This window comes from Phyllobates terribilis, unplaced genomic scaffold (genome assembly GCF_046119375.1).
Source record: "Phyllobates terribilis strain yellow unplaced genomic scaffold, ASM4611937v1 Scaffold_2__4_contigs__length_985480577, whole genome shotgun sequence".
NCBI lineage: Eukaryota > Metazoa > Chordata > Amphibia > Anura > Dendrobatidae > Phyllobates > Phyllobates terribilis.
Window position 1 is genome coordinate 401,115,696 of NW_027362762.1, and position 288,358 is coordinate 401,404,053.

General features: G+C 43.5%; 1 protein-coding gene across 2 annotated transcripts; it reads left to right on the plus strand.

Annotated features, from left to right (window-relative positions):
* The first annotated feature begins 8,197 nt into the window (after positions 1 to 8,197).
* Positions 8,198 to 220,371, plus strand: NXN (nucleoredoxin). 2 transcript variants are annotated; one of them, XM_073664932.1, is made up of 8 exons: positions 8,198 to 8,318; positions 138,303 to 138,420; positions 141,547 to 141,680; positions 143,323 to 143,423; positions 187,279 to 187,385; positions 192,364 to 192,543; positions 199,115 to 199,239; positions 219,213 to 220,371. In XM_073664932.1, exons 1-8 carry the CDS (start codon positions 8,208 to 8,210, stop codon positions 219,393 to 219,395), a joined length of 1,059 nt encoding a protein of 352 aa, XP_073521033.1. In that variant the 5' UTR covers positions 8,198 to 8,207; the 3' UTR covers positions 219,396 to 220,371. The 2 variants fall into 2 exon arrangements, with proteins under 2 accessions (XP_073521033.1, XP_073521028.1); XM_073664927.1 differs by lacking the exon at positions 8,198 to 8,318 and adding an exon at positions 45,262 to 45,736.
* Positions 220,372 to 288,358: the final 67,987 nt, after the last annotated feature.

Genomic DNA, 288,358 nt, shown 5'->3' on the forward strand with positions numbered 1-288,358 from the left:
TGTGGCACATTTTCACCTTGGCCACGGCCCCGTCCTCTGCACGCACCATCACCAGAACGTCCAGTTCCACGTCCCTTGCCACGCGCCTTGCCCATTGTAAATTAAGTAAAATAGCTTACACTCGCACTATCAATGGCAAAAGGGTAATAAAAAGGAGATTAGAACCGTGGAAGAGGAAAACCACAGTTCTATTTCTCTGGCCTACACCAGAATCTTTTAAACAGATATATTTGTGTCTGAACAGTCAGCGAGACACTCAAACTGTTTTTTTTTCATGCAAAAAGGTGGATTACACCCAGATTTGAACCGTGGAAGAGGAAAACCACAGTTCTAGTTCTCTGGCCTACACCAGAATCTTTTAAACAGATATATTTGTGTCTGAACAGTCAGCGAGACACTCAAACTGGTTTTTTTACGTAAAAAAGGCAAAAAGGTGGAATACACACAGATTTGAACCGTGGAAGAGGAAAACCACAGTTCTAGTTCTCTGGCCTACACCAGAATCTTTTAAACAGATATATTTGTGTCTGAACAGTCAGCGAGACACTCAAACTGTTTTTTTTTTATGCAAAAAGGTGGATTACACCCAGATTTGAACCGTGGAAGAGGAAAACCACAGTTCTAGTTCTCTGGCCTACACCAGAATCTTTTAAACAGATATATTTGTGTCTGAACAGTCAGCGAGACACTCAAACTGTTTTTTTTTCATGCAAAAAGGTGGATTACACCCAGATTTGAACCGTGGAAGAGGAAAACCACAGATTTTTTTTTGGGGGGGGGATACCAAAAGGTTAATAAGACGGGTATTTGTACAGTCTGACTAAGGAAAAAAAAAAGAGGATTTAGATGAAAAAAAAAGGATTTGTCCTGGCCCCTGAGACCTGGGGCTAAGTCTAGCAATTTTGAGAAGCTGCACACAGGACTGTAATGCAGTGTTTGTTGGTATAACCACTGCGTCTCCTATACAGCCTGCCTGCCTGCATGATATCTGGGATGGATATTAGTCCTCAGAAGGACGGTTTGTTTGATTTTGCAGGCTTTAGAGACCCTACACTACCTATTTAACAGTATAAATCTCTCCCTAGCTCAACAGCACTCTCCCTACACCGTCTGATCCGGAGCGACTGTGTCCAAGATGGCGGCGCCCGGTTTTAAATACTCGAGGTGACACTGTGCAGCCAGCCAATCACTGTAATGCCCACAACCAACATGGCTGCGGCATTACAGTGACTGGCTGGCAATCCCTGCATGTTCATTGGCTCTGTAAAGAGCGCCAAACATGCAGGGCGGAGACCCGAGCTCCCGCCTGAGTAACCCGAAAATGCTCGGCGCTCGCCGAACATCCCGAGTAGTGAGATGCTCGGGCGAGTACCGAGCAGTGTCGAGCATGCTCGCTCAACACTAATAGTCATATATTAAATGTAAGTATCTAAAAGGAGAAAAATAAGTACTATATGTAACTAAAGGGTACTTTGTAACTCTTTTACTTTCTGCAGGTTCTCTATGAATGTTGAAAAATATCCCAGTCCTTGAAAAGACTTTAGCACTAGAGAGAAAAATGGGTCAGTGGTTTACATAGATATGAAAGAGCCCAATATCGGAAGCCAGAATACATTCCACTCATCAATGAAACTTTGCCAACTCTATTACTCCTTTATAAAAGTTAACGGAGTAGACCCACAAAGATTCCTTGCTGACACTTTTCGTCATTGGCTCTATTGACGCTTCTATTTATCTCAAGCTTTGCAGTCTCTGATCTTGAGAATACCAGCAGGAATACATAAGATTGTAACAACCAACTCACAGTTTCTTCATCTAGTCACTCAATGGCCCCTCATCCCGTTTTTGGTGGTCAGTACCGTACTTTATTCCATATTGACTTCAGTGCCCTACACACAAGGCCATCTTTTACATGTTCAACAAAACAGTTCTCCTGGGAACCCGCTCTCCTCTTGTTGCACCTTCAAGCGGCCATTTACAGGTGCATCAAAACAAGTATGTACATTAACCACAATATCAACATTTAGGAGTATTTTTTTCAAATGTTTGAATGCAAACATTATGTTTTTTTAATAAAGAAATGTAATTTTTAATTGTGATAAAGCCCCTTTAATTCTCAGTTATTCACAATCTAGCATGCAAATTGCCTCTTCAGAGAAAAAGAGGACTTGAACTCTATAGCGCCACCTATTGGAAGCAGCAATCCTACATGTCACAATCAATGCTTTAACGAGTCGTGCAATATGACTTAGGATAAAAGCCAAATCAGAATCTCAATTTGCAGACACGGTGTTTCGGTCTGTTGGCCCTCGTCAGTGCAAAGTATGAGATCTGATTTTGCTAGGTGAGAGTCTCTGGACTGAGGTCTAAGGGGTAGCGTTTCTCCTTATGGAGAGTGACACACCAGCTCTGGCACGTCAAGGTAAGACTCGTTAAAGGGTTGATTGTGACTTGTAGGATTGCTGCTTCCAATAAGTGGCGCTATAGAGTTCAAGTCCTCTTTTTGTCTGAAGAGGCAATTTGCATAATAAATTTCCCAGAGGAGCATTGCACGGCGAATAAGCCTCCTTACCTTGACGTGCCAGAGCTGGTGTGTCACTCTCCATAAGGAGAAATGTCACTATCTAGCAAAACTTGTGTATTTCTGCAGGTGAGATGGGAATGTCCTACAGCTACTTATGCAGCGTTCAGCCAAATCACAGAGAGGCACCATCATTCTATGGAAACAATCTGCAGCAGAAATTGCTTGCCATGCAGATTTTATACTTACAGCATGTCAATTAAAGATGCATAATTGAATTGAAATCAATATACAATGGTGCTTGAAAGTTTGTAAATTCTGCAGAATTTTCCATATTTTTGAGAAAATTTGGCCTAAAACTACATCACATTTTCACCCAACTCCTAAAAGATGATAGAGTATCAAATAAAGTGGAGTAAAAAATAATAAGCTTAATTTTTTTAAATGAGGGAAATCATCCAATGTCACATGTGTATGAGTGGCAAAAGTATGTGAGCCTTTAATTTCAATATCTGGTGTGACCCCCTTGTGCAATAATAACTGCATCAAAGTGCTCACTCACACTGGCATATAATACGGAGGAGTGCAATGCGAGAAAATATCGCATTGAGCTCTGACCAATGTTAGTAAATGAGTCAGTGGTCATCTGCAATTTTTTTCTCAGCTTGGATCTGGCTGAGGAAAAAAAAAATCGCAGCAAGCTGCGATTGTTAGAATTGGATTGCACTCGCCAATGGTCAATGGGTGCGAGAAAAAAAATCGCACGGAACACGTACCATGTATGTGCCATCCAATTTTTATGCTCAAATCTCAAAGGAAACCTGACATTTGATCAGTTAAGTACAGTAAATTCAGAGCCCAACCGTCAAAATAGAATAGATAGAATACTGTAGATTTATAGATAGATAGAAATATGCCAGTGAGATATATAATCAGTGCTTTGCGTGCTGTATTTAAATAAATGAAAAAAATTGCTTGGGTCCCCCCAATTGTTAATGACCAGCTAAAAAAGAAAGCAGACAATGTTATACTATGGGGCAGTGCTGATCTGCTATTTTTTTCTCATTCCGATTTGTGTCATTAGCATAATCGACCGAATTCTCTCGCATGAGAGAATTTATGGCAGTGTGAGCGAGCGCTTATACTGTTAAAACTATGGACAAAATTAATCAGAGTCTGGCTGTGCCATTGCAGACGTGGGTGTTTTACTATGAAATTGTGACACTGAGTCACTATTCACGGCTGGGCCGTGAGATAGGATAGTCAAGGAGTCCGAAGTCAAAAGCCAGGAGGGTACGACATAATTAAGGGAAGAGACAAAGGCGTAGTCAGATAACGTTCCATGAGTCAAAATACCAGGAGGATAGCGGATCAGAGCAGAAGCGGTTAAACAGACGGGTCGTCACAACAAGGTCCATGGTCAGGCAACAAAAGATCAATACACAGAACACTAGGCACAAAGAAACAAACCTCACACAAGCTGAATGTACGTCTGGCAGAGGTCTGAGAGAAACAGCCCAGTTAATTAGCCTGGCAGTAATCTGGAACAATGAACACCTGGAAATAGCCAGCACCTCCCAATCCCAGATTGGACAGCCGAGCTGTCACTCAACACACTGGCAGCTTCAGCACGCCCCTGCACCAGATTGGAGATTGGACGGCTGAGCTGTCAGTAATTGCACCCCAGACACACTGAGGAGTGGAACCGTGACAGTACCCCTTTTCTAAGGGGGGCCACCGGACCCCCAGGCTTCCCAGGGAACTTTAGATGGAAGGCCCTAACTAACCGATCGGCCTTCACATCTCGAGCAGGGACCCAGGATCTCTCCTCTGGTCCGTATCCCCTCCAGTGGATGGGGTATTGAAGGGAATTTCGAACCCTACGAGAATCCACAACCCTCTGAACCTCATACTCCAAGCCACCGTCGACTGAAACAGGGGGAGGCGGGGATGAGGGAGACAATACCGAAGGGATAAACTCCTTTAATAGGGATTTATGGAAGACATTAGGGATGCCAAGGGATGGGGGAAGCTTTAATCTGAATGCCACTGGATTAACCACCTCTAGGATCTCATATGGACCCTTAAACTTTGGACCCACGTTTGCTGATGGCACCTTAAGCTTAATGTTCCTGGATGACAACCAAACCTTATCCCCGATCTTAAAAACAGGACCCACTGAACGTCTCCTATCAGCCTTCTATTTTTGGCGAATCTGAGCAGTCCCAATATTCTTTTGAACCTCCTTCCAGACATCTCCAAGTCTTTGTTTGGCAACTTCCACCCCAGGACATTCAGAACTAATCCTAGAAAATTCACCAAAATGGGGATGAAAACCATATCAAATTGTAAGCCCCTCTAAGATCAAGTTTAGAGAAAACCCTGGCCCCCAGAAGCTGATTATATAGGTCGAGGATGAGTGGAAGTGGATAAGTATTTTTATCTGTAATTTTGTTTAGTTCCCAGAAATCAAGGCAAGGACGGAGACCCCCATCTTTATTTCTTAGGAAGAAAAATCCGGCAGCTACTGGAGAGGAAGAAGGATGGATATGACCCTTCCTTAAGCTTTCGTTAACATATTCCTTCATGGTGGCCCGTTATGGCCCAGACAAATTGTAAAGGCGAGCCTTATGCAATTTGGCAGTAGACATAAGATCAATAGCACAATCATAAGGACGATGGGAAGGTAGTATCTCAGCCTCTTTTTCCGAAAAACATATCTCCGAAGTCCTTCAGGTACCCTGGCAGACCCTTCAGACTAGCGGAGCATATTTGTACAGTCTTTAAACAATTCTTGCAACAATTGGAGCATTATTTAACAATCTCCCTTTGACACCAATCAATAACAGGATCGTGAATCTGCAACCATGGAAGCCCCAGTACCAACCCAGCAGGCAAATTATCCAACACAAAACATGAGATGGATTCAGAGTGGAGAGCTCGTACTTGAAGCATGAAATCTACCCTTACCTTCTTGACCAAATTCTGGGATAATGGTGTCTTGTCAAGGGCGAAGATTTTAACGGGTCTTTCTAAACTAACTATCCCTAACCCTAACTTCAGAACCAGTCCCAAATCAATAAAGTTAGCAGCAGACCCACAGTCAATGAACGCCAATGTTGATAACACCTGTTTCTCAAAGGATAGCACTGCATTTATCAGTACTTTAGTAGAGGAAGGAAAAGGTACCTGGGAGTCTGGGTGACCTCCTTGGCCATCACCAAGACTCAGACGTTCTCCTGATGGTTTGCTAGTCTGGGGGCGAGTTGGGCAATTCTTGAGAAAATGTCCAGAGAGACCTCATTACAGAGTGCGAGATCTTGTCTACATATTTTCTCAACAACACGAAGACTGGCAACTCTAATCTCCAATGATTCTACCTCCAGTAAATGGACCAGCTCCAGGGAAATATAACGGGCAGCCTGTTGTTCATCATGTCTCTCAAGGATTCCCCCTGCCAGAGAACAAGGGGCGTCATTAAGGACCAAGGCGTCCTTAAGGGTTTCGGAAAGGGCTTTGTGGAACAGGCACCTGAGAGCTGCATCGCTCCACTGCAGTGGACCACTGCCAGAACTCAGTACAGTAGTCCTTTAGCTGTGCGGCCCCTTGTGCCAGGTTCATGATCTTAGCCTTAGTAACCTGGATCCTGTTGGGTTCGTCATATATCAGTCCTAAGCTGTCAAAGAAGGCATCAACAGAAAACCGTTCTGGGGATTGTGGGGACAAGAAAATGCCCAGGTCTGAGGACCCCCTCGCAGAAGGGACATGATTATTCCGACCCGCTGGAAATCCTCCCCTGAAGATCAGGGGAACAAGGTAAAAAAAAAACCTACAGCTCTCCCTGAAGACCTTAAACTTATCTTTCTCTCCAGAAAATCTATCAGGGAGGGCTATTACAGGTTCGACAGAGGCCAACTGTACATCAGAGGGTACTGACGTCACAGCCACTGCCGGCAGTGAAGGGCTATAGGAGGTCTTCATTAAATTAGTTATCTGAACCTGCAACGGACATTGTGATGACTCCAGACTCTGGCATTCCTTAGCCAGATCCTGAGTCATCAGCTTCAGATTCGCCATGTGGTCAGAGATCGTGTGAACAGTCTCCATACAGGTGAAAAAGAAAAACGTATGGGCCAGGCGTAATGTGACACTGAGTCACTATTCACGGCCAAGCTGTGAGATGGGATAGTTAAGGAGTCCGAAGTCATAAGCCAGGAGGGTACGACATAACAGAGGGAAGAGACAAAGGCTTTGTCAGATAAGATTCCGTAAGTTAGAATACCAGGAGAATAGCGGATCAGAGCAGAAGGAGTTAAACAGACGGGTTGTCAGAACAAGGTCCAAGGTCAGGCAACAGAAGATCAAGAACACTAGGCACAGAGAAACAAACCTCACACAAGCTGAATGTACGTCTGACAGAGGTCTGAGAGAAACAGCCCAGTTAAGTAGCCTGGCAGTAATCTGGAACAATGAACACCTGGAAATAGCCAGCACCTCCCAATCCCAGATTGGACAGTCGAGCTGTCACTCAACACACTGACAGCTTCAGCACACCCCTGTACCAGATTGGATGGCTGAGCTGTCAGTAACTGCATCCCAGACACACTGAGGGGTGGAACCAGGGCCGGCGTCAGCACCCGGCGCACCCGGGCAAATGCTTGCATGGGGCATTATATGGGTGGAAACAAGTGACATCCTGCATGGGGCATTATATGGAGGGGGACAAGTGACATCCTGCATGGAGCATTATATGAGGGATGACATCATGCATGGGGCATTATATGGGGGGAAAGGGACATCCTACATAGGGCATTATATGGTTGGGGAAAAAGTGACATCCTGCATGGGGCTTTATATGGGGGGTGATATCCTGCATGGGGCATTATATTGGGGGTGACATCCTGCATGGGGCATTATATTGGGGGTGACATCCTACATGGGGCATTATATGGGGGGGGGAAGTGATATCCTGCATGGGGCATTATATGGGGGGAGTGACATCCTGCATGGGGCATTATATGGGGGGTGGCATCCTGCATTGGGCATTATATGGGGGGTGACATCCTGCATGGGGCATTATAAGGGGGAGAACAGCCTGCATGGGGCATTATAAGGGGGGAACAGAATGCATAGAGCATTATATGGGGGGAACAGCCTGCATGGAGCATTATATGGGGCCAGTATCCTGTATGGAGCGTTATAAGGGAACCAGTATCCTGTACGGAGCGTTATATGGGAGCCAGTATCCTGTACGGAGCGTTTTATGGGGGCCAGTATTCTGTATGGAGCGTTATATGGGGGCCAGTATTTCGTATGTAGCATTTTATAGGGGCCAGTATTCTCTATGGAGCATTTTATGGGGGCCAGTATACTGTGTGGAGCGATTTGCCGGTTTCTGAGCTATTGTGGAATTTACAATAGATGTAAAACATGTAATGTAAGAAGTGAAATCTTTGCATTGTGCTATACCTATATTTCTCTGCGGTATCTGTGCATCATGAAGAGTGGTATGTGTTAAAGGGGCCCACTGAGACTCTTTCGCCCGGGGCCCAGAAAAAACTGGAGCCAGCCCTGGGTGGAACCATGACAGAAATGCTTAGACGCTTCCGAGAAAATATGCTTTGAGTCTTGGATGACTAGTTTGAGGCCTCCCTGACCGTTCCCTTTGGTTTGCAGATGTCACCGTATGTATAGGAAGAGACTCTCCGATCTAGGGGAGCAAGGTGGGGACGAAGTCACTGTGGACAAGCCAAGAATTAGTCAGCTGAGATGCATAGACCCCAGCTGGCTTTTCAAGGTATGTTTTCTCTGAGCGTTTCAGAGTAAAAAATAGATGACTGCAATAATGCAGCCAGTGTTTGATCATGCTGCCCATGGTTTAGATAGCATAAATTAGATGATTCCATGAAAAATGCCCACAGGAAAAAAGCCAACAGAAAAAAGCCCACAGACATGAATGCAAACAGGAAAATTGCCCAGAAAAAAAATTGCCAAGAAGAAAAATTGCCCACACGGAAAATTGCCCACACGGAAAAAATAACAACAGTTTATTAAAACAGTTTATTAACCCCTTTACAACATCCGCCATATATGTATGGCGCATGTCAGAAGCGGGTGTATGGAGCAGGCTCCCTCAGCAAGTCCGCCCCATACCCAGCAGGTGATACCTGTATATTATAGCCAGGGCCTGCTGCTAACAATCGCGAGATTGGGAACCGAGATCTCAATCTGCGTATGCACCGCCTCCGGCGGCAATTTTTCCAAAGTCCACTGCAGTGGAAAGGATGGGAAGTGCGGGGGCTCCCAGGATTTTCTGAAAGCCCGGAGCCCGCCACAGTCTCGCACCGCCAAGCACCCCAGCTTCCTGCAGGAGCGACACCGCTCCAGCGCAGCTGCCACCCCCATATCCTGGAGGCTACATAGGGATTATAAGACGGGAAAGTGCGTCTTATAACCCGAAAAATACGTATGTGGTATCGCCGCTTTCAGAAAAATTCAATCTATCAAAATACAAAAGCAATTCACCCAATAAGTAAACATCGTAACTGGAAACAATTCAAGAACGCCAAAGTTAAGTTTTTTTGCTGCCGCAATTCCACAAAAAAGGCTGTAACAAGCGATCAACAAGTCACATCTATCCCAAAATGGTACTAATAGGACAGTTAAAAAAATAACCCATAACACAGCTCCATCGGCCGAAAATGAAAAATGTTACGGGTCTCATAAAGTGGTGACACAAATTGCGTATATTTCACAATTTCATCGCACTTGGAACTTTTTCCCCATTTTCGAGTACACTATGTGGTAAAATGAATGGTGTCATTCAAAAGAACAATTTGTCCCGCATAAAACAAGCCCTCATATGTCAATGTGGACAGAAAAATAAAAAAGTTATAGCTCTGGGAAGGAGGGGAGGAAAAGCAGGAAATGCAAAAATGGAAATTGGCCGCAGCGTGAAGGGGTTAAAGAGGGCTAAGGCTGTATTCACGTATGGAAAATTGGGCACATGCCGGTACAGCCGTGGTCACACTCTACATAGGCTCCAGAGCGATATAACATATTACAGATGGGGGGGTTGATAATGTTATATTGGTACAGCCAGGGTCACACTGTACACAGGCTCCAGAGCGATATAACATATTACAGGTGGGGGGGGGCAATAATAATGTTATATTGGTACCGCCAGGGTCACACTGTACACAGGTTCCGGAGCGATATAACATATTACAGGTGGGGGGGGCAATAATAATGTTATATTGGTACCGCCAGGGTCACACTGTACACAGGTTCCGGAGCGATATAAAATAGTACAAGTCGGGGGGGGGAAGTGATAGGCTCCGAAGCGATATACAGTAACATATTACAGGTCTCGTGGGGGAGGGGAGGGTGATAAATGTTTTTATTTTGCCCATGCAGGCAATTTTCTGTGCAGGCGGGCAGTTTTTCATGTGGGCAGTTTTTCATGTGGGCAGTTTTCCATGTGGGCAATTTTCTATGTTGGCAATTTTCCATTTGGGCAATTTTCCGTATGGGCAATTTCCTGTGGGCTTTTTTCTGTGGGCATTTTTCCTGTGGGAATTTTTCTGTTCACCGAATTAGATTGCATGCTCCCTTCAACCCTCGAACAGGGGTGTGGTCCTTGATGCAAAATGAAGTGAAATTGGGAAATCCCTGGGAGATATTACATAAGATGGCAAAAAAAATAAGTTCACATTCTAAGTCACAAGAAACATAAGATGTACCAGTAAAAAAATGGCCTGTAAGTAATTTCTAGGATAAAAGTGTAATGCCAACTTTCTTAGGCAAAATCGTTTATATTGTTTAATTGTCCCTATGCTTCAGCAAAAGGCTAACTGAAAATAATTAGCAAGTGATCCTTGGATGCTAGCATTCTGTAACAACTGACAAAAAGATTGTATAAAAGATTCAAACATGCTCATTATACTCCCAGAGAAAAGTCATGAACAGTCCAATTCCTGTCCAATATTCATGTGCCATTAGATTGAATTGGCATAAACTTATGTCAGGCCAACAACTCAGTCAAACAGTAGACAAAAGTGAATGAATTAAAGCATCCTGGATGCACAGTTTTGGTTGCTAGGTATATTTTATTGGCAGTTGTCGTCATGTAAAATAACAATCTTGTCTGTGTTTAAGATGAACGACTGTCTTTACGATTGTATAGACCACCAGATGTTGTCTAGCCATTAGGTCTTTTTCCTGGTTCTGCAATGGTACAATGTGAATCTGCTATGAGTTAACTTATGACCATAAAACACAAATGAAGCATATTAAACCCTTTGACCAAGGCTGTAAAATAATGCCCTTAGCTTCAGACTTAACTATTTCCATATAAAAGGGTATAAATATATGGAGATGTAGATCCATTTGTAAAAACTAACATGTTTAACTGAAGCTATGTATGTTTATTTAAAGGAGACCTGATAACTCTTCTGACATGTCAAGTTTAGTAATACATGTATTCCTCAAGAAATAACATTTCTGGAACAACCTTAGAACTCTGCACGGAGCAGTCCTTATGTTATTACTCCTGGAGATGTGAATGATTGAAAATATATACATATTAGCTCATGTTACCATTCCCCTTGTAAAGGGGCTATTTGACTACTCAGTCTGAAGTCCCTATACAGGAGATAATTGTGGACGAGTACTTTCAGCCTCTCTCGACTCTCCTATGCACTTGAGCATTTACATACATAGGCCCCAATTCATTATAACTGGGTTTCATATTCCAGTTTTAATGAGGGCCGTGCTAGACTAAAACGTGCTGAATTCATTAAGAGGCACACTCCACCATGAACTTGGTTTATTCTATCAGTATAGTGCGCCTCGCCAGAACTGTTACTCCAGTCAGGGAATAGAGTAATATTTCTGGAGTAAGAAACAAAGCCACTTTCCATGAATTTGACAAGCAGGCCTATCCTGGTTCTGGCACAGCTCTGCCCATTTTGGCGGAGCTGCCCAAAACTGAAAATGCAGTTTTTCGACTTTTCAAAGAATTTTATGCCCGTTTTCTGGCGTAAACACTTTGGTAAAGCAGGGCTGTAGTATGTAAAGCTTTGCTAATTATAAGAAATACCTCAGGTAATGGCTCTTTAATACAGTTTTATCAGACACCCGGTATAATTGCTTCAAAAAATCTTCCCCAATATATTTACACAAGGATGAACTTCTATTCAACTTTCAAGATGTCGAAAATGAGGCTTTGAAAAGCCCTGTCAGATGGGTCGGCCAATTACAGTGCTTGGCTCTTGCAGTTCCATAGACAATGATTGGATTTTGGTCTTGATTGTCTTGGGCTTGATTCTGTTCTCAAGATAAGTGTGGGTTATACCACAGCGACCCTCATTTATCTCATATATCCTGTGTTTTGGTGATTACTTTAAAGGTTGGGAATAACCCTTTCACACCAGAACTGGGCAAAGTGCAGCTTGCGGGCCACATTCAGGAACATAATACTATGTAAGGGAGCTGGTGTGTGGACATCATTTTGAGTGGGTGACTGTGTGTGGACATAATACTATATAAGAGGGTGGTGTGAGGGCATCTTTCTGAGTCGAGGACTGTGCAGGGGCATATTACTGTGTAAGGAGACACATTCCTAAGATTATCTCAGCACAGAAAAAATGAAACACTTGTAAGGGTATGTCAGAGACAATTCATGCCCTTCATGCCTTCCTGGGTACATTTGTTTATGAAGGTGTGGATAATGCTTATATATCGATAATGGTTTATGCATAGTGATGTAAGCGATATAATGTGTACGGTTTTATATGTGGATGATTAATGTTGAATAATAAAAATGTGTTATGATAATGTAATAGCATAGGGAAAGGATAGGAAATTAGGATATCAGTATAGTACTGTAGATAAGGTAATAAGGATAGTTAGGAATTTGGAAAGTACAGTGGAGGGCACTGTAAGTCAGGAAGTAGTTATATACAGTGAGGGAATAGTTAATGTGTTTAGGGAATTTCCCAGTTGGGAGAGGTAGGAGTAGATATAAGAGAGGGACTTCCTGGTTTTAGTCAGACAAAGAGAGATGCAGAGTAAGATAGTGTGATCAGAAGAAAGCAGATTAAGCCAAGGGTAGCAGTGAAGAGTAAGGGACTGAAAGAGAAGCAGCATGCGGGCGATCATTACTAACTTCAGCGGACCTTGGCAGGATATCCGGGGCCTACAGCCCGAATTAGATACGGAAGCCGGTGCCTTATTCGCCTTCCATAAGGGGAAGCTGGATGGGAACTGTGTGAGAAGAGTGGCCCAAAAGCATGGGAGCTGCAGCGATGGAAAGAGCATATCTGGGGCCAGTGGTGCCAGAAAGTGAAGGGAGAGCTCAAGATGAACGAGTGGACACGTAATGTTCTGTATCTGCAATTCAACATCTGATTTTAAGTAAAGTTGAGTTATTGAAACAGAGTCTGTCGTTGCATGTGTGGTAGTTTTCTGGATCCGGGCTCGTAGAACCAGAGTGATCTCCAAGCTCAAACGTGAGTGTTATATAGTACACACAAACTACAAGACAGACAGGACATTATCTTTTATTTCTGGGAAGCCAGGGTGTTGGAGAACAGCAGCACCTCGCCACAACTACTACCCTGTGCCCCTCACATACTTCCTATTGTGGAGCTTGTTAACCTGTTCAAGACCTTTGACGTACCCATAAGTCATGGTTGGATAGGGGTTGCCGACTTTTGACATATGGATACGTCATGGCAATCGTGCAGGGCACAGGAGCTGTGCCCGCATGATTGCCACCAGGAGCTCGGCTTAAGTTAAAGCCGAGACTGGCTGTCTCTGTCAGGATCGGTGCCCACACTGCCCTGGGCCATTTAAGCCCCTAAATGCAGACTTGGAGAGGTAGCGGGCTCCCTCTCCCTTCCGATGGGCGCACCCACAATGTCATCACGAGGGCCCGATCGTTGCCATGGCAACCCAAGGTCGATCTCATGATGACCTCCTGGACAGCCAGCTACTGCAAGTCTGTTAGAAAACGCTCAGATCATGGTCTAAGAGGCTTTTGTCAGTGCAGCACTGATAGGTATACTGCATTGCGATGCTGTTGCATTGCAATGCATTATACCAGCGATCAGAGAAGAAAAGTTAATTTCCCATAGAGCAACAAAGTAAAAAAGTAAAAAAAATTGTAAAAATATATTTTAAAAAATCACAAAATAAAGAACGAAAAAAAATGGAAAACATATTATACCAATTAATACACATATTTATGTAAAAAAAAAAATGTAGCAAAAAACTATGATCATATCGCCGAACAAAAAGTGGAATAAAACATGATAAAAAAAATTGTATGGAAATAAAAAATAAGCTGCCATACAGCTCTATCAGCAGAGAAATAAAAAAGTTATACCTCTCAGAATATAGGGATGCAAACATAATTATTTTTCTATAAAATAGTTTTTATTGTGTAAAAGCGGCAAAACATAAAAAAGTTATATGAATGTGGTATCGCTGTACTAACCCAAAGAAAAGATGCCCTTCACTTTTACCAGACGGTGAATGGTATGAAAAAAAAAACAACAATTCCTGAATTGCTGTTTTTTGTTCATTCTACCTCCCAAAAATGGGAATAGAAAGCAATCAAAAAATGTCACGTGCCCAAAAATAGTACCAACAAAAACTTCAACTTGTCCAATAAAAAACAAGACCTCACATGACTGTGTTGGCAGATATATAGAAAAATGATAGCTTCAAAATATGGCGATACAAAAAAAAAGTGTTTTTTAGTGTGTGATAGGAGCCAAACATAAAAAAATATATAAATCTGGTATCACTGTAATCGCACAGACCTGCTGTTGATTTGTCCATTCTGCCTCCCAGAGATTGTAGTAAGACTCAACTCACATTTATCCTGCGTGCTGCGCTGAGTGCTTACATCGGGGTTTCCGTGTAATTCTCTGAAATATGTGATTTAGAAGGAACCTACAACAGAAAATTCCCTATAATAAGGCAGATGGAGACACTGTTGACTCTGTCTGTCCTATGATTTGGTGGCGTCCGTCTTTTTAAGCATGCATAAAAGCACGCTCCACCACAGTTTTTTGCACCTCTGAAAAGAAAGAGACCACTGAACAGAGGACAGATGGTGTCCAGAGTAACTCTGCTGCCTCATTACAGTGAATGGATCCCTCGGGGGTTTCATCTGAATCATGTCATTGCGAGTGTTAGATGGAAACTCCTGTAAGGGATCACATTTCAGGTAGACGCTGGTGCACACACAGGGGCCAGATTCATTGTTTCAAAACAAACATGCGGGTTATTAAATGTCCATAACGGACATTGTGGTTTATTAAATGTCCATAATCCAGCTTAAAAAACAAAAACAGCCTCTTCTGGGCACAAAAGGTATAAAAGCACAAAAAATGGAAAATAAACAGTACATATACAGTTAGGTCCTTAAAAACAGGGTGGCACATGTTAAGGAGCTGAAACTCCTAAACCCTTCATCCAATTTTAATGCGGATACCCTCAAATGAAAGCTGAAAGTCTGAACTTCAACTGCATCTGAATTGTTTTGCTTAAAATTCATTGTGGTAATGTCTAGAACCAAAATTAGAAAAATGTTGTCTCTGTCCAAATATATATGGACCTAACTGTATATCATGGGCTCACCCGTTTAAATGTCAGAACTTCACTCAGACACTAGCAGACTGAGCAATACAAGCAAGATCTTCTACCGTGCACACACCACACTAATGATACAGTTGGACTTCCTTAAATCTGCAATATCAAACCCATGGGTGAGGACATGTGAGCAGCCAGTCCGACCCATCTCTTTGACTGCTTGTAAACCCGGCCCTGGACATGCCCTATTAACTCTCTCAGCACTATACGTGTTGGAGCCTTTTTGTTCCAGTTTACATCATCACAGAGGCTACCAACTTCGATGATGCACATCTCCCCAGCGGCCATCTTACATACCCGCCATTTGCCCAAAGCCAGGGGGCTTGGCACCTTGCGCCATTATACAGTGGACCCTCGATAGAGTGTCAGCATTCCCATGTAGTTTCCCGAGCCTATGCTCTACATGGGAGCTAAAATCCTGAAGTGCTAGGAAACATCTGGTCACTCGGGTATTGTTGCCCTTCTTCTCCCGCATCCGCCTCAGTGGGGCATGGTCTGACACTAACCTGAAGTTCCTGCCTAATAGGTAGTATCTTAAAGTGTCTAAAGCCCACTTGATGGCCAAACACTCCTTCTCCATGATGGAGTAGTTTTTCTCACAGGGAGACAGTTTCCAATTCAGGTACTTTATCGGGTGTTGTTCACTGTTCACTTCCTGAGACAAAACGGCACCTAATCCAACATCTGATGCGTCTGTCTGGACAAGAAACTCCTTGGAGTAGTCTGGAGCCACCAACACTGGCTGTTTACACAAGACTAGCTTCAGTTCATAGAACGTTGTCTCAGCTTCTGGAGACCATTTAGCCATAGCGGACTTCGTACCCTTAAGGAGGTCACTTTTGTGATATACTGTATCTTCTGTTTCTTTTTAGATAGAGGGCAGCATATTCTTTAACAGTACGTACTTAATCCTTTATTTTGTATTTCGTGGTTTGTTTTATTCACTCTGGGATCTCTTTCTATTTCAGCACACTTTACCTTCTGTAGGTCATTTGCAGTCTGCTCTGCCTTCCGATTCTTTAAGAGGAATGTGAAGCGCTCGACGGCCTTTCAGGCAGCATAGGTCTGAGTTGCCATCATCTAGTCTGTGGTTAGGGCTATCTCAGCTCACGCAGGAGCCACTAGGACTCCTGAGTACGGTCAGGATCTGTACAGGAACCGGCAGGATCAGTTGCAGTTTTCAGTGTGTTACCTATTTTCCTGAGTGAGTTGCTGCACTATCATAACAGCATCAAATATCGCCTGGACTTTGCCTAGATGGCTTCCCCAACCCTGGCTGACAGAACATGATGTCATAAAGGTAGGCTGCTGCATACTTCTTGTGGGGAGCCAGGATTCGGTCCATGGCTCCACGGAAGGTGGTTGGAGCTCATAGCAACCCAAATGGCATCCTTACATCCTGGAAACAACCATCTGGCATTGAAAAGGCCGTCTTCTCATTGACATCATTGGATAGAGAAATCTGCCAATACCCATTCATGAAGTCCAGAGTGGTAATATACCTGGCTGGCCCTAGCCTCTCAATGAGTTTGTCAACATGGAGCATTGTATACGTATCAAACTCTGAGACTTCATTCAGCTTCCAGTAGTCATTTCAGAACTGGCATTCTCCATCTGGATTAAGCACCAAGACTATGGGACTGGACCAGCCACTCTTGGACTCTTGAATGACTTCTAGGTTTAACATCCGCTTCACCTCCTTCGAGACTACCTTTCGGCAAGCTTCGGGAATCCTACATGGCTTCAAATTCACCTGGACGAGAGGCTCTGTGAGGACTTCATATTCCACGACCTGAGTACATCCCAGTAACGCCAAAAACAGGTCTCTGTTCTGATGAAGCAATTCTCGGCACTGATGCTTCTAGGTCCGTGACTGTGTCTCTGCCATCTTGACATCATTCTCATCAACCTCGGACTTAGCCAGCAAACATGAAGCTTCCACGTGCTCCCTATCATACCATGGTTTGATCAGATTGACGGGGCTTCCTTTTCCCCAGTTGGTGGACTTTAAAGTTGACCTCCCTAATCTTTTTGACCACTTAGTAGGGGCCCTGCCATATAGCCAGAAATTTACTCTCCACTATGAGTACCAATACCCGATCTCTAGGGCTGAACTATCTTACCCTTGCCGACCTGTTGTACACCCTTGACTGGGCCTCTTGCGCCTTGAAGAGGTGTTCTCTCACAATGGGCAAAACTTCAGCAATCCTTTCTTGCATTTCAGTGACATGCTTGATCACGCTCTGGTAGGGTGTAGCCTCTGCTTCCCAGGTCTCCTTCACTTTATCCTGGAGGCCATGGGGATATCGGCCATAGAAAAGCTGAAAAGGGGAAAATCCCGCAGAGGCCTGGTAAACTTCTCTGATGGAAAATAGCAAATACAGCAGTAGACAGTCCTAGTCTCGCCCATCCTTCTCTCTACAACCTTCGTTAGCATTGCCTTCAAGGTTTTCATAAATCTTTCCAAGAGACCCTGTCTGTGGGTGGTACACCAAGGCCCTGAGTTGTGTGATCTGCAAGGCTTTGCACAACTATCTCATTACTTTCATACTTTCATCATGAATGGATGCCCTTGGTCCGTTAGGATCTCCTTCAGCAGTCCCATTCTGGAACAGATATGGACAAGCTCTCGGGCTATACTCTTAGCGGAGGAGTTCCTTAACGGTACCGCCTCTTGGTACCGTTTAGCATAATTGAGTACTACCAGGATATACTGGTGCCCTCTGGCGGACTTGATCAAGGGACCCACCAAATCCATTGCTATGCAATCAAACGGGACCTCAATGATGGGTAGCGTCACTAAGGGACTACGGAAGTGAGTGACTGGGAAGGTTAGTTAGCAGGTCGGACAGAACCTACAATAATTCACAATCTCTTGATGACAGCCGGGCCAGTAGAACTCTGAAGGATCCAATCCTGTGTTTTGTGAACCCTCAAATGGCCACCTAAAACATGAATATGAGCCATGTCTAACCTTGCGCCTGTACGGCTCTGGCACCACTAACTGCTCAATTACCTCACCCCTCTGCTTGGTGTCACAATATAATAATTTCCCATTCATAGCAAAATAGGATATCGGGTATCGGCCCCCGCCTCTTGAGCAACCCCATTTAGTACAGTTACAATATAAAATGCTCCTTTAAGAGTTAGATCCCTGACTTGGGCGGTCCCAAATTTCCCCTGGACACCCCTAGCTCAGGGATGTGGCCTCAGGGGATGCTGCCTCAACCTCATAGCCAACCAACACACAAAAAGGAAACCCATCAGACTCGGGCTGGGTTGAGGTATTTTTTAAAGGTGACCTGGCTGTCGTCTGAGTAACCAGGCAATCCCCATTTCCTCCACAAGTCTCAAAATAAGGCAATGTTCATAAGTTCAGTATGTTATCTCAGTATTTGTAAGCCAAAACCAGGAGTGGGAGATAAATACAGAAGTGGTGACGTGTTTCTATTATACTTTTCCTCTGATGGTTCCACTTCTGATTTTGGCTTACAAATACTGAGGTAAAAAGTGACCTGTGAGGAGCTGCCCAGATGCTTTTCCAGGACAGACCACCATTTTCGTCAATATTATTATTGTGTTTTATTAGAGATTTGCTGGCTGTGTTTTATTAATGCTCTTCTTGCTCATCAGTGTATGGGCACTAATTTTATTTGTAAAGTGTCAAGAATTCCACTAGTCTTATCAGTATTTCAGGAGCCTCTAACCATTGTTCCAAAAGTGAATAAGCCCATGGTGTGAGTGTTGATTGTGGACACAGCGGAGCCGTCACCTCAGAAGGTCTTATGTAAAACATTAAAACATTACTGGCAGCACAAAGGCTCTGGAAAAGCGCTATGGCTCCTCACCAGCCAAAAGAAAGGCAGAGAATTCTGAGCTCCCAAATCAAAATGCCCCTCCCATTCTGAGCCCTACAGTATGCCTAAACCACATTTAGCATCCACATGTTTGGCATTTCTGTAGTGATGAGATCCTGCTTAGTTTACGTGGACCACGTCTCCAGAAACACCAGTTGGGCACAATGTGTGGACACTATAATGTATGGGCCCTGCAATGTATGACACTACTATGGCAGATTTTCACTCAGCAACATCCACTGCTGCTTGTTTCTGCAAAACACACATGGAGACAAAATCGTCACTACACCTGTAGATAAATTCCCAGAGGGGTGTAATTTCCAAAATGGGTTCACTTAAGGGGGGATTCTGCTCTTCTGACAATTAGAGGTTCTGTAAATGGAGTCTGTAAACTATTCTATGATAATTTGCTCTCCAAGAGTCGAATTGCGCTCCTTCCCTCCCAAGTCTCGCCGTGTGGCTCAGCAGTACTATACAGCTGAAATTATTGCCACATTCAGCAGAAATTGTGTGACAAATTTTGATGCCAGTTTTACTCATTTCCCCATGTGAAAATGTGAAATCTGGGGCTTAAACAAAATTTTTGTGGTAAAAATATAATCATTTTTTCTTCACTGCCCAATGGGATAAAATTCTGTGACACACCTGTGATATTAATATGATCACTGTACCCAGGGCCGGCTCCAGGTTTTTGTGGGCCCTGGGCGAAAGAGTCTCAGTGGGCCCCTTTGTAACGGGTCTGGGAGGCGGAACCTCTGAGCAACTATACAAGGGGGCGGTCCTTGTAAGGAAGCGGGTGGCGCCCAGGGAAGATGGGCAGGTAGTCACAGCAGGTGACCGGGACAGTCTCTGGGTAAACGGGCAGGAGGTCACGGCAAGTGACCGGGACAGTCTCTGGGTAAATGGGCAGGAGGTCACGGCAAGTGACCGGGGCAGTCTCTGGGTGAACGGGCAGGAGGTCACGGCAAGTGACCGGGACAGTCTCTGGGTAAAGGGTAGGTACGACCTGTGACGGCTGAGCCTCCAGGTAGGCTAGCAGGCAGATGGCAGATGTGTGCTCCCAGGTGAGCAGGCGAGAGTCTCTGGATAAGCAGGTGGTCACAGCATGTGACGGCGGAGCCTCCAGGTAGGCTAACAGGCAGGTAGTAGATGAGCGCTCCCAGGTGAGCGGGCAAGAGTCTCTGGACTGGCAGGTGGTCACAGCACGTGACGGCGGAGCCTCCAGGTAGGCTAACAGGCAGGTAGCAGATGGGCGCTCCCAGGTGAGCGGGCGAGAGTCTCTGGACTGGCAGGTGGTCACAGCACGTGACGGAGGAGCCTCCAGGTAGGCTAACAGGCAGGTAGCAGATGAGCGCTCCCAGGTGAGCGGGCAAGAGTCTCTGGACTGGCAGGTGGTCACAGCACGTGACGGCGGAGCCTCCAGGTAGGCTAGCAGACAGGTAGCAGGTGAGCGCTCCCAGGTGAGCGGGCAAGAGTCTCTGGACTGGCAGGTGGTCACAGCACGTGACGGCGGAGCCTCCAGGTAGACTAGCAGACAGGTAGCAGGTGAGCGCTCCTAGGAGAGCGGGCAAGCTGGTCCATAGACAGACTGACAGGTGTCGGAAGGCAGACCGTCGGACCTCTGGCAAGCAAGCAGGTAAGCAGATAACAGGCAGGAATCAGACAGCAAACTGGCAGGAAACTGGCAGGTAACTGGATACGAGACCTGAGGGCTGAAGCAGAGTAGAGAACAGTGCAACAACATTGCTCGGGCACCTCCATTTTGGAGGAGGTGCCTTATATATGGAGGGATCCTCCGGCCATTGGCCGGGGACTCCTTAGGGCGGCGCGCGCGGCCCCTTTAAGAGAGGGGGAGCGCGCGCGCCCTAAGCACAGTGACCGGGGGAGAGCGGGCGCTGCAAGCAGAGCGGGAGGAAGCCGCCGGGCACGGAGCAGAGAGGTGAGGGGAACAGCGTCCCTGCCTAGCAGGAGGTGAGGGGAACAGCGTCCCTGCCTAGCAGGAGGCAGGGACGCCGACGCTACACCCTTTAACACATACCATGATTCATGATGCACAGATACCGCAGAGAAAGCTAGATATATATATATATATATATATATACATATACAGTACAGACCAAAAGTTTGGACACACCTTCTCATTTAAAGATTTTTTTGGATTTTCATGACTATGAAAATTGTACACTCACACTGAAGGCATCAAAACTATGAATTAACACATGTGGAATTATATACTTAACAAAAAAGTGTGAAACAACTGAAAATTTGTCTTATATTCTAGGTTCTTCAAAGTAGTCACCTTTTGCTTTGATGACTGCTTTGCACACTCTTGGCATTCTCTTGATGAGCTTCAAGAGGTAGTCACCGGAAATGGTCTTCACTTCACAGGTGTGCCCTGTCAGGTTTAATAAGTGGGATTTCTTGCCTTATAAATGGGGTTGGGACCATCAGTTGTGTTGTGCAGAAGTCAGGTGGATACACAGCTGATAGTCCTACTGAATAGACTGTTAGAATTTGTAAGAAAAAAGCAGCTAAGTAAAAAAAACGAGTGGCCATCATTAGTTTAAGAAATGAAGGTCAGTCAGTCCGAAAAATTGGGAAAACTTTGAAAGTGTCCCCAAGTGCAGTTGCAAAAACCATCAAGCGCTACAAAGAAACTGGCTCACATGAGGACCGCCCCAGGAAAGGAAGACCAAGAGTCACCTCTGCTTCTGAGGATAAGTTTATCTGAGTCACCAGCCTCAGAAATCTCAGGTTAACAGCAGCTCAGATTAGAGACCAGGTCAATGCCACACAGAGTTCTAGCAGCAGACACATCTCTACAACAACTGTTAAGAGGAGACTTTGTGCAGCAGGCCTTCATGGTAAAATAGCTGCTAGGAAACCACTGCTAAGGACAGGCAACAAGCAGAAGAGACTTGTTTGGGCTAAAGAACACAAGGAATGGAGATTAGACCAGTGGAAATCTGTGCTTTGGTTTGACGAGCCCAAATTGGAGATCTTTGGTTCCAACCACCGTGTTTTTGTGCGACGCAGAAAAGGTGAACGGATGGATTCTACATGCCTGGTTCCCACCGTGTAGCATGGAGGAGGAGGTGTGATGGTGTGGGGGTGCTTTGCTGGTGACACTGTTGGGGATTTATTCAAAATTGAAGGCATACTGAACCAGCATGGCTACCACAGCATCTTGTAGCGGCATGCTATTCCATCCGGTTTGCGTTTAGTTGGACCATCATTTATTTTTCAACAGGACAATGACCCCAAACACACCTCCAGGCTGTGTAAGGGCTATTTGACCAAGGAGGAGAATGATGGGGTGCTACGCCAGATGACCTGGCCTCCAAAGTCACCAGACCTGAACCCAATCGAGATGGTCTGGTGTGAGCTGGACCACAGAGTGAAGGCAAAAGGGCCAACAAGCGCTAAGCATCTCTGGGAACTCCTTCAAGATTGTTGGAAGACTATTTCCGGTGACTACCTCTTGAAGCTCATCAAGAGAATGCCAAGAGTGTGCAAAGCAGTCATCAAAGCAAAAGGTGGCTACTTTGAAGAACCTAGAATATAAGACATATTTTCAGTTGTTTCACACTTTTTTGTTAAGTATATAATGCCACATGTGTTAATTCATAGTTTTGATGCCTTCAGTGTGAATGTACAATTTTCATAGTGATGAAAATACAGAAAAATCTTTAAATGAGAAGGTGTGTCCAAACTTTTGGTCTGTACTGTATATATATAGTACAATGCCACAGATTTCACTTCTTACATTACATGAGCGATATTTATAGTAAATTCTACAAAAGCTCAGAAACCAGTTAATCCTTGCAGCGCATAGTGCAGACCGGACAGTATAGTCCTCCATACAGTATTATGGGCCCCATATAACGCTCCATGCAGAATACTGGTCCCCATATAATGCTCCATACAGAATACTGGCCCTCATATAACGCTCCATACAGGATACTGGCCCCCATATAGCTCTCCATGCAGGCTGTGCCTCCCTTCACCTAATGCCCCATGCAGGCTGTCCCCCCGACACACATAATGCCCCATGCAGGATGTCACTCCCCCCCCATATAATGCCCCATGCAGGCTGTCCCCCCCACACACACATAATGCCCCATGAAGGCTGCCCCCCCCCACATAATGCCCCATGCAGCAGCCACACATAGATGCGCACACGGCACACCATTAAGTATAGCCCTCCAGTCCCCTCCTATAGCAGCTGCAGAGCAGACAGACTAGGCATGTGTAGCACCCTGAGGATTCGGCTGCTACAGGGGTATTGCACCTCAACCCAGAGGTGTGATATTCCACTCCCGGGTAAGGATGGAGTGTGGACCTGAGCTCGGTAGGCTGCATGCACTACATACATCCCATTTCCGAGGAACAGGCCGACGGTACTCCCACTTAGAAATGTGCAGGTACGACCGAGTCTGTTCCTGGCTGGAGTGGGAGGGGGGTGGTACATCCCAAGTAGTGTAGGGGCAGATAGGGGGAGCAGCCTGGGTAAAGATAGGAGCTCATTGGGTGCTGGTCACCTGAGCTCACACATAGAGGGAGTATTTAAGGTGGGCACCATCTAAGAACAGGGTCAGTCTTTGCAGAGGAGTCAGTCTGTCAGAGTAAGAAGCAGAGGTCCAGATGAGCCTGCAGAGAGAGAGTGGAGCAGAGAAGGAAAGACCCAGAGGGGACAAAGAGAGGACTCTGAGAACCCAAATTCAATCCCCGGGTGAAGAGTCGGCAATAGGGTACCGGATCCCAAACTGGTGGGGGCAAAAAGCACAACCTAGCCAGAGACCGGAGGCCGTGGGCAGCGTCTGCCACGGCCACCCACCACATCCACCCCGAAGGCAAACCACGTGGAGGGTCAGGGAACCCAAGGCCAAGGGTCTCCCAACAGAAGGCCCGAGGGAGCTGGACCTAGGTGGATCACTAGTGGGGACGGCCAGAGGAAAGGACAGAAGGAGAGCTCAGGGTCACGCTCCGGACTTGCTTGGGGGTTGGCTGAATCCAGGACCTGGTGGACGCAGCACGGCTCGGGTGGTCACTTGAAGCTAGAGTGACCGGAACATCAGCAGTGAGTAAATACCCTAAACTGCACAACCCGACTCTGTCTTCATTTAACATCCATGCTGCACCACCACAACCCCCATCCTCTGCACCTGACCCCCTGAGGCTATACCCCACCCGTTGGGGGTTATACAACCAAAAGCTGCACCAACACCATCAGCCTCAGCGGACCCTGCTGCAGCGGCGGCCATAGTGACCGCAATACAACGGGTGGCGTAGTCGACATAAAGAACTTTATAACATCTGTAGGACTGCCACATACTCTGAGCTTGACACCCTGGGCACGGACCGGGTCACAGCCACTCGGAAGACTACAACCCCCATCTGATCCGGCTCCGGGTATTCCCCTAAAGAATATGGCCCAGGGGGCGCGTCAACTTTGGCGTAGTCGGCAGGATTACGTGCCCACAACAACCGGGTACTGCGTGCCTGAAGAAAAGAACGAAATTACCTCAAAAAGAAGTCTCCTGCCGGTTCCGGAGGGTCCCCGCCATCGGACTCCATCACAGGTCGAATCCCGCCGGTTGTCCGCCATTAACAGCTTTTTCCCGCCATCTGCAGAGTTTCCCGCCACTGGGAGACGATTCCCGCCATTTCCAAAGGTTTCCCGCCTTGGAAGAGCGGACGCCATTATGGGCGTGCCAGAGGGTGGCAAGAGGCCACCTCCCATCGTGGGCCAGGACCGAAAATGGCGCCAAAAGTGGAAACCGCCCCCACCAACAGAGACTGTGATGCTAGAGGTGTCTGTCAGCGTGAAAGAACTGCCCCTGGAGCTGACAATCACCAAGTGGCCCCGGGACCGCCCTCGAAGTGGGAGGACTGAGAAGAAGAGAGCAAAGATGGGTGTCGCCTGGAGCAGTCTGGAGAGAGCGCACCCGGAGGCAAGAAGCCTGGAGAAGAGTATCGGAGGAGCTTACCCGGAGATGGCGAGAAAGCAGAGCAGCACCGGCCCGTTGGCCAGGAGCCTGCTAGAAACGGAGGAGGGAGAGCAGAGCAGCACCGGCCCGCTGGCCAGGAGCCTGCTGGAGACAACTGTAGGAGAGCAGAGCAGCACCGACCCGTTGGTCAGGAGCCTGCTGGAAACAACGACCCCACTAGGCCTAGTGGAGGTCCTAGCACAGCTCCCCCGAGACCGGGAGTGTGCACAGACCGCTCTGGAGGGCCTCGCAAGGAGGATGGCCCGGGTGCAGCGAGAGACGTTGGCGGAGTGGAGCCGTGAGATGGCCCAGCAGACCGAGACCTGTCAGCGGAGCACGCCACCCAAGACGAGGAGACAGACCGCCTCTGAGGATGGCGCAGGAGGACTGAAGGCCGGAGACGGCGCCGAGAAGGGAGCCGAACGAGTGGAGGCAGGTAAAGGGGACGTCTATACCCCAAACCGGGAAACCGCGTACCTGCCCCAGCTCCCCGTCGCAGAGCCCGAAGTCTATCCTGCCGTGCCCGTCGCTGCAACGTCACCGCCGCAGACTAGGCCTCAAACGGGAGCCGCGACCCCTGTGACGTCACACGCCTCGACCCCGAGCGTGACCAAGCAGGAAGTACCACCAGCCTGGTCGCGAGGCCTAGTACCCCCGGGCGCCGCAATACCAACAGCGCCCCCTACCTCCGCGGAGCCCCCGGCCTGGTCGCAGGGCCAAGTAGCCCAGGGTGCCGCCGTCCTTACGGTGCCCTTCACTTTCCAGGTGCCCCAGGCCTGGCCGCAAGGCCTGGGCAACCCGGGCGCCACCACCACCGCGCCCATAAAACCAAGAGTGCCGCATCTGGGAGAAAATCTATTTGCCCAGCATACGTGCCCGAACGGGTCTGAAGCTAAAGGAAAACATAAAGAAAGAGCAGGAGGACGTCGTCGTTAAGTACAGCGAAGCAGAAGCTGTATATAGTTGCCCGTCGGGGCACCGTGAACTGTTACTGCTGCTATCATAGTCCCCGTTGGGACCAGCAAGTGTGAACTGTTTACCCGTTTAACCCTTAAATCCCACTGACCGAGGACTGAGAGCGGTCATTCCTCCCTATTCCCATTACCTGGCCGAGGACTGAGAGCGGCCACCTTCCCTTTTGTAAATAGTTGCGCTTCCTAAAGCGCCCCCTACCGGTTTTATAGGAAAACCATTTTTCAAGAAAAGACTGTCGCACTTTACCCGGTCACACGTTGCACAGTGACCGGAGGAGGAGCCAGAGGCGACGAGAATGTTTTATATGAAAAGTTTTATTGATATATATATATATAATGTTTTGAATGATGTTTTATATGTTTATGCAAAAATTTGTATGTTTTGTGGTGTTTTGTTCTTACAGCCCGAGGACGTGCTGTGATTTACCAGGGGGGAATGTAGCACCCTGAGGATTCGGCTGCTACAGGGGTATTGCACCTCAACCCAGAGGTGTGATATTCCACTCCCGGGTAAGGATGGAGTGTGGACCTGAGCTCGGTAGGCTGCATGCACTACATACATCCCATTTCCGAGGAACAGGCCGACGGTACTCCCACTTAGAAATGTGCAGGTACGACCGAGTCTGTTCCTGGCTGGAGTGGGAGGGGGGTGGTACATCCCAAGTAGTGTAGGGGCAGATAGGGGGAGCAGCCTGGGTAAAGATAGGAGCTCATTGGGTGCTGGTCACCTGAGCTCACACATAGAGGGAGTATTTAAGGTGGGCACCATCTAAGAACAGGGTCAGTCTTTGCAGAGGAGTCAGTCTGTCAGAGTAAGAAGCAGAGGTCCAGATGAGCCTGCAGAGAGAGAGTGGAGCAGAGAAGGAAAGACCCAGAGGGGACAAAGAGAGGACTCTGAGAACCCAAATTCAATCCCCGGGTGAAGAGTCGGCAATAGGGTACCGGATCCCAAACTGGTGGGGGCAAAAAGCACAACCTAGCCAGAGACCGGAGGCCGTGGGCAGCGTCTGCCACGGCCACCCACCACATCCACCCCGAAGGCAAACCACGTGGAGGGTCAGGGAACCCAAGGCCAAGGGTCTCCCAACAGAAGGCCCGAGGGAGCTGGACCTAGGTGGATCACTAGTGGGGACGGCCAGAGGAAAGGACAGAAGGAGAGCTCAGGGTCACGCTCCGGACTTGCTTGGGGGTTGGCTGAATCCAGGACCTGGTGGACGCAGCACGGCTCGGGTGGTCACTTGAAGCTAGAGTGACCGGAACATCAGCAGTGAGTAAATACCCTAAACTGCACAACCCGACTCTGTCTTCATTTAACATCCATGCTGCACCACCACAACCCCCATCCTCTGCACCTGACCCCCTGAGGCTATACCCCACCCGTTGGGGGTTATACTACCAAAAGCTGCACCAACACCATCAGCCTCAGCGGACCCTGCTGCAGCGGCGGCCATAGTGACCGCAATACAACGGGTGGCGTAGTCGACATAAAGAACTTTATAACATCTGTAGGACTGCCACATACTCTGAGCTTGACACCCTGGGCACGGACCGGGTCACAGCCACTCGGAAGACTACAACCCCCATCTGATCCGGCTCCAGGTATTCCCCTAAAGAATATGGCCCAGGGGGCGCGTCACATGCCTAGGAGGGGACTGGAGGGCTATACTTAATGGTGTGCCATGTGCGTATCTATGTGTGGCTGCACTGGCCGGTCCCTTCTTCTGGCACGGTCTGACCATGACCCACTGGTGCCATTCCATTTCCACTATGTGGAGACTGTCACTGGGTGAATTACTGCCATTGCTCCTCCTGTCAGCACACTGCAGTATAAACAGGAAGCCCTGTCTGTGAGAAATGGCAGAGAAGGAATGGAACGGGTAGGGATGTTGGTGATGGTGGGTCAGAGTCAGACCATTAAGTATAGCCCTCCAGTCCCCTCCTATAGCAGCTGCAGAGAAGCCAGGCACCATCATGCGGCATGCCTACCTCTGCCCTGCCTGCTGCCCCTTCCTTCTCTGCTATTCCACACAGTCAGGCAGGATTTCCTAAGATACTGCAGACAGTGCTGTGCTTAGTAGTAGTGTGTGTGCTGCTGTGCTTAGTAGTAGTGTGTGTGCTGCTGTGCTTAGTAGTATTGTGTGTGCTGCTGTGCTTAGTAGTATTGTGTGTGCTGCTGTGCTTAGTAGTATTGTGTGTGCTGCTCTGCTGAGGTGACTTAGATAGATATATAGTATAGTCAAGTTATGTCTTTCTAGTTATAGATTATAGATACATGATGATGCATGTGACTATCACTGTGACATCATGTATCTATAGACAGAAAGACATTGATAAGAGTAAGACGTGCACAGAGAGAGTTACCTGCGGTCGGTGGCAGTGTATGCTGGCTGTGGCTGGCTCCTGGTTTCCGAGGAGCAGGAGCTCGAAGGAGGGACCCAGTCAGAGGCAGTGCAGGTAAGAATAGATGGTGCACAGCACTGCCACCATCTGGCTGGATGTCTGCAGCGCTGAGCACTCAATAGCCGGAGGAGAGAGGAAGCTAAGGATGCATCTGCCTGCCAGCGGTAACCCAGGACGCGGCGGGCAGCGCTCACATAGCAACCGAGGCGAGTGCGGGCCCCCCGCTGTCCAGAAGAGGATCTGCCGGCCGGCGGTAACCAAGGACGCTGCGGGCACTACTGCAGCGCTGCTCACACACATGACACATAGCGATAGATTAGCAAGCAACCCAGATGAGTGGGCCCCCCTTTCTGTCCAGGGCTCCGGCACTTGCCCGGGTGCGCCGGGTGGTGACGCCGGCCCTGACTGTACCCTTAGATAAATTCATTGAGAGGCATAGTTTGCAAAATAGAGTCACTTATGGAGGAGTTCTGCTGTTCTGGGACCTCAGGGGCTCTCCCAGTGGGTCATAGCACCCGCAAACCATAACAGCCAAATCTGACCTACAATATTGCACTCCTTCCCTTCTAAACTTTCCACTGTGCCGGAAAAGTAGTTCCCGGTAACATGTAGAGTATTGGCGCACTCAGGAGGTTGCTGGGGGTTTCTGCTGTTCTGGCACATCATGGTCTCTGTCAATATGACATGACACCCTTAAACCATTTCAGCAAAATATGAACTCTAATATTGCGCTCCTTCCCTTCTGAGATTTGCACTGTGCCTCAAAATTAGTTTTCAACCATATATCAGATATTGGCGTACTCAGGAGAAATTGCATAACAAATTGTACAGTACAGTCATGGCCAAAAGTATTGAGAATGAGACAAATAGTAATTTTTCCAAAGTTTACTGCTTCATTTTTTGTAATGGCAATTTGCATATACTCCTGAATGTCAAAGAGTGATCAGCTTAACAGCAATTACTGTACTTGCAAAGTCAATATTTGCCCAGAAAATGAACTTTGACCCCAAAAACACATTTCAACTTCATTGCAGTCCTGCCTTAAAAGGAGCAGCTAACATCGTTTTAGTGATTGATCCATTAACACAGGTGTGGGTGTTGATGAGGACAGGGCTGGCGATCAATCAGTCATGATTAAGTAAGAATGACATCACTGGACACTTTAAAAAGGAGGCTGGTTCTTGGTATCATTGTTTCTCTTCAGTTAACCATGGTTATCTCTAAAGAAACACGTGCAGCCATCATTGCACTGCACAAAAATGGCCTAACAGGGAAGAGTATCGCAGCTACAAAGATTGCACCTCAGTCAACAATCTATCGTATCATCAAGAACTTCAAGGAGAGAGCTTCCATTGTTGTCAAAAAGGCTCCAGGGCGCCCAAGAAAGACCAGCAAGCGCCAGGACCGTATCTTAAAACTGTTTCAGGTGCGGGATCGGACTACCAGCAGTGCCGAGCTTGCTCAGGAATGGCAGCAGGCTGGTGTGAGTGCTTCTGCACGCACTGTGAGGCGGAGACTCTTTGAGCAAGGGCTGGTTTCAAGGAGGGCAGCAAAGAAGCCACTTCTCTCCAGAAAAAACATCAGGGACCGACTGATATTCTGCAAAAGGTACAGGGAGTGGACTGCTGAGGACTGGGGCAAAGTAATTTTCTCTGATGAATCCGCTTTTCGATTGTTTGGGACATCGGAAAACAGCTTATTCAGAGAAGAAGAGGTGAGCGCTACCACCAGTCTTGTCTCATGCCAACTGTAAAGCATCCTGAAACCATTCATGTGTGGGGTTGCTTCTCAGCCAAGGGAATCGGCTCACTCACAGTCTTGCCTAAAAACACAGCCATGAATAAAGAATGGTACCAGAATGTCCTCCAAGAGCAACTTCTCCCAACCGTCCAAGAGCAGTTTGGCGCCCAACAATGCCTTTTCCAGCATGATGGAGCACCTTGCCATAAAGCAAAGGTGATAACTAAATGGCTCATGGAACAAAACATAGAGATTTTGGGTCCATGGCCTGGAAACTCCCCAGATCTTAATCCCATTGAGAACTTGTGGTCAATCATCAAGAGACGGGTGGACAAACAAAAACCAACAAATTATGGCAAAATGCAAGCATTGATTATGCAAGAATGGACTGCTATCAGTCAGGATTTGGTCCAAAAGTTGATTGAGAGCATGCCAGGTAGAATTACAGAGGTCTTGAAGAAGAAGGGGCAACACTGCAAATATTGACTTGCTGCATTAACTCATTCTAACTGTCAATATAACCTATTGGTACTCATAATATAATTGCAATTATATTTCTGTATGTGATATAAACATCAGACAAACACTAATAAAAACCAGAGGCCAGCAGATCATGTGAAAATATAATTTTGGTGTCATTCTCAAAACTTTTGGCCATGACTGTACATTTTCTTCTATTATCTGTTAGAACAGCGATGCACCAGCACGAATCCCCTTCCCCTCCCCGCAGAGACAGTGTGCTCACTTACCCTTCCGCACTCCCCCGGCGACTGTGTCCTCCCAGGACCTGCGCATGGCACACAGGTTTCCTAGGAGTGTGCTTAGGGTGCAATCACTCCGGGCCACTTAAAGGGTCAGAGCGCGCTTCTGAAAATGTCCCCAGCCAATAGCTGGGAGACGTCTGATATTTAAGGCACCTTCCTCTATTGGGAGGTGCCTTAGCAACTTCAGTATTCAGTCTGTTTTCTGCTATCAAGTTCTAAGGTGCCCTGTCTGAACCTGACCCAGTCCATCCTGCCTGCCCTGTCTGAACTTGACCCTGTCCATACTGCCTGCTCAGTCTGAGCCTGAGCCTGTCCATCCTTCCCGCACCCGATCCTGCCTGCCCTGTTCGAACTGGTTCCTGCTGTATGAGCCTGTCCTACCTCTACCAAGTCCTGAGCCTGATCTGTCTTGTCCGCACCTATACCGCTGCCCTCACCAGTCCAGTCTGAACCTGCACCTGTGAAACGGTACCTGAGGCCTTCATGTGTTCCTGAACTCATCCTGTCTGTTCCTGATCCAGTACCTGTTCTGTCTACCATCCACATGTCCCCCTGTGATCCAGTTCCTGGCTGGTCCTGCTTCCCTAAACCTTTGCGGGACAGCTGTCCTGGCTCCGGGGTCTGTCCTGGAGTAGCACCTGGCGTCCACCTGGTTCCAAGTCTAACTACACCATCAGAGGCTCTAGTGAAGAACCATGTGTTCGCTTAGATACTCCCCTTCAGGCTCTCCCCTGACGGTGGCACAGTGGTTCCACAACCACATGTGTAACAGCTGGCTAAGGCCATGGAACCCACTAACTCTCATACCCCTCCAGTCTCAAACCTATACCACGAGATTACCTGTCAGAAACCTCAGCAAGACAAGATCCTATCTTATCTATGGACTGTTAACACCTGCCTGAACGCTCTAACATCAGCCTCCACATCTACTCTGGTTCAAGCTGCGGCAACCTAGGCAGTGACTATTCAGTCCACAAGTCATGCTCCAGGTCCTGGACCCAGTCTGTCTGCACCATCATGTTTTGACAGGGATCCGAACAATGCCAAGGTTTTATCACTGTTATTATCTGCAACAAGTACTAAGGAAAGATAGGGGAAAGCTGTCCCCACAGTAAGACTAAGCTGAATCCCTACGATGTAGCGTGCTGCCTGTTCCTAGTGAACAGACCCGACTTAGTCCTCGGCTAGTCTGAACGAAGACCTATAGCATAAGGGGAGGGGTCCCTAAAAGAACTAAGGACTGGGACAAAAATGAGACACCTCCTAAACAGAGAAGTTGTTTCAGAACACAAAAGACAAACTGACAAAAAGGTACTAGAGGTCCCAGAAGGACCAAGAGAACTGACAGAGAAAGGCACCGAAGCACCTGGCTAGAGAAACAGTCAAACACTGAAGTCTAGCACAGCCAAAAGGGCGGAGCTGGAATATAAAGGCAGATGGTCATTTGACCGCAAAACACATGATGGAAAAAACAAACAAGAGGGTTCTAACAATCACCAGTGCTTGCTGCACTTTGAACTGCTGGCCCACTAGTTCACTTCTGATCGGGAGAAAGTAGCCTTCCTAATGTCCCATCTTGGAGGAGAGGCCCTGGCATGGCTCAACTCCTTGTGGAGAGAGCAGATGCGATAATCTCAGATCTGCAGGCATTCCGCAAGGTGTTTGACCTTTATGTAAAATGTTCCTAACAAAAGCTTCAAATCAATCCACAAACAAAGCAAGTCCCCACTCAGGTTATCATCTGTCAATGGAAATATAGGGGGCTTCCACATTACTGGTAGCACAAAGGCTCTTGAAAAGTAAAATGGCTCCTCGCCCCCCCCAAAAGAAATCCAGTGAATTCTGCGCTCTAAAATCCAAATGTCCTCCTCCCTTCTGAGCCCCACAGTGTGCCTAAACCACATTTTGCGTCCACATCTTTGGCATTTCTGTAGCGATGAGAGCTCACCTAATTTTCGGGTGCATGTCTTCAGAAGCACGAGCTTGGCACTACAATGTACTAGTCACAACAACGTACTGGGGACTACAACGTACTCATCACTACAACATACTGGTTGTTACGCCACCCGGTGGCGCAAGTGGATTAATGGACCCACTGTGCCACAGGGCCAGGTCTGCCTAGGTAGGGGCGTAGCTAAGTGGCTGCCTAATGTTCACTGCAGTTTCAGATGGTGGAGACAGGCTGGGCTGCAGATAGCCGCCAGGTACAACTCCTAGGCAGATGCCGGTACTGCAGCACCTGACCCCAGAAGTCAGGTAGCTGACACAGACTAGGGCTCTGTTCAGACTAATAGGATAAGTTCAGGTTTACTGCAGAACAGTTACTGACACAGAGATTCAGACGGATACTTCTGGGATAGGTTGTAGAAGTCCGGATACACGGATAAGGAAATGTTCAGACACTGGCCGCACTAGGACCAGGGGAAAAAGTTCAGAGCACTTGCCACACTCAACCAGGGATTCAGGTTTAGGACCTGGCCACAGGGCCGGCTCCAGGTTTTCATGGGTCCCGGGCGAAAGAGTCTCAGTGGGCCCCTTTAACACATACCACGATTCATGATGCAAAGATATGGCAGAGAAACATAGTACAGTCATGGCCAAAAGTTTTGAGAATGACACCAAAATTATATTTTCACATGATCTGCTGGCCTCTGGTTTTTATTAGTGTTTGTCTGATGTTTATATCACATACAGAAATATAATTGCAATCATATTATGAGTACTAATAGGTTATATTGACAGTTAGAATGAGTTAATGCAGCAAGTCAATATTTGCAGTGTTGCCCCTTCTTCTTCAAGACCTCTGTAATTCTCCCTGGCATGCTCTCAATCAACTTTTGGACCAAATCCTGACTGATAGCAGTCCATTCTTGCATAATCAATGCTTGCATTTTGCCATAATTTGTTGGTTTTTGTTTGTCCACCCGTCTCTTGATGATTGACCACAAGTTCTCAATGGGATTAAGATCTGGGGAGTTTCCAGGCCATGGACCCAAAATCTCTATGTTTTGTTCCATGAGCCATTTAGTTATCACCTTTGCTTTATGGCAAGGTGCTCCATCATGCTGGAAAAGGCATTGTTGGGCGCCAAACTGCTCTTGGATGGTTGGGAGAAGTTGCTCTTGGAGGACATTCTGGTACCATTCTTTATTCATGGCTGTGTTTTTAGGCAAGACTGTGAGTGAGCCGATTCCCTTGGCTGAGAAGCAACCCCACACATGAATGGTTTCAGGATGCTTTACAGTTGGCATGAGACAAGACTGGTGGTAGCGCTCACCTCTTCTTCTTCGAATAAGCTGTTTTCCAGATGTCCCAAACAATCGAAAAGGGGATTCATCAGAGAAAATAACTTTGCCCCAGTCCTCAGAAGTCCACTCCCTGTACCTTTTGCAGAATATCAGTCGGTCCCTGATGTTTTTTTTTGGAGAGAAGTGGCTTCTTTGCTGCCCTCCTTGAAACCAGCCCTTGCTCAAAGAGTCTCCGCCTCACAGTGCGTGCAGAAGCACTCACATCAGCCTGCTGCCATTCCTGAGCAAGCTCGGCACTGCTGGTAGTCCGATCCCGCAGCTGAAACAGTTTTAAGATACGGTCCTGGCGCTTGCTGGTCTTTCTTGGGCACCCTGGAGCCTTTTTGACAACAATGGAAGCTCTCTCCTTGAAGTTCTTGATGATGCGATAGATTGCTGACTGAGGTGCAATCTTTGTAGCTGCGATACTCTTCCCTGTTAGGCCATTTTTGTGCAGTGCAATGATGGCTGCACGTGTTTCTTTAGAGATAACCATGGTTAACTGAAGAGAAACAATGATACCAAGAACCAGCCTCCTTTTAAAGTGTCCAGTGATGTCATTCTTACTTAATCATGACTGATTGATCGCCAGCCCTGTCCTCATCAACACCCACACCTGTGTTAATGGATCAATCACTAAAACGATGCTAGCTGCTCCTTTTAAGGCAGGACTGCAATGATGTTGAAATGTGTTTTGGAGGTTAAAGTTCTTTTTCTGGGCAAATATTGACTTTGCAAGTACAGTAATTGCTGTTAAGCTGATCACTCTTTGACATTCAGGAGATTATGCAAATTGCCATTACAAAAAATGAAGCAGTAAACTTTGGAAAAATTACTATTTGTCTCATTCTCAATACTTTTGGCCATGACTGTACAGTACAATGCCAAACATTTCACTCACTTCTTACATTATATGAGTGATATCTATCAGGATTACAAGATCCGGGGTACTTTCAGCTGTATCGCATCTAGTGTAGGGTACTTAATTATATGTACCAAATGTCTAGCTGGGGGTCTTTATGTAGGTGAGACAGGGCAAAAACTTAGGACAAGGATGAAACATCATCGCCACACAATAAAAGAAAAAATAATAGATCTACCATTTTTGTTCCCCTGATCACAGTATCAAAGACATGAAATTACTGGTATTAAAAGGTAATTTCAAATCTCAAAGACAAAGAAGAATCTCGGAATATAAACTGATGGTGACGTTTGAGACCTTCAGAGCAGCAATGAATGTGTCGCATGGATTTATGTCATTCTACATCAACTACCTTCGCACTCCTTATCTATTAACTGCTAAAATATTTACAGCCAGAACTGTTTATCTCTCCCATAGTAATAACTCTGCTTTCCGTCACCTGTCTCATCTATTGCATTATTTCTGTGTTTTATTGTGTATAAATATGTGACTCTTCAGATTTTGCGTTATTCTAGCCTGATGAAGAGACTTGCGTAGTCTCGAAAGCTTGCCACTTGTTACCATCTTTTCAGTTAGCCATTAAAAGGTATCAACCACTGAGGACTCTCAAATGTAAATATTTTTCTATCTACTGGCTAACATGGTCCAAAAATATATATATTTTCCCTGTACAATATCTCAGAAACAGGTGAATCCTCCCCATATAATGCTCCATGCAGGCTGGGCCCCATATAATGCTCCATCCTGTATGGGCCCCATATAATGCTTCATCCTGTATGGGCCCCATATAATGCTCCATCCTGTATGGGCCCCATATAATGCTCCATCCTGTATGGGCCCCATATAATGCTCCATCCTGTTTGGGCCCCATATAATGCTCCATCCTGCATGGGCTCCTTCCTTTATGGGCCCCATAGATTGCTCCACCCTGTATGGGCCCCATATAATGCCCCATGCCTCCATACCTAAAAAAAATCAAAAAAATCAAATGCTCACCTCACCTCACCTCTCCTGCTGCCGCTGCTTAGCTCCGGACTCCTCAATGTCGCCGGCGTCTCCCTGCTCTCTGCACTGTGACTGCTCAGCAGAGGGCGCTCTGGAAAGACGTCATCACACCCTCTGACCTGAGACGTCACAGTCAAGAGACGGAAAAGGCCAGAGTTGCAGAGGCACTGGGCGAGGTAAGTATTGTGTCGGGGCCCTGAGCAAGGGAGGGGGGCCCCATAGTGCGCCGGGGTGCCCAACAGCGAGTGGGCCTCCCGCCTGGTCAGGGCCCCGGGTACGCCGGGCCTGCCTGGCCACACCAAGAACAGGGATTCGGGTACAGGACACTGGCCACACCAGGACCAGAGGACCTAACAACTCACTAGTAGGGGAGACTACATACAAATGAAAGCTGTTGCTTCAGGAGTCTTTTATACAGGATGACTCCCAGCAAAACAGTAGGCTTAGAGTCATCTAGCAGGTGAACTCATTATGCTAAATGCGTCCCAGCAATTCACTGGTGACATTTTACTATGTGCACACGCTGCCCCCTTAAGAATGTAGAAGTGGTCCAGCACGCACATTAGGCGAGCTGATAGGAAGTGCAGCGTGCACAAGCAGGAGACATGCCAGCACAAGGGTACCACACCGCAGGGCTGGAGCAGTGAGTATGCCAGTGTGCCTGTATGAAGGGGGAAAGGAAACCATGCAGACAAGCTAACAATGGTGTTACAATGGTCACTAGAATGTACTAGTCACTACAACGGCAGTTTGTAATTTTCACTCAGTTCCTTGTTTCTGGAAAACGTCCATGGAGTCACAATCGTCACTACACTTGTAGATAAATTCCCAAAAGGGTATAATTTCCAAAATGGGGTCGCTTGAAGGAGTATTCTGCTTTTATAGCACTTAGGGGCTCTGCACATGGAGTCTGCATACTATTCTAGGGAAATCTGTGCTCCAGGAGGCAAAAAGGGCTCTGTCCCTCCCAAGCCTCGCCATGTAGCTAAGCAGTACTGTACAGACACATATGGGATATTTCTACATTCAGCAGAAATTATGGGACACATTTTGGTGCCTTTTTTTTTACATATTTCCAGTGTAAAAATGTAAAATCTGGGGCTAAAAGAAACTTTTAGTGGTAAAAATGTAATTATTTTTTTCTTTTCTCCCCATTGGTATTAAATTCTGTGACCCACCTGTGGTGTCAATATGATCACTGCACTCTTAGATGAATTCATTAAGAGGTGTAGTTTGTATATTGAGGTCACTTATGGGGGGTTCTGCTGTTCTGGCACCTCGGGGGTTCTGTCAATGTGACATGGCACCCTCAAACCAGTGCAGCAAAATCTGAACTCCAGTATGATGATTCTTCCCATCTGAGCTTTGCACTGTGCCTCAAAAGTAGTTTTCAACCACATGGAGTATCAGTACACTTAGGAGAAATTGCACAACAAATTTTGAGCTTGCGGTCCATTTTCTCCTGCTATCCTTGTGAAAATTAAACATTTTGGGGCTAAAACAACATTTATGTGGGAAAAATATATATTTTTTAATTTTCACAGATCAACATTGTAAAATTTTATGAAGCACCTGTGGCTTGAAGGTGCTCACCACTTATCTAGATAAATTCCTTGAGGGGTCTAGTTTCCAAAATGGGTTCACTTGTAGGGGTTTTCCACTGGTTAGACACATCAGGGGCTCTCCAAACACGACATGACATCCGCAGACCATTCCATCAAAGTCTGCGTTCCAAAACATCATTCATTCCATTCTGAGCCTTGCTGTGTGCCCAAACAGTAGTTTTCCCCCGCATATCGGGTATCTGCGTACTCAGGAGAAATTGTACAACAAATTTTGGGGTTCATTTTCTCTTGTTATGCTAGTGAAAATAAAAAATTTGGGGCTAAAAAACATTTTTGTGGGAAAAATGTGATTTTTTTATTTTCACAGCTCTACGTTATAAACTTCTGTGAAGCACCTGGGGGTTCAAGGTGCTCACCAAACATCTAGATAAGTTCTCTGTGGGGGCTCTCCAAACATGACATGGCGTCCGCTAATTATTCCAGGCAAATTTTACATTCAAAAGTCAAATAGTGCTCTTTCCCTTCTAAGCCCTGCCGTGTGCCTAAACAGTGTTTTTCCCCCACATATGGGGCATCGGCCTGCTCAGGAGAAATTGCACAACAAATTTTGGAGTCCATTTTTGTGAAGCAGTTAAATGTTTACTTTTTCCTTCCACATTTCATAAATTTCTGTGAAGTACCTGAAGGGTTAATACATTTTTTGAATGTGGGTTTGAGCACCTTGAGGGGTGTAGTTTTTAGAATGGTATCACTTTTGTGTAATTTCTGTCACATAAGCCCATCAAAGTCCCTTCAAATGTGATGTGGTCCCTAACAAAAATGGTTTTGTAAATTTTGTTGGAAAAATTAGAAATCACTGGTCAACTTTTAACTCTTATAACTTCCTAACAAAAAAAATCTGCTTCAAAAACTGTGCTGATGTAAAGCAGACATGTGAGAAATGTCATTTATAAACTATTTTGTGTGACATAATTCTCTGATTTAAGGGCATAAAAATTAAAAGTTTGAAAATTGCAAAAAAATGTTTTTTTCACAAATAAACGTAAGTCATAACAAAGAAATTTTACCACCATATGTCACGAAAAAAAGAAAAAGAGAATGAGTGGGATCCATTGAAGGGTTCCAGAGTTATTACCACATAAAGTGACAATGGTCAGAATTATAAAATTTGGCCTGTTCAGGAAGGTGAAAACAGGCTTGTTGGCTGATGGGGTTTAAAGTGGAAATACCAAACCTTTTAAAATTATTTTTCATATTTTACTTCATTATAAACTAATTATGAAAATTTTCAAACAATTAAAACATTATCCCCTTCCCGACCTTGGAAGTACTCAGTATGTCCTGGTTGGTGAGTACTTACCAACCTTGGACATACTGAGTACTTCCAGGTGATTTTGCACGCACAGGGACTGTGCACACGCGATCGCCGCCGGGTGGCAGCTGATTCTCCCGTTCCCGGCATTTTAACCCCCTAAATGCTGCGATCGCTGCATTTAGCGAGTGGGCAGAAGGACAGAAGCCCCTCTGCTCCTGGATCTGAGACCCCGAGACATCATCGCAGGGCCCGATCGTTGCCGTGGTGACCCAATGTCGTCATGATGACAGCCGGGTCACCGAGCACTAGTAAGTTAGTTAGACCAGTGCATGATCTAACTAACTTGTGTCAGTGCAGAACTCACAGTTATAAAGGCATAGCAATGATCCAGCATTGCTATGCCGTATAACTGCGATGACTGCAGAAAGTGACTATACCTTAGAACTGCGATGACTGCAGAAAGTGAAAGTCCCATTGTGGGACTTTAAAAAAAATCAGACAATAAAATATATATATATATATATATATATACAGTACAGACCAAAAGTTTGGACACACCTTCTCATTTAAAGATTTTTCTGTATTTTCATGACTATGAAAATTGTACATTCACACTGAAGGCATCAAAACTATGAATTAACACATGTGGAATTATATACTTAACAAAAAAGTGTGAAACAACTGAAAATATGTCTTATAGTCTAGGTTCTTCAAAGTAGCCACCTTTTGCTTTGATGACTGCTTTGCACACTAATGGCATTCTCTTGATGAGCTTCAAGAGGTAGTCACCGGAAATGGTCTTCCAACAATCTTGAAGGAGTTCCCAGAGATGCTTAGCACTTGTTGGCCCTTTTGCCTTCACTCTACGGTCCAGCTCACCCCAAACCATCTCGATTGGGTTCAGGTCTGGTGACTGTGGAGGCCAGGTCATCTGGCGTAGCACCCCATCACTCTCGTTCTTGGTCAAATATCCCTTACACAGCCTGGAGGTGTGTTTGGGGTCATTGTCCTGTTGAAAAATAAATGATGGTCCAACTAAACGCAAACCGGATGGAATAGCATGCCGCTGCAAGATGCTGTGGTAGCCATGCTGGTTCAGTATGCCTTCAATTTCGAATAAATCCCCAACAGTGTCACCAGCAAAGCACCCCCACACCATCACACCTCCTCCTCCATGCTTCACGGTTGGAACCAGGCATGTAGAGTCCATCCGTTCACCTTTTCTGCGTCGCACAAAGACACGGTGGTTGGAACCAAAGATCTCAAATTTGGACTCATCAGACCAAAGCACAGATTTCCACTGGTCTAATGTCCATTCCTTGTGTTTTTTTAGCCCAAACAAGTCTCTTCTGCTTGTTGCCTGTCCTTAGCAGTGGTTTCCTAGCAGCTATTTTACCATGAAGGCCTGCTGCACAAAGTCTCCTCCTAACAGTTGTTGAAGAGATGTGTCTGCTGCTAGAACTCTGTGTGGCATTGACCTGGTCTCTAATCTGAGCTGCTGTTAACCTGCGATTTCTGAGGCTGGTGGCTCGGATAAACTTATCCTCAGAAGCAGAGGTGACTCTTGGTCTTCCTTTCCTGGGGCGGTCCTCATGTGAGACAGTTTCTTTGTAGCGCTTGATGGTTTTTGCAACTGCACTTGGGGACACTTTCAAAGTTTTCCCAATTTTTCTGACTGACTGACCTTCACTTCTTAAAGTAATGATGGCCACTCGTTTTTCTTTACTTAGCTGATTTTTTCTTGCCATAATACAAATTCTAACAGCGTATTCAGTAGGACTTTCAGCTGTGTATCCACCAGACTTCTGCACAACACAACTGATGGTCCCAACCCCATTTATAAGGCAAGAAATCCCACTTATTAAACCTGACAGGGCACACCTGTGAAGTGAAAACCATTTCCGGTGACTTCCTCTTGAAGCTCATCAAGAGAATGCCAAGAGTGTGCAAAGCAGTCATCAAAGCAAAAGGTGGCTACTTTGAAGAACCTAGAATATAAGACACATTTTCAGTTGTTTCACACTTTTTTGTTAAGTATATAATTCCACATGTGTTAATTCATAGTTTTGATGCCTTCAGTGTGAATGTACAAGTTTCATAGTCATGAAAATACAGAAAAATCTTTAAATGAGAAGGTGTGTCCAAACTTTTGGTCTGTACTGTATATATATATATATATATATATATATATATATATTGTACTGAGAAATTTGATAAAAGAAATAAAAAATAAAAAAAGTACAAATATTTGGTATCGCTGTGTCCAGAATGACCTTCCTCATAAAAATGTCACACTAGTTAACCCCTTCAGTGAACACAGTAAAAAAGTAAAATAAAAAACGGAGCAAAAAACTATCTTTATCATCATACCGCCAAACAAAAAGTGGAATAAAATGTGATCAAAAAGACATATGTAAATAAAAATGATATCTTTGAAAACGTCATCTTGTTCCGCAAAAAACAAGCTGCCACACCTCTCCATCAGCAGAAAAATAAAAAAGTTATAGCTCTCAGAATACAATTATTTTTACTATAAAAAAGTTTTTATTGTGTAAAAGCGCCAAAACATAAAAAAACTATATAAATGTAGTATCGCTGTAATCGTACTGAACCGAAGAATAAACCTGCCTTATCAACAATAACAAAAAAAAAAAAACAATACCTAAATTGATGGGTTTTGTTAATTTTGCCTCACAAAAATCGGAATAGAAAGTGATCAAAAAATGTCAACTCGTCCCGCAAAAAAAAAGCCATCACATGACTCTGTCGGCCGAAATATGGAAAAATTATAGCTCTCAAAGTACAGCGGTGAGCAAAAAAAAGCGTCTTTTAGTGTGTGACAGCTACCAAACATAAAAACCCTATATAAATCTGGTATCGCTGTAATCGCACTGATCCAAAGAATAAAGTTGTCTACTCACTTATATCACACAAGGAACGGCGTAAAAAATAAATAAAACCAATTCTTCACCTGCTGTTGATTTGTTCATTCTGCCACCCAAACATCACAGTAGGCTCAGCGCACATTGATTCTGCGCTCTGCGCTGAGCGCTTACACTGGGGTTTCTGTGTAAATCTCTGAAATACATGATTCAGACAGAACCACCGGTGGAAGATTCCTTATACTGAGGCAGATAGAGGCACTGTGGACGCCGTCTGGCCTATGATCCGACAGTGTCCATCTTTTTGGCATGCAGAAAAATGCCGTTGGCCAAAGTTTTGTGCACTTCGGAAAAGAAGAACACCGCCGAACAGTGGCCAGACGGAGTCCAGAGTAACTCTGTTGCCTCATTAAAGTAAATGGATCCCTTGGGGATTTCATCTTAATCATGTCATTCAGAGATTAAGATGGAAACCCCCATGTAAGTGCTCAGCGTAGAGTGCAGGATAAATGTGATCCAAAATGTTATGTAAAATGTTTCCAACAAAAGTTTCAACTCAATCCCCAAAAAAAGCCCCCACTCAGGTCTGTCATGTGTTAGTGGAAATATAGGGGGCTTCCACGTTACTGGTAGTACAAAGGCTCTGGAAGAGCACTATGGCTCCTTGCCCCCAAAAGAAATACAGCAAATTCTACGCTCCAAAATCCAAATGCCATGCCTCCCTCTTGAGCTTCAGTGTGCCTAAGCCACATTTAGAGTTCACGTATGGCATTTCTGTAGCGATGAGAGCCTGCCTCATTTACAGGTGCAGGTCTCCAGAAGCATGAGCTGGTCACAGCTACGAAATGGTCACTACAATGTGCTGGTCACTACAATGGCAGTTTGCAATTTTCACTCAGCAACATCCATTGCTGCTGGATTCTGGGAGACACCCATGGAGTCAAAATCGTCACTACACCAGTAGATAAATTGCCAAAAATGGGAAATGGGTATAAATTCGAAAATGGGGTCACTTGCGGTGAGATTCTGCTGTTCTAGCACTTAGGGGCTCTGTATATGGAGTCTGCAAACTATTCTAGGAAAATCTGCATTCCAGGAGGCAAATATCACTCTGTCCCTCCCAACTCTCGCAGTCTATGCAGTACTGTACAGCCACATATGTGGTATTGCCACGTTCAGAAGAAATTGTGGGAAAAATGTTGGTGTCATTTTTACCCACTTCCAATTTTTACCTCACTTGTGAAAATGTAAAATCTGGGGCTAAAACAAAATTTTGGTGGTAAAAATGTAATTATTTTTTCTTCACTGCCCAATTGTATCAAATTCTGTGACCCACCTGTTGTGTCAATATGATCACTGCACCCCTAGATTAATTGAGAGGTGTAGTTTGTAAAATGGAGTCACTTATGAGGGGTTCTGCTGTTCTGGCACCAGAGGGCCTCTCCCAGTGGGTCATGGCACCTGCAAACTATAACAGAAAATCTGCACTATAATATGGCATTCCTTCCTTTCTGAGCTTTGCACTGTGCCTCCTGAGAAGTATTTTCTAATTACATGTAGAGTATTGGCGTACTCAGGAAAAAATGGACCTCAGTTTGTTGTAAAAATTTCTCCTATTAGCCCTTAGAAAAATAAAAAATTAGGGCTAAAACAACATTTTAGTGGTAAAAATGGAATTTATTCTTTCTTCACCCCCCAATGGTATAAAACTCTGTGAGGCACATGTGATGTCAATACGATCAATGCACCCCTAGATGAATTCATTGGGGGGTATAGTTTGTAAAATGAGGTCAAACATGGGGTTTCTGTTGTTCTGGCAACTTAGGGGCTCTGCGAATGTGACATGGCACCCTCAAACCATTCCAGCAATATCTGAACTCCAATATGGTGCTTCTTCCCTTCTGAGCTTTGCACTGTACCTCAAAAGTAGTTATTGACCACATATGGTGTATTGGTGTACTCAGGAGAAATTGCACAACAAATTTTGGGACCAGTTTTCTCCTGCTATCCTTGTGAAAATGAAAACATTTGGGGATAAAACTAAATTTTTGTGGGAAAAATATATATTTTCTAATTTTTACATATCAAAGTTGTAAAATTCTGTGAAGCATATGGGGGTTTAAGGTGCTCACCACATGTCTAGATAAATTCCTTGAGGGGTCTAGTTTCCAAAATGATGTCACTTTTAGGAGGTTTCCACTGTTTAGGCACATCAGGGGCTCTGCAAACGCGATATGGTGTCCGCTAATTATTCCAACAAATTTTGCATTCAAAAAGTCAAATGGCGCCCCTTACCTTCCAAGCTCTGCCGTGCGCCCAAACAGTAGTTTTCCCCCATATATGGGGTATCTGCGTGCTCAGGAGAAATAGAACAACAAATTTTGGGGTCTATTTTTTCCTGTTACACCTGGCAAAAATAAAAAAAATTGGGTCTAAAGTAAAATTTTTGTGAAAAAAAGTTAAACGTTCATCTTTTTCCCACATTCAAAAAATTCCTGTGAAGCACCTGAAGGGTTAATAAAGTTCTTGAATGTGGTTTGGAGCACCTTGAGGGGTGCAGTTTTTAGAATGGTGTCACTTTTGGGGTATTTTCTGTCATAAAGACCTCTCAAAGTGACTTCAAATATGATGTGGTCCCTAAAAAAAAAATGTTTTTTTAAATTTTATGGGAAAAATGAGAAATCGCTGATCAACGTTTAACCCTTATAACTTCCTAACAAAACAAAATGATGTTTCAAAAATTGTGCTGATGTAAAGTAGACATGTGGGAAATGTTACTTATTAACTATTTTGTGTGATTTATCTCTCTGATTTAAGGGCATGAAAATTCATAGTTTGAAAATTGCAATTTTTTTCAACATTTTTGCCAAATTTCTGTTTTTTTCACAAATAAACACAAGTGATATCGAATAACTTTTACCACTATCATGAAGTACACTATGTCACGAAAAAACAATCTCAGAATCAGGGGAATACGTTGAAGCGTTCCAGAGTTATTACCTCATAAAGTGACAGTGGTCAGAATTGTAAAAGATGGCCTGGTCATTAACCTACAAAGTGGCTCGGTCGTTAAGTGGTTAAAGAAGCTTGTCCAAAAAAATAGAAAAGAATGAACAGTATGGAGTATTTAACGGGCAAGAAAAAGCTGCAAAAAAAACTCCATTCCTTTCTGTTTAAAAGGAGCTGGTCTTATGCTGTGAGGACTGAGGCGGGAGGGGCAGCTCTGGCTGAGGACACATTAGAAATGACCAGAAGGATAAATATTAGGACTGATGACTGGAGTAGTGGTCCCTGAATGTCCATACATGGCACCCAGGTGGCACTCTCACACTGCGGCCGGCTCTCCTCCCCCTCCCTGCCCCTGTGCTGCCGGCTCCGTCTGCTGCAGCCAATCGGCTCATTGCAGCCAGGACTCCGGCGCGGCTCGTGTGGCGCACACGGCTCGTCCCCTCCCGGCCGCCGGGGAGCGCGTCTCTGAAGCCCGTAGCCGCAGCGCACAGACACGGGGCCCCAGGCCGAGCCGCCGCAGCAGCATGTCGGGCCCCGGGCTGCACGGGGAGGATTCGGGGCTGCTGCTGGAGCTGCTGGGGGAGAAGCTGGTGACGGCGGAGCGGGAGGAGGTGGACGTCCAGGCTCTGGGCTCCAGGGTGTCTCTCCTCGGGCTGCTCTTCGGCTGCGGGATGAGCGCTCCCTGCCTGCAGCTGCTGCCCAGCCTCAGCGACTTCTACTGCAAGACCCGGGACCGGCTGGAGATCGTATTCATCTCTTCGGACCCCGAGCAGAAGAAATGGCAGCTCTTCCTCAAGGACATGCCCTGGCTGGCACTGCCGTACCAGGAGAAGCATAAGAAGGTGAGGGGGAGGGCAGCTGCCCTGTGCATTGTTACCTAGGCGTGGAGGGAGCCATGGATGACTCCTGCACCGTGCACAGCACCATTGCTTGGCATAGCTGCCTGTGCCAGGTCTCCTTGTATATTGGTGTGGACAGTAAGTGCTGCTACTAGGCTAGTGCCAGGGGCGCTGATCCTGCATGGCCCTGTAGCTTACTTGGGCAGCAGATGGCATTAAGTGCATGACAGGTACCAAAAATCTTCCCAATACCAACACCAGTATGTACATAACCCGCGTGTCCTCATACTCTGATGCCATCAAATACTCTCCTGGCTCACCCGCTGGCATACAAAGCAGGTGGAAGTGAATAGTGCCAGGTGTAGAGGTGCGATGGCAGCAACATGGAGCATCGCTTGATGACTTGGTGGCACTGTGTGACGTTGCTTTACACAAACCACCTCGTGGCATTTAATGACCACCGATCACCATAGTGTAATAGGACCACTATGCTTTGGTCCTGAGGCCCAGAATCTTTAAGCTGCACTACAAAGCCTTGGAATTGGTTATTAACGTATTATTGCTGGATAGATTAGGCTGGCAGCCCACCTCTGGCCACCAGTGAGTCCACCAGTTTGATCCACACTGTCAGGTTACATAGCTCGAAAAAAGACATTGATCCATCACATTCAACTTTTCTCGACCAGTAATACATTATCTGTAAAATAATTATAACCTACAATGTCACTGGTTATTAGAAAAGCAACTGGCCCTTAATTTAGATGATGATATAGTATCTGCGGTAGTGCTTTCCACGGTCTGCCTACTCCAACTGTAAAGACCAGGGTTGTCCGGCCGTAGGGTACAAGTCTTTGACTGCAGACTTGTGAATCTTTACTAGTGAGGATTCTCCAGTGCCCGGAGTGGGTGGTCATGTTACTGCAAGTATGTGATTTGTATACTTTTGGCCACATTCCAACTGTACTGTGTCCGGCCTCGCTCATTACACTAGTCCGCACGTGACCGCTTGTGTGCATACTTGAGGTCATGCACCCACCGCTCCCGGCATCGGAGAATCCTCACAGCGTGCAATGTGTGTGTGATGTGAGGGTTCACAAGTCTGCACAAATAGTGACTGCAGACTTGTAGCCCACGACCACGGACCCACTATCAGCATTTGGTCAGTATTTTTTCTCAGGAGTGGGAGCCCAAACCAGCTGAAGAACAATAAGAGAAAAGGTATAATAATTGCAGAATTGGTGACTTGTTTCTATCACCCACTCCTGGTTTTGGCTCCCACTCCTGAGAAAAAATACTGATAGTGGGGCCGTGGCCTAAGGCTGGACAGCTCCTTTAAGAGAAGTCCCCTGGTCTTCACCAGTAATATATCATTGCTCAGACCGAACTCCTGACTTTCCTGGATAGTATTTATTCAGATATAAGGGTGAGGCCACAACATGACACCGATTACAAAAGGGGTGATTTGGTTGGGGCATTAGATGTGTCAGCGAGCTTCAATGCGCAGGACTGGGAATATTAAAGCTCATGTGAGTGAATAATTCAAGGGGTCTTCCCATCTCATAAAGCGATGACATAGCCACGTGTCTGGTTCCATATCCTAGTGATATCAGCTGATTGTGTCAGTGGCTGCTATCTGAAATGGGCTGATCTACCATCCAGATATGCTGCTCTAGGTAAGGGCAGTATAGTATGGGGAGAGGTTTGCTCCCTGTGTACCCAAACCATTGTACTGTTTGGTTAATAGGAAGGGTCATAGAATACAGTGGAACTATATACTTAATTAATTTCTACCTATAGTTATAATTCCAGTATATTCATGAGTGCACGCCCTCTGCCTCCGTTGTTCTTTCTGATCATTGTGCCTAGTTATTTGCTCAAGTGCGGGGCAGCAACGGAAAGGAAGCGCTGGTGCAGCCAGCAGGTGGTAAGTAAGGCTGGTTGTATTTCAGTGGAGAAGCCCTTTATTAATAGGGAAGTTGAGTTATGCAGCCTTATAATAGGGGAGATCTGATTATACATGGTGTCTGCTAGTTATGCAGCTTTCTAATGTTTATTAGCTTGGCACACTGCGAGGGGTGTCTTTTTGCTTACAGAGGTTTTCCACTTTGGCCAAAAAAAAGTTACTTTTCCTTCTGTGCATTTAGCAAATCATCACTTTCTTGAGTCTTGACTCCTTTAAAGGAGTAAGGGATGTTCTCCTCTGACATGAGAGGGATTGGTGCTGTTTTTACACCGAATGGCGACATGATTCAGAATAATGATCAATAGGAAGGACCGAAATATATGCAGGGTTCCAGTTTGTAGAAATAAAAAATGTCATTAGCAGAGCAGTGTCAATTGTGGTTCTGGTAATTGAATATTTTTCCGTAATCAGAATATAATGTTTGCCCCTGGTATTTATACTGGCAGTGCTTGGAACAAGAAGCATATACTGTACATCTCAGGGCGCAGACACTACTGACAGCTACAATACACAGGATAGTACACGGAGCCTGTTTCCACATCAGATTTTTTTTTTTTGTCTTCCTATCTCTATATATCTGTCATCCGGAACTTTAAAAAATTATTTTTCCCTGGGATAGGTGAGGATCTTGTGTGGCGATGACTTTAATGTGGTTGAGAAATATTTAAGTTTTGATTTTTAGTAGTGGGAATACGCGTTAGTCTAAAACCAGCTTTTTGTTCCTTCTGTCACTGACCTAGGACAACTTAAAGGGAACCTGTTGTGTGAAATAATGCTGTTAATTTACAGGTTAATAGCGTGCCTGCACGGATAGCCCTGCTGCATGGAGGGAATGAACTTTATTCCCCACAGCAGCGTTTTGCTTCCATTCATAGGGTTGGTGTTGTCAGTTTGTCATTGCACTGTGGATAGAGAGCGCCGGCTGTAACCTCACCCCTGGCACTGACTGACAGCAGGCTCAGCATTAGAGCTGGCTGTCAGTCATGAGATCATTTTAATTTTAGAGTGAAATTATTGAAGGATTATGCAACATTTCTGATTTGAATTGTCAAAGAAAGTACATCAGTCTCAGCAGTTCTAAGAGATCTATTTTATAAGGGATGAAGTTTGCATTGCAAAATCTGGTGAAAAATCCATTTTAAAGTGAATATGACGTTGATTACCTATTTTTTTATTATGGAACGAGGCCGCGCCCACTGGCCAGGGGTGTATATATAACTCATACATCCCCTCCGATCCCATGTCTGAAACCGGGGGATTTATACGTCTGCAGTCACACAGAGTGACTGCAGACTTATTGGTTTGGACCGGACAAACCCCATTAAAGGTCAAAATTGGCTCGGTCATTAAGGGGTTAAAGATCTGTCATGAGGTTTCACAATACAAGCTGTATACAATACTAAATAGAACTCCTTGATCTGATAAGGCTGTGAAAATCCACATCAGAATGACTGTATAATCCTGATATTTAAATGAGCATTTTATGAGGCAAGCTGTATCAGCAACGGCTGGCAGATTTCAGTGGGCACATAGCACATGCGCCTGCCACTTTACATCAGGAAGAAGTGGAGGACAACCGGGAGATGGCGTCACCGGTACTGTGGGAGGCTTAGGGACGCCATTTCATAGGTATTGGCAGTCGTTAAGGAATAAAAACACATAACTAACAACTTCCAGAAATGTATTTGTTCCTTAATCTGTTAGCAGTATGTACTGTAGTGTTCATGTGTTCAAATACTTATCGATTTCTGTCTTCCTCCATTCTCAGTGACATTCCGATCATCCTCGGAACGGTGCTGGGAATGGGAGATGGCAATCTGTAGATATTTGAGCACATGCACACTACTCTACATACATTTTATGGGTTTAGGAAAAAAAAAAACAACAAAAAAAAACAGCACATGGATGTCATCCATCTGTATGTTAAAGGGGTTGTCCACTACTATTAATATAATTGGCCATTTTATTCTAATGTTGAAAATAAGTCTTTGTAAATACCTTGCTTTGCAGTTACTGCTGGTCGCTCACAGGCATCATATGACCCCCGGCTGCAGCCGGCTCTGACATCCGCTGATGTCACGTCAAGTTCTGGCTGCATCCGGGGGTCTCTGTCTTCTGCGTTCCACAGGTAGATGCTGGGCTGTGGGTGGGCTTACCCCGCGCATCACACCCGGGATCCACCGCACGCTCTCCCTCTCCTCATTCATTGGGAAAGCGTGCAGTGGATGCAGGGTGTGAGGCGCAGGGTAACCCACAGCCCAGCCGCCACCGCGGGGACCGCGTCACTGATGTCACGCCTCACTTGATGTGACATCAGCCGGGGGTCACGTGATAGCACTGCTCACAGGCAGTAGCTGCAAAGCAAGGTAATTACACAGATACTTATTTTCAACATAAAAATAGAATGGTCAAATATTAAAAGTAGTGGACAACCCATTCATTGGGTAGAAGTTAAGATTTGTGTGTGTGTGTATATATAGAATATAAATGTGAAAAATGTATGTTAAAAAAAAAAAAAAAAAAAAAAAAAACATTTGTGAAAACTGACACTTGGACCAAAAGGCACACTGTAAAGGGGGAAAAAAAAAACCTGAAACTTTCTTCTGATATGTGTAAAACTGTCTTTATTCTGTAAAACCTCCTAGATTGAGCTCAGCTGGTGTCCTTTGGAATGTGTGGTCAGTAAATATAGGCCGGTCTAAAGCAATATATCATTGACACTGGCAGGTTAATGTCACAGGTGCTTGTTTAAAGATAAGAATTAAAAGCATATCAATTTAAGAAAACCAATAGGATGCATAACTTTCTTTTTTCTATGTAGAAGTCTAATACTTGATCTTGGAAGGAATGTTTCATTTTGTACTGCCAGAGATATATCTCAGATATGTGCAGATTGTATGGTCAAAATGGAGACAAGCCAGAGCATGGCCTTCTTTACTTCTGCAAAGAGAGCAATAATCTAAGTTCACATCACATTCGGCATTACGTTATGCACTGCCTGCAAAATATATATACTTTCATGTTACTACTGTGGAAACCTTAGAAAAGAGAGAATTTAAAAAAAAAAATGGATGGTGATCCAAGTCATTTGGAGACAAAGGACTCGTAAGCATGAATTGTCACATACGAGTTGTGCACGGGCTTTAAAGATTCAGAAGCCTGCAGTCACCCTGTCACTGCAAGACCGGATATCTCCTATAAATAGTGTTCAAAAGTTATGTGAGAAAAGTGCAAGGACCCCCGATGACTATAATGGTCCTACATAAAGCGTTTAGGGATATTCCAACCTAAACATTTGTCATAACCACAGAATATGCCGGAAATATCTTATAAATATCGGTCCTTCCTCTTGGACCTGCCCTTGCCCTGTCTCCAGTACCGGGGACCAGTGACTACTGTCCTGCCTGGTGAGATAGCCGCCACATCAAGCAGAGAGATGCCAACTGGCCGTTCATGTCTGTCTCTTTATTACCTTATATGAGAGTCACAAAAACAGCCAAGCAAGTATATGTAGAACTAAAGCATTGGAGTGCACAGGGTTTTTAATCTGTAACACATACCGTAAGTCAGCATAGGAGCTTTAAACACAAAATGTTAGATTTTTTTAAGACTATTTGTGATGCTGCTTATTATTGTATGTGTATGTAATAATGTGGATGACAATAGAATTCAGTTCAGCAATCACATAGGGAGACTTGCTTCGCCATGGCTACTGTACACTACCTCTGTTTATATTGGAGAGGCCTACTAGACATGAAAGAAATTCCAAATATGTGACAGAGTATGTGAACACAATTTTAGTACAGAAAAGTTAATTTTGGAGTTAATCCTAAGGCATGGTTTATTTTTCTTCATAAAAGTATGGCAAGTTGAGAGGAAAAATAACTCCGCACCTTGCTGTCTGGTTAAATAAAATCTTGCTCTCACAGATTGCCATTGTTCACAGACAGTCTTTGTTTTAGGTAGAAAAGTCAAGACTCCTTTATCATATAACAGGCTGGGGCTAAGTAGTGGCTGAGTTGTAGCACTGCAGTGCCATCTCTATTTTACTGCATGATCTATCAGAGTTTACACTGTGAACCTGACCTTGGGGTTCATTCATTTAGTTATGGTGGGCGTGCCAGAAATCTGTTGTAAGCTGTGCCTTCTTTTCAAGCAAATCAGCTTACATAATTTTATTGATTTCTGCCGAAAATAAAACAAATGTGTACACTGAAGAGATGATATGAGTAAGAAAAAGTACATTCATGCAAGATACCATATTTCTCGCACTATAAGATGCACCGGACCATAAGACGTACCTCGGTTTTAGAGGCGGAAAATTGAAAAAATAAATAAACAAAAAATGTGGTCATGATGCACTGATAAGGGGGAGGGAGTCTGCTGCTAACACTGTTTTATATGGGTAATGTCCCCCCAATTCTGTTAACATCACCCATCCTGATATATATGGCCCCCTCCTTCCTGGTATGCATGGCACCCCCCAATCCCCATCACGCTGCACGTAATAAAAAAAAAAAACAATTCTACTCACCTCCTCTCCTCCAGCGCTGCATCTCGTTCTGCCACCAGCACTGATCTCATCGTGTGAGCCGCGCATGACTTCACTGTCATGAGCCCTCACACGGTGAGATCAGCTGCCGGAATAGCCACTGCTCCCCATGTTGGGACTATGGGTGCGGGGAGCAGTGACTATTCACTCTCCTTAATAGCGCACACAGTGTCAGCTCAGCCGCGGCGTCCTGCAGCTGCTCGGCGATGATGTGTGCCCGCTATTAAAGAGCCGCTCCCCCACCATCCACAGCCACTAATAAATTATATATCTATCTCTCTCTCTTACACAACCCCCCCCCCCTCCCGCTTTTCTCAAATTTTGGAGGAAAAAAGTGCGTCTTATAGTTCGAAAAACACGGTACCCAAAATCTATCACAAAGCCAGCCCTGCTATGATAAATTTAGCCCATTTTACAACTGTCAGGTGACAATTCATGCTGATTAGTGGATTTATGGTGGCTTTGGTAAATTGGACACAATTTCCACTATGCAATCCTTTTGAGCTCTTCCTTGACTGTAAGGCCACGTGCACACATTGAGTATTTTGGTGAGTTTTTTTTTTTTTTTTTTACCTCAGTATTTGTAAGCTAAAACCAGGAGGAGAACAGTCAGAGGAAAAGTATAATAGAAACACGTCACCACTTCTGTATTTTTTTGCCCACTCCTGGTTTTGGCTTACACATACTGATGTAAAAAAACTCACCAAATACTCAACATGTGCACATGGCTTAAGGCTCACGTTAAGTATTTGGTGCAAAAATTTCTGAATAATTTCTGCATCTTTTGACAGGAAAACACAGCTGCGTTTTTTGCTTGCATTTTTGGTGCAGATGTCATTAGTATGGGTGGAATCTGCCGAAAAACCGCTGAAAGAATTGACATGCTACAGATTTAAAGGGAACCTGTCGCCAGCAAAAAACGCTATTACCTAGATATGGGCTTAATCTGCAGATTAATAACGTTACTAACCTGCCTGGCGCCTGCACATAGCCGAACGCTGCGGAGAGAAAATACAGAGCTGTGGCTGTAACCGGCCCTGACAGCCGGCCCTAAAGCCGGGGGCTCTGTTCCAGATCAATGGGGCAGTTGCAGAAATGTCTACAACAATCTCTAGCATCTCTCTCAATACCAGGTCAGGAAAATGCTCCACAAGTCAGATAGTCTGGGAATAGTTAACAGCTTCATTCAGACCAGAAGTCAAGCATATTCATGAGCTCTGTATGACCCTACCCCCTCCCATGATTGGCAGCTTTCTGTGTACACGTGCATAGGCAGAAAACTGCCAATCAGTGATGTGGGCGGGGTTATACAGAGCTCAACATTCGGAGAACTGCTAGATCTGCAGCAGATAAAAACAGTGCTTTTATCAAAATGACAGCAAGCAGCTTACTAAGTAACACGTTGTTATCAGGGTCTCTGTCTCTATATTATGCTGGTCACAGGTTAGGTGGCAAAAACCTGGTGAGTGATTCCCTTTAAGTGTGCATAGGCTGCTGCTGTTTGCTGCAATGTAGGTTAGTAATGTGCTGCTGAGTGGTGATCTTTTAGGCAATCCAAAAGATCATTTCACTTAACAAATGAGCCAGCAGCCTGTTTACACGACTTTATGCAGCACTCAGGTGGGGTAGCAAAAACTTAATGACACATTCCTTTTAAAGCAGTTGTGCATAAATGACACCCCCCCCTCCCCCTCCCCCTCCAAAAAAGTTGTCCTACATCCATAGGATAGGGAATAACTTGCTGATCGTTGGGAGTCCGACCCTAGGGATCCTGAGAACAGGGCTCTGTAGCCCCTTCCTGAATGGTTCTTAAGTCTCTGTCTCGCTGGGGGTCTCAGCTGATAGACCCCAATTAGTAAGTTATCCTTTATCCCATCAATGGTGGATAACTTTTTTTTTTTTTTTTTTTTGGGAGGTGGGGATAAAAATTTGCGTGACAATGTAAAGAAGAGTTGGCCAAAATTCCTCCAGAACAATGTGAGAGAAGTTATTGCTGCTACAGCTAGTTCTCCAAGCTATTGAGTCATGAAAATCAATTTTTTTTCTCCATTTTTATTCATCTATTTACCTAATTTTAAGACCTTGAAATGGCCAGATTTTTTTTGTCTTGATACGTAAAGCTATAAAGTTCAGAGGGTGTAGCTAGTTTTTCTCATGAGTGTTTGTGCGTAATAAAAAAAAAATATATATATAATTTTTATTTTCAACATATTTAAAAAGGGAAAGTGAATCTTCACCCACTGTAGCATCTCAAGATTTTGTTTGATTCCTTTTTTGAAGATAGATATTACTACTTGAAATAATAGCATGTTACACTACACCACAAGTGGCTTGTATGTTCTTTCTGATGTAAAATGAAGAGTAAATGGTTGCAATTTGTACTTGTGGTTGAAAATTGCACTTAAATATATTTTTATTTCGGATTCCTGGTCTAAAATCTAAAAGGAGCTCGTCTTGTTTTATTTCCCTTTTCATTTCTGAGACAAATGACTGCGATGCGTGGTAAAAGCATTATAGGAAAGTATGTAGGAAACTAAGGAGAGCAGTCACAACCCATTTGTAATGGCTGAAGAACTCATCATGGCTCATTCAGCATTAAGGCTCGTTCACACAACTGTATTTTCAGTCCGAGTGCTATTTGTTAAAAAAACCTAAAAAATCGACAGCACTCAGACCAATGTTCTTCAATGGGGCAGTGCGGATGAGCGTTCTGAAAAGTCACAGCATGCACCAGTTTCCTCCATACAGCGGATGAGACTCTCCCATTCACGTCTATGGGTGCAAAAAAAAAAAAAAAAAAAATCGTATGCCATACAGAGCCACAGCATAGCATCTGATTTTTACAGATGCATTGCAATTCTGTAACCTAAAAAAACCCCCAGTAAAATAGTTTTGTAAATGATTAATAGCTGCAGCTGTAAAAACAAACAAACAAAAAAATGGATTATATATGGACTGCACAAAGAAGACAAGTGAGAAAAAAATCATCCCACTTTTCTGGATGAAACGCTGAATGATTTTTATACGATTGTGAACCTATCCTTATACTGCGCTTTGTACTATGAGTATAAACAATGTTTGTCAATCGAGTATAAAAAAGCTTTTCTGCTAAATATTAGGTCAGGAAAGCAGTCGGCTTGATACATAAACTGACTGGCTTGATTAACTCTTCTCTATGCAGGCACACTAATGCTAACACAATAGTCTGTGGCTGGAGAGAGGTCAAGGGTACAGTTTGCAGACCTGAAAATAGACATCCATCCTGGCTTGTTGCTTTATTGCTGCAGATGTGATATTAATGTCCTTTGTAACTAGTTTTTGTGCCTCCATATTACCTTCTTGTGAAAGCACATTTCTGTTTAATGAGCAGGAATGTATTTATCACAGTGTTGAGCACAAAGAACTGGGTGCATTCTTCTTTCCCATTGACTGGCTGTGACAGGAGTTAATGCTGTTGACTGGAAGATGACCTATCCGATCACTCTGACATGAGGACAGCTGCCCAATCTGGAACTTTTGGCCAGGCAGTTGACTTCATTTTCTTTTCAGCTCGGAGAACAACAGATGGCTTACTTGCAAAGATCTGGTGCCCATTCGAAACATGCCATATGTTCTACAGTACATTTTCTTGACTGTCACCAAAATAGATACTTTTTATTGCTTGAAAAATGGAGCAGAGAACCTTTTTTTTTTTTTTTTTTTATCATAAATATACTAAAAATGCAGAGCCCGGTAAACTTGGTTAGAAAGGAGCACTTGTGGATTTTGTCCCATTCATTTTATATGAATAAGTTCTGGGCGTCTTCAGTGTGTTGTGTGTGTGTGTGTATTATTTTTTTTTTTTTCTTCAGAGAGGAAAGAAGCAGATGCTATCTTTACCATGCCCCGCTTTTACTCCTGCAAAATTACTTGAAGTTCATTGAATACCTTCTTGCTGTATCCAAGTCATGTGCTCGTATACAACCCATGGCAAAAATTATGGAATCACCGGGCTCGGAGGATGTTCATTCAGTTGTTTAATGTTGTTGAAAAAAAGCAGATCACAGACATGGCACAAAACTAAAGTCATTTCAAATGGAAAATTTAGGGCTTTAAGAAACACTAAAAGAAATCAAGATAAAAAATGTTGTACTCAGTAAGGGTAATTTTTTTTTCAGACCAAGCTGAGGGAAAAAATTATAGAATCACTCAATTCTGAGGAAAAAATTATGGAATCACTCTGTAAATTTTCATTTCCAAAACTAACACCTGCATCAAATTAGATCTGCTCGTTAGTCTGCATCTAAAAAGGAGTGATCACACCTTGGAGAGCTGTTGCACCAAGTGGACTGACATGAATCATGGCTCCAACACAAGAGATGTCAATTGAAACAAAGGAGAGGATTATCAAACTCTTAAAAGAAGGTAAATTATCACGCAATGTTGCAAAAGATGTTGGTTGTTCACAGTCAGCTGTGTCTAATATCTGGACCAAATACAAACAACATGGGAAAGTTGTTAAAGGCAAACATGCTGGTAGACCAAGGAAGACATCAAAGCGTCAAGACCGGAAACTTAAAGCAATATGTCTCCAAAACAGGAAATGCAGAAAAAAATAAATGAGGAACGAATGGGAGGAAACTGGAGTCAATGTTTGTGACCGAACTGTAAGAAACCGCCTAAAGGAAATGGGATTTACATACAGAAAAGCTAAACATAAGCCATCATTAACACCTAAACAGAAAAAAACAAGGTTACAATGGGCTAAGGAAAAGCAATCGTGGACTGTGGATGACTAGATGAAAGTCATATTCAGTGATGAATCGCGAATCTGCATTGGGCAAGGTGATGATGCTGGAACTTTTGTTTGGTGCTGTTCCAATGAGATTTATAAAGATGACTGCATGAAGAGAACATGCAAATTTCCACAGTCATTGATGATATGGGGCTGCATGTCAGGTAAAGGCACTGGGGAGATTGCTGTCATTACATCTTCAATAAATGTTTGGGGATGATGACATTTTTCAAGATGATAATGCATCCTGGCATAGAGCAAAAATTGTGAAAACATTCATTGAAAGAAGACACATAAGGTCAATGTCATGGCCTGCAAATAGTCCGGATCTCAATCCAATTGAAAATCTTTAGTGGAAGTTGAAGAAAATGGTCCATGATAAGGCTCCAACCTGCAAAGCTGATCTGGCAACAGCAATCAGAGAAAGTTGGAGCCAGATTGATGAAGAGTGCTGTTTGTCACTCATTAAGTCCATGCCTCAGAGCCTGCAACTGTTATTAAAGCCCGAGGTGGTGCAACAAAATACTAGTGAGGTACTGGCGTGTCCTTTTGTTTGTTTGTTTTTTGTGATTCCATAATTTTTTCCTCAGAATTGAGTCATTCCATATTTATTTTCCCTCTGTTTGATCTGAAAAAAATTACTCTTACTGAGGACCACATTTTTTATCTTGATTTCTTTTAGTGTTTCTTAAAGCCATAAAGTTGCCATTTGAAATGACTTTAGTTTTGTGCCATGTCTGTGATCTGCTTTTTTTCAACAACATTAAACAACTGAATGAACATCCTCCGAGCCCAGTGATTCCTTAATTTTTGCAAGGGTTTGTAGATGATTATTCGGCTGTTTCTAGCTATGTGATTTTGTTTGTGTGTTCATCTAGCTGTGGTGTGTGCGTGTGTTTGTGGTTTGTTTGTTTTTTTTTAGTTTGTGGTGCATGTCTCATTGGTGCTTCCCTGTGTCTAGCACTTTTTTTTTTTTTTTAATTTTATTTTTTTTGATTCTTGGAAAATAACTGGTGAAATAGCATAATACAACATCATCTTTACACCTCATGGGACGGACACACTTGCTTTATTGTCTGTACATCACTTTTATCCAGGCCATTTTGTGTTTAATTTTTTTTTAATGTTTTAAACATTTTAAATTCCCTTAAAAAAAAAAACTGCATAGAATTAACTCTTACTAAACAAGTGTTGGTGTATTAAAGTGTCATTTTTGGGTCCTGAAGCCGTTTTTAGACATTAAAGGGGTTGTTCGGGCCAAAATAAGCCTGCGGTCACTTTGTGTGACTGCAGACTTATGAGCGGGTATGTATGCGTTATACATACTCCCGGCCAGAGCCCGACTAGTGGATGCAGCCTCACTCTATACACTTTTATAGATAAAAATAACATCTGTATGTCACATGGACACTCAAGTAGCTCACTTGGTTCCAAAATGCAATTCAGTGTTAAATATTATGTTATGAGCTATTAGTTCTGGATCGTGCATGTAGCAACTATACTATTAAAGGGGTGTTCCCACGATTGACATTACGTTAATCAACAAATGATAGGTTAAATGTCCGATCGCACTCGGCCATACAAGTCAATGAGTCCGTGGAAAACATGAGACTGCTCTTGGATGACATCTGAGTGGAGTCTGATTTCCATGGACTGACACAATGGAGAACATGGAGACATTTTTTTTTTTTTTTTTTTTCTCCATCTACTGATCGTCCGAGAAAATCGGATCACGCTCTGCTCACAGTGTGATTTGGATTATCTGCCCGGATTTATCTGCACCTGCCCTCAGACCTATTCATTTGTCGCTCTACCTTGTTTTATAGTCTTGTTTAGCCTATTCATAGGATGGTGATTCGGATCCACTAAACGCCTCTGAGCACAAATAATGTAAATCTACACATCTGTTACCTGTTGGATGAGATGTAGGGACTGATACTGTATGATGGGTGATTTTTAAACCACCTAAAATCCCTCTGGCAGCATTGAAGACCGATGTCAAGTGTTATAGGAATGGAGCCATTGTAGACTTCATACGTGTTGGACCAGACCTTGATAACTCAGAAATAGTAAGTTGGCTATTAAAGCAAACAATTTTCTTGTAAACTTAAGTCTGGGATCTCTTTAAAATTCTTTATATAATGTGAGACATGTATTGTTTTCTTTTGTGGTTTTTATACTGTCATATGAAGCCATCTGAGTGTGGTCTCTGTCAGTCTCCTGTTTATTATTGTCCTACATTTCTAATAGCTTTTATCCCTAGAGATACCAATGTGCTTCCACCTCCATGAAACTGCGCTTGGTCTCCTGAAGAGTAGAACTAATTTGCATAGATTAACAAATCAGTTTTTTTCTTTTTAAATACTAATCTTAACTTGACTATTGTATTTATGTTGTTGTAAAACTTCTAACAAAACACCTATTAAGCATGGACGTGAAAAAAAAATAATAAACCTATTTGTCATGCCCTATTCTTTAGAGGATTCTATAGTTGTGTCTTGATCAGATCTTGCTGTGAAAATCCTCTTTACTGGCTTGTGGCGAGGGTCTGGAATCTGGGACCACAGAGACGGTTGTGAACAGGGCTTAAAGATGTAATACTTGCTCGTCATTTCAGGGTACATTTGCAGTGCTGATTTTTACCTCTATGTTTCATGTTGGCGGATGTCAAGTGAGATGAGAAAAGTTTGATTTAAGGCTAGGGCTACATTTGTTGCTTGACAGCAATTCTCTGGAAAATCATTTAACAAAAAACTTCTGTGTAACTTGTCTGCATCCTTGTACCGCGTGACTATTTTAGTGTTCTGATTTGGCGGTAAAATAAAACAGACAAGTTGCAACCAGTCACAAGCACCATGCGACTTGCATTTAAGTCCATGGCAAGTGAGTCAGTTGTGACAGCCAATCTAAGATATAAACATTTGCGATCCTGTGTCACTGGATGTCGCAGGTGACAATGTAGAAGGAGAAAGCCCAGCACACTGTCCTATTAAAAAATGGTGTACTTGAGGAAGGGACTCATGGTCCAGACTTGTTGAGGTAGGAACCTCACACTACAACACAAAATGAGACTGTAGGTCTTGCTGCAGTGACAGTTTATTTTGATCCGGCAAGGAATCAATAACAGATATGGTCTAATGTTTCAACTGGGAACACTTTTTGTCAAGGACATCTGTTGGGGGTGCAGATAGGCAGGAATCTAGTAGAGCAAATTAAGATGAGGGCTGTGGAGTCAGTCGGTATCCATTTTGGTGGAGTCAGAGTCCATATAAAATGGTCCGACTCCTAAAATATATAATAAATTGGGCACCGTAGAACAGTGCAGGATGTGCTGTATATGTTTTCCTTAAAATTTGGGATGATAATGAAATGTTCTATTCCTGATCTAAGGATCTTGGCTTTTAGGTGAGCTGAATCTGTGCTGCACTTTATGTACATGCTCAGTAGTGAGGCTGTGAGATGAATCTGTGCTGCACTTTATGTACATGCTCAGCAGTGAGGCTGTGAGATGAATCTGTGCTGCACTTTATGTACATGCTCAGCAGTGAGGCTGTGAGATGAATCTGTGCTGCACTTTATGTACATGCTGAGTAGTGAGGCCGTGAGATGAATCTGTGCTGCACTTTATGTACATGCTCAGTAGTGAGATGAATCTGTGCTGCACTTTATGTACATGCTCAGTAGTGAGGCAGTGAGATTAATCTGTGCTGCACTTTATGTACACGCTCAGTAGTGAGGCAGTGAGATGAATCTGTGCTGCACTTTATGTACATGCTCAGCAGTGAGATGAATCTGTGCTGCACTTTATGTACATGCTCAGCAGTGAGATGAATCTGTGCTGCACTTTATGTACATGCTCAGTAGTGAGGCAGTGAGATGAATCTGTGCTGCACTTTATGTACATGCTCAGCAGTGAGGCTGTGAGATGAATCTGTGCTGCACTTTATGTACATGCTCAGTAGTGAGATGAATCTGTGCTGCACTTTATGTACATGCTGAGTAGTGAGGCCGTGAGATGAATCTGTGCTGCACTTTATGTACATGCTCAGTAGTGAGATGAATCTGTGCTGCACTTTATGTACATGCTCAGTAGTGAGGCAGTGAGATGAATCTGTGCTGCACTTTATGTACACGCTCAGTAGTGAGGCAGTGAGATGAATCTGTGCTGCACTTTATGTACATGCTCAGCAGTGAGATGAATCTGTGCTGCACTTTATGTACATGCTCAGCAGTGAGATGAATCTGTGCTGCACTTTATGTACATGCTCAGCAGTGAGGAAGTGAGATGAATCTGTGCTGCACTTTATGTACACGCTCAGCAGTGAGGCAGTGAGATGAATCTGTGCTGCACTTTATGTACATGCTCAGCAGTGAGGCTGTGAGATGAATCTGTGCTGCACTTTATGTACATGCTCAGCAGTGAGGCTGTGAGATGAATCTGTGCTGCACTTTATGTACATACTGAGTAGTGAGGCCGTGAGATGAATCTGTGCTGCACTTTATGTACATGCTCAGTAGTGAAGCAGTGAGATGAATCTGTGCTGCACTTTATGTACATGCTCAGCAGTGAGGCTGTGAGATGAATCTGTGCTGCACTTTATGTACATGCTCAGTAGTGAGATGAATCTGTGCTGCACTTTATGTACATGCTGAGTAGTGAGGCCGTGAGATGAATCTGTGCTGCACTTTATGTACATGCTCAGTAGTGAGATGAATCTGTGCTGCACTTTATGTACATGCTCAGCAGTGAGATGAATCTGTGCTGCACTTTATGTACATGCTCAGTAGTGAGGCAGTGAGATGAATCTGTGCTGCACTTTATGTACATGCTCAGTAGTGAGGCAGTGAGATGAATCTGTGCTGCACTTTATGTACATGCTCAGCAGTGAGGCTGTGAGATGAATCTGTGCTGCACTTTATGTACATGCTCAGTAGTGAGATGAATCTGTGCTGCACTTTATGTACATGCTGAGTAGTGAGGCCGTGAGATGAATCTGTGCTGCACTTTATGTACATGCTCAGTAGTGAGATGAATCTGTGCTGCACTTTATGTACATGCTCAGCAGTGAGATGAATCTGTGCTGCACTTTATGCACATGCTCAGTAGTGAGGCAGTGAGATGAATCTGTGCTGCACTTTATGTACATGCTCAGCAGTGAGATGAATCTGTGCTGCACTTTATGTACATGCTCAGCAGTGAGATGAATCTGTGCTGCACTTTATGTACATGCTCAGCAGTGAGGAAGTGAGATGAATCTGTGCTGCACTTTATGTACATGCTCAGCAGTGAGGCTGTGAGATGAATCTGTGCTGCACTTTATGTACATGCTCAGCAGTGAGGCTGTGAGATGAATCTGTGCTGCACTTTATGTACATGCTGAGTAGTGAGGCCGTGAGATGAATCTGTGCTGCACTTTATGTACATGCTCAGTAGTGAAGCAGTGAGATGAATCTGTGCTGCACTTTATGTACATGCTCAGTAGTGAGATGAATCTGTGCTGCACTTTATGTACATGCTGAGTAGTGAGGCCGTGAGATGAATCTGTGCTGCACTTTATGTACATGCTCAGTAGTGAGATGAATCTGTGCTGCACTTTATGTACATGCTCAGCAGTGAGATGAATCTGTGCTGCACTTTATGTACATGCTCAGCAGTGAGATGAATCTGTGCTGCACTTTATGTACATGCTCAGTAGTGAGGCAGTGAGATGAATCTGTGCTGCACTTTATGTACACGCTCAGCAGTGAGGCAGTGAGATGAATCTGTGCTGCACTTTATGTACATGCTCAGCAGTGAGGAAGTGAGATGAATCTGTGCGGCACTTTATGTACACGCTCAGCAGTGAGATGAATCTGTGCTGCACTTTATGTACATGCTCAGCAGTGAGGCAGTGAGATGAATCTGTGCTGCACTTTATGTACACGCTCAGTAGTGAGGCAGTGAGATGAATCTGTGCTGCACTTTATGTACATGCTCAGCAGTGAGATGAATCTGTGCTGCACTTTATGTACATGCTCAGTAGTGAGGCCGTGAGATGAATCTGTGCTGCACTTTATGTACATGCTCAGTAGTGAGATGAATCTGTGCTGCACTTTATGTACATGCTCAGCAGTGAGATGAATCTGTGCTGCACTTTATGTACATGCTCAGCAGTGAGATGAATCTGTGCTGCACTTTATGTACATGCTCAGTAGTGAGGCAGTGAGATGAATCTGTGCTGCACTTTATGTACACGCTCAGTAGTGAGGCAGTGAGATGAATCTGTGCTGCACTTTATGTACATGCTCAGCAGTAAGGAAGTGAGATGAATCTGTGCGGCACTTTATGTACACGCTCAGCAGTGAGATGAATCTGTGCTGCACTTTATGTACATGCTCAGCAGTGAGGCAGTGAGATGAATCTGTGCTGCACTTTATGTACACGCTCAGTAGTGAGGCAGTGAGATGAATCTGTGCTGCACTTTATGTACATGCTCAGCAGTGAGGAAGTGAGATGAATCTGTGCTGCACTGTATGTACATGCTGAGTAGTGAGGCCGTGAGATGAATCTGTGCTGCACTTTATGTACATGCTCAGCAGTGAGATGAATCTGTGCTGCACTTTATGTACATGCTCAGCAGTGAGATGAATCTGTGCTGCACTTTATGTACATGCTCAGTAGTGAGGCCGTGAGATGAATCTGTGCTGCACTTTATGTACATGCTCAGTAGTGAGATGAATCTGTGCTGCACTTTATGTACATGCTCAGCAGTGAGATGAATCTGTGCTGCACTTTATGTACATGCTCAGCAGTGAGATGAATCTGTGCTGCACTTTATGTACATGCTCAGCAGTGAGATGAATCTGTGCTGCACTTTATGTACATGCTCAGTAGTGAGGCCGTGAGATGAATCTGTGCTGCACTTTATGTACATGCTCAGTAGTGAGATGAATCTGTGCTGCACTTTATGTACATGCTCAGCAGTGAGATGAATCTGTGCTGCACTTTATGTACATGCTCAGCAGTGAGATGAATCTGTGCTGCACTTTATGTACATGCTCAGTAGTGAGGCAGTGAGATGAATCTGTGCTGCACTTTATGTACACGCTCAGTAGTGAGGCAGTGAGATGAATCTGTGCTGCACTTTATGTACACGCTCAGTAGTGAAGCAGTGAGATGAATCTGTGCTGCACTTTATGTACATGCTCAGTAGTGAGGCAGTGAGATGAATCTGTGCTGCACTTTATGTACATGCTCAGCAGTGAGGAAGTGAGATGAATCTGTGCTGCACTTTATGTACATGCTCAGTAGTGAGGCAGTGAGATGAATCTGTGCTGCACTTTATGTACATGCTCAGTAGTGAGATGAATCGGTGCTGCACTTTATGTACACGCTCAGCAGTGAGATGAATCTGTGCTGCACTTTATGTACACACTCAGTAGTGAAGCAGTGAGATGAATCTGTGCTGCACTTTATGTACATGCTCAGTAGTGAGGCAGTGAGATGAATCTGTGCTGCACTTTATGTACACGCTCAGTAGTGAGATGAATCGGTGCTGCACTTTATGTACACGTGAGGCAGTGAGATGAATCTGTGCTGCACTTTATGTACATGCTCAGTAGTGAGGCAGTGAGATGAATCTGTGCTGCACTTTATGTACATGCTCAGTAGTGAGGCAGTGAGATGAATCTGTGCTGCACTTTATGTACACGCTCAGTAGTGAGATGAATCTGTGCTGCACTTTATGTACATGCTCAGTTGTGAGATGAATCTGTGCTGCACTTTATGTACATGCTCAGTAGTGAGGCAGTGAGATGAATCTGTGCTGCACTTTATGTACATGCTCAGTAGTGAGGCAGTGAGATGAATCTGTGCTGCACTTTATGTACACGCTCAGTAGTGAGATGAATCTGTGCTGCACTTTATGTACATGCTCAGTTGTGAGATGAATCTGTGCTGCACTTTATGTACACGCTCAGTAGTGAGGCAGTGAGATGAATCTGTGCTGCACTTTATGTACATGCTGAGTAGTGAGGCAGTGAGATGAATCTGTGCTGCACTTTATGTACATGCTGAGTAGTGAGGCAGGGCTGTGGAGTCGGTGGTTTGGCTGACCTTCTCCACAGCCCTGAGAGCAATAACACAAATCGTAACATCTTTTTCATGTCAAGGAGGACCTGTGAGGTGCAAGAGCCGGGAATCAGGAAATTCGGCAAGCTGGTTGTAAACCAGGTAAGCAGCAGGTGGGCGAGTAACTGCAAGTATGTGATTTGTATACATGTGGTCGAGTGCCAACTAGACGTACGCGGCCTTCCTCAATACAAGTGAATTGAGCGAGGTCGGACACATTTGGTTGGATTGTGGTCACATGACGCCAGCACCAGAGAAATCTGACAGTTGTACACTGTGTGCTGTGAGGATTGATAAGTTTGCAGTCACATAGGGCTCAAGTATATAGTCACTCTAAGCCTGGACAATCCCTTCAAGGCCGGCTTCAAGCATCTATATTTTTATAATGAACGCTTGGACAGCTCATGGTTGCAACTGTTCAATCACAGACCAATTCATTGACATGTGAATTTGAACTGCGTGTGAAATGGCCCACAGCACACATTAATTACAGTCTATAGAAAAAAGCAAAAAACCTGGATAGAACATGTATACAAAAATCAGATGTGTGAATAGGGCCTTATGGAGCCATGTGGATACTCTGGCCTTGTATGCAACTGTGCCTGGTACACGTTATTCTGACATCGTAAAATGTAATGTGAACAAAGGACTAAGCTCTTATTTGTAGTGTTACTGTGCTTAATAGGATAGTGAGCATAGCTGTAAAAGATGTAAAAGACACTTGACCTCTTGTCATTAGTTAAGCTGCTTGACATTTCATAGTGTGAACTTGCAATCGACCCCAAATCCTGACGTCAGTAGAAGGGAAGTATTGCAATATATTTACAAGGCTTCTGATATGTGTATGTAGATCATAGATGTGCACAATATTGTATTTTATATTGTGTTTTAAGGCTAGTATTTATGAAGAAACCGCTTTAGTTTCCAAAGTTTGTAGGCTGGAAACTTTTTTTTTTTTTTTGTTTCTAATTAAATATTCTTAGATAATCTAAATTAATCCAGGTACATCTTTTCATTATAAATAGTCACATGGCATATTTATCATGGTTACGGTTTGCCCACGTGTTAAAAAGTTGCAGAAATTTCTGCTACTATAAATTGGATTTCTTTTAATCTGAATGAGGTTGCATATAGATTTCTGCAGTCAAATGATTCAGTCAGTCATAGACATTTCTGCAACAAAACCAATGTGTAAGTATTCCATTAGAGTAGTTACACGAAGTGGAAAAATTAACCCTGACGATCTCTGAATGAAACTTTAGATCTTGGCCTGATTTTGGTCCATAATCCAAATAAAAATGCTTAAGCTAAATTTTGATATCAATTAGAAAACACTCTTGAAGTGCAGATGGGGCTGTTTTTTTAACATGGGGGGGGGGGGGGGGGACGGACAATTTGATTATTCTTGAGGAGGTTTTCCTGAAAAAAACAAAGCTCACAATTTTGTCTCTTGATCTGTAGAACCTGAAAATAAAGCACAAAATATGCCAAAAATTAATGTGAAAAAAAACAAACAACTTGCATTCAATGCCTTATAGTTAATGTTAAATAAGCAAGTGCATTATTTGTGCATAAATCGGGGTGTTTCTTTAAACATGTGGACAACTTGGTTGTGCATACAAAATGTGTGTGTGACATTTCAGATGGTTCTTCCTTACCTGCTGGAACACTTGCATTTTAATTTTGGGCTTTTACATTGCAGTCATAGGAGAGAAGCACATTACATTGAAGACTGTTCAGTGTAACTCTGGGCTCAAACGAAGACAGATGTTCTACTTCATTGGAACATTGTTTCAGGATATCCTCCTCATTTCAGAACTCAAATTTGTATCCTGCTATCTTGGCTAGTTCCTAAATGGTTACAATTACATGAGAACTAACCTATTTTCAAGATTTTTTTTTTTTTTTTTTCCCTATACTTGCAAAATAAGTTATAGGTCAGATTAGTAGAGGAGACAAAGAAGAAGAAATCCAAACAAAAAAGGCGTTCATGGTATTTGTTACAAAAAGGAGAAACAGTAGTGAAGGCTCAGCTTGCTTTGTAGGCATTCGGTGGGACAAATGCAGCTATTGTCCAGGCCCGTGTACCCCGAGTCGCCATGCTCAGTTAAGGAGGAAAGATAAATGAGATGGTCTGCAGAGTGATACTGGATTTCAGATAGAGGCACACATGGATCCCACATGGAGGATAATGGTGGCCAGGAAAATAAGTCTCAAAATACGTATCTAGTGGCTCAAAGTCAAGCACAATGAAGATGATCTTGAAATCTTGACTTGCTCCTAAATTGGTAAAATTGCATGTTCTCTACCCTATGTTTGTGAGGTTTTTTATTTGATTTCGTATAATTGCCAAATAAGTTGAAGTGTCCGTATAAGAAAAGGTCAATTGTAAAAGCTGTGAAAAGAAATCTGGATAAATACAGCTTTTAGCCATTCAGTATTGAACTATTGTGAGTTTCTTTACCATTTCTCTTTATGGTATACGGTCTCCAGGGAGTGTATTTTGCGAATAATTCCATCATAAAAATGCCAACTGTAAGCAAAATAGCTTTTTACTCCTTTTACATTTTTACAATATTTTTTTTTTCTGGAGGTTTTTTTTTTTTTTCCTAATGAAAAGGGACTGTATATCTTCAAAATGCTACAATACCAGGAAATTGGAGACAGCAAGTGTCAATTATAAGATCTACTGGAAATGATTATGTTGTATGGAAATAGAATAATAAGGCTGAAATAACAGAAAGTGGCTTTTTGTCCGAGGCATTTTCAATTTCCACAGCCTATAGGGACCAGACTTGGTTTTCTGCCTGAAAACATTTCATCGATTGCTATGTACTGTGCAAGACAATGTAACAATAATGAGCCCTATAAAGTCAGATGGACTGCTCAGACACCTAGCGATGCAGCCAGCGGCTTCCTATGAGTGCCTGGCTAATGGAGTGGGGCTGACATACTACTGCATTCTTGAGAGGAATTCCGCGTTTCACATAAACAGCAAAGTGAATGAGTCTTCTGAAACCTCATGCATATACTGCTTGTTTTTTTCCTTGCAGATTTGAAGCTTAAACGTATTGTTTTTCAAATCTGCAGTATGTCCTCTTTTCAGCATTTTCGACCCACCCAGTTGAATGAGGGAAAAATGCTGCAAATACTAAATGTGTGCACATACAGACAGTTTGGCTGTGTGCAAAAAAAAAACACTGGATGTGTAAATATTTTAAAGGTATTTGTTTGCTCAATCTACTCCTCATCACTGAAACTGTTTATATGATCATGTTGCTTTCTGATGTCATGTCATACCTTTTTATTTATGCAATCTGTTGCTCCTTTACTGAAAAATTGCTGTTTTAATTTATATGCAAATGAGACATAAAGTGGTTCTCCAGACGAAATAGAACTGCCCAGGGGACTAGATATGTAAAAAAAATCATAATCATGGACAGGAAGCAATGATGTCACTGTTACATCAGCTACGGCCTGTTATTGGCTACAGCAGTCAGGAGACCTTGAGCAGTGTGTCATCCTAAAACAGTCGATGCGCTACTCAAGTCACCTGAGTGCTGCGCCCATCCCCAGGCTGCAGTGGGCCAGCAGATAGTCGAACGGTGACTACCAGTATGGAAATGGTTATCAATACATTGGTGGGTTAAGCATTAAAACGCATAAGGGTATTCACATATTGCAGTCAAATAGTGTTTTTGCCACTATCACAATGAAATTTTCAAAAAAAATATATATATATTAGTACAGACCAAAAGTTTGGACACACCTCATTTAAAGATTTTTCTGCATTTTCATAACTATGAAAATTGTACATTCACACTGAAGGCATCAAAACTATGAATTAACACATGTGGAATTATATACTTAACAAAAAAGTGTGACACAACTGAAAATATGTCTTATATTCTAGGTTCTTCAAAGTAGCCACCTTTTGCTTTGATGACTGCTTTGCACACTCTTGGCATTCTCTTGATGAACTTCAAGAGGTAGTCACCGGAAATGGTCTTCCAACAATCTTGAAGGAGTTCCCAGAGATGCTTAGCACTTGTTGGCCCTTTTGCCTTCACTCTGCGGTCCAGCTCACCCCAAACCATCTCGATTGGGTTCAGGTCTGGTGACTGTGGAGGCCAGGTCATCTGGCGTAGCACCCCATCACTCTCCTTCTTGGTCAAATAGCCCTTACACAGCCTGGAGGTGTGTTTGGGGTTATTGTCCTGTTGAAAAATAAATGATGGTCCAACTAGACGCAAACCGGATGGAATAGCATGCCGCTGCAAGATGCTGTGGTAGCCATGCTGGTTCAGTATGCCTTCAATTTTGAATAAATCTCCAACAGTGTCACCAGCAAAGCACCCCCACACATCACACCTCCTCCTCCATGCTTCACGGTGGGAACCAGGCATGTAGAGTCCATCCGTTCACCTTTTCTGCGTCGCACAAAGACACAGTGGTTGGAACCAAAGATCTCAAATTTGGACTCATCAGACCAAAGCACAGATTTCCACTGGTCTAATGTCCATTCCTTTGGGTTCTTTAGCCCAAACAAGTCTCTTCTGCTTGTTGCATGTCCTTAGCAGTGGGTTCCTAGCAGCTATTTTACCATGAAGGCCTGCTGCACAAAGTCTCCTCTTAGTTGTTGTAGAGATGTGTCTGCTGCTTGAACTCTGTGTGGCATTGACCTGGTCTCTAATCTGAGCTGCTGTTAACCTGCGATTTCTGAGGCTGGTGACTCGGATAAACTTATCCTCAGAAGCAGAGGTGACTCTTGGTCTTCCTTTCCTGGGGCGGTCCTAATGTGAGCCAGTTTCTTTGTAGCGCTTGATGGTTTTTGCATCTGCACTAGGGGACACTTTCAAAGTTTTCCCAATTTTTCGTACTGACTGACCTTCAATTCTTAAAGTAATGATGGCCACTCGTTTTTCTTTACTTAGCTGCTTTTTTTCTTGCCATAATACAAAGTCTAACAGTCAGTCCTACTGAACAATCAGCTGTGTATCCACCAGACTTCTGCACAACACAACTGATGGTCCCAACCCCATTTATAAAGCAAGAAATCCCACTTATTAAACCTGACAGGGCACACCTGTGAAGAGAAAACCATTTCCAGTGACTACCTCTTGAAGCTCATCAAGAGTGTGCAAAGCAGTCATCAAAGCAAAAGGTGGCTACTTTGAAGAACCTAGAATATAAGACATATTTTCAGTTGTTTCACACTTTTTTGTTAACTATATAATTCCACATGTGTTAATTCATACTTTTGATGCCTTCAGTGTGAATGTACAATTTTCATAGTCATGAAAATGCAGAAAAATCTTTAAATGAGAAGGTGTGTCCAAACTTTTGGTCTGTACTGTATATCTAAAATGTACGTGAAGATATTCGGGGTGGCTATGTTCAGACACGTTGTGTTTTTCGGCGTATTTTGCAGCAAATTTTCAGCTGCGTCTAGCAAGTACCAGCAAAGCCTATGAGAAAACAGAATTCTCTGTTCACACATGTTGCTTTTTGTTTGCTCTATTTTCCAAATACACAAGCAAGGCAGAAAATACGCAGCAATGTCACTTCTTTCAGCTTTTTTGCAGCGTTTTTTCACCCATAGGAAGTAATGGGTGGTGGGGAAAAAAAAACCGCATCAAAAAAGCAGGAAATCCCTGCATTTTTGACGCAGCTGTTTTCCTGACAGAGAAAAGTTGTCAGCAGATTTGCAGCAGAAAAAAACAACGTTTGTGAACATAGCCTTAGTCTTGTGCTTGTAATGCAGCATTTCCTTCCACATCTTATTCTGAGATATATTGCTCTTAGGCTATGTCCCCACGATGCAGAAATGCTCCAGATTTTTCCTGAGCGTTTCTGTATCTCCCTGGCAGAAAAAACGCATGCGGATTTTACATTAGTTTTTGCTGCCAGGGACAAGAAGATGTGAAGCGTTTTGATTAAGCGATTTTGCATGCGGGTTGACAAGCGCTTTCCAAGCGATTTTAGCATCACTTGGAAAGTGCTTGACAACTTGGTCACACTATATAAATCCATGCAAACAGCATATAGTGTGACCAAGTTATAGTAAAAGAATGGTAAAAAAATAAATATTATGCTCCCCTTCCGATGGCCCCTGGTCTCGTCCGGTGTGTTGGGCGGCTCGCGGTGGTCTAAAAGGACCTTCCATGACATCATTTAGTCGTGTGACCCGTCACATAACTAAATGACGTCCTGGCAGGTCCTTTTAGACCATCGCGAGCTGCCGGGGAGCCAGGACGCATCACTATGGAGACTGGGGGCCATCAGAAGGTGAGTATGTTTTTTATTTTAGTTCTTTTTTTTTTTTTTTTTTACAGGTACTATGGTAGCTGGGTCTGGATGAGAGTCTTTTTTTTTTTCAGACCCGGTACCATTCGCCCATTGAATCGCTTAATATCCGCATGTGCACATGTAGTCATGCTGATATTAAGCGATTCAATGCAAGTCAATGGTGGCGAAAACGCCGCGATTACGCAAAATAATTGGTAGTTCCGCAATGATAATCCACAGCGGAAATTTCCACCGCATGTGCACAGCACATGCGGATTATCATTGGGGAACATGGCAGACCTTCTACCAAGGGTTTTTTAAGCGTTTCTGCAGCGGAATTGCTGCTGCAGAAAAGCTTAAACGCAAAGTGGGCACACAGCCATAAAGAATGTCATTTTGTCTTGCTTACTGACATCTCTGTGGAGGTGAAGGTTTGTTCACCCAGCATTTGCAGTATGCATCCGATATATAGAGTGGTTGTATTCCCCGAGTTATACACTCAGTTATCTATACTTTACACTATTATTTTTCTGCAGATGAAGCCAGTGCAGTATGTAGGCTATATTTACTCCGATCGTGGATAGACTGTGCTCACATGGGACTGCCTGACAGCATTTTCCCCAGAGAACAAATGACATATGGCTCTTGTGGTTTGTCCTCCAGCAAATGGTTGTGGAACAAACTGGAGTATCTCTGAAGAATGCACCGGCAACCTTTTTTATTTTCCACTGCAAGAATAATTTTCTGAATAAAACAGCGTTTTGTAGGACACCAAGCCACAATCACGTCATAGAAAATGCCTTTTGTTAAGCTCTGGTTTTCCAGAGGCTCAGAGTGAGATCTCGGCTCTAGCTTTGGCAGCAAAAGAGTTAAGCCCCAGGAAATCTTTCCTCTTCCATATTTTATTTTCTTGAATAAAAATATCTTGTTCTGACATGTAAAGCAACATTGATGGTTTTAATTAGGCGGCTGCAGCTGTGCAGCTTTTAGCGGTGAAGAAGGGAGAGCGGCAGATTCTGCCATATATAACTGCATGATAATGAAGAAGAAGAACCCAAAGGCTCAAAAACATTCCCAGTAAGCAGAAAGGAAATCTAGATAGGAAATTATGCGCTTCAACATGAAGACCTCAATAATGGATCTAGGACTGGTTGGCTGGATTTCAGTGCTTTAACCACAAGAATTATGCTCAGCTGTTAAAAAAAAAAAAAAAATCTTTCCTCCTGCATTATTGATTTTTATCACTATCACATGGTGTATGTGTGTGATAGATAGATAGATATCACTCAGCTAAACAGGTAAATCCATTGTTGTGGCCAGTCACAGAAAATTGGCCTTGATCACACTGCATTTATATGTTCTATTTGATGTATTCCCCGAGACAAGCCCACACTCTTTAGGTCTTCACCAGGCTATTAGCGTTTCAATCCAGACACTTAGCATCTATGTCGGGAGCTTTTCCTGAAGTGGATGCTAAACCAAAAAACGTGATCCGTACCCAAGGGTACTTGCACAAGTTGTGGATTTGATGCAGACTTTCCAATGTTACACCAGCTTTTCCACAATGTTTCCACGTGTTACATGTGGCTTTTGTAGTGATTTTCACCCCATTCTTTGTAAAGGGTGAATAGCCATGATAATTTGCATAAAGAATTGATATGCTACCGATGTAAAATCCATACTGCAGCTCAGTTTACCCATGGAAAATATCCGCAACATGTAGATGAGATTTTTAAAATCTTGTACTGTAATTCTCTGTGAATTATCCTTGCAGAAAATGTGCACCAAGTACGCAGTATGCATTTAAAGGGAACCTGTCACCATGAAAATGCAGTCCAATCTGCAGCCACCATGTCATAGAGTAGGGAGAGCTAAGCAAATTGATTAGATAGTTTTGTGATAAAATATTCAGTATAACTTGTGACTTAATAATAATTATTATTATTATTTTTATAGCGCCAACATATTCCGCAGCACTTTTCAAATTTTACTTAATCATTAATCCTCTGCTCTTTCTGGGATTTTGGGCCCAGTAGGCGGTCCGATCAGTGATTGACAGCTGTCTGTGTGCACTCTTATACAAAGAAAGCTGTCAGTCACTGATTGGACTGACTGCTGGACCCAAAATCCCAGAAATCGCAGAGGTATAAATGACTAACACACAGTTATTAAATCTTTTCTCACAAAAAACAATCTACCCAGCTCTATAACATGGTGCCTGCAGATTGGGCTGCCTTTTCATGGTGACAGATTCTCTTTAAGGGGAACAGAACTTCCATCTTATTGTTCCTATGAGCAGTTCTCTTCCACCTGCTGTTGATCTGAGTGCACGCTGGTTAGGGCTTAAGGTTATTACTGCCATGCTGCAGGGATTTCCCTTTATGCATTCTCTGTAGTGCTGTCCCAAAGATCAGAGACTAACCAATGAATGGAAAAATGTCTGCCTTCAATAACATTATATGACACATAATGTATACAAAACACTGATACCAAAAGTAATGGATTTAATACAGAGGAATGGCACTAGTGCCGCAGAGGTAGAATTGGGAGGTTATGTTGCAGATGCACAAAGACACAAATGGAGAGTCTTCTTTACAGGTATGAGGATTTGGGGGCAAATCTGAGCATTACTACTGGTAAAGTTTTAGTGTGGCTTATATTGTCAAGAATTTCTGGGAATTTGGAAAAATATTTAGATTTGAGTCATCAGTGGTTGATACCTTTTTAATGGCTAACTGAAAATAACGCACCCCTGGGCCGTGGGGTACTCGGCAGCCGGGCCTCTGGATGCCGATGGGGGATATCACGGTAGCTGGCTCGTTCCGTGACCAAGGGCGGTCAGTAAAAGGGGGATATTATAGGGGATTTGCAAAGTTCGTGACGCCACCTGTGGAATGCGGCTAAGGGGTGCCGCTGCTGCTGTGCAGTCCTCTGGAGCTGGTGTTACGGCAGCAGGGATGGTGTGGCTCTCCACAGGTAGAGCTAGCTCCAGGGCAGCGTGGGGTGTAATGGATGGTGATGCAGGGGAGAGACGGCAGGACGGTCCCGGAGGAAAGACGGACACTCACACGGGGGTAAGCTTCAGTAACTTTACTGGTGATGTTGTAGGCACGGTCCAGGGTACTCCAGGCGAAGGGCGCACTTTTGGACTCTCCCCTGTGAGCGGGTATAGGGCCTCCTGATCCGTTGCTTTATTCTCTAAGCTTCTGACCTGCCTGGAGCTAGGCTTAGCTTGGTTACTGTCTCTCTTTGCACCTGCTGACCTGGTGGTAGGGCCTTCTCTTGGAGATCACTCTCCCTGGACGCTGGGGCCTCCGTGACTCCTAGCCCTGGTACTGTAGTCAGCGTTTGGTGAACCTGGGACCTGTAGTCCTCCAGGGGTTCCAGTGGTTCCTACTGGGTATAAATGTCCCTGTAGGCACGGACCCGGTGTCCGGTATATATATCGGGGTGAGCCTGGTATGCTTCTCTGCCCCCTCGCTACTTCTTCCTTCTCCTCTCGCTTTCGGCCCACTCAAGGCCCTCACACGTGCTGTAGGCCTTGGCTCGCCTAAGCACAGCAGCCAGCGCGCTGCATCTTCGCTGCTCTCTGAGCTTCAGCACGCTTTCAGACTCTGTCTAACTTCTGCCTAAAGACTGAGCTGCCTGGCTCCACCCTCCCTGTATATATCCCTAACGGGCTCCCTCTGCTGGTCTGAGGTGGTAGGGTGGAGGTGTGTGAATGTGTGAGGGCCTCTTGTGGAGAAGTCCATCCATGCACCCTTCTGGGTTCTGTGGCACCAATGCACAGCAGGGTGCCACAAAAAGATGGTAACAAGTTACAAGATTTCGAGACTACGCAGGTCTCTTCATCAGGCTAGTATAAAGCAAAATCTGAAGAGTCACATATTTATACACAATAAGACACCGAAATAATGCAACAGATGAGACAGGTGACGGAAAGCAGAGTTATTATGGGAGAGATAAACAGTTCTGGCTATAAATATTTTAGCAGTTAATAGATAAGGAGTGTGAAGGTTTTATTGTCCTGTGACTATGTCCAGTGTTAAGATGACATCACAAGTCTGATGGGCACATTCCTTAGTTGATGTAGAATGACACAAATCCATGCGACACATTCATTCCTGCTCTGAAAGTGTCAAAGGTCACAATCAGTTTATATTCCGAGATTCTTCGTTCTCTTTGAGATTTGAAGTTACCTTTTAATACCAGTAATTTCATGTCTCTGAAATATATACACTGCTAAAAAAAATAAAGGGAACACTTAAACCACAGAATGTAAATCAAACTTCTGTGAAATCAGACTGTCCACTTAGGAAGCAACACTGATTGACAATCAATTTCACAATCACCTGTTGTGCAATTGGATTAGACAATAGATGGAAATTATTGGCAATCAGCAAGACACACTCAACAAAAGAGTGGTTCTGCAGGTGGGGACCACAGACCACATCTCAGTACCAATGCTTTCTGGCTGATGTTTTGGTCACTTTTGAATGTTGGTTGTGCTTTCACACTCGTGGTAGCATGAGACGGACTCTACAACCCACAGAGGTTGCTCAGGTTGCTCATCCAGGATGGCACATCAATGCGAGCTGTGGCAAGAAGGTTTGCTATGTCTGTCAGCGTAGTGTCCAGAGGCTGGAGGCGCTACCAGGAGACAGGCCAGTACACCAGGAGACGTGGAGAGGGCAGTAGAAGGGCAACAACCCAGCAGCAGGACGCTTACCTCCGCCTTTGTGCAAGGAGGAGGAGCAGGAGGAGCACTGCCAGAGCCCTGCAAAATGACCTCCAGCAGGCCACAAATGTGCATGTGTCTGCACAAACCGTTAGAAACCGACTCCATGAGGGTGGTATGAGGGCCTTACTTCCACAGATGGGGGTTGTGCTCACAGCCCAACACCGTGCAGGATGCTTGGCATTTGCCACAGAACACCAGGATTGGCAAAGTCGCTACTGGCACCCTATGCTGTTCACACTGAGCACATGTGACAGAGTCTGGAGATGCCGTGGAGAGCGATCTGCTACCTGCAACAACCTTCAGCATGACTGGTTTGGCAGGGGGTCAGTAATGGTGTGAGGTGGCATTTCTTTGGAGGGCCGCACAGCCCTCCATGTGCTCGCCAGATGTAGCCTGACTGCCATTAGGTACCGAGATGAGATCCTCAGACCCCTTGTGAGACATTGAAGCTATTTACTGGCCCGCCCGTTCCCCGGACCTGAATCCGATTGAGCACATCTGGGACATCATGTCTCTCTCCATCCACCAACGTGACGTTGCACCACAGACTGTCCAGGAGTTGGCGGATGCTTTAGTCCAGGTCTGGGAGGAGATCCCACAGGAGACCATCCGCAACCTCATCAGGAGCATTCCCAGGCATTGTAGGGAGGTCATACAGGCATCTGGAGGCAACACACAATACTGAGCCTCATTTTGACTTGTTTTAAGGACATTATGACGCGCCCCTGGGCCTGCTGTGTCGCGTAGCGTCTCGCGCACGGGGGCTTACCCGGAACCGGATCAGATGAGGGTTGTAGTCTCCGAGTGGCGGGGACCCGGTCCGTGCCCAGGGGGTCAGACTCAGTGTGTGGCAGTCTTGATAGATGTTATTTGAGTGTCGACTACGCCACCCGTTGATTTGCAGCTATGGAGCTGCCGCTGCAGGGCAGACCGCTGAGGCCGGTGTAGAATTGTGCAGCGTGATAGTATAACCCCCAACGGGAGGGGTATGGCCTCAGGGCAGCCGACGTGGAAGATGGGGGTAGCAGGAACCACTCAGAGACGGTGCGGTGTAATTCAGGGTCTTTACTGGTAACAACGATAGACCCTCCCGGAGTACTTGCTAGCGAACGGGGCCTGGTCAGTCCTTGAGCAGATGGGATCTCCCCTGGCCAGGCGGAGTTGTAGGCCTCCCAAACTGACTGTACTCTTCTGGCTACCTTGCTAGAAGCGGATATAAGTAGCCCACGTCCCTGAGTGTACCGTGTGGTGCTCACCCGTATGGCCGGTGACTCGGGGCCTTCTATTGGCTTCCGCTCCACGATGGCGGTGCTGGTCCCACACGTGTGACCGTGCCTTCGGGTTTCTGGGCCTGAGGACCTGAAATCCCCTGCCGGTCGGCTTCTGCTGCTGGGTAAGAGTTAGTCCCCACAGCCTCGGACGCCGGGTCCGGTAAGAAAGCTTCTCAGTCAGGGCGAGCTCTGCAGCTGCCAGCCCCTGACTCGTAGTAGTATTGCTCCCACTGAGCTCCAGCTGTTTCTTCCTATGACTGTCTCTTGTCTCTACTCTCCTTGACTCCTAACCCTGCTTCAGCCCCGGGTTTATATAGGGGAAGTTCTTCCCCTCCCAAGACTGGGCAGGAGGTGTGGCATGCACAGGATCCCTGACCAAAGGACCTCCCACCTGCTCTCAGACATAACATCTCTATCACTGTGGCAACCAGACCCCTGGGGTGTCACAATTACATCACAGTTGGATTAGCCTGTAGTGTTTTTTCACTTTAATTTTGGGGGTGACTCCAAATCCTGGCCTCCATTGGGTTAATAAACTTGATTTCCATTGATGATTTTTGTGTGATTTTGTTGTCAGCACATTCAACTTTGTACAGAACAAAGTATTCAATGAGAATATTTCATTTATTCAGATCTAGGATGTGTTATGAGTGTTCCCCCTTTTTTTTCTTTTTTTTTTGAGCAGTGTATTTTCCCTGTATCAAAAATGGGACTTTGGAAGTATTTTATGTGTAGATATGAATGAATCCATAATGCTGAAGGTTTGCACATTGACACCGAAAGATTCCCTTTCTCCACAGCCCTTACAAATAAACGTATCATGTTTATGCCTTGGTTCATTGTATGAAGCAAGGTCACATATTTCTTATTCAACACACAAAAATGTGTTTATACCTCCCCCCCCCCCCCCCCCCCCCTCCCCCTTAGGCATTCCTTTGTTCTCCGATTCTGGACAGAGCTGGTCAGTTCTGTGCATTTGAAAACATTTAAAGGGGATGTTCACTGAGGAGTATAATTTCCACAGGGAGGAAGAGGGGGGGGGGGCTGTGGGAATTTTTAATGTTGAGTTGGGCTCGAGTTCATTTTGCCTGAATATACTATATATTCATCATAAAACACATTGTTTTATGCCTGTCTGAGAAATTGATGTTCTTGTTTAGTGGGTAGTTTTGGTTTTTGCCACTTATACTCTTAATTTCTTACAGTTACAATAGGGTCTTAAAAGTAGTCATTATGTTTGATAAGGCAATTATCATACATCATCCATAAGGAGTTACAGATGCTGGCCATGTTTTCTTGGAACGTCCTTCTTACAATTCATGGGAACAAGACCGGTATTATTATCCGCTATTAAGCAGGAGTCGAAGAGCTGGTGGGGATGATCTAGAAATGGCTTGAACTTTGTATACAGTAAGGTCCAGAAATATTTGCAGTGACTGACTCTTCATGATTTGGGCTCTGCATGTCACTATTTTGGATTTAAAATGAAGCAACCAAGATGCAATTGAAGTGAAGACTTTTTCAGGTTTAATTAAATTGGTTGATTAAAAATATCCTGTGGAACGTTTAGGAATTGCAGCCATTTTTCTACAAAGCCAACTAATTTCAGGGGCTTAAAAGTAATTGGACAAACTAAATTTAATCATAAATAAAATGTTCATTTTTAATACTTTATAGAGAATCATTTGCAGACAATGACTGCCTGAAGTCTGGACGCCATGGATGTTGGCAAACACTGGGTTTCCTACTTTATGATGCTTTGCCAGGGCTTTACTGCAGATGACTTCAGTTGTTGCTTGTTTGTGGGTCTTTTTGCCTTAAGTTTTGTCTTAAGCATGTGAAATGCATGTATGATGAGGTTGAGATCTGGTTATTGACTCAACCATGGCAAAATATTCCACTGCTTTGCCTTAAACTCCTGGTTTGCTTTCGCAGTATATTTTGGGTCACTGTCCATCTGTACTGTGAAGCGCCGTCCAATCAACCTTGCGGCATTTGGTTAAATCTGAGGAGAAAGTATAGCCCTGTACACTTCACAATTCATCTGGTTGCTTCTGTCTTCAGTCACATCATCAATAAACACTAGTGACCCAGTGCCATTGGAAGCCATGCATGCCCATGCCATCACACTGCCTCCACCATGTTTTACAGAGGATGTGCTGTGCTTTGGATCATAAGTCATTCCAAGCCTTCTCCATACTTTTTTCTTACCATCATTCTGGTACAGGTTGATATTAGTTTAATCTGAGATTAATTTTACTGTCCATAATATAGGTTGACATTTGCTTCCTGTCTCAGCAGTACTTGCTTTGCCTCTGGACACTAATAAATAACTAGATTTAATGACTTGCAATTTGCACCTAGAAGAGTTGCATTCTTCTTTGCTTTCACTACTTTTCTGCGTTCCTTTCCTTCTGCTCTTATTGAGGCAAAATTCACGCCTGTTTTATTCAGCCATTTCAGTGAAATGGGTCTGTGATGTGAATGAACAGCATACAATTGCCATCTGTGTTCGCTCTGTATGTTGTCCAGTTCAAACATGTATGTGTGATGTTATCTTTAGATGGAGCAGTATCTCTATGCATGAAATTGGAGCGGTCACTAGATTATATGACTAAGATCACCTCTAATGCCCCCATACTCATTAGACTAATATCGGCGGGTTTGGATGATATCTGGGAAGAGGTGGGTAGGAGAGGGGAGTGCTATTTACCCTTGCACAGCCTCCTCTACCTGCCGACACAAGCTACATTTCTTGTCCACATTTCAAATGCAAACATTTTATGCCTAAATTCTGTTTTCTCTTTCATATAAAAAATGTACATTTTTAGTTTTAATGTTATATTTGACACCATGATTAGTGCAGTCTGCTATCTCCTCCTGCATGTCAGAACGTGGAAGGACCACAGTAACCCCTTCAATTCTGGGTGATTTTCCGGTGTTTGTTTTTTTCCTCCCTTTCTTCCAAGAGCCATAACTTTTTTTTAATTTTTTCCGTCAATATATCCGTATAAGGACTTGTTTATTTAATTTTTAATGGGGGAAAAGAGGGGGGGGTTGTTAGAGAGATAGATATAGATAGATCTATACCTCCCTTTACTTTTTATGCAATCGCCTGTGCTGTACATAGCATGGCTTCATGGGAGACCGCAATTTCACTATATACTGCGGTACTGGAGTATATAGTATAAGAGATCGCAGGTTCAAACCCCCTAACAGGACTGATTTAAACAACAACAAAAAAAAGTTTATAGAAATGTTTAATCACTTTGCATTTCACCCATTAAAAATAAAGAAATTAAAGTAAACATATTTGGTATCGCCGCATTCATAAAAGTTTAAAATTAACACTTATGGTAAACACTGTAAAGAGAACAGAATTCAGAGCGCTAGAGTTATGGGCTTTTTTAGTTGCCACACCTCCCGAAAAATAAAAAAAACTATCAATAAAAGTTAGCTCGTCATGCATAAAAAAGCAGGTCATCAGACAGTTTCATAGACTGAGAAATAGAAAATGGTGATACAGAGCAATTTTTAAAATTCTACATTTTATTTTTTTATCACTTAAATAAAAAATATATATTCATGTTTGGTATCGCTGTGATGGTACTGACCTGGAGAATCATGTCTCTAGGTAATTTTCACCATTAAATGAATATTGTGAAAACAAAAAAGAAACAGGCAGAATTGCGGGGGGTGTGGGGGTTTGTTTTTGTTTGCCATATCGTCCCAATTGGATTTTTTTAATCTCCTTTTCAGTGCTTTTCATGGTAAAATGGATGCCATCATTCAAAACTACAACTCATCCCAGAAAATCCAAGCCCTCATACAGCCATGTGTAAGGAAAAAAAAACTGTCTGTTGGAGTAAGGGGAGGCAAAAATGCAAGCCAAAATGGAGCTGTTTTGCAAGAATGCAGCCATGTATTGCTAATTCTCGACAATCTCTTTAGATGACTGTCTGTTGGAAGTAATCAAATTTACATGTAGAAATTTACTTAAGAAACTGTCAAGATTTGGATTACACTAGCATCCCGTAATATGACTTTTTACAGCGTCTGAGCCTATTTAAACAGCTTACTTGAAAATGGAGTATTAAACTGTTTTCAACTGGATCTATTTTTTTTCAACATTGAAGTCTTTGGAAAATGGATTTGTTAAATAGCCATCCGTTTTCATTCCTATTTGAAAAGGATCCATTTTTTTGCTTACTGGAAAAATAAATATTTAACATTTTACTACTGGATTTGTAAACTTTCAAGTGATCATGTATTTGAAACTGATCCAGTAAGCAAAAACGGATTCTTTTCAAATGGAGAAAGATTGATGGCTAATTAACGGATCCGTTTTCTATAGATTGAAATGTTAAAACAAAAACAGTTCCAGTTGAGAAAATTTTTTTTTTTTTTTTTTTAGGTGGACAAAAAAGTTGTGCACAAGTTTGTAGTCAGCGGATTGCTGCTGTATCCATTCTAAAGGATGATTACTGGACATGTGAACATAGCCTTAGAAAATACAGTCAGGCAAATGCATTCATTTTCTGTGAAGTTCGCCTTCTAATGGAATCATATGGTGATGCAAATCAGACAACACCTTTTGTAATTCTGATAGTAGCTAATAAACACCCTTCTTATCTGGTTAGTTTAAAACCTCAATTTTCTTTCTTTTCTTTTTTTTAAGAATCAAAGTTCAACTGGCAGTACAGCGTGGCCTTTATTGTGCTAGCACACATATTAATTTGGGGCCTGGCACAGGGCTGTGGAGTCGGTAAGCCAAACCTCCAACTCCTCAATTTCCATGACACCGACTCCACGACTCCGACTCCCTCATACATGGCTCATGTTTAAGTGATAAATTTACTGTAGCACAGATTCATCTCAGCTAAAAGTCTAGACCCTTAGATCAGGAATAGGACATGTCATAACTTTCCCAAATTCTTATGAAAAAATATTCCCCACAAACTGCATTGCACTACTGTACCCAATTTATTATATATTTTAGGAGTCGAAGTCGGTCCATTTTATACAGACTCTGATTCCACCAAAATGGGCTCCGTCTCCGACTCCACAGCCCTGAGCTGGCAGTGCCAAGGTGCTTGGAGACCAGCAAATCAAACACAGTCCAATGTGTATACATTACGAGTGATCATGTCACACATTTATGGGAAATTCTTAGCCAGGATTCTTTAAAGCCTGAACAGCTTGCCTGGACCCAAATTCCAGGGCATTTCCAGTAGTCGTGTTATTGGCTTCTAGTTATGAGCGCCAGTGTACAGTCCAGTCCTGTGAGCAGCATGACATAACACAATCTATCTGTACCTAAAGCTCTAGAGTTAGTATGCAGTATTTTTTCCTAAGCAAAAATTCAGTGACTGATTGGTATCATAGTATAGGGGTAAGTGAGAGAGTTGCGGAGAGTGACATGTTAAGCATGTCACGGTGAGGAGACTTTTAAAGCCGCAGTGCTCCTCTGGGAAATATGCAAATTGTCTCTTCAGAGAGGAAGAGGACTAGAACTGTAGTGCCACCTACAGGAAGTAGCAATCTTAAAAGTCAATAGTGACCCTTTAACGAGCCTTGTCACATGACTTAGTTTCTGGTCTTGGCTTTTTATCCTAAGGCAGTATCTAGAAAAATACTAGAATCGCAGCCCATCTGAGACCAAGACATTTCATGTGCGTATTTACAGAGCCTTGTGTCTGTGGATACTCTCCCATCTGCTGTTTGTGCTACATTGCTACTGCTGTACTCCGCTCTATTAAGAAATTAGAGAAGCACTCCCATCAAAGTTTTTATCCTCTTAATATATTGCAATAATCATATTATATGGCTCTGTGTACTAAAATTGCTCATTTTGCCTTTCTACCCTGTGAATTGTCTTTTCTCTGCTCTGTGAAAAAATAAGTCTCTTCTCTCTGCATTTATCACTCCCCTTCAACTACTGACCCAGCTGCTCTGCTCCCCCACCTGCCATGGACCTTTCCAGTGACTTATGACTCATACAGGGAAAATGAACCATCTGTTTGAACATAGAGCTTAGAAAGATTCAGCTAGTCAGTTTTTAGTCATGTGATATTGTAGACCAATGGAAAAGAGAAGAATTAGCTGGGGAGAAACTAGAAAGTCAAAATGAGCAATTGTAAGTAAACCATGCTATATAATCTGACTGCAATACATTAAGAGGATAAAAATTGATGGGAGCACCACTTTAATGAAGCAGCAGGGTGCATGTACGACAACTGCCCTATTTACAGCCTCGCCACTGTCGTGCAGTTAGGATTAATATATATATATATATATATATATATATATATATATATATATATATATATATATATATATATATATATATATATATATATATATATATATATATATATATATATATATATATATATATATATATATATATATAATAATTTATATTACAGGTGCATCTCACTAAATTAGAATATCATCAAAAAGTTAATTTATTTCAGTTCTTCAATACAAAATGTGAAACTCGTATATTATATAGAGTCATTACAGACAGAGTGATTTATTTCTGCTAATGTTGATGATTATGGCTTACAGCCAATGAAAACACAAAAGTCATTATCTCAGTAAATTAAAATAATAAAAAAAAAAAAAAAACCACCTGCAAAGGCTTCCTAAGCGTTTAAAAAGATCCATTAGTCTGTTTCAGTAGACTCCACAATCATGGGGAAGACTGCTGACTTGACAGATGTCCAGAAGGCAGTCATTGACACTAAGTAAATGCAAAGTAAATTTTGTATTACATTTGTAAATCAAGGTCCCAGAGTCTGGAGGAAGAGTGTAGAGGCACACAATCCAAGCTGCTTGAGGTCTAGTGTGAAGTTTCTACAATCAGTGATGGTTTGGGGAGCCATGTCATCTGCTGGTGTAGGTCCACTGTGTTTTATCAAGACCAAAGTCAGCGCAGCCGTCTACCAGGAAATTTTAGAGCACTTCATGCTTTCCTCTGCCGACAAGCTTTTTGGAGATAGAAATTTCATTCTCCAACAGGATTTGGCACCTGTCCACACTGCCAAAAGTACCAATACCTGATTTACAAGCAACAGTATCTCTGTGCTTGATTGACCAGCAAACTCGCCTGACCTTAACCCCATAGAGAATCTATGGAGTATTGTCAAGAGGAAGATGAGAGACACCAGACCCAACAATGCAGACGAGCTGAAGGCTGCTATCAAAGCAACCTGGGCTTCCATAACACCTCAGCAGTGCCAGAGGCTGATCGCCTCCATGCCACGCCGCATTGATGCAGTAATTGATGCAAATGGAGCCCCGACCAAGTATTGAGTGCATTTACTGAACATACATTTCAGTAGGCCAACATTTTAGGATTTTAAAAACATTTTTCAAGCTGTTGTAAAGTATTCTAATTTACTGAGATAATGACTTTTGTGTTTTTTCATTTCAATCCAATCCATAATCATCAACATTAACAGAAATAAACACTTAAAATAGATCACTCTGTTTGTAATGACTCTATATAATGAGTTTCACTTTTTGTATTGAACTGAAAATAAATTAACTTTTTGATATTTAATTTAGTGAGATGCACGTGTGTGTGTGTGTGTGTCTGTCTATATCTCTACAGGGTGTTGGGGAATGAGACAACTGGTTGGGGTTGTTGCAGCGGCTCTGGTGGGAGTGCGGCCATTGCAGGTTTTCAGGTTCTAATTGTCTCCAGCATCTGACCCTTCCATCGGATGTTTTGAGGCACGGAGTTCCAGAGGATGGGCATGTCAGGGCGAAGTCTTTGTAGGTGATTAGGTGAGGAATGTACGAGAGCAGAGGACAGAAGGTCTTGTGAGGCTGGAGTTTGCGAATGGGGATGTATCAGGAGAAGAAAAGTTTGGAGATGTATGGGGAGAAAGATTATAGACAGTTATTGTTAGTAGTTTAAACTGGATTCACTGGAGTATTGGAAGCCAGTGAAGGGATAGGCAGAGGTGTAGCGGGGGAGAGATGGATAAATTGGGCAGCAGAGTTAAGGACTGACTGGAGAGGTGCAAGAGTGTTTAGTAGGAAGGCCACAGAGGAGGATATAAACTCTTAGGGTATGTGCACACGATGCAGAAATGAAGCAGAAAATTTCTGCATCATTTCTGCATCTCCCTGGCAGAAAAAACGCATGCAGATTGTGCATGCGTTTTTCCTGCAGAATACATGCGGATCCACATGCAGATTGACATGCGTTTCCGCATGCAGATTGACAAGCGCTTTCCAGGCGATCTTAGCATCACCTGGAAAGTGCTTGATAACTAGGTCACACTATATAAATCCATGCAAACAGCATGGATTTATATAGTGTGACCCGAGAGAGTGTATATACTTACCTCCGATGGCCCGCGCTGTCCTGCTCACTCCGTTCTCCCGGCTGCCGGCAACTTTGAATTGAAAGACCTGCCGACGTCAGCGTCACGTGACCCGTCACATGACTCTGACGTCACCGCAGGTCCTACAACTCACTGCAAGTGCCGGGAACCAAGCGGGAGCGCTGCGCGGGCCGACAGAAGGTAAGAATACATTTATTTTTTATTTTATTCTTCTTTTTACAGCTTTTTTAATGGTACCTGGGTGTGGATGAGACTCTCCTCTCCTCCACACCCGGGTACCATCCGCACATTAGAACGCACCAATTACGCAAGTACAAATGCTGTCTTGCGGAATTGGCGCGTTCTAATGCAAGTCAATGGCGGCGAAATCGCCGCGTTTCCGCAAAATTAATTGACATGCTGCGGATTTTTGACCGCAGCGTTAACGCTGCGGAAAAATCCGCATCATGGGCACAGCACATGCGGATTTCCATTGGGGAACATTGCTGCCCTTCTACCATGCGTTTTTCATGCGTTTCCGCGGCGTTTACGCAACTGCAAAAACGCCGCGGAAACGCATGAAATACGCATCGTGTGAACACAGCCTTAGGCTAAGTGCCCACGATGCAGAAATGCTGCATATTTTTTCCACTTCTCCCTGGCAGGAAAAACGCATGTGGATTGTACATGTGGATTGTACATGCATTTTTCCTGCCAGGTAGAAGCGTTTGTCAAGCGTTCTTCACATGCATTTCCGCATGCAGGTTATCAAGCGCTTTTTCAAGCGATTTTAGCATCACTTGGAAAGTGCTTGACAACTTGGTCACACTATATAAATCCATGCAAACAGCATGGATTTATATAGTGTGACCAAGTAATATTTAAAAGAAAAAAAAAAAAAAAGAATAAGAATGGTAAAAAAATAAAGATTATACTTGCCTTCCGATGGCCCCCGGTGTTTTCGCCACTCCGTCTGGTCTGTTGTATGGGTCGCGGTGGTGTGAAAGAACCTGCCATGACGTTATTGAGTCATGTGACAGGTCACACGACCAGATGGAGCGGAGAAAACACCGGGGGCCATCGGAAGGTAAGTATAATCTTTATTTTTTATTTTAAATTCTTTTTTTAATTGGTTCTGATACCTGGGTCTGGAGGAGAGTCTCTTCTCCAGACCCGGGCACCATCCGCACATAGAATCGCATAATATCCGTATGTGCAAATGTGCTGACACGGATAATATGCATTTCAATGCAAGTCAATGGCGGCAATTACACTGCGTGTCCGCAAAATTAATGGACATGCTGCGTATTTTTCCGCAATGATAATTTTCAGCGGAAATTTCCGCAGCATGTGCACAGCACATGTGGATTATCATTGGGGAACATGGGGCACGTATTACCAAGCATTTTTTTTAAGCGTCTTCGCTGCGGAAATTCCGCGGCAAAAAACGCTTGAAAAACTCATAGTGGGCGCGCAGCCTTACATTTGAGATTCTGTAACAAGTGCAATACTGTAGATGCTCCTACACACATAAAGTCTGCACAAAAGGCGTTTAACCATGGTGTTTTACATGTGAAAAGGGGTATACATATTAAAAAACAAGTTACAATAATTTTGAACATAACTAGTCACCAACTGGTAAAGGAGGAAAGTGGACCCTGCCTGCTGGTCGTGCAGTGGTATGGTGGAGCAAGGGTTAATGTAGGCTTGTTGGAAGACGTGGGTCTTCAGGTTCATTTTGAAGATTTCCACGGTAGGTGAGAGTCTATGTTGGGGTAGAGAGTTCCAGAGTAGGGGGGGATGCACGGGAAAATCTTGTATGGGATTGTGGGAAGAGGGGAGTAGAGAAGGAGATCTTGTTTGGATCGGTGGTTGCATGCACGGGAGACTAGGTCACAGATGTATGGAGGAGAAGACAGGTTGTGGATGGCTTTGTACGTCATGGTTAGAATTTCGGAGTCTCTGGGCAATAGGGAGCCAGTGATGGGATTGACAGAGAGAAGAGGCTGGGAAATAGCGGGGAACAGGTGGATTAGTCAGGCAGAAGGGTTTAGGATAGACTGGAGGAGTGCAAAAGTGTTAGAGGGGAGGTTGCAGTAGTCGAGGCGGGAGATCATGAGAGCGTACACTAGTGTTTTTTGCAGATTCTTGATTAAGGAATGTGCGGTTCCGGGAAATATCTTTAAATTGGAGTCGGCAGGAAGTGGAAAGGGCTTGGATATGTGATTTGAAGGAGAGATCAGAGTCCAGGGTTACCCCTAGGCAGTGAGTTTTTGGGACTGGGGAGAGTGAGCAGCCATTACTTTAATGGAGAAGTCTGTTGGGAGGGTTGAGTGAGATGGTGAAAGATGATGATGTTTTGTCCATGTTAAGTTTTAGAAATCTAGCAGAGAAGGATGAGATAACGGACAGACATTGTAGGATTTTGGTTAGTAGGGAGGAGATATCTGGTCCAGAGAGGTAGATCTGTGTGTCATCAGCATAGAGGTGATACTGAAAGCCGTGAGACTCTTTGCTGTCCCAGGCCGAAGGTGTAAATGGAGAAGAGCAGGGTCTAGAACTGAACCTTGGGGGACATTGACTTTGGATATGTATTTTTTTGGGGGGGGGGGGTTGAGTGAGATGGGGAAAGATGATGAATTCTGTTTTATCCATGTTAAGTTTTAGTAATCTAGCAGAGAAGAATGAATAATAGTGGACAGTGATATAAAATTTCTTTAAAAAATGTATAGCAACCTGAAGTGTATGGGGGAGTCGGGAGAGATGTCTGAGCTTACAGTAAGCGCTCATTCAGACGTCTGATTTTCGTGTACGAATGCTATCAGTGTTTTTCACAGATAGCACTTGTACCTGTACTGTACAAGTCTATGGGGCCATTCAAATATCCGTGTTTTTTTTTTTTTCTTCCTTGAACCGGGTGTTGCACAGAAAATATCGGATCAAAATCAGCAATGCAAGTCAATGAGTCCGTGAAAAAAATGGTGTGGTTCGATTTTCACAGAATGAAGATGGTGGAGATTATACAGGGTGGTCAAAATGTAGGTGGCCAGAAAATAATAACATTTATTTTGATTTATATATAAAATTATATTTACTAACACAAGCATAACATTGACAATTACATTTTATTTTGAACAATAATACAAAAGCCCTTAAATTTTATCAACGCAGGTGCTCACACTGTTTTCCATTACAATTTGCACAGCTTTGAAGTCGCCTCTTTCGCTTCGACAAACTTTTTTGCACAAGTCTCTTTGGGTATTAATTTCTTGAAATGCATCTCTTTTCAAATCACTGACACTTTTTGGTTTTCGACTATAAACTTTGTCCTTGAGTACTCCCCAAAAGAAAAAATCCATTGGGGTCAAGTCTGGTGAACGTGCCGGCCAATCAAGTGGGCCTCTTCAGCCAATCCATTTATTAGGAAATGTTTCATCAAGATACCAACCAATCAGATTGCCTTTCATTTTCCAAAGAGTCTGTGAGGAATGAAAAGTGGAATCTGATTGGTTGCTAAGGGCAACTGAGCCAGTTTCACTTTACACCATGTTTGATAAATCTCCCCCTTCATAACCTTATTACACTTTCTGTCCACCTACTTTTGGACCACCCTGTATATTTCATTTTTTTTTTTTTTTTTAAATTTCTCCACACAAGAGAAAATCAAATGACACTCTTACCACACTCTGATCAAAGTCTGATCAGAATAATCGGTCCAATATTCTCATACACAAAAAATTGGACGTCTGAATGAGCCCAAACAGTGTCTTGGAATAGCTTGTGCACCTCTGGGCAAATAGCTGGGGATTTGTTTAATCTATTAAATATTTTTGGATTATCTTTGTGAGCCAGTTAGGGAACCCCCTACTTTCTAACACTTTATATGTAGGGTAATTTGCCAGATAATGCTCTAATTTCGTTCCAAAGTAAGTAAAATCGAGTACTCTCATTTAACGTTGGACCTAATGAATTTGTTGAACACGTGTTCTGGCTCTTTGGCTGTATTTTAACTAGAGCTTAGAGAGTTATTTTAAATACTTTCTTGACCTAGTCATGCCAGAAACTAATCTTTTGTTGAATAATGGAGTTCAGACCATTTTTGGACTGAAGTTTTTACATTGTGCTTTTTATGAGCTATTTTAGTTATGTGATTTCTTTAGAGGGTCTTTACTTTACTTTTCCTTTTTTTTGGACCTGACTTTGCTAAAAATGGTGAAGCCGTCTATTTTTATAGCTGGCTAGCTTATTAATACAGAACTTTCATGTAATATATATCGGGATCCTAAATATCTATGCCGGCAATGGTAAATGGCTTCAAAATGATTATATTGGGAGGATTGTATACATCTTTATATTCCAAAGCAACCAGTCAATTTCCTTACAGCAGTGGCATGGCAATGTGAATTAGCCCTTGGGGTAAAGGTACACATTGCAGATTTGATACTGATTTTTCTAAGCACTTCCATTGTATTTTTTGCATCAAATGTGCTGAGTTTGTTGAGCATTTCATCTAATCTATTGCAAAGGATGAAGCCCTTAATGACCATCTAATCTGCAGCGCAGGGCAATTTATGCATAGAAAATGTGACCATCCCGTAAATAAGATCTCATTATCTTAACTAGAACTGTACAATGCTGTGGATTTTCCACACTCCTATCCACTCTAAAAGCCCACAACTAATTTGCCCAATGTGCATTTACTCTTACACTGTATATTTGGTTACTGCAGTAAAAAAAGTGTGGCAATGAAATGCTTCAGTGCTTTGTGTGAAGGCAAACTTTGGAAATAAGTATTTACTCACCGAAACATATGTCAATGAAAATTAGTATGTTTAATATTAGAACACTTTTCCAGACAATAGGATGGATTTAGCAATGAAGTTATGCTGTTCAGTTGCCAAAAGTGAATGGAGCCTGAAAATTACAGAGGAGCCAGCTATTACAAATATTTAGCATTGTATTATTTGCTGCTAATTAAAGGAGTTATCCATTATTAGACAACCCCTGTACAAATGAGCCCCTGAAAGTGAAAAAAAAAAGTTGATGCCTATCTCCTAGACTTGCACCACTCATTGCAGCGTCCTGTCTCCCGCACCACTCCTCTGTACTCATTGCTGCGCCATGTCTCCCTGAAAGTCTTCTGGCATCAACAATTCAACAATCCTGGTCACTTTGCATCTTTTGGCTGTGCTCTTAAAAACAACAAAAAAATTATATATATATATATATATAATAAATATATATTCGCTGTAGCCTGGATGCCGGCACCATGCCAGGAGCATGCACTAGATTGGTTGCAGTTGTCAGATGCTGCTGCCAGGAGCATGCACTAGATTGGTTGCAGTTGTCAGATGCTGCTGCCAGGAGCATGCACTAGATTGGTTGCAATCATAGAATGGTAGAGTTGGAAGGGACCTCCTGGGTCATCTGGTTCAAACCCCTGCTCAAAGCAGGATTCATTAAATCATCTCAGACAGATATCTGTCCAGCCTCTGTTTGAAGACGTCCATTGAAGGGGAACTCACCACCTCTCGTGGCAGCCTGTCCCACTCATTGATCACCCTGTCAGTTTTTTCTAATATCTAATCTGTGTCTCCTCCCATTCAGTTTCATCCCATTGCTTCTAGTCTTTCCTTGTGCAAATGAGAATAAAGATGATCCTTCTACAGTGTGACAGCCCTTGAGATATTTGTAGACAGCTATTAAGTCTCCTCTCGGTGGTCTTTTTTGCAAGCTAAACATTCCCAAATCCTGTAACCGTTCCTCATAGGACATGGTTTGCAGACCGGTCACCATTCTGATTGCTCTTCTCTGAACTTGCTCCAGTTTGTCTGTCTTTTTTAAAATGTGGTGCCCAAAACTGGACACAGTATTCCAGATGAGGTCTGACCAAAGAGGAGTAAAGTGCGATAATTACTTCACGTGATCTAAACTGTATGCTTCTGTTAATACAACCCAGAATTGTATTTGCCTTTTTTGCTGCTGCATCACACTGTTGACTCATGTTCAGTCTATGATCTATTAGTATACCTAAGTCTTTTTCACATGTACTGTTGCTTAGCTCTATTCCTCCCATTCTGTATATGCTTTTTTTCATTTTTATTGCCCAAATGTAGTACTTTGCATTTTTCTCTGTTAAAAAACATTCTGTTAGTTGCTGCCCACTGCTCCAGTTTATTTAGGTCTTTTTGAATCCTCTCTCTCTCTTCTCTAGTATTAGCTATCCCTCCTAGCTTTGTGTCATCAGCAAATTTAATCAGTTTACCCTCAATTCCTTCATCTAAATCATTGATAAAGATGTTGAACAATACAGGTCCCAGGGCAGAGCCCTGTGGTACCCCACTTGAGACATTCATCCAACTGGATGTGAAGCCATTTACGACCACTCTGAGTCCGATCACTAAGCCAGTTATGAATCCACATAACAGTTGCCTTGTCCATTCCATACTTGGTCATTTTTTTCAATAAGGATGGTGTGAGATACTTTGTCAAATGCTTTTCTGAAGTCAAGATATAGTATATCTACAGCATTTCCCTGATCCACCCAGTCAGTGATTCTGTCATAGAAGCAAATTAAGTTAGTCTGACATGACTTGCTAGTTATAAACCCATGCTGACTCTGGTTAATCACTTCATTCTTATCCAGGTACTTGCATACATGTTTAATAATTTATTCAAAGATCTTTCCTGGCATAGAAGTCTTACTCACCGGCCTATAGTTCCCTGGGTCCACCTTCTTCCCCCTTTTTGAAGATAGGAACAACATTTGCTCTTCTCAAGTCTTCTGGGACTTCTCCTGTTCTCCAAGAATTTTCGAAGATTATGGAGAGTGGTTCTAAAATTTCTTCTATGATCGCCTTCAGTAGATGGGGTCTGGGGTGTAATTCATCTGGGCCTGGAGACTTGAACTCATTTATGTTAGCTAAATATTCCCTCACAATCTTTCTGTTTACATATAACCTGGATTCTTCTATTCCTTTAATAGGACAGTGAAGATCAGTTGATGTTACATTTTCTTTCTGAGAGAAAACTTATGCAAAATAGGAATTAAAGTTCGGCCTTCTCAACATCATTTCTTACAATTTCACCATTTTCATCCTGTAAAAATCCTATAGCATATTTGACTTTTCTTTTACTTTTGACATACCCCCAAAATCCTTTTTTATTGATTTTGACATCTCTTGCAAGCCTTAATTCATTGTCAGCTTTAGCTAACCTGATACGTGCCCTGCAGGTTCTGCAGACTGCATTATAATCTTCTTTAGATATTCCTCCCTCTTTCCATTTGATAAACATTTATTTCTTTCTTTTTAGCATGTGTTTAAGTTCTGTGTTCATCCATCCTGGTTTCCTTAAATGCTTCCCATTCTTCCTACTTTTTGGGATTGTTAATGATTGTGCTTTGAGAATCTCATTTTTAAAAATTTCCCATCCTTCCTGGACATTTTTGTCCTTCAGGACATCCAGCCATTGGATCCCTCCTATTCTATTCTCTTTCTGAGTTGCTTAAAATCTGCCTTTCTGAAATCTAACCTTGAAGTTTGAGTCTTTACATGTCTTCCTCCTCTAGTTATCCAAAATTCTATAATAGCATGATCGCTGCCTCCTAGGGTTCCAGCCACTTTTACCTCCTCAACCATTTCCTGCCTGTTTTATAAGGATTAGATCCAAAGTAGCAGATCCCCTTGTTTTCTCCCCTACCTTTTGGAAGATAAAGTTGTCAGCAAGAGAGGATAAGAATTTGCTTGACCTGTTAGTTTTACTTGAGAGAGATTCCCAACAAATGTCTGGATAGTTGAAATCTCCCATGACCACTACGTCATATTTTTTGGAGAACTTGGTCATGTGATACAGAGTTCATCCATATCTTCAGTTTGCCCAGGTGGCCTGTAGTAAATGCCTACAATGGTGTCTTTTCCGTTGTTCTCTCCTTGTATTCTTACCCAAACAGTTTCCACAGAACTCCCAGTCTCTGAAGCTTCAATCTCTGTGGAGATATACGCTTTTCTAACATACAATGCGACACCTCCTCCTCGTTTATCAAGTCTGTTTCTTGCAGATGCTGACTGCTTGTAAATAAAGATGGGGCTGCCGGAATATTAGCGCTAGATCACCAGGGGAGAAAAACAGATGAGTACCGGTATTTTAATTTGTAGCTGTTTTGAGGAGCATTTGAAACGTTTGATAGCCTCCTTAATTCTCTAAAACACTGTTTGCCAGATTCATCAAAGCTTTTGCACCAGTATTCTGGCATGAAAAACTTTGAGAAGTCACATAATTTTGATGCAAAATTTTGTGACTTTTGGCGTTCTCCGCCATTTTTGTCCAGCTATGACAAAGTGGGTGGAACTAGTGCAAGACTGGGCTCATCAAATTCATCAAGAACAGCAACATTCACTATGCCACAAATTTTATTCTAGCAGTAGCATTTGCGGCAAGATGCATACTGGTGAGCGCCACTTGTCCAATGCTCCTGAGTATGCCTCTTCATGAATCAGGAGTGTCTGACTCCTTCAGCACACCCGTTCATCAAGACTGGTGTGAACAATGCCTATCTTGGTGAATCTGGCCCTGTGGTGGGTTTTATCATGTGAAGTGTGATGCTGAAGACATTTCTGAAGTTCTCTGCAAAGTTAAAAGCAAATGAATTCGGAATGACCGTTTTCTCAAGAAATGATTGTTGTTGAGGAAAATTTAATTTAATTGGTCATGTGCTGGGGATTGAACATCTTAATGAGGATATCACAAACTTTTTACCATTGTATAATGTTTTTAGCCGCTTAGTGACCAGGCCTAAATCTGCCTTAACTGGCAATTTTTTGCGTCTCTTTGCAGCAGCCATAATTTTTTTTTTATTTCATTGACCTGGCTGTATGAGTCTTATTGTATTATTTTTTTACTCATTTTGAGTCAAATATAAATTACTATTCACTATTGAATGAGTTCTCCAGTTTATTACAGTTGTGTGGATACCTATTATGTGACTTTTTTTTTTTTTTTTTTCTTCTGTTAGGTGTATGTACTGAAATGCATTTTATATATGAAAACTTAAACAATTATTTTTTTTTTCTTTTCTTTAGTGGGGACTTTATTTCATCTTTTGCAAAAAAAAAAAAAATGTTATATACGGTATTTGTATTTTTTACACTATTCCCAAAGAGAGCTTAAGTCTCTATGAAAAATGTTTTTCATTTTTTCTTCACCAATTAGCTATGTTCACACGTTGCATTTTTACTGCCTTTTTTATGCAAATTAAAAGCTGCTTTTTACAGTACCAGCAAAAGCTATGACATTTCAGAAATCTCATGCACACACTTTGGGGTTTTTTCCTGACTGAATTGGAAAACGGCTGCTTTTTTGAAAACTGCAGCATTTCAATTCTTTCAGCGTTTTTGCAGCCTTTTTCACAAATAGAAAGCAATGAGTAAGTGCAGAAGTGCAGCAAAAACATTGCCATCAATTTTTGCTGCGTTTAGTGAAAAAAGCAGGTACAACAGGATGTGAAACCCATTTTATTTTTGTGATTTTCCTCAAGTTTAAACCAAAATGTTTTGTTGTCCTCACCTGAGAATGACTGACAGTTTTTAGTACAGTTTAATGAAATGGTGGTATGTGAAAAGTAAACACATCCTAATCATCTCAATGGCCAACCAGTGTGTAAAAGTAAAGACTGCCTGACCAGCTCAATTGCCAGGCCAATGTGTGAAAGTAAGCAGCACCTGACCAACTCAATGCACTGCCAATGTCAATGTCTTAGTTATGCCACACCAATTCAACTACCCCCTGTTTTTACATTTGCAATTGTGTATTTTTTTCATGAATTCAGATGACTGCGTGGCAAATCGGGGATGTTCATGGGCGGAGCCGATTTTTTTATTTATTTTTTGGAGCGAACAAGCTGGAATACTAACCCGAATTTGAAATGCCGAACAAATTCGCTCAACACTAGTGGTGAGCATCTTGAACCCCCAGGTGCTTCACACAAGTTGATAACATAGAGCCATGAAAATAAAAAATCTAATTTTTCCCACAAAAATGTTGTTTTAACCCCCAATGTTTTCATTTTCACAAGGGTACCATGAAAAAATGGACCCCAAAACTTGTTATGCAATTTCTGAGTACACAGATACCCCCATATGTGGTCAAAAACTACTGTTTGAGGCATAATGCAAAGCTCAGAAGGGAGGAAGCGTCATATTGGAGTTCAGATTTTGCTCGACTGGTTTAAGGGTGCCATGTCACAATAGCAGAGCCCCTGAGGTGCCAAAATAGCAAACCCCACCACCACCACCATAAGTGACCCCATTTTACAAAGTACACATCTCAATGAATTCATATAGGGGTGCAGTAATTATATTGACACCAAAGGTGGGACACAGAATTTTATACCATTGGTCAGTGAAGGAAAAATAACATTTTTACCACAAAAATGTTGTTTTAGCCCCAGATTTCATTTTCACACTGGGAAATAGGTAAAAATGGAGCCAAAATTTGTCACACAATTTCTGCTGAATGTAGAAATACCCCATATGTGGCTGTACAGTATTGCTTAGCCATATGGCAAGACCTGAGAGGGACGGAGCGCTGTTAGCCTCCTGGAGTGCAGATTTTCCTATAATATTTTGCAGACTCCATATACAGATCCCCTAAGTGCTAGAAGAGCAGAATCCCCTCTCAAGTGACCCTATTTTGGGAATTTACCCACAGGAGTAGGGAAGATTTTGACTCCATAGGTGTTTTTCAAAAACAAGCTGCAGTGGATGTTGAGTGAAAATTAAACTGCCATGGTAGTGACCAGTACGTTGTAGTACCCACTACATTGTAGTGCTCAGCCCATGCTTCTGGAGACACGCACCCGTAAATTAGGCGAGCTCTTAGCGCTACAGAAATTCCGAACATGTTGAGGCTAAATGTGGATTAGGCACACTGTGGCTCAGAAGGGAGGGAGGCATTTGGATTTGGGAGTACTGAATTTCTTTTGGGGGGTGAGGAGCCATTTTCGCTTTTCCAGATTTTTGTACTACCAGTAACGTGGAAGCCCCTTATAGCAGTGGTCTGATTCCAGAGAAATCTTCTTTTATAAAGTTTCTTCTCCAGAGAGCAAAGCCCTCCTATCTGCTTATTATGCAGCTAAATCCCCGCCTCTGGGCTAAATTATTATCTCCCCCCTCCCCAGCACGTCACAGGGCCCTGTGACGTGCCCTGCTGTTTCCGCTGACACGCATGTGCACAGCGCCGCTCCCAATACAAGGGCTGCGGCGCAGTGCTGGCCGGGAAGAAACAAAGCGCGCTCAATGGGAGCGGTGCTTTGCGCGTGTGCGGCAGGGGAGACCGCAGGGCACGTCACAGGGCAGTCACAGGGCCCTGTGAGGTCCCGGGGAGGGGGGGGTGAAGATGATGATTTAGCCCAGAGGCAGGGATTTAGCTGCATAATAAGCTGATAGGAGGGGTTTGCTTGGTGTCCCCCCGGACACCAAGCCTCTGGAGAAGAAACTTTATAAAAGAAGATTTCTATGGAATCAGACCACTGCTATTGGCCATACGGGTAAGTATAGATTTACTTTTTTATCACCTGTATGGCCATAGTAGTGGTCTGATATCACCCAGGGGGGTGACAGATTCCCTTTAACAGATGATGGATCTGAGTGGGGACTTGCTTTTTTGTGGATTGAGTTGAAGCTTTTATTGGAAACATTTTACATAACGTTTGGGAGCACATTTGACTTTGGGGTTTCCATCTAAATTTCCGAGTGACGCAATTCAGATGAACCCCCCCCGAGGGATCCAGTCACTGTAATGAGGCAGCAGAGTTACTCTGGACTTTTGTCTGGCCTCTGTGCAGCGTTGTCCTCCTTTTGCAAAAGTTCACAAAACTTTGGCGGACTGCACTTTTAGGCACAGCTAAAAAGACTGACACCGCCAGATCATAGGCCAGACGCCGTCCACAGTGCCACCGTCTGCCTCACTGTAGGCAATCTTCCGCTGGGGGTTCCGTCTGAATCATGTATTTCAGAGATTTACATGGAAACCCGGGTGGAAGCGCTCGGAGTAGAGTGCGGGATAAATTGAGCCGAGCTTTACTGCGATGTTTGGGAGGCAGAATGAGCAAATTAACAGCCGGTGAGGAATTGGGTTTTATTTATTTTTTACGTCATTCCTCCTTCGGTATAAGTGATTAGACGACTTTATTCTTCTTCGGGAAGGTGCAATTACAGCGATACCAGATATATATGGGGTTTTTATGTTTGGCATCTGTCACACACTAAAAGATGCTTATATTGCGAAAACAAGTTTTTGCATCCCCATATTTTGATAGCTTTACTCTTTATATATTTTTTTTTTGTAAGGGTTTTTTATGCCATTCCGCGTGTGGTAGAATTGATAAGGCAGCTTTATTCTTCGGGTCCGTATGGTTACAATGATACTACATTTTATATATTTTTTTTTTGCGCTTTTACACAATAAAAAACTATTTTATAGAAAAAATTATTAGTTTTAGAATTTCTTTATTCTGGGAGCTATAACTTTTTTTTTTTTTCTGCTGATGGAGCTGTATGTTGTCATCTTTTCCTGCAAAAACCAAGCCGTTTTCAGAGATGACATTTTCATTTACATTCGTATTTTTTATCTTGTTTTATTCCACTTTTTGTCACGGACTGATGATAAAGCATGCCCCGTGTTTTTTTTTTTACGGTGTTCACTGAAGGGGTTAACTAGAGGGACAGTTTTATAGATCTGGTCTTTCTGGACGTAGTAATGCCGAATGTGTATATATATGTATGTGTGTGTGTATGTGTGTGTATATATATATATATATATATATATATATATATATATATATATATATATATATATATATATTTTACATAAAAATACTTATGGCATTGAGTGCTTGGTGTCAGCTGTCATGTCAACTGAACACAGCGGCAATCGTGCGCGAACAGCTCCTGTGCGTGCAAAATCGCCTGGACATGTATTCATATGTCCAAGGTTGGTAGGTACTTACTAACCTGGATGTAAGGATACGTCCATGGTCGTGAAGGGGTTAAGAGAATAACAATTTTAATAGGAGTGCTTTTTTAATGGAGCACGAAGGTGCATGTATGACAACTAGCCCATTTACTGCCTGATGGGAGTGCTTCTTTAAGCGTAGGTTCCTTACCAGCCGTGAGAGGGTTAACATAAGCAGGCTTTGTACTTTGTTGTGGCAGTGGGACATGATAGTTTTCAGTTTCTTCATCCAAGGACATTGCAGCCAATTCAGACTGTGACTTGCCCCAGTATAGTGGCTCCTCTGAGGTGGGATGCTTGCCTGGAATCTGTTCACCTTCCTTAGCGTAGCACCTCGACTTCAGCACTGTGCTATGAGGTTGGATACCACAATTTCACTTTCTTCAGAGGCACCAAGTTGAGTCTCTCCTCTGCCAATTTGCCCCAAGTTCCTTTGTGGTAATGCTTCACAAATGAACCTGCCCAAAACTAAGTATTGCAGGAGCTGCCTGTGTGAAGGCTTTTAGAGCTGCTGTTGCAGAACCTGGATCAATGTCCTTACTTCCAACAGGGGGAGCACAGAGGTATGTCTTATACCACCCCCTCCCCCATTAATTTTGAATTTAAATTGCTTTTCTTTCTATTTTATGATGTATGGTGAAGTAAGGGTATGTTCACATTTGTTCACACAGAATTTTTTTGGAGTTGGAAAAATCCACATCAGAAACTAGTTGTTTTTTTTCAATGAGGTTTTCAGTTCTGATGCAGTTTTTTTTCCAACCTTTTAACTCTAATGTCAAAGTGCAGATTCTGCCACACTCTATTGTTAAATATCATCAGCTATGGGGTTATCCTATTAAAATCAATAGAAATCTTCATCAAATAATATTTGAAGCATTTTTATGTGAATTTTGGAGCAGAATAGGCTATCAAATTAATGTATAAATTAGTGTGACATACCCTTGTAGCGCCCCGAGGGCTCGGCCGCTACAGGGGTATTGCACCTCAGACCAGAGGTGTGATATTCCACTCCCAGGTAAGGATGGAGTGTGGACCAGGGATCAGTTAGCTGCATACAGCACACACACCCCATTTCCGAGGGACAGCTCGACGGTGCTCCCACTAGACAGAAGTGCAGTCACGACCGACTATGTCCCTGTCTGGAGTGGGGAGGAGGGGTGGAATACCCAGTGCTGTAGGGGCAGATAGGGGTTGGTTCCTGAGCATAGGAAGGAGCCCATTGGTTGCTGGTCACCTGGGCTCATGTTCTAGAGGGAGATATAAAAGGTGGGCACCATCTTAGCTCTAGGAGAGAAGAGAAGTTCAGTTCTGTCCAGAGAGGAGAAGACAGAGTAGAGGCCCTGTAGGAGCTCTATTCCAGGAGGGCCTAGTGAGAGGCTGAGGAGGAGGTGAAGGGGAGCTGAGATTCTAGCTCATCTCAGCTCCAAGAGAAAGGAACAGAAAGGAACAGGAAGGAACGGAAAGGGAGAAGAAGAGACGGAGAAACAGAAGGGCTCAGGAACAAGAAGGTGGAAGGGACCCTAAGAACCCACGAGAATCCAGGGTGGAGGGTCAGGCAGATTAAGGGTACCGGATCCCAAGTTGGTGGAGGAGAAACTACCCTCAGCCAAAGACCGGTCGTCGTGATCATCTATTGGTGCGACACCTCATCAAACCTGCTAGGAAGGCACCATATAGGACAGCGGAGGACGGGGCCCACGTTTAACCGCACAAGTCCGCGGCAGCTGGACAAAAGTGTGTCACTGGTGAGGCAGGCCAGAGAAAGGATTAAAGGGGGTCCTGTGCCATGCTCCTGAACTGCCTGGGAGTTGACCGAGCCCCACACCTGGTGGACGCAGCACGGCTCGGGCGGTCACTGCTGACAGAAGTGACCCGGAACAAATGAACTGTGAGTAAAGACCCTGGACTGTAACTTGTTGTCTGTGTGCTCCTTCGCGCCTCCAGCACTACCGGTACTGGGACTCTCACCACCATCACTCCCACCATCCACCACACTGCCCTGGGGCCGCACTCTTCCCGTGGGGAGTCACACCATCCCAGCTGCATTCATCATCAGCCCCAGCGGACTGCCTTGCAGCGGCGGTTCCTAATAACCGCAATCCACGGGTGGCATAGTCGGACATTATCTGAAGCACGTAGCAGACTACCATTGGTCTGACCACCCTGAGCCGCGGGACCGGGCCGCCACTACTACCCCCAACGTCTCCCTATTGCCCGGATCCGCGTGCCCCACGGCCCAGGGGGCGAGTCACCCTAATTGTAGTTAAAGGGAACCTGAGAGCTGCAGCTTTTCAGAGTCAAACATACCTGGATGAAATCCTGCAGCCCGTGCCTGATGCATGCCGCCTGTGGATTGGGCAGGTGCCTTGTAAACCATACTTTCATGCAGACTATTATGGTATATTATGCTGCTGTTTTTTTTCTTCTGGAAATGATTGCATGGCACCATATAAAGTTCGGTGTACTGTTAGTAAATTAGAACTTGTGAAACATACACTTATATGCAGCATATCTTGTTTAGTTTTATTTTGCTTATTTTTACTGTGCATTAAATGATTTGTCCTGTAAGTGTGACAAATATTAAACATTCAAAAGTTCCTTTTGAGAAATATCCAGATCGCCTTCATTCTTATAGGGCAAGCAAAAGCATTACAAAATAGACAATTGGTTATACATTATCACATTATTGTACAATAGACCAGTGGATTTATTTCTCCATGATGAGGCTGTCTTCTTGCCAGAACCTCCCTTCAGGCTGAGTGCATCGGTTTAATAGCGTGTGATCTACGCTCTTCATCTGTACTTTAACCCTCATCATGTGGTTTATTATAGTGTGCAAATAGCAGTATTTTAGATTGTTCCAGCGATATACAGTATAACTTGGTTTACTGGGTGCAGAAATTGTAGTACAGGATTTTTAGATGTATCAGAGCTCAGAAAGGTTTCCCTGCCCACACCCCTGATTAGCAGCTCACTGTCAATATACATAAAAAGTTGCTAATCAGTGCTGAGGGCAGAGTTGGACCAGGATCACAGAAGCTGAAGTCCTATAGTGTTAATTTGCTGCTTATAAAACTCTCATTGTATTTAAACAGCACACAGCCTAATAAGTAACACATCGCTGAAACCTGTGTCTCTGCCCCTACTTCATGCTGCCCTCAGATTACGTAGTAAAAACATATTTTAAAGGGAATCTGTCACCAAGTTTTTGCTGTTTCATCTGAGAGTGGCGTAATGTAGGAAAAAATACCTTGAATCCAATGATGTTTACTGGGTGCAGCAGTTGCAACACAATTAGAGTTGTTAGATGTAGCTTGTAGTAGAGCTTAGAAACCTGACCCTGACAACACCACATCTTTCTGTGCATTGTATATTGAAGGTGAGCTGCTTATCAGAGTAGGGGCTGAGTCTAACAACTTGGCACAAGGGAGCTAGTCTGGGCAGTGATAATGTTCTGCCGATAAAACTTTCATTGTATGGAAACAGTACACAGCCTAATAAGTGAGATATTGCTGAAATCTGTGTCTCCGCCTCTATCTCATGCTGCCATCAGATAACATAGCAAAACCTGCTGAAAGATTCCCTTTAACTGTTATAAGTATGAAGTTATCAATTCAGGTCAAAAGATCAGCGCTCCATCCGGGATTTTACGGACAGTAAAATAAGGTTAGGTGAATGCACCCTCGGCATTTTGAGCATTCTGAAACACAATGCTGTTTCTCCATAACTCTCACCTAAAACAGACATTTGTGGCATATTAATTCAATATAATTATATCACAAAATAGATGTTTTTACCTACATTATATTTGGTTATAGTAGATCTGCTATGTATTCTCTAAACCAGTGCTCCCCAACTCCAGTCCTCAAGATCCACCAGCAGGTTATGTTTTCAGGATTTCCTTAGTATTGCCCGGGTGATAATTGCAGAACCTGCACAGACAATAATCCCATCACCTGTGCAATACTAAGGAAATCCTGAAAACATGTCCTGTTGGTGGCTCTTGAGGACCGGAGTTGGGGAACACTGCTCTAAACCAAGACTTTTCAAACTTTTACTACTGGGGCCTCGCCAGACAGACTAAAATGATGGCTGTGCATCAACATCTTTAGCGGATGTTCAAAATCAAATTGAGAAATATTTTTAAGTTTTTTTCCGTTCCTGAGCCCAGTGTAATATTTAAAATACAGAACTAGTCAAATATGTTGAGAAACCAGAAATTGCTTTAGGCTGTGTGCCCACGATGCGTTTTTTAAGTGTTTCCGCAGCGGCAAAAACGCTGCAGAAATGCTTAAAAAAACGCTTGGTAGAAGGCCTGCCATGCTCCCCATTGATAATCCGCATGTGCTGTGCACATGCTGCGGAAATTTCCGCTGCGGGTTATCATTGCGGAAAAAAACGCAGCACTACCAATTATTTTGCGGAAGTGCTGCATTTTCGCCGCCATTGCCTTGCATTGGAACGCTTGGATTCCGCTTCACTAGATAAGCACATGCGGAATGCACGCGTTCCAATGTGCGGATGGTACCCGGGTGTGGAGGACAGGAGACTCTCCTCCGGACCTGGGTACCATAGAACCTGTAAAAAAAAAAGAATAAAATAAAAAAATATTACACTTACCTTCTGATGACCGCGGTGCACTTGACTTCGCTTGCCAGCAGATCGCGGTGGACTGAAGGACCTGCGCTGACGTCATTTAGTCATGTGACGGCAGGTCCTTCAGTGTAGCGCACCACGAGCTGCCGGCAAGCCAGGACAGAGCAAAGCAAAACTCCGGGGGCCATCAGAAGGTAAGTATAGATTTATTTTTTTATTTTTTGACATTCTTTGGGGTCACACTATATAAATCCATGCCGTTTGCATGGATTTATATAGTGTGACCAAGTTGTCAAGCACTTTCCAAGTGATGCTAAAATCGCTTGGAAAGCGCTTGTCAACCCGCATGCGGAAATGCATGTGAAGAACGCTTCACATCCGCTTGTCCCTGGCAGGAAAAACGCATGTACAATCCACATGTACAATCCGCATGCGTTTTTTTTCTGCCAGGGAGATGCAGAAACGCTCAGGAAAAAATCCGGAGCATTTCTGCATCGTGGGCACATAGCCTTAGAGAGAGAACTGTGCAGCATATGGCCTCTTCTAAGAAAACTGTCTCGCCAACAACTAAGAAGCACTGATGATCTGTGGCAGAAATCTGAGACTGACACCTGTATTTCTACTGCAGTTTTGGTCAGTTTGAATGAGAATTTCCCCAATTTAATGTGGCGAAATCATAGGGGGCTAATCGACTGGCTTTTCTTTGAGAAATCCTTGAGAATTAGTATTTACTTGCTTAAATAGCTCCATCAATTTCTACAGAATTTTCCATGCATTGTCATCCATCACTGCCCCCTTTGAGAGTATGTTTTTGGAGTCTGGGAAATCATGCTGATAAGGAATTATACTAATAGAAAACCCACGCAAACACGGGGAGAACATATAACTTCCTTGCAGATGTTGTTTTAAGTGGGATTTGAATTCAGGATCCCAGTGCTGCAAAGTTACAGTGCTGACCAGTGCTACTTCCATTGTGCTGAGAGATCTACTGTTTTTTTTTTCAGGTTTATGTGAATACGTAAAAAAAAACAAAAAAAAAAACCAGATGTGGATTTGAGAAGGTTTTCATCCTTAAAATCCTTATCAAATCCTGACTCTATTGACAGGGCTGAAATTAGCTGAATACATTGAAGAGGTTGTCCAGTCTTCTGATAAGTCTGCAGTCACTTTAGAACTTTAGATGACAACAGATTTTTGAGTCCTTAAAGCATGCCCACCCCATGCTGTCAGGTTTCTCCAGTATTGCTGGCAAGAGCGGGCGGTCACTATGCGATTTGCATACTTCCAGTCACCTTCCAACTAGACGTGCTCGGCCTCACTCAATTTGCTTGTATTGGGCGAGGCCGAGAACGTCTAGTCAGAAGGTGTCCTGAAGTGTTATTTAGAATCAACGGGAAGTCCTGATCAGGGGAAACATTTCAGTTTCCCATCTCATTAAGTGAGGATACATGGCTGCAATAGTTAGTGTTGGAAAGGTAACATTGTGCTTTATAATGGGTGAAGCCCCATCTAGTGATCACTGGGTTCTCGGTGCTCAGTTGCTTGCATATCCTAGTGTCCCATATGAGTAATCACAATTTCTGTACAAATGAGATTATTTTTGTTAAGCAACAGGAAACCAATAAAAGTATTAGGTGTTGGGGAAAACCCCTTTTTCATGTCCTAATATGGTTGAGAAACAAAGCGATGTATATGGCAGAAAATCAACAATGCTGCTCTGAAATGTGAAATAGAGCACAAAATAAGAATACGCCCTGAGAGCTATTTTTGTGTCTCATTGCAAGAGCTCAGGTTTAGCATTTGGAAGCTATTCCAATCACCACAAAGTTCCATAAACTAAAAAAAAAAAAAAATGGAATTACTCTTTTTTTTTTTTTTCTTGGGTCTGGTTGGAACAATGAACTGTCAGTGTGCTGTTCCGTTTCATCCTCAGGTTGCCTTTTAGTGACTTTTCAAGATGTTATTTACAAACATGGATATGTTTAAATGTACTTTGTGAAAATGAAATAGAAAGTCGACCTGTCATGATGGGAGTCTGTCAGCCTAAAGTCATTCTACATATCCTACAGTGATATGAAAAATTTGGCCCAGTATGACGTGTAAGCACCATTCACAGAAATACACACACTTACACACCTCAGCACGCTATCACTGAGGTTATTAATGGTTGTCTGAGGAATGTTATCCCACGCTGAATGCACTTGGGCATAGAAATCATCAAGATCCGCTTCTGGTAGCTCCCTTTACAATTTCCGACCAATAATGTCCCAGTGGTGCTCAATGGAAGACCAGTCTGGAGATACTGTAGGCCACAGTATCCCGTTCAGGGCACACGGGCTTCTCTCAGTAACACAAGCAACATGCTGCTTGCCATTGTCATACTGAAGAATGACTCCTAGGACACGTTTACATTCTCTCATGAAGGTTTCTTAATGACATTGGTTTGGAGACCACATTGGCAATGTCTGTTTTATTGTTGTGTGCGAGACAAAAGTGGGACTCGTCGATGACAAGGATAGACCTCCATTGCAGCCCCTCCATTCTCCTCTTGCTCTGCACCATGATGAAGATTTAATAGCGCTGGTGTGCGTTCAGTGGAACATCTGTAGTAGCTGGACGTCTGGTTTATAGCCCAGTATCGTGGAAATGCCCTCTGATGGTTTGTGTAGGGGCCGGCATAGAAAGATTAGTCTGTATGTATGTTACACCCACAAAATTAAATGTATTTTCTTGGGATGTTATGTGATATGCCTACACAAATTAGCAAGTATTTGTGAAGTGATGCATAGTTTTCTAAATAGTTTAAAAATATAAATTAGAAAATTGACGTGCATTTGCATTCAGCCCCCTGTAATCTGATACCGTTAAATAAAATCCCGAGTGACCCATTGCCTTCAGAAGTCACATAATTTAGTAAACGGAGTCCACCTGTGTGTAATTTATTCTCAGTATAACTACAGCTGTTCTGTGAAGGCCTCAGAGGTTTCTTTGAGAACATTAGGAACTAAACAGCATCATGAAAACCGAGGAACACACCAGACAGGTCAGGGATAAAGTTGTGGAGAGTAAAGCAGGGTTAGGGTATAAAAAAAAAAAAATAAAAAATTCTCAACATCTCATGGAGCGCTGTTCACTCAATCATCCAAAAATGGAAGTTGTATGGCACAGCTGCAAACTTACCAAGACAAGTCTAGGCTTTCTAACTGTATAACTGGTTAGTTTCATTTCTGGAATGTATTTTTTTTACCCAGAGTTCATTTTCAGAATCCATTATTTGTCTTTTGTAAGGAATGCTTTTACATTTGGGCAGTATCTGCAGTTTTTCTTTTAGTATGCATATTCCCTGAAGGATGCTGTGTAGAGAGCAAGACACTATATCTGATTGACTGTAATGCACTGAATGCTGGGCGCTGAAGTTGTAAACTGTTCAATCGCAGCCAAGAAAAGAGAAACGCAAGCAGTTAGTTATTACACCAAATCAATTGATGCTTAAATAAACCTATGTTTTTTAAATAGAGGACAGCATTTCTGTTCTGTTTTTCTTTATCATTTTTTTAAATATTAAATATATTCTGTATCTTTCCTCTATCTGCAAATTTCAATACACATTCCAGTAATTCAATATGTTATCCATTTCCCTATAGATGAAAAAATTAATTAAAATTAATGTTTGTCGATGATATCTGTAGCGGTATACAAGAAAAGACAATCTTTGGCAATTCCTACCGCTTCTTACACTCCCTCTAAAGGCAGAAAGGATCTGGTAGGACCAAATCAAGTCTTTTTACTTTGACAGCCATTGGGTAGGCACCATAGGCATAAGTGGTATTATAAATCTAATGTCTGTGGTCACTTTAGCAATTGATAAAATTGAGGATCTCCTTGGTAGTCTATTGCAAATAACAACATTTTGCTTTCAGGGATAACACAGATTAGCCATTTTGCCTTTCAGCATGACCAATTGTTTGTTCACCCATGAGGTGTGTATCGGAATTGGTTTACGTTCCTCCCACTATGACAGTATGTTGATGCTATTTTGTACGTATGGCCAGGTTAGCCATATACAGTCATGGCCAAAAGTATTGAGAATGAGACAAATAGTAATTTTTCCAAAGTTTACTGCTTCATTTTTCAGCAGCAGAAGGGAAGGAAGGGAGACACAGATTCTCTACTTCGTGGGTAGGCAGAGCCCCATAGGATAGTCACCTCAGATTGGAAAATGACGACCGGCCCCTCCAGTATATAGGCTCCTCCTACTCCCATGTTCATCAGTCTTTTTATCTGAGGTCTCAGTGGATAGTCGCTGCTTCGGCAGCTCCTCAGAAGTGTTGTTATTTTATATCCAGCGAGTCCTGGACCCCCCGTGGTCTAGAGGTCTCTGGGGGTCTCGGCGCTGCTGAGACCCCTGACCCTCCCCTGGCAGCTCTGTGTACCCCTTGAGGAGGTTCCCACTTATGTCGGCCCCGGGGGATACTGGGCGCTCCCTGGCGGAGGCGCACACCACACATCTGAGAGGGTCCCTGCGTGCTCCGCCATAGGGGGGAGCAAAGGGCCATGGCGCCACACATCCCTGAGGATCCCTGTGGCGTTCAGCCGGGTAAGTGCTCTTTGGTCTAAAGAGTATCTTTGACGGCTACGGCAAGTGTACTGCCTGTGTGTTTCTTGTCTATTTCAGACGCTGCCTTGACTGGGGAGCAGAGACGGAGGCCAGTAATTTTTATTTTTTATTTGCGCATGCTTTTTCGTTTTTGCTTCCTGCCTTCATTGAGGCAGGAAGCTCCCTGTATTGGCGCGCGTTTTCTTGCTTTTATTGACTTGCTTCCTGCCTTCATAGAGGTAGGAAGTTTTCTGCCCTTTTTTTTGTTTGAATAAGCGCGGGCTTTGGCGGGGGGGGGGGGGCGTGGCCTAGCAGGGGCGTGGCTTAGCGTCTCCTGGCTTCCTGCCGTCATTACTTAGGCAGGAAGCGCTTGGTTGAGCGTGCGCTGGCGGTCCCTGCTTCTCCCTCCGGCGTCCAGCGGCGCCTCCTGCTCTCTGCTCCCCGTCCGTCCACACACTTAGGAGGAGCGGTCGCCGCAGTACCGGTGAGTCCCCTCTGCCTCTGGCAGGGGTTCTTTGTCAGTGCTGTCCCTCCAGGCTACCTATTAGGGGTCCTCAGGAGCACTGCCGCTTTCTCTCCTAAAGCTATTTACTTCACTGACCTTTTAGGCTGTGTAGTATTATAGTTGCTGTGATGTTAACCCCTTCTGAAAAAGTGGAGCTTTAGGGGAAACACATGGTGTTTAAGGGAGTTTCCCCCTATTGATTTTTTGCTCGGCATTTCTGGGGTAGCTCTTTTCTAAGGGTGAGCTTTAACCCTTCAGAGCCTGACATATATATATATATATATATATATATATATATATATATATATATATATATATATATATATATATATATATATATATATATATATATATATATATATATATATATATATATATTATAAAAAAAAAAAAGTGAGTTTTGAAAACAGGCTGTGCAGCTTTCACACTTTTTTGCTATCCTTGTTGTACATCCTGGCATCTGGTGTGGGTGGCATGTCTGATCAGGGGCCTGGGAGTGCGGATCGATCTCCTGATCCGTTTCAGGTTCAGTCGCACGCCTCTGATACACTCAGGCCTTCTACTACATCAAGTTCAACGCTCAGTGATGTTAAGGTGGAGGCGCTCACTCGCTCCATTGATAGTTTCTCTAGTCTCCTGGGACAGTGGGTGTCAGCTAGATCACACCCGATGCCACGAGGTAAAAAGCGCCGCAAGACTATGGTGGCGTTGTCTCCCTCGCAGAGCGCATCAGAGGCTTCGGATTCACCAACAGATTTGGTTGATGAAATTTCTGAGTCCGAAGAGGAGGATCAACAGGATCGCTCTGTTTCTCTTTCTGGTCGCGTAGATGGGCTTATTAAGGACATGCGGGAAGTATTAGAGCTGTCTGAAGAGCCGACAAGACCGTCTAGGTCGGGCTGTCTGTATCAGAAGACGCGCTGTGTTCGTTCTACATTACCTGCGCATGAGGAACTTAACGAAGCGGTGGAGAAGGAGCGTCAGTGTCCGGATAAACGCTTCCGAGGAACGCGTTTTTTTGATGCCCTATATCCCTGTGCCAAGGAGATGGTCACTAATTGGGTTCCCTCTCCTGAGGTGGATATATCTCTGTCTCAGCTGACCAAGTCTTCCCTGGTTCCTGTTAAAGGGAGAGCCAATCTTCAGGATCCTTTGGACAGAAGATCTGAGTCAGCGGTGAAATCCATCTATGAAGCCACGGGTCATGGTTTCCGAGCGGCCTTGGGGGCCATGTGGGCCGGTGAGGCTTCTCTGCGGTGGTTGGATCAGCTGCGTGCGGCGTGGCAGGATGGGACTTCGCGTTCAGAAGTGGAAAAGCTTTTTCAGCGAATGGAAGAAGCTATGTGTTATGGCAGAGATGCAGTACTGGACACTGCTTCAATTCTGTCCAGGGCTCAGGCTTCGGCAGTCACCATTAGAAGAGCTCTGTGGCTTAAACAGTGGACCGGGGATGCAGTATCCAAACAGGGATTGCTTAGTCTGGCATATAAGGGCGGTCAGCTCTTTGGTTCAGATCTTTCGGAACTAATTGCCAAAGCTAAAGCTAAGGATGTTACTCTGCCTGGGAAAAAGGCAGTGGCATCCACAGCCAGCAGGACAGGGCCCTGCAGAGGTCTTCGGTCCTTTCGGGCCAGGGGACGATTCAGTCAGCCTTCTTGGAGATTGGGTCGTCCCTCATCCTCCGGCAGATCCGCCCAGAAATCTCGTACTCCTTGGAAGCAACGGTCCCGTCAGGGCAGACGGGAGGTTGATAAAAAGTCCGCTAAGGCTGACTGACGCCAGGGATCCCCCCCGAGGGCTCTCGGGTGGGAGGTCGTCTGCTACAATTCGGGTCGATCTGGGCATCCCACATAGCAGACGCCTGGGTGACACGGGTTATGTCGGCAGGCTATTTCATAAGTTTCATTCTCTGCCTCCAGACAGGTTTCGTCTGACGGGCATTCCGTCCGTGCCAAGACTGGCTGCCGCACTGTTTCAGGAGGTCGACTCTCTCCTACAGCAGGGTGTGGTGGTTCAGGTTCCTCCGGAAGACCAGGGAAAGGGTTTTTATTCCAACCTTTTTGTGGTCCCCAAAAAGGAGGACAAGTTTCGTCCGGTTCTGGATCTCAGGGATTTGAATATTTACGTCCGGACACTGAAGTTCCGCATGGAGTCTCTCCGATCGGTGATAGCGACCCTGTCGCAGTACGATTTCTTGGTGTCCATAGACATCCGCGACGCCTATTTGCATATCCCTATCGGCAGGGCTCACCAGCGTTTCTTGCATTTCGCTATAGGTCAAGCCCATTACCAGTTTGTGGCCCTGCCTTTCGGGTTGGCCTCAGCTCCCAGGGTTTTTACAAAAATTCTGGCTCCTCTCATGGCGCTTCTTCGAAGACAGGGGGTTACGATCCTCCCCTACCTGGACGACCTGTTCATAGTGTCACCCACAGCAGAGGAGGCAATAACTGCTCGCGATCTCTCCCTTCAGTACCTTATGGACTTCGGGTGGCTGATCAATTGGAAGAAATCGTCATTGGAGCCAGCACAGTCCATTCTTTTCCTGGGGATGCAGTTCGATACTGTTCGGCCAGTTGTGTCCCTGCCTGCTGTCAAACAGACGAACCTTCGTCTTATGGTCCAGGCTATGAGGTCGGCGCTGTCAATGTCCCTTCGGGAATGCATGCGCCTTCTGGGTCAAATGGTGGCAACTATGGAAGCAGTACCATTTGCACAATTTCATTCCCGGGATCTCCAGAACCTTATTCTGACCCATTGGGATCGATCGCTAACTTCTCTGGATCGCTCGGTCATTATCTACCGCAGGGTGCGAGAATCTCTTGGATGGTGGTTACGTCCGGAGACCCTATCCGTGGGGAAATCCTTCCTTCCTCCGAGATGGTCGGTGGTGACAGCCGATGCCAGGCTGGGGGTGGGGAGTTTGGAACGACCTCTGGATTCAGGGGGTCTGGTCGCCAAAGGAGTCGTCTTTCCCGATCAACATTTTGGAGTTGAGAGCAATATTTCTCTGCCTCCAACATTGGACGGTCTTATTGAGCGGTCTACCAGTCCGGATCCAGTCGGACAACGCTACGGCTGTCGCGTACATCAACCACCAAGGCGGGACGAGGAGTTCCAGTCTCATGTCGGAGGTCTCTCGGATCCTGGTCTGGGCCGAGTCCAAAGTTCCAGCAATCTCTGCAATTCACATTCCAGGGGTGTTGAATATCTCGGCGGACTTCCTCAGTCGCGAGCAAGTGGACCCTGGGGAATGGAGTCTCCATCCAGAAGTGTTTTCTCTGCTGTGTTCCCGTTGAGGGACTCCTCAGGTGGACTTGATGGCATCCAGGCTGAACGCCAGGGTTCCGATGTTCATGTCCAGGTACAGGGACCCGGAGGCGGTGGCGGTGGATGCTCTAGTGGCCCCGTGGGATCAGTTCAAGCTGATCTATGCTTTTCCGCCGATATCCTTACTACCTCTGGTGATCCGACGGATCAAACTCGAAAGGGTATCAATAATTCTGATAGCACCAGACTGGCCGCGGAGGACATGGTATTCGACGCTGGTGTCTCTTCAGGCGGCACCTCCGTTTCCGCTGCCCCTTCGCCCGGACTTGCTCACTCAGGGGCCCATTCGTCATCGGGACCTGAGGTCCCTTCGTTTGACGGCGTGGCTCTTGAGACCGAGATCTTGACCCGTCGCGGTTTTTCGCCCGAGGTCATTGCTACCTTGCGGGCGGCCCGGAGTCCAGCTACGTCCAGGATTTATCACAGAACTTGGGAGTCTTTCTATTCATGGTGTTCTGGATCCTCAAGAAACCCGAGGGTTTTTTCCATCCCCAACTTCTTGGCCTTTCTGCAATCTAGTCTGGCCAGGGGTTTGGCAGTTAGTACGGTGCGGGGACAGGTATCTGCTCTTTCCGAACTTTTTAGGAAGGCTATTGCCTCTCGCAGGGATGTGCGCTCTTTTTTTCGCAGAGTCGCACGTCAGTTTCCGCCACGGAGGGCGGTTGTGGCTCCATGGCGGCTTAATCTAGTCCTGGAAGCCCTTCAGCATAGGCCTTTTGAGCCTATGGATTTTGCTAAACTTTCACTACTTTCTTGGAAGGTGGCCTTCTTGGTGGCAGTCACCTCTTTGAGAAGGGTATCGGAATTGGCAGCACTTTCTTGCTCTCCTCCTTTTCTGGAATTTTTTCCGGATCGCGTGGTGCTTCGTACTCGTGAAGATTTTTTGCCTAAAGTAGTGTCACAATTCCACATTAATCAGGACATTGTGTTGCCTTCTCTTTGTCCAGGACCTAAGAATCCAAGGGAGCGGGCCTTGCACTCGTTGGACTTAGTGCGGGCATTGAAGTTTTATCTTACGATCACTCAAGGTTTTCGGAAGTCGGACTCTCTTTTTATAATTCCGGCAGGTCGTCGGCGTGGTCAACGTGCTTCCAAAGACACGATAGCTCGGTGGATCCGTTCAGCTATCCTGGAAGCGTACCGGCTCAAGGGCGAGCCTTGTCTGGTTAAAGTTAAAGCTCATTCCACGAGAGCCATTGGCTCATCGTGGGCTTTTCGTCAGGGGGCCTCGGCAGCGCAGCTCTGCCGGGCGGCCACCTGGCGCTCCGTTCACACCTTTACTAAGTTTTATAAGGTGGACGTAAGTGCTTCAGCCGATGCGGCCCTGGGACGCAGGGTCCTGCAGGCGGCGGTAATTTAAGTTATCCCTTTACTTAGTTTTCCGTTATTTAGCGCGGTTTGCGCTCTTGCCTAAGTTTTGGGGTATGGAAGCTTCTGCCTCTATTTCCCACCCTTAAGTAGGTACTGCTTTAGGACGTCCCACGAAGTAGAGAATCTGTGTCTCCCTTCCTTCCCTTCTGCTGCTGAAAGCCGGATTTTGGTAAGAACTTACCTGTAAAATCCTTTTCAGCGAAGGAAGGAAGGGAGACACAGCACCCTCCCAGGGCAGAAGTGTGTTGTTGTGTTTCTAGATGCAGCGCGTCTCCTTCCTGATGTCGATCTTCTGGACTGGGTTTAGCGCTCTACGGCTCTCCTTCCAGTTTCGCCAGCTCTACACAGTTGTCAGGTCCAATGGGGTATGCCTAAGACTGTGTGTTTCTATTACATAACCTGTTTTCTCTCATTTCTGAAATTTCAGAAGGGGATATGTTGTTCTGCTGGTTGGTCTGCTCTTCCTTAGCTTGTGTACGGACTGATGAACATGGGAGTAGGAGGAGCCTATATACTGGAGGGGCCGGTCGTCATTTTCCAATCTGAGGTGACTATCCTATGGGGCTCTGCCTACCCACGAAGTAGAGAATCTGTGTCTCCCTTCCTTCCTTCGCTGAAAAGGATTTTACAGGTAAGTTCTTACCAAAATCCGGCTTTTGTAATGGCAATTTGCATATGCTCCTGAATGTCAAAGAGTGATCAGCTTAACAGCAATTACTGTACTTGCAAAGTCAATATTTGCCCAGAAAATGAACTTTAACCCCCAAAACACATTTCAACATCATTGCAGTCCTGCCTTAAAAGGAGCAGCTAACATCGTTTTAGTGATTGATCGCCAGCCCTGTCCTCATCAATACCCACACCTGTGTTAATGGATCAATCAGTCATGATTAAGTAAGAATGACATCACTGGACACTTTAAAAGGAGGCTGGTTCTTGGTATCATTGTTTCTCTTCAGTTAACCATGGTTATCTCTAAAGAAACACGTGCAGCCATCATGCACTGCACAAAAATGGCCTAACAGGGAAGAGTATCGCAGCTACAAAGATTGCACCTCAGTCAACAATCTATCGCATCATCAAGAACTTCAAGGAGAGAGCTTCCATTGTTGTCAAAAAGGCTCCAGGGCGCCCAAGAAAGACCAGCAAGCGCCAGGACCTTATCTTAAAACTGTTTCAGGTGCGGGATCGGACTACCAGCAGTGCCGAGCTTGCTCAGGAATGGCAGCAGGCTGGTGTGAGTGCTTCTGCACGCACTGTGAGGCAGAGACTCTTTGAGCAAGGGCTGGTTTCAAGGAGGGCAGCAAAGAAGCCACTTCTCTCCAGAAAAAACATCAGGGACCGACTGATATTCTGCAAAAGGTACAGGGAGTGGACTGCTGAGGACTGGGGCAAAGTCATTTTCTCTGATGAATCCCTTTTTTCGATTGTTTGGGACATCTGGAAAACAGCTTATTCAGAGAAGAAGTGAGCGCTACCACCAGTCTTGTCTCATGCCAACTGTAAAGCATCCTGAAACCATTCATGTGTGGGGTTGCTTCTCAGCCAAGGGAATCGGCTCACTCAGTCTTGCCTAAAAACACAGCCATGAATAAAGAATGGTACCAGAATGTCCTCCAAGAGCAACTTCTTCCAACCGTCCAAGAGCAGTTTGGCGGCCAACAATGCCTTTTCCAGCATGATGGAGCACCTTGCCATAAAGCAAAGGTGATAACTAGATGGCTCATGGAACAAAACATAGAGATTTTGGGTCCATGGCCTGGAAACTCCCCAGATCTTAATCCCATTGAGAACTTTTGGCAATCATCAAGAGACGGGTGGACAAACAAAAACCAACAAATTCTGGCAAAATGCAAGCATTGATTATGCAAGAATGGACTGCTATCAGTCAGGATTTGGTCCAAAAGTTGATTGAGAGCTTGCCAGGGAGAATTACAGAGGTCTTGAAGAAGGGGCAACACTGCAAATATTGACTTGCTGCATTAACTCATTCTAACTGTCAGTATAACCTATTGGTACTCATAGTATGATTGCAATTATATTTCTGTATGTGATATAAACATCAGACAAACACTAATAAAAACCAGAGGCCAGCAGATCATGTGAAAATATAATTTTGGTGTAATTCTCAAAACTTTTGGCCATGACTGTATATGTGGTCCTTGTCACTGATATTAAGGTAGACAACAAATGCTACCGCCCTCCAATGGCTCTTACTTTTATACTATGAATCCCATTGTCGTTTATATGCTGTATTCTCGTAAGAAGAATACTTTGATGGGATTTTTGGCTTTGCGTTTCGGTGCTATCCTTTCGGGAATCCACATCATGCAGGAAGAGGGAGCTATCCTTCCCATAACCATCAAGAATGAGTAATGTACCAAAACTGAAATATTTTAGTCAAATCCGTGTTATTGCGTCAGAGCATGGATCATTTTATCCTGTGGTCTTAATAGTAGAGTTTGTATAAACCACACTGATGTAAAAAGGTAGTGACTAAGTAAAGGGTTTCTGTGTGTTACATTTTCGCTAGAGATATCTGTAACTTAGACCAGGATTGTGAGGATGCGGCCAGGATGCCTAACTTTGTTAGCAGTCATAAGGCAGTGTGAATTCCATTTGCTGACACATTATGGCTTGGATAATTTTCACAGTTTGCTGAATTCCTATTTGCCTGTGCTCAATCTATCTTCTGCATTACTGGAAGCTGTAAACTAAAGATTGCCCACAATGCCACATTTTACTATTTGTAGGCAGTTAGCACTAACCTCATTGATATGTCTCCAGTATTAGAGTATGTCCGTCAAGTTAGAAATTGAGGTAAATGATTCACAAAGAAATAATCTCTTGTGAAATGTATTGTTATAAACCTACAATGTATGTTCTATGCAGTGCCTGCTTATGGTGTGGTTATATAGTTTGTGAGTAATAAAACTATTTCCAGAACAGTATTGAAGCACAGAGGAATGATGACATGGCCATGCTCCAAACACATTTTTCATAATATTTTTCTTTATATTCACTCAAGTTCATCTGAGAAGACGCCATTGTAGTGTTTGGCCCTATTATCAGTGGAAATGTTCTTACACATGGGAGTGCATATGTATTCTGTATTAATACTGATAATCGTGATTCTTTTCACTTGTAATAGATGTATTTATTTGGCTTTTACTTTTTAAACTTGTTTGCATCAATCAGGCTCCAGAATGTATCTAACAAAATTCCTCTTAAAGGGGTTTATTTATTATTATTTCCACTATTGGTCAACCCCTGCTTAATTTATTGAGGACTCCAATTATAATAACAATGATACACTCCTGCAGTGGACGACATTCCTGTGATGTTGGCACGGCTGTACCCAGTGAGTAACGTCACATCTTTGACTGCAGCAGTCATGTGACACCATCAGTGGTCGCTACTTGACTGCAGCGATCACGTGACATCACATAAAATCACATCATCCACCAGGAACTGCAGAGCCAACTTTGCAGGAATGGCGCCCAAAGTGGGAGGTTAGTATCCATTGTTTTTATTTTAATTGGGGTCACGGATTGATCAAGTAGGGGTAAGATTGATGTGCCAAATTCATTAAGAGGCACGCACCTCTTAATAAGCTTGTTAGATCTTTCTCTATACCCATGAGTCAAATACGTATTACAGTGGAGTACAGAAAATGTACTGTTTTGCGCTGGAGCCGTGTCTGCTATAATTTACACTTAAATGATAGCCTAGAGGGGCCTAACTGATTTACGATGTCCCTTCTAACAAGGCTGGCATAAAAACACCTAAAATTGCATTACTTTTCCTCAACTACATGTTACACAAGAAAGTGTGCAACTTTTATGCTCCCATTTTCTGTTGGAACTTGTTTGCTAAATTGCCCACAAGGCCTTTTTCACATTTTATTCTACTGTTACTCTTTAACCTTAGAATATGTTGTGTTTTTTTTTCTTTTTATACTGTGGCCCAATAAAGTCTTTCTGCAGGTGCGCGAGACATACTGGACAGATGAGTTAGTGTTGAAGGAGCACTGTGTAACTGGAACACATACCTGCGTGATGCAATATTTAACAGGTCTAATCATAGAACCTGCAGCTGTCAGGCTGCGATAGTGAGGGAAATGGTCTGGGGTTTGGATTGCGATTAGTGAGTTTCACTATACTCACAAGGCTTAGACCATCTTGGAAGGATTATGCATGGTCATGAAAAGCTTTTGTGCTGATTACGGTTTGGTACGTTTTTAAATTTTTAAAGAAAAAAAAAAAGCTTATTTTTCTTTTGATGCTACTATGTTGTATTATACATTTGTGATGGCATATGAATTGTCAATGTTGCCACCATGAACTTGTTTAACATTAGGGGTATTTTGTGATTTTTGGAATACCACTTGGGCTTATGTATTTATAGAAAGCTCGAGAATTCTGGAGATAAAACTCGCTTTTAAACACTAAGATCAGTAGCATTTTTTTTTTTAAAGCTTCATACCGTTTTTTTCTCACGATACTTAAGGTAACGTTCCAAATTTGGATAACTGTAATGCAGAGTAGTAGCATTCGCTTAGTATGAAACATAGGAAGCTTTGTCCAAAACCCAGAAAAAAGTTCTGGCTAGAGAATGCTAGTATCCAGAAACGAAGAGATACACAGCCTATAAGGTCCTTTTCATAACAAATTTCTGCAATGTATCTCACAGAATGCTTATACACTGTGATATCTTGTGCAGTCAAATCTATGTTGGGAGCAGCAGGACTAGAAAGAGTTATAGACTGGCAGTAAAATATTATGATTTTTTATTTGAGACATTTAAAAAATTGCTTTATTTTGCATTTATGAAGCAAATAAACGATAAAGATAATCCTTTACAAATGAATGTGCCTACAGAATTCAAGGTCTTTCCAACACTATTTAAGCTGCGATAAGTGTCTTGTGAGCAGCTTTTCAAGATGTGCAGCTTTAGAAAGATTTGAACTGCTCTGATTTGGTTCTTCAGATCCTCGTTTATAAATTTGTTGGTCAAGTATGAAACAAATTATATTGAAAGGCCTATGGACTTTTGGATCGGCATGCATGCTATGTTACATGGTCTGGATCCATTGCAATCCTGTCACACAGTTGGATTTAGATGTAACTATATTGATTTACAGAAAACCTTCTACCAGTTTTGTCCTTGAAAAAATAAATAAAGAGCTGTAAACCTGTCTGTCCAGTTTACGATGTAGGAAACCCTAAAGTTTCTATTCTCAGTCAACCCCATTCAGATTTATACTTTAAAGAAGTGTATTATAGCCCATGCATACTAGAAAAGTAGCCATCTAGTATATTTTGAAATGTGCAGCATTCATTTGTGTTAAGATTTCCATAAAACCTCTGATGTATAAAATAAGGTCCAAAGTATAGTAAGATGTGGAAAAGGTTCTTTTATGTAATCTATATATTTTTATACCATGTAATTATCAAAGTAAGGTTTTTTTTGACATGTCAAGCACTTTCAAGGCTAGTCTGCCAGGCAGATTGTAGCTCCATGTCTCTGAGGGCAGCGCGGAGCCCAGCTTGAGGATCCTCTAATGGATTCTACATCTGTGTTAGCTTTGGCTGATGAAGAAGATTTGAAACAGCTGCTTAGAAGCCGAGCTCTTCAGTCATTGACACAACAGTCAGAAAGCAGAGCAATTACACACATATAATGCTGGAAAATAATAGCGCTTCTTCTGAAATATTGTTTTCCCTATTTATTTTGTGATGAACCAAGTGATAACACCGCACTGCCTACAAACTGGGAACTATTTAGTTTTTACTTGAAAACGGACTCGGGATGCTTTACACATGGCATGGCACAGGACTCATGGTAGTCCTCATTTTTGCAGATATTCCAAGCAGTCTAAAAGGGCTTGATCAGAGAAAATAATTTTTAGGAAGTACAGAGATTGGACTACAGAGGAATGGGGTAAGGTTATTTTCTCTGATTAAGTCCGTTCAGACCTTATTTAGGACATATGGAATAATGATTGTTCAGAGAAGAAATGGAGAGCACTACTAGGAGTCCCTTGTCATGCCAACAGTTAAGCATCTTGAGATCATTCATGAGAAATTTTGATAATCTCCAAGCAGTGATTAGACAAAAATGGGTTGCCATCAGTCAAGAGTTGGCCCATATGCTGATATCCAGCATGCCAGGGTGAGTTGAAGAAGTCTTGTTAAAATAAGGGTCAACACTGTAAATCTTGAGTCTTTGCATCAACTTTATGTATTTATCAATTTATGAAATCCTTTATAATTGTACTTCAGTAACCATAGAAACATCTGATGAAAATATCTAAAAACACTGAAACAAAAGACTTTGTAAAAACGTAAATTTGTGCGAGTCTCAAAACTTTTGGCCATGGCTGACATACTTGCCAGTTCTACCTTGAGTTTTTATATATGGAGGTGCGCATACTTGTCCTACTCTGTTTGTTGTGTACAGGAGTACCGGAAGTAGACCAGCATTGTACACTTCTTTCTCTGGCAGTCCCATAGACCATGATTAGAGCAGAACTTTCTCTATTCTGTTTTCTGTAGGACTTCAGTATTTTCTTCCTGTAATGGAACTCCAAATGCGAGTGTGAACCTCGTAGTACTGGTATGTAGCGTCAGTGCAGTAAGGTAGAGGTCGTGTAATGGCAGGTCGATGTGCTTGATATTCATTGCACTTTGATCTCCCAATGGCTTCAACTGCTTAAGTAACTTCCAATAAAAATATCCAGTCTCTTGACAAGAGTTATAGGCAGGACAAGGATGCAAGATAAATTGTAATGTAGGCAAAAAGAAATCCGAGCTATGTAGTAAGATAGATCTGTCATGTTCAGAACCTGTTGCTCCATTTCCTTTACTGCTCTCATACACTGTGGGATTTTTGTTATTCTGCTCTTAATGCTTGAAACAGACTATGGCCTGGCATGTGACCTAAAATTTGGCTTTTTCTCTGTAACTGGCACCTGAGCTCCCATAATGCACTGCTCTTTAACCACAAACTAGCTGAGATCTAAATTTAGCTGTAGAAGTAAATGGAGATGAAAGCATGAAATATTTGCCCAGAGTATTCTCTGATTTCATTTATTAGCCAAAGGGGGCCTCTAAATAGTCTAACAGATCAGCTTTAACCCTTTTAATGCCACATGTTTGGACCTTAAAGACTAAACAGCTTTTTATTTTTGTCAAAATTCTTATCTTGCATTGCTGATAATTTCATCATCTCTCTAATGCTTTAAAATACATGACATTTCAAAGCCCGCCAGGCCTAATGTCCATAATGTCATAGTTGCAGCATCCTGGGCATGATGTGACCTTGTACACGGCATAGCGCTGCAAACGTCTTTTGCAGAAGTCACCCGAGCAACTGCTGTTTAAAATGCTTTTGCAGTGGTTGCTAAAGGGTTAAAAATATTGCAGTGAGAAACTAGGTATCTGAGGCTGGATTCACACATTAGAAGCCATGGCAACAAAATCCGACCCTAAACGCTTCCGGTAGTGGTAATTATTTGCCTACAGTGTCCAGTAAACACGTATGTCTGAACTGTATTGCAGAACTATAGTGCGGAGAGATCCTTACAGAGTGAATTTTGGGTCATTTTTCAGACACTTTGTTTTTTTAGATGCCTGCTCAGTGGGCATATTCTTCTGGCAGTGATGCCAGCTTTCCCACTTTTCCTCCCCTCCTATAATGTGCAGTAGCACAGAAAGTGAGCGTGCGGCTGCATTTCCCTGTCCTAGCTTTACTAGATCATACGGAGAATTTTCTGTAGTCTGAGGGGATTTGCAGGCAGCCTGTGGAAGGTGAGAAGGGTGCCACCAACATCTAATAAGATATTACAGAGATTCATGTTTTCACATGTACAGATGATTTGGGGTGTGGTTCGTATATGTGATTTAAGATGAGATTTTATAGGTTGTCTTTCAGGTGGTGGTGGTGGTAATGAATGCTGCTTTTTTTTCTCTTTACATTACCAGTCTGTAAAAGTCTAAACATTGGTTACCATAAACATCATGAAGGAAGTCTCTACATGTAGAAAGGATACGGTTTTCATGTCTGCCATATTGTATAAATGCATTTATATAAAGTGTATGACGCGCCCCCTGGGCCATGGGGTACTCGGTGGCCGGGCCGGTCGTTACTAGGGGAGATGTCGCAGTGGCAGTGACCCGGTCCGTGACCCAGGGCGGTCAATTAAAGGGGGTTTTAAAGTAAAGGATTATAGTTTTTATGAAATGTTTGTGACGCCACCTGTGGTATGCGGCTATATGGAGCTGCCGCTGCGGAGCAGGTCCTCTGGAGCTGATGTTAATGCAGCAGAGTTGGTTCAGCTCTCCACAGGTAGAGCTTAGCTCCAGGGCAGAATAGTGGGGATGTAATAGATGTTGCTGTTGTGCAGGGGATGATGGCGCAGTAATAATTTGCAGAGACAGTGGGGTGCAGTCTTCAGGGTTTTACTCACGATTTTTAGACTCCAAGTTACCAGGGCCAGGGTAACTCCCCACGCCGTCTACCCTGGGAGGGGTTCAGCAAACTCCCAGGTACCTCCGGAGTACTTAACGGGACCCCTTTCTGTGTGCCTTTTCTGGTCGTCTTCCTGCTCTCACCCTCCTGCCCTGCGCCTCACACCCAGTGTCCCAAGCCAGTGACCGCGGACCTTGTCGGGCGACGTCTTCTCTGTCCCCTGGGTCCTCTATGGCCTCCTTTTTAGCGATTAGATGTGGCTGTTGGCTGCAGCACCTGAAATGCTGCACCCTCCGGTTATCTAGTTGAGACTTGAAGAACTCTGCTAGGTTAGGGGCCGGTCCCCTCTCTGCGGCCTGATCCTTCCACTCCTGGTGGGTTTGGGCGCATGGGTGGTATCCCCACTGCCCGTGCCCCTGGGATCCTTTCTTTTCTGGAGCCTTCCTTCCTGCTCCTCTCCTCTCTTCAGTCTGTCCTGTGCCTCTCTCACTAGGCCCTCATCCTGAGCAGAGCTACTGCAGAGCTCCTGCTCCACACACTCTCTCCTCACTGTTCCCTCAGATTGTTCTCACACTCCCAAGATGGCTTCCCCTTTCTATGTCCTCCTTCTCAAGTGCTCCCCTGATCTGCTTCCTCCACCCACACCCACTACATGGTTCCCCCCACTCCAGCCAGGGACAGGGCTCAGCAGCGCAGCAGTGCATCTTACCCCTCCTGCCGATCTGGAGTGGTGTAGTGTTGGATGCAAGTTTTAGGGTCCCTGGCAGTACTCCTTCCTTACCTGAGAGTGAGATACCACACCTCTGAGTGAGATGCAGTACCTTTGTGGCGACTGAACCCGCAGGGGCGCCATATGTACAGTATTGTAATGTTCCTAAATGATAAAGCATTCATTAAGCTGTGTTCACGTGTGAAGATAAAATACATTCAATCATTGAGGATCTTCTGTACCCTTTTTTGTATTTGCGCCTTAACTCACTAACTCATGTTATAAACTGTATTTTTCAGACAATAAGACACATCGGACCATAAGACAAACCTAGGTTTTAGTAGAGGAAAATAGGAACATAGGAAAAAAAAAAAAATTTTAAGCAAAAAATCTGGTAATGATGATGCACTTTTATGGAGGGGGAAGGGGTGTCAGCTGCTGACCCTGTTATAGGGGTAATGTACTGATGTACCCCAGTTCTATACTAATATTCCCCCCCCATCCAGGTGTGTGTGTGTGTGTGTGTGTGTGTGTGTGTGTGTATATATCTCTAATCTCTGTCTGGCACCCCTCATCCCCCAATCCTGGTATCAGAGGGAAAAAATCAGACAGCATTTGGTTGGAGAAGTTTGAGAGTTTTCACTGTCAAAGTTTGACACAGACTAAGCTCTGATGCAACTATGAAAATAAAATGAAGAAACCTGGTCAGATGTCCATTTTTCTTTTTCTCTGTTGGTTTGCAAAAACAAAAAGGCCATGTGAACATGTTCATATACTATAATGGGTGTGTGCAACGTGCATCTGAATTCAGAATCTGTGAAAAATATAACCGATAGACCAGGTACATGAAAAATGGACATCTGAATCACTTTTTATTGTCTTGCAATTCATAAGATCCAGACTTTTATAAGTTGTACGTCTGAGACTTTTCTTCAGTGTATCCACTATAGGCAACTTACTTTGAGCTAAACTGTGTAAACGTTGAGGGTAAAGTCACACATATTTGGTGTGGATTCCATGATGGGAATTTGTGGAAAATCTGTAGATTAATACAGTACCAGCTAAATAAATGAGATTTCAACAATTTTTTTTCAGTTGGAAATTAACCTGCGGTGTTGATTTTAAGATTTACAGTATATCAGTTCATTGAACAGAATTCAGCAGATTTTCACCATTTGCATGGTGGCTCAGTGGTTAGCACTGCAGCCTTGCAGTGCTGGGGTCCTGGGTTCAAATCCCACCATGGACAATATCTGCAAGGAGTTTGTATATTCTCCCCGTGTTTGCGTGGATTTCCTCCGGGTTCTCTGGTTTCCTCCCACACTCCGAAGACATACAGTAGTGATAGGGAATGTAGATTGTGAGCCCCAATGGAGACAGTGAAGATAATGTCTGTAAAATTGTCTGAATTGTAAAGTGCTGTGGAATATGTTGGTGCTATATAAATAAAAAGATTATTATTATTATTATTTGTAATGGAAAGAGTACAGTTTGAGCTAAATCTTCATCAAAATCCTCCTACAACATGCTCTGATTTTGTTACACCAAATATATTATGTAAACGGCCACGTCTCTGGCCTGACCTCGTTTATGCCTGAGTGAGGCTTAAAGGGGTTTTCCCACGAAGTTCATTTTAAAGTTGATTTTAATCAATAGATCTTGGAATAATAATAATTTCCACAATTGGATGTGTTTAAATAAAATGTTCCTGTGCTGAGATAATCTTATAAATGGGTCCCTGCTGTGTACTGTGTAATGGCTGTGTCTGACCGTACAGGAACATGGTCTGATCATACCACATCTCCTGGGCGGGAAGTGTGGGGGGGTGGAGGTGGAGTATACAAATAGCGCAGCATGGGATCACAGCTTATTACTTTTGTGAGGTAAAGCATTTCCCTCCCTGTTTTTTAAAAAATATTTTACCTCCCTAAAGAAAAAATGATTTGCGATCCCATACTGTCCTGTCTGTATACTCTTTTGCCTCCTCCTCTGGCCAGGAGATGTGGTATGATCAGACCCTGTTCCTGTACGGTGAGACACAGCCATTACACAGTACACAGCAGGGGCACATTTATAAGATTATCTCCGCACAGGAAGATTTTATTTAAACACATCCAATTCTGGAAATTATTATTATTCCAAGATCTATTGATTAAAATCAACTTTTGTTCGTGGGAAAACCCCTTTTGTCGTGGAAGATCAGTGATTGGTCCTGGTATTGCTGCCCATAAACTGCTAACCAATATACGGCTGGGGGCCCATTTAGCCTAAGGACCCATTGCCACTTCAGTTTTTGTACTAAGTGTTCTGACTTATTTGTATGAGCAGAACATAGAAACATGAATTGCCATTGGTATAATCACATGTCCTTTTTCGATCCAATTTGCTAATTAAAGTTGCCAAAACTTCTGTTGTAAAACGGAGAGCACTCAGATGCCATCTGTATGTCATCTTAGTGCTGTAATTTTTCAAAGTATTTGATAGACACTTTGAATTTTTTTTTATTTCATATGAGAAATATGCATGACACATGGATTGTAAAAACTGAACAAAAATAGATCCAGCAGACTCTGCAGCTCCATCAATATCTGTACAGATGTCGCTAAGAGTTTAGAGGTTTTACTCCCATGATCTGACATATATGGCATATACTCCGAATGGTGACCACCCCTCCCCCACTCATCAGGCAGCCTGTGGTGTGGAGGAGAAATGCAAGTCCTATTTATGGCCTAAAAACTGCAGAAATGTTGTTTTACGCCAAAATCCAAAATATGTTTTTCTTCTTATTCTGTAAACCCCATTATAAATGATTCTGGCTTTATTCAGATGGGATAAACGCCTATCGGGTTTTAGTAGAGGGAAAAAAAAAAGGTTGTAAGTAGATAAACAGGAAAAGTGCTCAGTCCCACTGTAAGAAAAAGGGATGTGTATTCAGATAATGCTGCTCGTGGGAATTAATACAGTTCTTTTGCCTTTTTAGAGAGAAGTTTTGGATTTGCACGTCTTTGAGGCAGCGTGTTCCCAGCAATCCGTTCTGGAGGCACAAGCAGCCGCTTGGCTTAGATGTGCTCGCGGCCATAAAGGTCGTGTCTGCTAGATTTTCCACTTCAGCTTGCTCTAATATCCTACTCATGTTTGTATAAAATTCCCAGCTGTGCTCACACTCCGCACCTCAATGCTTTACTTCACAGGCCTTTCAGCCACCTGCTTATATCTACTTTAGGGATTTTTCTATTATGCAAGTACATTAAGGAGGTTGGTCCCCTTTGGGGACAGTCTTTTTTCTTTCTCCTAATTAAGTTCATGCAATTTGGGCTAAAAAAAAATAATTTTTTAAATTGGGTTCCATTAGCTTCTGTCTTTCTTTGTCTATTTCTGGCCGCAGAATGAGATGGCTGAAAATCCACCAGTCAGCCCGCTATGGTGGTCTAGCAGTGAAATTGTAACTCTTTTAGGCTACACTCCCACAATAAGCTTTTGGTGAGTTTTTGATGTTTCAGTAAGCAATTCACAGATATGGTACATTAACATATCATAGTTCTTTTTAATTATATGGAGCCCATACCTTAGTACTGGACACCCTATATGTGTAGTCCTCTTCTGACACAAAGGCCGGTTCCACACGTCTGGATATTTCCAGTACCGCTGATGTGTCCGTGTGGCATATGTGTGCCGCATGAGAGTCACACTTCCAGCGTTTGGGAATCAGTGTACAGGTAGCGCTGTTCCCCGGTGCTGAAGCTGCCCTCATCATGGTTCCCTGCCGGCCCTGCGATCAGCACCAGCAGGGGCTAATGATGAGAGTAGTAGTGCTTGCTCCCAGTGTCTCCACCTGTAAAAATAAGAATAAAATAAAATCCATATACTCACCTGTCCTAGGTGTCCCCCGCTGTAATCCATGTGACCGCTCACGTCAGGGAGAATGACTCCTGCAGCAAGCGGGCACCGGAGTTGCACTCAGCGAGCGGTGTCCTGTCATTCAGTGAGCTCAGCGGAGGTCCGGGGCCCGCTCGTTGCAGGAGTCATTCTCCCCGGCTCCTCGGTGTGATCGGTCGCATGGATTACAGCAGGGAACATCTCCAGTCAGGTGAAATATATGGATTTTTTTTTTATTTTATTATTTTTACAGGTAGAGACACCAGGAAAAGATTACAACTCTCATTATCCCCTGCTGATGCTGATCACAGAAGACTATGATGAAGGCAGCATTCAGCATCGGCGCTTGGGAACAGCGCTGCCTGTACACTGATTCCCAGGCGCCAGTATGTGTCACACGGATGGCATCCATATGCGGTATGTGTTTACAGGGACCCGTTGACTTGAATGGGTCTGTGTGATCCGTGCTGCCAACCGAAAACTGACGTATCTACAGTACAGACCAAAAGTTTGGACACACCTTCTCATTTAAAGATTTTTCTGTATTTTCATGACTTTGAAAATTGTACATTCACACTGAAGGCATCAAAACTATGAATTAACACATGTGGAATTATATACTTAACAAAAAAGTGTGACACAACTGAAAATATGTCTTATATTCTAGGTTCTTCAAAGTAGCCACCTTTTGCTTTGATGACTGCTTTGCACACTCTTGGCATTCTCTTGATCTGCTTCAAGAGGTAGTCACCAGAAATGGTTTTCACTTCACAGGTGTCCCCTGTCAGGTTTAACAAGTGGGATTTCTTGCCTTATAAATGGGGTTGGGACCATCAGTTGTGTTGTGCAAAAGTCAGGTGGATACACAGCTAATAGTGTAGCACCCCGAGGACTCGGCTGCTACAGGGGTATTGCACCTCAAACCAGAGGTGTGGTATTCCACTCCCGGGTAAGGATGGAGTGTGGGACCGAGCTCAGTAGCTGCATGCACTACACTCATCCCATTTCCGGGGGACAGAACAACGGTACTCCCACTAGGTAGATGTGCAGGTACGACAGCGTCTGTCCCTGGCTGGAGTGGGAGGGGGGGGAGGAACATCCCAGTAGTGTAGGAGCAGACAGGGGAGGGACTCTGGGCATAGGAAGGAGCCCATTGGGTGCTAGTCACCTGGGCTCGGGTGTCAGAGGGAGTATAAGAGGTGGGCATCATCTTAAGACAGGGTCTGTCTGTTCTGAGAGAGAGTTCAGCCAGAGAGGGCTGACAGGGAGCTGTGGCTCCGGCTGGGCCCAGCTCCAGGGCCAGGCCTGAAGCGCAGAGAAAGAGGAAGAAGAGGAAAAACCCAGTGAAAGGCCCAGAGACACAAGCAGAGGGAACCCTGAGATCCCACAAGTGAACTAAGACGGGTGAAGGGTTGGCAGAAGAGGGTACCGGATCCCAAACTGGTAGAGGCTAAACATCCTTAGCCAGGAACCGGAGGTCGTGGACAAGTTTTGGCGCGACCCCTCACCATATCCACCAGGAAGGCAAACCACGCATAGGGTCAGGGAAGCCGGGAAAGGTTTCGCCACCAAAAGACCCGAGGGAGCCGGACAAAGGTGGGTCCCTGGTGAGGACGGCCCGTAGGAAGGAATAGAGGGGAGCTTGGGACCACGCTCTGGAACTGCCTGGGGGTTGGCCGAGTCCCGCACCTGGTGGACACAGCACGGCTCGGGTGGTCACTGCTGGCCGAAGTGACCGGAGCAACACCTGTGAGTAAAAGCCTTGAAACTGCACCACACGTCTCTGAGCTTCCTTGCTGCACCATCACTACCACAATCTTTCACATCTGCTGCCCTGAGGTCATACCCCTCCCGTTAGGGGTTCTACCAGCTACGCTGCACAACCTTACCATCGGCCTCAGCGGTCTGCCCTGCAGCGGCGGCTTCATAGCCGCATTCAACGGGTGGCGTAGTCGAACATTCTAACATCTACTGCTAAAGACTGCCGCTCAGCTTGACTCCCTGGGCACGGACCGGGTCACCGCCACGAGACTACTACCCCCATCTGATCCGGCTCCGGGTAAGCCCCCGTGCGCGCGATGCCGCACGACACAGCAGGCCCAGGGGCGCGTCAACTTGTCCTACTGAATAGACTGTTAAAATTTGTATTATGGCTAGAAAAAAGCAGCTAAGTAAAGAAAAACGAGTGGCCATCATTACTTTAAGAAATGAAGGTCAGTCAGTCCGAAAAATTGGGCAAACTTTGAAAGTGTCTCCAATTGCAGTTGCAAAAACAATCAAGCGCTACAAAGAAACTTGCTCACATGAGGACCGCCCCAGGAAAGGAAGACCAAGAGTCACCTCTGCTTCTGAGGATAAGTTTATCCGAGTCACTAGCCTCAGAAATCGCAGGTTAACAGCAGCTCAGATTAGAGACCAGGTCAATGCCACACAGAGTTCTAGCAGCAGACACATCGCTACAACAACTGTTAAGAGGAGACTTTGTGCAGCAGGCCTTCATGGTAAAATAACTGCTAGGAAACCACTGCTAAGGACAGGCAACAAGCAGAAGAGACTTGTTTGGGCTAAAGAACACAAGGAATGGACATTAGACCAGTGGAAATCTGTGCTTTGGTGTGATGAGTCCAAATTTGAGATCTTTGGTTCCAACCACCGTGTCTTTGTGCGACGCTGAAAAGGTAAATGGATGGACTCTACATGCCTGGTTCCCATCGTGAAGCATGGAGGAGGAGGTGTGATTGTGTGGGGGTGCTTTGCTGGTGACACTGTTGGGAATTTATTCAAAATTGAAGGCATACTGAACCAGCATGGCTACCACAGCATCTTTAAGCGGCATGCTATTCCATCCGGTTTGCGTTTAGTTGGACCATCATTTATTTTTCAACAGGACAATGACCCCAAACACACCTCCAGGCTGTGTAAGGGCTATTTGACGAAGAAGTAGAGTGATGGGGTGCTACGCCAGATGACCTGGCCTCCACAGTCACTAGACCTGAACCCAATCGAGATGGTTTGGGGTGAGCTGGACCGCAGAGTGAAGGCAAAAGGGCCAACAAGTGCTAAGCATCTCTGGGAACTCCTTCAAGATTGTTGGAAGACCATTTCCAGTGACTACCTCTTGAAGCTCATCAAGAGTGTGCAAAGCAGTCATCAAAGCAAAAGGTGGCTACTTTGAAGAACCTAGAATATAAGACATATTTTCAGTTGTTTCACACTTTTTTGTTAAGTATATAATTCCACATGTGTTAATTCATAGTTTTGATGCCTTCAGTGTGAATGTACAATTTTCAGAGTAATGAAAATACAGAAAAATCTTTAAATGAGAAGGTGTGTCCAAACTTTTGGTCTGTACTGTACGTGTGGAGCACATGGACACACGGTCTGTGGAAACACTGAGAAGTGCACAGACCCATAGATTTGAATGGGTCTGAGTGTGTCAGTGTCTCTGGTACGTGTGGAAACTGTCACTAGTCGTACCGGAGTATTAAGTAAATTAGGTTTTTTGTTTTTCATTGTTTTTTTTTTTACATACGTTTTTATCGCGGTTTTGATGCTGCGTTTTTTGTTTGCTTTTATGTGATGTTTTAAGTAAAGATGCTTTTGTTTTAATACTTCCTGGTATTTGACTTTGACAACACTTTATTGATAGTCATGTGCGGATTACATTCGTTTTTGATTTTTCTGCCTAGGAAACGCACTAAATTGCATTATGAGTTTTTATCTGCGGATTTTCTGCATCTAATAAGTCTATGGGGAAATTTTTCGCACAGAAAACTACGCGTACCCGCAAGAGAAATTGAAATGATCCCACCGAGGACAACATCTGAAAGGAGTTTGTATGTTCTCCCTGTGTTTTCGTGGGTTTCCTCTGGGTTCTCTGGTTTCCTCCCACAATCCAAAGACATACTGATAGGGAATGTAGATTGTGAGCCCCAATGGGGACAGTGATAGTCTGTAAAGTGCTGCCCAATCTGATAGCGCTATATAAGCAAAGCATAATAAATAAATAAAAGTTATGGATTTGAAACACACACCGCAGGTCAGTTTACGCGGAGTGGAAAAAAAAAAAAGCCCAGTGGGTGCAAGATTTCTATAAATCGCATCCACTTTGCTGGAACTGTAAGCTGCTGCGTTTTTGAAGCAGCAAAAATACAGAGTGTCAAAAACTTATCATGGGCACACACTCTAATAAGTCCTTTTCACACCGAGAAGTGACATTGTGATTCCAAAAAAAAAAGCAGTATACTGAAAGTAACATACGCCCAATAATACTTTGTGTAAGCGATGTTTATTCCAAGATTAATAAAGTATGTGGGCACATGCATACATGCTTAATCTTGCTCTGTGTGGGAGCTGTGTATATTACCAAACTGGATTGGCTGCTTTATTGGTTTTTGGAAAAGGTTTTCCTTCATTTTGACTTGCTGTCAAACTGTTTATTGCACACTCCATTTTCTGTCATATATTTACCATACACGCTATTTTTCCCCTTCTTGTTCTTGCTTCTCTGCCTCTACTCTGCCGCAGCAATTATGTCCACGACTCTCCACGTGGCCGCTGGAGGCTGTCACTGGCCTCAGCCATGTACTGTTGTGTCCAATGATTGGCTGATGCAGTTACGTGGGGAGACATTGACCTATTTGCTGCACTACAATGTTGTCAGGTTAATGATTTTATGCAATATTTCCGTTTGGTGCAATTTTTTAATAAGTTGGCTCAGCTTTTTTCACATTGCTTTAGCCATACGAGGGCTTGTTTTCTGTGGGGAGAGTTGTAATTTTTTTATGCTTTCATGCACCTTTTATTTTAATTTAGTTTTTAACTCTTTCTGGAGGATAAATTAAAAAAAAAAAAAAGTTTCCAGGATACAAGCGTTCTCCGATCCCATTCATTAAAGAGGAGTGATGACTGTAGTAGTCTAGAGCCTGTTTCGTCACTATGATATAGTAGTATATCAATTTGTGGGTTAAATTATGGCATTATGTTGAGAAGAGGGTGATTTAGATCTCCTGGTTATAAATGTATAAGGTATTTTAGTTTTTTTGTAAAGTTCTTATCCTTCTTGACTCAAAATGTTGAGTCCTAATAAATCTCTATATCAAGATCCCATCTTCAGCAATTTACACACAACCCATAACTTGTAATATTATATTTTTCAAGAAAGACATCCAGGCCTTTAATAACGGTAAAGAAATCTCATCTATGATCATGTAGAAACTTTCTTTCCTGTAAAGGATTTTTCGCTTCTCATGGTGTATATGTGTGTATATATATATATAATATATATATATATATATATATATATATATATATATATATATATATATATATATATATATATATATATATATATATATATATATATATATATATATATAATACATGCATACATTTCCCAATTCAAAAGAGGCTCTTCTGGTGGACTTTTTTGGACTCTGAACAAATGTTTCAGCAACAAGCTGTTTTGGGTCGACCAGTTTTTGGAGCATTAAGGACTGAGCCAGTGGCATTGAATTTGTCACGAATGTGGTAAATGGTTTGTCTCTTTGGGGCTTGAGTACCAAATGTTTCAACCCAATTTGCTCTAACGGTTTCAGCATTTTGAGATTTCCAATACTCTGTTAAAATCCATCTTCTTTGATCTGTAGTTAAATTATGTGTTATCTGAATTATCTGAAAAGAAAACAGATTTGGGGGAGATCTATCTGTGAAAACTAGATCTGTGAAACTGGCTCAGTTGCCATTAGTAACAAGTCAGATTCCACCTTTCATTTTCCAAAGAGTCTGTGAGGAATGAAAAGTGGAATCTGGTTGCTAAGGGCAACTGAGTGTGTATGTGTATATACATTGTGTGTGTGTGTGTGTGTGTGTGTGTATATATAGATATAGATATATATAGATTAGATTATATACAGTACGGACCAAAAGTTTGGACACACCTTCTCATTTAAAGATTTTTCTGTATTTTCATGACTTTGAAAATTGTACATTCACACTGAAGGCTTCAAAACTATGAATTAACACATGTGGAATTATATACTTAACAAAAAAGTGTGAAACAACTGAAAATATGTCTTATATTCTAGGTTCTTCAAAGTAGCCACCTTTTGCTTTGATGACTGCTTTGCACACTCTTGGCATTCTCTTGATGAGCTTCAAGAGGTAGTCACCGGAAATGGTCTTCCAACAATCCTGAAGGAGTTCCCAGAGATGCTTGGCACTTGTTGGCCCTTTTGCCTTCACTCAGCGGTCCAGCTCACCCCAAACCATCTCGATTGGGTTCAGGTCTGGTGACTGTGGAGGCCAGGTCATCTGGCGTAGCACCCCATCACTCTCCCTCTTGGTCAAATAGCCCTTACACAGCCTGGAGGTGTGTTTGGGGTCATTGTCCTGTTGAAAAATAAATGCTGGTCCAACTAAACGCAAACCGGATGGCACAGCATGTCGCTGCAAGATGCTGTGGTAGCCATGCTGGTTCAGTATGCCTTCAATTTTGAATAAATCCCCAATAGTGTCACCATCACACCTCCTCCTCCATGCTTCATGGTGGGAACCAGGCATGTAGAGTCCATCCGTTCACCTTTTCTGCGTCGCACAAAGACATGGAGGTTGGAACCAAAGATCTCAAATTTGGACTCATCAGACCAAAGCACAGATTTCCACTGGTCTAATGTCCATTCCTTGTGTTCTTTAGCCCAAACAAGTCTCTTTAGCTTGTTGCCTGTCCTTAGCAGTGGTTTCCTAGCAGCTATTTTACCATGAAGGCCTGCTGCACAAAGTCTTCTCTTAACAGTTGTTGTAGAGATGTGTCTGCTGCTAGAACTCTGTGTGGCATTGACCTGGTCTCTAATCTGAGCTGCTGTTAACCTGCGATTTCTGAGGCTGGTGACTCGGATAAACTTATCCTCAGAAGCAGAGGTGACTCTTGGTCTTCCTTTCCTGGGGCGGTCCTCATGTGAGCCAGTTTCTTTGTAGCGCTTGATGGTTTTTGCAACTGCACTTGGGGACACTTTCAAAGTTTGCCCAATTTTTCGGACTGACTGACCTTCATTTCTTATAGTAATGATGGCCACTCGTTTTTCTTTACTTAGCTGCTTTTTTCTTGCTATAATACAAATTCTAACTGTCTATTCAGTAGGACTATCAGCTGTGTATCCACCAGACTTCTGCACAACACAACTGATGGTCCCAACCCCATTTATAAGGCAAGAAATCCCACTTATTGAACCTGACAGGGCACACCTGTGAAGTGAAAACCATTTCCGGTGACTACCTCTTGAAGCTCATCAAGAGAATGCCAAGAGTGTGCAAAGCAGTCATCAAAGCAAAAGGTGGCTACTTTGAAGAACCTAGAATATAAGACATATTTTCAGTTGTTTCACACTTTTTTGTTAAGTATATAATTCCACATGTGTTAATTCATAGTTTTGATGCCTTCAGTGTGAATGTACAATTTTCATAGTTATGAAAATGCAGAAAAAAAAAATCTTTAAATGAGTGTGTCCAAACTTTAGGTCTGTACTGTATGTATGTATATATTCATATTATAAAACCTCATTAGACTGATGTCTGTACTGTCCATTTATAATTTTATACATGGGGTTAGGTCAATTTTTGACAAGCTAATATTTTTAGTGACACAGGCCACCTATTAATTTAAGCCCTTAAAGAGAACCTGTCCGCGCAATTTTATAATGTAAAGTAAAGACCTCCTTACAGGGAGGAGAAAACCAGTGTACAATCCAGCCCATGTACACCAAAATCTAATTAGTAGAAAACTTAAAATGGTGATTTAAGAAGGACCATAATCCATGGAATCAGTATTACAGCGCCATTACAACCACGTATTTACTTTACTTCACATTCATGCTGACAGGTCCTCTGCCATTGCCACCGCTACAGTGGCCTGTTACACCCTGCTTCTGGTAGGGCCTAACTGGTTGCTTGTCTCCCGACTCAAGCTTGACTGCTTCATATATTTCTATAAGGCTGTCACACTCGGTTCAGGAGACTCTCAACCAGTCCGTGCATTGCAATCCGAGATCAGACCAATGATCAGGGACGTCTGAAAGAGCCCTAAAGCTGTCAAGTCTGATGACACTAGACCAGTGATGTGTAAAATATGAATTCCTATACTGGAACTAACTAAAAAAAGTAAAAAATAAGTTCAGTAAAATATGTAAAAAATCAATTGTGTAAAGTTGTAAAAAACTACATTTGTGTAATCAATGAAAACGTCACACACCCCACAAAAAAACAAGTGCTGACAGCTTTGTCGGTGGAAAAATAATAATGATGGCATTCATAATAAAGTGATGTAAATACAGATTGTTTTGTATAACAAAAAAAGTGGTGAAAAGTAGCAAAACAATAAAAAAAAACTATATAAAACTACTATCACTGTAGTCAATCAGACCCAAAGAATAAAGTTGTCTTATTACTTTAACCCGACAATGAGCGATGTAAAAAACAAAAATAATTTCTGAATTGATGGGTGTTCTTTGTTCATTCTGCCTCCGAAAATAGGAGTAGAAACCGATCAAAATATGTTATGTAACCCAAATAAGTACAGGTAGAAACTTCAATTCATCCCACAAAAGAACGAACCCCTCACACCGCTCTGTCGGCAGTTAACAACAAAAAAAAAAAAAGTAACATCTCTGAAAATATAGATTTTATTTACATATGCTCCTTGTTCCACAAAACAGGGTATGAGCCCAAAATAAAGGAAAACAGACCAACGTTTCGACCTTTAGGGCGGTCTTTCTCAGGGTCATCACTAGGTATAAACAAACGAATAATTAATGCAATGATCCATATACAATAAATTCCATTATGTAGCGTGTGAACGGCAGGAGAACGAAAGTGTATGGATATAATCGAATTAAAATATAGTGTATGCACCAAAATTTGGGTCTATTTTTCCATAAGATAGAAAATAATGGAAGAGGCTATGCTTTATAGGAAAACATTTCACATGGGTCAAATTACAAACTTATGGACATAAACCTCATGGGAGGCCAAAGAGTCTACCAATACATTAACTGGAACTAGTGGTACATAAAACAAGGTTCATATTACCAGTTTGAGAAAGCTGTCTCACTCAGAGTTTAGAGAGCTGGAGGTATCCTATGTAATATAAGAATAGGGATTATACTTTTAAGACAACAAAAAAGGTCAGCAATGGCTAGTATATAGGTGTAAAAGACACCTATGGTTCCATTCACTCACTAGCGGTATCTTACCTGTGCCTGGGGTGAGGGTGGATAAGGCTGCACGTGATGTGGGGAAGTGTGGAGTGCTGATTATTTTTATATCCAGTGCCGTAATCTCATTGGTGGTTCCGGTGGAGGCGCGTTCTGCGTGAGCAGAGTGTGCATCGCTGGTGGTTTGAGGACCTACAGGTCCTTCAAGTCATATGTATTACGACTTCTTGTCACATGACTCGTGACTTCCGGGAGCAGTGGAACACATATGCGTTCCATAGCCTCCGCTACACCAGGAAGTCGTAACACCGGTGTAGCGGAGGCTATGGAACGCATATGCGTTCCACTGCTCCCGGAAGTCACGAGTCATGTGACAAGAAGTCGTAATACATATGACTTGAAGGACCTGTAGGTCCTCAAACCACCAGCGATGCACACTCTGCTCACGCAGAACGCGCCTCCACCGGAACCACCAATGAGATTACGGCACTGGATATAAAAATAATCAGCACTCCACACTTCCCCACATCACGTGCAGCCTTATCCACCCTCACCCCAGGCACAGGTAAGATACCGCTAGTGAGTGAATGGAACCATAGGTGTCTTTTACACCTATATACTAGCCATTGCTGACCTTTTTTGTTGTCTTAAAAGTATAATCCCTATTCTTCTATTACATAGGATACCTCCAGCTCTCTAAACTCTGAGTGAGACAGCTTTCTCAAACTGGTAATATGAACCTTGTTTTATGTACCACTAGTTCCAGTTAATGTATTGGTAGACTCTTTGGCCTCCCATGAGGTTTATGTCCATAAGTTTGTAATTTGACCCATGTGAAATGTTTTCCTATAAAGCATAGCCTCTTCCATTATTTTCTATCTTATGGAAAAATAGACCCAAATTTTGGTGCATACACTATATTTTAATTCGATTATATCCATACACTTTCGTTCTCCTGCCGTTCACACACTACATAATGGAATTTATTGTATATGGATCATTGCATTAATTATTCGTTTGTTTATACCTAGTGATGACCCTGAGAAAGACCGCCCTAAAGGTCGAAACGTTGGTCTGTTTTCCTTTATTTTGGGCTCATACCCTGTTTTGTGGAACAAGGGGCATATGTAAATAAAATTTATAATTTTTTCAAGCATAATTATTGGAGTGCCGAAGTTTTCTTGATACAGAGTATACACCTTTTTTCTTCTGAGCACCCACTACAAAACAGTGAGCGACCCCTCATTCTCTTGCTATCTCTGAAAATATAGTAATGTAAAAGCATTTATTTATTTAAGAAGTGTTCCTACTGTGAAAAATTTGTAAAAAATAAAATGGTGTATAAATCTGATTATCGGTGTAATCATACTGACCCAAAGCATACAATTGACTCATCATTTATGCCATGAAAACATGTTTTTGTTCATTCTACCTAGGTTCATGTTTATCCTTGGTTGTGTGCTGATCGTTTCAATTTAAATCCGCAAATACATTTGAGAACCCCTTAACTGGCAACACTCACTCTAATGATCTTTATCTGGCTGTTACTCTTTATTTAGGCATGCTAAAAGACTCAATCAAACACTGTTTTGTGCAGAACAGTAAACAGTCAGAAAAGAGGCAGTTCGGAGTCCAAAGTTACCCCATTTGCCGCCTCATTGTGAATAAAGTTGAGTTATGCCAAATGTTGGTGGTTTATCAGTACTTTAGCCCCTTACCGCAAAATGATGTACCTGTACTTCAGTGCTATGGAGGAGCTCAGGAGATGCTGTTAACCATTTAGATGCTGCTGTCACTCTCTGATAACAGCACTTAAATGGAGTGGTTGCCAGTGCGTGCTCTCATCGGCCCCTACAGGACATTATCACGGGACACAAATGGGCTACCCTGGCAGCCAGGGTCCTGCTGAAAGCTTCATAGGAGACCTCCATAGTATAAGCGATCAGAAGATCACAGGTCAAGTTCCCTAAGGAAAATATAAAATAAAGTTTAAAAAAAACTAAAAATGTATACGTATAAAAAATTTGTATCGCCCCTACTTTTTCCCCCATTAAAAATGAAGAAATATTAAAAAATAAATAAATAAATAAAATAATAATTTGGTATCGCCACATTGTATACATACAATTTATTTTTTTTTTTTTTTTTTTTTTTTTAACCTCACTTGGATTTTTTTTTGCCATATTTCGCCCATTGTATGGTAAAATGGATGATGTCCTTCAAAACTGCAACTCGTCTCACAAAAAATTGATCCCTCATACTGCTATGTAAACTGGAAAATAAAAAAGTTATGGCTCTTGGAAGAAGGGGAGGGAAAAATGCAAACGTAAAAACGAAAATGAGCTGCTGAAGCGAAGGGCTAATTTATGTAATGTATCTATCTCACTTTGGTTCTGGTCTTATTTTATGTCCTCTTTAATCGTTTAGTATTTTGCTTTTCTTGCTTTGGTTGCTCGGGGCATTTTCTTATTACATTTGATCTGTAGTGATTTCTATTGATCTGGAAATCATATTCAGTTGGTCTGGTAGTTTTTTTGCTTTTATAGAAGCTTTGCAGAGGAAAAATTGAGTATAGCAGCCACCAGCAAAGTATGAAATGTATAATTAGATCTAAAGAAATGCCTCTTGGGGGAGCAAATCCTCTTGGAATAACTTGCTTTAGATACTTTAGATAGTATTGATTAAGCATATCCTTGCTTTTCAGAAATAAAATTGTGTATGTAAAGGGAACCTTTCATCTCCAGAAACGCCATTTTCCACTAGATTACCACTATCTCCATGTAAATGGCATTTTTATAGATGACAGGTTCCCTTTAATTTCTCCTAGTACATGTAATTGCCATTGTGTTTTTTTTTAACAGTTAAAACTTTGGAACAAGTACAGAATTTCCAACATTCCATCACTTATCTTTATTGAAGTATCTACAGGGAAGATTGTGTGTAGAAACGGCCTCTTATTAATAAGAGACGATCCAGAAGGTCAGTATAACTTTTATTTCTATTCATCTATATTATTGCACACCAGGTTGAGACCCCTTTCCAAAAAAATGTATGTGTGATCACTTGCCATAAAATAATCTAGTATAGTATATTACAGCAATACATTTGATTGTATAAAGCTGCTCATAATACTTCAGATAAACCAAGAAAATGTCAAGTATGTATGTCTATTGAATGGAGAAAAAAGGAATAGTCAGCTCTTCTGTAAAGCCAACATTCAGTCTAGTCTTAAATAAATAAGAAAAAAATTGCCTACACTCCCCTGATCCCCAATAGTCTGTGTTCACCAGACTATAGAGATGACCATAATGACTGGTTGTAGTGGTGACCACTGTGGACAGTGATTGCATGCAGCAGTCACATTTAGTGCCAAAACACCACTTGGACTGGAAGCACAGACACAGGTGGGGGGAACAGGGAAACTTAGGGAAAGGGAATGATAGGGGGTTGGTAAGGTGAGCATTATGTCTTTATATCTGCTTTTTGTATTGAAGTTTTTCATTGGACAACCCTTTTAATTGTCCATCTCAAGGCAGACAACTGCTGTATCTTCACTTAACCCTGTGGCAATATTGATGCATGGCATGATGGTTAGGGATCTTCAAAGTTGAATCCGGCAAGATGCAGTATAGAATATGTAAGAAAGCATGTAATACATAAAGATTTGGCAGCAGAATTTAGGCTGTTATAGCAATGTAGCAGGATGTTTAAACTTTTCCATTACATGGGTGGTTGATATCTGCTGAAATAATGGAACTTTTTCCATCATTTATACCTCAGATGTATATTCTATGTGGCTCTGGGTACTTGAATGTTAACTTGTTCTACCTTTTGTAAAGGTAAATTGTGTAAAAGTTGCTTCATGAAGAGCAATCCTGTTATAAAATAAATAGCTTAAAATCATAGAATGTTAGCGTTGGAAGGGACCTCCAGAGTCATCGTGTCCAACCCCCTCAATGCAGGATTCACTAAACCATCTCAGACTGATGTCTGTCCAGCCTCTGTTTGAAGACTTCCATTGAAGGAGAACTCACCACTTATCATGGAAGCCTGTTCCACTCATTGATCACACTGGCAAAAAGTTTTTTTTCTAATATCTAATCTGTATCTTCTCCCTTGGTGTGGGGGAAGTTGAATCTGAGTTTTCATTTATCCACTCGTACTCACATCTGTGGAAATGTAGCATTACTTGGCTCCTATTCAAATGAATGACTGAATATGTAATGTATAGGTGATCCATGTCCACCAGAGCAGGTGCAGCTTTTGCAAAGTTTTTCTCCTCTCTGGCTCATAGAGGGACTTGGGGTCATGTAGGAGGGTTCCCCCTTTGAGGGCAAATGAATACCATAGAGGTTGTCTAGGACCTATTTTGAATGCAAATTTGATCATATTCGCAATGCAGCTCTAAAAGAAAAGTCCAAGAGAACCATTTACAGTACAGATCAAAAGTTTGGACACACCTCATGTAAAGATTTTTCTGTATTTTCATGACTATGAAAATTGTACATTCACACTGAAGGCATCAAAACTATGAATTAACACATGTGGAATTGTATACTTAACAAAAAAGTGTGACACAACTGAAAATATGTCTTATATTCTAGGTTCTTCAAAGTAGCCACCTTTTGCTTTGATGACTGCTTTGCACACTCTTGGCATTCTCTTGATGAGCTTCAAGAGGTAGTCACCGGGAATGGTCTTCCAACAATCTTGAAGGAGTCCCCAGAGATGCTTAGCACTTGTTGGCCCTTTTGCCTTCACTCAGCGGTCCAGCTCACCCCAAACCATCTCGATTGGGTTCAGGTCTGGTGACTGTGGAGGCCAGGTTATCTGGCGTAGCACCCCATCACTCTCCTTCTTGGTCAAATAGCCCTTACACAGCCTGGAGGTGTGTTTGGGGTCATTGTCCTGTTGAAAAATAAATGATGGTCCAACTAAACGCAAACCGGATGGAATAGCATGCCGCTGCAAGATGCTGTGGTAGCCATGCTGGTTCAGTATGCCTTCAATTTTGAATAAATCCCCAACAGTGTCACCAGCAAAGCACCCCCACCTCCTCCTCCATGCTTCACGGTGGGAACCAGGCATGTAGAGTCCATCCGTTCACCTTTTCTGCGTCGCACAAAGACACGGTGGTTGGAACCAAAGATCTCAAATTTGGACTCATCAGACCAAAGCACAGATTTCCACTAGTCTAATGTCCATTCCTTGTGTTCTTTAGCCCAAACAAGTCTCCTCTGCTTGTTGCCTGTCCTTAGCAGTTTTTTCCTAGCAGCTATTTTACCATGAAGGCCTGCTGCACAAAGTCTTCTCTTAACAGTTGTTGTAGAGATGTGTCTGCTGCTAGAACTCTGTGTGGCATTGACCTGGTCTCTAATCTGAGCTGCTGTTAACCTGCGATTTCTGAGGCTGGTGACTCAGATAAATTTATCCTCAGAAGCAGAGGTGACTCTTGGTCTTCCTTTCCTGGGGCGGTCCTCATGTGAGCCAGTTTCTTTGTAGCGCTTGATGGTTTTTGCAACTGCACTTGGGGACACTTTCAAAGTTTGCCCAATTTTTCGTACTGACTGACCTTCATTTCTTAAAGTAATGATGGCCACTCGTTTTTCTTTACTTAGCTGCTTTTTTCTAGCCATAATACAAATTCTAACAGTCTATTCAGTAGGACTATCAGCTGTGTATCCACCAGACTTCTACACAACTGATGGTCCCAACCCCATTTATAAGGCAAGAAATCCCACTTATTAAACCTGACAGGGCACACCTGTGAAGTGAAAACCATTTCCGGTGACTACCTCTTGAAGCTCATCAAGAGAATGCCAAGAGTGTGCAAAGCAGTCATCAAAGCAAAAGGTGGCTACTTTGAAGAACCTAGAATATAAGACATATTTTCAGTTGTTTCACACTTTTTTGTTAAGTATATAATTCCACATGTGTTAATTCATAGTTTCGATGCCTTCAGTGTGAATGTACAATTTTCATAGTCAAGAAAATACAGAAATTTCTTTAAATGCGGTGTGTCCAAACTTTTCGTCTGTACTGTACATCTAAACTGTACCTTTATAGAAGAATGATTATAATATAGGACTTTATTATTTTATACAGGTCTAGAGTTCCCATGGGGGCCAAAGCCCTTTAGTGAAGTAATTGCAGGTCCTTTGCTCAGGAACAATGACCAGTCCCAGGATAGTAGCACCCTGGAAGGCTCCTACGTTGGTGTATACTTTTCTGCACATTGGGTAAGTACACGCCCCTATTGGACTGTTACTAGTTCTTTAGCTGTCATTGTGTAACCATGGTCCCAACCATCGCAGCAGTTGCGGAATGCTTAATATTGACATAATGGAAATTTGATACATGTAAATATGCTCTTAAATAAGACCTGTCATTGGGTCACAAGTGGCCAGTTTTTGCTCTTATTTTATTCTTGCTGCTTCTCTTGAGTATTCAGTTTTTTTTTTGTTTTGTTCTAAAACTCCCATACAGATGTAAGATATGGGCATTTTATTTTGTGCTAATTGTATGATATTTATCAAGGGGGCAGAGCCAAAGTAAAACTAAAAATAAAAAGGCCCCTACCTTGATACTGTACCACATAATAGCCTTATACTGAAGCTACAGAAGCAAGGACTTGGGGGAACTATATGTAGATGGGTAAGGAATTGGCTAAATGATAGGAAACAAAGTGTCGTCGTAAATGGTACATTCTCTATATGGGATATAGTCAGCAGTGGGGTGCCACAGGGATCTGTGCTAGGACTGATTCTTTTTAACCTCTTTATTAATGACCTGGGGGATGGGATTGAGAGTAAAGTGTCAGTTTTTGCTGACGATACCAAACTATGTAGGATATTAAAATCTGATCTTGACATTACGATATTGCAGAAGGATCTGGATAAGATGACTGAATGGTCAAATGAGGTTTAATGTTGATAAATGTAGAGTAATGCACCTAGGATGGAGTAATCCTATTGCTGCATATACATTATATGGGAGTATATTCGGGACTACAGAACAGGAGAAGGACTTGGGTATTCTGATTACAAGTAAGCTGAGCAGCAGTACTCAATGTCAAGCAGCAGCCACAAAAGCAAGCAAGATTTTTAAATGTATAAAAAGAGAAATAAAATCCTGCGATCCCAACATATTGTTACCCCTTTATAAATCCCTGGTGAGGCCACATCTAGAATATGGGATCCAGTTTTGGGCTCCACATTTTAAAAAGTATATTCAGAAGTTAGAGTCAGTTCAAAGGCGGGCAACTAGATTATTACAAGGGATGGAAGGCATCTCATATGATGAGAGGTTGAAAAAGTTGAGCTTGCTTAGCTTAGAAAAACGACACCTCAGAGGAGATCTCACTTACATGTACAAATATATGTGGTCAGTACAAAGGACTAGCACATGACTTATTCCTTCCAAAGACCACACTAAGGACCAGGGGGCAATCATTACGGGTGGAAGAAAGGCGATTCCGGCACCTAAACAGGAAAGGGTTCTTTATAGTCAGAGCAGTCAGACTGTGGAATGCCCTACCACAAGAGGTAGTGATGGCCGACACTATAACAGCTTTCAAAAAAGGGCTGGATGATTTCCTGGATACACATAACATTGTGGGTTATAGTTTAGTGACAAAATGTACAATTGAAGGAGGGAGGTTGAACTTGATGGACCTAGGTTTTTTTTTCACCTTGTGTAACTCTGGAACCGGATGGCAAATTTAAAAAGCAAAATGGAATACTTTGGAGCATCGGGAATAAAATAATTGCAAACCTGATCACAGCTGGGGACAGTCCCTCCTCAACATTTAGGGCAACATTTAGTTTTGCTGACATCCCTCTCCATATGAAAAAAAAGTACATTTATATGTTTAATTTTCAGTGTCCCCCATGTCGAAGCCTAACCAGAGTGTTGGTGGAATCTTACCGGAAAATTAAGGAGTTGGGGCAAAAGTTTGAAATTGTTCTAGTTAGTGCTGACAGGTAAGTGATTTTTTTTTTTATTTTTGTAAGTTAGAGTACCTGTCACCAGTCTGTGGTTTCCTGTTTTATTTACGAAACCAGTGGCCAGCCGCTGATGATTTTACTAAGCATTACTTATTAATATAAATGCACACAATTGTGCCTAATGCCAGCATAAAAGACCCGACTTTCTAGCAAAAGTCAGATCTGTATTTCCAGGTTGTGAGCTCCTGGCTTGCAGAGCACAATCCCCCAGTCCTCCGTGTATCTCCTCATTGTAAGCATGAGATCTCACATGTTATCATGCTTTGAACTAAAGAGACAGGGATGTGGAGTCAGTAAGCCAAACCTCCAACTCCGACTCCTCAATTTACCTGACTTCTGACTACTACTGAGACTCCACAGCCCTGCCTCACTACTGAGCATGTACATAAGGTGCAGCACAGATTCATCTCACGGCCTCACTACTGAGCATGTACATAAAGTGCAGCACAGATTCATCTCACTGCCTCACTACTGAGCATGTACATAAAGTGCAGCACAGATTCATCTCACTGCTGAGCATGTACATAAAGTGCAGCACAGATTCATCTCACTACTGAGCATGTACATAAAGTGTAGCACAGATTCATCTCACGGCCTCACTACTGAGCATGTACATAAAGTGCAGCACAGATTCATCTCACGGCCTCACTACTGAGTGTGTACATAAAGTGCAGCACAGATTCTTCTCACTACTGAGCATCTACATAAAGTGCAGCACAGATTCATCTCACTGCTGAGCATGTACATAAAGTGCAGCACAGATTCATCTCACTACTGAGCGTGTACATAAAGTGCAGCACAGATTCATCTCACTGCTTCACTACTGAGCATGTACATAAAGTGCAGCACAGATTCATCTCACTGCCTCACTACTGAGCATGTACATAAAGTGCAGCACAGATTCATCTCACTGCCTCACTACTGAGCATGTACATAAAGTGCAGCACAGATTCATCTCACTGCTGAGCATGTACATAAAGTGCAGCACAGATTCATCTCACTACTGAGCATGTACATAAAGTGCAGCACAGATTCATCTCACGGCCTCACTACTGAGCATGTACATAAGGTGCAGCACAGATTCATCTCACGGCCTCACTACTGAGCATGTACATAAAGTGCAGCACAGATTCATCTCACGGCCTCACTACTGAGCGTGTACATAAAGTGCAGCACAGATTCTTCTCACTACTGAGCATCTACATAAAGTGCAGCACAGATTCATCTCACTGCTGAGCATGTACATAAAGTGCAGCACAGATTCATCTCACTGCTTCACTACTGAGCATGTACATAAAGTGCAGCACAGATTCATCTCACTGCCTCACTACTGAGCATGTACATAAAGTGCAGCACAGATTCATCTCACTGCCTCACTACTGAGCATGTACATAAAGTGCAGCACAGATTCATCTCACTGCTGAGCATGTACATAAAGTGCAGCACAGATTCATCTCACTACTGAGCATGTACATAAAGTGCAGCACAGATTCATCTCACGGCCTCACTACTGAGCATGTACATAAGGTGCAGCACAGATTCATCTCACGGCCTCACTACTGAGCATGTACATAAAGTGCAGCACAGATTCATCTCACGGCCTCACTACTGAGCGTGTACATAAAGTGCAGCACAGATTCTTCTCACTACTGAGCATCTACATAAAGTGCAGCACAGATTCATCTCACTGCTGAGCATGTACATAAAGTGCAGCACAGATTCATCTCACTGCTTCACTACTGAGCATGTACATAAAGTGCAGCACAGATTCATCTCACTGCCTCACTACTGAGCATGTACATAAAGTGCAGCACAGATTCATCTCACTGCCTCACTACTGAGCATGTACATAAAGTGCAGCACAGATTCATCTCACTGCCTCACTACTGAGCATGTACATAAAGTGCAGCACAGATTCATCTCACTGCTGAGCATGTACATAAAGTGCAGCACAGATTCATCTCACTACTGAGCGTGTACATAAAGTGCAGCACAGATTCATCTCACTACTGAGCATGTACATAAAGTGCAGCACAGATTCATCTCACTGCTTCACTACTGAGCATGTACATAAAGTGCAGCACAGATTCATCTCACGGCCTCACTACTGAGCATGTACATAAAGTGCAGCACAGATTCTTCTCACTACTGAGCATCTACATAAAGTGCAGCACAGATTCATCTCACTGCTGAGCATGTACATAAAGTGCAGCACAGATTCATCTCACTACTGAGCATGTACATAAAGTGCAGCACAGATTCATCTCACTGCTTCACTACTGAGCATGTACATAAAGTGCAGCACAGATTCATCTCACTGCCTCACTACTGAGCATGTACATAAAGTGCAGCACAGATTCATCTCACTGCCTCACTACTGAGCATGTACATAAAGTGCAGCACAGATTCATCTCACTGCTGAGCATGTACATAAAGTGCAGCACAGATTCATCTCACTACTGAGCATGTACATAAAGTGCAGCACAGATTCATCTCACGGCCTCACTACTGAGCATGTACATAAAGTGCAGCACAGATTCATCTCACGGCCTCACTACTGAGCATGTACATAAAGTGCAGCACAGATTCTTCTCACTACTGAGCATCTACATAAAGTGCAGCACAGATTCATCTCACTGCTGAGCATGTACATAAAGTGCAGCACAGATTCATCTCACTACTGAGCGTGTACATAAAGTGCAGCACAGATTCATCTCACTACTGAGCATGTACATAAAGTGCAGCACAGATTCATCTCACTGCTTCACTACTGAGCATGTACATAAAGTGCAGCACAGATTCATCTCACTGCCTCACTACTGAGCATGTACATAAAGTGCAGCACAGATTCATCTCACTGCTGAGCATGTACATAAAGTGCAGCACAGATTCATCTCACTACTGAGCGTGTACATAAAGTGCAGCACAGATTCATCTCTCTACTGAGCATGTACATAAAGTGCAGCACAGATTCATCTCACTGCTTCACTACTGAGCATGTACATAAAGTGCAGCACAGATTCATCTCACGGCCTCACTACTGAGCATGTACATAAAGTGCAGCACAGATTCTTCTCACTACTGAGCATCTACATAAAGTGCAGCACAGATTCATCTCACTGCTGAGCATGTACATAAAGTGCAGCACAGATTCATCTCACTACTGAGCGTGTACATAAAGTGCAGCACAGATTCATCTCACTACTGAGCATGTACATAAAGTGCAGCACAGATTCATCTCACGGCCTCACTACTGAGCATGTACATAAAGTGCAGCACAGATTCATCTCACGGCCTCACTACTGAGCATGTACATAAAGTGCAGCACAGATTCTTCTCACTACTGAGCATCTACATAAAGTGCAGCACAGATTCATCTCACTGCTGAGCATGTACATAAAGTGCAGCACAGATTCATCTCACTACTGAGCGTGTACATAAAGTGCAGCACAGATTCATCTCACTGCTTCACTACTGAGCGTGTACATAAAGTGCAGCACAGATTCTTCTCACTACTGAGCATCTACATAAAGTGCAGCACAGATTCATCTCACTGCTGAGCATGTACATAAAGTGCAGCACAGATTCATCTCACTGCTTCACTACTGAGCATGTACATAAAGTGCAGCACAGATTCATCTCACTGCCTCACTACTGAGCATGTACATAAAGTGCAGCACAGATTCATCTCACTGCCTCACTACTGAGCATGTACATAAAGTGCAGCACAGATTCATCTCACTGCTGAGCATGTACATAAAGTGCAGCACAGATTGATCTCACTACTGAGCGTGTACATAAAGTGCAGCACAGATTCATCTCACTACTGAGCATGTACATAAAGTGCAGCACAGATTCATCTCACTACTGAGCATGTACATAAAGTGCAGCACAGATTCATCTCACTGCTTCACTACTGAGCGTGTACATAAAGTGCAGCACAGATTCATCTCACTGCTGAGCATGTACATAAAGTGCAGCACAGATTCATCTCACTGCTTCACTACTGAGCATGTACATAAAGTGCAGCACAGATTCATCTCACTGCCTCACTACTGAGCATGTACATAAAGTGCAGCACAGATTCATCTCACTGCCTCACTACTGAGCATGTACATAAAGTGCAGCACAGATTCATCTCACTGCCTCACTACTGAGCATGTACATAAAGTGCAGCACAGATTCATCTCACTGCCTCACTACTGAGCATGTACATAAAGTGCAGCACAGATTCATCTCACTGCTGAGCATGTACATAAAGTGCAGCACAGATTCATCTCACTACTGAGCGTGTACATAAAGTGCAGCACAGATTCATCTCACTACTGAGCATGTACATAAAGTGCAGCACAGATTCATCTCACGGCCTCACTACTGAGCATGTACATAAAGTGCAGCACAGATTCTTCTCACTACTGAGCATCTACATAAAGTGCAGCACAGATTCATCTCACTGCTGAGCATGTACATAAAGTGCAGCACAGATTCATCTCACTACTGAGCATGTACATAAAGTGCAGCACAGATTCATCTCACTGCTTCACTACTGAGCATGTACATAAAGTGCAGCACAGATTCATCTCACTGCCTCACTACTGAGCATGTACATAAAGTGCAGCACAGATTCATCTCACTGCCTCACTACTGAGCATGTACATAAAGTGCAGCACAGATTCATCTCACTGCCTCACTACTGAGCATGTACATAAAGTGCAGCACAGATTCATCTCACTGCTGAGCATGTACATAAAGTGCAGCACAGATTCATCTCACTACTGAGCGTGTACATAAAGTGCAGCACAGATTCATCTCACTACTGATTATGTACATAAAGTGCAGCACAGATTCATCTCACGGCCTCACTACTGAGCATGTACATAAAGTGCAGCACAGATTCATCTCACGGCCTCACTACTGAGCATGTACATAAAGTGCAGCACAGATTCTTCTCACTACTGAGCATCTACATAAAGTGCAGCACAGATTCATCTCACTGCTGAGCATGTACATAAAGTGCAGCACAGATTCATCTCACTACTGAGCGTGTACATAAAGTGCAGCACAGATTCATCTCACTACTGAGCATGTACATAAAGTGCAGCACAGATTCATCTCACTGCTTCACTACTGAGCATGTACATAAAGTGCAGCACAGATTCATCTCACTGCCTCACTACTGAGCATGTACATAAAGTGCAGCACAGATTCATCTCACTGCTGAGCATGTACATAAAGTGCAGCACAGATTCATCTCACTACTGAGCGTGTACATAAAGTGCAGCACAGATTCATCTCACTACTGAGCATGTACATAAAGTGCAGCACAGATTCATCTCACTGCTTCACTACTGAGCATGTACATAAAGTGCAGCACAGATTCATCTCACGGCCTCACTACTGAGCATGTACATAAAGTGCAGCACAGATTCTTCTCACTACTGAGCATCTACATAAAGTGCAGCACAGATTCATCTCACTGCTGAGCATGTACATAAAGTGCAGCACAGATTCATCTCACTACTGAGCGTGTACATAAAGTGCAGCACAGATTCATCTCACTACTGAGCATGTACATAAAGTGCAGCACAGATTCATCTCACTGCTTCACTACTGAGCATGTACATAAAGTGCAGCACAGATTCATCTCACTGCCTCACTACTGAGCATGTACATAAAGTGCAGCACAGATTCATCTCACTGCCTTACTACTGAGCATGTACATAAAGTGCAGCACAGATTCATCTCACTGCTGAGCATGTACATAAAGTGCAGCACAGATTCATCTCACTACTGAGCGTGTACATAAAGTGCAGCACAGATTCATCTCACTACTGAGCATGTACATAAAGTGCAGCACAGATTCATCTCACGGCCTCACTACTGAGCATGTACATAAAGTGCAGCACAGATTCATCTCACGGCCTCACTACTGAGCATGTACATAAAGTGCAGCACAGATTCTTCTCACTACTGAGCATCTACATAAAGTGCAGCACAGATTCATCTCACTGCTGAGCATGTACATAAAGTGCAGCACAGATTCATCTCACTACTGAGCGTGTACATAAAGTGCAGCACAGATTCATCTCACTGCTTCACTACTGAGCGTGTACATAAAGTGCAGCACAGATTCATCTCACTGCCTCACTACTGAGCATGTACATAAAGTGCAGCACAGATTCATCTCACTGCCTCACTACTGAGCATGTACATAAAGTGCAGCACAGATTCATCTCACTGCTGAGCATGTACATAAAGTGCAGCACAGATTCATCTCACTACTGAGCGTGTACATAAAGTGCAGCACAGATTCATCTCACTACTGAGCATGTACATAAAGTGCAGCACAGATTCATCTCACTACTGAGCATGTACATAAAGTGCAGCACAGATTCATCTCACTGCTTCACTACTGAGCGTGTACATAAAGTGCAGCACAGATTCATCTCACTGCTGAGCATGTACATAAAGTGCAGCACAGATTCATCTCACTGCTGAGCATGTACATAAAGTGCAGCACAGATTCATCTCACTGCTGAGCATGTACATAAAGTGCAGCACAGATTCATCTCACTGCTGAGCATGTACATAAAGTGCAGCACAGATTCATCTCACTGCTTCACTACTGAGCGTGTACATAAAGTGCAGCACAGATTCATCTCACTGCTTCACTGCTGAGCATGTACATAAAGTGCAGCACAGATTCATCTCACTGCTGAGCATGTACATAAAGTGCAGCACAGATTCATCTCACTGCTTCACTACTGAGCGTGTACATAAAGTGCAGCACAGATTCATCTCACTGCTGAGCATGTACATAAAGTGCAGCACAGATTCATCTCACTGCTTCACTACTGAGCGTGTACATAAAGTGCAGCACAGATTCATCTCACTGCTTCACTGCTGAGCATGTACATAAAGTGCAGCACAGATTCATCTCACTGCTGAGCATGTACATAAAGTGCAGCACAGATTCATCTCACTGCTTCACTACTGAGCGTGTACATAAAGTGCAGCACAGATTCATCTCACTGCTTCACTACTGAGTGTGTACATAAAGTGCAGCACAGATTCATCTCACTGCCTCAATACTGAGCATGTACATAAAGTGCAGCACAGATTCATCTCACTGCCTCACTGCTGAGCATGTACATAAAGTGCAGCACAGATTCATCTCACTGCTTCACTACTGAGCATGTACATAAAGTGCAGCACAGATTCATCTCACTGCCTCACTACTGAGCATGTACATAAAGTGCAGCACAGATTCATCTCACTACTGAGCATGTACATAAAGTGCAGCACAGATTCATCTCACTACTGAGCGTGTACATAAAGTGCAGCACAGATTCATCTCACTGCTTCACTACTGAGCGTGTACATAAAGTGCAGCACAGATTCATCTCACTACTGAGCGTGTACATAAAGTGCAGCACAGATTCATCTCACTGCTTCACTACTGAGCATGTACATAAAGTGCAGCACAGATTCATCTCACTGCTGAGCATGTACATAAAGTGCAGCACAGATTCATCTCACTACTGAGCATGTACATAAAGTGCAGCACAGATTCATCTCACTGAGTGTGTACATAAAGTGCAGCACAGATTCATCTCACTGCTTCACTACTGAGTGTGTACATAAAGTGCAGCACAGATTCATCTCACTGCTTCACTACTGAGTGTGTACATAAAGTGCAGCACAGATTCATCTCACTGCTTCACTACTGAGTGTGTACATAAAGTGCAGCACAGATTCATCTCACTGCTGAGCATGTACATAAAGTGCAGCACAGATTCATCTCACTGCCTCAATACTGAGCGTGTACATAAAGTGCAGCACAGATTCATCTCACTGCTGAGCATGTACATAAAGTGCAGCACAGATTCATCTCACTACTGAGCGTGTAAATAAAGTGCAGCACAGATTCATCTCACTGCTTCACTACTGAGTGTGTACATAAAGTGCAGCACAGATTCATCTCACTGCTTCACTACTGAGTGTGTACATAAAGTGCAGCACAGATTCATCTCACTGCCTCAATACTGAGCGTGTACATAAAGTGCAGCACAGATTCATCTCACTGCCTCAATACTGAGCATGTACATAAAGTGCAGCACAGATTCATCTCACTGCTGAGCATGTACATAAAGTGCAGCACAGATTCATCTCACTACTGAGCGTGTACATAAAGTGCAGCACAGATTCATCTCACTTCTGAGCATGTACATAAAGTGCAGCACAGATTCATCTCACTGCCTCACTACTGAGCATGTACATAAAGTGCAGCACAGATTCATCTCACTGCCTCACTACTGAGCATGTACATAAAGTGCAGCACAGATTCATCTCACTGCTGAGCGTGTACATAAAGTGCAGCACAGATTCATCTCACTACTGAGCGTGTACATAAAGTGCAGCACAGATTCATCTCACTACTGAGCATGTACATAAAGTGCAGCACAGATTCATCTCACGGCCTCACTACTGAGCATGTACATAAAGTGCAGCACAGATTCATCTCACTGCCTCACTACTGAGCATGTACATAAAGTGCAGCACAGATTCATCTCACTGCTGAGCATGTACATAAAGTGCAGCACAGATTCTTCTCACTACTGAGCATCTACATAAAGTGCAGCACAGATTCATCTCACTGCTGAGCATGTACATAAAGTGCAGCACAGATTCATCTCACTGCTTCACTACTGAGCATGTACATAAAGTGCAGCACAGATTCTTCTCACTACTGAGCATCTACATAAAGTGCAGCACAGATTCATCTCACTGCTGAGCATGTACATAAAGTGCAGCACAGATTCATCTCACTGCTTCACTACTGAGCATGTACATAAAGTGCAGCACAGATTCATCTCACTGCCTCACTACTGAGCATGTACATAAAGTGCAGCACAGATTCATCTCACTGCCTCACTACTGAGCATGTACATAAAGTGCAGCACAGATTCATCTCACTGCTGAGCATGTACATAAAGTGCAGCACAGATTCATCTCACTACTGAGCGTGTACATAAAGTGCAGCACAGATTCATCTCACTACTGAGCGTGTACATAAAGTGCAGCACAGATTCATCTCACTACTGAGCGTGTACATAAAGTGCAGCACAGATTCATCTCACTGCTTCACTACTGAGCGTGTACATAAAGTGCAGCACAGATTCATCTCACTGCTTCACTACTGAGCGTGTACATAAAGTGCAGCACAGATTCATCTCACTGCTTCACTACTGAGTGTGTACATAAAGTGCAGCACAGATTCATCTCACTGCTTCACTACTGAGCATGTACATAAAGTGCAGCACAGATTCATCTCACTGCCTCACTACTGAGCATGTACATAAAGTGCAGCACAGATTCATCTCACTACTGAGCATGTACATAAAGTGCAGCATAGATTCATCTCACTACTGAGCGTGTACATAAAGTGCAGCACAGATTCATCTCACTGCTTCACTACTGAGCGTGTACATAAAGTGCAGCACAGATTCATCTCACTGCTTCACTACTGAGCATGTACATAAAGTGCAGCACAGATTCATCTCACTGCTGAGCATGTACATAAAGTGCAGCACAGATTCATCTCACTACTGAGCATGTACATAAAGTGCAGCACAGATTCATCTCACTGCTTCACTACTGAGTGTGTACATAAAGTGCAGCACAGATTCATCTCACTGCTTCACTACTGAGTGTGTACATAAAGTGCAGCACAGATTCATCTCACTACTGAGCGTGTACATAAAGTGCAGCACAGATTCATCTCACTGCTTCACTACTGAGCGTGTACATAAAGTGCAGCACAGATTCATCTCACTGCTTCACTACTGAGTGTGTACATAAAGTGCAGCACAGATTCATCTCACTGCTGAGCATGTACATAAAGTGCAGCACAGATACATCTCACTGCCTCAATACTGAGCGTGTACATAAAGTGCAGCACAGATTCATCTCACTGCCTCAATACTGAGCGTGTACATAAAGTGCAGCACAGATTCATCTCACTGCCTCAATACTGAGCATGTACATAAAGTGCAGCACAGATTCATCTCACTGCTGAGCATGTACATAAAGTGCAGCACAGATTCATCTCACTACTGAGCGTGTACATAAAGTGCAGCACAGATTCATCTCACTACTGAGCATGTACATAAACTGCAGCACAGATTCATCTCACTGCTTCACTACTGAGCGTGTACATAAAGTGCAGCACAGATTCATCTCACTGCTGAGCATGTACATAAAGTGCAGCACAGATTCATCTCACTGCTGAGCATGTACATAAAGTGCAGCACAGATTCATCTCACTGCTGAGCATGTACATAAAGTGCAGCACAGATTCATCTCACTGCTTCACTACTGAGCGTGTACATAAAGTGCAGCACAGATTCATCTCACTGCTTCACTACTGAGCGTGTACATAAAGTGCAGCACAGATTCATCTCACTGCTGAGCATGTACATAAAGTGCAGCACAGATTCATCTCACTGCTGAGCATGTACATAAAGTGCAGCACAGATTCATCTCACTGCTGAGCATGTACATAAAGTGCAGCACAGATTCATCTCACTGCTGAGCATGTACATAAAGTGCAGCACAGATTCATCTCACTGCTTCACTACTGAGCGTGTACATAAAGTGCAGCACAGATTCATCTCACTGCTTCACTACTGAGCGTGTACATAAAGTGCAGCACAGATTCATCTCACTGCTTCACTACTGAGCGTGTACATAAAGTGCAGCACAGATTCATCTCACTACTGAGCATGTACATAAAGTGCAGCACAGATTCATCTCACTACTGAGCATGTACATAAAGTGCAGCACAGATTCATCTCACTACTGAGCGTGTACATAAAGTGCAGCACAGATTCATCTCACTGCTTCACTACTGAGCGTGTACATAAAGTGCAGCACAGATTCATCTCACTACTGAGCGTGTACATAAAGTGCAGCACAGATTCATCTCACTGCTTCACTACTGAGCATGTACATAAAGTGCAGCACAGATTCATCTCACTACTGAGCATGTACATAAAGTGCAGCACAGATTCATCTCACTGCTTCACTACTGAGCGTGTACATAAAGTGCAGCACAGATTCATCTCACTGCTTCACTACTGAGCGTGTACATAAAGTGCAGCACAGATTCATCTCACTGCTTCACTACTGAGCATGTACATAAAGTGCAGCACAGATTCATCTCACTGCTTCACTACTGAGCATGTACATAAAGTGCAGCACAGATTCATCTCACTGCCTCACTACTGAGTGTGTACATAAAGTGCAGCACAGATTCATCTCACTGCTGAGCATGTACATAAAGTGCAGCACAGATTCATCTCACTGAGTGTGTACATAAAGTGCAGCACAGATTCATCTCACTGCTTCACTACTGAGTGTGTACATAAAGTGCAGCACAGATTCATCTCACTGCTTCACTACTGAGCGTGTACATAAAGTGCAGCACAGATTCATCTCACTGCTTCACTACTGAGCATGTACATAAAGTGCAGCACAGATTCATCTCACTGCTGAGCATGTACATAAAGTGCAGCACAGATTCATCTCACTGCCTCAATACTGAGCGTGTACATAAAGTGCAGCACAGATTCATCTCACTGCTGAGCATGTACATAAAGTGCAGCACAGATTCATCTCACTGCTGAGCATGTACATAAAGTGCAGCACAGATTCATCTCACTGCTGAGCATGTACATAAAGTGCAGCACAGATTCATCTCACTACTGAGCGTGTAAATAAAGTGCAGCACAGATTCATCTCACTGCTTCACTACTGAGTGTGTACATAAAGTGCAGCACAGATTCATCTCACTGCCTCAATACTGAGCATGTACATAAAGTGCAGCACAGATTCATCTCACTGCTGAGCATGTACATAAAGTGCAGCACAGATTCATCTCACTACTGAGCGTGTAAATAAAGTGCAGCACAGATTCATCTCACTGCTTCACTACTGAGTGTGTACATAAAGTGCAGCACAGATTCATCTCACTACTGAGCATGTACATAAAGTGCAGCACAGATTCATCTCACTGCTTCACTACTGAGTGTGTACATAAAGTGCAGCACAGATTCATCTCCCTGCCTCACTGCTGAGCATGTACATAAAGTGCAGCACAGATTCATCTCACTGCTTCACTACTGAGTGTGTACATAAAGTGCAGCACAGATTCATCTCACTGCTGAGCATGTACATAAAGTGCAGCACAGATTCATCTCACTGCTGAGCATGTACATAAAGTGCAGCACAGATTCATCTCACTACTGTGCGTGTACATAAAGTGCAGCACAGATTCATCTCACTACTGAGCGTGTACATAAAGTGCAGCACAGATTCATCTCACTGCCTCAATACTGAGCGTGTACATAAAGTGCAGCACAGATTCATCTCACTGCCTCCATACTGAGCGTGTACATAAAGTGCAGCACAGATTCATCTCACTGCTTCAATACTGAGCATGTACATAAAGTGCAGCACAGATTCATCTCACTGCTGAGCATGTACATAAAGTGCAGCACAGATTCATCTCACTACTGAGCATGTACATAAAGTGCAGCACAGATTCATCTCACTGCTTCACTACTGAGCATGTACATAAAGTGCAGCACAGATTCATCTCACTGCTTCACTACTGAGCATGTACATAAAGTGCAGCACAGATTCATCTCACTGCTTCACTACTGAGCGTGTACATAAAGTGCAGCACAGATTCATCTCACTGCTTCACTACTGAGCGTGTACATAAAGTGCAGCACAGATTCATCTCACTGCCTCACTACTGAGCATGTACATAAAGTGCAGCACAGATTCATCTCACTGCTGAGCATGTACATAAAGTGCAGCACAGATTCATCTCACTACTGAGCGTGTACATAAAGTGCAGCACAGATTCATCTCACTGCTTCACTACTGAGCGTGTACATAAAGTGCAGCACAGATTCATCTCACTGCTTCACTACTGAGCGTGTACATAAAGTGCAGCACAGATTCATCTCACTGCTTCACTACTGAGCATGTACATAAAGTGCAGCACAGATTCATCTCACTGCTTCACTACTGAGCATGTACATAAAGTGCAGCACAGATTCATCTCACTGCCTCACTACTGAGTGTGTACATAAAGTGCAGCACAGATTCATCTCACTGCCTCAATACTGAGCGTGTACATAAAGTGCAGCACAGATTCATCTCACTGCTTCACTACTGAGCATGTACATAAAGTGCAGCACAGATTCATCTCACTGCCTCACTACTGAGCGTGTACATAAAGTGCAGCACAGATTCATCTCACTGCCTCACTACTGAGCGTGTACATAAAGTGCAGCACAGATTCATCTCACTGCCTCACTGCTGAGCATGTACATAAAGTGCAGCACAGATTCATCTCACTGCTTCACTACTGAGCATGTACATAAAGTGCAGCACAGATTCATCTCACTACTGAGCGTGTACATAAAGTGCAGCACAGATTCATCTCACTACTGAGCGTGTACATAAAGTGCAGCACAGATTCATCTCACTGCTGAGCATGTACATAAAGTGCAGCACAGATTCATCTCACTACTGAGCGTGTACATAAAGTGCAGCACAGATTCATCTCACTACTGAGCATGTACATAAAGTGCAGCACAGATTCATCTCACTGCTGAGGATGTACATAAAGTGCAGCACAGATTCATCTCACTGCTGAGCGTGTACATAAAGTGCAGCACAGATTCATCTCACTGCTTCACTACTGAGCGTGTACATAAAGTGCAGCACAGATTCATCTCACTGCTTCACTACTGAGCGTGTACATAAAGTGCAGCACAGATTCATCTCACTGCTTCACTACTGAGTGTGTACATAAAGTGCAGCACAGATTCATCTCACTGCTGAGCATGTACATAAAGTGTAGCACAGATTCATCTCACTACTGAGCGTGTACATAAAGTGCAGCACAGATTCATCTCACTACTGAGCATGTACATAAAGTGCAGCACAGATTCATCTCACTGCTGAGGATGTACATAAAGTGCAGCACAGATTCATCTCACTACTGAGCGTGTACATAAAGTGCAGCACAGATTCATCTCACTACTGAGCGTGTACATAAAGTGCAGCACAGATTCATCTCACTGCTTCACTACTGAGCATGTACATAAAGTGCAGCACAGATTCATCTCACTGCTTCACTACTGAGTGTGTACATAAAGTGCAGCACAGATTCATCTCACTGCCTCACTGCTGAGCATGTACATAAAGTGCAGCACAGATTCATCTCACTACTGAGCATGTACATAAAGTGCAGCACAGATTCATCTCACTACTGAGCGTGTACATAAAGTGCAGCACAGATTCATCTCACTGCTGAGCATGTACATAAAGTGCAGCACAGATTCATCTCACTACTGAGCGTGTACATAAAGTGCAGCACAGATTCATCTCACTACTGAGCATGTACATAAAGTGCAGCACAGATTCATCTCACTACTGAGCGTGTACATAAAGTGCAGCACAGATTCATCTCACTGCTTCACTACTGAGCATGTACATAAAGTGCAGCACAGATTCATCTCACTGCTTCACTACTGAGTGTGTACATAAAGTGCAGCACAGATTCATCTCACTGCTGAGCATGTACATAAAGTGCAGCACAGATTCATCTCACTGCTTCACTACTGAGCGTGTACATAAAGTGCAGCACAGATTCATCTCACTACTGAGCATGTACATAAAGTGCAGCACAGATTCATCTCACTGCTTCACTACTGAGCGTGTACACAAAGTGCAGCACAGATTCATCTCACTACTGAGCATGTACATAAAGTGCAGCACAGATTCATCTCACTGCTGAGGATGTACATAAAGTGCAGCACAGATTCATCTCACTACTGAGCGTGTACATAAAGTGCAGCACAGATTCATCTCACTGCTTCACTACTGAGCATGTACATAAAGTGCAGCACAGATTCATCTCACTGCTTCACTACTGAGCGTGTACATAAAGTGCAGCACAGATTCATCTCACTGCTTCACTACTGAGCGTGTACATAAAGTGCAGCACAGATTCATCTCACTACTGAGCATGTACATAAAGTGCAGCACAGATTCATCTCACTGCTGAGCATGTACATAAAGTGCAGCACAGATTCATCTCACTACTGAGCATGTACATAAAGTGCAGCACAGATTCATCTCACTACTGAGCGTGTACATAAAGTGCAGCACAGATTCATCTCACTGCTTCACTACTGAGCTTGTACATAAAGTGCAGCACAGATTCATCTCACTGCTTCACTACTGAGTGTGTACATAAAGTGCAGCACAGATTCATCTCACTGCTGAGCATGTACATAAAGTGCAGCACAGATTCATCTCACTGCCTCAATACTGAGCGTGTACATAAAGTGCAGCACAGATTCATCTCACTGCCTCACTACTGAGCGTGTACATAAAGTGCAGCACAGATTCATCTCACTGCTTCACTACTGAGCGTGTACATAAAGTGCAGCACAGATTCATCTCACTGCTTCACTACTGAGCGTGTACATAAAGTGCAGCACAGATTCATCTCACTGCTTCACTACTGAGCGTGTACATAAAGTGCAGCACAGATTCATCTCACTACTGAGCATGTACATAAAGTGCAGCACAGATTCATCTCACTGCTGAGGATGTACATAAAGTGCAGCACAGATTCATCTCACTACTGAGCGTGTACATAAAGTGCAGCACAGATTCATCTCACTGCTTCACTACTGAGCATGTACATAAAGTGCAGCACAGATTCATCTCACTGCTTCACTACTGAGTGTGTACATAAAGTGCAGCACAGATTCATCTCACTGCTGAGCATGTACATAAAGTGCAGCACAGATTCATCTCACTGCTTCACTACTGAGCGTGTACACAAAGTGCAGCACAGATTCATCTCACTACTGAGCATGTACATAAAGTGCAGCACAGATTCATCTCACTGCTGAGGATGTACATAAAGTGCAGCACAGATTCATCTCACTACTGAGCGTGTACATAAAGTGCAGCACAGATTCATCTCACTGCTTCACTACTGAGCATGTACATAAAGTGCAGCACAGATTCATCTCACTGCCTCACTACTGAGCGTGTACATAAAGTGCAGCACAGATTCATCTCACTGCTTCACTACTGAGCGTGTACATAAAGTGCAGCACAGATTCATCTCACTACTGAGCATGTACATAAAGTGCAGCACAGATTCATCTCACTACTGAGCGTGTACATAAAGTGCAGCACAGATTCATCTCACTGCTTCACTACTGAGCATGTACATAAAGTGCAGCACAGATTCATCTCACTACTGAGCGTGTACATAAAGTGCAGCACAGATTCATCTCACTGCTTCACTACTGAGCATGTACATAAAGTGCAGCACAGATTCATCTCACTGCTTCACTACTGAGTGTGTACATAAAGTGCAGCACAGATTCATCTCACTGCTGAGCATGTACATAAAGTGCAGCACAGATTCATCTCACAGCCTCACTGCTGAGCATGTACATAAAGTGCAGCACAGATTCATCTCACTACTGAGCGTGTACATAAAGTGCAGCACAGATTCATCTCACTACTGAGCATGTACATAAACTGCAGCACAGATTCATCTCACTGCTTCACTACTGAGCGTGTACATAAAGTGCAGCACAGATTCATCTCACTGCTGAGCATGTACATAAAGTGCAGCACAGATTCATCTCACTGCTGAGCATGTACATAAAGTGCAGCACAGATTCATCTCACTGCTGAGCATGTACATAAAGTGCAGCACAGATTCATCTCACTGCTGAGCATGTACATAAAGTGCAGCACAGATTCATCTCATTGCTTCACTACTGAGCGTGTACATAAAGTGCAGCACAGATTCATCTCACTGCTTCACTACTGAGCGTGTACATAAAGTGCAGCACAGATTCATCTCACTGCTGAGCATGTACATAAAGTGCAGCACAGATTCATCTCACTGCTGAGCATGTACATAAAGTGCAGCACAGATTCATCTCACTGCTGAGCATGTACATAAAGTGCAGCACAGATTCATCTCACTGCTGAGCATGTACATAAAGTGCAGCACAGATTCATCTCACTGCTTCACTACTGAGCGTGTACATAAAGTGCAGCACAGATTCATCTCACTGCTTCACTACTGAGTGTGTACATAAAGTGCAGCACAGATTCATCTCACTGCCTCAATACTGAGCATGTACATAAAGTGCAGCACAGATTCATCTCACTGCTGAGCATGTACATAAAGTGCAGCACAGATTCATCTCACTGCTTCACTACTGAGCATGTACATAAAGTGCAGCACAGATTCATCTCACTACTGAGCATGTACATAAAGTGCAGCACAGATTCATCTCACTACTGAGCATGTACATAAAGTGCAGCACAGATTCATCTCACTACTGAGCATGTACATAAAGTGCAGCACAGATTCATCTCACTACTGAGCGTGTACATAAAGTGCAGCACAGATTCATCTCACTGCTTCACTACTGAGCGTGTACATAAAGTGCAGCACAGATTCATCTCACTACTGAGCGTGTACATAAAGTGCAGCACAGATTCATCTCACTGCTTCACTACTGAGCATGTACATAAAGTGCAGCACAGATTCATCTCACTGCTGAGCATGTACATAAAGTGCAGCACAGATTCATCTCACTGCTTCACTACTGAGCGTGTACATAAAGTGCAGCACAGATTCATCTCACTGCTTCACTACTGAGCGTGTACATAAAGTGCAGCACAGATTCATCTCACTGCTTCACTACTGAGCATGTACATAAAGTGCAGCACAGATTCATCTCACTGCTTCACTACTGAGCATGTACATAAAGTGCAGCACAGATTCATCTCACTGCCTCACTACTGAGTGTGTACATAAAGTGCAGCACAGATTCATCTCACTGCTGAGCATGTACATAAAGTGCAGCACAGATTCATCTCACTGAGTGTGTACATAAAGTGCAGCACAGATTCATCTCACTGCTTCACTACTGAGTGTGTACATAAAGTGCAGCACAGATTCATCTCACTGCTGAGCATGTACATAAAGTGCAGCACAGATTCATCTCACTGCCTCAATACTGAGCGTGTACATAAAGTGCAGCACAGATTCATCTCACTGCTGAGCATGTACATAAAGTGCAGCACAGATTCATCTCACTGCTGAGCATGTACATAAAGTGCAGCACAGATTCATCTCACTACTGAGCGTGTAAATAAAGTGCAGCACAGATTCATCTCACTGCTTCACTACTGAGTGTGTACATAAAGTGCAGCACAGATTCATCTCACTGCTTCACTACTGAGTGTGTACATAAAGTGCAGCACAGATTCATCTCACTACTGAGCATGTACATAAAGTGCAGCACAGATTCATCTCACTGCTTCACTACTGAGTGTGTACATAAAGTGCAGCACAGATTCATCTCCCTGCCTCACTGCTGAGCATGTACATAAAGTGCAGCACAGATTCATCTCACTGCTTCACTACTGAGTGTGTACATAAAGTGCAGCACAGATTCATCTCACTGCTGAGCATGTACATAAAGTGCAGCACAGATTCATCTCACTGCTGAGCATGTACATAAAGTGCAGCACAGATTCATCTCACTGCTTCACTACTGAGCGTGTACATAAAGTGCAGCACAGATTCATCTCACTGCCTCAATACTGAGCGTGTACATAAAGTGCAGCACAGATTCATCTCACTGCTGAGCATGTACATAAAGTGCAGCACAGATTCATCTCACTGCTGAGCATGTACATAAAGTGCAGCACAGATTCATCTCACTACTGTGCGTGTACATAAAGTGCAGCACAGATTCATCTCACTACTGAGCGTGTACATAAAGTGCAGCACAGATTCATCTCACTGCCTCAATACTGAGCGTGTACATAAAGTGCAGCACAGATTCATCTCACTGCCTCCATACTGAGCGTGTACATAAAGTGCAGCACAGATTCATCTCACTGCTTCAATACTGAGCATGTACATAAAGTGCAGCACAGATTCATCTCACTGCTGAGCATGTACATAAAGTGCAGCACAGATTCATCTCACTACTGAGCATGTACATAAAGTGCAGCACAGATTCATCTCACTGCTTCACTACTGAGCATGTACATAAAGTGCAGCACAGATTCATTTCACTACTGAGCGTGTACATAAAGTGCAGCACAGATTCATCTCACTGCTTCACTACTGAGCATGTACATAAAGTGCAGCACAGATTCATCTCACTGCTTCACTACTGAGCATGTACATAAAGTGCAGCACAGATTCATCTCACTGCCTCACTACTGAGTGTGTACATAAAGTGCAGCACAGATTCATCTCACTGCTGAGCATGTACATAAAGTGCAGCACAGATTCATCTCACTGAGTGTGTACATAAAGTGCAGCACAGATTCATCTCACTGCTTCACTACTGAGTGTGTACATAAAGTGCAGCACAGATTCATCTCACTGCTGAGCATGTACATAAAGTGCAGCACAGATTCATCTCACTGCCTCAATACTGAGCGTGTACATAAAGTGCAGCACAGATTCATCTCACTGCTGAGCATGTACATAAAGTGCAGCACAGATTCATCTCACTGCTGAGCATGTACATAAAGTGCAGCACAGATTCATCTCACTACTGAGCGTGTAAATAAAGTGCAGCACAGATTCATCTCACTGCTTCACTACTGAGTGTGTACATAAAGTGCAGCACAGATTCATCTCACTGCTTCACTACTGAGTGTGTACATAAAGTGCAGCACAGATTCATCTCACTGCTGAGCATGTACATAAAGTGCAGCACAGATTCATCTCACTGCTGAGCATGTACATAAAGTGCAGCACAGATTCATCTCACTGCTTCACTACTGAGCGTGTACATAAAGTGCAGCACAGATTCATCTCACTGCCTCAATACTGAGCGTGTACATAAAGTGCAGCACAGATTCATCTCACTGCCTCCATACTGAGCGTGTACATAAAGTGCAGCACAGATTCATCTCACTGCTTCAATACTGAGCATGTACATAAAGTGCAGCACAGATTCATCTCACTGCTGAGCATGTACATAAAGTGCAGCACAGATTCATCTCACTACTGAGCATGTACATAAAGTGCAGCACAGATTCATCTCACTGCTTCACTACTGAGCATGTACATAAAGTGCAGCACAGATTCATCTCACTGCTTCACTACTGAGCATGTACATAAAGTGCAGCACAGATTCATCTCACTGCTTCACTACTGAGCGTGTACATAAAGTGCAGCACAGATTCATCTCACTGCTTCACTACTGAGCGTGTACATAAAGTGCAGCACAGATTCATCTCACTGCCTCACTACTGAGCATGTACATAAAGTGCAGCACAGATTCATCTCACTGCTGAGCATGTACATAAAGTGCAGCACAGATTCATCTCACTACTGAGCGTGTACATAAAGTGCAGCACAGATTCATCTCACTGCTTCACTACTGAGCGTGTACATAAAGTGCAGCACAGATTCATCTCACTGCTTCACTACTGAGCGTGTACATAAAGTGCAGCACAGATTCATCTCACTGCTTCACTACTGAGCGTGTACATAAAGTGCAGCACAGATTCATCTCACTGCTTCACTACTGAGCATGTACATAAAGTGCAGCACAGATTCATCTCACTGCCTCACTACTGAGTGTGTACATAAAGTGCAGCACAGATTCATCTCACTACTGAGCATGTACATAAAGTGCAGCACAGATTCATCTCACTGCTTCACTACTGAGCATGTACATAAAGTGCAGCACAGATTCATCTCACTACTGAGCATGTACATAAAGTGCAGCACAGATTCATCTCACTGCTTCACTACTGAGCATGTACATAAAGTGCAGCACAGATTCATCTCACTGCCTCACTACTGAGTGTGTACATAAAGTGCAGCACAGATTCATCTCACTGCCTCAATACTGAGCGTGTACATAAAGTGCAGCACAGATTCATCTCACTGCCTCACTGCTGAGCATGTACATAAAGTGCAGCACAGATTCATCTCACTGCTTCACTACTGAGCATGTACATAAAGTGCAGCACAGATTCATCTCACTACTGAGCGTGTACATAAAGTGCAGCACAGATTCATCTCACTACTGAGCGTGTACATAAAGTGCAGCACAGATTCATCTCACTGCTGAGCATGTACATAAAGTGCAGCACAGATTCATCTCACTACTGAGCGTGTACATAAAGTGCAGCACAGATTCATCTCACTACTGAGCATGTACATAAAGTGCAGCACAGATTCATCTCACTGCTGAGGATGTACATAAAGTGCAGCACAGATTCATCTCACTGCTGAGCGTGTACATAAAGTGCAGCACAGATTCATCTCACTGCTTCACTACTGAGCATGTACATAAAGTGCAGCACAGATTCATCTCACTGCTTCACTACTGAGTGTGTACATAAAGTGCAGCACAGATTCATCTCACTACTGAGCATGTACATAAAGTGCAGCACAGATTCATCTCACTACTGAGCGTGTACATAAAGTGCAGCACAGATTCATCTCACTACTGAGCATGTACATAAAGTGCAGCACAGATTCATCTCACTGCTGAGCATGTACATAAAGTGCAGCACAGATTCATCTCACTACTGAGCGTGTACATAAAGTGCAGCACAGATTCATCTCACTGCTTCACTACTGAGCGTGTACATAAAGTGCAGCACAGATTCATCTCACTGCTTCACTACTGAGCGTGTACATAAAGTGCAGCACAGATTCATCTCACTGCTTCACTACTGAGTGTGTACATAAAGTGCAGCACAGATTCATCTCACTGCTGAGCATGTACATAAAGTGTAGCACAGATTCATCTCACTACTGAGCGTGTACATAAAGTGCAGCACAGATTCATCTCCCTACTGAGCATGTACATAAAGTGCAGCACAGATTCATCTCACTGCTGAGCATGTACATAAAGTGCAGCACAGATTCATCTCACTACTGAGCGTGTACATAAAGTGCAGCACAGATTCATCTCACTACTGAGCGTGTACATAAAGTGCAGCACAGATTCATCTCACTGCTTCACTACTGAGCATGTACATAAAGTGCAGCACAGATTCATCTCACTGCTTCACTACTGAGTGTGTACATAAAGTGCAGCACAGATTCATCTCACTGCTGAGCATGTACATAAAGTGCAGCACAGATTCATCTCACTGCTTCACTACTGAGCGTGTACATAAAGTGCAGCACAGATTCATCTCACTACTGAGCATGTACATAAAGTGCAGCACAGATTCATCTCACTGCTGAGGATGTACATAAAGTGCAGCACAGATTCATCTCCCTACTGAGCATGTACATAAAGTGCAGCACAGATTCATCTCACTACTGAGCGTGTACATAAAGTGCAGCACAGATTCATCTCACTGCTTCACTACTGAGCATGTACATAAAGTGCAGCACAGATTCATCTCACTGCCTCACTACTGAGCGTGTACATAAAGTGCAGCACAGATTCATCTCACTGCTTCACTACTGAGCGTGTACATAAAGTGCAGCACAGATTCATCTCACTGCTTCACTACTGAGCGTGTACATAAAGTGCAGCACAGATTCATCTCACTACTGAGCATGTACATAAAGTGCAGCACAGATTCATCTCACTGCTGAGCATGTACATAAAGTGCAGCACAGATTCATCTCACTACTGAGCGTGTACATAAAGTGCAGCACAGATTCATCTCACTACTGAGCATGTACATAAAGTGCAGCACAGATTCATCTCACTACTGAGCGTGTACATAAAGTGCAGCACAGATTCATCTCACTGCTTCACTACTGAGCTTGTACATAAAGTGCAGCACAGATTCATCTCACTGCTTCACTACTGAGTGTGTACATAAAGTGCAGCACAGATTCATCTCACTGCTGAGCATGTACATAAAGTGCAGCACAGATTCATCTCACTGCCTCAATACTGAGCGTGTACATAAAGTGCAGCACAGATTCATCTCACTGCCTCACTACTGAGCGTGTACATAAAGTGCAGCACAGATTCATCTCACTGCTTCACTACTGAGCGTGTACATAAAGTGCAGCACAGATTCATCTCACTGCTTCACTACTGAGCGTGTACATAAAGTGCAGCACAGATTCATCTCACTACTGAGCATGTACATAAAGTGCAGCACAGATTCATCTCACTGCTGAGGATGTACATAAAGTGCAGCACAGATTCATCTCACTGCTTCACTACTGAGCATGTACATAAAGTGCAGCACAGATTCATCTCACTGCTTCACTACTGAGTGTGTACATAAAGTGCAGCACAGATTCATCTCACTGCTGAGCATGTACATAAAGTGCAGCACAGATTCATCTCACTGCTTCACTACTGAGCGTGTACACAAAGTGCAGCACAGATTCATCTCACTACTGAGCATGTACATAAAGTGCAGCACAGATTCATCTCACTGCTGAGGATGTACATAAAGTGCAGCACAGATTCATCTCACTACTGAGCGTGTACATAAAGTGCAGCACAGATTCATCTCACTGCTTCACTACTGAGCATGTACATAAAGTGCAGCACAGATTCATCTCACTGCTTCACTACTGAGCGTGTACACAAAGTGCAGCACAGATTCATCTCACTACTGAGCATGTACATAAAGTGCAGCACAGATTCATCTCACTGCTGAGGATGTACATAAAGTGCAGCACAGATTCATCTCACTACTGAGCGTGTACATAAAGTGCAGCACAGATTCATCTCACTGCTTCACTACTGAGCATGTACATAAAGTGTAGCACAGATTCATCTCACTGCTTCACTACTGAGCGTGTACATAAAGTGCAGCACAGATTCATCTCACTGCTGAGGATGTACATAAAGTGCAGCACAGATTCATCTCACTACTGAGCGTGTACATAAAGTGCAGCACAGATTCATCTCACTGCTGAGGATGTACATAAAGTGCAGCACAGATTCATCTCACTACTGAGCGTGTACATAAAGTGCAGCACAGATTCATCTCACTGCTTCACTACTGAGCGTGTACATAAAGTGCAGCACAGATTCATCTCACTGCTTCACTACTGAGCGTGTACATAAAGTGCAGCACAGATTCATCTCACTACTGAGCATGTACATAAAGTGCAGCACAGATTCATCTCACTACTGAGCATGTACATAAAGTGCAACACAGATTCATCTCACCTAAAAGCCAAGATCCTTAGATCAGGAACAGACATTTATAGGACACTTCATAACTTTCCCAAATTGTTATGAAAACTTTTACAGCACATCCTGCATTGTACTACTGTACCCAATGTATTATATATTTTAGGAGTTAGTATAAAATGGACTACGACTCTTGACTCCACAGTCCTAATGTGGTCACTGTAGCAAAATACAAAATTCTTTACTAAATAATTTCTCAATATAACTTTTAAGGTTTTCTTATACAGATCTCTTCCTACAGGTTATACTCTTATACATTGATCTTTATAATAACCTGTATGCAATAAGCAGGCAGCCAATATCTTGTCATTAACGTTGGCTGTGTGAGGACAAGCAGGGAATGTAAAGCATCAGTAAACTGGAGCGCTGACTGCTCATCTTATGTTCTCATGGATGTACAATATATTTATTTAGAGGCTAGTGCTTTGATAAGCTACTCAGTTTCTTATATGTCAGGTTTCTTTTGCCTTTTAGGTTACGTTTCCACAAAGTGTGTGACTTTTTGATGTTGCATGTTTTCTGCAGCATTTCTGTACCTATTTAATTAGGTTACTTGCTTTTTTTCACTCTGTTTTGAGTGCTTTTTTTTTTAAATGCGTTTTATCATGTTTTGACGGTGAGCCTTTTTTCTCTTGTTGGTATGTCATGTTTTAAATAAAGCTTTTTTTTATACTTCCTAGTATTTTTGGCTTTGACAACACTTTATTGATACAGTCTTGTGCAGATAACAAGCAGTTTAGTGCGTTTCCACTTTAAAATTGCATATACGTTTTTTTACCTGCGGATTTTCTGCATCTAATGCAATTCTATGGGGATAATCCACACATAGAAGTCAGCGTCAAGAGAAATTGACATGTTGTGCATTTCAAAACACACATCACAGGTCCGTTTACACTGTGTGGGAAAAAAACTTCATGAGATCTCTATAAATCCCATTCACTTTGCTGGAAATGTAAAACTGCGTTTTTGTGCGTTGTGAAAATACACAGCGTGAAAAACCCACCAAAGACTCTTGATGGGAAAGATCATGAGACAATGATCTACAGTTTATATTAGTTCTTTATGTTTTAACTTTTTTTTACTTTAATTTTTGGTAATGTTAATTTTTTTTTATCCTCTATATAAAAAAAAGAGAAGTCTTGCGATTTTTCACACTGGTTACTGAGGCTATTAGTCATACTGCCTGTTCTTTCAGGAGATCTAAATGTATATTAGCTGTGATACACTGACTTAGACCCTATCTTTTCTATTCATTTGTCTAATGAGCAAATGTAATTGTAAGTGAGAGGGCGTTGTGATCTATTGTGAAGGGTGGATTCTTTATTATCAGCTGTCATAATTCTACCTGTGAAAATGAGACTTCTCAAAAGTGTTCTCTAAAGATCAGGAGGTATGAGAATTAAATGGCCTCAGGAGCCAATGTGAAAATTGCAAGATATAAAATACGGTACATTGCTAAAAGGTCAGTCAGTCATTTTCTGATTATACGTTCCTAATCAAAATAGCTTAACATTAAAGGGGTTTATCGAGCATCTAATGTTAATGATCTATCCTTGAGATAAGTCCTCAATATCAGGTAGGAACCCCCACTGATCAGCTATTACCTCCAATGGTGACAAGAACTGCATGTCAGCTCCTATTCTCTTTAATAGCTGCTGCAAATAGCTGTTTAGTTCTGTTCACTATATACATCTGGGCATTGCTGGAGCTAATAACAGCTGATTGGTGGGGGTACCGGATGTCAGCCCCCAATAATCTGATATTGATGACCTAACCCATGGATAGGTTATCAATGTTATATTCTTCGACATTTTTAATATTTACTAAATTGAAAATTGGCTGCAGTTTTTGATACCTAGAATAATAAGTGAGCTTGGGTAAAATAGTGGCTCCGTATGAATCAGTCATATGTCTTATATTCTGAAGAACAGCAGCCGTCATGTCTGCATGATCAGAACCTTGCAAAACTTAGAGGCTTCACTTTTCTGCAGCTCTTGTCCATTGAATGAAGTCTATGAAGCACTAGGCTGTGTTCACACATCATGTTTTTTTCTGCGTTCATTTTCTGCCACAAAACCTGATCTCTTGCCAGGAGGTTGTTCAGGATTTTTGTTACTGTTTTCTTGCTTTTTTTGGGGGGGGGGGGAGAGGTGCATTTTTTCACTGTCCTTTTGTCTGTTATAAATGTACATAAGGTTCAGTGAAAAAAAAAAAAATCTCATTCTGGTTTCTGCACAAAAAAAACGCTGAAAAAAACGCTAAAAACTTGACACCTGCGTTTTTGGTGTGTTTTTTTCATCACCCATTACTTCCAGTGGGTGAAAAAAATGCTAAAAGTAGTGACATGCTCTTTCAAAAAACCAATCAAAGCACAAAATCCTGAACAAAAAAAACTGTGTGCATGAGATTTCTGGAATCTCATAGACTTTTCTGGTACTGCAAAATGCAGCTGAAAATTTGCATAAAAGAACGTTGAAAAACCCATGATGTGTGAACATAGCGTTAGCATTTTACAGAACTGTGAACCGTCTGCAACATTGAGTGCTAATGGTGGGACCTCCAATCAGTGAATGCTCATGTGCGATTACAAATGTCCTCCTATCATTTAACATGAAGCTAGAAAACTGGTGTCAACTAAATAGCCCTTAATTTGCACCTTTCCCACAAACTGCCTCCGTGGTGTTACCCCCTTACAGTGCCTAGCATGAGTATGGTGCAGAGGATTAAACAGCAGGGATTCTAGGAGGACATTACTGGTAACTGCCTGGAAATATTGCTTAAATATTATATAGTCAGCACACGTTCCCATCTAGAGAGCATGTGTAGCTGAAGAGTATATTTTCAGAAAATAAGTGGCAAACGTTATTGTTTTTGTTGCGGCGTTTTCTTTGTGCATTAGCAGATGCCCCATGAGTATTTCACAATGATTCATCCTCCCTAGTTTGGCCCTATAGATTGTGATGTGACATCACTGGGTTTGCTTTGGCTTCATTTTCAGCTGTTTGCTTAAAGCCGGCTAATTATTTATTTCATGGTAGAATACTGTAATCGAGTAGTGAGGCAGCTATCCATGGAGATTTGTAGTTTGTGGAAACTGCTTGAGAAGCTCTAGTTGGTCTTTGCATTTGACTTTTTTTGTTCTGCAAATTGTCTCATGGCTAACAGATTTTGGAAATCACACACATACACCGTATGCTGCAGGGTAGTATGCGGCCTGCAACACACGCACAAGGCTTTTGATCTTTAAGTATGAGAAGACAATACTGGGCAGACACAATTGTGTGCACGCTCACTCTATTATACAATATATATACAATGGTGTGAAAAAGTGTTTGCCCCCTTCCTGATTTCTTATTCTTTTGCATGTTTGTCACACTTAAATGTTTCAGATCACAAAACAAATTTAAATATTAGACAAAGATAAGACAAGTAAACACAAAATGCAGTTTTTAATTGAAGGTCCTTTTTTATTAAGGAAAAAAGAAATCCAAACCTACAGGGCCATGCGTGAAAAAATGATTGCCTGCCCCTTAAAACATAACTGTGGTTTATTACATATATGGGGAGTTGAGTTCAATTTCCCTAGCCACACACAGGCCAGATTACTGCCACACCTGTTCTCAATCAAAAAATCACTTAAATATGACATGACCTGCCTGACAAAGGGAAGTAGACCAAAAGATCCTCAGGAGCTAGACATCATGCTGCGATCCAAAGAAATTCAGGAACAAATGAGAAACAAAGTGATTGAGATCCATCAGTCTGGAAAAGGTTATAATGCCATTTCTAAAGCTTTGGGCTCCAGTGAACCACAGTGAGAGCCATTACTCACAAATCTCAAAAACATGGAGCAGTGGTCGACCTTCCCAGGAGTGGCCAGCCGACCAAAATTACCCCAAGAGCGCAGCGATGACTCATCCAAGTGGTCACAAACGACCTCACAACAACATCCAAAGAACTGCAGGCCTCACCTGCCTCAGTTAAGTTCAGTGTTCATGACTTCACCATAAGAAAGAGACTGGGCAAAAATGGCATGCATGGCAGAGTTCCAAGACTAAAACCACTGCTGAGTAAAAAGAACATAAGTGCTCATCTCAGTCTTTCCATAAAACATCTTGATGATCGCCAAGACTTTTGGGCGAATACTCTGTGGACTGACGAGACAAAAGTTAAACTTTTTGGAAGATGTATGTTCCATTACATCTGGCGTAGAATTAACACAGCATTTCAGAAAAGAAACATCATACCAACAGTAAAATGTGGTGGTAGTGTGATGGTCTGGCCTGTTTTTCTGCTTCAGGACCTGGAAGACTTGCTGTGGTAAATGGAACCATGAATTCTGGGGTCTACCAAAAAATCCCGAAGGAGAATTTCCGGTCATCTGTTCGTGACCTCAAGCTGAAGAGCACTTGGGTTACGCAGCAGGACAATGATCCAAACCACACCAGCATGTCCACCTCTGAATGGCTTAAGAAAAACAAAATTAAGACTTTGGAGTGGCCTAGTCAAAGTCCTGACCTTAATCTGATTGAGATGCTGTGGCATGACCTTAAAAAGGTGGTTCATGCTCGGAAACCCTCTAATGTGGCTGAATTACACCAATTTGGCAAAGGTGAGTGGCCCAAAATTAATCCAGAGCGTTGGAAAACAATCATTGCCATTTACAATTGCTTGATTGTAGTTGTTGCTGCCAAAGGTGGCCCAACCAGTTAGGTTCATGGGGCAGTCACTCTTTCACACAGGGCCCTGTAGGTTTGGATTTCTTTTTCCCTTAATGCAGTTTTTAAATGAAGGTCTTGTGTGTACGTGTGTCATCTTTGTCACACTTAAATGTTTCAGATTACAAAACAAATTGAAATTAGACAAACATGCAAAAGGAATAAGAAATCAGGAAGGGGGGAACACTTTTTCACACCACTGTATATGAATTAGTGTGCACATATTTGTGTCTGCCCAGTATTGGGCATATATACTGTAAGGCGGCGGTGTTCACACAGTGCAGTAACTGAGGCAGTGACCCAAGCAAGTCCAACATAAGCAGCTTTTATTCAGCAAAACTTACAGGTAAACAGAAAAGTCCTCCAGTTCGCAGCCAGGTTAACACAAGTCCATAACAACGTGCTTTAGTGAAAGCATCACTTATCCTGACCTCTCCCCCGAACACACCCCTGGCTGAGGGTACGCGTACTACCACCCGATCGCCCTTGTTAAAAGACCTGTCCGTGGCTCTTTTATTATATGTTCGCCTCCGTGCTGCCTGGGCATCTAACTGATGTTCTTTCACGATGGGCATGACCGCCGCAATCCGGTCCTGCATACTAGCTACGTGTTCAATTATACTCCTTTGTGGAATCGGCTCTTGTTCCCACGTCTCTTTGGCTACGTCCAACAGACCCCTAGGGTGTCTGCCGTACAATAACTCAAAGGAAGAGAACCCTATGGAAGCCTGGGGTACCTCATGGACGGCGAACATCAAATAGGGTAGCAACATGTTCCAATCCCTTCCTTCCTTAGAAACCACCTTTTTTAATATGGACTTGAGGGTTTTATTGAACCGTTCTACTAGCCCGTCGGTTTGAGGGTGGTACACCGAGGTGCCCAATTGTTTAATTTTTAGCATTTTGCACAGTTCCCTTGTCACCTTGGACATAAAAGGGGTCCCTTGATCCGTCAGGATCTCCTTAGGTAGTCCAAGGTGACAGAACATGGCAAACAGCTCCCGTGCAATCAGTTTCGCCGAGGCGTGGCGTAGTGGTATAGCCTCTGGGTACGGGGTGGCACAGTCGATGACCACAAGTATATATTGGTGGCCATGAGCGGATTTTACAATGGGCCCTACCAAGTCTATTGCAATCCGTTCAAAAGGCACCTCTTTCACTGGCAGAGGTACCAATGGGCTACGGAAGCTTGCGGTGGGTGTGGACAGCCGACACTCTGGGCAGGATTCGCAGTATTTGAACCCCTGCGTAAATCCCCGGCCAAAAGAACCGCTGCAAGATACGCTCTTACGTGTTTTTAACCCCTAAGTGTCCACCCAGCAGGTGTGTGTGTGTGTGTGTGTGTGTGTGTGTGTGTGTGTGTGCGCCATCTCCAGAACCGCCCAACGGTACGACTGAGGTACCGCTAACTGCTCCACGACCTCGTCCCTGACTTTGTCTACCCTATAGAGCAACTCACCGTTGACCACCATGCGTGGAAACACCGTATCTACACCGGGCTGTTGAGCTACACCATTTACCTCTAACACCCTTTTCCGTGCCCGAGTCAGGGTGGGATCCTGTAGCTGAGCTGTCCCAAATGTGCCCAGGGACACCTCCAGCTCGGGGTTCAATGGGGTCTCCTCGACCTCTCCAGCCAGCACCTCTAGGGGAAACCTATCGGGGTTACACTCTGTCCCTAGGTTGGACACCCCTATGGCAGGTACCCCTGACTCGGGTTCTTCGGGTACAGCGCCCGTACTAAATTTTACCGCGGAAGAGTGGTTTTTGTTTTTCCACAGAGTCCAGAACAGGGGCAAGTCTCTTCCCAACACAGTCCCATAGGGAAGAGTTTTTACCACCCTCACCACGTTTCTTGTCCCCACATGGCGTGGACAACATTACCTCTGCGGTTGGATATTCTCGGAGGTCCGCATGGATACACACAACCCCGACGGTCCGTCCTCTGGGGTTGTCTCCTGCCACTAGCGACTCATGTACTAAAGAAACTAGGCTCCCCGAGTTTAAGAGGGCCTCCGTTGGGTACCCATTAACCAGTACCTGGCACAGTTGGGGTTCACTGTCTGGGGGGTCGGCACTCGCAGAGCGGACGGTTTGGGGGTGTACAGTGAGACCCGGCAGTTATACCCGCAGTCCATGGGCTCTGTAGTCAGGGGCAGTTAGCAACCACTGTCCTGGCCCCTGACATCGCCAGCACCTAATGGCAGAGGTACTGTTAGATCTTGTGACCTTTTGGGAGGGAACCGGTCACCTGCCACTCTCACTCCGGGGTTCCCCTGACTGTCCTCCGCAGAGGGACGCGTCCCCTTTCCTGGTTCCTGGTCTGGCAGGGTCCGGCGTGACAGCCGCGAGGGGACAGAGTCCCATATAAAGTCCTGAGTGGCTGAGTAGCGCTCGATCAGGCTGACCACCTGGTCGAGGGTGCCAGGATCCCCTTGCCCCACCCAACGTTGGGTAGCGGCTGGCAGAGTTCTCAGCAGCCGGTCGACCACCACCCTCTCCACCATCTGGGCCGGAGTCAAAGACTCAGGCTGGAGCCACCTCTTGACCAGCTGCAAAAGGTCATAAGCCTGAGACCGGGCGGGTCTGGTCTCCACATAGGCCCATGAAAATACACGCTGAGCCCTCACTTATGTATTGACCCCCAGTCGGGCAAGGATCTCTCACCTTTTGAGCCTCTGGTAGTCCTGGGCATCCTCCCGACTGAGGTCGAAGTAGGCCTTCTGGGCATCGCCGACCAAAAAACAGAGCCACCACTTCTGCCCACTGGCCAGCTGGTAGGTTTTTCCGCTCTGTTGTGCGTTTGTAGACGGTCAGGAAGGCTTCCACGTCGTCCTCCGGTCCCATCTTCCTCAACTCTGAGCGAACCTTGTCCCGGGCCTTTCGACGTTCCGGAATCTGTGTTGTGGCCGTTTCCCGCAGGGCAGCAATCTTTTGCAGCAACAGTTCATTTATGTTTTGCTGCTGCTGGTACAGTAACTGCTGCTGCTCCTGCTGTTGCCGCTGAGACTGCTGCTGATTGTATTGCTGCTCCCTCTCCTGCAGTTGCCTTTGGAGACTCTGGTGCTGCTGCTTGAACTGCTCCTGCAGCTGCTGCTGAGTGAGGACCAATTGCCTTAACAGCTCCTCCATTTTGTCCACAGGGTTGGGCTGGAAGGTGGCCGGCCGGATTGTGGTCATGCAGCTGCCAGTGGGGTATGCCTCAGTCACAATGCCCGCATTCTCCACCAAGCTGTAAGGCGGCGGTGTTCACACCGTGCAGTAACTGAGGCAGTGACCCAAGCAAGTCCACAATAAGTAGCTTTTATTCAGCAAAACTTTACAGGTAAACAAAGTCCTCTGGTTCGCAGCCGGGTTAACACAAGTCCATAACGGTTGCCGTGGGCAACGGCCGTGCCGGGCCGCTCAGAGCCTGACTGGTGCAGAGCCTTCCCAGGCGTGGGTTCAGCTACACACAGGCCCGCCGAGCTTTCCTACTATGCTCCTAGCAGGTCCCAACACTGAACAACACTAATCCTTAATGCAGGGTTTTTAAAGGACCGGTAGCAAGAGCCACTGGAAAACCCGGGTTGGAGGGAGGAGGCCGCCCCACTGCCTTCCTGTAGCCTCCCCCAAGAAATGAAGGACATGCCCGGTTTGCCTTAATCTGACTGACCAGGTCAATGCTCACCTTCATTCCTGCATTGCAGTCACAGCTGTGTCTGTGACTGCAATGCACTCCAATGGATTGAATAGGTCTCTGTACACATTCTGGGGGATATATAACGTCCCTCTTATGCGATCCCAGTCACTGCCTCACAATACTGTGATTCTTAATGGTAGTCAGTGAATCAAAATGAATATCCTTGGTTGCTTCTATGTTTTTCATTCACTGAAGGGGGCAGTCACTACACATGTGAAGTCAGCCTTCTTATAAAAAGAGGGATCAAGTTGCCCTCCTTGGCAGGATAGGTAGAGGTTCATCTGTTGGAATCACACATTTATGACACTTCTACAGAAATTATTAAATGGGAAGAGTACATGGTGAAAAAGTTGCCAGGAGACAGTAAGTGTAGCAGAAAAATGAATGTTGGTTTCTGTCTATTGATAAATGTCTCCTTCCATGGATCCCTGCTCTGGCTTGCACAGTGGCTATGTTCACAAGAACAGTTTTATTTCACATCCTCAGTTCCGTGTCACATAGTGAATGGGTACCGGAGTTTCCTTCCATGTAAACAAGCACTTTCTAATCCCTAAAATGGACAAGACTAATTCATGTTGCGACTGTGTGTAAAATTGCTCATGTATACTTGCGCATGGACAGCAAACTGTCTACTAACCAAAAGTACATTTGTCTGGACGTAGCTCAGCATTTCTTTTCTCTGCTTCTGTTACTAGAACTTGGCAGATTTGCACCACAGCAGTAAATCTCATAAGTGAAAAGTAGAATTGTTCAGCGCTTTGGAATAACTTGTTGATTGCTTTATAAATTTTGTTCCATTTTTTTCAGTAATTGTATTCCAACGTAAAGTAAACAACCAAATGTGGAAATAAGCTCCTCGGACAGCTGATTACCGAGAGAACCAGTGGGAAGCCTTGAAACAAAACTTTGCCAAGTTATTCCATATACCAGGGCATAATCTATATAATGGTTGATGATATTTGTTGGCAATAGCTAAATAGTGTTGAATGAATACACATTAAGGTGGATGACTGTAAACTTTTATTCTTCTAAGCGAGATTAGATTCAGTGCAAGTATTTGGATTGTTGTCTGGAAATTACCTAACTATAAAAGTTCTCATGTTTTATTCTTCTAACATTTGTTTTATTGAACAAGACTTAAAAATCAATAGTATACAATATAGGCTGCTGTAACTTGTCTACACCCCATAAATAAGCTACAATCTCTTAATACTACCGGTATGACATCTGTAGAGATGGTTGTGTATTTATAAGGTTTGCAGTTTGTACACCCTTATGAGATATTTTAGGGAGAATCTGAGTCCTTGCAACTATTTAGAATGGGAGCAGTTGAGGTAGGTCCTGGGGTCTTTACTTCCATATATCAGGTTCCTGCCTATTTGTGATCTCTGGAAGAGGTTACAGGTTTGCCTGAATCAGTAAAGGCCTCCATACTCACTAGATGAAAGAAAACCAAACTCGCCCACCCCAAAACATATCTGTGATTTTATTTTTTTTTGTAAGCAGGAAATTATTTAGTGTTATATGACAAGGGTCATAAATGTTTTAAAGATTTGAAAGTATGAAGTTTTAAATTGATATCTCTCTATTTGTCCCCAAAATTGGGCACCGTTTTTTTTTTTTTTCTGGCACTAAAACTAACTAATTGCCAATGAGAGCTGAGAGCGAGAAGTTAGAGGGGCTCTGATTAAAGGGAATCTGTCACCAAGTTTTTGCTACCTCATCTGAGAGTAGCATAATGTAGGAAGAGACCCTGATTCCTATGATGAATCACTTACTTTATTGGGACACAATCAGAGTTCTTAGATGTAACATGAAGCAGAGCTCAGAAAGCTAAGCCCACCCACACCAGGGTTTCGATGTACATTGTCTATAGACAGTAAGCTGCTAATAACTGCTGGGAGTGGAGTTGGACTAGGTCTCACATGGCCACCAAGGACAGGAAACCGTCTAAAATAAAAGGGCGGTACCTCTCCCTCGCTTCAGTTGGTTTCCTGTCCTTGATGGGAACCTGTCTGAAGAAAGGTGTCTTACTTACCTGGGCCCGTTCCTGTGTGGAAGAGCGGGCACCTGCCTGTGCACCGGGTTCTGGGTCCCAGAAGCGCCGTCCGCGGTTCCCTGGAGCCATGTCCGAGCGGGCGCAGGCGGTGAGGAGGGCTCCGGCTCCCCGCAGACCGCTGCGCTGTCCTCTCCCTACCGAAGGCTCCTGGCTGGTCGCACGCCGGGAGCAGCGTCTTCCGGGTATGACGCGCCTGACGTCACGGCTCGGTGCACGCTGGGAGAGGCGTGCCCGATGATGTCGGGGGCGGCACCCGGAACCAAGATGGGCGGCGCCCTGTAAGCACTTGCCGGCCGGATTTTTTCAGGAATCGGCCGGTGGGTGTCAGGATGGGGGAGGCCACATGGACGGGAGGAGGTCCGGATGTACCCTATTTAAGGTGGGGGGTTTCTCCTGACAAGCACTGCTTATGCTCAAGCTCGGGTGTAGCAGCTATGGCAGACCAGGACAGCCAGTAGCAGCAGCAGCTGACCCCTCCACCTCATCAGCGCCAGCGGAAGAAGCAGTCGGACACCTTGAACACGGACAGCCGCTCCAGCAACTGCAGTGGCAGCAGGAGGAGTAAGGTGTCGGATGCTTCAGGGCCCTCCAGAAGGGATTCGTCTTATGTCCCGCCACAGCCTACAAATCCGGTACCCTTTTGTGACTTCAGGGGTGAGTGATCTTCGTGAATATCACTTAATAGTAATGGAAAGTTATGTGCTTCATTCCTTAGGAACCTAAGAGTAGCGCCAAAAAGAAGCACAGGGCTTGCGCCTTATGCCAGGCCCCCCTTTCCATAGATTGGCAGAAGCAGCTTTGTGCAAGCTGTATTAACCAAACGATAGCGGAGAGCACCCCGGATTTCGCTTCTAATTTGAGGTCCGTAATCCGTTCAGAGGTGCAGGATTCCCTGAAAGGCTTACTAAAGGGGAAAAAGAGATCCCATAAAGATATCTCCTCCAGCTATGATTTATCCTCCCAGTCAGAGGATCTTTGCCTCAGTGCTTCGGCATCCTCCCCTTCATCAGACAGTGGTAGGCCCTGTTTCCCTATTGAGGATACTGACAAGTTGGTCAGAGCGGTCAGATCTATCATGGGGTTGAGGGAGGAGAAGGCAGCCAGGTCCCTGGAAGATATTATGTTCGCAGGCCTGGAGGAAAAAATGAGACGCTCCTTTCCAGTGAATCCCCAAATTCAGACCCTTATAGACCGGGAATGGAGGAAGCCGGAGAAATCAGGAGTATTGCCCTCATCCTCTAAAAGGAGGTACCCCTTCGAGGATAGTGCCTGAGTCCTGGGACAAAATTCCTAAAGTTGACGCGTCTGTTGCCCGATCATCCAAAAGATCGTCCCTACCCCTGAAAGATTCGGGCAGTCTAAAGGATGCTCTGGATAAGAAGGCAGATTCCTTCCTGCGTCACACCTGGAAAGCAGCAGCAGGGGGCCTGAAGCCAGCGGGAGCAGGCACTTGTGTCGCTAGGTCACTTATGGTGCGGCTTCAGCAATTAGGAGACCAGCTCAAGGATAAAAAGATGTCCAGAGATAAAATCCTCTCCAATCTGCCTTTGCTACAAGCAGCATCTGCTTTTTTGGCCGACTCCTCAGCGGATTCAGTTAAACTCGCTGCCAGGTCTGCAAATTTGTCTAATGCTGCCAGACGAGCCCTGTGGCTCAAGGGTTGCCCAGGAGACCTACAATCTAAGCATAAGCTTTGTTCTCTTCCTTGTGATGGTAAACTTTTGTTTGGCCAAAAACTGGACGAGCTTTTGGAGAAGGCTGGCGACAGAAAGAGGTTTCACGGGGGAAACAAAAAGGTCCTATTTTCGGAGGAAGAGATTTAACCGGGGTCGCCCTCCGGGAGAAAGGAAAAGATGGGAGCCCAGATCTAAAAAGGATTCTGGTGACATGTTTGGAGGACCATCCTCCAGTTCCAAGAAATCTCCCCAATGACGCGAGGCTAGAGGTCGGGGGAAGGCTTTCCCATTTTATCACAGCTTGGGAAGCCATCACTTCAAATCCCTGGGTGTTGGATATCATAAAGAACGGCCTAAAGATACGCTTCTGTCAGGTACCTCACCGAACCTTCATGATCACCTCCAGGAGGAAGTCCAGGGAGGAGCAGATGGCTCTAGAATCGGAGGTGTTAGACTTAGTCAACGACCAGGTCCTTCACGAAGTTCCAGTTTCACAATGGGGACGGGGATTTTATTCCCCCCTGTTTGTGATAAAAAAAAACAAATGGGTCCTTTAAGGACCATTATCAACCTCAAAAGTCTAAATCAGCTGATAATCAACCAGACTTTCAAGATGGAATCAGTGAACTCTGCAGTGAAACTCTTACACCACAATTGTTTCATGGCAGTCATCGACCTAAAAGATGCCTACTATCACGTCCCAATCCATCCAGACTACCAGAAGTACCTAAGGGTAGCCCTGTTCATCCAAGGGCAATTGAGACATTTCCAATTCACTGCCCTACCTTTTGGACTCTCGATAGCACCGAGAGTATTTACAAAGGTTATAGCGGAGGTGACAGCTTTTCTCCGAATCAAGAACGTGGTGATTGTTCCCTATCTGGACGACTTTCTGATAATAGGGAAATCGGAGGACCACTGTTCCTCTCAACTTTTAGAGGTCAGGACAGCTTTGCATCACCTGGGGTGGTTAATAAATATTCAAAAATCAAAGCTATCCCCCTCAAGGTCTCCCGTGATGTCCTTGAGAGAAGCAATGTCCCTACTAGGCTCCATGACTTCCTGTCTCCCGGCAGTCTAATGGGCCCAGAGTCATATGAGGCTTCTTCAGTGGGAGGTCCTGTCAGCTCAGAAATCCTTCAACGGACATTTAGGAAAAAGACTATCTCTTTCTTTGGAGACAGTAAACTCCCTCTCCTGGTGGACAAACAGGGAGAATCTGACCGCAGGCTTACAATGGTCCAAACCAGTCGACCACACAATTACAACAGATGCAAGTGGCTCCGGCTGGGGTCGTCATCTTGCAGAGCTCTCAGTTCAGGGGCTCTGGCTACGTCACGAAAAAGAAGCGTCATCAAACCTAAAAGAGCTTTTGGCAGTGGAGAAATCCCTGATAGGCTTCCTTCCCCACATACAGGGTCGCCATGTCCAGATCGGGTCCGACAATCGGACGACAGTGGCGTATATAAATCACCAGGGAGGAACAAGATCTCGCTCCCTTATGGTAGTGGCATACAGGATCCTGCATCTAGCAGAACAGCATCTCCCATCACTCAGTGCTCTTCATCCAGGGGGTAGAAAATTCAAGGGCAGATTTCCTCAGTCGCCACACTTTAAAACAAGGAGAGTGGGCTCTAAACCCGATAGTCTTCCAACAGATTATCCAGCTATGGGGGTCACCGGACATAGATTTGTTCACCACCAGGGCGAACAGGAAGGTGGAGAGATTCTGTTCATTAAATCCAACAGAGAATCCCTATGCTGTAGACGCTCTCCAGATACCCTGGAAGTTCGGGAAGGCCTACGCGTTTCCACCGATAGTGATGGTCCCGGCAGTTGTGAGGAAAATTCGGGAGGAGGGGGCGAGGATAACTCTAATAGCCCCCTTTTGGCCCAAAAGACCCTGGTTCTCCCTGCTTCGCCTAATGTCGGTCTCGGATCTCTGGGTCCTGCCGGACCTTCTCATCCAGGGGCCAATATTCCATGCACAAGCCAAAGGTTTCCATCTGGCGGCTTGGAATTTGAGAGGTTGTTACTGAGCAATAGGGGTTTTTCACCAGGCCTAGTTTCTACCCTGCTGGGTAGTAGAAAGCCCATAACAACTAAAATTTATTCCAGAGTCTGGGGAATAATTGTAACCTGGCAGGGATCAGATGGGTCTCTAGATTCATTAAATCCTGTTCCAGAGCTAAGCCAGTTCGGGCTCTCAGAGTTCCTCCCTGGGACCTGAATTTGGTTTTAAATGCACTCTCTGGCGACCCATTTGAACCCCTGAAGGTTATCTCTCCAAAGATCCTTACCCTCAAAACCATCCTCTTAGTGGCCCTAACGTCGGCCCGTAGGGTGTGTGACCTGCAGGCCCTTTCTGTTGATCCCCTATACACCCAAATTCATGAGGACCGGGTCGTCCTGCGTACAGATCCGGCGTACCTTCCAAAAGTAGTATCCAGATTCCACTGTAATCAGGAGATTGTACTTCCCTCGTTCTGCAGTAACCCTAAAAACCCCGAGGAGGTTAGGTTCCACAATCTAGATGTTAGAAGGGCATTACTATAGTATATAGACATGACTAGTCAGTGGAGGAAGGACAAGTCCTTGTTTCTGGCCTTTCAGGGGAGTAGGAAAGGTCACGGGGTATCAAAGGGAACTATTGCTAGGTGGCTTCGAGAAGCCATTTGTCTAGCTTATACATCTACAGGTGTTCCGGCACCGGACGGTATTAAAGCTCATTCCACCAGAGCTGTCACAACCTCCTGGGCAGAGAGCAGACGTCTCGATTGACCAGATATGTAAAGCTGCTACTTGGTCTGCACCATCCACCTTCTACAAGCACTATCGGTTGGATCTATCCTCCTCTGACCTTACCTTTTGGGAGAAGGGTACTTCAGGCGGTGGTCCCTCCCTAGGGTGCTCATATTCTCCAAAATTCTCTCAAGGTGTGCTGTCATGGGTGAGGGGAAAACACCAAGGTTACTCACTGGACCTTTTCTGGAGGTCCTCTCAATGCTCTGTAATCCAACTGAAGCGAGGGATAGGCACCGCCCTTTTATTTCAGACGGTTTCCTGTCCTTGGTGGGGCGGATCCCTCTCTCAAGGTGTGCTGTCATGGGTTCAGGAAAAACCGGCTACCGGTAAGTAACCTTGGTGTTTCATAGGAATTTGGGAAAGTTATGAAATGTCCTATAAATGACTGTTCTATTCCTGATCTAAGTCTACATTCACACACAGCGTTTTTGCTGCGTTTTTTGAGGATACGTTTTTCAGCTGCAAAAGCAGATCAGCTTTTTAAAAAACCGCATCACCTGAAAGGTTTTTGAGCTCATAGATGTTTTCAATAGCAAAAGCAGATTAGAAAAACGCCGCACAAACTGACATGCTCATTCTTTGTGAGGATCCGTTTTTGAGCCCAAAAACGGATCCTCACAAAACGATGTGTCTGAATGTCATATCTTGAAACCCATTGACTTTGCTGGGATGCCCAGAGTCACTGCATTTTACTGCAAAAAAACGGATCCGCAAAAACGCTGTGTGTGAATCATGGCCGTGGCAGGGAGGGCAGCTGCCCCCCCCTAGAAGCAGGGGCACGCACCTATCAAAACTCACTTGTATGCTGCAGTGCTCCCTTCCTGCACTGGCTCCAGACTGCAGGGGGCAATCTCCCCTCCTCTGTCCTGTCTTCTGCTGTCTTCACCAGAGAGAGGAGGGGGAGGGGTGCCTGCCCTGCACAGGATCAGATTCCTGGGCCCCAAGCTGGAGAAAGTGAAAGTACTACTGCTCATCTCTGTCACAGGAAGGTAACTAATGCTAATATTGTAGGTGATTATTATATGCTCTCTGTACAATGTGTGAACTATGTGAGTTATGTGCAATGTACTATTTGCTGTCTGTAGCGGTCATCTGTCTATCACACTCTGTCTATCCCTCCATGTATTCATCTATCTATCCCTCCAGCTATCCATCCATATGGCTATCTATCCATCCCTCCATCTATCTATGTATGACTTTATCTATCTATCTATCCAAATTTTCATCTATCCCTCCAGCTATCCCTCCAGTTATCCATCCATATGGCTATATATCATCTATCTATCCATATATTTATCCATCCATCCATCCCTGTATTTATTTATCTCTCAATCTATCCATCCCTCTATTTACCTATCCATCCCTCTATTAATGTATCTATTCCTCTATCCATCCCTCCATCCATCCCTCCATCCATCCCTCCATCCATCCATCCCTCCCTCCATCCCTCCCTCCATCCCTCCATCCATCCATCCCTCCCTCCATCCATCCATCCATCCCTCCATCCATCCCTCTCTATCCATCCATCCCTCTCTATCCATCCATCCATCCCTCTCTATCCATCCATCCATCCCTCTCTATCCATCCATCCATCCCTCTCTATCCATCCATCCCTCTCTATCCATCCATCCCTCTCTATCCATCCATCCCTCTCTATCCATCCATCCATCCCTCTCTATCCATCCATCCCTCTCTATCCATCCATCCCTTTCTATCCATCCCTTTCTATCCATCCCTCTCTATCCATCCATCCCTCTCTATCCCTCCATCCCTCTCTATCCCTCCATCCCTCTCTATCCATCCATCCCTCTCTATCCATCCATCCCTCTCTCCATCCATCCATCCCTCTCTCCATCCATCCCTCTCTCCATCCATCCATCCCTCTCTCCATCTATCCATCCCTCTCTCCATCCATCCATCCCTCTCTCCATCCATCCATCCCTCTCTCCATCCATCCATCCCTCTCTCCATCCATCCATCCATCCCTCTCTCCATCCATCCATCCATCCCTCTCTCCATCCATCCATCCATCCCTCTCTCCATCCATCCATCCATCCCTCTCTCCATCCATCCATCCCTCTCTCCATCCATCCATCCCTCTCTCCATCCATCCATCCCTCTCTCCATCCATCCATCCATCCCTCTCTCCATCCATCCATCCCTCTCTCCATCCATCCATCCCTCTCTCCATCCATCCATCCCTCTCTCCATCCATCCATCCCTCTCTCCATCCATCCCTCTCTCCATCCATCCCTCTCTCCATCCATCCCTCTCTCCATCCATCCCTCTCTCCATCCATCCCTCTCTCCATCCATCCCTCTCTCCATCCATCCCTCTCTCCATCCATCCCTCTCTCCATCCATCCCTCTCTCCATCCATCCCTCTCTCCATCCATCCCTCTCTCCATCCATCCCTCTCTCCATCCCTCTCTCCATCCCTCTCTCCATCCCTCTCTCCATCCCTCTCTCCATCCCTCTCTCCATCCCTCTCTCCATCCCTCTCTCCATCCCTCTCTCCATCCCTCTCTCCATCCCTCTCTCCATCCATCCATCCCTCTCTCCATCCATCCCTCTCTCTCCATCCATCCATCCCTCTCCATCCATCCATCCCTCTCTCCATCCATCCATCCCTCTCTCCATCCATCCATCCATCCCTCTCTCCATCCATCCATCCATCCCTCTCTCCATCCATCCATCCATCCCTCTCTCCATCCATCCATCCATCCCTCTCTCCATCCATCCATCCATCCCTCTCTCCATCCATCCATCCATCCCTCTCTCCATCCATCCATCCCTCTCTCTCCATCCATCCATCCATCCCTCTCTCCATCCATCCATCCATCCATCCCTCTCTCCATCCATCCCTCTCTCCATCCATCCCTCTCTCCATCCCTCTCTCCATCCCTCTCTCCATCCCTCTCTCCATCCCTCTCTCCATCCATCCCTCCATCCATCCATCCCTCCATCCATCCCTCCATCCATCCCTCCATCCCTCCATCCATCCCTCCATCCATCCCTCCATCCATCCATCCCTCCCTCCCTCTCTCCATATCGGTCTATCCATATCTTATCTGTACCAAAAAGAATGAAAGCCGGGTAGCACACAGACTAACACTCCTTTATTATAGCACCAGTCAGGTACACCTCATAGCTGCCCAAAAGGACGCCCAGGACAGACATTGCTCGTCTTCAGTAACACATCAACATTAGGGTTGAGTGAGTATGTTCTGTCCGAGTATGCTCGGGCCGAGCTCCGAGTAGTTACAGCTGCTTGGTGATATGGTTGAATCGCTCCCGTGTGCATGATTTGCAACTGTTTGACAACCTTATTACATGTGAGGAATGTGTAAGAAATAGACATTCCTCCCATGTAATAAAACTGTCAAACAGTTGCAAATCATGCACACGGGAGCGATTCAACCATATCACCGAGCAGCTGTAAATACTCTGAGCTCGGCCCGAGCATACTCAGCGAAAGGGTTAATAGAACATACTCGCTCAACACTACTCAACATCAATTGATTGATGTAATCGATATTACATAGTGTATTACATATTTACAATTTATTACAGTTTTTTGTGTTCTAAAGTTGTATTCCAATAAATATATATTATGTTCTAAATATCTTGATTATTGTATCATAAAAATGATTAAATGTCTGATGTTCACATTGCTTAAATATAAGCAATATATGTGGGAGTCGGTGTAAGGGAAATTGAGGAGTCTGAGTCGCAGGTTTGGCTTACCGACTCCACAGCCCTGGTTATATTTCGATTTGTCACAAATAGTACACCTTAAACCATTTTTTTTGCCATTGCAATGTAGTATGTCATATGGGATCCACTATTGACTTGAAGTAAATGGTTTTGCACTCATTTTTTAAAGGGTTTTTTCCAGAAGTATTTTTTCTCTTATGGGCCTGCCTGTTGTGCCCAGTGCCAGGCTGTGCTGGATGCTGCTTGCGATTCTGCTTTTTCTAATGGCGTCACGTCGACAGAGCAGCTGCTGCTTTTTCACTCTGTCTAACTGCGGGGTATCGTCTGTCAATTAGTATGACGTTGGCCGTGCCACCACCTCGTCAGAGCAGCCCGGAAGAGGCAGAGCTGCTCTGTTGTGCAGCAGGAGCGGTCTGTGATTGCTCTGAGCTGGCGCCCGGACAGAACATGAAGGTAGTTAGCCCAGGTAATCTCTTTCAGCCCAACTTGGATAAATTGGATAAAATAGTATTTCTTTCAAACCAACAGTGGACCGTAAACAAAGGTATAGCCACGGCGTGAACAAGCAATATGCATGGCTGGCAGATAGGCTGGAAATATCCATTCTGAAGAAACGTTGTGAATGAATAGCAAGTTTCTTTTAATTCTCTTATTTTTTTAATTTTTGTTCTCCACTCCAAGATCAGCATCCTAATGTGCCATGCCAGTGATTTCTTCCCCCAGATAACTATATGCATTCTAAGCCTTATTTTCTGTCACAAGCACTCATTGGCAGGTTGCAAAATGTTGGGCACGGATTTTGTTACAGTTCTTTATAATTTCCTTGCAACACATATATTAAACCTCTGTTCCTTTCTGCTTTCTTAGATCTGAAGAATCCTTTAAACAGTATTTCAGTGAAATGCCTTGGGTGGCGGTTCCGTATAGTGATGAGGCAAGAAGGTCACGACTGAACAGATTATATGGAATACAAGGTGAGCACATTGGTTATATTCTACCTAAGGAAGTTTACAAACACGACCCATTGCTGATCACTTTCAACCTTTTTCAAGTATAAAGCATATCCTATTGAGGGGGAATATCCCTGCTGGAACAAACTCTTTGAAACAAGTACAGTTATATGAAAAAGTTTGGGCACCCCTATTAATCTTAAACTTAATGTTTTATAAAAATTGGTGTTTTTGCAACAGCTATTTCAGTTTGATATATGTAATAACTGTTGGACACAGTAATGTTTCTGCCTTGAAATGAGGTTTATTGTACTAACAGAAAATGTGCAATCTGCATTCAAACAAAATTTGACAGGTGCATAAGTATGGGCACCGCACCAGAAAAGTGACATTAATATTTAGTAGATCCTCCTTTTGCAAAAATAACAGTCTCTAGTCGCTTCCTGTAGCTTTTAATGAGTTCCTGGATCCTGGATGAAGGTATTTTTGACCATTCCTCTTTACAAAACCATTCCAGTTCAGTTAAGTTTGATGGTCGCCGAGCATGGACAGCCCTCTTCAAATGATCCCACAGATGTTCAATGATATTCAGGTCTGGGGACTGGGATGGCCATTCCAGAACATTGTAATTGTTCCTCTGCATGAATGCCTGAGTAGATTTGGAGCGGTGTTTTGGATCATTGTCTTGCTGAAAAATCCATCCCCTGCGTAACTTCAACTTTGTCACTGATTCTTGAACATTATTGTCAAGAATCTGCTGATACTGAGTGGAATCCATGCGTCCCTCAACTTTAACAAGATTCCCGGTGCCGGCATTGGCCACACAGCCCCAAAGCATGATGGAACCTCCACCAAATTTTACTGTGGGTAGCAAGTGTTTTTCTTGGAATGCTGTGTTTTTCTGCCGCCATGCATAACGCTTTATTGTATGACCAAACAACTCAATCTTGGTTTCATCAGTCCACAGGACCTTCTTCCAAAAAGAAATTGGCTTCTCCAAATGTGCTTTTGCATACCTCAGCCTTGTTTGTGGCGTGCTTGCAGAAACTGCTTGTTTCGCCTCACTCTCCCATACAGCTTCTCATTGTGCAAAGTGCGTTGTATAGTTGACCGATGCACAGCGACACCATCTGCAGCAAGCTGATGCTGCAGCTCTCTGGAGGTGGTCTGAGGATTGTCCTTGACTGATCTCACCATTCTTCTTCTCTGCCTTTCTGATGTTTTTCTTGGCCTGCCACTTCTGGCCTTAACAAGAACTGTCCCTGTGTTCTTCCATTTCCTTACTATGTTCCTCACAGTGGAAACTGACAGGTTAAATTTCTGAGACAGCTTTTTGTATCCTTCCCCTGAACAACTATGTTGAATAATCTTTGTTTTCATATCATTTGACAGTTGTTTTGAGGAGCCCATGGTGCCACTCTTCAGAGGAGATTCAAACAGGAGAACAACTTGCAAGTGGCCACTTTAAGTAGCTTTTCTCATGATTGCATACACCTGGCTATGAAGTTCAAAGCTCAGAGGTTACAAAACAAAAAAAAGTGCTTTAGTAAGTCAGTAAAAAGTAGGTAGGAGTATTTAAAACAAGAAAATGATAAGGGTGCCCATACTTATGCACCTGTCAAATTTTGTTTGAATGCAGATTGCACATTTTCTGTTAGTACAATAAACCTCATTTCAAGGCAGAAACATTACTGTGTCCAACAGTTATTACATATATCAAACTGAAATAGCGGTTGCAAAAACACCAATTTTTATAAAACATTAAGCTTAAGATTAATAGGGGTGCCCAAACTTTTTCATATAACTGTATTTAGGCGTTAGAATATAATTTAGTGATAAAAACTGCAATGACATAAAAGAATACATAATTTGTACAAACTCAAACAACCTCTTGAATTGCCTACCTATAGAAATGAGTTATTCCTCCATTGAATGCATTACTGTGCAGTCACTTGTGGACCTAACCATATTATGGCTGTTTTTTTTTTTTTGTTTGTTTGTTTTTTTATTGAGCCTTAATATGACTGATGTATAGATTCCTAAAACCTTCTTCTGTACCTCCATATGCTTCCACATAGAAACATAGGCTGGTACTGTGTTTTCCAATGAGTGTGCCTAATGCCACACATCGGTGGGCTTTCATTCATGTGCATATATATTCACCCCTTGGAGCCCCTACAAATTTCTGGTGCAAGCAATTACCTTCATAAGTCCCATGCTTAGTGAAAGGAAGACCACCTGTGTGCAATCGTAAGTGTCAGATGGTCTGTCAGTATATAAATACCCTTTCTGAAAGGATGTAACACCATTAAGCAAGAGGCACCACTAATCAAACACCATGAAGACCAAGAAGATCGCCAAAGAAGTCAGGGACAAGGTTGTTGAGAAGTACAAGTCAGGGTTGGGTTATATAAGATAAAAAAAAAAAATTCCAATCTCTGATGATCCCCGGAGCATCATCAAATCCATTATCATCAAATGGAAAGAACATGGTATCACAACAAACCTGCTAAGAGAGGGTCACCCACCAAAACTCTCAGCCTGGGCAAGGAGGGCATAAATCAGAGAGGCAGCACAGAGACCAAAGGTAACCCTGAAGGAGCTGCAGAGTTCCCAAGCAGAGACTGGAGTATCTGTTCATAAGACCACAATAAGCCGTAAACTCCATAGAGGTGGCCTTTATGGAAGAGTGGGCAGAAAAAGCCTTTACTTACACCCAAAAATTGTAAGGCTCGTTTTGAGTTTGCCAAAAGACATGTGGGAGACTCCCCAAATGTATGGAGAAAGGTGCTGTGGTCAAATGAAACCAAAATGTAACTTTTTGGCCACCAAGGTAAACGCTATGTCTGTTGCCAAATAAAAAACACAGCTCATCACCCCAAGAACATAATCCGTGAAACGTGGTGGCAGCATCATGTTGTGGGGGATGTTTTTCAGCAGCAGGGGCAGGGAAAATTGTCAGAGTCTAGGGGAAGATGAATGGTGCGTAATACAGGGATATTCTTGAGCAAAACCTGTTTGTTAGTGATTTGAGACTGGGGCGGAGGTTCACCTTCCAACAAGACAATGACCCAAAGCATACTGCTAAAGCAACACTCGAGTGGTTTAAGGGGAAACGTGTAAATGTTTTGGAGTGGCGTAGTCAAAGCCCAGACCTTAATCCAATTGAGAATCTGTGGTCAGGCTTGAAGATTGCTGTTCTCCAGAGGAAACCATCTAACTTCAAGGATCTGGAGCAGTTTTGCTTTGAGGAATGGGCAAAAATCCCAGTGGCAAGATGAGGAAAGCTCATAGAGACTTGTCCAAATAAATCTGCAGCTGTAATTTCTGCAAAATGAGGCTCTACAAAGTACAGCATTAAGGGGTGGTAAATAGTTATGCACATTAAAGTTTTCAGTTATTTTGTCTGATTTTTGTTTCACAATAAAAAGAAAGCCAATTGTTTAGTTGTAGGCATGTTCAATGGGGGTGAATACTTTTGCAAACCACTGTATTTTCATTCTTTTGGTGACGGCGGCAAAAAAAAAAAAAATGCTTTTCAATTTACTTATTTAAAAATCCTCTCTGTTCTCAAGAACACTGGTCAGCCTCTGTGCTCAACCTATGCTACAAAAACAAAGCTGCCTCTGCTTGCAGCATGTTAGAGCCCACAGTTAACACTATTAGCCCCTTCACAACATATGACCTATAGTTACGTCATATGTCACATCCCTGACTTTAACACAGACTCACATCAGCCCGCATCTTTCGCCGTACATGATGACGTAGTGAACAAGACCCAGGAAGGGTCGAAACAACATTTACTATCATTGTCACATTTCTCCCTGCACCTTAATGTCGATTTCCTTATCCACTACACGTTTGCATATGGAATAAAATAAGTGTTTGCATTCTTCAACATAGTGTGTTGGTGAATTTCTCCATTTATGTACCCTGCATATAATCTGATTTCAATATATATGTCAAGAAAACACATTCCCAGAATGACGTACACGATTTATATAGATCCATGTGAAGATGGGAATTTTTTTCCTAAAAATCTGATGCCTGTCTTTGGAGGGAAGTTGTAGTGGGTTGTTTTTGAGCAGCGGATCTTGCAGAAACGCTCGCTGACTGTTCTGTGCTCTCAGCTGGCTGTATGCTTTTGTTTGCAATGTGGTTAAGTACAATATTTTATGTTTGTAAGGTTTATTTTATGGGGATTAGAGATGGTTCCTAGAATCACAGATTAGATGTAGTAGCTTTACATGAGATCACACAGCAGCACAAGTCTCCGAGATCTGCCCTCCATGCCGTCTGCTCTGAATCAAAGCTGTGTTAACAAATTTTCATTTGTATATGTGGATTTCCCATGTGTTTATGTTCAGACCAAGCTTTTGTGGCATTCCAACACACTATGTAAACCTTTTTCTTTGCAGAGTTGTAACTAAACACTGCACCCAGATATCTCCAGTCATGTATGGTTTATCCAGAGCAAGCATCTTGTACACGGTTTATATACTTTCTGAATTCAGTGCAGTTTGGCTGTCCTTACCACGCGCTGGCCCTTTATTATCTATTTTTTCTCTAGGAGCCATATTTAGGATCTAATCATTGTGTTCCTGTGAGAGGGTGGAAGCAGTGATCTTGACTGTATTGTAATATTAATCAAACTAGAAAAAGTTAATAGTGGCCTTTAACCAGTCAATTCCAAATCTACTTATGTAGTAATCCCTGTCCCCATTGGGGCTTACAATCTACATTCCCTGTCAGGATGTCTTTCGAGAGTCAGAGAAACTGGAGTACTGAGAGAAAACTCACGCAAAAATGGGGAGAACATACAAACTCCTTGCAGATGTTGTCCTTGGTGGGATTTGAACCCAGGACCCCAGCGCTGCAGTGCTAACCACTGAGCCAGCTCAAACATATATAGAGTGTTATACATGTTACACTAAATATATAAAGCATAATTTGTGATCCAATTCTCCATTTTGTTGGTATTACAGTGTGATTATTTTTGCAGGCATTCCAAATCTCATTATATTGGATCCTAAAGGAGAGGTCATTACACGACAAGGGCGAGTGGAAGTTCTTCATGATATTGACTGCAAAGAATTCCCATGGCACCCCAAGCCTGTTGTGGAACTGACCGAATTAAATGCTGTTCAGCTGAACGAGGGTCCCTGCCTTGTTCTTTTTGTAGGTATGGAAATCAAATGGCGGGCAAATCACAGGATTAAATTGCAATACGTAATACGCAGTACAGAAAGGAATCTGAGTCCACCAAAAATGTCTGAATCGGAGGCAACTGAATCTCATTTGTGTGCGAGCAATGACGAAGCCCTGCAGAGTTCAGCTATGGGAGCATGAGGATCAGCAGCTGTGACTGCAATGTAAAATGTGCGGCATAAACTACAGTAATTGGTGATCAGCAAAACAATGACTGAATTTCCAGTTATGGAAAAGAGGCTAAAATGTGATTTTTGTAACAAAAAAAAAGATGATTTATGGTAGGCAAGTGTGAGAATTTACAACATATATTTTACAATTACGTAGGCAAAAATGCAAGTAGTACAGAAAATAAAGTATACATTGTTAGAATTTGTTTTTGTAGTTTCATGCAGATTAAAGGAAATCTGTCACCAGGTTTGTGACATATAATCTGAGAGCAGCTAATGTAGGAGCAGAGACTTTGATTCCTGTGATGTGTTACTTAGTGGGCTGCTCGATGTCATTAAAAGGTATCAACCACTGAGGACTCTCAAATCTAAATATTATTCTGTCATTTTGATAAAATCACTGTTTTATCTGCTGCAGATCTAGCAGTTCTCTAACTGTAGAGCTGCTTATAGCCCCACTCACACCACTGTTTGGCGGCTTTCTGCCCACGTGCAGTGACCGCAGAAAGCTGCCAATCAGTGGTGGGGACGGGGTAAAGCAGAGCTTATGAATATTGAGGACTACCTAGCAGCAGGTTTACTAGTCTTGCAATGATAATCTTCTGCTGATAAGTGATTATACTAAGTAGCCCAGAAAGTGACATATCGCTGGAATAAGGGTCTCTGTGAATACACTATGCTGCTCTCCGAATAGGTGGCAAAAACCTCCTTAAGCAAACTTGAGATTTTTCTTTTCAAAATATTCATGATATAGTCATATAATATAATCTAGCAAATAATAGGAGCAGAATTACTTGTCTCCTGACCATGACTACTTAGGCTTTTGGAAGACGAGTTGCTTAGTCAGAGGTAATATTTATATCACACTCTGAATACAGCGTGACCTTAGATGTGACATTTGAGGTAGCACAGTGCTATGAATATCTGATTACATGTTACTTGCAAATTAAAAAAATGCCTGATGTATAGGTTAACTTATGCCACTTTATAGGTATGAAAGGTATAGAGTGACATACATCTCTCATTGACTCCAATTGTAACAAAAAAAAAAAAACATTTGTGGTATACGTTCTTTATAAAAAACATTTGTGGTATACGTTCTTTATAAAAAACATTTGTGGTATACGTTCTTTATAAAAAACATTTGTGGTATACGTTCTTTATGGAATATCTGTGCATTGACTATGAAAGGTAAAGGATCCAGCTTCCAGAAAGTATAAAAACATCAAGTTTTATTTAATCTGTTTAAAAAGTGACAAAGTATACATACTTTGCAAAAGGTTGAAGTGAATACGCTCCATAAAAGCCAACGCGTTTCAAACGCTGCATCATTCTTCGTCCTGACCAAGGTTGAAAAGAGGCTTTCTTGGCCTTTGACGCGTACACCAGGAGCCTTCTCAGACAAATGTAGAGCTCAAATGTAACAATAATTATAGTAATGACAGTGTATGAAATATTTTTACATTTGCAAAATATTTTTCACATAATTACCAATTTGTCATCTGCCCCTCTCACTATCAATTGGAGCAGAGCCTGAAAATTCCCTTACAAGGAAGGGGGCCCATTATTTCATTGAGTTTGCTTTTTTTTCCAGCTAGGAATAGCACATCTGCCATAGACACTGTCTGGTTTTGCAGCCTGGCCACATTGAGTTGATTTGGGATAATCTACAATACTGTGCATAACCCATGAATAGATGTGGGGACGCTTTTTTTTTTTTTTTTTCAAATTCTACTCCAAAATCTAAATTAAAAAAGAAAAAAACTTAAAATATTTTTTGAACATGCTTCCTATTGATTTAAGTGGAAAAATGCTCTGAGGGTATGTGCACACAAAAAAACCCAACCCATCAAAGCAGAAAACTGCCGTAAAAAGTTTTGGAAAGCTGCTAAATTTTTGCACAATGCAAGGTGGGGCAAACCTTTTATGACATGGCACTTTCATGCCATTTTCGCCCTGCTGCGACAAAGTGGTCTTATCTGGAATGTGGAGACAAGCGGTAGCACTTCTTAATGAATCATGCGTCTCACTCTCCACCCTGCCCCTTCATCAAGACGGCATGTAAAATGCCACTCTTGATGAATCGGGGCCCAAGTCTTATTTTAGGTAAGCGAACCCTGCAAGTTTTTAAAGAAATCTCATCAGGAGAACCAAGCTTTTTTTTCCCAGAAATGTTTTTTTTTGTTCTTTTTCGCCTTTTTTTGTGCTTTTTGTTTGGAGGGTTTTTTTTAGAATTTTTCCAGTGTTTTTGGGGCGTAATTTTTTACTTGTGATTTCCGTTTTTTTTTTTGTTTGTTTTTTAATTCCATTGAATAATGACAAAACCATTAGTGTTTTTTCAAGCAAAAACGCTGCTATAAACTCTCCAAAAAGACGCACGGCATGTTTCAGATGACTTTTGAGCCCTCTCATTATGACAGAAGTTAAAGTATAGATAGAGCACCTACAAAACAGAGAAAACCTGAAAAATGGTCAGCTCACTTTTAACTGCATGGAGTCTTTGGAAACCTGAAGTGGTTAAAAGATGCTCAAAAAGCTGAACATGTGAACTTTATATTGGGAAAACCTGGTGACAGGTTCCCTCTAAGGAAGCAGTTGGGTCACAACCTCAGATAGGCAGCTTCTTCTATATATATATGGGTGTTGCTTTCAAGAAAATTCCGTATAAAGTCCCCACGTCCTTAATACTAAAATCCCTTTTACTGAACATGGTAATATTATAAATATACTGATTCTATAGCAGCAGCTCTTCATAATAAGTAATCTTGTCCTAGAAATTGCTGACATGGAGATTTTCAGCTGCTTGAACTTCTTCTGTGAACTCTGATGCAGCAGACATGGGAATAGTTCCTTCATGATGAACATGTGTGAACTGGAACACAAAGGCGTTACGTGGAGGGGGATAGAAGGACTAGTTGACAACTGTATCTTGAAAGTTCTTTTGACGTTCCACAGAATCCTGTATCTGTCCCTGAGCTCTTCTCACAGACAAAATCCCGTGTGACACTAATCTGGTTGTGGAAACGGTCACACAGAATTAAACCTGTTAAGATCCCGCAGTTGTAGAGACCGTGGCTATGTGCTTTGTACAGACAGTTTCCTTTTTTTCCTATCGGAATGGTGTTGGTTTCTATCGTTACAAAGTGTTTTCCATACTAAACAGGGCAAGGGGGACTCACATTTTCTTTCCTTTGCCTTCCATGAATTAATAACTGACCATACAATGGGTGTTTTGCCTGGGAAGGGAAACTATTCCCTTGTTTCCTGTTTCCCTGCTGAGTGCAAGATCCGACACTATAAAGTATTGTTTATGTAGAACTTCTGTCTGACGTGTGTGGTTGTTATTCCATGAAAATGTTTAGAAATTAGCTTCTTTATTATACATTTATGTACATTTTCACTCTTTTTGCTAAACAGGAGCTTGAAATGTAACAATTTTTCCTGTAAAAAAAAAAAAAAATGTATGCTGTTTTTTTTTGCCCAATGACATTTCACATTGCAGATTATATCATTAAATTCATAACATGAATGGGAGAGCAATATAAAATAAAATTGTACCTGCAGTTATGCAGGATTAAAGAGCTATGTGCGCATAGTTCATGCTAACATTACTTACTATTTGTAATCAAAATTGTATTTTGATCTTTGAAAATGTCATTAGAGTCCAACAATGCACTGCTGAGAACAATGATCTTTTGGGCAATCCAAAAGAACATTTCACTTTAAAGGGGTTGTCCACTACTAGGACAACCCCTTATTGATCTAAATGTTTGGCCCTGATAAAATAAAAAAGCCTTATACTCTCCTCCCTTGCCAGCGCCGTTCCAGCGGTGTCCACACTCGCGGTCCCGGGGCTCCCGTGTGGTTGTTGTGACACATGAGCCTGCTTCCCAATCAGAGCTGGCGTCACTATCCCCGCCTTCATATGAATTTAACATGAAGAGGAAGTCCGGGCTGCAGCTGCTCTCTTCCTTTTCATGTTCAATTTGTCTGAAGGCTGAGACAGTGACGTCAACTCTAACTGGGCACTGGGCTTGTGTGTCACAACAAACGCATGGGAGCCCTGGGACCTTGAGTGCCAACACCGCTGAAATGGCGCAGAGTATAGATTTTCTTATTTTATGGGGGCCAAGCGTGAGGTTGTCCAAGTAGTGAACAACTTATTTGAAGGAGCACTCCCATCAAATTTTTATCCTCTTAATATATTGCAATCATCATATTATATAGCACTGTGTACTTACAATTGCTCATTTTGCCTTTCTACCCAGTTAATTATTCTCTTTTCCATTAAGTCGATGACATCACGTGATTAAAAGCAGATAGCTGAATCCTTCTAAGTAGATACAAAGTCTCTTCCCTGCATGAGTCATCACTGTAAAAGCCTCTGGCAGAGGGAGGAGCTAAACAGGTCATGAGTTTAATAGGCGGATGACTCATGCAGGAAAAATACTTCTACATGGAGAAGAGAAAAGAGAATAATTAACTGGGTAGAAAGGCAAAATGAGCAACTGTAGGTACACAGTGCCTTACAATATGATGACTGCAATATATTAATAGAATAAAAACTTTAATTGGAGTGATCTTTTAACAAACGAGCGAGAAGCCTGTTTAGACTGCACAATTATTGTGAACGTGAATGCTTGTTCGTGATAATCCTATAGTGTAAAAGCATTTTTAAGAAGGATCTCTTGACAATTTGACTGACTTCAATGTGTTCCCCCTACCAGTGGTCAGCTGTTATGTGTAAAGAAAATTTGGCAGTACGTTTCTCAGCCTTGCCACCACTCTGGCTTTGGCAAAATTCCGTAATTGGTTCCTAAAAGAATATAAATAAAACTTTTTCTTTTTCTAGATTAGACAACACTGTTAAAATGTTAGTTTAGTGTGTATATCCTATTAACTCTGAAAATGTAATGTCAATGGAAGGTGCCAGATACTGAATGGGTAAGTCAGGACTCTAGTTACCATACTACTAAAGTACAGGTGCATCTCACTAAATTAGAATATCATCAAAAAGTAAATTTATTTCAGTTCTTCAATACAAAAAGTGAAACTCGTATATTATATAGAGTCATTACAAACAGAGTGATCTATTTCAAGTGAAAACACAAAAGTCATTATCTCGGTAAATTAGAATACTTTATAACCGCTTGAAAAATGTTTTTAAAATCCAAAATGTTGGCCTACTGAAATGTATGTTCAGTAAATGCACTCAATACTTAGTCGGGGCTCCTTTTACATCAATTACTGCATCAATGCAGCGTGGCATGGAGGCGATCAGCCTGTGGCACTGCTGAGGTGTTATGGAAGCCCAGGTTGCTTTGATAGCAGCCTTCAGCTCGTCTGCATTGTTGGGTCTGGTGTCTCTCATCTTCCTCTTGACAATACCCCATAGATTCTCTATGGGGTTAAGGTCAGGCGCGTTTGCTGGCCAATCAAGCACAGTGATACTGTTGTTTATAAACCAGGTATTGGTACTTTTGGCAGTGTGGACAGGTGCCAAGTCCTGTTGGAGAATGAAATTTCCATCTCCAGAAAGCTTGTCGGCAGAGGGAAGCATGAAGTGCTCTAAAATTTCCTGGTAGACGGCTGTGCTGACTTTGGTCTTGATAAAACACAGTGGACCTACACCAGTAGATGACATGGCTCCACAAACCATCACTGATTGTGGAAACTTCACACTAGACCTCAAGCAGCTTGGATTGTGTGCCTCTCCACTCTTCCTCCAGACTCTGGGACCTTTATTTCCAAATGAAAATTGGAACTCTGGGACCTTGTGGAGTGTGTCAATGACTGCCTTCTGGACATCTGTCAAGTCAGCAGTCTTCCCCATGATTGTGGAGCCTACTGAAACAGACTAAGGGACCTTTCTAAACTCTCACGAAGCCTTTGCAGGTGTTTTTTGTTAATAATTCTAATTTACTGAGTTTTTGACTTTTGTGTTTTCATTGGCTGTAAGCCATAATCATTAACATTAACAGAAATAAACACTTGAAATAGATCACTCTGTAATGACTCTACATAATGAGTTTCACTTTTTGTATTGAAGAGCTGAAATAAATTAACTTTTTGATGATATTCTAATGTAGTGAGATGCACCTGTATGTGGTGATCACTTTCTGCACAGACAAAATGGTGGAACTTGTGAGTTATAAGAGACAATTGGTAGGGGTTTCCCAATGTGATAAAAGGTTAGGAATCACTGAGGTGATCTTATTCAGACAAAGAAAGAATAGTATATGTATTCTCCTAGTTAATAAAACTATCAATCAAACATTCTTACCATGAATGGCAAATCGTGATTCCAATACTTATTTGTCTGAAGGTTTGTTAATGTACTTGTCTGAATTATTGTTTATCTGTTATATTTTTTAGACTCTGAGGATGAAGGTGAGTCAGAAGCAGCAAAACAGCTTGTTCAACCCATAGCAGAGAAAATTATAGCACAATATAAAGCCAAAGATGAGGAAGCACCACTACTGTTCTTTGTGGCCAGTGAGGTGAGTACGGGAAAAAGTATGTTAAGAATTTCTCCAAAGTAATCTAGTAAAATGTGAATCTATAAAGAAGAAAAAAAAGTATTTATTTTTTAGAGATGTGATGACTTTGAGAAACGTAAAGCAACACTCTAGAAAATGTTTCCTTATATATGACACCACAGACTACTAAACTATATATAATGAGGAGGCTTTTGTGTATTCTTTGTGCGTTCCTGTCTTAGACATTGTGCAATGTATGAAATGACAGACCTCTTTGTTCCTTCTTCCTCTTTAACGTGGTTCTCATAATACAGTTTTTGTGAACAAAAGATGAGACTCAGAATAGAGCAAATGCTATGTGATGGGACTCAATCCTTTCTGCAAAGCCAATCTCACAAGGCAGAGTTAGTGTTTTCCATATGAAGCACTTCACCCTGTTTCTCCTGCCTTCTGCTTGTGATTGGTTTCTCCCTGTCAGCTCTTATAAACAGAAGGCAGGTTGATATCACAGGATACACTGGAGATTCTGTACACACATATACCATAGACCAACCATTTATGTGAGTCACGGGAGGTCTAGAACTCTGTAGCTAAGCATTGTAGGGATTTACCTTCTAAATCATTGCACTCAAGAAGTGATATGTTCAGCTATAGATACATGGTGGACATATTGAGAAATAGAGTGGAAAGCACATCTGCATTAGGTTTGTGTGGTTATACTTCAACACTGCAAAAACAATCATAGGTTATTTATCTTGGTAAGAAAATGGCCCTCGTGGGTGTATATCTGAGAAATTAGATTGTGATCCCAATTCGGAACAAGACTTGTGTGAGGGAGAACTTTGTACAAGGTTACGGAATATATTGCTGCTTATGTAAGCAATGGAAACGAACAAAAGTAAACTATTTCTCTGTAGTTTAAAAGCTTTCTCTGCTGCCCACATGGTAGATGTGCATATTCTTTACTAATGATACAAGATCCCAAATCATTTGCTCTCTTACCCATTGTTCTTGAAGCCAATAGCTTGGCATCTCTTGTCCAATAATTGCAATACGTGGCCTTTTTTTGCGCAGTATTGTTTCAAACTGGTATGCAGTCACTTCTATCTAAGAAAAGGGAACCAGAACATGATGCTAGGTCCCCCGCTGAAACTTTAGTTACATTTTATGTGGCTTGCTTTCTTTTTCTTTATGGGAAAATGGAACTTGCATGAAGAAAGTGATGCTTTTTGCTTGGCTCACTAATCCAGAAAGGAAATGCCTAGAGTCTATATTGGATTAACCTTCTATCTTTTCATTCATAATGTGATGGTTTATGGGAACATTGTTGGAACATTATTATAGGAACATTTATTACTCAGCTTACAAGGAATACCATTGACCACTACTACTGGTATGCATTCTGATTGTTCCCTAATGTGAAGAGGAACTACAAGCGACTTTTGACAGCCCGTCAATTATATTTTTGTGTAAGGAAATCTTGTCTACATGTACAAGGGGAAAGCATTACCTTTACTTTGCAATCTAGAATGCCTAAGTTAGTGTTTAATGCTTTATCCACATTTTCTGCTATATATTTGACATCAAGAATAGCACATTCTGAAAGATTATTCCTGCCATGAAAACACCATTATACTAAGTAAAGCTTTGCATTAAAATAAATCTGTTGGGTGTTTTTTTTAAAGACCCAAACAAGCATTTGTCTCTGTTCTTAACATTTATCAGTGTATGCACAGATCTCACTGAAGCAGAGTTGAAGGAGCCTTAGTACGATGGATGCTGTAGAGCAAAGTTTTCTCATACTATACAATTTCTAGGAAGAGAAATCCCAGAATGAGTGTTAACTCCATTTTTTGACAGTTTAACTGGTCAATTGCAAATGCCAAGATAGTGAAGCAATAGAAAAATATTTAGGAGATGAAGAAAACCTTCTGAGCATTCACGGCTCTCTTATAAAACCTTGTGATGTCCTGTCCAAAATAACATCAATCATTTATGCTTGGGGGGAAAAAGACAACTGAGGTTTAGTGGTTTCAGATTCCGGGTGTGGAAAGCGGATTGTGTAAAAGTCCGCAGCACATCTGGGAGTTAGGCCTGGCTGTGTGATCACACCTCATTTTATTGATAATAGACAATCCTTCCTGCTCATTGGTGTGGCACCCCTGTGATAGAAATCATGCATGCAGGCACAATACACTTTACCCTTGCCGTGTGATATACTGAGCAGTATGCGTGCAGCATCTGGTTGGTAATTCACTACTGTCTCAAATAAGGTCGTCCAGGATTTTGTTTGCAGCTGATCCAAAATGTATGCCTCTCCTAAAACCTTGTGAAGCACTACTTGCAGAACGTGGATATAAATATAAGTGATTGGATCTAACATCAACAAAAATGTATTCTTATAAATCACTATTTGAAGACCACGCCTGCCACCTAAAAAAAAATTTTCATAATTGGTTGAAAATCATAATGTACCGTATTTCACTATTTTTAAAGAACAATTACAAGTTTTAAGGCAGGGAAAATGTTGGGGCTCTTGGCTTTGTTTTATAATTTTTTTTTTGTCATTTATTTAACTTTCAGAAAATATATACGGTACTTGTGGGGGTAAAGGAAGGTCAGAGCGGTAATAAGCTTTTATTTGATATAGAAATGGAATATAGTCAATAAAAGATATATAATATAGGAAACCCGGAGCAGACTGCAAGGAGGATGCAATCGCCCTCTCTGAGCATCAAGCTTTCGACCTGCATCTCATTGCATCTTTCTGTTCTGTGATAGAAACAGAAAAACGAGAATGACTGACAAACTGTGCGTGTCGGACTCCACTGACTATAATAGGGTCTCTAATGAGTCATGATGTGCTGAATGTTTCCCGAATTTATGTAGGAATCTGCGACCTGGCCTCCAACACAGATGGAAGCCTAGCCGTACAATGGTTTTAGCTACTTGTGCTACTTGATATTGTTGCAGTAGACATGGATAATTCAAAGGCTGCTAATTTTTACCTCTTAACACAAAATTTAGCATTTATAAATCTAGAATTTTACATTTAAGTAAGTCAACATACCACAATCATTGTTTAATACCTGTTTGTACTTGTTTAACTTGTGCCCCAACATTATATCCAATGCAATATAATCAATTGTTGGTTAAAATATAATTGTCCTGCCTTGTAATTCCTTGTCTTTTGGACTAACCATCACAATGACAGCTTTATAGCATTTTTTGAGTGTAGTATTTCTAAAAAGAAGGAAATGTGTATAGAAATGATTTATCCTTTTTCTTTTTTTTGTATCCATTCCTGAGTACAGCTCAAAAGATAATAACTGCATGTGTTTTTCCAGCCAAGAGAAATTCTTTACCAGATTTCTATGACATATGGTTATATAATACACTTTTTTTTGTAATTGTACCATGAGCATTTGAATAAGTACAATATATACAAATATGGGGTTAACTGTAAAGGTCAGGGGGAAAAAAAATAAGTTGTTTCATTCCAAAAATTGTACTATGTTCAGAAAGCCTTTGCCAACTCTAATGATTAACACAATAGATTTACCTTTGCCTTTTAAATTTATTATTAATTGATTAATTTAAGTATAATTGTATTTATTATTGTAGAATTTGATACAAGCAGAAATGAATGTATAGAGAGAAAAGGGAGACTGAAAGAAAATATGACTTTATTTAAAAGTGTGTGTGTGTGTGTGTGTGCGTGTGTGTGTATGTATATAGATAGATAGATATATAATGCGCGCGCACGCACACACAGTGGGGAAATGAAACATTTTGATACACTGCCGATTTTGCAAGTTTTCCCACCTACAAAAATGGAGAGGTCTGTAATTTTTATCGTAGGTACACTTCAACTGTGAGAGACAGAATCTAAAAAAAAACAGAAAATCATATTGTATGATTTTTAATCTTTAAATAATTAAATTGCATTTTTTATTGCATAAAATCAGTAATTGATCACCTACCAACCAGCAAGAATTTTGGCCCTCACAGACCTGTTTTTCTTTAAGAAGCCCTCCTACACTGCACTCATTACCTGTATTAATTGCTGCTGTTTGAACTTGTTATCTGTATAAAAGAAATCTGTCCACACCCTCATTCAAATATACTCCAACCTCTCATCCATGGCCAAGACCCAAGAGCTGTCTAAGGACAGCCGGGATGAAATTGTAGACCTGCACAAGGCTAGAATGGGCTACAGGACAATAGGCAAGCAGCTTGATGAGTAGGCAACAACTGTTGGCTCAATTATTAGAAAATGGAAGAAATACAAGATGACTGTCAATCTTCCTTGGGCTGGGGCTCCATGCAAGATCTCACCTCGTGGGGTAAGGATGATTCTGAGAGAGGTCGGGAATCAGCCCAGAACTACATTGGAGGAACTTGTCAATGACCTGAAGAGAGCTGGGACTGGGAGCAGTCTAAAATATTACCGTTAGTAACACACTATGCCGTCATGGATTAAAATCCTGCAAGGCACGCAGGGTCCCCCTGCTCACACCAGCACATTTCTAGGCCTATTTAAAGTTTGCCAGTGACTATCTGGTTGAACCAGAGGAGGCATGGGAGAAGGTCATATGGTCAGAGGAGACCAAAATTGACTTTTTGATATCAACTCCAGGAGGGAAGGAGTACAACCCCAAGAACACTGTCCCAACTGTGAAGCATGGTGGGGGAAACATCATACTTTGGGAGTGCTTTTCTGCAAAGGGGACAGGGTGACTACACCGTATTGAAGAGAGGATGGTTGGGGTCATGTATCGCAAGATTTTGGCCAAAACCTCCTTCCCTTAGTAAGAGCATTGAAGATGGGTCGTGGCTGGGTCTTCTAGCATGACAATGACCTGAAGCACACAGGTACTGCAGTGGCCTGAAACCAATAGAAAATCTTTGGAGGGAGCTGAAACTCAATGTTGCCCAGCGACAGCCCCATATGGAGAAGATCTCTTTGGAGGAGTGGGCCAAAATCCCTGCTGCAGTGCAAACCTGGTCAAGAACTACAGGAAACATCTGACCTCTGTAATTGCAAACAAAGGTTTCTGTACCAAATATTAAGTTCTGTTTTTCTATTGTATCAAATACTAATTTCATGCAATAAAAATGCAAATTATGTAAAAATCATACAATGTGATTTTCAGGATTTCTTTTTAAGATTCTGTCTCACAGGTGAAGTGTACCTACGATAAAAATTACAGACCCCTCCATTCTTTGTAAGAGGGAAAACTTGCTAAATTGGCAGTGTATCTAATACTTATCTTTCCCACTATAGATATGGAGAGAGACTTCATGTGCTAACAACAATAAGTTTTCAAGCGCCTCTGTGATGAATATTTTATGGAACAATTTGGACATGATTCAATCACTGCGTTCACCTGCCAGCTGACCACTGCGAAGAAAAGAATGCCCTGTTCAGGGAACAGTATTCAAATAGTATCCAGGCATTTCAAGAAAGATTGTGTCATTGGGCATCGATTTAAGTTTCATTCAACTATTATGTGCGGCTCTTTAGCCAGATTCCACATTCAGTAGTGCACGTGCGTCCCTTAAATTCAGCTACTTGGATCATTAGACTGCACTTGTATCAGGGCCAATATGTCAATGTTAGTGTTCTGTCTATCATCCAAGTGTTATTTCTGTATTCGATTCCCTGCTCTCTTACTCACTTATTCTGTGCCAATTCTATTTGTCAGAACGATTATATCAACACGCGCTTCGCTGGGTGACCAGCTTCCTATGTTATACTAAGATAACCCCAAAAGGGCATAAAACATAAGTGGGGATAACTAAGCAGAGAGGAATGATAATAGTCTCTCTATGAAAATGCACTACAATATTACGATTCTCTTTTCGCCATATATATAGGGGTTCAAGTACTAATCTAAGCCATACATTGCAGGTAGATAGATATAATATCTAACTAGCAGCATACTTTCTGTCCCTGCCTACACCCTAGTTTTACTCCTATGGGAAGAAACAATCTCTAGGATTGCATTAAGCAGAGCAGAATATTACGGGACTCCAGTGAAATATCCCTCATCATATTAGCCATAAATTCTTTCTGGCTTAGTCTAACAGTCAGGAACAAATGTAATATGAATGTGAAATAAAGCACCTCGTGTGTGTGTATGTAATATATTATATCCCTCTCCTTTTTTTTTTTTTCTTCTATACGCTTTATTTCTACTAGTACCAATTACTTTTTAGCGGTGTACACATTATGTGAATGTTAACTTAAAGGTTGGAGGTTCAATAAGTCTATTAATCCTGATTATTTTAGCAATTATATATTTGTCTAGAATACTGACTGCAAACTTATATTTCAGCAAGTCTCTTTGTGCAGCAAAGGATTCTCCAAGTTACAAAGCACAGACAGACCTCTACATTCCTTAAACCAGATGTACACTCTTATGGTCATTTGTCTATTCCGCCTTTGCCTTGTCTTGACAGCTCTCTGTTCTGCCCATAAGGCTAGAGATTAAGATTCCTGAGCCAGAAGCTGAAAGAACAATTTACAATTTGCTAGATTTAAAATCCTTATTGTATCTGTGGTGGTTATTTTATTCCAGGTCTGACAATCTGTTACTACAAATTTGTGATTTCCCTTCAACCTTTTCAATTTTCTGCCACCTTGACCAATGCTATAAATGTCTGGGTCGGCATCCACTGAATCGGGGGTGTATTGGCGGCCAACGGTCACGTTGGTCTTGCTGGCCGTCAGGCAGTCCTCAGCAGAATAGAAAGGGAAAGTTGTGGAAGGGATGCAGGATCAGCCCGTCTCAATAAGCAATGCCCAGACCTCAGGTGCAACAGGAAGAAAAACTTTCTTTTACTGGAGCAGTGGATGATGATTCACTGTTCTGTTTAGTGCAGGGCTTCTAGGGGGTTAGTGACAGAGATAATCCCTCTGTCATGTTCCACTATCTCTGGCCCTTATACCTGGCCGAATACAGTGTATCGGTTTTGCCCAGAGTGTTGATTTAGTGGATATGAATGCTGCTGTAAATAATTTTGCACGTCGCTAAACAGGGCTGTGGAGTCGGTAAGCCAAACCTCCGACTCCTCAATTTCCACTACTCCGACTCCCTCATACATGGCTCATGTTTAAGTGATAAATTTACTGTAGCACAGATTCATCTCAGCTAAAAGTCTAGACCCTTAGATCAGGAATAGGACAGACCTTTATAGGACATTTCAGAACTTTCCCAAATTCTTATGAAAAATGTTCCCCACAAACTGCATTGAATTACCGCACCTAATTTATTATATATTTTAGGAGTTGGAGTCGGTCCATTTTATACAGACTCCACCAAAATGGGCTCCGACTCCACAGCCCTGTGGCTAACACATAGGTAGGGAAGGCACAAGACACTTTAATTTTCCAGGCACCTCTTGCACTAATCACCTCTGCTGCTTAACAGAGCTATTTTGGAAATGTTTCTATTTTTTTTATATAAACCGCTTTTCTCTAAATATTGTCAGGCCACTTATTTAAGAAAATAAAAAGGTTAAGTACCGTAACTGTATCCCTTTTAGATCATTACTGAATTGCTGTGGATTTGGAAGAGGAAATAAAACCATGTCAGTGATTTGGGGTATTGGAGATTGGATTGCCATGCAGGAGATCTATTGGAAAGCTATTTGTTTGTTAAGCTGTTATGTCTGTAGACAGGTACAGAACAGTGTATTCCTACTGCAGGATGTCCATGTAGCCACTGTTGTCAGCTGATTGTTTCGCCCACCTAGGATTCTGAAGAACCTGTGTCTACAGATTCATTTGTAGCCTTCATGCCATTAAAGTTCATAGTTGGATTATAAAACAAGTACTAATAATTAATAATAATTTTGCATAAGCCAATCTAGGCTTTTAAGCAACCACAATTCGACCATATAAGACAATTGGCTGTATTTTACACTCTACGCACACAAAACTATTGTTACATATGCACATAGAATATCATATTATTGGCCGCAAATCACACAGGATAAGGGTGCTGCTGATAATGATTTTTATGCTGGTCTAAAAATCCTCACACCCTACCAGCGAGTGGTAGCCCAGGACGAGCATTCCTATGAATATTGGGCTCATCTAAATTAGGCTTGTTTTATGATAGCTGACATCTTTCAATACATGTATCTTAAAATTGTCATGGTGCCATATGTAATACTAGAATATATTGTTTGGCATGTGTATTGTATATTTCTAATGACCTTGTTGCTGAAATGTGGCTAAACCTGCTGATTTTCTTTATAAAATGACAATAATTAACAGACAAGAGGCGGTGTATATAGATCTGGATGAGCTTATAAACCTGTTCTGCTCAGTAGAAGTCTCTACCCTCTTCCATGTCTGTGATCTATCACATTATTCAGCATAGGAATGATTTTGTATTGGCGGTCACATCTGGTTCTCTTCAGCAGTATATTCCAACTGTAGAGGAACTCATTTAAAAAAGGAGGAGCGCATGATATGTCATTTCAGGATTACACAGTCACACTGCTGGACAATACTGTGACTAACAGAGCAAGCCTTCTCTAGAGTCCTCACTTCATCTCCATCCAGCTAGAGCGCTCACTTGTCGTCAGTGATTGCTTATCTGTGCTTCTACACTGGATCTAGAATCAAATCACTGACCCTGGAAACTCAAAATACAGAAATAATAAAAGGAGTCCTAAAGACTTGTTACAGGTGTAGAGTTGTCACCTAAGGCACTGTTATAATCCCATTCTCTGTTCTGATAGCTCTACAGGTCATGAAGACCTTTAGGGAAATTTGGCAAAAATAATAAAAATAAAAATTGAGCATTGCCCATTTGCTGCTTTAAAGGAAACCTGTCAGCAGTTTTTTGCTGTGTAATCTGAGAGCAGCAGAGATCCTAGTTTCATCTATATGTCACTTAATGGGCTGCTTGCTATAGATTTTATAAAATCACAGTTTTTTATAAGCAGGAGATGATCACTAGAGGACTAGTAAACCTGCCATATAGTGTTCTGTATAACCCTGCCCCCACAACTGATAGGCATATTTCTGGGTACACTGTGCATAGGCAGGAAGTTGCCAATCAGTGGCGGTGGTGGTGGGGTTATACAGAGCTCAGCATTCAGAGAACTGGTGGATCTGCAGTAGATAAAACAGAGATTTTATCAAAATGACAGCAACCAACAAAGAAAATAATACATCGCTGGAATCAGGGTCTCTGCTCCTACAACATCTGCTCTCAGATGGGGGAGAAAAAACCTGGTGACCGATTCCCTTTATTTGGTTAACAAAGACTAATTAATTTTCTTTTGTAAAAGTTTTAAGAAATCCAGTGTATTGTATGGATCTAAATACATGTTCACATTAGTGTCCACATGCTAACTGGTACAGGTTATATGCCCTTATTGATGAAGACTGGCAGTTTTTATACCAGGTTTGGTGAGCAGTGCGCTAGAGGAAGAATCTAAATTCATTAAGTGACTCGTACCTCTTAATGAATTTGGCACAGCCAACCTTGTGCCACCGCAAGAAATGTACGCCAGTGCTGGAGTACGCTTATGTAATTTGTGGCATGATTTATTGCCCAACATGCTTGGCCATACCCTTTCCTGTGGCTTCTTGATGAAGCAGACCCTAAACATGAATGTTAAATAAAATACTGCCCCTACACAATAGAGGGTTTTCATTAACCCTGTCCTGGGGATGCATCCGTGTAGAAAATGGTGTAAAAGTTGTGGCAAACTTATCAAAATGACACCGTAACATAATTATCACTTGTAGGCCACCTTATGACTGCGGAAACATTTGTTTTGTAAATGTGCTGTATTATCAAGTAATTCTGGTACATATAGTACACTACATTTTCCTCTTGTTTTTATCTGAACCTGAAAAAATTCACGCTAGAATAAGAAGGGTGAAGCCCGAGACTGCTGGGCTATGGTGAGCTCACAGCGCTATCAATAACTCATTTATTACACATTTCATGGCAAGTATATATGTATTATGGAAGTCTGTCGATTATATTACAGGCAGATATTCAATTAACAATTTTGTTCCAGTTCTCTTCACTTTAACAAGTCATCTGACACCTTGTCATAACCACAGTACAGAGCTAAGAGTACAGACTGTTATTCCATATTGTCAATTTTTTACTGTGCTTGTGCTAGAACAAAGCAATTCCTGTCCTCACAGAACAATGTCATCTTGTAGCGGGGACAGGTCTGAATGAATGTAAAAGGATAGGGCTTTTCATTTTTGTTACCTAGTTAATATTCTAATATACACTGCTCAAAAAAATAAAGGGAACACTTAAACAGAATATAACTCCAAGTAAATCAAACTTCTGTGAAATCAGACTGTCCACTTAGGAAGCAACACTGATTGACAATCAATTTCACATGCTGTTGTGCAAATGGAATAGACAATAGATGGAAATTATTGGCAATTATCAAGACACCCTCAATAAAGGAGTGGTTCTGCAGGTGGGGACCACAGACCACATCTCAGTACCAATGCTTTCTGGCTGATGTTGTGGTCACTTTTGAATGTTGGTTGTGCTTTCACACTCGTGGTAGCATGAGATGGACTCTACAACCCACAGAAGTTGCTCAGGTAGTCCAGCTCATCCAGGATGGCACATCAATGCGAGCTGTGGCAAGAAGGTTTGCTGTGTCTGTCAGCGTAGTGTCCAGAGGCTGGAGGCGCTACCAGGAGACAGGCCAGTACACCAGGAGACGTGGAGGGGGCCGTAGGAGGGCAACAACCCAGCAGCAGGACAGCTACCTCAGCCTTTGTGCAAGGAGGGACAGGAGGAGTACTGCCCGAGCCCTGCAAAATGACCTCCAGCAGGCCACAAATGTGCATGTGTCTGCACAAATGTTTAGAAACCGACTCAATGAGGGTGGTATGTGGGCCTGACATCCACAGATGGGGGTTGTGCTCACAGCCCAACACCGTGCAGGACGCTTTGCATTTGCCACAGAACACCAGGATTGGCAAAGTCGCCACTGGCGCCCTGTGCTCTTCACAGATGAAAGCAGGTTCACACTGAGCACATGTGACAGAGTCTGGAGATGCCGTGGAGAGCGATCTGCTGCCTGCAACATCCTTCAGCATGACCTGTTTGACAGTGGATCAGTAATAGTGTCGGGTGGCATTTCTTTGGAGGGCCGCACAGCCCTCCATGTGCTCGTCAGAGGTAGCCTGACTGCCACCAGGTAGCGAGATGAGATCCTCAGACCCCTTGTGAGACCATATGCTGGTGCGGTTGGCCCTGGGTTCCTCCTAATGCAGGACAATGCCAGAACTCATGTGGATGGAGTGTGTCAGCAGTTCCTGCAAGTTGAAGGCATTGAAGCTATGGACTGGCCCGCCCGTTCCCCAGACCTGAATCCACATCTGGGACATCATGTCTCGCTCCATCCACCAACGTCGCGTTGCACCACAGACTGTCCAGGAGTTGGCGGATGCTGTAGTCCAGGTCTGGGAGGAGATCCCACAGGAGACATCCGCAACCTCATCAGGAGCATGCCCAGGCGTTGTAGGGAGGTCATACAGGCACGTGGAGGCCACACACAATACTGAGCCTCATTTTGACTTGTTTTAAGGACATTACATCAAAGTTGGATCAGCCTGTAGTGTGTTTTTCCACTTTAATTTTGGGAGTGACTCCAAATCCAGGCCTCCATTGGTTAATACATTTGATTTCCATTGATGATTTTTGTGTGATTTTGTTGTCAGCACATTCAACTTTGTACAGAACAAAGTATTCAATGAGAATATTTTTTTGAGCAGTGTATTTAGCACATAATAAGAATGAGAGATTAGCAAGGTGGCCTATTGGCACTGTGACTATTGCATGACAAGATGCAGCAGGTGGATGAGGACCATTGGATAAGGGCAGTGACCAACCATAGCAGCTGGATGCATTTCACACCTGGTACAATTGTTCGTGTGAACTCTTCAAGTGCTGCACTTGTTATTTTTATACAGTCATGTTTTCTGATTGGAAAGCTTGAAGAGGTAGTCCATGATTACATATTATTAGCTAGTCACCCTATGCAATAAGGATGACATGGCTTCTTCCCTCCCAGCCTGTGCATCGGACAGGTCACCCATTTTTATATGGCACAGAAGACCACAGAGCAAGGAGAATACTGCTGTAAGACCTTCCATCTCTTTCATAACCTGTTTGACGCATTTGAAAAGTTAAAAAGCCGGTTAGATAGCTATTATATATATTTGTGTAATCTGTGCCATATGATGGTCGTTGGCTTCATGGAGCTAAGACTACGTTCACACCACGTGTGTTGAATGTGTCTAGAGGCTATAGTAAGCTTAGTGTATGCTAAAAGTGCTGTTTTGAAAACCGTTAAAAGGGGCTGGGGGGAAAGACAGTCAACCATGCCTTCAAGGGCATGTTATATGGCATGGTCTACTATTTTTTTTATTTCATTTATTATTTTTTAACTCTCGGAGTTCCTGAGTAATGTATATGTAACTGTATGGCTTATACCACAAACATGGTGAATTTCCAGATGTTGTTTCTCCCCTGTAACGGCTAACGAAATGTGCATAGAACTCTTATAAGCGGATATGATTATTGAATGGAGTCTCACATGCCGACCCTGGGCACAGACAAAAACAAAGGTGCAAGACCGAGGATTAGGGATGTCAGATGATTCTTACTTTACTGCATTTGAGATAAAAAAAATAAAAAAAAAATAGGGGGTATATAGATGAGGGGACATTTACAAAGTTTTGGAAACACCAGCAGTGAGGGTAAATCCCAATATAAGGAAAGGAAGGTAGTCCACCTTTTACGGAAAAGTGTTAACCTGTCACCAGTTTGTATTGCACCTTAAATAAATGAAGGTTGCTTTTCCGTGAAGCTGGACTACCTTCTTTTCCTCTACAGGTGACTGCGCCGTCCCTGCTCCTGATCGCATCGCACATGCAACAGTGAGCTGGATTTTTTCCTTTATTAAATCACAATATAACATGGGGCAGTGAGAGGCTCTTATAGATGTCCAACTTGGCCCCTTTCCTTAAAAAAAGAAAAAAAAAAAAAGTTTTCACAACTAATTTTATTCTTTGCTTTCTGACAATATACACCGAACCGTGTTTACCCTCCATGATAACAACCTGCAGTATACAGTGCCCTAATAACAGCATAAACAATGTATTCTCTATTGACTCTGGTGAGATCTAATAGTCCCCTGGCACTGCCATAATCTATGGAGCGTGGCGGAGCTTTCCAGACTAGCAGCATTGTTGGCTCTGTTGCTATGGCCCTGATGATGCAGATGGTACTAGGTTGTGTATGCGGCCATTGTTTAGAAGACGCAGTAAACAAATCTGATGCTTTTCACAGTTTGCTGCTGGGAAAACACATTGCTGCACAAGGCTCTAGGTTCATTATTGTGTTCAAGTGATGAATCCTGTAACTAATTTGGCGGAAAGCTGAACATCCATCTTGTTTTGAAGGGCAGACAGGATAAAGCGCATAGCTTGTGCAAAACTATCTTTACTGAAATATGGCAATTAAACTGGCACACAGCCCATTACATCCCCCATAGAGGTGTTGTCTGTATATCTACGTACTTTATTCTGGAATTTCCTGTTCTTTCTCTTGCCATGTTCTCGGCTTTCAGAGTACTGTCCTGGCACTGCCCCTTGTTTAGTCAGAGAGAAGCGGCTGCTGATACCCTCTAGTGAAAAGAAGCATGATTGCAAGTCCGGCATTGTTATCGTGATCCAGACAGCATTGCCAGAGGCTAATGTTTGACGCCCACATCCATCAGTAGTCATGTCACCAAATAGATTGGGTACATTTACTCCTTCCAAGACTGTACCGCCTGTTGTAAGTTATTTGTACTTTTTAAAACTAAATCTAAATTGCCATATCTGCCAAATTGTTCTTCCCAGATATGCAATATGTAATTGTTAGCATAAGCAAAAAAAAGAAAGATTAGGTAAATGACGTGACTAGAATTTAGCTATAGCAACTATTGATGTTTGCATAAAAAATGAATAGTACCATAGAGAAAGGACTGTGATAAATGAATAAGTCAATACTTCTCCTTTTCAAATCACAGAGCCATGCAGTAAACATGGCTTCAGTATGTCGTAGGAATAAAAATTGTACATTTACTTGTTTTGTATTAGTATGACAAATGCTTTACATCTTCTGTTTCTTATCAACAAATCATAGGGAGGGAGATTCATGAAAAAAATGACTTGTATACACTACACAAATGGCCATCTTTCTGGTACTAGTTTATCTCATATTAATGACCGAACTGTATTCACCACTCATACATGCACGCCTCAACATTGAAATTGCAGCACCAAGAAGGAAAAGTTGTGGAATTATAAAAATCGCAGGATTGGTAGACATGTTAAAGCGCATCTTTACTTTCAGTTTGGAGATAATGATATGCTCATGCTCCAGGGCGGCCTGTGGGGGCGCTCTATCTGGTGCTCTGCTTACATATTCATCTGTATGCTCTTATGACAGGTCACTGATCGTTCACTGACCTGCCTCCTATTTTACCTAGCCCCGCACTACTAGATGCATTATGTAAAATAGGAGGCTGGTCAGTGAACGATCAGTGATCTGTTATAAGAGCATACAAATGAATATGTAAGCAGAGCACCAGATAGAGCGCCCCCCACAGGCCGCCCTGGAGCACGAGCATGTCATTATATCCAAACTGAAAGTAAAGATTACACAAGAACCACAGGACTCATTTCATCAACCGAGGTATCATTTTAATCAGTGTAATGTCCTCACCTGACAGTGTATGTAGTTTACTTGAGCACAATCTGGCTGACAGGTGCACTTTAATGATGTGTAAATGATGATACTAAATAATCAGATGTTTTGAAAGTCATGGTTTCCATTTTTTCAAGTATGAACTCCACGAGCCTTGGCATGCTGTCATTGAGGTTATGAATGGTTATCTGAGAAATGTTCCACCACGCTGAATGCACTTTGGCACGTAAATCGTCAAGATCCTCTGCTTGCAGCTACCGTTGCAATTGACAACCTATGAGGCCCCAGAAGTGTTGAATGGGAGACAAATCTAGAGACTCTTCTGGCCATGGCAGCATGTTTAGTCTACTCAGGCTGCTCTCATTAGACCATGGTGTCGTATTAAAAAAACTGCTCTGGAGACCGTTTGTAAACTGCCATACCACTGGTTCCATGATTGATCCATTCTGTACTGCAAGTGAAATTGGATGTCAAACGGTTTGTACACAAACCATCAGAAGGTATTTGCATGACATTCGGCTAGGAGCCAGAAGTCTAGCTACAGGTGTTCCATTGACTTCATGCCTTCATTCTCAAGGGCTATCATGGTGCAGAACAAGACTGCAATGGAGTCATGGATGCAGTCATAGCCAGAGATTGATCTGGAGACCCTCTACACGAGAGAATGTCAAGCTAGTCCTACTCCTGAGGTTATAGTGTGGGATGGCATAATGTATGATAGCCAGTCCCCTTTAGTCTGCATTCCAGGTAGTTTAAACAGCTTGAGGATACATTGATTTGGTCATGTAACCAGTAGTACAACTTTTTTTTTTTCCAAAGTGTCCCAGCAGCAGTTTTTCAACACAACAGTGCTAGGCCGCAGGTTGCTTGTGCTACTGTGTGCAGCCTGCGTGGACTAAATGCGCTACCATGGCTTGCAGCATCTCTGGACTTGTCTCCCATCTGGAACTTCATTGGTCTGCAACTGCAAAGAGCTGCCAACAGCGGATATTGATAAATTTACATATCCAAGTGCATTCAGCATGGAGAAACATTCCTCAGACAACCATTAATAGCCTCATTTATAGCATGCACAGGCTTGGGGCTCATACTTAAAGGGGTTTTACCACAAAGTTCATACCACAGCTCCTGAGCAGGGGCAGAAACAAGAGTATACAGACATTATAGCATGTGATCACAAATAATTCTGTGAGGTAAAACGTTTAAAAAAAAATATATATTTATAAACAAGTAGTAAATCAGCTGTGATCCCATGCTGTCCTGTCTGTATACTCTTTTGCTTCCTCCCTGACCAGGAGCTGTGGTATGATCAGACTATGCAGGGGCACATTGATAAGATTATCTCAGCACAGGAACATTTTATTTAAACACATCCGATTGTAGAAATTATTATTATTCCAATATGTACTTTTGTTCATTGAAAAACCCTATTAAATAATCAAGGTGCTTTATGAAAATATTTTTATTTTTTGATCATTTGTATATCATTAACATGTCTATCGATTTCCATAATTCCACGACTTTTCTCCTTTCTTCTGGTGTTGCAGTTTGTGTTGTGGCGTGTAAAAGATATTTGATCATGGCAACAGTATGAAAAGGTTAATCTCCTTGTTCTTTGTCGGTGTAGGTGAAATGAGTTGGTGGAGGGGGACTACACAAGAGTTAAAAAAAAAAAAAAAAAAAAAAGTGTAGCCTGTTAGTTCTGTTTCTCCATGAAACGTCTCCCAGTGACCCCAGCAATGTGATGCAAAAATGTTTGTTCTCACCCCAGCTGCATCTTCCAGGAATATAGGATAATGACACTCTACTTCAGGCATGAGAGGATGATCAGTTGTCCATTTAATCTCTCTTTGGTACCTGATCAGGATATTCAACTTTTGTCAGTAATTTTGTATGATCTGTGTATGCCCATATGAGTGGCATGTATGGTTTCTGCATATCAAGAACTTTATGTTGTGTCTCAGATTGTGCTTAGGTCAGCCTTTTAGCCAGAAATACAATTTTTTTTTTTGTTGTGAAAATTGCATGAAGGCGGCTATGGGTAATAAAACTTTGGGTAGCATTTCCAAAAAGGGCTATGTGTCTACTTTTAGAAAATAATATATATGGTGATGACTATAGCATAACTAACAAAAAAGCACACTGGCCGTGATCTTTAGCAAAATCCCATCCACTTTGCTGAAACTGTAATATGCTTTGTTTTTTTGCTCAGCGTAAAAAACGCACCAAATACTGATTGCGGGAATTTAGCCTAAGCTTCTTTTGTTAAAATCCCAGAGAATCCTTTTCAGCTAGGCCTCATCCTTAATGTGTTACCATGTTGTTTGTCTCTAATTGTTACTTCCCGTGGATTCCATAATACAATGATTCACACCAGAGGCGTAGCTCGGGTTTTGGTTCGGGGGGTGGGAGTGGGCCCCTTACCAGGTAAACCGGATTACAGCTATGGTGGCGCACCCAGATAGTGGATGTAGGAGAACCTCAGCAGATGATGGCACTGTTACTAAAAATAATCTCTAAACAGCACTGATATTACCGCCATATGGTGACATATATGTTCTGCAGGACTGGCATATATCAATATAAGAGATTACAGCACGGTTATATATTGTAACTTACAGCTGACGTTCTTTATGATTAAATTTCTCCCTTCTTTTCCATCTGGCCCAGACCGACACGACAAGTCCTCCATCCAGGACTCAGTCTCAGGTCTGCAGAGATGACAACAAAGACACATTTGACTCCTGACATTTCAGGCCCCATCCCCATCTATTCCCAACCTGCACAAACACCTCATCCTGCTGATACCCCAATACTGAGCTTCTGTTGCTGTATGTGTCCCTATTACTGCACCTGCTGTATGGTACTGTGCCCCCTCTAGATGGTAAAACAAACCTCTAGAATATAGTAATGGACTGTGCAAGTGCCCTAGAAAACAGTGCCCACATTGTGCCCCCTAGAAAGTAATAATGCCCTCTGTGTGACAGTCCTAATAACCTGAGTTCCCCTATAACGATAACTGCCCACTTAACATTAAAAAAAATGTCGAGTCCCCCCATGTACAGCTCCCCTATACACAGCATGATGTTCTCCTATACACAGTATAATGCCCCCACACAGTTTACTGACCCCTTGGTAGCCTCCAAACTGATGGCTCCAACACTGTATGATGGCCCCCACACTGCACAAAGACCCCACATTATCTCCCACACTGTATGATGGCCCCCACACTGTGCCAAGACCCCACATTATCTCCCACACTGTATGATGGCCCCCACACTGTGCAAAGACCCCACATTATCTCCCACACTGTATGATGGCCCCCACACTGTGCAAAGACCCCACATTATCTCCCACACTGTATGATGGCCCCCACATTATACAAAAACCCCACATTATCTCCCACACTGTATGATGGCCCCCACACTGTGCAAAGACCCCACATTATCTCCCACACTGTATGATGGCCCCCACACTGTGCAAAGACCTCACATTATCTCCCACACTGTATGATGGCCCCACATTATACAAAAACCCCACATTATCTCCCACACTGTATGATGGCCCCCACATTATACAAAAACCCCACATTATCTCCCACACTGTATGATGGCCCCCACACTGTGCAAAGACCCCACATTATCTCCCACACTGTATGACCCTAACTGTAATCCCCACACTGTATAAATAGCCTACATATAGTATAATGCACCAGATAGTCCTTCATATAGTATAATCCCCTCATAGGCAGAGTCCATAGCATAATCCTCCCCCCTCATAGGCAGTCTGTAGCATAACCCCCCCCCCCTCATAGGCAGTCTGTAGCATAATCCTCCCCCCTCATAGGCAGTCTGTAGCATAACCCCCCCCCCCCTCATAGGCAGTCTGTAGCATAATGCCCCCCCTCTCAGGCAGTCTGTAGCATAACCCCCCCCCCCTCATAGGCAGTCTGTAGCATAACCCCCCCCCCTCATAGGCAGTCTGTAGCATAACCCCCCCCCTCATAGGCAGTCTGTAGCATAACCCCCCCCTCATAGGCAGTCTGTAGCATAACCCCCCCCCCTCATAGGCAGTCTGTAGTATAACCCCCCCCTCATAGGCAGTCTGTAGCATAACCCCCCCCCCCTCATAGGCAGTCTGTAGCATACCCCCCCCCCCCCCCATAGGCAGTCTGTAGCATAATCCCCTCACAGGCAATCTGTAGTATAGTAGTATAATCTCCATCCCCCCCATAAGCATAGTATGTAGCAATATATGCCCCCCCCCCCCCAATAGGAAAAATAAATAAATAACACAGTACTCGCCTCTCCTCGTTCCTCCGGGGCTCCGGGCCGCACACATCTTAAGCACAGCAGGCCGGGCGCCAAGTGATGACGTCATTGGGGGGTAGCTGATGGGAGAGGGAGCGTTGCGCTCCTTCTCTCATCAGTTAACCTGCGGCGGTGATGGGCGGGGGAGCCCGATGCTGGCATCGGGCCCCTCCTGCTCAAGGGCAGCATATCGGCCGCCAGGCAGTGCAGGGACATCAAGTCTCCCTGCTCTGCCCAGAATGTAACTGTAAAGGCTTGCTGCACACGCTGATGGTTACAGTAGCGTAGCTCTGGGTGGCCCCCCGGTAGCTACTCTACTGATTCACACGTAGTCTGTTATATTATCGATGCCACAGAAGCAAAGCTGAGTGCATGGGGCATTTGTATGTTTTTACTTCTTTCAGTTGGTTTAGTGGTGTGTTTACAGTTAACCTGCACTATCTGCAAAGGTTGAATTTATGTACCGAGAGGTGGACAGTTTATGGGTTAGTCCATCTAAAATGGGTAGGATGCAAAGTGCTTGTAAAACAAAGCAACTTTGCAATTTACTTGTTATTAAAATTCCTCTCTGTTTTCAGAACATGTGCAGTGCTTACAAGCTTTATTAGAAAGAGCTTGTAAGCACTGAAGCTAGCCGAGATCGTTGTAGCACAACTGCACTCCTTCAATTTTGCAGAGGCAAAGCTGCTTCTGCTTGCAGTATCAGAGAGCGCACAGTTTAAGGCACCATCATAATGCTGCTTGTCCAAACAAGCAGTAGCACACCTCCTGCCCCCAGCAGGGGAGGGGATTGGGTGTGCTTCTCCTTTAGAGCGTGAAACAGCCACCAGAATGCTCTTGTGATAATTAGTGAGGCTGTGTTTGAAATATTGAACGTGATGGAGGAAAATAATATTTGTCTTTCCATTTTCAGGATGACATGACTGACTCCCTACGAGATTTCACTAACCTCCCCGAAGCTGCACCTCTGCTGACCATACTGGACATGTCTGCCCGAGCAAAGTATGTCATGGATGTGGAAGAGATAACACCAGATATTGTTCAGAATTTCGTCAACGACTTCCTAGCAGAAAAACTAAAACCAGAGCCAATTTAACAAGATCAGTATTCATGCCTTGCATAAAGAATTATTATTTAAGAACACAACTGCTTACCCTATTGCCATAAGGATTTTAACATAGTATCTCTCCAGAGACCGCCTTGTCAAGGTGCCTTTTGTGTCTTCGTTTTAAAAACTGATCCTCTACCAGAACTGTTTGTTGCCAAATGCCTCTTCTGAAAGCTCCACCACAGCGACATCATCACTTTGTGCTCCGGGCCTGGATTTGTATCTGCCACTTTAGTCATCCGCAGTAGACCCTAAACCTTTGTCATGGGGGACAGTTCCCTTTATTTAGTTTTGATATGGTAACTGGGTTTATAGTAAATGTATTTTATAGAATCGGATTTGTTACCTGTTCAGACTATAACGTTCACATTACTTTTTATTATGCATTCTCCCGTTTTGGTTGTTCACATGCAGTTTAGCACAGTTTCCTTAGCTTGATAGCTTTTTTTTTTTTGTATATTCTGGAGCCTTGGTATTGTGAACAGGGATTCACACTTCAGTATTCAGTGCTATTGTTCAGATGGTATTTGCAGTGCTGTGCACATGACTCATTGCCTGGCTTGTAGCCCTCCTACCAATTGATCACTTGCTTGCCATATTCCTCACTTGTGATATCACTTTGTACCAAGTGTTAACCTCTTTATGTAAATCCCAGGTGTTTGAACAGAACTGGAGATCTATAAAATCTCATACATTCATGCTCTTCTGCCCCAGACTGGCACTATTTATATCTTGCACTGAACAAGGTAGGCAAGTAAATGGAACTTGGTGAGTGGAATGGATTCTTACAAGTCTAGTCTGCTGTGGACACATAAGGTTGTGATGTGACACTACTAGAAGTGATGTGTCTGACTGCTCAACCAGTCCGATCTACATACCATATAGACTGATGATTCCAGGTATTGGTTATTGTGTTTCCTAGACAAACAGATAAAATGGTTTCAATAAAGTGATCCTATGTGTATTTATTTTCATGCATCTTTCTATTACAAATTTGCAGTTCCTGTATTGTTGACAATTACGTATATGTAATTCTAGAAAATGGGTGTCTGAAGTTGGAGGCACACCTACAATTGTCCTCTTTGTAGAAGTATAATTGAAAGGTCGAACATCAAAGCATATACTTGGAGATACATTAATTTGATACTGAAAAAAAAAAGATGTTAGGGCTCCTGAAGCTGTTAATAGTCTTGTGGGAATCTCGCAAACAAGGATTCTTCATCACTTCATTCTTTCTATATGGTTTACAAAAGCATAAAGAGGGTAAAGCTTATCCCAGACAAAATGGAATGTGAAAATTAAAAATCAACATTCGTAAAATAAGAAACAGATTTAGAAAAAAAAAAGTTTCACTTTGCGAAGTTTAAATATGAGAAACTAATAAAGGTGATATATTCCCTTTAACGTGGTCATACACATTCAATAGCTATTCAATGAATGCACATACATCTTACCAGCTATTACACGCGTCTCCCACATACACACGTGTTCAGAATGAGATGTGAGTAAGCTGCTGCCAGACACCTGTTGCTATATAGAATATCCCTAATCCTGTTCTTTTTCATCTGGCTTAGGCGAATTATCAAAAAAAAAAAAAAATGTAATGGTTGACCACCAACCTGAGTCTATGGGTTTATTTAGATGAGCGTAAAATACCTACATTTGCTAAAATCAGATGCCATACAGACCACTATTATGTATTAGAGCTGCTCATATAAGATTTTATTTCACACAGCATGGACTGGTCTCTTCCATTTTTCGGATGAGACTTGCCTATTCATTTTTTATTTTTTTTTAAATAAATGGATCCCTTTAGGAACATCCATATTGCAATTAATAACATAGGAAAGTGTATGCGGTCTTTTAAATTAGTTTCATTGCTGATGTATAAAAAGGAAGCCATATGGATGTAAAAAAAAATTGATATATGCATGGAATATAGATGGCTATATGCATTAAACTCAGGACTATTTTTCATATGTTCGTCTGAACCCAGCCTAATGTGAATGGCACCTTTAGGACCGATTCATACAATGGTATTTTACAGTCTATGTTAAGGCCACAATTTTTGCCCCAACCAGAGCTAATGATCACATAGGCATAACTTCATATATACAGTAACTGTTAGTTCAGGGCCGGAGGAAAGCATTCAAGTTGAGAATTGTAACTATAACATAGACTGTAAGATATGGCCACTATACAGCCTTGTAAATCAGGCCTCAAGGCTTTATAAAGGCGAATGTGTTCTAACTGTGTTTTTACAGATAGAACATGTATTCATTATACTCCTATTGAGCTATTCATATGTCCATGTTTTTTGTGGACCAGTAGTCTGCAAAATAAATTATGAACACTTGTCCGTTTTTGATGCATATAAGTCTATAGGACTGAGAGAAATCATTAACTACACACATTGCCATCCATGTGCTGTTTGTTTTTAAAGGGAATCTTTCACCAGGGTTTTTGATGTATAATCTGAGAGCAGCATGATGTAGGGACAGAGAACCTGTTTTCAGTGATGTGTCACTTACTGGTCTGCCTGCTGTCATTTTGTTTCTCTGCTGTAGAGCTAGTAGTTCTCTGAATGCTGAGCTCTGTATAACCCCACACCACTGATGCGCAGCTTTCTGACAATTTACAATCAGTGGTGGGGGCATGGTAGCACAGAGCAGGAGGAATACATGGCATGAGATAACTAGTCCTGTGGTAGTAATATCCTGCTGATAAAACATTTGTTTTGTTAAAACTGCAACAAGCAGCCCAGTAAGTGACACATTGCTGGATTGAGTCTGTCACTACATCATGCTGCTCTCAGATTACATAGCAAAAGCTAAACACTGATGAAAATCAAACGTTTTTTTTTGCATACCAGAATAATCACTAATGTCTAATTGATGCCTTAGGGTTCGTGTACACCAGCAGATTGTTTAACACTAGGACTACTGGACTCGTGACCCCGCCTAGAAGTACTGAAAGGAGTCATTTTGACTCCTTGCTTGTTTTCGTTTATTTTTAGAGTTTCATTTGTGGTTATTTATTAATAATTATATTTTTTGTAATGTATTATTATTGTGAGATCCAACAGTAATGCTTTTGATTGTTTTTTTTCTGCTTTTCTTATTTTTCTACAGAAAATAACAATAATTATAATAGACGTTTTTCAAACATTTTTTTTTATTCAAGTGCACACATATAAACAACAACTGAAGAACAAAAAGCAGAGAAAATGTAGGTGGAGGAGCATAAAAATGAAAATATGGCGCAGAATTCACCTTCTAAACATTTGGTGTTTCGCATTTTAGGCATTGCCTTTGATTTATGGCAGTACATTGCCCACACAAAGACTTACCACAAGTCTTACAATTTCCGACAGATCTATTTTTCTTGCACTTTTCTTTGATCTGGCAAAATTTTGTTTGAACCATCACTTCTGAGCATGTAGAAACTTGGGACGTGGAACCCTTTTCCCTATCTGTGACATAAGGACCACTCAACTCTCTCACAAGCGTTTGCAAAAATGCCTTGCGTGACATTTTTTGGTGGGTAATCTCCTTGAATATTATCCATGCATTTATACCCGCAAAGTCTAAGGCATTTTCAAATGCATGAACAGGCCATCTCCTTGTGCATGTTCGTGTGGTATATTTTCGTGCCATCTGATCCACTACATCTACTCCATATTTTGTTTCATTGTAAAACTTTACCGTTTCTGGAGTTTTTTTAGCGGAATCAGACGCAACAACAACATCTGGATGGACGGAACTCAAAATGACAACATTTTTGTTGGGCTTTCCTTGATATACTGTAAGTGTAAAATTGTCTTCATTTCTAAACACTTTAGTGTTGTACAATTCCTCTTTCATGGATTTTATTTCTTTAGGCACTTCTCGCCTTATCTTGTTCAGTGTTCCCACGATGGTTGTTCCTTTGCTTTTTAGCTGTTTAGCTAATTTTACTGAAGTAAAATAATTATCGGTTGTAACATTGCGACCTTTTTTCAAAAACGGGTCCAATAACTTCATTACCACATGGTCCGCTAAACGGTCCTCAGCACGGCGTGTGTCATCTTTGCCTAGATAAGGGAAGCCATTTGCCAGATATTTGCTCCTCTTATCAACAGCTAGCCAATATTTGTGGCCATATTTATCTGGTTTGGAAGGCATGTACTGCGTGAATGGACTTTTGCTTGGGAAAAGTTGCTCATCCACCGTTATGTATGGGCCAGGTTTGTAACACGCAATACAATTTTCAATAAACCTGTCCCACACAGTAGAAAATAGAGCAAACTTGTCCGTTTGCAGTCTCTCCGATCGAGTAGATTTCTCATCAAATCTGAGAAACCTCATAATTTCAACAAAGCGGTCCCTAGACATTGTCGCTTTGCAAAACGGTATTCCCCAGTCATTACACCAAATACTGCTAATCGAGTGACGGTTCGTGCCAGATATTCCACAAGCATAGAATATCGCAATGAATGCATCTAGCTCCTCATCAGATAGAGTAAACTGTAAATTATTGTTCCTGCATGCTTCTGCAAGCGTACAGTTCTTTATATGTGTCAATATATATGAATCAAAAAATAAACGCCATGCGCTCAAAGGACTATCGATAATGATATTTCTTCTGGCGTATCCTGTAGGGCCAGGTGCTTCTCGAAGAATATTTTGGCTGTCACGCCTACCAGGCAAGTGTTCTCCAATTTGAACAGGTTTCCATTGAATACCATCCGCTGAAACTAGTATTCCTTCAGATTCGCCTTCTCTGGTGTTTATTGTTGCATTACCTTCGCCGCCATCGTTATCTGTTGTTCTTTCATTTCTGGGACGTTTTGCTGATTTTTTCTGTCCACGACCAGGAGGATGGTCACGAGGCAACATAACTGCATGAGCCCGATCCCCAGTTGATGTGCTTGGAATATCTGTAAAAAAGTTGATGAATATTTAGAATTTTTGTTTTGTAAGGGTCCGTGCACACTGGCTGGATTAGCGGCGGAATATCCGACCGGATATTCTCACCACAATCCGGCCCGTACCTGCCCGCTCAGGTACAGAGCGGAGTTTCATACCTGAAGCTCCGCTCCGAACCCCGGGCTGGAGCCGCTGTCTGGGACGGAGCCGTGCTCGCGCGTAAGCAAGCGCTGCTCTGTCCCTGACAGCGGCTCCAGCCCGGGGTTCGGAGCGGAGCTTCAGGCATGAGCGGGCAGGTACGGCCTGTATTGCGGCAAGAATATCCAGATGGCTATTCAGCCAGAATTCTGCTAGTGTGCACAGGCCCTAACTCAGTGTGTGGAAGAACAAATAAATACACATAACTACTTACCTTCTGGATTTGTTCCTTCTGAGTCTTCAGATTCACTTGATATGTTCTGAGGAATGAAATCTTCATCACTGTCAGAATCAAATACATGTTCCTGCAATTCGGATTCCGATTCATCCTCCGGTATGGATTGCAAAGTAGCCAGAATATCCTGAGGCTTTATCAAACGTCTTCTCTCCATATTCCTCACAAATTCCATAATTCTATATAGTTCCCTGCTGAAAAATAGAAATGAAATGAAAACTAAAAGAAATAATAACTGTTCTGCCACCTTCAAAAGTAGGTGGGCTGAATCAGTTGACAGACAGCTAAACTATTTCATAACAATTCATACCTGTATGAGTCTTCAGAGCTCGTATGTCTGCGTCTGTTCTCTTTGTCTCTTCAGCTGAACTGAAAGTAAAGTTACTATCCAGAATACTGTCTCCTGCTAGGACCTTAGAAAAACACCACCCTTCATTAGCATAAGATAAGAGCCTAGAGTAAACAAGCTATTTTGTTCAGCATTACACAGTAATACAAGCAGGTAAAACACAAGGAAAATGTGAAAAGTTGACATGTAAATTGAACTACATCTATATGAACATCAGGGTAAATAAGACAGAGTGAAAAAATTATGCACAAAACTTTATAGCAACATTTAGTGACAAAAGGACCTCAAAATATAGTAGGGAGTCAAAATGACTCCCTTCAGTAGTTCTTGGTAAATTTTGAAAAAAACACGCAAATTTTTCACCAAAATTATTTATTCTCACTAAATCTTTTTTCACATCATATTTGAGGAAAAGTCACCGAGTTTCAAGCCGGAATTCTGAAAAATGTAGTCACAGAAGAGAAATAAAAAACGAAAGGAGTCAAAATGACTCCATCAGTAGTTCTAGTGTTAAATGATGAACAATGCGATGATAACTTCTGACTAGCAAACCATGTCAGAAAAGTGTTTTTGAAGGACGACAATCGTGAATGAAATGGTTGAATAGCAATCGTTACATTTTAACATCCAGATAATGTGAAGTGTGGGGATCTTCAGGCTTCAAATCCCCTACATCAGGGCTGGGCAATTAATTTTTTCCAAGGGGAGAGCAAGAAATACTGTGACTATTGTGGACTGAAGCAACCAAACTTAATTCTGCTCATCATTATTAATAATAGTTTTTATTTATATAGCGCCAACATATTCCGCAGCACTTTACAATTAAGCGGGGACATGTGCAGACAATAAATGCAATACAAGGTAAGACAGTTTAATCAGTTACATTAGGAGTAAGGTCCCTGCTCGCTGCTTACAATCTACAAATTTATTGTTTTATATTAAATTTTTGTCACTTAATTCATTAGAATTAGGTCTGTTGACTAGTTATTACTGCTAATATGTGTTGCAACAGGGTTTATTATAACCTGTACTCTTAACTGTAGCAGCAAATCTAAACCGTATAATTTACTGCTTTTTATAAAGTTTATATACAGCAGTAAATCATACTGCTCCTGTTCTTCGGCTCTTGTATTTTGATCAACAGACGCATAAGCTCAATAATGGAAGAGGGAGCTGATGGCTTTCTGTTTCATCATTGTATTTGTTACACGCACGCTGCTAGGTTCAGATGGGGGCGAGACAGGTTACATGAATTCTATGGAATCCTGGGGGAACCGTTACTCAGGGCGACCATAGACCATGTGCTGCAGCTTCTCTCAGGCACACAGGGGTATTGACCCTCAGGCACAGACACGTAAGTTGTTTCACTTGCTGACCAGACACACTTGACAAGAGTCCTCATAAACGGTAGAACAGTAGCATTTAATAAGAAGCCGCACAGCCAGTGCAAGTTAAATCTTATGAGCAACAGGCACCAGTAACAAACAGTACAGTTGCCTTTGCAGCACAGCAGTTCACAGTCTTCCCAGTAGTACAGGACAGCCCAGTTCTAATGCAAAGGCACATTAATGAACGCCGCATTCTTTACAGCACAGTGAGATGGAGGAGGGGGGGGGAGAGTTTGCTGAGGGAGATGATCCCTGTGACACCATTTCTTCAAGTCCTTCTCTTTCTGCCTGACAATACTCTGCACTGATAGTTCAGGAACTCTACCTGAACTGTGCTTAGCTTCACTCCTGACTTGAATCCTTTTCACTTGCAGGGGTGCTTCTGTGAGATATAGAACACACAGACTACCTTTCTCTTTGGCTCCAGCCAGACAGTAAACAACTTCCCCACAATCCCCCTGGGGCTATGCTAAAAACACTCCCCTTCTCCTGTGACTGTGTTAACCCCTCTAGTTGCTGGATGCTGCTGGAGCACAACACTTCCTGTCTCATGTGCTTGTGTTACTTCTGCATGTCACACTCTTCCCTCCTTTTTGAATGTCGTCCTCGACATTTGTCTTGATTGGTCAAAGTTGGATAACTTTATATACAAATTGGCATTGTTAAATTGGTATAACATTCGTAAACATTGATAACCTATTCTTACAACCTTTTTCTCGTAGGATGCCTGTAAGAAATAAACAATTAACACCATTAAAACAAACAGCATCTCTTCAGCTGGAGCTTTTTGTACATCTTCAACCAGCTCTCTATCTATGCTTTAACAGTTCTTTGTTTCTTCAAAGTTTTTTCTACGGAAAATCAAAGCATGAAAACAAATCTTTCCACCAGGCAACATCTTCCATACTGCCTCTCGGTGGTGAATACCACTCAAGTGGGCTTACCTGGTCCACAGGCAGAGATAACGGTTTCCAGTCAACAGTCCTTGGTGAACAGAGTCCAGTGCCAAGTGTCTCATACATCAGCATCACGGGCCTCCTAACTTATCAAGTCGACATCCTTCTGGTGGGTTGTTCCTCAAATAGCACGGGTTCTTCGGTCACAGGAGTTTCTTCCATTTCCGAACGTACTCCGGATACGTTCTGTAAGTCTCTGACACTGGAATATCGAACATGATGTCGATTGGCAGTCTTGGCGATCGTCCATACAATAGGAAAAAGGGTGAGTAACCCGTTGCATTGCTCTTTGTACAGTTATAAGCATGTACCACTTTTGACAGAGAACTCTACCAGTCTTTCTTCTCATCAGCTGTTAAAGTGTGCAACATCGACAATAATGTCCGGTTAAAACGTTCCACTTGTCCATTACCCTCTGGGTGATAGGGCGTTGTGTGGGATCTCTGAATTCTACAGTACTTTCCTAGCTTGGCAAAGAGCTGGTTTTCAAATTCTCTTCCTTGGTTGTGGTGTAACCTCATAGGGAACCCAAACCTCAAAGCAAAATCATTGAAGATCTTCTCTGCTGCTGTTCGACCCGATTTATTGGTGGTGGCATATGCTTGAGCAAATCAAGTGAAATGGTCTATCACCACCAAGCTGTATTCGTAACCACCCTTGCACGTCTCGAGATGTAGAAAGTCTATTGAGACCATCTCAAACGGATACGTTGTTTGGATGTTGCCCGTAGGTGCCCGGGTTGATGTGTTGGGACGTTTATCTTTCAGACGCCCACACTCCCTGGTCACGTACCTCTCAATATCTCTGAGTATGTACGCCAGAAGAAACGTTCACGGATCAAATTTGTTGTCCTTTCCACTCCCAGGTGTTCCATGTTTTCATGGAGTTCTTTGAAAACCAACCTACAGAATACTCTGGGTAGTACCAACTGCCGGTTTTGTACTCCTTTACGATACAGGATACCCTCTTCATTGAGGTAGAGCTTCGTCCATTCTTTAATTAAAACAGATACTGCTGGTGACTTTATCTCTCTCCCGTTTACTTGGAAACCGATTTTGGTCCACATGAAGTAGTATTCTACCAATTATCTGATCTTCCCGTTGTGCTCTACTGATTTTCCATTTTGGTAGTTGTTGAATAGACTGGGTGATCTTGTTCTCTCGCTTTTATAATGGTTTCCACCGTCAACGGACACCACAATGGTGTGTCTTCCTCTTGATAAGCTTGTACTGCTTGGGTAGTGCTCTCAATGGCTTCTAGACTGACTTCCTCTGAGCATTCTTGCATGAATTCCTCAGGCTTTAGTGGCATTCTCGACAATCCATCAGCATCCGCATTGCATTTTCCTGGCCTATACTTTATGCTGAAATCTAAGTCAGCTAGTTCAGCGACCCATCTCTGACCCGTTGCATTCAGTTTGGCTGTAATTTTGGACATAGGTCAAAGGGTTGTTGTCAGTGTATATCTCAATCTCTTTGTAGTAGAGATAATCTCTAAATCGTTCACAAATAGCCCATTCTAATGCCAGGAACTCCAGTTTTCCAGAATGTAGATGGTATTTCTTCTCTGCGTCTGTCAACGTTCTAGAACCGTAACAGATGACTCTCATTTTTCCATCTTGATGCTGATGCAGGGCAGCTCCCAGTCCAACTTGAGAAGCGTCACAATGAAGAACAAATGGTAAATTGTTCTTCCAATACCTCCTGGTGGTCTGCTGCCCAGAGAATGGGTTGTTGGGACAAAACGGCGTTGTTTCTTTTAAGCCCGGTCCTACCAGCGTTCTTCTTTTTTCTCCATGGGTGTTGTTGTCTCTGTCATCCCCCCCCCAAGAGGAGGTAATGGGTCAGCAATCCTGGAGAAGTTCCAAACGTAAGTACAATAGTAAGAGAGGAATTCTAATATCTGCCTCAACTCCCCGATTGTAGAGGGACGCTTGTCTTTTAAGGCCAGTATCGGAGAGATTTCTGCTGCGTCCATGGTATATCCTTCTCCGGACACAATTTTCCCTAGAAATCGGACTTGTCTTTTGTACAGTTCACACTTCTTTGGGGTCAACTTAACTCCGTGTTGTTGATACCGTTGTAATACGGTCCTCACGTGTTCAGCATGCTTCCAGAAGGTTTTGCTGTGTACCACATTCTCATCCAAGTACGGCTGGCAGATATCATCCCTCAATCCTTCTAAACATGTCTCCATGAGCCCAAACGGTATGCGGATCCACTCCTATAATCCCCACGGTGTGATGAATGCTGTCAAGGGTCTAGTGGACTCTACGACAAACCCTTGGTGGTATGCCTTACCCTGATCGAGGACAGAGAACCAGGTTCTTCCTGATATGCTGGATAGCCTATCTTGGATCTTTGGTATTGGGTGTCGAACAGGTACTGACTTTCGGTTTAGTTCCCGGTAATCACAACAGAGTCTTAACGTACCGTCTGTCTTCCTAACACAGACAATAGGAGAGGAATAAGACGACTTCGACTTTTGGACCCAACCTCTGTTGATGAGATCTTGTAAATATTTTTTCACTTCACGATGTAATGGTTTTGGCACAGACATGTAACTCTGGTTAATGGGGTCGTCTCTTTCAAATTGATTTTCAAATGCAATGACTGGATACAGCCTATATAAGTCGTCTTTGGAGAATGCATGACACTCTTCTCTCAGCATCTGTTTTTGCTACCGCTAGATCTTGAGCACACAAGTGTTCCAGGGGTACTAGGGGATCCCAGGACCCCAAGGTGGGTTGTACAATTTCCTCCCCTGGGCAACTCCTGTTCCTTGGTGGGGAGACTGAATTCACTGTAGACTCCTGGGCTGGTCTCACACTGGCTGGATATACCATTTTAACGGTTTTGATGTGACCTAACACAGTCTTTGGATCCAGTCTAATTTGGTGTCTTGTATTCATCAACGGTACTGTCACTCGAGCAAACCCACCAGTAGGAATTGTAAGCACAGTCTCGCCTTGAATTAGGCCTTCCGGAAGTTCTGAGGAGTCATTTGGCATGAACAGTCTTTTCTGGACTTTTCTTCCCGGTTCTACCCGGAATCCACACCTCACCCCCACCATTTGGTTTGCAGGGATGATGGTTGGGCGCAAGGCTACCTTGACTTCTTTTAGGTCCATTGTATTCTATGCTTTCTTTACGTTGCGTATGGCGAGCGATGTGGCGATTGCATCCACCACCAACGACCCTGCCTTGTGTTTTGTGATGACCTAACTGATTACATTATAACCCAGGATAGGATCCTCTGCCACGTTCTGATCACTGGTCATGAGAAAAGATACCAAAAGCTTGACGGTGTTGCTGTTCTTCATGGCCCTGAGTTGGAAAGTCACTTCCACCCAGCCTATGAAAGGAATTTCAGTCTGGTTGACGGCTTTGCCGTGGAGTTCCACTGGCCCCAAGGCTTCTTTTAGTGACCGAAGGCAAGTGTGTGTCAGGTAGCGAGTTCTCCATTCCAGGCTCACTTGGGCTCCTGTGTCACACAGTGCTTTTACTAGGAGTCCATCTAGCTGTCACTGTATAAAGCACCTTTCACTGATTAGGCTGATGAGGTTAACTTTACTGACTAAGGAATCCTCCTCCCAGGAGTACATTGATTGACCTCAGCACTGGGCATTAAGTAACTGATGCCCCTGTCTCCCTTTCTGCTGTTGTAGACTGGAACACACTTGGGGATAGTACTGCCGCAGATGTTTTACCTCATGCGCCGTTCTGGGGTTTGGTGAGATTTGGATTTGCTTCTGGGGTCTCCTCCGTGTCGCGGTTACCAGTCGCCCTGCACTGGTATCCTCCTGTCTTTTAACCCAAACTGTCGTGACCATTGACATTCCTTGGCATAATGTCCTTCCTCACCACATCTTAGACAGTGAATACACACCGTACACTGATTTGATGAACGACATGTTTCACAAGCCGGGTATTTGTCACGCCAGGTGTGAGTGCAACACAGAGGGGAAAGGGAGAAGAGGTGACCTCCTAATCTGGACTAGCGTCATCCTGTCTCCCCCCCATAGCGTCCCTATACAGCCTCCGCAGCTGTCGCCGATCACGTACCTCGCCATACTATCCCTGGCATAATGCTATAGCTGGGGGTGGAAGGAGATGAGCACTAGTCAACCTCAGCTAGCACTCTAAAGACAAAAGGGGAAGACATGTGAACAATAACTCAGCTTTACAAAAACTCCAACAGGGCACAAGGCCTCAAGACTCCAGAGAGGATGTGATGCTGCTTCAGCCAATAATAATAATAATCTTTATTTTTATATAGCGCTAACATATTCCGCAGCGCTTTACATACATTATCATCGCTGTCCCCATCAGGGCTCACAATCTAGATTCCCTATCAGTATGTCTTTGGAGTGTGGGAGGAAACCGGAGAACCCGGAGGAAACCCACGCAAACACGGGGAGAACATACAAACTCCTTGCAGATGTTGTCCTTGGTGGGATTTGAACCCAGGACCCCAGCGCTGCAAGGCTGCAGTGCTAACCACTGCACCACAGTGCCGCCCAGCCAAGTTCCAAGTAGAAATGAGTATAACCGGCGACGCCCACATAGACACACCAGGTATATATACACCCAGCCTAAAGGGCGGTAGTAACTGGGTTCTAAACACAGCCTCCTATCTAGGCAGCTGTCTGCATTGCCAAACGTGGAGATCTCCTGCAAACCACTGCACGGCAACTGTCTCACCTCTGACACACCCGTGACGGTTCCCCCCCCCTCTACGAGTGGCCTCCCGACACACAGGAACGGGTTTCTCAGGAAAAGAGGTGTGAAAAGAGCGAACCAATCTGGGAGCGTTCACCTCTGACGCTGAAATCCACGTTCTCTCCTCTGGACCATATCCTTTCCAGTGCATCAAGTATTGCAGATAACGACGTTGGAGACGAGTATCTACTGTCCTTGAAATCTCTAACTCCAAATTACCATCAACCATTACTGGGGGCGGTGGTAGAGGTGAGGGCTCAAGAGGTTCTACTTACCTTTTGAGTAAGCACCTGTGGAACACATTGTGAACCTTAAGGGCCCGAGGAAGTTCAAGACGAAACACTGCTTGGTTAATGACCGGTAATTTTGTAGGGACCAATAAACTTAGGTCCCAACTTCCAAGAAGGAACTTTCAATCTTTTATTCTTGGTAGACAACCACACAAAGTTATTCACATTCAGGTCTGGACCTGTTAAGCGGTTTCTGTCAGCCATACGTTTATACTTGTCACCCATGGTCTTCAAATTACACAGAACATCCTGCCACACTGAGGAGAGTGACGAAGCAAACCTCTCTGACTCCAAACCAAGACCTCTTCTGGAACTTCTGAAGCTCCTCCCCCACTGAAAGTACCAAACTGTGGATGATAACCGTATGCACCGAAAAACGGTGACCTGCCAGTGGATTTTTGACTATGATTATTGGTGGCAAATTCTGCCAGCGGTAAGTAGGATGCCCAATCCTCCTGATTTTCGGAGATTAATCACCTGAGGTATGTCTCCAAGTTCTGATTGACTCGCTCGGTCTGACCATTCGACTGAGGGTGGAAGGCAGAGGAAAAGGACAGCTGCACCCCCAGTCGACAACAGAATGCCTTCCAGAACTTGGAAACAAACTGTGTCCCCCATCAGACACCACATTGGAGGCAACCCCATGAAGCTTCATAATCTCATTTATGAACACCTGAGCAAGTGTCTTAGGTTCAGTAAAATGGTTCACTTCGTCGCTTTACCTGTACTTCCCAATGCTATCTACTACTGCCAAAACCACCGTTTTGCCTGCAGAAACCGGTAGGTCAGTAATAAAATCCATGAACAAGTGTGTCCATGGCCTGCTAGGGATAGGTAGCGGAAGAAGAGTACCAGACGGACGCGTGTGCAAAACCTTAGAACACGCGCAAATACTACAAGCAGCTACGTGTTCAATTACATCCCGATGCAACCCCGGCCACCAAAAACGACGAGAGAGGAGGTCCGCGGTTGCCTTACCACCTGGCAAGCACAGAGTTCTGATGTTCCTTGATTACTTTACTACGCAGATCAGGTGGTACAAATAACTTTCTTGAAGGGCAGGAGGCAGGGGCGTCCCCCTGAGCCTCCAGCACCTCACCCTCCAGTTCAGGAAAAATAGCTGAAATAACTACCCCTTTCTGTAATATTGGGGCAGGGTTCTCATGGTCACCACCACCAGGGAAGCTCCGGGACAAAGCATCAGCCTTGACGTTTTTGACCCCTGGATGAAAAGTGACAACAAAATTGAACCTAGTAAAAAACAGGGACCATCTGGCTTGCTTAGGGTTGAAACGTTTAGCTGACTGGAGATATGACAGGTTATTATGGTCAGTAATAACAGTAATAGGATGGACAGCCCCCTCCAACCAGTGTCGCCATTTCTCGAACGCCAATTTGATCGCCAAAAGTTCCCCATTACCCACGTCATAATTTCTCTCAGCCGAAGACAATGATTCTTTAAGGCAGAAAAAGCCTGGAGGGAAGCCTCCAACCAGTTGGAAAAATCAGACCCCTTCTTTGTCATGTCAGTAAGGGGTGAAACCACCCGAGTAATTTTGGATGAATTTCCTGTAAAAATTAGTAAAGCCCAGAAAACGTTGTAGGGCCTTCAGGTTCTCGGGATGTTCCCAGTCAAGGACTGCATGGATCTTCTCGGAATCCATCCAAAAACCTCAAGATGACAACAAGTACTCTAAAAACTGCACCTCCTGAACACGTTTTTCTAGTTTGGCAAAGTTTGTTATCCCTTAATATCTGGAGCACCTTCTTAACATGCCCCTGATGGGTCTCAAAATCAGGTGAATAAACCAAAATATCGTCCAGATAGACCACCACAAACCTCCCCACCAAATGATGAAAAATATAATTTATGAAAAGCTGGAATACCGCAGGTGCAAACCAAAAGGCATAACCAGACTCTCGAAATGACCTTCTGGGGGTATTGAACTCTGTCTTCTATTCGTCCCCCTCTCTGATTCTAACCAGATTCTAGGCTCCCCTTAAATCCAACTTGGAGAATACCTTAGCTCCCACAACCTATCTGAACAAATCAGGAATCAGAGGAAGAGGGTATGGATCATGGATGGTAATTTGATTTAATTCCCGAAAATCTAAACCGGGACGTAGACCGCCATCTTTTTCTTCACAAAGAAGAACCCTGCCGCCACAGGCGAAGAGGAGGGTCTGATATGTTCCTTCTCCAGACTTTCCGCAATGAAAACCTTCATGGCTTGTCTCTCAGGGACAGAAAGATTATATATTCTGGACTTTGGTAGTTTAGCTCCGGGGGTCAGGTTAATAGGACAGTCATAAACACGATGAGGAGGAAAATCCTGACACCCTTTTTCAGAAAAAACATCCTCAAAGCCAGACAGAAAAGCAGGCAGTATCCCCATAGAGACAGCAGCAATAGAAACATTCAGACAGTTCACATGGCAGTAATCTCCCCGGCTTGCCAATCCACCACAAGCACAGCAAGCAAGACCATGAGTTTTCACAAACTCAGCATCAACCATGCTGACCCCGGCTCCACTGTCAACAAACAGAATTTTTTTCAGTTTTGCTCTCTAGCACCACCTCTGCTGTCAGGACAAAGCGGGAACTGCAGTTTGGCCACAAATGTACCCCTTGTTTATCCACCTCCAGACTACTGAGAGTTAAACGAGTCTCCTTTTGTTTAGAAATTGAAGGACAGGTCCCAACGAAGTGTCCCTTTTTCCCACAAAAAGAAACATACGCCTATTTTCTTATGAATCTCCGGGGAGATGTATGATGTAGAGACACCCCCTATCTGCATAGGTTCCTTCACCTCCCCCAGTACTGGTTCACCCCCAGACCGCTCAATTGGCAAAGGTACACAACCCCGACAAGAAGGCCACGGAGAAAAAGGTTGCGCCCGTCTATCCCGAAGGCGCCTATCCAGACGTATGGCCAAAGACATGGCAGCCTCCAAGGACTGAGGGGTATCATATACAGCCAAGGCATCTTTCAACCTTTCAGTAAGCCCCCACAAAATTGACTTTTAAGGGCTGAGTCATTCCATTTGAAATCAGTTTCCCATCTATGGAATTCCGAACTGTACGTTTCCACGGGCTGAATCCCCTGCTGAAGGCGACATACCTTAGACTCAGCGAAGACGACTCGGTCAGGGTCATCATAGATGAGGGCAAGAGCTGAAAAAAACCTCCACAGACTGGAGACAAACTAAGTCCTGCGGTAACCAAAACGCCCATGACTGAGGATCGCCCTACAGTAGAGAGATCACAATACCAACCCGTTGCTCCTCATTACTGGAGGAGTAGGGACGAAGTTTGAAGTACAATTTGCATGCCTCCTTAAACACAAAAAACTTGTCCCTACCTCCTGAAATCCTGTCCGGGAGGGCAACCTTGGGTCCAGGCTGGACAGGCCTACCTGCCGAGATCCCCACATTGGCGGCCTATAAACGCTGCTGAGCCTCACAGCGGAGGTCATTCACCTCCAGAGACAGCGGAACTGCTCTGCAACTGATCCCATACTAAAGGGAGTAAAGAAAAAAAAGCTGCACGCCCAAAAAAACAAATGTCAATCTTGTGTCGCTTTTTTTTTTTTGTTGTTCAAAACGTGCTCGGCCGGTTATAATGTCATGCCAGGTGTGAGTGCAACACAGAGGGGAAAGGGAAAGGGAGCCCAGACACTAGGGAAACTGGGAAGAGGTGACCTAATCTGGACTAGCATCACCCTGTCTCCCCCTAATGTCCCTATACAGCCTCCACAGCTGTCGCCGATCACGTGCCTCGCCCTACCATCCCTGGCGTAAGGCTATAGCAGGGGGTAGAAGGAGATGAGCACTAGTCAACCTCCACTAGCACTCTAAAGACAAAAGGGGAAGACAACACAGGGGAACAACAACTCAGCTTTAGAAGAACTCCAACAGGGCACACTGCCTCAAGACTCCAGCAAGGATGTGATGCTGCTTCAGCCAAGTTCCAAGTAGAAATTAGTATAACCGGCGACGCCCACCTAGACACACCAGGTATATATACACCCAGACTAAAGGGAGGTAGTTGCTGGGTCCTAAACACAGCCTCCTATCTAGGCAGCTGTCTGCATTGCCAAACGTGGAGATCTCCTGCAAGCCACTGCAGGGCGACTGTCACCTCTGACACACCCGTGACAGTATCTTCTGCTTTGGAACTCACTTCTGGGTCTGAGGGATACCAGTTCTGGCCTGGTACTAATCAAATTTTTCACTTCAATCAACTCGGATCGCAGTTCTCCTATTATTTCCTCCCAGTCAGTGCTGGCAGGCCTCTCTTTTGTTGGTGATTTAGGGTTCCCTCTCGGAGGTGGCACTGGAGGGTCTCCATGATGATCTTTGGACTGGCCACCGGGGGTCTCCAACTTCAGCTGACTAATTTTGGTGATTTTAGGAGCAGAGCCTTTCTTTAACTTCTGTTCGCTCTCTGACTCCAAACTAGCGGCCTCATTCATTTTTTCAATTAGGACTTCGTCCAAAATGCCAGGATCTTCTAGGTACTGTTTCAACTGCAACTTGATATCTTTGCTGATTAATTCCATTCCCAATGATCTCAAGAACTTCTTCTGGACTAGTCCAGCATCAAACTTCTCTTCCGCTTCTACATCTCTGGATGCAAACAACAGTCTATCATTTAGTTCAATTGCTCTGAACAAGAAACTTTGGGGTGATTCATTATTTTTCTGTGAGAGGTTAATGAGTCGGTGGAACAATTCTGAAGTACTCTCTTCTTTATAGTGCCCTTTTAAAATCATCTTCAGCTGTTGCGAGGTCAATTGACTTTTCATTTATAGCATACTACGGAGGTTCAGTCCTGGGCTGATCGCTTTCACCACCCCCTCAACGATCTCATCTGGCTGGTAGCCTTTCTGTAAGCCTGCATCGATCTGGTGCAACAAGTTCCTATAAGACAGTCTGTCTTTCTGTACACACTCTTCAATCTGTCCTAGGATCTTGAATTCTTTCCTTATGGTGATTTGTGGTGTTAGAGAGGACTGTCTCCCTGATTTATCTAACCCGAGCAGGTTAAATGTCCTGCCTGAGTCTATCACCCGTTCAGAGGTTTTGGTCGATTCCTGCAGGGCTGTTGTTAGGGCTTTGAATTGTTCTTTCAATTCCTGTCTGTGGACAGAGATTCCTGCTTTTGGTAATTGGTGCCGCCCCTCCATCCTCCAACTTCAACCTGGTTAGAAACTGTGTTAGTTCCTGGAGGAATGTCCCCATGATGTCTTCAGCTTCTTTCTCCCCCAGCTCATCCATTTTTGCATTAATGGCAGCTAACAGTTGCCTGCGGTTGTGTGCTTTGGAAATCTGTTCTACTGACATCTTTATATGTTCTGCTACTGTTCTCAATTCTTCACAGGTTAACTGAAGAAGCAGCTCACTAATTCTGTCCATTTGTATTTCTACATCCATTGCTGCTAGTGAGTTTTTCTTTAGGGCTGCTCTCCTTTAACTGGTGTAGCAGAGTTGAGTTGAGGTGCTCTGCTGCTGTGTTTTTCCAGACACTTTTGCTCTTCTCCCTCTACACGCTAATTCCCGCTCAGGATTCCCGTATGGGCCACCAATGTTACACGCACACCGCTAGGTTCAGATAGGGGCGAGACAGGTTATATGAATTCTTTGGAATCCTGGGGGAACAGTTACTCAGGGTGACCATCGACGTGCTGCAGCTTCTCTGCACACAGGGGTATTGACCCTCAGACACAGACACGTAGGTTGTTTCACTTGCTGACCAGACACACTTGACAAGAGTCCTCATAAAAGGTTGAACAGTAGCATTTAATAAAAAGCCGCACAGCCAGTGCAAGTTAAGTCTTATGAACAACAGGCTCCAGTGACAAACAGTACAGTTTCCTTTGCAGCACAGCAGTTCACAGTCTTCTCAGTAGTACAGGACAGCACAGTTCTAATGCAAAGGCACATTAATGAACACAGCATTCTTTACAGCACAGTGAGATGGAGGCTGGGAGGGTTTGCTGAGGGAGATGATCCCTGTGACACCATTTCTTCCAGTCCTTATCTTTCTGTCTGACAATACTCTGCACTGCTAGTTCAGGAACTCTACCTGACCTGTGCTACCTGACTCCTGACTTGAATCCTTTTCACTCGCAGGGGCGCTTCTGTGAGATACAAAACACACATACCACGTTTCTCTTCAGCTCCAGCCAGACAGTAAACAATTTCCCCACAATCCCCCTGGGGCTCTGCTAAAAACACTCCCCTTCTCCTGTGACTGTGTTAACCACTCTAGTTGCTGGATGCTTCTGGAGCCCAACACTTCCTGTCTCATGTGCTTGTGTTACTTCTGCATGTCACATATTCCCTTGTATCTTCATCCCGAGGATGCTGATATTAGTGAAAGTGCCACTGCATAAACTCTTTGGCTGGCTGTTCCAGTGCGGCCCGCGGACTGGGACAACCATGAGCCGCATTTTGCCCAGGTCTGACCTAAGTGATGTTATTTATTTTGAATACATGAATTCTTAAAGCGTTGTACAAATATTTGAGTTGATACTGTAATAATGGAATTGAAAGAGAAGTGAAAAAAAGTTTCTCTAATATGAATATTTATTTTTTCCAATTCTCCAGCTGTTACCGAACTAGTGACTTGGGACATGATCAACCCTATTTAGGACTTTAATTTGCACTCCTTTTTGTTGGTCAAATCATTGAAAAATCTCCATTTATATTATATAATTTTTGAAAGCTGGATGGGAATTTTTTTGCTCACCTAAACCATTCCATGCATCATAAACAAGCGTTTTTGGACAGATCGTTAAGTTTCTGAACCCTTTAACATTACACAAATATTGTGAATGATGGGTTGGTACTGTTAGAATCTGACATTATCAACCAGTGTAAATGTAGCTTTAGTCTCCATTACAGGCAGATCAGTGAGGGAGACATCTGTATTTGTAGAGATGTAAACTCAACCTCTTTTCTAACTCAATTAATCATAGATTGGGGAGATAAATAGATGCTACCAGTGAAGTGCTGCTGTCAACCAAAGTTAATTTCTCCGCACAAAGGATGTGTGAGCAATGCCTGAGGATGGCTCTGTGTATCCATTCTTCATAATATCGCCTTAGGTTTTTTTCATCCTTTTCTTCATAGAAGTATGAAAAGCGTTTACTGTACTACGAAAAAATAAAAACATTTCTTTGTGGGGTAAAACCTTTAAGACCCCTCAATTTAGTTGTGTGATGGCTTGTGTAACGACACAGCTTTTCTTCTTAAAGGGAATCTGTCACCCCCTGGGAGATATGAGACCTCTACTATGAACATACAGGTTATAGAAAAGTAAGTCTATATGTTACACGCATGCCACTAGGTTCAGATAGGGGCGAGACAGGTTACATGAATTCTTTGGAATCCTGGGGAAACTGTTACTCAGGACAACCATAGACCATGTGCTGCAGCTTCTCTCAGGCACACAGGGGTATTGACCTTCAGGCACAGACACATAGGTTGTAGGTAGACAGACTTCATAAGACTCCTCATAAATGGTAGAACAGTAGCATTTAATACGAAGCCGCACAGCCAGTGCAAGTTAAGTCTTATGAGCAACAGGCTCCAGTGACAAACAGTACAGTTTTCTTCGCAGCACAGCAGTTCACAGTCTTCCCAGTAGTACAGGACAGCACAGTTCCAATGCAATGGCACATTAATGAACACAGCATTCTTTACAGCACAGTGAGATGGAGGAGGGGGGAGGATTTGCTGAGGGAGATGATCCCTGTGACACCATTTCTTCAAGTCCTTATCTTTCTGCCTGAAAATACTCTACACTGCTAGTTCAGGAACTCTACCTGACTTGTGCTTAGCTTCACTCCTGACTTGAATCCTTTTTACTTGCAGGGGCGCTTCTGTGAGATACAGAACACTCACACCACCTTTCTCTTTGGCTCCTGCCAGACAGTAAACAACTTCCCCACAATCCCCCTGGGGCTCTGCTAAAACACTTCTCTTCTCCTGTGACTGTGTTAACCCCTCTAGTTGCTGGATGCTTCTGGAGCACAACACTTCCTGTCTCATGTGCTTGTGTTACTTCCAATAGTTGCTGAATGCTTCCAAAGAAACAGCACCACTTCTGCATGTCACACTCTGCAACAGCTCTACTTCTGCATGTCACATATACATACCTGTATGGCCCATAGTAGAGATTTGATTGCAGAGCTATGTGTTTTTATTAACTTGGTTTTGCACAGGCTTGGCTTCCCCCGGATGCCAAGAAATCCCAGCCTGTTTTTTATTCCCCAAAATCCCCGCCTACGTTCTTATTTACCATACCCCCCCCCTCCTCTGCACGTCACATAGAGCGGGCTTTGCTTCATCCCGGCCCGTCTCTCTGTGCACTGCGCTGCAGGTTTCTGTTGCACAGGCTCCGTGGAGTCAGCTCTTGGCTTCTCTGGAGGAGTGTTTTGTCCTCCCTGCTTCCTAGTGAAAACTAGAATTTAAACTTTATTAGCCGATATCTCCGTAATGAAAATGAGAAAAAAATAAAATATATATTTTATTCAGCGCTGCAGTCACACCTTGTTCAAAACTATTTCTTGTTTAGGAAGTGCCGGTCTGTTTTTTCTGTTTCTATGCATTAGCTTTGACTGAGCACTCCGCCTCTAGGCCACAGGCGATTTTAATTACAGCAGGATCCTATTATCCGACACACTAGCAGACATAGTCTCTTAGAGAGGTATTCATATTGATAGGGTCCTGGTATTTTGAGATACGTCCTAACGTGGCTAACAGGTACTCATGAATTGGCCAATTTATGAGCTAAGATTTCTCATTTATTTCTATTTTCTACAGCAGTAATGCTGCTATTCAAACTTCATATATTTCATGTTCGCATACTTAGCGTTACAAATTGCAAGACGTTAAAACACACTTCTTAACCTTTATGCCACACACAGGTTACTGTGCAGCTGCTCTGATCCTGGAGACTCCTTTGCGCTCACAGACACAGAGCAGTCTGCAGAATCTCCTCTCCTGTATTAAAGGGGCCGCACACAGCATGAGAAGAGGTGCCGGAGAGTGAAGCAGCCGTAGCGCCGCCCTCACAGAATGTACTGCTGCTGGCGCCACACACCGGAGAAGGACGCTGTGCTAACTGCAGGAGCTGTCAGGGACTGAAGAGGTCTCTGTCTCTCAATAGGGTCCCACCAGGGATTTCCCCATTACCCCGCCGGGTCAGTCTGACCCTGACTAGAGGACTGGTAAACCTTCTGACATGTAGTCCTCCATATTCATGAGCTCTGTATAACCCCACCCCCTCCACTGATGGACAGTTCTCTGCCTATGCACAGTGTACACAGAAAGCTGCCAATCATGTGGGCAGAATTAAAAAGAGTTCAGCATTCAGAGAACTAGATGAGCTGCAGCAGATAAAACTGTGATTCTGTAAAAACTGCGGCAAGCAGCCCAGTAAGTGATACATCTGTAGAATCAGGGTCTTTGTTTCTACATCATGCTGCTCTCAGATAGGGTAGCAAAAAAAAATGGCAACTGATTCCTTTTAACACTTGGACCTGATTAGTACACAAATTAGCATTGACAGTTATTTTGAGTTATTATGCACATGTGCCACCTAGTGGGTATTAGCTGTAATTATATTGTTTAAAGTTTACAAGATTACACTACCCAAAAATTCACCTACCAGTTGAGATGAGAGAGAAGCTAAAGAAATAAATGCATTATATTCGTGGTTTTCTGACATGTTCACTTAGGCTTTCCTAATGTTACTGTGTGTTTATAATGCTCCACTCCAAAGACAATCAGAAATGATTGGTAGTGTAGCATGTTGATGCTTGTACCAATGAACAAGATTGCAAGAAAAAAAAACCCTCAAACTTTAGCACAATTCTGTTACTGTACTATTTATAATTTGTGAACTTGAAACAATTCTCTTATTTCTTTAATTTCAAATTAAAGAAATATAACAGAATTGTTTCAAGGGGTGGTCCAGGTTTGGGATGAAAGTCTGCAGTTACTCTATGTGACTGCAAACTTCTGAATCTGTACAGTATGCTATCAGTATTCTCTGGTGCCAATGTAACCGCAAGCATGAGATTTGCGTACATGTGGTCACGTGCCGACTAGACGTACTCGGTCATCGCTCAATTCTCTTGCATTTAACGAGGCTGTGCAAGTCTAGTGGGAATGTGGCCGGAAGTATGCAAATCGCATACTTGCAATCATGTAATTGTCCACTCTCGTTGCAGCACCAGAGAATCCTGACAGTGTGCAGGAGTCGTCTGGGCATTTTTACCTGTCACACAAATTCATTTTCAGCTGCTAGCAAATTTCTGTTCGTTTCCCCATCCACTACAAAGGATAAGCCCTACTAATTACCCCACAGAGGCGGAGTCTCCTTATTGGCCAACGAATATTAGAAAGTCAGCAAACAGAAGAGTCTGCTCACGCAGCAGGCAAACCTTCTGGATGGAGTAGATATTATATAGCATAGCTGTATTGTTCCACTGTGAGGGTGAACAAACTAGATTGATGCACTAACACATAATCAGGATCAGTAACATTAAAGGAAGCAGCAGAAGAAGTCATTTCCAACTTCATCAAAATGACATTTTAATATCCAACCAAGGAACATACAGAAAGTAACTCTCTTATTGCAATGAAATGGACTGGGCCTACCCCAGAAGAGAATATGCACAGGTTACCAACAGGGCTAACATAGACAATTTAAGGGCAATATAATATAAGACAAGCAGCGCTTTGGACACAGTATACTTTATGCTGTGTTCAAAGCACTGCGTTTATTGAATGCAGGTGAATCCGCATGTGTTCACTGAAGCATGCGGATTCACCGCATTCAATACATTGTACTCTGGATTGGCCTGGCCCACAGGAGAACAGGAGAATCCTCCGGTGGGTCCTTGTGCAGGAGCGGGCCACCACCCTCTTATATGAGCAGCACTTGGCACAATATACTTGACTCACTTTGTACAGACAAAGGCAGCATCTTATTCATTTACCAATCTACACAGTTCATTGTTATATACATTTGTGATTGAGAATAACATCACATTTGCATGTAGTTGAGAAATGGGGCCTTGGAGTTGGATAGTGGTGGGCCCTTGACACCACAGTCAGACACTGCTTGTGTCTCTTGTATTCGGCAGCTCTGTGTCCCGGTCTTCAGTCTTCGATCAGGTAGTTTGTTGTGTAGGACATATACTATTTTAGTGCCGTGCCCCCATCACAGAGATCTGCCCCCATAACACTTGTAATGTAACTTGGGACAGGAGCTGACATTATGATACCACAATGGGTGGAGATAGATGTGGTCTGCCGTCTGTAAATGGCACCCCCATAATTCCTGGTTCTACTTCAGGAATATTGAGGGTATTAATGGTCACTCCCATCATTGTAACTGTGTAAAAAAAAAAAGTCAAGACAAAAAACTTCACATGACACTTTTACTATCTTTCTTTTTATCTTTTATTGGAATAGCAATAAGCAACATTGTACTAAAAATATTACTGGCCCTTTAAGAAATTAAATCCTGATCACAATGACTCTCAGGTTAGGCCCCATAGAGACCACTGAACTGGCTGTGGTCATTGAGGACCGGCTGAGAGCCACTGGACCCAAAGATCCAGAGGAAGGCGAAGAAACCCCTCGGAGAGTTCTGCCTCAGGGGGGGAAAAAATTCCTTCCTGACCCCAGTGGTGGCGATCGGATATTTCCCTGGATCACGTCTGTACTGCTGCATATTGCTGTATATCTACATGTATTATAAGCTCAGGAGAGCCGATCCTGGGAAGGAAAAGACAAGTACACCCACAAATTACAATCTAATATACAGGCTGCTCCTGAGGGCATGCAGGATAATGTACACCCTGTCATAGAAGCTTACAATCTAATATATAATATACAGGCTGCTCCTGAGGGCATGCAGAATAATGTACACCCTGTCCTAGGAGCTTACAATCTAATATATAATATACAGGCTGCTCCTGAGGGCATGCAGAATAATGTACACCCTGTCCTAGGAGCTTACAATCTAATATACAATATACAGGCTGCTCCTGAGGGCATGCAGAATAATGTACACCCTGTCCTAGGAGCTTACAGCCTAATATATAATATACAGGCTGCTCCTGAGGGCATGCAGAATAATGTACACCCTGTCCTAGGACCTTACAATCTAATATATAATATACAGACTGCTCCTCAGGGCATGCAGAATAATGTACACCCTGTCCTAGGAGCTTACAATCTAATATATAATATACAGGCTGCTCCTGAGGGCATGCAGGATAATGTACACCCTGTCATAGAAGCTTACAATCTAATATATAATATACAGGCTGCTCCTGAGAGCATGCAGAATAATGTACACCCTGTCCTAGGAGCTTACAATCTAATATATAATATACAGGCTGCTCCTGAGGGCATGCAGAATAATGTACACCCTGTCCTAGGAGCTTACAATCTAATATACAATATACAGACTGCTCCTGAGGGCATGCAGAATAATGCACATCCTGTCCTAGGAGCTTACAGCCTAATATACAATATACAGGCTGCTCCTGAGGGCATGCAGAATAATGTACACCCTGTCATAGGAGCTTACAATCTAATATACAATATACAGACTGCTCCTGAGGGCATGCAGAATAATGTACACCCTGTCCTAGGAGCTTACAATCTAATATACAATATACAGGCTGCTCCTGAGGGCATGCAGAATAATGTACACCCTGTCCTAGGACCTTACAGCCTAATATATAATATACAGGCTGCTCCTGAGGGCATGCAGAATAATGTACACCCTGTCCTAGGACCTTACAATCTAATATATAATATACAGACTGCACCTGAGGGCATGCAGAATAATGTACACCCTGTCCTAGGACTTTACAATCTAATATATAATATACAGGCTGCTCCTGAGGGCATGCAGAATAATGCACACCCTGTCCTAGGAGCTTACAATCTAATATACAATATACAGACTGCTCCTGAGGGCATGCAGAATAATGCACACCCTGTCCTAGGAGCTTACAATCTAATATATAATATACAGATTGCTCCTGAGGGCATGCAGAATAATGCACACCCTGTCCTAGGAGCTTACAATCTAATATACAATATACAGACTGCTCCTGAGGGCATGCAGAATAATGTACACCCTGTCCTAGGAGCTTACAGCCTCATATATAATATACAGACTGCTCCTGAGGGCATGCAGAATAATGTACACCCTGTCCTAGGAGCTTACAATCTAATATACAATATACAGACTGCTCCTGAGGGCATGCAGAATAATGTACACCCTGTCCTAGGAGCTTACAATCTAATATACAGTATACAGACTGCTCCTGAGGGCATGCAGAATAATGTACACCCTGTCCTAGGAGCTTACAATCTAATATACAATATACAGACTGCTCCTGAGGGCATGCAGAATAATGTACACCCTGTCCTAGGAGCTTACAATCTAATATACAATATACAGGCTGCTCCTGAGGGCATGCAGAATAATGTACACCCTGTCCTAGGAGCTTACAGCCTAATATATAATATACAGGCTGCTCCTGAGTGCATGCAGAATAATGTACACCCTGTCCTAGGAGCTTACAATCTAATATATAATATACAGGCTGCTCCTGAGGGCATGCAGGATAATGTACACCCTGTCCTAGGAGCTTACAATCTAATATATAATATACAGACTGCTCCTGAGGGCATGCAGAATAATGTACACCCTGTCCTAGGACTTTACAATCTAATATATAATATACAGGCTGCTCCTGAGGGCATGCAGAATAATGCACACCCTGTCCTAGGAGCTTACAATCTAATATATAATATACAGATTGCTCCTGAGGGCATGCAGAATAATGCACACCCTGTCCTAGGAGCTTACAATCTAATATACAATTTACAGACTGCTCCTGAGGGCATGCAGAATAATGTACACCCTGTCCTAGGAGCTTTCAGCCTCATATATAATATACAGACTGCTCCTGAGGGCATGCAGAATAATGTACACCCTGTCCTAGGAGCTTACAATCTAATATACAGTATACAGACTGCTCCTGAGGGCATGCAGAATAATGTACACCCTGTCCTAGGAGCTTACAATCTAATATACAATATACAGACTGCTCCTGAGGGCATGCAGAATAATGTACACCCTGTCCTAGGAGCTTACAATCTAATATACAATATACAGGCTGCTCCTGAGGGCATGCAGAATAATGCACACCCTGTCCTAGGAGCTTACAATCTAATATACAATATACAGACTGCTCCTGAGGGCATGCAGAATAATGCACACCCTGTCCTAGGAGCTTACAATCTAATATACAATATATAGGCTGCTCCTGAGGGCATGCAGAATAATGTACACCCTGTCCTAGGAGCTTACAATCTAATATATAATATACAGGCTGCTCCTGAGGGCATGCAGGATAATGTACACCCTGTCCTAGGAGCTTACAATCTAATATATAATATACAGACTGCTCCTGAGGGCATGCAGAATAATGTACACCCTGTCCTAGGACTTTACAATCTAATATATAATATACAGGCTGCTCCTGAGGGCATGCAGAATAATGCACACCCTGTCCTAGGAGCTTACAAACTAATATACAATATACAGACTGCTCCTGAGGGCATGCAGAATAATGCACACCCTGTCCTAGGAGCTTACAATCTAATATATAATATACAGACTGCTCCTGAGGACATGCAGAATAATGTACACCCTGTCCTAGGAGCTTACAATCTAATATATAATATACAGACTGCTCCTGAGGGCATGCAGAATAATGCACACCCTGTCCTAGGAGCTTACAATCTAATATACAATATACAGACTGCTCCTGAGGGCATGCAGAATAATGTACACCCTGTTCTAGGAGCTTACAATCTAATATACAATATACAGACTGCTCCTGAGGGCATGCAGAATAATGTACACCCTGTCCTAGGAGCTTACAATCTAATATACAATATACAGGCTGCTCCTGAGGGCATGCAGAATAATGCACACCCTGTCCTAGGAGCTTACAATCTAATATACAATATACAGACTGCTCCTGAGGGCATGCAGAATAATGCACACCCTGTCCTAGGAGCTTACAATCTAATATACAATGTACAGGCTGCTCCTGAGGGCATGCAGAATAATGTACACCCTGTCCTAGGAGCTTACAGCCTAATATATAATATACAGGCTGCTCCTGAGGGCATGCAGAATAATGTACACCCTGTCCTAGGAGCTTACAATCTAATATATAATATACAGGCTGCTCCTGAGGGCATGCAGGATAATGTACACCCTGTCCTAGGAGCTTACAATCTAATATATAATATACAGGCTGCTCCTGAGGGCATGCAGAATAATGTACACCCTGTCCTAGGAGCTTACAATCTAATATATAATATACAGGCTGCTCCTGAGGGCATGCAGGATAATGTACACCCTGTCCTAGGAGCTTACAATCTAATATATAATATACAGGCTGCTCCTGAGGGCATGCAGAATAATGTACACCCTGTCCTAGGAGCTTACAATCTAATATATAATATACAGGCTGCTCCTGAGGGCATGCAGGATAATGTACACCCTGTCATAGAAGCTTACAATCTAATATATAATATACAGGCTGCTCCTGAGGGCATGCAGAATAATGTACACCCTGTCCTAGGAGCTTACAGCCTAATATACAATATACAGGCTGCTCCTGAGGGCATGCAGAATAATGTACACCCTGTCCTAGGAGCTTACAATCTAATATACAATATACAGACTGCTCCTGAGGGCATGCAGAATAATGCACATCATGTCCTAGGAGCTTACAGCCTAATATATAATATACAGGCTGCTCCTGAGGGCATACAGAATAATGTACACCCTGTCCTAGGAGCTTACAGCCTAATATACAATATACAGGCTGCTCCTGAGGGCATGCAGAATAATGTACACCCTGTCCTAGGAGCTTACAATCTAATATACAATATACAGACTGCTCCTGAGGGCATGCAGAATAATGTACACCCTGTACTAGGAGCTTACAATCTAATATACAATATACAGGCTGCTCCTGAGGGCATGCAGAATAATGTACACCCTGTCCTAGGACCTTACAGCCTAATATATAATATACAGGCTGCTCCTGAGGGCATGCAGAATAATGTACACCCTGTCCTAGGACCTTACAATCTAATATATAATATACAGACTGCTCCTGAGGGCATGCAGAATAATGTACACCCTGTCCTAGGACTTTACAATCTAATATATAATATACAGGCTGCTCCTGAGGGCATGCAGAATAATGCACACCCTGTCCTAGGAGCTTACAATCTAATATACAATATACAGACTGCTCCTGAGGGCATGCAGAATAATGCACACCCTGTCCTAGGAGCTTACAATCTAATATATAATATACAGATTGCTCCTGAGGGCATGCAGAATAATGCACACCCTGTCCTAGGAGCTTACAATCTAATATACAATATACAGACTGCTCCTGAGGGCATGCGGAATAATGTACACCCTGTCCTAGGAGCTTACAGCCTCATATATAATATACAGACTGCTCCTGAGGGCATGCAGAATAATGTACACCCTGTCCTAGGAGCTTACAATCTAATATACAATATACAGACTGCTCCTGAGGGCATGCAGAATAATGTACACCCTGTCCTAGGAGCTTACAATCTCATATACAGTATACAGACTGCTCCTGAGGGCATGCAGAATAATGTACACCCTGTCCTAGGAGCTTACAATCTAATATACAATATACAGACTGCTCCTGAGGGCATGCAGAATAATGTACACCCTGTCCTAGGAGCTTACAATCTAATATACAATATACAGGCTGCTCCTGAGGGCATGCAGAATAATGTACACCCTGTCCTAGGAGCTTACAGCCTAATATATAATATACAGGCTGCTCCTGAGGGCATGCAGAATAATGTACACCCTGTCCTAGGAGCTTACAATCTAATATATAATATACAGGCTGCTCCTGAGGGCATGCAGGATAATGTACACCCTGTCCTAGGAGCTTACAATCTAATATATAATATACAGGCTGCTCCTGAGGGCATGCAGAATAATGTACACCCTGTCCTAGGAGCTTACAATCTAATATATAATATACAGGCTGCTCCTGAGGGCATGCAGGATACTGTACACCCTGTCATAGAAGCTTACAATCTAATATATAATATACAGGCTGCTCCTGAGGGCATGCAGAATAATGTACACCCTGTCCTAGGAGCTTACAATCTAATATATAATATACAGACTGCTCCTGAGGGCATGCAAAATAATGCACACCCTGTCCTAGGAGCTTACAATCTAATATACAGTATACAGACTGCTCCTGAGGGCATGCAGAATAATGTACACCCTGTCCTAGGAGCTTACAATCTAATATACAATATACAGGCTGCTCCTGAGGCCATGCAGAATAATGTACACCCTGTCCTAGGAGCTTACAATCTAATATACAATATACAGACTGCTCCTGAGGGCATGCAGAATAATGTACACCCTGTACTAGGAGCTTACAATCTAATATACAATATACAGGCTGCTCCTGAGGGCATGCAGAATAATGTACACCCTGTCCTAGGACCTTACAGCCTAATATATAATATACAGGCTGCTCCTGAGGGCATGCAGAATAATGTACACCCTGTCCTAGGACCTTACAATCTAATATATAATATACAGACTGCTCCTGAGGGCATGCAGAATAATGTACACCCTGTCCTAGGACTTTACAATCTAATATATAATATACAGGCTGCTCCTGAGGGCATGCAGAATAATGCACACCCTGTCCTAGGAGCTTACAATCTAATATACAATATACAGACTGCTCCTGAGGGCATGCAGAATAATGCACACCCTGTCCTAGGAGCTTACAATCTAATATATAATATACAGATTGCTCCTGAGGGCATGCAGAATAATGCACACCCTGTCCTAGGAGCTTACAATCTAATATACAATATACAGACTGCTCCTGAGGGCATGCGGAATAATGTACACCCTGTCCTAGGAGCTTACAGCCTCATATATAATATACAGACTGCTCCTGAGGGCATGCAGAATAATGTACACCCTGTCCTAGGAGCTTACAATCTAATATACAATATACAGACTGCTCCTGAGGGCATGCAGAATAATGTACACCCTGTCCTAGGAGCTTACAATCTCATATACAGTATACAGACTGCTCCTGAGGGCATGCAGAATAATGTACACCCTGTCCTAGGAGCTTACAATCTAATATACAATATACAGACTGCTCCTGAGGGCATGCAGAATAATGTACACCCTGTCCTAGGAGCTTACAATCTAATATACAATATACAGGCTGCTCCTGAGGGCATGCAGAATAATGTACACCCTGTCCTAGGAGCTTACAGCCTAATATATAATATACAGGCTGCTCCTGAGGGCATGCAGAATAATGTACACCCTGTCCTAGGAGCTTACAATCTAATATATAATATACAGGCTGCTCCTGAGGGCATGCAGGATAATGTACACCCTGTCCTAGGAGCTTACAATCTAATATATAATATACAGGCTGCTCCTGAGGGCATGCAGAATAATGTACACCCTGTCCTAGGAGCTTACAATCTAATATATAATATACAGGCTGCTCCTGAGGGCATGCAGGATACTGTACACCCTGTCATAGAAGCTTACAATCTAATATATAATATACAGGCTGCTCCTGAGGGCATGCAGAATAATGTACACCCTGTCCTAGGAGCTTACAATCTAATATATAATATACAGACTGCTCCTGAGGGCATGCAGAATAATGCACACCCTGTCCTAGGAGCTTACAATCTAATATACAGTATACAGACTGCTCCTGAGGGCATGCAGAATAATGTACACCCTGTCCTAGGAGCTTACAATCTAATATACAATATACAGGCTGCTCCTGAGGCCATGCAGAATAATGTACACCCTGTCCTAGGAGCTTACAATCTAATATACAATATACAGACTGCTCCTGAGGGCATGCAGAATAATGTACACCCTGTCCTAGGAGCTTACAATCTAATATACAGTATACAGACTGCTCCTGAGGGCATGCAGAATAATGTACACCCTGTCCTAGGAGCTTACAATCTAATATACAATATACAGACTGCTCCTGAGGGCATGCAGAATAATGTACACCCTGTCCTAGGAGCTTACAATCTAATATACAATATACAGGCTGCTCCTGAGGGCATGCAGAATAATGTACACCCTGTCCTAGGAGCTTACAGCCTAATATATAATATACAGGCTGCTCCTGAGTGCATGCAGAATAATGTACACCCTGTCCTAGGAGCTTACAATCTAATATATAATATACAGGCTGCTCCTGAGGGCATGCAGGATAATGTACACCCTGTCCTAGGAGCTTACAATCTAATATATAATATACAGACTGCTCCTGAGGGCATGCAGAATAATGTACACCCTGTCCTAGGACTTTACAATCTAATATATAATATACAGGCTGCTCCTGAGGGCATGCAGAATAATGCACACCCTGTCCTAGGAGCTTACAATCTAATATATAATATACAGATTGCTCCTGAGGGCATGCAGAATAATGCACACCCTGTCCTAGGAGCTTACAATCTAATATACAATTTACAGACTGCTCCTGAGGGCATGCAGAATAATGTACACCCTGTCCTAGGAGCTTTCAGCCTCATATATAATATACAGACTGCTCCTGAGGGCATGCAGAATAATGTACACCCTGTCCTAGGAGCTTACAATCTAATATACAGTATACAGACTGCTCCTGAGGGCATGCAGAATAATGTACACCCTGTCCTAGGAGCTTACAATCTAATATACAATATACAGACTGCTCCTGAGGGCATGCAGAATAATGTACACCCTGTCCTAGGAGCTTACAATCTAATATACAATATACAGGCTGCTCCTGAGGGCATGCAGAATAATGCACACCCTGTCCTAGGAGCTTACAATCTAATATACAATATACAGACTGCTCCTGAGGGCATGCAGAATAATGCACACCCTGTCCTAGGAGCTTACAATCTAATATACAATATATAGGCTGCTCCTGAGGGCATGCAGAATAATGTACACCCTGTCCTAGGAGCTTACAATCTAATATATAATATACAGGCTGCTCCTGAGGGCATGCAGGATAATGTACACCCTGTCCTAGGAGCTTACAATCTAATATATAATATACAGACTGCTCCTGAGGGCATGCAGAATAATGTACACCCTGTCCTAGGACTTTACAATCTAATATATAATATACAGGCTGCTCCTGAGGGCATGCAGAATAATGCACACCCTGTCCTAGGAGCTTACAAACTAATATACAATATACAGACTGCTCCTGAGGGCATGCAGAATAATGTACACCCTGTCCTAGGAGCTTACAATCTAATATATAATATACAGACTGCTCCTGAGGGCATGCAGAATAATGCACACCCTGTCCTAGGAGCTTACAATCTAATATACAATATACAGACTGCTCCTGAGGGCATGCAGAATAATGTACACCCTGTTCTAGGAGCTTACAATCTAATATACAATATACAGACTGCTCCTGAGGGCATGCAGAATAATGTACACCCTGTCCTAGGAGCTTACAATCTAATATACAATATACAGGCTGCTCCTGAGGGCATGCAGAATAATGCACACCCTGTCCTAGGAGCTTACAATCTAATATACAATATACAGACTGCTCCTGAGGGCATGCAGAATAATGCACACCCTGTCCTAGGAGCTTACAATCTAATATACAATGTACAGGCTGCTCCTGAGGGCATGCAGAATAATGTACACCCTGTCCTAGGAGCTTACAGCCTAATATATAATATACAGGCTGCTCCTGAGGGCATGCAGAATAATGTACACCCTGTCCTAGGAGCTTACAATCTAATATATAATATACAGGCTGCTCCTGAGGGCATGCAGGATAATGTACACCCTGTCCTAGGAGCTTACAATCTAATATATAATATACAGGCTGCTCCTGAGGGCATGCAGAATAATGTACACCCTGTCCTAGGAGCTTACAATCTAATATATAATATACAGGCTGCTCCTGAGGGCATGCAGGATAATGTACACCCTGTCATAGAAGCTTACAATCTAATATATAATATACAGGCTGCTCCTGAGGGCATGCAGAATAATGTACACCCTGTCCTAGGAGCTTACAGCCTAATATACAATATACAGGCTGCTCCTGAGGGCATGCAGAATAATGTACACCCTGTCCTAGGAGCTTACAATCTAATATACAATATACAGACTGCTCCTGAGGGCATGCAGAATAATGCACATCATGTCCTAGGAGCTTACAGCCTAATATATAATATACAGGCTGCTCCTGAGGGCATACAGAATAATGTACACCCTGTCCTAGGAGCTTACAGCCTAATATACAATATACAGGCTGCTCCTGAGGGCATGCAGAATAATGTACACCCTGTCCTAGGAGCTTACAATCTAATATACAATATACAGACTGCTCCTGAGGGCATGCAGAATAATGTACACCCTGTACTAGGAGCTTACAATCTAATATACAATATACAGGCTGCTCCTGAGGGCATGCAGAATAATGTACACCCTGTCCTAGGACCTTACAGCCTAATATATAATATACAGGCTGCTCCTGAGGGCATGCAGAATAATGTACACCCTGTCCTAGGACCTTACAATCTAATATATAATATACAGACTGCTCCTGAGGGCATGCAGAATAATGTACACCCTGTCCTAGGACTTTACAATCTAATATATAATATACAGGCTGCTCCTGAGGGCATGCAGAATAATGCACACCCTGTCCTAGGAGCTTACAATCTAATATACAATATACAGACTGCTCCTGAGGGCATGCAGAATAATGCACACCCTGTCCTAGGAGCTTACAATCTAATATATAATATACAGATTGCTCCTGAGGGCATGCAGAATAATGCACACCCTGTCCTAGGAGCTTACAATCTAATATACAATATACAGACTGCTCCTGAGGGCATGCGGAATAATGTACACCCTGTCCTAGGAGCTTACAGCCTCATATATAATATACAGACTGCTCCTGAGGGCATGCAGAATAATGTACACCCTGTCCTAGGAGCTTACAATCTAATATACAATATACAGACTGCTCCTGAGGGCATGCAGAATAATGTACACCCTGTCCTAGGAGCTTACAATCTCATATACAGTATACAGACTGCTCCTGAGGGCATGCAGAATAATGTACACCCTGTCCTAGGAGCTTACAATCTAATATACAATATACAGACTGCTCCTGAGGGCATGCAGAATAATGTACACCCTGTCCTAGGAGCTTACAATCTAATATACAATATACAGGCTGCTCCTGAGGGCATGCAGAATAATGTACACCCTGTCCTAGGAGCTTACAGCCTAATATATAATATACAGGCTGCTCCTGAGGGCATGCAGAATAATGTACACCCTGTCCTAGGAGCTTACAATCTAATATATAATATACAGGCTGCTCCTGAGGGCATGCAGGATAATGTACACCCTGTCCTAGGAGCTTACAATCTAATATATAATATACAGGCTGCTCCTGAGGGCATGCAGAATAATGTACACCCTGTCCTAGGAGCTTACAATCTAATATATAATATACAGGCTGCTCCTGAGGGCATGCAGGATACTGTACACCCTGTCATAGAAGCTTACAATCTAATATATAATATACAGGCTGCTCCTGAGGGCATGCAGAATAATGTACACCCTGTCCTAGGAGCTTACAATCTAATATATAATATACAGACTGCTCCTGAGGGCATGCAGAATAATGCACACCCTGTCCTAGGAGCTTACAATCTAATATACAGTATACAGACTGCTCCTAAGGGCATGCAGAATAATGTACACCCTGTCCTAGGAGCTTACAATCTAATATACAATATACAGGCTGCTCCTGAGGCCATGCAGAATAATGTACACCCTGTCCTAGGAGCTTACAATCTAATATACAATATACAGACTGCTCCTGAGGGCATGCAGAATAATGTACACCCTGTACTAGGAGCTTACAATCTAATATACAATATACAGGCTGCTCCTGAGGGCATGCAGAATAATGTACACCCTGTCCTAGGACCTTACAGCCTAATATATAATATACAGGCTGCTCCTGAGGGCATGCAGAATAATGTACACCCTGTCCTAGGACCTTACAATCTAATATATAATATACAGACTGCTCCTGAGGGCATGCAGAATAATGTACACCCTGTCCTAGGACTTTACAATCTAATATATAATATACAGGCTGCTCCTGAGGGCATGCAGAATAATGCACACCCTGTCCTAGGAGCTTACAATCTAATATACAATATACAGACTGCTCCTGAGGGCATGCAGAATAATGCACACCCTGTCCTAGGAGCTTACAATCTAATATATAATATACAGATTGCTCCTGAGGGCATGCAGAATAATGCACACCCTGTCCTAGGAGCTTACAATCTAATATACAATTTACAGACTGCTCCTGAGGGCATGCAGAATAATGTACACCCTGTCCTAGGAGCTTTCAGCCTCATATATAATATACAGACTGCTCCTGAGGGCATGCAGAATAATGTACACCCTGTCCTAGGAGCTTACAATCTAATATACAGTATACAGACTGCTCCTGAGGGCATGCAGAATAATGTACACCCTGTCCTAGGAGCTTACAATCTAATATACAATATACAGACTGCTCCTGAGGGCATGCAGAATAATGTACACCCTGTCCTAGGAGCTTACAATCTAATATACAATATACAGGCTGCTCCTGAGGGCATGCAGAATAATGCACACCCTGTCCTAGGAGCTTACAATCTAATATACAATATACAGACTGCTCCTGAGGGCATGCAGAATAATGCACACCCTGTCCTAGGAGCTTACAATCTAATATACAATATATAGGCTGCTCCTGAGGGCATGCAGAATAATGTACACCCTGTCCTAGGAGCTTACAATCTAATATATAATATACAGGCTGCTCCTGAGGGCATGCAGGATAATGTACACCCTGTCCTAGGAGCTTACAATCTAATATATAATATACAGACTGCTCCTGAGGGCATGCAGAATAATGTACACCCTGTCCTAGGACTTTACAATCTAATATATAATATACAGGCTGCTCCTGAGGGCATGCAGAATAATGCACACCCTGTCCTAGGAGCTTACAAACTAATATACAATATACAGACTGCTCCTGAGGGCATGCAGAATAATGTACACCCTGTCCTAGGAGCTTACAATCTATTATATAATATACAGACTGCTCCTGAGGGCATGCAGAATAATGCACACCCTGTCCTAGGAGCTTACAATCTAATATACAATATACAGACTGCTCCTGAGGGCATGCAGAATAATGTACACCCTGTTCTAGGAGCTTACAATCTAATATACAATATACAGACTGCTCCTGAGGGCATGCAGAATAATGTACACCCTGTCCTAGGAGCTTACAATCTAATATACAATATACAGGCTGCTCCTGAGGGCATGCAGAATAATGCACACCCTGTCCTAGGAGCTTACAATCTAATATACAATATACAGACTGCTCCTGAGGGCATGCAGAATAATGCACACCCTGTCCTAGGAGCTTACAATCTAATATACAATGTACAGGCTGCTCCTGAGGGCATGCAGAATAATGTACACCCTGTCCTAGGAGCTTACAGCCTAATATATAATATACAGGCTGCTCCTGAGGGCATGCAGAATAATGTACACCCTGTCCTAGGAGCTTACAATCTAATATATAATATACAGGCTGCTCCTGAGGGCATGCAGGATAATGTACACCCTGTCCTAGGAGCTTACAATCTAATATATAATATACAGGCTGCTCCTGAGGGCATGCAGAATAATGTACACCCTGTCCTAGGAGCTTACAATCTAATATATAATATACAGGCTGCTCCTGAGGGCATGCAGGATAATGTACACCCTGTCATAGAAGCTTACAATCTAATATATAATATACAGGCTGCTCCTGAGGGCATGCAGAATAATGTACACCCTGTCCTAGGAGCTTACAGCCTAATATACAATATACAGGCTGCTCCTGAGGGCATGCAGAATAATGTACACCCTGTCCTAGGAGCTTACAATCTAATATACAATATACAGACTGCTCCTGAGGGCATGCAGAATAATGCACATCATGTCCTAGGAGCTTACAGCCTAATATATAATATACAGGCTGCTCCTGAGGGCATACAGAATAATGTACACCCTGTCCTAGGAGCTTACAGCCTAATATACAATATACAGGCTGCTCCTGAGGGCATGCAGAATAATGTACACCCTGTCCTAGGAGCTTACAATCTAATATACAATATACAGACTGCTCCTGAGGGCATGCAGAATAATGTACACCCTGTACTAGGAGCTTACAATCTAATATACAATATACAGGCTGCTCCTGAGGGCATGCAGAATAATGTACACCCTGTCCTAGGACCTTACAGCCTAATATATAATATACAGGCTGCTCCTGAGGGCATGCAGAATAATGTACACCCTGTCCTAGGACCTTACAATCTAATATATAATATACAGACTGCTCCTGAGGGCATGCAGAATAATGTACACCCTGTCCTAGGACTTTACAATCTAATATATAATATACAGGCTGCTCCTGAGGGCATGCAGAATAATGCACACCCTGTCCTAGGAGCTTACAATCTAATATACAATATACAGACTGCTCCTGAGGGCATGCAGAATAATGCACACCCTGTCCTAGGAGCTTACAATCTAATATATAATATACAGATTGCTCCTGAGGGCATGCAGAATAATGCACACCCTGTCCTAGGAGCTTACAATCTAATATACAATATACAGACTGCTCCTGAGGGCATGCGGAATAATGTACACCCTGTCCTAGGAGCTTACAGCCTCATATATAATATACAGACTGCTCCTGAGGGCATGCAGAATAATGTACACCCTGTCCTAGGAGCTTACAATCTAATATACAATATACAGACTGCTCCTGAGGGCATGCAGAATAATGTACACCCTGTCCTAGGAGCTTACAATCTCATATACAGTATACAGACTGCTCCTGAGGGCATGCAGAATAATGTACACCCTGTCCTAGGAGCTTACAATCTAATATACAATATACAGACTGCTCCTGAGGGCATGCAGAATAATGTACACCCTGTCCTAGGAGCTTACAATCTAATATACAATATACAGGCTGCTCCTGAGGGCATGCAGAATAATGTACACCCTGTCCTAGGAGCTTACAGCCTAATATATAATATACAGGCTGCTCCTGAGGGCATGCAGAATAATGTACACCCTGTCCTAGGAGCTTACAATCTAATATATAATATACAGGCTGCTCCTGAGGGCATGCAGGATAATGTACACCCTGTCCTAGGAGCTTACAATCTAATATATAATATACAGGCTGCTCCTGAGGGCATGCAGAATAATGTACACCCTGTCCTAGGAGCTTACAATCTAATATATAATATACAGGCTGCTCCTGAGGGCATGCAGGATACTGTACACCCTGTCATAGAAGCTTACAATCTAATATATAATATACAGGCTGCTCCTGAGGGCATGCAGAATAATGTACACCCTGTCCTAGGAGCTTACAATCTAATATATAATATACAGACTGCTCCTGAGGGCATGCAGAATAATGCACACCCTGTCCTAGGAGCTTACAATCTAATATACAGTATACAGACTGCTCCTAAGGGCATGCAGAATAATGTACACCCTGTCCTAGGAGCTTACAATCTAATATACAATATACAGGCTGCTCCTGAGGCCATGCAGAATAATGTACACCCTGTCCTAGGAGCTTACAATCTAATATACAATATACAGACTGCTCCTGAGGGCATGCAGAATAATGTACACCCTGTACTAGGAGCTTACAATCTAATATACAATATACAGGCTGCTCCTGAGGGCATGCAGAATAATGTACACCCTGTCCTAGGACCTTACAGCCTAATATATAATATACAGGCTGCTCCTGAGGGCATGCAGAATAATGTACACCCTGTCCTAGGACCTTACAATCTAATATATAATATACAGACTGCTCCTGAGGGCATGCAGAATAATGTACACCCTGTCCTAGGACTTTACAATCTAATATATAATATACAGGCTGCTCCTGAGGGCATGCAGAATAATGCACACCCTGTCCTAGGAGCTTACAATCTAATATACAATATACAGACTGCTCCTGAGGGCATGCAGAATAATGCACACCCTGTCCTAGGAGCTTACAATCTAATATATAATATACAGATTGCTCCTGAGGGCATGCAGAATAATGCACACCCTGTCCTAGGAGCTTACAATCTAATATACAATATACAGACTGCTCCTGAGGGCATGCGGAATAATGTACACCCTGTCCTAGGAGCTTACAGCCTCATATATAATATACAGACTGCTCCTGAGGGCATGCAGAATAATGTACACCCTGTCCTAGGAGCTTACAATCTAATATACAATATACAGACTGCTCCTGAGGGCATGCAGAATAATGTACACCCTGTCCTAGGAGCTTACAATCTCATATACAGTATACAGACTGCTCCTGAGGGCATGCAGAATAATGTACACCCTGTCCTAGGAGCTTACAATCTAATATACAATATACAGACTGCTCCTGAGGGCATGCAGAATAATGTACACCCTGTCCTAGGAGCTTACAATCTAATATACAATATACAGGCTGCTCCTGAGGGCATGCAGAATAATGTACACCCTGTCCTAGGAGCTTACAGCCTAATATATAATATACAGGCTGCTCCTGAGGGCATGCAGAATAATGTACACCCTGTCCTAGGAGCTTACAATCTAATATATAATATACAGGCTGCTCCTGAGGGCATGCAGGATAATGTACACCCTGTCCTAGGAGCTTACAATCTAATATATAATATACAGGCTGCTCCTGAGGGCATGCAGAATAATGTACACCCTGTCCTAGGAGCTTACAATCTAATATATAATATACAGGCTGCTCCTGAGGGCATGCAGGATACTGTACACCCTGTCATAGAAGCTTACAATCTAATATATAATATACAGGCTGCTCCTGAGGGCATGCAGAATAATGTACACCCTGTCCTAGGAGCTTACAATCTAATATATAATATACAGACTGCTCCTGAGGGCATGCAGAATAATGCACACCCTGTCCTAGGAGCTTACAATCTAATATACAGTATACAGACTGCTCCTGAGGGCATGCAGAATAATGTACACCCTGTCCTAGGAGCTTACAATCTAATATACAATATACAGGCTGCTCCTGAGGCCATGCAGAATAATGTACACCCTGTCCTAGGAGCTTACAATCTAATATACAATATACAGACTGCTCCTGAGGGCATGCAGAATAATGCACATCCTGTCCTAGGAGCTTACAGCCTAATATATAATATACAGGCTGCTCCTGAGGGCATACAGAATAATGTACACCCTGTCCTAGGAGCTTACAGCCTAATATACAATATACAGGCTGCTCCTGAGGGCATGCAGAATAATGTACACCCTGTCCTAGGAGCTTACAATCTAATATACAATATACAGACTGCTCCTGAGGGCATGCAGAATAATGTACACCCTGTCCTAGGAGCTTACAATCTAATATACAATATACAGGCTGCTCCTGAGGGCATGCAGAATAATGTACACCCTGTCCTAGGAGCTTACAGCCTAATATACAATATACAGGCTGCTCCTGAGGGCATGCAGAATAATGTACACCCTGTCCTAGGAGCTTACAATCTAATATACAATATACAGACTGCTCCTGAGGGCATGCAGAATAATGTACAACTTGTCCTAGGAGCTTACAATCTAATATACAATATACAGGCTGCTCCTGAGGGCATGCAGAATAATGTACACCCTGTCCTAGGACTTTACAATCTAATATATAATATACAGGCTGCTCCTGAGGGCATGCAGAATAATGCACACCCTGTCCTAGGAGCTTACAATCTAATATACAGTATAAAGACTGCTCCTGAGGGCATGCAGAATAATGCACACCCTGTCCTAGGAGTTTACAATCTAATATATAATATACAGATTGCTCCTGAGGGCATGCAGAATAATGCACACCCTGTCCTAGGAGCTTACAATCTAATATACAATATATAGACTGCTCCTGAGGGCATGCAGAATAATGTACACCCTGTCCTAGGAGCTTACAATCTAATATACAGTATACAGACTGCTCCTGAGGGCATGCAGAATAATGTACACCCTGTCCTAGGAGCTTACAATCTAATATACAATATACAGACTGCTCCTGAGGGCATGCAGAATAATGTACACCCTGTCCTAGGAGCTTACAATCTAATATATAATATACAGACTGCTCCTGAGGGCATGCAGAATAATGTACACCCTGTCCTAGGAGCTTACAATCTAATATACAATATACAGGCTGCTCCTGAGGGCATGCAGAATAATGTACACCCTGTCCTAGGAGCTTACAGCCTAATATATAATATACAGACTGCTCCTGAGGGCATGCAGAATAATGTACACCCTGTCCTAGGAGCTTACAATCTAATATACAATATACAGGCTGCTCCTGAGGGCATGCAGAATAATGCACACCCAGTCCTAGGAGCTTACAATCTAATATACAATATACAGACTGCTCCTGAGGGCATGCAGAATAATGTACACCCTGTTCTAGGAGCTTACAATCTAATATACAGTATACAGACTACTCCTGAGGGCATGCAGAATAATGCACACCCTGTCCTAGGAGCTTACAATCTAATATATAATATACAGACTGCTCCTGAGGGCATGCAGAATAATGTACACCCTGTCCTAGGAGTTTACAATCTAATATATAATATACAGACTGCTCCGGAGGGCATGCGGAATAATGTACACCCTGTCCTAGGAGCTTACAATGTAATATACAATATACAGGCTGCTCCTGAGGGCATGCAGGATACTGTACACCCTGTCATAGAAGCTTACAATCTAATATATAATATACAGGCTGCTCCTGAGGGCATGCAGAATAATGTACACCCTGTCCTAGGAGCTTACAATCTAATATATAATATACAGACTGCTCCTGAGGGCATGCAGAATAATGCACACCCTGTCCTAGGAGCTTACAATCTAATATACAGTATACAGACTGCTCCTGAGGGCATGCAGAATAATGTACACCCTGTCCTAGGAGCTTACAATCTAATATACAATATACAGGCTGCTCCTGAGGGCATGCAGAATAATGTACACCCTGTCCTAGGAGCTTACAATCTAATATACAATATACAGACTGCTCCTGAGGGCATGCAGAATAATGCACATCCTGTCCTAGGAGCTTACAGCCTAATATATAATATACAGGCTGCTCCTGAGGGCATACAGAATAATGTACACCCTGTCCTAGGAGCTTACAGCCTAATATACAATATACAGGCTGCTCCTGAGGGCATGCAGAATAATGTACACCCTGTCCTAGGAGCTTACAATCTAATATACAATATACAGACTGCTCCTGAGGGCATGCAGAATAATGTACACCCTGTCCTAGGAGCTTACAATCTAATATACAATATACAGGCTGCTCCTGAGGGCATACAGAATAATGTACACCCTGTCCTAGGAGCTTACAGCCTAATATACAATATACAGGCTGCTCCTGAGGGCATGCAGAATAATGTACACCCTGTCCTAGGAGCTTACAATCTAATATACAATATACAGACTGCTCCTGAGGGCATGCAGAATAATGTACAACTTGTCCTAGGAGCTTACAATCTAATATACAATATACAGGCTGCTCCTGAGGGCATGCAGAATAATGTACACCCTGTCCTAGGACTTTACAATCTAATATACAGTATACAGACTGCTCCTGAGGGCATGCAGAATAATGTACACCCTGTCCTAGGAGCTTACAATCTAATATACAATATACAGACTGCTCCTGAGGGCATGCAGAATAATGTACACCCTGTCCTAGGAGCTTACAATCTAATATATAATATACAGACTGCTCCTGAGGGCATGCAGAATAATGTACACCCTGTCCTAGGAGCTTACAATCTAATATACAATATACAGGCTGCTCCTGAGGGCATGCAGAATAATGTACACCCTGTCCTAGGAGCTTTCAGCCTAATATATAATATACAGACTGCTCCTGAGGGCATGCAGAATAATGTACACCCTGTCCTAGGAGCTTACAATCTAATATACAATATACAGGCTGCTCCTGAGGGCATGCAGAATAATGCACACCCAGTCCTAGGAGCTTACAATCTAATATACAATATACAGACTGCTCCTGAGGGCATGCAGAATAATGTACACCCTGTCCTAGGAGCTTACAATCTAATATACAGTATACAGACTACTCCTGAGGGCATGCAGAATAATGCACACCCTGTCCTAGGAGCTTACAATCTAATATATAATATACAGACTGCTCCTGAGGGCATGCAGAATAATGTACACCCTGTCCTAGGAGTTTACAATCTAATATATAATATACAGACTGCTCCGGAGGGCATGCGGAATAATGTACACCCTGTCCTAGGAGCTTACAATCTAATATACAATATACAGGCTGCTCCTGAGGGCATGCGGAATAATGCACACCCTGTCCTAGGAGCTTACAATCTAATATACAGGCTGCTCCTGAGAGCATGCAGAATAATGTACCCCCTGTCCTAGGAGCTTACAATCTAATATACAATATACAGGCTGCTCCTGAGGGCATGCAGAATAATGCACATCCTGTCCTAGGAGCTTACAATTTAATACATAATATACAGGCTGCTCCTGAGGGCATGCAGAATAATGCACACCCTGTCCTAGGAGCTTACAATCTAATATACAATATCCGAATGTAGCTTACCGAGGGGTGGCTGTGGTGGAGTGGGGTCACAGGAGGCCGGTGTCGGCGGGCCCTGGGATCTCATAAGATGTCGGCGCCGGTGAGCAGAGTAGCTTTTCCCATTGATTGCCCTGCAGTGGGCTTTGGGAAAATGGATGCTGAAGGCGGCGCATGCATCTCCCGAGATCTCAATCTGCGCATGCATCAACTCCAGCAGCCATTTTCTCAAAGCCTACTGCAGAGCAATCTATAGGAAAGGGGACTCTGCTCACCGATGCCGATATCTCCTGCCGCCGCCGGCCCCTGAAGCAGCGGCCCTGCCTCTGGTGACCCCGCTCCGCTGCAGCCGCCCCCTGGTAACCTACCGTTAAACAGACTATAAGAGGCACCACCATTTTATTTAAAAAATTATTTTCCACCCCAAAATTTGGGGTGCATCCTATGGTCCGGTGCTTCTTATAGTCAGCAAAATATGGTAATTGCAATGCAAGTCTATGAGTCTGTGAAAAAATTGGACCGCACTTTGACATCTGAGTGTGGTTCGATTTTCACCGACTGACAGAAGGGAGAAGGTGATAAACCTTTTGTTTCTCCTCTCCACATCTGAGAAAAACTGATACCACTCTGATCAAAGTCTGATCTGAGTCTGTAACTCTATTATACCAGTTGCCGTTGCTTCATTTCTGCTCATGATTTCCTGTTCTCCATTGTTTCTGCTCGGCCATCCTGCTGCGCCACCGTCATCTGTCCGTGCTTCATTACAGCTGCTCATCTGAACTAGATGAGACATAACACCTATCATTACAAAAAAGAGGATTAAATGATAGGTCCTATTTAAGGAATCATCGTACACAAGAGAGAACACATCACTCAGAGATGTTTGCTGAGATTATTAGAGGTAAATGGTGCAGTTATACACTTCACCACAAACTCCCCACAGCTACACAATGTGTGAATAGGGCCTTAGTGTTAAGTGAAGAGCTACCTACATAGACTTGTCTTCCTCAAGCTGCTGCCTCTGGGACACAAGATGGTTCAGGATTAGAACTTTACACATTCTGTACCAACTGTGATGTCATGTGATATCTATGATGTCATGTGCCCTATGATGTCATAATAACTGCCACTGCTGTGTTATGTATCGAGTTTCCAACATCAAGGAAGAGTTGAATTAATAAAACAAAATCACAGGCTGCAAATAACCACCAGCCTCATATTTAATTGAGTCAGGATGCACATAATAACCTAAACATTTCCACTCTTATTCTAATCTGCATCACCTACTGTTCTGTGAACTAAAGGAAAACACAGGACGCCATACTGCAATTCCTGATCACGATAAACCGTCAGTTCCCGGTCACTCCTGATCCAGCAGGACCATGAGAGCTGACAATGGAGAACTGTACCAGTCTGCAATTAAATGTATGTTCTGAAAACGCTTTGTTTTGACAACATTAATGGCAAAGCTACCCAAAAATGGAACCAAATGGGGTGGTGTCAGCTGGCACTCCCCTTTCTATATGCTTTTATTAGAGCACATGGGTGTCATAGAGGGCAAAGCCAGCCGATTGCTGAGGGTCTTCAAGACCAGTGACACATGATCAGTTGATCACCAGCAAGTCCTCATTTAGGGAAGGGTTTGTCCAGATTGGTAACCCCTGTTAGGCCGAGCTCATACTGGCTTACTAAAGCACCCAAATGATTTTCCATGGAATCTGGTCAATAACATTTTTTTTTAATCATAGACTCATTATAACAACCACAGCACGGGACACATGATCCAGCGCCATTTGCTGAGATTTTCAGGTTAATGATGCAGTTCTGAATCCCACTACTAACCCCCCATCTATACAATGTATGAGTGAGGTCATAAGTGAAGAGTTCCCTACCTGGACTTGTCACCGTCAAGCAGTCAGCCTCGAATGAAACAAGATGGCTCCGGTGTTACACTTTGTACATTCTATACCAATTGTGATGTCATATGATGTTTATGTGCTTTGTGATGTCATCAGAACTGCCTGTTTAACCCCTTCCAACCCAATGACTTACTTTGATTTTGTGAACAGGTTATTTGGATGCAACGGCGCAGACAATGAAGGGACAATAGTAATCATCCAAAACTATAACTATAGGGAAACACACACACACATGCAGTTGAAACCAGAAGCTTACATACACTATATAAAAATGCACATACGCATGTTTTTCTCAATATCTGACATGAAATCAGAATAAATCTTTCCCGTTTTAGGTCAATTAGGATTACCATCATTTTTAATATTTGCCAAATGCCAGAATAATGAGAGAGAGGGAATGTTTTAAGGCATTTTTATTACTTACTGCAAAGTCAAAAGTTTACCGTATATTCCGGCGTATAAGACAACTTTTGAAGACTGAAAAATCTTCTGTCTAGTCTGGGGTCGTCTTATACGCCGGTAATGTTTTTGAACTTTCAGAAATTGACATGCGGGGATACTCTGGGGGTGTTAATAAGCTGCCGTGGCCGTATCCCTGCCATGTGGGAGTTAATATAAGGTGGAGGGAGTTAAAATACGGCGGCGGTAGGTCCAGACAGTCAGCGCTTCTGTGCTGAAACTGACACATCGCTGCGCTGTGTCTTCTCAGGCCTGGGACACAGCGCAGCGTATTCCCAGCAGCGGAGACAGACAGAACCTAGCGAACTTTTCTGACACATCGCAGTGTCTTCCCAGCTCCGGACACAGCGCAGGGCTTCTGTGCCGACAGCTTTCACTTGTCACAGAAGCGCTGCGCTGTGTCCGGAGCTGGGAAGTTTTAAACAATCACACAGCCCCATACTGCTTCCCCGCAGCCTCCCACCCCGATCCTCCGCTCCCCTCGCCACCTCCCATCCCGATCGTAAGTTAGGACCGGGCGGGGAGCGCAGCACCAAGGAGCGGGGAGCGAAGGACCCGGGCGGGGAAGCCGGCAGTGAAAAGACTTCACCGCCGGCTTTCCCGTTCTGTGGTGCGCTTTCCCGCCGGTTATTTCAAATGAACAGCTGAGGTATCAGGTGATGCCGATCAGCTGTTCATTTGAAGTCGCCGCGGTGCCCTCAGAGGGTTCATGTGAGTTCATGCTTGACTGCATTGCATGAACTCACATGAACTTTCCCACGGTCTCACAGGTCAGCCTCACCTCCCAGACCCGTCATGATTGGTGTGTGCGGGTGTCTGTGCGTGTGTCTGCGAGTGTGTGTGGGGTGTCTGTGCGATGTCTGCGGGTGTGTGTGCGGTGTCTGTGAGATGTCTGCGAGTGTGTGCGGGTGTGCGCGGTGTCTGTGCGATGTGTCTGTGCGATGTCTGCGAGTGTGTGCGGTGTCTGTGCGATGTGTGCGGTGTCTGTGCGATGTCTGCGGGTGTGTGCGGGTGTGCGCGGTGCCTGTGCGATGTGTGCGGGTGTGTGCGTGCAGGCAGACATAGGCCGATGTGACACTACTACTCCCATCGGCCTATGTCTGTCCCCTGTCCACTCCTGCCAGCAGGATCAGCTCGATGGGAGCAGTAGTTCCCATCAGCCTGATCCTGCTATATAAATTGCCCTACTGTGTCCCCAATAAATGTTAAATACATGTCATTGGTGGCCAGTGGTTACCTACAATAAATTAGTTCATACATTACCTGTCCCCGCCGATCGCCACCTAAAATAAAGTAAAAAATAAAAAACTACACCTATACTCACCTAGACACCTAATTCCCCGAAGCCATCGATCTCCTGTAATAAAATATAAAATAAAATAATAATAAAATATAAAATAATAAACCACAACCTTATCCTTACCCCTCCGTAGTAGTCCACGAGTGTCCCACGAAGATCTCCAGTTCAGAGCAGCCACATAGAATATGACCGCTCTTAACCGCCGCCGCCGCTAGAATGACGGGGCCGTAAAGCAGCCCCGTCATTGCATAAGCGGGTTCGCCGGAGTTCAGGCAGCGCTGCTCCGGTTAGCTGCTTTACGGCCCTGCTGTATCGTGAGAAATTCCCACGGTACAGCAGTGCCGTAAAGGAGGTCTCCGGAGCAGCGCTGACTGAATGCACTCCGGTGACCTCAGTCAGTGGCTCCCGCTGTCGGGAGCGGACATGTTCCCGGCAGCGTGAGCTTACAGCAGCCATGCACAGCTGTCACCATCTCCAGATGTGACAGCTGTGCATGGAAGATCAGCGCAGGAACGTGGACAGGTAACTATTTTTTTTTTAGTAAACTAAGAATTAAATAAAATGGTGTGGTTTATTTCAAATAAATTATTTTTTTCTGGGTGTAGTGTGTTTTTTTGTTTTTAACACTTTGTAGGTTGGTAATGGGGGTGTCTTATAGACGCCCATCATTACTAACCTGGGCTTCATGGCAGCTGGCGCTGACATGAACCCCAACCCTATTACCCCCTGCCACCGCACCAGGGCAGCGTGGAAGAGCGAGGCTAAGTGCTAGAATTGGCGCATCCTATGGATGCGCCATTTCTGGGGCGGCTGACGGCTGGTGTTTCTAGCCTGGGAGGGGGCCAATATTCATGGCACCCTTCCTGGGCTATTAATATCAGCCCCCAGCTGTCTGCCTAGCCTTTGCTAGCTATTAAAATAGGGGGGACCCCACGTCATTTTTTTGGGGGGGTCCCCCATTTTAATAGCTAGTAAAGGCTAGGTATTCAGCTGGGGGCTGATATTAGTAGTCTGGGAAGCTCCGTGGGTATTACCCCCTTCCCAGGCTTCAAACATCTGCCCCAGCTGTCTGCTTAACCTCCGCTAGAGACTAAAATTAAGGGGAACCCCACGCCAATTTTTTTTTAAATAAATCCTTTATTTTAACACTAAATGACAAGTACAGTAATCAACACTGTCACTGTACTTCATATATATGTGACTGACATGTTTCTATCTATCTAATCTATGTATGATTCTCTATTCCTTCTATTCTAAATTGTCGGGTACAGATGCTGAATTGCCGGCTGGCTTTTTTAAAGAGACGGTGCATGAAAACACTATTATTTTTTTAAATAAATCCTTTACACTAAATGACAAGTACAGTAAGCAACAATGTCACTGTACTTCATATATATGTGACTGACATATTTCTATCTATCTAATCTATGTGTGAAGCTCTATCTTTCTTTCTGTTGTAAATTGTCGGGTACCGGTGTATGCCGCTGATGAAAATGGATGATAGTAATGTTGTTGTTGTATGCCTTATGTTTATGAGTGACAGTTTTCCTGCTATATACCTGCATGTCATAAGAATTTAAATTAAAAAAGGACCATGTTAAATTCAAATCTGTTTTTTTTTAATTTTTACCGGTGTTTGGTATGCGTTGGAAAAGGGGTAGTCTTATACGGTGAATATATCCTAAACTCTATATTTTAACAGGAAAGTAGGGGGGTCGTCTTATACACCAGGTCGTCTTATACGCCGGAATATACGGTACATACATTTCATTAGTATTTGATACCATTGCCCTTAAACTGAATGACTTGGGTCAAACGTTTGGGATATCCTTCCACAAGCTTCTCACAATAGTTGGTCAGAATTTGGGCCTATTCCTCCTGACAAAACTGGTGTAACTGATCCAGGTTTGTAAGTCGCTTTGCTGGCATCTGCCTTTTCAGCTTTGCCTATAAATTTTCAATAAGATTGAGATCAGGGCTTTGTGATGATTACTCCTAAATAGTGTTGAGCGAGCATGCTCGACACTGCTCGGTACTCGCCTGAGCATCTCACTACTCGGGATGTTCGGCGAGCACCGAGCATTTTCGGGTTACTCGGGCGGGAGCTCGGGTCTCCACCCTGCATTTTTGGCGCTCTTTACAGAGCCAATGAACATGCAGGGATTGCCAGCCAGTCACTGTAATGCCGCAGCCATGTTGGTTGTGGGCATTACAGTGATTGGCTGGCCGCACAGCGTCACCTCGAGTATTTAAAACCGGGCGCCGCCATCTTGGACACAGTCGCTCCGGATCAGACGGTGTAAGGAGAGTGCTGCTGAGTTAGGGAGAGATTTATACTGCGAAATAGGTAGTGTAGGGTCTCTAAAGCCTGCAAAATCAAACAAACTGTCCTTCTGAGGACTAATATCCATCCCAGATATCAGGCAGGCAGGCAGGCTGGCTGTATAGGAGATGCAGTGGTTATACCAACAAACACTGCATTACAGTCCTGTGTTCTGCTGCTGCTCAAATTGTTAGACTTAGCCCCAGGTCTCAGGGGCCAGGAAAAATCCTTTTTTTTTCATCTAAATCCTCTTTTTTTTTTTCCTTAGTCAGACTGTACAAATACCCGTCTCATTAACCTTTTGGCATTCCCCCCCCCTCCAAAAAAAAATTGAGTGTGTCTGTGAGTGTTCAGACACAAATATATCTGTTTAACCCCTTTCCGACCTTGTCAGTAATAGTACGTAGCTGTGCCCTGGGACTTATGGACCAGCTACGTATTATTACTCGCGCTGCGATCGCGCCCGCACACAAGCGGTGCGGGGCGATCGCCGCCGGGTGTCAGCTGATTGTCACAGCTGACATCCGGTGCTATGTGCTGGGAGCGGTCCCGCACCGCTCCCGGCACATAAACCCCCACAATGCTGCGATCGAAGTCGATCGCAGCATTGCGGTGACAAGGGGGGAGGTGATCGGTATACTCACCTCTCCTGCCAGCGTCCAGCGATGTCTGCGGCAGCTTCCAGATGTTGCCATGATGACCCGATGTCGTCATGACAACATCCGGGTCACCAGGAGGCAAGGACGTCCCTTTGGTCACGTGCAGTGCGCGCCCAAAGTAATGTCTCCCCTGTGTGCAGCGCTGACAGGCTGCATGACAAAGAGAGCTGCTTCTCTCTAGGCCATGCAGCCGATCAGGCTGCAAAAAGTGAAAGTCCCATAGTGGGACAATGTGTAAAAGTAAAAAAAAAAAAAAAAAAAATTGTAAAAATATATAAAGTAAAAGAAAAAAATAATCCCCAAAAAATAAAAATATATTGAACCCATAATATTTATTTATTATGAAAAAAAAAAATAAACCACCACACATCTAGATAAGTTCCCTGAGGGGTCTAGTTTCCAAAATGGTGTCACTTGTGGGGGGTTTCCACTGTTTAGGCACATCAGGGGCTCTCCAAACACAACATGGCGTCCGCTAATTATTCGAGCAAATTTTACATTAAAAAGGTCAAATGGCGCTCCTTCCCTTCCGAACAAGGCGTGCGCCCAAACAGTGGTTTTCCCCCACAAAGGGGGCATTGGCTTACTCAGGAGAGATTGCACAACAAGTTGCATGGTGCAATTTCTCCTGTTACCCTTATGAAAATGCAAAACTGGGGGCTGAAAAACATTTTTGTGGGAAAAATGTGAAAAAAATTTTTTCACGGCTTCATGTTATAAACTTCTGTGAAGCACCTGGGGGTTCAAGATGTTCACCACACATCTAGATAAGTTCCCTGAGGGGTCTAGTTTCCAAAATGGTGTCACTTGTGGGGGGTTTCCACTGCTTAGGCACATCAGGGGCTCTCCAAACGCAACATGGCGTCCGCTAATTATTCAAGCAAATTATACATTCAAAAAGTCAAATGACTCTCCTTCCCTTCTGAGCCCTGCTGTGCCCCCAAACAGTGTTTTTTCCCCATGTATGGGGTATCTGCGTACTCAGGGGAAATTGCACAACAAATTTTGGGGTCCATTTTTTCCTGTTACCCCTGCAAAAATAAAAAAAAATGGGGTCTAAAGTAACATTTTTGTGAAAAAAGTTAAATGTTCCTTTTTTTCTTCCCCATTCCAAAAATTCCTGTGAAGCACGTGAAGGGTTAATAAACTTCTTGAATGTGGTTTTGAGCACCTTGAGGGGTGCAGTTTTTAGAATGGTGTCATTTTTGGGTATTTTCTGTCATAAAGGCCCCTCAAAGTCACTTCAAATGTGATGTGGTCCCTAAAAAAATGTTTTTGTAAATTTTGTTTGAAAAATTAGAAATCGCTGATCAACTTTTAACCCTCATAGCGCACTAATAAAAAAAATTTTGGTTCCAAAATTGTGCTGATGTAAAGTAGACATGTGGGAAATGCCGAGACTAAGTGGATTACCATGTTGGACACTTTATCCCCATACGGTTTAAATGAGTCTCTGTCTTTCTCCTCATTTTTGTAAACTTGACTGATGATTATTTATTTAATTTAGTCCCTTGTGGATTTGTTCCTCCTTTGTCTCTTTCCCTTTCTTTTCTTCTCCCCCCTTCCTGTGCTTTAAAGAATTTTGTTGAGCTTTGGCATTATTTGTTTTTATTGTACATATGGGGGTTCCCCCAGTTTTCTAATTTTACATTTGTTTCTAGTTTTTATCGTATGTCTGGAGTATTGGGCCCTTCTATGCCGGATGATGCATATTGATGCCTGATTTGAATTATCTGCAAATCGGTCAGACGTTGGTGGACGCAGCTACTATAAACGCTGTATGATAATACCATCGCTCTGAAAGTGATCATTCCGTACACTGCATCAAATTGGTGGATTAATCATTGACAAAGTGATTTGATTGTATTTTTCTTAATTCAAACTGTCTATTTTTGAGATATGATACACCCTTAAATGCAGTGTTACATTTACTATATGAAATCTGTATGCACTTTATCCTTTTCCGCTTTGATCTGTACCTTTTTGATGCTGTGCGCGTGCTTCGCTCCCTCCGCTGTGGGTCGCGCGCCCGGCTGTCTCTGCGGGGCTGGTGCGTGCACGGGCGCCCGGCCTTGCTTTTTGGCCGCGCGCCCGCGCTTGCGCACTGGCCCCTGACGGCCTGGGCTCGCGTCCCGGGGCGGGGGGTGGTGACGCATGCGCCGCTCACCGGCATCAAGCCACGCCTACTTGCTAATCAGGTGATCGGTCACGTGTGGCCACACGTGACCGACGCCACGGCTGAAAAGGGCCCCGCTCTCCCACTTCTGCACATTCCCCTTGAGGAAGCGGCCATTTCTGGGCCGCGAAACGCGCGTCGGGGCTTGCTACTACGCGGCTATTATCACTAGCTAGTGATTGGCTTCTCACTGGGTAAGATGACCTAATATATAAGAATTGTCCCTATGGTTATCCCTCTCTTTAACAACAATCACCTCATTCTCATTGTTGGATTATTTTACTGCATGAATTTTGGGATCATGGGGACTTTTACTGCTGGCTATTTCCTTCAGTGTACATCTTTCTTGGCCACCATTTATATATTGGGGGTTTGCCACTGCGTGACTATTATCACTGGCCTGTGATTGACCTTCACTGGGTAAGATTGCCTAACACATAGGACCTGTCCCTTTGATAGTCCCTTTCTTTAGCAATAATTACTTTACTCGGAAACATACTTACAATTGTGTTCCGATATATACCAATATACTTTTATTATTGGCTTTAGTATATATATTACTCTGCTGCATGAATTTTTGGGATTATGGGGACTCTTGTTGCCGGCTATCTTCCTCAGTGAATACCTTCCTTGGCCACCATCTATATATTGTTACCTTATATTGTATTTTATGTGTAATTTTAAATGTTGTAATAAAATTTGAATGTTTTATGCCTATAAAAAAACTCTGTGCTTCTCAAACTTATTATATATAACATGAGTTGGCATGACTTGGCGCTCAGGGTCAGTTTCTTTTTCCCTCAGATGCGCCAGTTTAGCTATAAAAGGGTTAAATTGTTGATGTATGTGGGAAATGTTATTTATTAACTATTTTGTGTAACATATCTCTCTGATTTAACGGAATAAAAATTCAAATTTTGAAAATTGTGAAAGTGATATCAAAGAAATGTTACCACTATCATGAAGTACAATATGTCACGAAAAAACAATCTCAGAATCAGCGGGATCGTTGAAGCGTTTCAGAGTAATTACCTCATAAAGTGACAGTGGTCAGAATTGTAAAAATTGGCCTGGTCATTAACGTGCAAACCACCCTGGGGGGTAAAGGGGTTAAAAGAGTTTGGTTTCGGCCAGATAACTAGAACTGTGGTTTTGCAGTTCCACGGTTACAAATCTCTGTATTATCCACTTTTTTGCATAAAAAAAGAACAGTTTGAGTATCTCGCTGACTGTTCAGACACAAATATATCTGTTTAAAAGATTCTGGTCTAGGCCAGAGAACTAGAACTGTGGTTTTCCTCTTCCACGGTTCTAATCTCCTTTTTCTTACCCTTTTGCCATTGATTGTGCGAGTGTAAGCTATTTTACTTCATTTACAATGGGCAAGGTGCGTGGCAAGGGACGTGGAACTGGACGTTCTGGTGATGGTGCGTGCTGAGGACGGGGCCATGGCCAAGGTGAAAATGTGCCACAACCAACAGCCACATCTTCTCGCTCCCAGTTCTTGACCGAATTACTAGGGAAGCACACAACAACACCACTATTGCGAACTGATCAGTGTGAACAGGTTATTAATTGGTTAGCAGATAATACTTCCACCTGGGCACCACCACCTCCAGTCTGTCTTCCACACGGTCAAGTCTTAGTAGCCGTGAGTCTCGAAAGCATACTCCTCCTCACCCTGATGCTCCTTCCTCCCACCATGCAGAGTGTATTCAGACAGCAACTGATCCCACACTTGGACACTCTGAAGAGCTGTTCACTGGTCCATTTCCATATTTGGGCCCCTCGCCTCCTCCGCTTGAAGTGGTGGAAGAGGAGATCCCATGTAGCGATGGCCAAATATTTGAACAGCCACGGCCACAGGAAGGAGACGCTGGCAATTTGTCACAAGAGGTGGACGATGACGAGACACAATTGCCACGAAGTGAGGAGGAGGACCGTGGTGCGGAAGAGGAGGAGGTGGTGGATGATCTAGTAACTGACCCAACGTGGCAGGAGGAGCACACAGGGGGAGGGAGGCAGAGTACCCCAACAGGCAGGAAGAAGCAGTGTGGTGGCCGCAGACAGAAGGCGGGCAACCGTTCCCCGTAACACCAACACGAGGAACGTTGCCAGTACAACCGGTAGGTCTTCCTGAGTCTAGAATTTTTTTAAAGACTCTGCTGATAACCCCAAGAAGGCCATTTGTACCTCCTGCCAGGTCAGCATCAGCAGGGGTGACAAAACTACCAGCCTGACCACCACCAGCATGATCAGGCACATGTCAGCAAAGCACCTGACTTTGTGGGGCGAACCCCAGGGTCCACGACAAGTGTCAGCGGGTGTCACCACTGCTTCTTCCGCTGTTGTGCGTGTAAGAGAACCCCCTGTTGTGCGTGCAAGGCAATCCCCTGTCCATACTGCATGCAAAGATGCCCCCTCCTCTCAGTCTTCACTTGTTATGGCAATTTCTCAAGAAACAGCATCAACGTCCATGTCCCACCGCAGCGTTCAATTGTCCATATCCCAGACCTTTGAACGAAAGCGCAAATTCGCAGCCAACGCCCCACAGGCCACAGTCCTAAATTCGCACATTTCACGACTGCTTGCGTTGGAAATGCTGCCTTTTAGGCTGGTGGAGACGGAATCCTTCCGCAACCTTATGGCGGTGGCTTCTCTCGGTACTCGCTCCCCAGCCGACACTATTTTGCCCGGTGTGCCATCCCCGCACTACACAAGCACGTGTCCCAAAACATCTGCCGTGCCCTCAACAACGCAGTTACTGGGAGAGTCCACCTGACAACGGACACGTGGACAAGTGCTTGTGGCCAGGGACGGTACATCTCCCTGACGGCACACTGGGTAAGCATAGTGGAAGCCGGGACCCAGTCGGACCTTGGGACGGAACACATCCTCCCCACACCGAGGATTGCGGGCCCTATGTCAGTCAGAGTTGCCCCCACAGTGTACAGCTCCTGCGCATCATCCTCCTCCTCCTCCTCATGTTCAGCCTCCATCTCAGATATCACCACATCAGTTACAAGCTGGAAGCACTGCAGTACTGCCTCAGCCAAGCGCCAACAGGCTGTGCTAAAACTCATAAGCTTAGGTGATAACTTCACACTGCTTGTGAGTTGTGGACAGCTGTGAAAGAGCAGGCAGATCTGTGGCTGAGATCGCGGAACCTACATCCAGGCATGGTCGTGTGTGATAATGGCCATAACCTGGTGGCGGCTCTGAGGCAAGGCGAGGCGAGATCACACACGTACCATGCCTGGGTCATGTGCTTAACCTCGTGGTTCAGCGGTTTCTTAAATCGTACCCCGAGTTGCCAGATCTGCGCGTCAAAGTACGACGCCTGTCAGATTATTTTCGGAAGTCGGCTACAGGTTCTGCCGCCCTTGCTGTTCTTGCAGCAGCGTTTGCAGCTTCTGGCACACCGACTGGTGTGTGATGTCCCCACACATTGGAACTCTACCCTCCACATGTTGCAAAGGATTTGTGAGCAGAAGAGAGCAGTTGTTGAGTACCAGCTGCAACAAGGCCGTCGATATTCAGGTCAGACTCCACACATAAGACCTCAGGAGTGGACCTGGATGTCTGACATATGTACCATCCTGACAAACTTTGAGGAGTCCACCAAGATGGTGAGTGGTGATGACGCCATCATTAGCGTCAGCATCCCACTTGTCTGTCTTTTGCAACGCTCTCTGCAGAGAATTATAGAGGAGGCATTGCAGCCAGAGTATGATGAGATGGATCAAGAAGCCGTAGCGGGCGATTACACACAGCCCAGCCTCATCTCATCCCAACGTGCATTGGGGGACAATGAGGGAGAGGAGGAGGAGGAGGAAGAACAGGAGCTGGTATCATGCGCTGTAGACGGTAGTACCTGTACAACTGTCATACCGTCGGTTCAGCGTGGGTGGCCTGAGAACAGGGGGGAGGAGGAAGAGGAGGAGGAGAGCATGGTCAGTCGTCATCTTGGTGAGGACACGGAATTCTTGCCCGTTACCAGTCTGGCACGCATGGCTGACTTTATGTTATGCTGCCTTAACCGTGACCCTCACGTTGTCAAAATGTTGGATGACAGTCATTACTAGTTGGTGACACTTTTAGACCCTCCGCTACAAGGAGAACTTTCACTCTCTTATTCCTGAGGTGGAGAGGTCTACAAAAATGGGGCAGTAACAGAAGGCCCTTGCTGCAGAACTGTTAAAAAAATTCCCATCTGAACACGCTAGCGTCAGAGGTCACAGTTCGTTGCCCAACCAAGGCATACAGGCGAGAGAGACGCAACTCCAATCCAGCAGAGGCAGGGGAGCACTGTCAACGTTTTGGGATAGTTTTCTGTGACCCGCCCAGCTTACAGGCCCTGAGGCGCGGGGTACTCTCACAAGGAGTGGAAAGTTTCAAAAGATGGTGAGGGAGTACCTTGCTGACCGTACCAGCATCCTCCATGATTCCTCTGTGCCTTTTAATTATTGGGTATCCAAGCTGGACACTTGGAATAAATTCGCTCTGTACGCCTTGGAGGTCCTGGCCTGCCCTGCCACTAGCGTGTTATCGGAGCGTGTTTTTAGTGCCGCTGGGGGAATTATAACTGATAAGCGCACTCGCCTGTCAACTGACAATGCTGACAAGCTGACCCTTATCAAAATGAACAAGGGCTGGATTGGGCCAGACTTCTCATCACCACCAAATGACAGCAGAGTAACAAAGTCAAATCCACTGTGTTATTTCGGGAGGTGTATTCCCATGCACCGCTTCACACCCACACATGGGTATACGCTTTCTCATTTCGGCTGTTTTTGCTCTTCTCCTTATCCTCAGCCTCCACCACCACTATACCACCAGGGTGACCGTGGTCCGTGTTGCCAGCATTGCAAGTTCTTCCATCCTAATTTTTGGCAGCTTTTTCTTGGAAGGCATAGGCAAAGACTATGGGAGACCCACTCCCCAATAATGGGAATAATGTTTTTAATATGCTGTACTGCATGGCTCTTGTAAGGGGCATTGCAAGTTCCTCCGTCCTAATTTTTGGCAGCTTTTGCTTGGAAGGCATAGGCAAAGACTATGGAGACCCACTCCCCAATAATGGGAATAATGTTTTTAATATGCTGTACTGCATGGCTCTCGTAAGGGGCATTAAAATCGTCTTGTTAAGCTACTGTGACCTCCACGTCTCTTCCAAGGGTCATTGATATTGTCCTTTTATTCCACTGGGACCTCCACGTCTCTTCCAATGGGCATTGATATTGTCTTTTTATTCCACTGTGACCTCCACGTCTCTTCCAAAGGGCATTAAAACCGTCTTGTTAAGCTACTGACACCTCCATGTCTCTTCCAAGGGGCATTAAAACCGTCTTGTTAAGCTACTGTGACCTCCACGTCTCTTCCAAGGGTCATTGATATTGTCTTTTTATTCCACTGGGACCTCCACCACTCTTCCAAGAGGCATTGATATTGTCTTTTTATTCCACTGCGACCTCCACCACTCTTCCAAGGGGCATTGATATTGTCTTTTTATTCCACTGTAACCTCCACCACTCTTCCAAGGGGCATTGATATTGTCTTTTTATTCCACTGGGACATCCACCACTATTCCAAGGGGCATTGATATTGTCTTTTTATTCCACTGGGACCTCCACGTTTCTTCCAAGGGGCATTAAAACCGTCTTGTTAAACCACTCTGAACTCCACGTCTCTTCCAAGGGGCATTAAAACCGTCTTGTTAAGCTACTGTGACCTCCACGTCTCTTCCAAGGGGCATTAAAACTGTCTTGCTAAACCACTCTGAACTCCACAGCTGTTCCGAGGGGCATTGAAATGTTGTTTTTAATTACCTCTAACCTCCACGACTCTGCCAGCGGGCATTGCATTTCCTCCTAATTTTAGTCAGCTTTTGCTTTTCAATGCATAGGCGAACACTAAGGGAGACCCACTCCCCAATAATGGGTAGAAGGTTTTTAGTACGCTGTAATCCACGTCTGTTTCAAGGGGCATTGCAGTTCCTCATAATTTTTGGAAAGCCTTCCATTCAGTGCTTAGGCCAACAGTGTACAGGAGACCCAGTTGCTATAAATGGAAAAAACGGTTTAGTTAAGGCCCTCTGACCTCCATGTCACTTCCAAGGGGCATTGGAGTGCCTCGAAATTTTTGGTAGGCATTGCACTCACTGTATGCCCTATAACTGTGTAGCCGAACCGCTCCTTTTGGTACAGAAACATATCCTACAAGACATGTGTGGTTGACTGGCCTGATATTGATGTGAATGGTCCCTGTTCCTCCTGCTCTTTCTCCTTTGCCACCACCTCATCCATCATTCATCACCTGAAGCTTTGTTTTAACGGGAGTCATAGAACTGGGATAGTAGCAGGAAAACATCCAGCAATCCTCGGAGGAGGTAGGATATGCGCCAAAACGCTGACCACCTCAGGCCTAGCCGCTACTACATACATGCGCTTGCATTCCAAGGAACAGAAAGCTAAGGAGATGGATGGCCTCATGATCATGAATAATTTACTCGTTGTGTAGGAGGCTGACCACTGCTGCTGTCTACCTTCTGAACTTTGTGCTGAAGCCTGATTGACCCAGGACCCGCAATCCTCTATGTCTGGAGGACGTGTTGCATCCCAGTGTCCAACTTTGTCCCGGCTTCCACAATATTAACCCAGTGTGAAGGCATCAGTGAGTTGCACCATTCCTGGCCACATTCACTTGTCCACGTGATTGTGGTTATGCTGTCCTTCCCACTAAATGCACTGGGGAGGGCACAGGTAATGTTTTGGTATGCGCGCTTGTGTATAAGGTGCACCGGGACAAATAGGGACGGCTGGGGACCATTTATGGACACCCGGCTGCCCCCAGGCGGCTGGGGACCGTGTGTGGGAACCCAGCCGCCCCCTGGCGGCTGGGGACCAAGCGTGGACACCCGGCCACCGGGCGGCTGGGGACTGAGTATGGATACCAGGCCGCCGACGCAGCCATGACGTGGTGGCCAGATTCCACCTCCACATGCATAAAAGGCCCAATTTCAAGCGCAAGCAAGCAAGCAGTATGGTATTGCAGCCAAGAAAACAAAGCAGATGCTAACTTCTATCATCATCATCATGCTCCTCACCTTGGCACTCTCAACTCCCCTGATGGAGAAGCCAGGGCACACCAGAGGAGTCTGGTTGTCTGGTGGGCTCGTCCAATGCTGCCCTAAAGCAGGCCAGGCTAAGAAAAGTGTGGGGAAGGTTACCGGGACAAATAGTGGCGGCTGGGAACTGAGTATGGAGACCTCGCTGCCGAAGCAGCCATGAGGTAGTGGCCAGCTTCGGCCTCCTCCAAACTAAATGGCCCCATTTCAAGTGCAAGCTAGCAGTATGGTATTGCAGCCTGGGGGTGGGTGGGTGTCAGGCTGCACACTTACGCTTGCATTCCAAGAAAACAAAGCAGATGCTAACTTCTATCATCATCATCATGCTCCTCACCTTGGCACTCTCAACTCCCCTGATGGAGAAGCCAGGGCCCACCGGAGGAGTCTCTGGTTGTCTGGTGGGCTCGCCCAATGCTGCCCTAAAGCAGGCCAGGCTAAGAAAAGTGTGGGGAAGGTTCCCGGGACAAATAGTGGTGGCTGGGGACTGAGTATGGAGACCTCGCCGCCGACGCAGCCATGAGGTAGTGGCCAGCTTCGGCCTCCTCCAAGCTAAAAGGCCCCATTTCAAGTGCAAGCTAGCAGTATAGTATTGCAGCCTGGGGGTGGGTGGGTGTCAGGCTGCACACTTACGCTTGCATTCCAAGAAAACAAAGCAGATGCTACCTTCTATCATCATCATCATGCTCCTCACCGTGGCACTCTCAACTCCCCTGATGGAGAAGCCAGGGCCCACCGGAGGAGTCTGGTTGTCTAGTGGGCTCGTCCAATGCTGCCCTAAAGCAGGCCAGGCTAAGAAAAGTGTGGGGAAGGTTCCCGGGACAAATAGTGGTGGCTGGGGACTGAGTATGGAGACCTCGCCGCCGACGCAGCCATGAGGTAGTGGCCAGCTTCGGCCTCCTCCAAGCTAAAAGGCCCCATTTCAAGTGCAAGCTAGCAGTATAGTATTGCAGCCTGCAGATGGGTGGGTGGTTGGCTGCATATTTGCGCTTGCATTGCAAGGAATGGAGGAGGTACAATTGAACACTGCCCTGGGACAAGGACTTGCACGGGGATAGTTGCAAGTCTGCATCTTCTGATGCAGCAAGGATCACTTCTGATGGGCACACTTTTAGGCAGTGACCTGGGTGTCAGAGATGCTTTCAGCGGTCTTCCCTATGCTGTTCCCATGTATTTTCAGTACTGTATGCATGTGTCACACAGCACATGTCCAGATAAGGTTGTAAAATGTTAAAATGACATTTCCCGGTGAATGCATTTGTCACGGTTGAAAGCAATACAAAAGTGCAAAAACGCATAAAAAATGCTACTTGTGAATATAGCCCAAGGTGTGGAGGAGTATTTTTGTTTTTGGTTATTTATTTTACCATATACACAAGTCTTTACCCTGGAAAGGATGTTCCTTAACATATTTCACAGGAAAACAGTTTCAGTTTTGTTTTTGAATGTTTTATTGTGTGCCCGTAAAAGTGGCTTAATACCTCTGACCACGTTGTTGACAGCAGTGACCTGGGGGTCAGAAATGCTTCCTGGGGCGATCCCCATGCTGTCCCCATGTCATTTGAGCACTGTCACTATCGTTTTGGGCACTTTTTAGGCTTTCTACAGACTGCCGGGGGTGCCGCCGCAAAAATGCTCGGGTCTCCCATAGACTAACATTGGGCTCGTTGCTCGGGTCGAGCACCCGAGTATCACGGTGAGCTCGGCCTGAGCTTCGAGCACCCGAGCATTTTAGTGCTTGCTCAACACTACCCCTAAACATTGACTTTGTTATCCTTAAGCCACTTTGTTACCACTTTGGCAGTATACTTAGGGTCATTGTCCATGTGGAAGACCCATTTCATCCCAAGCTTTAACTTCCTGGCTGATGTCTTGAAATGTTGCTTCAGTATTGCCACATAATCTTCTTTTCTCATGATGCCATCTAATATGTGAAGTGCACCAGTCCCTCCTGCGGCAAAACAACCCCACAACTTGATGCTGCCTCCCCCGTGTTTCACAGTTTGGATGGTGTTTTTAGGTTTCCAAGCTTCTCCCTTTTTCCTTCAAACATAATGATGGTCATTATGCCCAAAAAGTTCAATTTTAGTTTCATCAGACCACAGGACATATCTCCAAAAATTAGTTTTCCGTTCCTGTGTGCATTTGCAAGCATTAATCTGGCTTTTTTATGTTTCTTTTGGAGTAATGGCTTATTTCTGGAAAAATGGCCTTTCAGCCCATGTTGATACAGTACTCGTTTAACTGTGGTTATTGACACAATCTTACCAGCTTCCACCATCATCTTCACAAGGTCTTTTGCTTTTGTCCTTGAGTTGATATGCACATGTCGGACCAAAGCACATTCATCTCTGGGACACAGAATCCGTCTCCTTACTGAGCGGTATGATGGCTGGACATTCCCATCTTGTTTGTACTTGCGTATAATTGTTTGTACAGATGTATGAGGCACCTTCAAGTATCTTGAAATTGTACCCAAGGATGAGCCAGACATGTGCAAGTCCACAATTCTCTTCCTGATATTTGGCTGATTTCTTTAGACTTTCCCATGATGCTACACAAAGAAACAATGTGTTTCAGGTGTGCATTAAAATACTTCAACAGGTGTGTCTGTAGTTAACTGAGATGCTCCCCCATGAGAAGCTTCATGACATCATCAAATGGTCAGTCCAGAATTGTTTAAAGGCATAGTAATCTTAGTGTATGTAAACTTTTGACTTTGCAGTAAGTAATAAAAATGCCTTAAAACATTTGGCAAATATTAAAAATTATGGTAATCTCAATTGACCTAAAACGGGAAAGGTTTATTCTGATTTCATGTCAGATATTGAGAAAAACATGCATATGTGTCATTTTATATAGTGTATGTAAACTTCTGGTTTCAACTGTGTGCATATGTATATATATATATATATATATATATATATTATATATATATATATATATGGTCAGACTGGCCCACCAGGAGACCTGAGGATCCTCTGGTAGCCCCACGTGCTGGCGCTGTCAACAGACTACAGTTACATTCAGAGTGGTGATAAAATGCTGGCTGATCAGAACAGTGTTCCATTCAATAAACATGAGCTGCAGAGGAGAGAGATTCCTGAAATGGCAGCACTGTTCTCCCTGGTTGTTCCAGGTGCGATTTCACAGTGTTCAGGATTCAGCAGAATTGAACAGTGTTCTGGTCATTATGAGAAGTGAGCTGCTGTCTGCAGCTGAAGAGATTCAGTGACCCGTGCACTGGTCTCCCGGGATGTCTAATGCTGGGAGGAGCAGTCAGCAGTACTCAGTGGCACTAGCACATGACATGCTGCAAGCAGGGCAGCTCACACGTGTTAGTGCTACTGATTACTATTCACCGCTCCTCCCAGCATTAGACATCCCGGCAGAGTACGTGAGTCACTGAATCTGTTCTGCTGCAGTGCAGACAGCAGCTCACTTCTCATACTGACAGATCGCTGATCAATAATGCTGAATCTTTGCCTCTGCGATACCGCACCTGGAACAACCAGGGAGAGCGGTGCTGCTGTTGGTAAGTCTAACAGTGATTGGTAGCATCGCAGCCAATCAGTGTTCGTTTTGCTTGTGGCCTCTTCCCCGTGTTGATAGCAGAGCTGAGGTAATGAGCCATGATGTGCTGAGTAACAGTGCTCCTCCCTAACTGTGTCACAGGCTGACAGTAAGAAGCACAGGGAGATGGATGGCTGCTTGCTACATCACTCACCAAAGGTTACATACAGGTGCTTCTCACAAACTTAGAATATCATCAAAAAGTTAATTTATTTCAGTTTTTCAATACAAAAAGTTAAACTCATATTATATAGAGTCATTACAAACAGGGTGATCTATTTCAAGTGTTTATTTCTGTTAATGTTGATGATTATGGCTTACAGACAATGAAAACACAAAAGTCATTATCTCAGTAAATTAGAATACTTGAAAAATGTTTTTAAAATCTGAAATGTTGGCCTACTGAAATGTATGTTCAGTAAATGCACCCAATACTTGGTCGGGGCTCCTTTTGCATCAATTACTGCATCAATGTGGCGTGGCATGGAGGTGATCAGCCTGTGGCACTGCTGAGGTGTTATGGAAGCCCAGGTTGCTTTGATAGCAGCCTTCAGCTCGTCTGCATTGTTGGGTCTGGTGTCTCTCATCTTCCTCTTGACAATACTCCATAGATTCTCTATGGGGTTAAGGTCAGGCGAGTTTGCTGGCCAATCAAGCACAGTGATGCTGTTGTTTATAAACCAGGTATTGGTACTTTCGGCAGTGTGGACAGGAGCCAAGTCCTGCTGGAGAATGAAATTTCCATCTCCATAAAGCTTCTCGGCAAAGGGAAGCATGAAGTGCTCTAAAATTTCCTGGTAGACGGCTGTGCTGACTTTGGTCTTGATAAAACACAGTGGACCTACACCAGCAGATGACATGGCTCCCCAAACCATCACTGATTGTGGAAACTTCACACTAGACCTCAAGCAGCTTGGATTGTGTACCTCTCCACTCTTCCTCCAGACTCTGGGACCTTGATTTCCAAATGAAATGCAAAATTTACTTTCATCTGAAAACAACACCTTGGACCACTGAGCAACAGTCCAGGTCTTTTTCTCCTTGGTCCTGGTAAGACGTTTCTGGCGTTGTCTATTGGTCATGAGTGGCTTGACACAAGGAATGTGACACTTGTAGCCCATGTCCTGGATATTTCTGTGTGTGGGGGCTTTTAAAGCAATGACTCCAGCAGCCGTCCACTCCTTGTGAATCTCCCCCATATTTTTGAATGGCTTTTTCTTAACAATCCTTTCAAGGCTGTGGTTATCCCGGTTGCTTATGCACCTTTTCCTACCACACTTTTTCCTTCCACTCAACTTTCCATTAATATGCTTGGATACAGCACTCTGTGAACAGCCAGCTTCTTTAGCAATGACCTTTTGTGGCTTACCCTCCTTGTGGAGTGTGTCAATAACTGCCTTCTGGACATCTGTCAAGTCAGCAGTCTTCCCCATGATTGTGGAGCCTACTGAAACAGACTAAGGGACATTTTTAAACACTTAGGAAGCCTTTGCAGGTGTTTTTTGTTAATTATTCTAATTTACTGAGATAATGACTTTTTTGTTTTCATTGACTGTAAGCCATAATCATCAACATTAACAGAACATCATTAACAGAAATAAACACTTGAAATAGATCACTGTTTGTAATGACTCTATATAATATACGAGTTTCACTTTTTGTATTGAAGAACTGAAATAAATTAACTTTTTGATGATATTCTAATACACCTGTATATGTAGCTGAGCAGGATTATCACCCATAACTGAGCCCCCATCAACACCAACAGTGAGGGGCTTTACTCATTGGTGATGGAGGGTGAGAGGGCTCAGTCACTAAGGGAGGATTTCCCTCATTTTTTTGTTTCACCCCTGACTGAGCCTCCCCTGTATCACCCCTGATTGATATAATGTTCCCATTTTGGCATAATGTCCCCCATCCTGGGCCCCATGCTATAACCATGTCCCCCTTCTGGTATAATGTCCGCCATCCTGGTGTAATGTCACCCATCCTCGTATATTATGCCAATTTTGGTATATTGTCCCCATCCTAATATAATGTTCCCAGCCTGGTATGTTATCCCCCATCCTGATATAATGTGCTCCATTCTGATATAATGTCCGCCATCCTGATATAATATCCGCCATCCTGATATAATCTCCGCCATCCTGATATAATGTTCCCCCAGCCGGGAGCTGACTTCTTCGGGCCGCCAAGGGCTGCGCACAACATCACTGCCATGTGCAACCCATCATTGGCAAGACAACATCTGCTGACAGCCTCTGATTGGCCAGCAGCGTGTATTGCAGTGCAGGGAGCCGGCGGGTCTCTGCATCACCGTACATTTCAGCAGAATGTGCGTCAGAGGATGCACATTCAAGAGAAATTGGTGTTGGCGGGCCACGCACAAGCATGGGTCTGGTCCCGGTTGTACCCTCTATGACCGCGATCATTACGCCCCTGCTTGTTTTGTATGTTTTAATATAACAGTTACAGTATTGCACTAAATAGTGGAAATAATGATCCCATATGAATCCAGCCTAATGCTGGATTTCACAGGAGTATCAAGATGGAAGCGCACAGCTGAATGGTCACCATACAGGCACATGCCCGCTGTATGTTGCGTGTGAAGTGGGCTCCACTCCTGAGCCAACTCCACACATGCGGACCCTGCTGTGGACGTACTGGTACTGTATGTTCATCTGTGCCAAGGGATTAATATATTTCAAATTGATTTTATGTATGTGCCTGGGGAGAGAAGCGCCCTTATCCCGGCACTGGCTGTCTTAAAAAAGGCACGGAACAAATGCATTCATATTAAAACCATTTTTACATGCATAAAAAGTTGCAATTTGTACAAAATTATATCACTATGCAACATTTGACACACTGGATTTCAGCTCTTTTTTAACATTGAGAAGTGTGCTACCATGCTTAAAATGTTGTGTTATCATTAGTCATGAAATTTGATAAATATGGAATAATGGAGTTGAAGTGAGTACACAAGATTTGGCTCAAATTACACCATTTTTGATAAATATTGTGTTTTTATGTTACACCACAATATTTTCATATTTTATCTCACAGTTTGTGGGCTTGTAATATTTCTATGTAGCTACATAGTTGGCCCCAGGAATGATTTTCTCTGGTGGGCCCAATGTACTCCAGTCCAACGCTGATTGTACTGATCAGATTTCTCTTGCGGAGACTAGCGATTCCACAAGAGAAATTGACATGCTGCGGTCCTGAAAGACGTGCCGCATGTCCGTGTCCGCGGGTGATCCGCAGCCTCAGATGCATGCATAGTGGACACGGGTTTTCTAGAAATCCCATCCACTATGCTGACACATCTGGACGCTGCGGGTTTGACGCGACATAAGCATGCAGTGTTAAACCCGCAGCGGCTCCGGATCGTGTGCACATACCTTTATACTGCACTGAGAGTCTTACTACACGCCTAAAAATGTCACTACAGTGTTAAATTTAATATTTAAAACTTTGCTACATTGTAACCGCCAGTTTGTTGATGCACTTCCCAAAACAGGAAATGGCTTGTGTTTTGTATACTAGAATAATGCAAGCCATGTGTCAATGGAAAAAAATGTCACGTGGAAAATGAAAAATGCAATTTGCTGGTGTTACAACTGTAGCCTGTCATTTATTGTAGCAAATGAAAGATAAGGTAAGGAAACATATCTGGTACATACAGCGTGGTAATCAATATTTTATGCTCCTCTTTCTATGTAGTTCTGTTATTACAGTCAGATTCATGCTGCTTGCACCACGGGTAGCCTGTTTCAGAGCCTGGCACTGCGAACAGTTTGAGGATCCGGCTGGAGATAAAAAGAAAATTTGACTAAGCTGTTGTGGCCCCGACCAGTTTCTCCCAGCCCCACTACAGTTGATTGACACATCTCCCTCTATATACACACATGGAAGAAATATGGAGTTGTGTAATGCAAGATGGCTGGGAGCTGTGCCGGACTGGTCAGCATGAATTAGCCACGTCTTGCCAATTACACTCATGCATGAATTCTGAATCTAGTGGCAAGTTCAGTTTATCAACTTTTAAAATCGTGGTCCACAAATATCACATAGAAAATATACAGGGTGGTCCAAAAGTAGGTGGACAGAAAGTGTAATAAGGTTATGAAGGGGGAGATTTATCAATCAAAATCCAGTAATTTTAGATAACATTATGTGGAGTGATGAAGCTTCTTTCAAATTATCCGGCCATATTAACAGACATAATTGTATTTACTGGTATAATAAGAACATGCATTTAACATTAGAGCAACAACTAAATGAGCCTGGTGTCAATGTTTGGGGTGGTATTTCAAGTTCTGGTGTTTTAGGACCAATATTTTTTGATGGAATAGTCACAGGAGATAAGTATCTCGAAATTCTAAT

Coding starts and splice junctions, on each gene's coding strand:
- NXN (XM_073664927.1), top strand. CDS start 45,419: ATGTCGGGCCCCGGGCTGCACGGGGAGGATTCGGGGCTGCTGCTGGAG. Junction 45,737..138,302: donor ACCAGGAGAAGCATAAGAAG/GTGAGGGGGAGG, acceptor TTTTTTTAACAG/TTAAAACTTTGGAACAAGTA. Junction 199,240..219,212: donor TGTTCTTTGTGGCCAGTGAG/GTGAGTACGGGA, acceptor TTCCATTTTCAG/GATGACATGACTGACTCCCT.